The sequence below is a fragment of the Helicoverpa zea genome, chromosome 31 (assembly GCF_022581195.2).
Source record: "Helicoverpa zea isolate HzStark_Cry1AcR chromosome 31, ilHelZeax1.1, whole genome shotgun sequence".
NCBI classification, from domain to species: Eukaryota; Metazoa; Arthropoda; class Insecta; order Lepidoptera; family Noctuidae; genus Helicoverpa; species Helicoverpa zea.
Window position 1 is genome coordinate 4,782,388 of NC_061482.1, and position 258,293 is coordinate 5,040,680.

The window sequence follows — 258,293 nt, forward strand, 5'->3', positions numbered from 1 at the left end:
TATAAACACCCAATTCAATAGGTTCGTTCAACTTATTCAGAAATCTAAGCAAATATAATTTAAGACGAAGCTTAGAAAATAATAGACGTTTCTATAAATAGCGTTATATCAGATTACATGTGATATAACGTGAATGGACAGTTATATTTCTGTATCTTTCGTATCAACATGCTTTTATGTACAGCCATCTCGAAATAATACTTTTTACGAACACTCCGACAAGCTTACAAATAAAGGTCCAATAAATAAGTATTTAATACTAGACGGTTTTCTATAAACCCCTTAACTAATTGGTGTTTCGTACCTTACAGTGATCTGTTGTATATAATACATTGTTTCCTTATTGACAGTCTTCAATCGTAACTTTACAGATGTTGTAATGTGACATCAAATTTGCCGGTGTTAACCCATGTCGAATAAATTACTTCTAGCCGTCATGGTATTCGTGTTGGTCATCCTCGCGGCTCTTATAAGTTGAATATTCAAAAGCTCACTGCTCAGCTCCTAATATAATGTAAACCTAGACTAATACTAAGCATTCTTTGAAACACGCGTGGTTGATGTTAAAAGTCTTTCTAACACTTTTCAGTACCTTTGTGTTGTTCACTTTATCGTCAGCGGTACATATGATTTTAGCTTTTGCACTCAGCTTTCCAAGATTTTAACTGACCCTAACATCACTTTTAAAGCAAAAGTGTTTTCTAGCTTCACCGGTCTTTGTTATATTTTAAAAGATGGTAAACCTTCAAGATAGAATCCAACTTTTTTTCACCATCATTTATTTTTCCACTAGGTCTTATGTGCTTTATTTGACGTGCAACACTTATGCCTCAGAGGCAGGGTTGTTATGTCTCATGTGCCTGTAATTGAAATCGGCTCCCATACCTTAGAACCGGGAGTGCCGGTAAAAATGGGTATGGGCGTAGTACTTCCCCGGTCGAGTCCTTTCACGTGGACTCTACTACTACTTTAATTTGTTGCTCGTGTTCATAAAACAACTTAGCAACAAAGTTAATGTGCCAGGCAGGATGGTGTTTGGGCAAAGTTGCATATCGTTGCAGGTCAAATTTGCAGTCTCTGTCGTCATTTCTATCCAGTTACAACTGGCTTTGTGTGGTTTAAGAGTTCTAGATTTGTGTTTTAATTTTCTGAAAGATGTTTAATGTTTACGTTCCTTAGATATTACCTCTATTTTTTATGTAATAAATGTTATTTCAAACAATGAAGTACCGATTCAGCTAGATACAACACTTGTCTAGTGTTTACCTAATTAGTGCGTCGGCACGTAACCAATCACACAAATTACGTGTTTCTCAAATTATATCCCCCCCCCCCTACCCTCCCTCAACCCCGCTCTCATCCCAACCAGACTTTTGTATAACAAAATCTGTATAGTTACGAATGAATGTTATGTTATATTCAAATGTAAATCCAATGAGTATGTTTCATTAAGCTCTGTGATTATATTCGACATGATTAATGTTGAAACTGTGAATAAGCACTTTTATAATGAACTATATACAACTAATCACTGGACAATTCATTCCATCCTTTCATCCATGGAGTCGAAATAATAGCGAGCTTGTAACGTGACACTTGGCATTGTTCAACTGATGGACAAAATCGACTTCTTTTCCCGGACAAAACTAACCCGACCGAAATATACTACAACTTCTCTGTTTTACTTCTGATTTCAAATAATTATTTATATTATTTACAATTATTTTTACTGTATAGCTCTTTTGTTTTATATATTGTATTTCTTTGTAGTTTACATTTAATATACTGTTTTTGAAAAATATACGTCTCTGTTTACTATGTACAACTATTATTTAATTGGTGTTTCTTCTTACATGGCAGCGGCTTGGTGCACGCTGCCCAGAATAAATTAAAACCTTAAACTAGGTAGACATCCATTGAAATCAAAATAACTTACAGATTTATTTTTTTTTGGTTGTTTTTTTTTATTATGACATCAAATTATATTTAACCCACTATCTCGCCATTTACTCTTGAATTTCATTTGTAATTTAAATAAAAATGAAAAGAGAAATTGTTAATTTTGCATACCTATGTGTGTAATTTAGGCATATTGTCATAAAAATGTACAAAACAAATATGGTTCTGCCAATTGAAGACGTAGGGATATGAAATGATTAAATAACCTACTAATGAATCTCACACTCATTCTCACATTCACACAGCAGATTTTCAAAATAAACACTACACCTACAGATAAAAAAAAAAAACAAAATCATTACTAGGTACATATTTCTCTCTTGATCATCCCAAGAGATGTTCTACTTATCTTATAATTACATGCATTAAACGGAATGCTAACTACAGTAAGTAAATATGTATTAACCTTGAGTTTGTCGAAGTATCCTAGTACCTAAGAATTATAACACAATAAAAAGTTATACTGAAATAATCAAACGAATGACTTGAAAAACTTCTGTGTGTACGAAATTTTCGCGTGTTTCGTTTGATTATTTTAGCATGTTAGTTAATCTAAAAAACGAAATACCATCATCATTAGCATTTCCATGATTCATGAAATAAATTAATAAAACCCACAGCTACGTAGCTTAGGGTTAAATCACATAGAGCAAGATCCCAGGGCCCCCAGACCTTACTTATTTTCTGATGGACAAAACATATAATTTAAAAATTGTCTACTAAACCCTTGATATCGGTAACACTTTAAATTGAGAGCAGTAGCACTTTGCTATGATTATGCGATCGCAGCTCCAGAACTGACATGATGGAACTACATAATCCCGTTCAATTTGACTTTCGTATCTGTAGCTTGCTACATAAATTATAGTAATCTGTGGTCATGAGTTCATATTTAAAAACAATGCGCGATTAATTATTTTAGCACCCACAGGTCATACACCTTTTGTGTGCCGCGGCTAAGCCTGATTAATTGATAAACATCGTGTTCATTTAGCACTTTATTATCAACACGTTAGTGCTGTTTGCTGTCCGTTCTGGTCATTATGTAACTACCAGGTCATGTAGTACGTATTAAGTATTCTGTAGCTTTTATTTATTGTAAAGGAGTTTAAGCTGAAAACTGTAGTCGTAATTGTCGGGTATTTTTAGTAAATTATGTGTTGTTATGAATGAATGTAGGTACACTAGGAATTGTTCATGCAAAGTTTCCGAAAGTAGATTTTTATCGCACGCGGTATGTGAACGCCTTTGTGGTAGATTTTGAAAATCCATAAGACCTTTAAGACTATCACGAAGGCACCTAAGCCTTCTAGTTTTTCTGTTAATCACTTCACGCTTAGTATGGAAGAAGTACAAACTCGTACAGTGTTGGCGCAAACTACAAGTTTTTCGCAATTCCTAGTTTGGACGTGTGACCTCGCTTCAAGCTTTTTATTTTGGCAGAAGAACGAGTATAATTTTTATCGCAGCTTAAAAAACCAGGAACATCAAGATTATTAAACTGCTCTCTTGGGAAGTATTGAAGTATCGTGCTGGTAACGACAACTGGAAATCCTAACAAGATGATATTATTTTAACACACACAAGAAAAAAAAACTCGTCGGAATGTTCTTATCGTTCATCATAGTGCTATTTGATATAAGTTTTTTAATATTATATGTATAAAACAGTTTCCTGACTGTTTGGTATTTTATAATATATGTTTTTTAGTTAAATATTGACCATCCTTTTACATGTACGAACACGGAAAGTCCTCTGCGTGGTTTGTTGCTTGTTTTTGCTAACTCACACAGACTACCGGCCCTCGGGTGGCTATATTACTTTTACAATTAATATATACAGTCCTACAAATATTATTCTGCTCAGCCGTTTTATGATAAATGTAATTTATTATAATTTATATTTATACTTTTGGTAACTATGTACAAAAGTAAGACTCGAATATGACAAAATTCTTTTCATGTTTCGGTCAGCCGAATTTCATTGGTGTCTATGACATTCTCATAATAAATTTTAGGTTGCAACAGTTTTTTGATGGGCTCTGGAATTTTGAAAACAACGAATACTCACATTATTTTCATCGTTCAGATCGTGCTGAAAATATAATTAAGATTTATTAATTACACTTCTCATTTGAATGTTTTTTTACCCATATCCAAAACTGTCGCAATCCTAAAATCTGCTCACAAACAATAATTTCTAATTCAGTAATTGATATTTAAATTATCTTTGGCACTATGCCACAATTTATAGAAATCTGTACAATTTAATTTTAACATCACATAGATTTTTACAAACTACGTCAATGAGCATTTCATTTAGAATAAGCATATAAATAAATAATATCAGTTTTCACCAAATTAGCAGTTGCAATAATTTAATTATCCTATGAGTAAAAATAACAAGAGCTTTGTTTATTTACACAATGTTAATAATTGAGTTCCGTGTTACAAACCAGTTTATTATTCATGCGTGTTTACAATACTTTCGTTATCGCCCAATGAAATAATTGTGTCACAGCCGAATTGCTCGCTTGCCACGAACAACAAAAAAAAGTTAATCTTTTCAAAAACATTTGATACTTACTTGTTTTGTTCACTATTGAATGAAAATTTTCATTTTTTGACGAAGTTGACTGAATGAAAAGGACGCTTTCTTTCTAAATAGTATCAGAATTACAGCTCTTTTATGAATTTAGTTCGAAGCTCAAGTGAATGCCACCCGAATCGTGTGGGACGACAAAAAATTGGTGGAATGCTTCTGAAAGGTGTAAGATTATACGAGCTTATGTTTAGAAAATATTACAAATATCGCTTATGAATTATTTTTTTCCAATCCATAGCTTTCAAATAACTTGATAAACATCACTATTTTCTGTTTCAGAAAATGAGTTACAACTTTGTGGAAACGTATCTTATAATTTCGTACACTGAATTTTCTTTTCGATAGTCTCAAAATCACCAGTTAATAGGACCTACATGAACTGTAAATAGTAGTTAAATCTGTACTTAAGCATATGCTTAAAAAATCTAAGCGACGACGTTGGAAATACACACCTTCATTAAATAACTGAAGCCCCGCAGGCATTAGCTGTTAGTTGTGAAAACCGATATGTGTACTTAGTTAACAGTTTGATTGCTGCGATGCACAATATAAAGCAAACAACATACGATTTAATTGGAAACTGAGCTCTTGACATTGATGCGGCCTCTACACTGTACAGCTCTTGTGCAAAACAAACAATTTGGCTGCAACACTCATAAATAAAACAATGCAAATTGTTAACGAACACTTACCCCAGTCATGTTTCACTTCACTTAGTAAATCTCTCCTAAAGTCTAATCCTGTATCAGGTCGCGTTTTATAAACCTATATGTACAGTATAAATTTTCATTTGTAGAAAAATATTATATTTTTGGAAATTTATACACAAAGCCTAACTAGTAAAAATATTTTACGTTTGAAGTAGGATAGAAATATACTAAAAACACTTTATTGTTCAGTTCTTTGGTTTTACACAAGATCGTCTTCATACTCGTACTCGTATCAGATGTCATTAGTGTCGAACATCGGCGGGGGAGGGGGCTGCGGGAAGTAGCGGGTGGAGGTGACGTCACAGTGGTGGGCAGACACGGAGGCCAGCGGCAGCGGCAGGTCGAAGGCGACACAGTGCGCGTCGTGGTGCGCGGGGCGGCGAGGCGGCGCCGGCGAGCGGGCGCGACGTTAGCTGCCCTTGGGCACCAGGTGGTAGGGCGCGTGGATGGTGGCCACGCTGCCCAGCTCGGTGTGGCCCAGCAGCTCGTCGGGGTGCTCGTGCTCGTGCTCGCGCCGCTTCTCCTCGTTGGTGTAGTAGTGCGCGGCGCGGCGGCGCGTGCAGCACAGCGCGCCCGCCACCGCCGCCAGCACGGCCACGCACACCAGCATCAGGCCCGCTATCACGCTCATCTGTGCCTCGTGCGTCGTCGGACATGGATCTAGACGGTCAAACGACATCTCAGCGAAACTCACCCCGCGCAAACGAAAAGGGGAATAACATCTAAGATGGCGCAGCGTGGAGTTCAACACTGTCGTAGTCATGTACACGAGCATGGTCCCTGCTGAGCACTGATCGCACCGCCAAGTGTTCTTTGCCAAATTAACTTGAGCAATCGCTTCCAGCCTTTGCAAATCCAGCTCACTCAGTGTTTGTAACTTGTTATGCGATATATCTAATCTCTGTAAAAACTTAGTCTTTGTAAGAAGTTTGTATGGAAATTTAGTTAATTTATTCCAAGATATATCTAAAGCCACGAGGTGCTCATTGTACGTAAAAAAATTCGGTGGTATATCTGGAAGCGAGAGGTTGGCCAGTCCGACGCCATGAATTTCGGGCAATATTTGCAGTAATATGGCAATTTCATTAAGAACCAAGTTGTTTCCGCTGAAGTTAATAGTTTTCAAACAATCCACGACGGGTGCGAACGTTTGTAAATGGAATCTGTCTATTTTGTTGTGACTGATGTCTAGGTGCGTGAGGTTGGTGAGGTTGGCGAGCGCGGCCGGCGCCAGCAGGGCGAGGCGGTTGCGTGCCAGCGACAGCACGCGGAGCTCGCGATTCCGCCCGAACATGTTGTCCACGATTACGGATAGTTGGTTGCCGTCGAGTCTTAACTTTTTAAGTCTTTTTAAGCTTATAAACTCGTCTGATGTAAGATATTTAAATTGATTTTCTCCCAAGTCTAGTTCCTCCAAGTTGGATGCCAAATGATATATCTGCGTATTTACCCGCCTCAGAAGGCATCCTCTACATTTGAAAATACGCAAATGTTGAATATCCTTAAATACTTCTGGGTTCAGTTCAGTGAGAGGGTTCTCACTCAGATCCAAAACAATTAATTTCGCCAACATTCTGAATAGTCGAGGCACCAAAGTAGTAATTTGATTGTGTGACAAAGTTAATGTCCTCAATGAAGTTAAATGACGGAAGGTCTCGCTCGGCATTTGTTCTATGTTATTATGATCGAGGTACAAGTCGGTGAGATTTATGAGACCTCGAAAGTTGTCCGCTCCGATGCTGGTGAGATTATTGTGAGTGAGGTTAATTAACCTAAGATTTTGGAGTCCCCAAAAGGAATATTGGCCTATGGAAGGAACATTTGAGTTGACGATGTGTAGTTCTCGCAGGTTGACGAATGGGGTGGGTTGTGTGAAGATGGGTCCGATGGTGAGGTCGTTGGGTTTGTCTGGCGGGGCGGCGATGACGATGATGTGCGCGTCGCGGTCGATGTAGTCGACGGGGATGGCGCGCATGTGGCCGCGCGTGCACGCCACGCGCACGGCGACGCCCGCCTCGGGGTCGAACGTGCTGCGGCAGCTGCACTCGTCGGGGCACGTGATCTCAGCGCCGCTGCACCCCAGCAGCATAGCACTTGCTGACCACAGCAGGAACACCCAATGGTATCTCGTATTTCTGTAACAACATACAATGTATGTAGATAGGTAAAATAGGGACGCATACTCAATCACACGCGCAGAAAAATAAAATAGGTACTCATTATGATAAAAATAATATACCTACTTCAGCTGTATATATAATATGTTCGCCTGGCAATTTAAATTATGTATATAACAAATTATATTACACTGTAATTTTTCCTGAAGGTTATTTGTAAATACAATTTTTAATATAATTTCTCCCTATTTCAGCCCACGGAGACTGATAACAAGTGGGAACCTATTCCCCAAATATTCAAGAACAACTTGCTCTTATGGTGTTTATTTCGTATTGATGCAGATCCTCACTGAACACTATTATTATGAAAGGCAGGTGTTTACATCAGATTGGACCTGAGAAAATATTCCTGAGTCAGCACAGCATGGATCAAGAGCACGGTGAAGCACACAAGGAAGCCATGGTATGGGCCAGCAAGGTATGGATATACCCCATGGACAAAAGACATTGAGTAATGGGTAACTCGCCTTCGGCCCAGTTCCTCGCACACCTCTAAGAAATGTCAACAAAATGAGAAGTCGTTAGCACCTAAGCCTGTCGAGACTGCACGTTACGAGTTACGCACCTTTGACAGGTTATATCCAATGAAGTTCTGAGACCTAACACTACTCGTGTGAAGATATGATTTCCCATTCATAAAATACATGAATTAAGTAAAATATGAAACATATTTCACCATTAGCAAACAGTCGTATTTCCAACAGCCATTAAAATCACATTGGAGTCGTTTAACTATCCAGTTTTAATTTCCGTCGCCTCAATGCAAGGATTAGAAGTCAGCTGTGTGTAAATGATTGCGCTATTAATGTTCCTTAATTATATTATGCTGTAATTTACGAGATACTGCGACATTTTACTATAATTTATTTTATAGAGCATGCTTTAAATGATTATAATTACCTCACAAAAGCGAGTGAGCCATGCATGTGTGTGTAAATATAATGCACATTGTCTCTGTATGTATAACCTCGAAAGCGCTCAGAAGCGGTCGAGTCGCCAAATCATACAAAGACAATGTACGTACATTTACACACGTATTATATCGCACTCGCTTTCGTGAGATAAGATATCTATTCCCATAGTTATATCTTTCGCTGAGGAGAGACTGTTGAGCGAAACGTTGGAATTCCCCTCAGCCCTCTCACAATTTATCGGCACTAAAACTACGTAAGGTCTTAACAAGTAAAAACGTTGTTAATCCGCCTATTAACACAGTAAGTGTAAAAAATGCTCAAGTCCTGTGAACTAGGAACGAGATTACAGCCTTGTAAAATATGTGTTACGCTTTGTCCGCGAAATCCAAACCCCTGAAAAATAACGCGCAGATAACAAAAGGCTTTTTGACGCGCCGACTAAGCGGCATCCATTACGTGAATTCCGAAATATTTATTCGCACCTTAATGAAAAAAAAGAAATCCTTTTGTTAGTTCTGTCACGAGTGCAAAGCTTATTTTAATTTCCATTATAAAGATCTGAACTAAGAATTCACGGTGACGTTAGACGAATAGGATTAATGCTGTCGTAACTGATATTATTTTGCGTTATTATTTTTTATTTTCCATCATAAACTGGACTAGAACATAGAAATGCCATAAAAACTAAAGAAGCATTTTCAAATAAATCCCTTGTTAATAAATTATTATGTTCACTAATTGATCCCCTTATAACTAAGAAATATTAATATTCCTAGAACCCACTCTACCTGGCTTTTGCTCAACTATGTTACTTGTTATCGACATCAAAAATAATTTCCTGGTAGTAAGTATTGAATGTGCAAAATAGGAAGCAGGTGATTGTTTGCCCGTATAAAAATCTATTTATTATTCTCTGTATGATACGCTTGAGGCAAGGGAGACTTTGTTATTTCGTTGTTAACAAAGTTGTAAAGTGAAGTGAAGCTCACTTGTTTTATCAACTGTACAGTATGAAACAAACAAGCGGTATGCTACATTCAAGGCACGTTGATGGCGTACAACGTTTGATATCTTCTCGTAAACTGGCTAACGTATGGCCATTACGAACTTGCTGTAAATAACACTGTTGTGCGCGCGAATTACTTTGGCTTTAAAGAATTTTTAATGGACTATGTTAAAGTACTTCAACGAAACATATCTGACATTTTAAAAGCACTACAATAAAAGAGAATTGGAGTCGCCTAGCGCCTACTAGAGTCGGCGACGCCTCGTGAATATGGATCAGGTATTTAAAACAGCAGGACATTGCCACTATGTCGTTGAACAATTGAATAAATCTAACCCTGCAGAGAAGCTTTGCCGGCTTATTGGATACAGCTTTGAATTCGTAACAGGCTTATTGTTAATACAATGTCGTTTTTTGTAATTCAAATTCAATGCTACCCTTCCTTTTACGTACACCCTTTCATAACTCTTCTTAATATTTCTACGCTGTCTCCGATAACTTAAGTTATTTTATGCTAATCTCGGAATTAAAGCAGAAAACAGAATGTGGCCTGCTTATTATGCTGCGCAGGATTCGACCGATGTAAACAGGATACGTCAGAGGCGATCCAGGCGCGCTATCTCGAGACGCACGTCACCCATTACCATCGCTGAATACGCATTACTGTAATATTGCGGTGAAAACATTCATCATATTTATACGCGAGAACTTCCATTTGATTCATTGTTGGAAAACACCACACTTTTTGGAACAACTCCACTGTTTTACGTGCTGTATTATATAGCGCGGGGGAGAAAGAATTCTTTAACTCACCCCCTTAACCTTGGCCTACTACATTGTATTGTGCCATATCCGCCCGGCATTTAGTTAGACTCGTAAACATTTTGTTCGATAACAAACAACATTTATTTCATACAGTGAGCTGTATTTTTAATTGTAGATTCTCTTTGTAAGATATTCACGTGGTGTAAAAATATCGAACTGCCCAAGTAAACCCAACAAGAAACACTATAGATAAAGTAAAATATTGTAATCCACGTTTTTCCTTCTCTCAATTTATCACGCAATTTTACACGTAAACAAGGGTACAAACACATTCGGAATGAATACAAACGTAAACATATTTCACACGTATTTGTTTGTGAATACCTTGGATTAAATTATAATCACCTTCGTATCAAAACCTTTCATGTCTTCTTTATAATTTTGTGTGTGTTATGTACAAATCGAATATGTTCTACATGAAATGATTGCCTATTTAAGTGAGTGATCCATTAGACGATAAGCGAGGCGATAGATCCGGACGGTATTCGGCCCAATATTGACGCTGCATCCAATTCCCGGGGCAGTATCGGTATCAGCTACTAAACGTAAGTATGGCATTGATGTATGTGCTACGTACTTTAACGGAACATTGGACCTGTGACAGCGATTTCGTCCGCGTCGGCGACTGAATTATTGCCCATGAATGCTCCTGAGGTAAGCTCTGATTCTAGAATGTGTCAAACAGACGAAATTATAGTTGTCACTGCCTATCATGTAATGGTTGATGATTTTCGATATGATTGACACGATATAAATAATGTGCTACTAGTCTAAACACTGCCCATTGCTTACTAAAGGTCTGTGTTAATATTTATTTTTCCGAAACCTCAATTCTAATATAATTATTTTTTAATTATGGTAAACAAAAATATTATCTCGAAACGGTGAGTATGCACAAAGCACCTGTCTGAGTAACTTGATAGAGCTAAATGAATAAAACGTTTGTCTCAAAAAGCTTTTAAGGCTGACAGCGTGGCTTCTTTATGAATATGTTTATTACTCATTACATAAACTCTCTTAGCCATTCGCTTCAAGTAACTATACGTTTCAAATAATTCATTCCTGACGCTAGAAAAATACACTTAGCCTAAGTTAGATAGTGTAGGCAAAATGAAAGTATCAACATTTTAACTCCATTTTTTCACGAAAGAGGTTCATCCACCGATGTAGCCCTAAACTTCGTGTAATTTATTAATTCCAGTACGAAACTTTTCTCATTACGGACTTACAGGTCTTGTTAATATAATATTTTTACTAACACTATTCGACCAGCTCTTCGGCACTACTAAAATCGCTTTTATGTTCGTAGTTAAAATCATTGCCAAATATGAAACTAGTAAAATTCATGAAAACACTGGTATAAAACTCCACGATTCACTAAAAGCGAGCTAATAAAAGCTATCCATTATGGCTTACATCTAAAATCAGACTGGCGTACGGATGGAGTTTATCAAGCCTGAATTTTAAACTATTAAATGTTCGTAAAGTTAAATTATTGCAGTGGGTAGATGGCACGCGTATTTTTTCCGTGGCGTGGGGTCACGTAGGCACGCAGGGCGCTCGGCGCGTCCCACTGTCACGTACTTACTCACTGGCCATCGGCCATAAAGTCGGGAAATCGCTGCCCGAGCCACGACCATTGTCGTCACTTTTATGGATAACGGGAACAGGATACGTAATTATACACGAAGATTTATTTTATTGACAATTGGTGAACAAATCTAATTTCGCTTTATTTGGTCGGTGACGTGAGTTGGCTTAATTAAACAGTCGTTTGCGGTGACGCCAAGCTGCGCGCCCGTGCCGATGCCGCTCAGACTCATAAAGCATCGAAATGCTTGTGTGCCACGTATTACACCCGCTAATTCCAAATGAACATCTCACCGAGAAACTCTTAGCACATTATCGCGTGGAAATCAGATCCCCTAATTGATTGAAATCTGTCTATAGTTTGCGAATTCTTTAGAACATTCCTCCTTACATTTATCAGGCGGAAAATGTAGGCGCTTATGTGTGGGACAGCTGAACAGACCATTACTCCTCGTATCAGACGCCAACAAAGAATACAGCGACACCGACAATAGCTGAAACTCGTTCAGCTTCTATTCGCATTTGCTTTGAATTTTGTTCCACTTTCAAGATTTCTTTATGAAGTAGAGGACACTGTGAGAAAATCTACACCTCTGTGGAATCAAAGCTGACAATCCTGAACTAGTTTTATTTTAAAAGTTATATTAAAGTAGCAAATACACAAAGTTCTAAAATATATAGTTTTAGTTAAAAAATGCCCTATTTTCTTTAAATAGTCGTAATATAATGTTTGAATACAAAAGGTTAAATATTATCCGGTCGGGATTGGGGAAGCCAAGTGTGGCCTCAGATTATACGGCTCAGCGTTACGATGCATACTTAAATCGTAAACTTTACTAATTAAATATTCAGTATTCCTTATATTGCCATCGACGCTAGAAGAATAATAAAATTACACTCCATGGTGAACTCTCCAAATGGATAGAAAACCAGTTAAAACTTTACGATTAAAATTCATTAACCAGTTGAGATTCTGAAAATAAAAATGAACCGTAAAATAGATATGGATAAAATAATGAAAGTTTTGCACCAAAAGTTTGCACTTAGGTCATCGTTTTATGAGCTAGGATGAAAAATGCATTTTAAGATTTACGACCCTTTTATGCCGAGATTCCGGGACACCCGAACAAAACTGTAATTTGTCAGACACCGCGCCTTTGAAAAGGATATGTGGAAACTCTGAAATACACGCTTGAATCCTGAAAAGATATACAGGAAACCCTTTAAACGTTCGAAGCGAAACAAATATTTAATAAGAATAGTTGTGAGTGCCACCTTATCCCAGGAGATCGATCCCGGTACAAGTGGACACGGTGGCAACTTTATACGAGTTGCGCGATTTCAATTCACTCCGAGGAATATTTTCGAAGTGAATGCACATGACATCCTGTTGCGGCCAGCAGCTCAACTTCACTAGAAATGCCACGAAGACAAAGTTTTATATAAAGGGGTCTTATTCATGAAATGTTACTATTTGGTTTCAATTAGGAGCCACTTAATGTTCCCTTTCTCTCTTCGTTTTATAACAAAGGAGATTCTCAATTCGTAATTTGAATTTTTCTTTACGACTCTAAATTGCCTGCATTACGACGAATATAAAAAAATCCGTGAAGGTTTCTACTTTCTGTATTTTTGGTTTTTAAATCAAAATACCTTAGAGGACAGTGTCCCAAAATTAATGGAATTACTTGTTTTATGACTTACTAACAGCTTATACTTTTTAGTGCATAAGTTGTATAACGTGACAAACACTATTCGTCAAAATTGCGACCGCTCTTACTTTGGTCTAGAAGTCTTTTTTACACAAGTTACGTTACTTTTTATGCTTTTTACACTTCTACAAAAATATCTTCAAGGAGTTAAAAAACGTTTTGTGCTTTTTTATTTTTTCCAAAGTCAAGGTGTATTGTTAAAAAATGTATTTTAAAATGATTTTCCGACGAGGCTTTTCTTAATTGTATATTGTGCAACCATTTAAACTTTTTTTATTTCCAATTTAAGTAAAAATTCTTAGTGCTAGGAAAGTAAAGACGCTAATAGAATTTGTTTCAAAGGATTGCGTAAGGAATTTAGAATAGAATACCTATAGAATGACATGCTTCCAGGTAACCAAAAGGTATTACGGGTTTAAATTACATTTTGATTATGTAGGAACCTACATCACAATTCGTCATACAAGTTCAATTCCGCGAATAACAAAGGCTACCAATGATCTTTTTTGTGAGCGGCTCCAACACAATGAGATAAGGCGTTATATAAAGAATCTCCTCGGTGGGTCAAATCGAGGGACTTTATCGTTATTATTTATCTCCGAAACACATTTGTTGAGCTTCTCCTTACATCCCTTTATTTTACATGACGACTACGCCGAATAAATTGATTTCTCAAAGGTCCCTCTGTAGGCTGGTCCAAAGAAAAAACATCCAGTCATCGCCTAATGATATTTTCGTAAAGAGTCCCTCGATATTATTCAATTAGTTGTCACTTGACCTCTCAATTTGGAACTTTATCAAGTTATATGGCTATGTTGGTATGTAGCGCTCAAAATGTCGTAACTTGTACAGGCAAATGTGAATTAAGCTGCTTAATTTAGAAAAAAAAAATGGATGTCCGCTTCATATTTCAGCCATTCCAGCGTAAACATTAACTTATTTATACTACAGACAAACATTTTTAACTGGAGTACGATCAAAAACTTACACAGTAACAGAGACAACAAACAAAGTTTTGCGAAACATTAAGATATTTAAACGAGAAACTGAATATTTGATTACGGTCCCAGCACTGAAACACAGACTGGCGTCAATTATACTTCTGCGTACTTTACCATTTTTGTTATGCAAAGTGCGGCAATGCGACGTTGAATGCTTCTATCGTTTCCACTGGCCACCCCATTTGTGTACCGAGTCCCCTCGGAACATATCCAGTCTGCTACACAAAAGTACAACACAGCTGCCTCAAGGGATTTTAAGAATCACAACGCGAATTGCGTCTTATTCAAATAACATAAATCTCACTGGTGTAAGAGGACCGACTTAAATAGCCTTTTTAATCACCCTAATCTCTATGGACACCTTTTCGTTAAGTGTATTCCGTCCAATATTGGACAACAGACGATAATTCAATACAGAGGTCGGTTATACAAAAAGCAATAGGATTGTTTTCGCACCGATTCAAGTATAGGGTCATATTATAAAGGGTGACATACACGTGTAAGTTAGGACGCTATATTTTTTCTTTTGTCATAAAGAGTTATAGCCATTAAAAACGCGTTTGTAACCTTAATGTAGGTCACACTTACCTACCTACAGTCATATTAGATACCTATGTGGTGCCCTAATATTATAGTTACGTGGCACACGTGTTGTGACAAAAGAGTGATAAAGTACGCGATGGCATAATTTTGGTCAAAGGCACAGGGAATTTAAGAAGGCCAGCACATTTATAAGCCAACCATTGATATTCAAAGCGAGATTTTAAATAGAATACAGTTCTTATTATGCGTGTGTGTCAGAAAGAAGGGGAGGAGGAGCGGCCGCGACGGGCAAGCGGTTGAGCGAAGCTCCCCCTAATAAGAATACCGTTAAGGGTAATAGGGTAGGATTTGGTACATGGAGAAAAGATTACGCACCCGCCAGAGACCTTTTCACTAACCACTGTCGGTCTTGTTTGTGTGCCGTCACTGCTCTCTGACAATTCCTTATAGCTACTCGTGCAATTCGTAACAAAACAAATAAGATACAGAACCCAACGAATTAAATAAACGTTCATTCGCTCTACATAATAAAGAGGCTTTAGTACGGGAATGGTGCTCGTTTCAGGATATTCATCAATATAGCGAAAGCAATAATTGTTTTAAACAATTTCGGCGCCGACATGTCGGCTGGCGGTGAGAATAAACGCTTTCATTTATATCGCCGAGGGGTTTCAATTAATATCACAATAAAGCACTAAATTCAAGTATATTAAATTACATGTATTATGGTTTCACGAATAATTTGAGAGATAAGGGCGTAATATCTACAATTATTTTTAATCTGTGTAGGACGACTATGTACGGCAGACGAACTATTGTAGCCTTTGACGTTTTATTGTTCAAACTTTTTCCTTTATTTCTGTCACTTGTTAGCGTATCCGAACAAGAGTAACACTAGACTACGGTTGAAAATATTTTTTAAAACTGCGAACGTTGATCCATCTGCATGACGAGCGACTCAATTAAATAAGTTTTAATAACCACAACGAAAAGTTTTATTGGATGATGGTGTCTACTGTTCGTTTAGCCTAAAAGTTACGATAAACTGTGAACTGATAACTGATGAAAACCTGTGATGTGGCGGTGTATTTGTACTTTAAAATAAAAGTTCGAATTCAAATGCTTTCATGTGTAAATAAAATGTTGAAAGCTTTTTAGAAGCGGCTTCGCCACTGCATAATTTACCTCAAATAATAATGATAATGTATTCAGTATTTATGTCTTATAAAACTCAATTTGTACAAAAAATTACAATCTTGTGTTCCTTTATTTCACGCAACTAGTGTTTATAAAAAATAACATAACATTTCCTGAGAATCATAATCACCGTAAAATCTAAATTGCATTCCTACTAGCTCCACCGACAGCCACAGGGTTTGACTAAGGCAACTTAAGATCTACTTGTGCTTGCGTAAGGTAATGCAATCCTGTTCACGCCCACATCCTTGTGGTTGTCTCCACATGCAAGTCATAATACTGTCTACTAATTTATTAATGATTCGACGTAACAAACATATTTTATTACAAAGGAAATTCCTCTGATACCTCAACATTGATAGATATTAGGGGAGATGTTCCTAAAACGGGTACCCCTCCTAAAACGGGTAGGCCTTGCCATTCGAATATTATAGATCTTAGTGTGAACCTGTGAGTGTAGAGTGGTGCACTACCCCCCTGCCGATCACGGTCAGTCGGCTCGCGCACCTGGAGCGAGCGTGTTCGAGGTAAGACGTAAAAAAAGTTTTCTGCTGAACTTATTAAAAAAAATCGAATTATGCTAGTGCTAACTACTTAAATATGGTGTAAGATATGGTTTTCGTAGTTTTGTATTATCATTTTGCATGTTATATGCTTATTAATTGTGAATAATTAGTGGTCTCCTTGTTTACTATTTTATGGTTAAGGTAGTTGAAATTTAAAACGTGCTTTTGGGCAAAACGGGTAGGGGCATAACGGGTGACTATCCGATTTGCCCTGGAATAATTTATGATATGTATTAAGCTGACCAGTGCCATTATTTATCTGACTCAAATGTAAAAAATACCTAATTTGTTTTATTTTTTTGTTTTTTTAATTGGGTGAATAAATATAAAAGAAAAACTTTAAATGCTTCCTGGGATGTGGAAGTTATGAAACTGGACCGCAACCTCTTGACGAAGCTATAAGTCCACCTCATACTCCAACACCAGTAGGCACCAGTATATTGAAGAACTTTCAACACCATGCAAGATATAACGGCAGAAACACAAATTCTTAAGGATTTTATAACACCATGCAAGACTCCATCACAAACTACAATCCTTCTTCAACCTGAGGATCATCATGTAACACCAATAAAATAAGGGGCACTTCCTCAATTGATCCCACTGAAAGCTAATCGAAGACAAAGAAAGCCACAGAGAGCTGAAGAAGAACAGGAACAGCGTGAAAAAGAAATTTAAATATTTTTTCTTTGATTTTTAACAAAATTATCTGTTGGTAGCATTATAATTTCAAATGTAACATTTAATGACGTAAAAGAGTAATCTAGACTGATCAAAATAAGACAACTGTTTAACATATTTAAGGAGACTAATTAACAATAAAGATTTCCTGGATAATAGGAGGCTAGGATATTTTTTTTAATGTTTTTAAATTCATTTATCACATATATTCATTCATTACCTGCTTTGCCCAAAGGCGTTACCCGTTTTAGGACCCCCACTAGGGCAAAGCGGGTATTTCGAAGGGGTTTAGTTTTTTTGATTTTTTTCAGAATATTGAAGAAGATTACTAAGACTGTCTTATGTTTTCCAAAGTTTATTATATAAACAACCTTATGAGTACAAAAACAAGTCGCATGTAATGTTCTTGGTTATTTTATTTAACATCTTTCGTTAGCTTACCCGTTTTGGGAACATCTCCCCTATGTAATTAAGACAGGGAAACGACCCTTGATAACAATTAATCATAATGCTTTAATCACACTTGTGCAAACTGAATCCATTGCGTATTCAAATCCAAAGTTGCCAAAGATGAGACTGATATTAACATCGAGTAAATTATTGAATTTGAAATGTCCACACAACTTCAAAGGATATTATTAGCCGCTTTATTGGTTCGTATTTGAAGGAAGTGGTGGCAAATATTGTCAGTTCACCCCATCGTGCCTCGTATATCATAAATATGACAAAAACAACTATACCAGTATTATATTATAATGTCTATAAGATTTACTTGTTTTGGTTCGCGTTGTGGTGTTGTTGATATTTTCTGATGTGCTGTATTTGTTCACTTCGGTGAAAAATATTTGAATAGTACACCTATAACTATTGTGATTTTTTTTTCAAAGTTTCAGGCAGTAGTCTGTAGTTAGCTAGGTGAAATCTGTAGGCGATATTATGTGGAAAATTGTAAATTTCCAAGCATTGTATTACGTTATCAAAGATCCACCATAAAAAAATACAATCTGGTTCCCCGCCGATAAAATTAACCTTTCTAATGTATCGAACCCAGATCAACTAGGCGTTCAATTGGCTGGAATTATATCAGACATAAATTAATTAAGGGGCCTGGCCTTTGATCTTTAAATAAATACAGTAATGTATTGATGTGTTTCGAGTGGTCGCTCAATGGCGCGCGCGCAGATGTCAAGGTATAGTTGTTCAGAAATAGAGGAGTTGCAGTTGGATCGAGTTGCTCAAGTGCGCTGTGGTTGCGCTGCGGCTTCGAACAATCGTCAAAGGATTTAAACGTGTTTGTACGTTTATGAGCTATTATTATTTCGACTTTGAGTATTTAATTAATATTAATAAGGATATTATTGTTAAAGCATTAGCCACGAAGCAAGGTTTTAAAAATTATTAAATCTAATTAGATGGGCTCAGACCATTTAATTGGAGCAACAAAATAAAAATTTACTAAGCTTTTACGCACATTTACACTTTCTTCTTACTTCTACGCTTACTTTACACATAATAGCAAAGACAGGGAACTGGTGACGTCACGGCTCCGTAAAATTTGTACGCACGCACGAATGACGTCACACGAAAGTTAAATGCCATTTCTTTGTTGTTATTAGTTTTTGCGGTAAAATGAGGAATACGTTTTTTTGGAAATCTTGAAGACGGTAATTTTTTGTCATAACGCCTATTAGTTGAACTTATTTTGGTAAGGTAAAAAAGAACTGCCCCTAATGGTTGCAAACTACACTGTCTTGTATTTTTTTTATGGTGTCTAAGTCATTATGTGTAAATGTTAATAAAATGTTAATTCTTTTGTATTTCCCGCTCATTATTTAATAAAGATGTTCCGACTGAACCTGAGGCAGACAAAATGTGTTTTTTATTGAAGATTACAAATTCGCTATACAAAAAACTGCGTGTGGCGGACAGCTGTTGCTGATCTTTTCATAATTTTGAACCAGACTGATTTGTATGTAAGTAGGCACTTAAATACCTTTGTTATTTACCTCCTCGCACCTGAATATTAAATAATTAAGGTGTGTTTACAAAAAAAGTCCAGCAACATGTTATAATGACCCTACAATTGAACTTTATTTGGTACTTTTGAAGCAAAAACCAGTACAATACAATGATCTTTTTATAGCCTTTGAATTCCCACATGTGACTGTCTTTTTTTAACGATGAATGAAAAGAAGCGACCGGTGTCAGTGCTAATAAACGAAAAGGGTGGAATGTATTTGCAGATGCAGCATCTCTACACCCCTTCAGGGTCCTCCTAGCTTGGCAATGTCCTAACTGTCACTATATGGGTACCTAGGTATCCTCGCAAAATGCAATGGCGGTCTGTAGCTAAATTCGGAACACAAGTATGTACGCAATGTACGCGCATGTTGGCTAAACACTCACCACCCGCTGATATCTACCTAAAAATGATTTCTGAGACTCGTGCTATATTCCGTGCAACGACAAAAAGTTTGCCGAGAGCTGTATGTACGTCCGTATGGTCCGTAAGTATATAAGACGTGGCTACCAGAGGGTATTGTACGAACAAACTTTTAAGTCACGTTCAGCAATTAAACTGGAAGTTGGTAATCTTAGTGCATAAACACTGGTCATAGCACCCTGACTGCCGTATAACTGGTTTCCTAAAATTTTACGAGCTGCACTCCATACTTATGCACAAAGGACATTGTTCAATTTTGGCCTAAGAACCGATGTGAATATAAATTATACTATAATTTTTATTTATTTTTATATTGTTTGAAACATATTTTAGTATTCCACGGACACTTCAAATAAATAAATTCCAAATAAAAAGTAGGGTCACAATTATTGATGCCTTATAAAATGTTTCCGTCAGCCAGTGCTGCCAGTTTCGGAAGTTTTCGGGATTTCGGTAAATACGGATCGAATTGAGAACCTACTTTCCGAAGTCGGTTATTAAAATTAGTTGGTAACACTTTATTCATTTAAATACCTAAACTGACTAGCTAGAAAAAAGCTAGTATTCTGTATAATGTTTTAAGATGGTTTTGAGCGAATCGCGAATTTCTAGCTTGGCATTCGAGTAGGATTATAGTTTTCGTAATTGGCAACACTGGTGTACTTCAGTCAGTTTGCTAGAAGTCAGTTTGATTGGTTTGATTGCTTTGCGACTATCGTTTCTTTTGTGATTTTCTATGCGTTTCATGGTTTTATTCTAACAACTTTGGCTTGATTACGGACTCCGATTAGATTGCGTACTTGGTAGACTCGGCTTTGTGTAAAGAACTGGATTTTACTAGCATTTTCGGATATTGCTCTGTCTGTGATCGAATTTAGTTATATTATAATTACAACAATGGATGCAGAATATAGTATATTGTATAAATTGTGGATCTGCTGGAGGTTCTTTGGTATTAGAAAACGAAGATATACTTCGTTGCATACAACAATGGACTGTTCCCCGTATGGTAAGTGGTCTACGAAAGTGTTTTTCTAATTTTGATAAGAATGTTACTATATACCTACTTATGTTTTCATAAGCACACAATTTCTCGGTTTTCAAATCAATTGCCACAATTGCAAGTTACTTAATATTTACTAATGATTTTTTGTATTTATTATTACAGGTTGAAGCTCATGACCTTATATGTACGACGTGTTGGTCTGAAGCAGTCGAGCATAATAAGATGCAATGCACTGTTGGACGCAATTGTGTACTTTGTAAGAAGCTCCTACCATCAGGCATACTGTTGCAATTGTATCGTTGGGCGTAGAACAGTGGGCTGTTGTGCCCACATAATGACTATTATCTGGTATTTAAGCTGGGCGAGATACCAAAGCTCAGTTCTTAGATATATTATTGAGAAATATTGATGATTAAAAACCTTTAATTGAATATAAATATTGTTTTTATTGCACATCCTCGAAAACCTCTTTCATTGTTATTGGTAAACCTTACTTTAACTGTTAAATTATTTTGTGTGGTAATGACATTTTTAGTATGGTCTGTGCCTTCTTGGTAATAGACCGCGGGTTCGATTCCCGCCTTATGGCATGTAGATAGCTAGGTAACTGTCTAATATAAAAGTAGTAACAATCATTTAAATAAATAATTCTCCATCGTAATAATATCGATATTTTATGAATTGTGGTGAATGGAACTCTTCCATTTTGGAAACTTATTTATGAAAACTAGTCACACGCCCCGTCTTCGCACGGTGGCAATGTAAAACCTTGGTGTAAACCTTCCTCTTGACCTACTCTATCTATTAAAAAAAAATCGCACCCAAATCCATTGCGTAGTTTTAAAGATCTAAAGCATTCAAAGGGACAGACAGAAAATGCAACTTTATAAAATGATCATTGTCAAAGAATTATCTTAAACTTGACTATTTACTATCTCTTTTCCTAGTATCTAGTAGAGTAGTCTTTTCCTAGATCTAGAAGAGAACATATAGAGCTGTACATAGTATTGTTGATTTTTTGTATAGTGTAGTTTGATAATACTACTCTGATATTTCACGCAACCTTGGTTATTTTTTATTTATAACCTCAAAATATTAACTTTTTTCGTAATTATTTTAGTTTCCTGAAGTGTCCGTTCGTGAAAACTTATTTCATAGGATTCCATATAATTTTAAGAGTTTATAGAAGTCACTTTCCATTCGAACGGTTCTTAGGCAGAACATGTATGGAGCCGGAACAATGTCCTTTACAAATTAAAAACTATTGGAAACGTTTATTTGTTTTATAACTCAGAGAGGTTTTTATATTCAGTAGTATTAGACCATCAATTAATTTTGGATTGAATAGATTTTATACGTTTTAAAACATTAATTAGAAACTATCCATCAGGCGTCGACGGCGGGAAATTTATGTTCCTCTCTTACTTAATTGGAAACTGGATAGCTCCATATGACTCGATAACATTGCTTGCCAGGCTTTAAACTCTCATTCTCACTTGTGAAGCGGTTAAGATATTATATTAAGTGTGTACAAGAAAATCCCTAATCCCGAAATTGTACAAACAAATAAACTAAGAACAGCTCATCGCGGTGGCTTCGTTGTATTATAACAGATTGTATATTTAATCCTATAAGCCATTAATAAAGTCGGTGGAAGGAATTTGTCACGGCGGACTTCAGCTTCAGCCCGATAACTAACAAAGAGCTCTAAATCCACTCTGTTATAGGCCAAATGAATGGATCCCCGAAGAATCTCAGCATTCAACTTAATCCTACTGTAAGAGGGACACCGCTTGCCCGCCGACCGCTGACGATTTAACCTGCCGATCTGAAAGGCCATACTTTACTTTTGTTAATTTGCAAGACAAATGTAGTCCCTGTTAAGCTCGGCGTCTTATACGATGACCGCCATTAGTTACCTAGACAAATACCATCAGTCGACTCAGCCGTCAGCCATTATGTTTACAACTAAACGCGTTGTATTGTAGTTAATGCGCTTAGTGCATTGCGAGTTTCTGTATATATTTCTCTTGGGACACAGGCGTACTTGTAGCTAAAGACATTATTGAACCTCATGTATGAGACCGTAATACAGAGGCAGCTCAGTGCAGACTCAATTTATAACGTTGGAATGGAAACAGACGTACGGTACTTCTTAGTGACTGTGAAGACGTGAGTTCGCGCGTTAATCTTATCAGGTGTCTGAAATACCATTTGCTGTCTCAGCATCCGACCGCTTATTGGTTTTACCTGCACACACCGCTAATATGATACGACACTATTTGTAGTTTTGTCTGAACTTTACTACATTTATCTAGTTTGTTATTTTTTGGGCAACGTGAGTGTAAATTGAAAATCTACAAACAACACACGAAATATCTGCAATCGTGAGTGATGTTGATCGTTTATTTTTATCTGGAAAGTTCCATCAAAAGGCTTTCAACAAATGTGTTTGTAAAATATGGGAACGACTGGACTGATAGGAACCCTTTTAAATAAAATCGTTGATTCTTTTTGATGGGCTGTATTGTGTAACATACACAGGTACTTAAATAACAAGAGTACTATTTAATATCTATATAATATCTTTGATGTTTTTTTTTGTTGTCTACAGGCTTGCGTTTTTGACCACTATCTCACTTGATGGTAAGCGACGATGTGGTCGAAGGTGCAGCACGCTTGCCTAAGTATACTTTTCACTGATGACTTGGTGACTCATGGTTAGTAGTTATCGGGAAACACGTATGTCCTCAGACGTGGAATTTCACTAATTAGCCCTACGTATTAATAAACGTAATTCGTGGTTTAGTATCTTTTAAATATTTCAACTTGCGCTCCTGGTACCTGAGACTTTCCCACTCGCTACAAGAGTCCAGAAAAATTTAACTGCATAGTGCATTCAATACACACCGTTGATATTTTCACACTCAGGTAAAAAAAAACATTACCCTTTGTTCAGCTGTAGTCGGGTAAAAGTTGGCATTGCTTAACATGTACAAAGCGAACAGTACTCGGATAGTTGCTCCGTAGTTCTCTCGTCCTACATTAACACGGGATTCGAAACGCTTGTTTTATTCTCGTTTTTCTTTACAAATGGGAAATCGGACCCACATTATTACATGTCTGTGGAGGCGTAGAGAAAACTTCTTATGAAACACTCTTTTTAAAGATTTATATGGCGTGTAGACGCGTGAACGAAAATTCAAATTATCTGTTATCTAATATTATATATTTTTATCTGTTATATATTTTGCTCTGTAAAATATGATATAGGTATCCGCAAATTCCGTAAATGGATCTGAAAATTCTGTAATTATGTCTAGATCTGTAAATTGTTCATTGTAACTCTTAAAGTGAAACCTCAGTCAAAAAGTTACATCAAACGTTTGAATACACGAAGCATACCGCGACTACAGCCTTCAGTAGAAAATACTTAAAAAAGAAGTAAGAACATAAGTACAAGCATTCAAATCCTAAGTACAAAATTATCTACTTTTCTTCGTAAAACGGAGCGGGTTCATCCATTTCATAATTAAAGCTATTCCATTACCCCTTTTCCCGTACTTACCTGTATACCTGAGAACAAAATTCCTGAGGCATACAGTTACGGTAACCGTAGTTAAAGTATTCTTTTTTCTTTTCCTGAAATACTGCAGTACAGTACCGAAACTTTACCAAAAAAGGGAATTAATTTTCCCTTATAACAGTAACTTTACTTTCAACATGACCCAATAAGCTGGTCAAGAACATTTCGATTTGAACAAAAAAAAATAGATTTGTTAGCGACAGTTGATCACCAAATTGCGCCTACTTCAAAACTAACTTCGAGACTTGCTACAACGTAATAATGTACTGCTATTGACCTACAAAGCCTCAGACCTAAAGGAGAGACAGGGTAAATTTGTTACCCTTGTCCAATTGTCCAAATGTCCATAGAGTAGTTACAGTGCGTCCTATGTCAGCGATCTGGATAAGAATGCGAAGCGACGCGAAAACAACAAACAGTCGATTTCTACTGAAGTGGTCTATGTGACCAAACGCACGTGACGCACGGCAGCATAGAGGTAGGTACTTGAATTCGCTCCCAATCGCCTCGCATCGAGATCGCGTTGATTCACCCACGCAGGACGCACCCCTAGTCAAAGGTTTTCGTAAAGCCTAAGCATCGTCCTTCATAGTCAGGGGTATCAAGAAACAGTATAAGTGCCATTACAAGATGCTTGGGTTAACATCATTGTAAACTCACTGAAGCTGTGTGAATTCGTTCGTAAAAGTAACTCAGGTTGAAATAGGTACTAACGAGCTTTATTGAACTATCAAAAGCTCGTGACTTTGTGCTTTAGACAATCGTTATAATTAATTGGTTTTCGTATGCGTATTCTGATTTGTTCTTCGACTTTAGCCATTGAGCGTGGCGAGTGGGAATGTGGTGTCATCAAAAGTTACAAGACATGTTAAAGGTTTTTCATACCAACGGATTTTTGATCGTTTCGTTGATTGAAATGTCCACTGGTGGGTATCAAGGTAAAATAAGTTATATATATCATTATGTTTCAGTAACGCAAAATATCAGTATATCCGTATATAGAGATCCTGCTAAAGTTATAAAGCTGAAGAGTTTGTGTGCTAAAACGCTATCCTCAGGAATTACTGAACCAATTTCAAATGTTCTTTGACAGTTAGACAATCCACTTATCCGGATATAAACACCACAGAACGTGTCTTCAGAAAGGAACCTACAATAAGTCTAAAGCGCAATTTTCTCAGGATCCAGTGATTCAATGAGAAGGCTATAAGGCCTAAGTTGTGGAAACTGTTTCTTAGTATTCCGAGGCACTCTCGGAAGCACTCAGGGCGATGCGGTAACAGCATCGATGTTCCAAAGAGGTCAGATGTCCTAGTTTCCACCACCATTACTAAAATGCCCTTAAAGCCTTAAATAATTGCATTATTGACCAGCCACGTCAAAGAGCTCCATCTATTTCGAAAATAGCCATTAATTACCATCAATTGTTCCTCAATCTTTTTAATGTTTCTTTTCCATGAAAAATAAGATTAAACCTTGTTTTTCTGTTACAGTGAGATTTATTTGTTTACGAATTTTAATTTACTGATTAATCTGAGAGACTTTTGGTTACTCATAAATGCTCGTATTTTTATTTGGCAAAGTGTTATGAGGTCTTCAGTTATAATACCTTTTGATATAATTAAATGACAGTTTATTTATTATCTTGACAGCATAATTTGAAATTGAATAATAATTGGAATCGTATATAGGTACAGCGTAGACAGTGCTCTATGATAACCGGTCCCTATCTTCACCACTAACCGCAGTTAATTCCCAAATTACGGGCACCTCTTGATAAACTGCGTAGGTATAGTTATTTACGCACGTTTCCCTTCCTGGAACGTCCTGAACCATTAGAGGCATCAAGATAATAGCACAGCATCGTGTTCGACGTGTATAATATCAAACTCGATTAGTGGAATGCATATTTCATCAGAACGCCCCGATAGGGATTCTGTCTAACGAGAATTTGCTCATTTGCCGTGCTGTGAAACATCAGAGATCAGAGCTGCTAAATGAAAATATCTGTATAGTTTTTTACCTTCAAAAAATGTCGGGCAACTAGCCATTTTTGCTCGCTGTATCTTGTTATTCGGAAAAGTTCGCGACGTAAGCGGCGTTCCCCGAGCAAAGTTCGGTCGTCCCGGTCAAGTAGCTACAGCTAAGTCTAGGTACACTATAAGATTTACACAAGTTTCTTTTTCAGTGAGTTGATACGAGTAGCGGCCGAGAGCATCATTATATCCAGATCTTTAGCCTACTTCCCTCCGACAATAAGATGAATTGAAACTCGTAGCACCGACCTCGTCTATTTTTCTGTTCCCTTTGTTCAACTTCACCTTCAGCTAAGTTTCGGTACGACTGCTGTTTAAAACGCTCCATAGATTTAAGAGCTCATAAACTTTTAAAAAAGCATTTGAATAATGTGATTAGAGTTTCAGCTCGTATCGGTTCGGAAAATCTTTAATACCAATCCAACTCGAGTTACTTAAGCGACATTAAAAGTTTCACAATTTAAATTTTTCAACTCGGCTTATTACTAGGTATGGATATTATTTTCAAAAAACATATCTACATAGTTAGAATATTTGCTACGAATTTAATTAGTCCGTGGAATTAATACTTACTTTAAAGAACATTAGTAAACGAACACAGCATTTAAAAGGAAAAAAAAAGAATTATGTAATGAAAAAAAGGTTACGAGAAAAAAGGAATATCCAATAAAAGGAGACTTCGATTAGGGTCCAGTTCCGTCTGATTCCATTTACCTATCGGCGCGCGGAAAATCGTGGCTTTTTAACTTTGCTCTAAATATAATCTAATTGTTCTTAAATAATGGTTTACCTTCCAATAAAATATGGTGTTGTAGGCAAAATGCTGTTGAAATTGGCACTGTTGAAATTGGCCATACATGTTTTGTTTACTTACTATAGGTATAGGTCCCTCTCTCCCTCAAATGATTTTATAGGTATAGATTCAATGATATTTAAAACCTTTGCTTGTAAAACCAAACATAAATTAAGATACGCTTGCTTAATGCGAACGATAATCATTTAAGATATGTAGTGAATTAAAGTGTACATTAATTTACATATTTGTAACCAAGTGTACGGTATATAAGGCAATTAGTTTTCAATTATAAATTCCGATATATCTACGAAGACCCCAAAAACCATTGTCTTTGTTTTAAAATACACACAACAAAGGAGTATTAAGAAAGTAGCACTCAAGTACCTACAACACAAAATTGAACGCAGATAGTTTTATGAATCGTAGCAGTAGGTACGCAGTTACCGGTTCACCCCTCATATTCGTAGTACCGCCACGGGCACTACCCCACAACTCATGGGGCGATTCAAGGGGTGACAACAGCAGGGGTTCATCTATAAAGCCCCTCTATGATTAAAACGAATCAATATTTTTACAACGAATTCGCGCGCTCATTCAAGGTTACGATACGATGTAAAATTTTTGATCGAATCGCTGACGTTTATGTAACTATCTAGAATTCTATTTATTTAATTTTTTTTTTTAACCTTTGCTTGACAGTTTTAAGTAAGTAGGTACAGAGTAGTAAATCCTTTAAGTCACGGTAGGTAAATGTGAAATGTCGGGGCTCAAAACTTTTGCCATAGTTGGTAAGTTGTCATACAGGAATTTCTGTTCTGTTCTGTTCTCAAATGGGATTTTGGTAGAAGCTTTTGCTGGCATTTGGTATTTGGTCTTGGTGTGGAAATGTGAAGAGAAGGTGGCAAAACATACAAAGAGTGTCTGTGTGTGAATGTAGATGCGATGATGGGGAAGAGACAGAAAAAGATAAAGATAACTCGGGAACATTTGGGCATTTTACTTCCAGCAATATGTTTAGAATGTTCGCAGATTTCCTAAAGTAATGCAAACACTCTGTGTCCGGTAGGAGTCCTAACATATTTAACTTGGAATGCATCGAATAACTTTGCAGAGGTTTAACAAATAATAACATTTACAACAATGTTTAATTAAATTAGACTGTAAAACCAATTACGTAGGAGGTAATTTTATGGTACTAAATAATTCAGTAATATCTAGACATTACTAAAAATTTTGCAACTGAGGTTTGCAGATGCTTCTACCGTTTAAATAATTTATTGGTACCTAATAGTTAATTCATGCTGTCGCCGATAGAATACAGGAAACAAATTAGCAAGTTTCGCTTTGAGTACTGTCAATTTGATTACAACTGCGCTAAATGGATTACAGATTGGTTCTATCACGGCTGCCAAGCTGCCTGGTCATCAATAACGCAACAGTGCCATCAAATCGTAGTATGCAGATTGAAATTGAGTGTCAGGAGGCTCGGCTACTAGGTCGATTGGCAGATACGCTGCCAGACACTGTAATAAAGTGTGAATGTGCTAAAGGACTTCGGAAAGGCGGGAGCCAGTCCTGAGTGGTAGTGCAATTTTGAAGCGAACCTGGGATAAACTATTCAGTGAAGGTGGTCTGAGTTCACACACTGATTCACCAGGTAGGCAAAGCTGATAGTTGAATGATAATAAATATGAAATACAATTACAGCAGAAGAAGATTATCAAAATGAAGAATTCAAACAGCAAACGAATTCTACCAACTGTCAAATGAAAGAAAAAACAGAAATAGGGACCAAAGTGTTGTGACACGGCCGTTCAATCTAACTGAAAGTGACCATTTCCGACAGCCAATATTTTATACGTGCAGTGGCAATACTGGCAATCAACACTTCAATATTTGAAAACCGCATCTAGCAGCCCATGCATCCGATGCATAATAGATGGCCAGTAGGCGGCTTCCCGCGTGTTTTTTTAATGGTATTGATATAACATCGTTATAGCGGCCAAGCCACGAACACGAAGCACTCTAATGGTGGAGAATCCTTTAATTCATGTACGGATTGAATATTGAAAGGTGAAGCCGTGGATAGGCATGTCATAGCAAATTGTTTCGTGTGGGTCCCGGGCGTCATTGTTAGTCAAAATTAAGAAAATGTGACTAGTTTTACGAAAGAATGGAGAAAAGTGCTGGATTGCACATACTGGGCAGTGGATAGGTATACTAGCATCTGGTTAGACGAGAAGTCATAGTCTAGGCAGAAACTTTTCGCCTGATAATCATGGGTCAAATACCCATGATTTAAAGCTTACCAGTAACGCTGGAGGCTAGGTGTGGGTACATACTCACAAGGCAGTCAAATATGTTTCAAAAGGAATGTAAACTTTTACCGAAAAGGTAACTGAATAAGTCAGCAGGTTCCTACACTTGACTGCCCTCAGCAAAACCAAAAACTTCTTACTTTCCCGAGTTGAACTTTAAAAAGTTCCCAGTTAGCAAATTTTATGCAGTATGCACAACGAATATCTCAAATTTGAATGCTTGAGGTGGTAAAGTGGCTTCAGGAGCGCACTCGATATTATAAGATAGAAAATGAAATTGTGCTTTTGTAGTTTTTATATTTGCCGTGGGACGCCGGCTTAGAATTGCGCTCCCCCCAAATCATCCCGTGGGTGTCGTAAGAGGCGACTAAGGGACAAACCGGAGGTCGGGCAGCAGCGTCCTCCGCGTACTGCATACCCTCACTGCGATCGCCAACCCGCCTGCCAAGCGTGGCGATTAAAGGCAATTACCCCCCAATGAGAAGCACAGAAACCAGGCCCCCAGTCCCCGGCAGCTCCGCTATCCCTGGCGCGGGTAGCGGTCAAGGTAACGGCGGAGCAGGGGGTGCTAAGAATCTCCGGAAGAGATCCGGCTACCCACCCCCACGACGACTGACCCTGGTAACACACAACATACGCACATTGAGGACTGACGAAAAGATCTGCGAGCTGGAAGAGGAGTTGAGCAAGTTACATTGGGACATTATGGGGTTATGCGAAGTCCGTAGAGAGGGAGAGGACACCGTAACCCTGAAGTCTGGTAACCTGCTCTACTACCGGGAGGGACACCAAAAGTCCCAAGGTGGTGTCGGGTTTCTCGTTCACAAGTCCCTCGTAAGCAACATAACAACCATCGACAGTGTGTCGAACAGGGTGATATACCTAATACTCAGAATATCCGAAAGATATTCGCTGAAGGTCATTCAGGTATACGCACCGACCTCGTCACACTCCGATGATGAGGTGGAGACTATGTATGAGGACGTAAGTAGGGCCATACATAGTTCCAAAACCCACTTCACTGTTGTTATGGGGGATTTTAACGCTAGGTTGGGCAAGAAAAGCGGTGATGAGTTGAGAGTGGGGCAATTTGGATATGGGCAACGGAACCATAGGGGACAGAGGCTGGCTGACTTTCTGGAGAAAGAGGAACTCTTCATGATGAACTCTTTCTTCCAGAAGCCGCCTCACAGGAAATGGACCTGGTTGAGTCCCGATGGTTTCACGAGAAACGAGATAGACTTCTTCATGACCGACAAGAGACGGATATTCAGTGATGTCTCTGTGATCAACAGGGTAAAAACCGGAAGCGATCACCGAATCGTAAGAGCCTCACTGAATATCAATGTTAAACTTGAAAGGTCCAGTCTGATGAAGTCTACGCTCCGACCTACTCGGTCCCATATTCAAAACCCGGAAAGCTTTCAACTCGAGCTCTCTAATCGCTTTGCTTGCCTTGAGAACTTAGTGTCAGTGGACGAGATCAACGACGGACTAGTGGAAACTGTCCGCACGGTAGGGTCTAAGTTTTTTAGACCCTGCCGTAAAAATAGGCCTCAAAAACTAACCGAGCAAACCTTAAACCTCATGGCTGAACGACGCTTGCTACAGTTGCAGTCTTCCCATGATGCGAAGTCATATAGGCAGCTCAATAGACGAATATCCAAATCCTTGCGACACGATCTGCGTCTCTTTAATACGAATCGTGTTAAAGAGACCATACAGCGAAACCAAGGCTCCAAAGTGTTCGCAAAGGACAAGTCTATTGGGCAAAGCCAGATGACTAAGCTGAAACGGGAGGATGGCAGCATAGCGTCGACCAAGGCAGAGGTTTTAGGCGAAATCGAGAGGTTCTATGGACAGTTATACACTTCGGTCGCAAAGTCCGTTGACAGCTTGGCAGGAGATCCAAGAGCCAAGCTGTCCCGACATTATACCGAAGATATCCCGGACATCAGTCTGTACGAGATTAGGATGGCCCTGAAGCAGCTTAAGAACAACAAGGCGCCGGGTGAGGACGGAATCACTTCAGAGCTTCTGAGAGCGGGTGGAACACCGGCACTTAAAGTCCTCCAGAAGCTCTTTAACTGCGTCCTGTCCGAGGGCAAAACGCCTGAAGCATGGAGCAGGGGTGTGGTGGTGTTGTTCTTCAAAAAAGGTGACAACAGCCTATTGAAGAACTACAGACCCATCACACTTCTAAGCCATGTTTATAAGCTGTTTTCAAGGGTTATCACGAACCGTCTCGAGCACAGGCTTGATGACTTCCAGCCTCCCGAACAAGCCGGTTTCCGAAGAGGCTTTAGTACCATAGACCACATCCATACGCTGCGGCAAGTTATACAGAAGACCGAGGAGTATAACTTGCCATTATGCTTAGCGTTTGTGGACTATGAGAAAGCCTTTGATTCGGTGGAAACATGGGCGGTACTTGAGTCACTCCAACGATGCCATATTGACTATCGGTACATCGAGGTGTTGAAGTGTTTGTATAATAACGCCACCATGTCGGTCCGAGTACAGGAGCATAGCACGAAGCCGATTCCATTGAGAAGAGGCGTAAGACAGGGGGACGTAATCTCCCCGAAACTGTTTACTGCCGCAATGGAAGACGCCTTCAAGCTCCTGGAATGGCAAGGACTTGGCATCAACATCAACGGCGAATACATCACTCACCTTCGGTTTGCCGACGACATCGTGGTCATGGCAAAGTCGATGGAGGAACTCAGTATGATGCTCGAGGGCCTCGACCGAGTTTCACAACGGGTGGGCCTGAAAATGAACATGGACAAGACGAAAATTATGTCAAATGTCCATGTTCAGCCCACCCCAGTCTCTGTTGGAAGCTCGGTACTCGAAGTTGTTGACTCATATATCTACCTAGGACAAGTAGTCCAATTAGGTAGGTCCAACTTCGAGAAAGAGGTCAACCGCCGAATCCAACTCGGCTGGGCAGCGTTCGGGAAACTACGCAATGTCTTTTCGTCCGACATACCTCAGTGCCTCAAGACGAAAGTCTTCAACCAATGTGTGTTACCAGTGATGACTTACGGCACCGAAACGTGGTCTCTCACTATCGGCCTCATCTCAAAGCTCAAAGTCGCTCAACGAGCTATGGAGAGGGCTATGCTCGGTGTTTCTCTACGTGATCGAATCCGAAACGAGGAGATCCGTAGACGAACCAAAGTGACCGATATAGCCCACCGGATTAGCAAGTTGAAGTGGCAATGGGCAGGCCATATTGCTCGCAGAGCAGATGGCAGATGGGGCCGAAAAGTGCTGGAGTGGAGACCACGGACTAGCAAGCGCAGCGTAGGACGTCCACCAACGAGGTGGACAGACGACCTTATAAAGGTCGCCGGAAGACGCTGGATGCAGGTCGCTTCCAACAGGTATCTGTGGAGATCAAAGGGGGAGGCCTATGTTCAGCAGTGGACGTCCTATGGCTGAGATGATGATGATGATGAGTTTTTATATTTTACCTGACTTCATTGAGTATATCGGATTTTTCTTTATTCAGATTGAGTCTCCGTACTACTTTGGATGCAAAAGTTTTGACATCGACCATCGTCATACTACCTGCAGTTGTGGATATGTTACACGGGTCATCTTTAGGAATTAGGTACCATCCGTCCGAGTTAGATATTTAACCCTTCATTACGACATTCCTTAACCAAATACCATTCACGATATGAGGTCTTCCGCTTTCAAAGTTCTGGGTCATCTTGTGTTAGGTGCTATGTTAATAGATTTCAATACCGTTATCTTTTATTTGCGTTTTTTTTTTCAATAACTATTTTATATTAAAATGCTACAAAATCCGATTAAGCATAACTAATAATTTTAAGAAAAAAAATGAAAAACAATAGGTACTTCAATTATGAGAGGAAAATTATATTTTTTTATTCAAGATTTACCTGTTACATATCCTTATTTTTATAATGAATTGCTCGCCAAGAGCACTGTTCTAAATTATTTGTCTAGACTATCAGTCCCACACAATTAAGTTGTATGGAAAAATATTTTTTAAACTGTTGTTGTTTATTTCAAATGTAGAAAGGTGAAACCTTATGACAAATACATACGTGTCGCTATAAGAGCGCGGAATAAATATTATATTATATTTCTGAACACTTATGACAAGCAATCAAAATAATGCGTAGTTACATTCCAGATTACAAAAAGATGTTCTCTGTTCATGACTGCGTTTCAAAATAAATTCAAAAAATTACGTCGTATATTTCATAAATGAGACGAAGAGAATAAAATTTGGAAAACAGAAAAATAAGAATTTCCGACTAGGAGACAAACCAACAAACCGTAGCCAGCGATGGCGAAGGATTCCTACTTTAGATATCACCACACCTATGTGAAGATTTTAATGCCGTAAATTATCTTTAAAACGTTGAATTCTTTGGCCACGAGAAGAATTTCCTGCTATCGGATTGGAATATTTTCTTGTTTCTCAAGCTTTTATTTTAGCGTCCTTTACGTAGTCTGGTTTCAGACTTTTTTGCTTTTATTTTCATACTTTGCAAAACCTCGCATGCCTTCTTCTAATTAACAAGGTGGCAAAGTTTATATTGTAAGAATATTTTATTAGAGCTCCGCCAAACCCGGCAATGAACTTGGCAACATTATAACGACTTGTATAATTCTTTTGTCCTTATAATAAATTGTTTCAAAACTGGGTAAAATGTTGGCATAACAAACTTTGTTGCTCCAACGATCCATGGAGACGAGGCGCGGCGTAAGACGTGTTGTGTTTGTTATTTCTGTTGTGTGGGTAACATTATTTGGTAGACGGCGAGTGCCCGTTGGGTGGTAACATATTCAACAATGTAGTAATACGCTTACGTGCCCGGACTGTCCGCGCTGCAGTGCGGGGTACAGGCGAGGCACACCGTGGGAATATACAGGAACAATGTTTCACTCGAGTGTACCTGTGCCGTGCCGACCCGCTCCGATGTGCCATCACTACCACTACTACCTCCTAGCTGCGTATTAAAAACCCTCCACTTACCTTTGTACGGGATATTAAAAGTTAGAACATCGATGAAAATTCCGATACAGATTTTGACAATATCGCTGTCGTCAATAGAATTATAAACAACATGAATATTTATTACATACTTGGCAAATATTTGTTGCTTGTAAATCCCGAAACAGTCGTGAAAATGAACATTAGCTGATACAATATTTGAAATCGGAAATTCTATTTTCACTAACGATATTATTTCTCTTGGGTGTCGTAACGAGCAAGCATAATGTGAACATAAAAACATAAAGCCTTCACCGCGGCTAATAACTTTAGGTTGTTACTTAAATCAAGAATGCTATTACCTATCGCATGAGAATATAGAGAAGAAAAACAAGGATTTGGTTTAGGTATGTACCTAATACAGACGTGAGAAAAGTGTGGACATTACATGAGGCGCAACCACGCAAATGTGCTTACTGTTGGGCCGCTATTCTAAGACAAAGTTGAACTACATGGAGCCTTACACGGCTACCTAGACTCGCTTGCGTGTACTCACACTGCTAATGCATTGCTGAATATGTATTCTGCCGCATCCGCATTTCACTTGTCATGTTTAAGTACCAAGTTTCTTTATCCCGGTTTGAATCTTGTTTCGGGACTGGATTTGCTCATCATGAATTGCCCGTTCCCAAAATTCAATTGAAAATGTCTGTTTCGTAGATTTCAAGTATCAATATGGGTCTTGAATCCCCCAAAAATTGTAACTATGCACATTCATCGCATAAAGAATTCAGAATGTTGACTAAATAATAAACCTGATTATTAATTTGATAGCTGCGCAACAATGAAATCAATATGATGCAGGCGTGCGGTCACATGACGGATCATCGTCATTAACACCCCATAGTCAGGTGTATAAACGCCATAATCCACGGCCGTTCAGGATATTACCATAATCCCCTGATCTGCGTCGACGGACTAGCTTCAGTAAAAGAGCCTTCGGTGAAAGCGACCAATCCTCAAATCTCTTGAATTAATCGCCAGTAGAACGCAGGTGATCCTTTGGATCTCAAATATTTAATTCCAATCCCAACCCTTTTTGTTTTCATTGAAAATCTGAGAAAATCGAGAATCACGACCTTGATTCATAGACGAGGCCTGACATTGCTGAAATATTTTTTGTAATTGCAATCGGAGGGCTCAAGTCAAAGCCGCGTTTACCTAAATTTTTCAGTAATGACATATTTTCTTGAAGACTATGATATATGTATTACTCTTGGAAAATATTAGGTCCCGAATTTAAACAAACGTGTTATGAAAGACAATCAAAATTTTACAAATATTAATACCTTCAATGGAAAATCTCCGTAATGAATGTCGTTTTGTTTGTCCTTTTGTCCATGCGTGGCGGGCAAATATCAAATAGGACCATATTACTCTCTAATCCTAGTAATCACCATATCTCTCACGAACGGAAGATTATTGAAACCAATAGAACTTGTTTATGGACAATACATACTAATACACGTGTTAACCAGTGACCCTCAACATCATCATCTGCCTAGCCTTTTCCCAACTATGTTGGGATCCGCGCCCAGTCTAATCTGATCCAGCTGAGTACCAGTGGTTTTACACGGAGCGACTGTATATCTGATTCTGCAACCTAATTACCCGGGCAAACCAATACCCGTTGGTGAAACTGGTGGTCAGACTTTCTGGCTTCTGACTACCCGTTACGACTGCCAAAGATGTTCAAATGACAGCCGGAACCCACCAATTTTTCGTGCCTTTCGAAACACGGAAGAACTTGTCATAACACCAGTATTTCACCCATCCACGGACCGACCGCGTCAAGCATTGCTTAACCTTTTGATCGACCAATCAGCTCGGCTCTAACTTAGCCACGAGCTACCAATGACTATTGTTACAAAATATTAATTTAAACCCAATAAGTGCCGAACGCTAAACTTTTAAGCTAACCGCGTCCCCAAAAAGTAACTTTAATATTTACGCGTTCCTCAGTATCTAAGTACATAGAATGTCGTCAACGTATTCTCGTCATCAAAATAGGAAATGTGCCTATAATTACGCCGGAACCGTACCGCCTCAAACCGGATCGCTTGACGCTGGCCTCCGGTAAAAATAGGCTTCTCCACAAACAGCCTTGTTTCTACAAAAGATGGAAGTTTTTATCCTAAACATTTTGCTTTCACAGCAACATAGTTGTTGGCAGCTTTCAGAGGATATTTTAATATGAACAGCTTGTTGTTTAACGCCATTATTCAGTAAATATATCATAATCGGCCCAACCATTTCTCAACCGGATTGTAATCAGCACCCTGTCTTGAATGCAGCTGAGTATCTGGGTTTTACAAGGCACCCGACTAGTTGTCATATTTCTGTTTTCTTAATCACGACAACTGAAGATGTTCAACTGACAGCTCGGTCTCGTAATCTAACGTGGCTTCGAACTCCTTTATGATCAAAACTAGTCATCATAGCTGCTTGACCATTGATTGAACGACCCGTGCGGCTGTCCTAAGTTTCATTCATTATATAATGTTGACATTAAACAAAAAATAAATAAGGTCCTGTATACGAACACAATATCACGCTGTCATATATTTATAACAACAACTTGTCCCTTTTGATTTCCATTTATTTTACTTGGAAGAAATTCTTAGGACCACTTTGGAAGTGCCTGTTTAAAAGTTCATTGTACTGAGATACCTTGCGAGCAGTGTTAAAAACTTTTTCAAGTTTTTTCATTATATTGAAGCAATAAATATTCATGAAGTTCGAAAATGATCTAACCTCCCTAGTCACTCCTTAGTGACGGAATGTCATACAAATCCTTCACTAAGGAATGGGTTAAGTTATTAGTTATTAAATGTCTCTGAGTGGGGAGGTACGACGTGTCCAGTTGTCTCTAACTGAAATCTTGTTGGGCCCCAAAACTAATAAACTGAACCTCGCCTTAGATGCTGAAGCATTTTTAGTTCACAATGAACTAATAAACCGGCCAAGTGCGAGTCGGACTCGCGCACCGAGGGTTCCGTACAAATGCTGTATAGATAAAAAGTGAGTTTCGCGCCAACCGTTCAGTTTAGAACAATCATAGTTATGGTAATTTCGTGAGAGTCAAAATAGTTAATATTTTTTATTTTATAATATAACTAAAATAGTAGGCCAGTACCTTGTAAAAGTTATTTTATTGAAGTTATTTATATACAACATTTTATAGTCATCATACAGAAATCTGATTGAAAATAACTAATTATGTCTTAAAGGTCATGGGGCATATCTGACCCGCTTTGTAAAAAGTGGCGGACATGAATCAAAGTAGTTTTAAATCGTGGAGAATGGTATGACGTTTCTTTGAATATAAATATTTTATTAAAATTTCATGGAGACGAATGTCCAGGATCGTTTGAAAAATATAAAAGACAAGCAGTTTCAGAGGATTGTACAGGTTGCAATGCTAGTTTTTATTGTTAAAGACAATTCATAAAGAAGGAAGGTGCCAATCCGGATGACCAGGATCTGATGAGGATCTGGAAACCCTGAGAAATCGAGGGCAACTCTTGAATATTGTAGGCACGCATCGAGTCATAACCAGACATGTGAGTGTATTTTTGAGGGTACTGGTAAACAGTGAAGGTTTGGAGCTGATTTGATTATGGAGACTACAGAGAGTCAAGGGAACTCCCGAACGGTATGTTGCAACTACCACGTGTTTGGGCTTATTTTATTCGTATTGGCGAAGACTTTCCACAAAGATAGGTTTGACTGCCATTGTGGGATCGACAGCTAAGATCAGATATAGTTATGGGAACTCCTTTACAAATTATAACGTAACCTTGTGTTGGAGCTTATTTTATTTTAGGTGATGAGAATTCACTACAACTTGGGTTAAAGCAGCCATTGCAGGAATGGGATCTTTTATTTTTGAGGGATTAATCACCTAAAGAGCCCCAGTTTCAGGTTTTCTTCGAAACCGCCTGACGACTTGTAGCTGTCGAATTGTAACAACGACTTCTAGAGAGTAGGATTCGGGGCTGCTGGCTTTACGTTTCTAGAGCCTTGACAAAAGTGTAATTCTGTCCCTTTCTTTGTTTTATAAAGTCGGCATTATTTTATTTTGTAGCATTTTACAAACAAATCCAACTTTAAACATATAAAAAAGCAACAAGAAAACAAAAGCTAGAAAGAAATTAAAAAGATGTTAGGTGCATCGGTCTAGAAGTCGGTGTCTAGAGGATGCATCTATATTTATTTAGCCACCGAGATCTAGACCGATGCATATAAACAGTTTTCTTGTTGTTTTAGAAGTTGTTTTTTTTTGTAAAAAGTTTTTATTTTTAACTTTTGTGAAAAGTTCTCGTCAATACGAATAATATAAGCCCAAACACGACGTAACTAAAACATACCGAGTTCTCTCGACTTTCTCACGTCTCCATCATTAGATAAGCTCTAAACCTTCACTGTTTGATAGTATCACCAGACATACATCTGAGAATCAAGTTTTAATCCTATGCATGCCTACAATTTCTGATAGTTGCCCTCGATTTCTCAGGATTTCCATCATCAGATCCTGACCTGATGACAATGGAAATAAACGGCGAGTATACTCTTTCACTACAAAGAAATGATTTCTCAAATCCGTCAAACTTGGTCGTTTAAATTCCCCATTGAAATGAGGAAAATATTTGATGTTTACACCTGATTTTCTCTAGATTCCCATGGTTCACATTGATGCGACTAATGCCATAGTAAATCCGAGCCTTTATCATTATACTGTGCTATATTTCGTTCGTATCCGCCGTGGGTATGGTTTTCATACTAAGGTGCCCAATGACCTTGGAATGATTTAAAATTTTTCACAGTTTAGAGGCCATTATATTTAAGAAGTGTTTGATATGAATTTCACTTTTTATTCAAAACTTTAATATCTCTACGCGTTCATGTGAAAAAGGGTAGGTAGTAAGTTTATAATTATTAAAAAAATATTTTATGTAATATTTCATGTAAGCAAAAATAATATTTTAATATTTTATGTAACTTCAAATTTATCATTTTCGCAATTTTTCCTTTATCTGTACTATATAACGTTGCTTCGTGCCGAATTTTAAGATTCTGAGTTCACGGGAAGTACCTTGTAGGTTTTGATTCCCTAGCGTGTGACGGAAATTCGTTTAAGGTGTTGGTAAAACTGCTGTATCTTTTGATCGCGTTAACTTAGAAGTTTGATTTTTTCATTGCTTAAAGGGACAATAGACCTAGGTATTTGGTATAAATTTCAATTTGGTACCTTTATTCGTTCGTGAGAAATAAGGTAGTAAGTTTCATTTTATTAAAATATTTTTATTATATTATATAACAAAAAAAATGAGATTTTCGCAATTTTTCCTATATTTGCATTATATAACAATGCTTCATGCCAAATTTCAAGATTCTGAGTTTACGGGAAGTACCCTGTAGGTTTTGATTCCTTTGCGAGTGTCGAGAATTTGTTGAAAATATCGACATAATCGGTTGTATCTTTTGATTGGCTTGGCTTAGAAGCTTGATATTTTCACAGCCTAAAGGGACAATAGACCCGAGTATTTCATGTGAATTTCAGCTTGATACATCCACGCGTTCTTAAGATAAAGGGTCTTGACAGACAGACAGACAGACAGACAGACAGACAGACAGACAGACAGACGGACAACAAAGTGATCCTATAAGGGTTCCGTTTTTTCCTTTCGAGGTACGGAACCCTAAAAATGCTTCAGGTTCATTAAGAACAGAAACATTGTTCATCATTCTCTTTGACAAAATAAAGTTGCATTTCTCCATTCAGATATCAGTACCGATGTCTCATGTTATCATCATCTTCCGAGCTTATTCCCACCTTCATCTTGTCGGTTTCCAGTCTAACCTGATGCAGCTGAGTACCAGTATTTTACAAGACGTGACTGCCTATCTGACCTCCTCAACCCAGTCACCCGAGCAATCCAATACCCCTAGGTAAGATGGGTGTCAAACATACTGGCTTCTGACTACCCGTAACGACTGCCAAGGATGTTAAATGACAGCCGGGAAGTATAGTTTAAAGTGCCCTCCGAAACAGTCATTGGTGTCCAAGATATACTTAGAAAGTACATATAAACTTAGAAAAGTTGCATTCGATTCTAGTTCCCAAAAATTCATACTTGAGTGGTTGTTTCGTAACCCACGAGACCACCACGACGTTTTCGATATCTCATGTTATCCCATTAGATATAAAAGACGAAATACTGACAGTTTGTTCTTTCATAAAATAGGAAATCCAAAAGCTTTACGGAAATAAATATATTTTATTTATACGTGAATCTGGTATCCTTCGTCAAAGAACACTTGAGCATAAGTTATTATTTTCCCCATCGGGAAATCCACGAAAAGAAACCTAATATATAAAAGCTGTAGTAACTAATCAATCATTTCATATCAGATAATATGAAGCGATCGACTTATTCTTTAATAAGTCTGTGATTACGTACTTGATTAACTAATCGTAACGAAACTATAGCAGCTAGTTATATTTTGATATACTTTTTCAATGGGCATATTTTTGTATACCTACTCCTACTTTCTGACCATAAAGCCCATGATTTGATTAAGAAATAAGATGTAACGCTCTTGAATAAGAAATAAAGACTAAACAGTCCCCCCAGCCTTTGATTCCACAGCAATTATGCTTCTATATGTTATCCTCGAAAACGTGATAAATAGTAAATTGCCGACGGCTAATGTCTCTCTCTCCCAGTTTTTATACGTTGGCATTCTCCTAAATAACTATCCCAGCTTTCTTAATAACTCTTCAATTTCTCTTTCTCATCCATTTCTCTCATGAAAGCGGGATTTAGTTCAACCACGTTCGGCTACGTGATTTTATTTTCTTCGTATAGAATCAAAACAAATGAATACCAATGTACCTACACCTTTCTACGTCGGAAAATCAATCAAATCCCTCAAATAACTTTCCAATTAGAATTTAAACTATAGCTGTAGAAACTTGTAATTAATTTTGCTTTGACGCTGTTTTGTAGGATCGTGGTTTCAAAGTAATTATTATTATTAATGCTTTCGAGACTAAAATTCAATTTATTCATGTGGTAAAACTTACAACGCGAATACAAGCACGCTCTTCGTTCTTAAGTATGCGGTGAAAGTCTTTAAAACTTCTATCGTAATTCAACAAAAAAGAGGATCTAATAAATAATTTCTTCCAGCAATACTGTTTATTCAAATTGTTATTTGTCTATATCCGACGGACCCTTGTGATTGGATATACCGGAAAGTGATTTATTTTCCAATTACATTGTTATTCTTTGTTCTAAGTTAGCTCCTTTCAGCCAGAAAAGATTGACGGAGATTTAAGTAACCCAAAAACAAACACGGATAAACAGAAGCATGAAAATTTATCGCGTTATTTCCGCCTCTCATACGAAGTTATCATCTACCAATCCGAGCAAGGAAAACCACAGTAAAAGTTACAAGTATTAACCTTAACCCGTAAAAAAGTTTTGTTTTCCCAATTAAAAAGCCTCTCCGTTTGTTACACAGCTTCCTGAAGCACTCCATTCCTCTGCGTTCTTCCACAAAAGTTGCTAGTAGTATTGCCAGTTACAACAAGACGCGCAAGTATATAAAATTCGCGAAGAAGTCATACAAAGTAGGAGAAAATATTTTTTTTCTGCTACTTTATTATCGCAAAGCCCAGGAAATAACATCGCTGGGGGCAATATCAAAATAAATTCGCAAATAGTTCATTTCCTATGTGCGAAGCCGGAACTAATATTAAATTATGGTAATTCCCAAAATACAATTTTCCCCTGAATAAAATTGGTACGTACCTCGGGAAATGCCATTGTGGTGGACCACCGAGCCAAGTTTCTTTCTTCATTTTGCACAGAAAATTTATTTAAAGTGAGAATAAAGTTTGTCCGAACACATTGCAAGCGCGGTACTGTGTGGGGCAAATCGAGAGCGCGGCAGTAGCGCGGCGAGCGCGTTCGTAACTGAGTGGCACAGCGCGGCGGACAGGGTGGCTGTCGGCATCCCTCGTCCCGCGCCTCGCCGCCCTCCGCGTCCTGGCCTCCTCCAGCAAGCTCCCCTCCAAGGCATTATTCTACGCCGGACACTACATTTAAGCAAAAAACAAAAATCTCCTTTGGCTTTTAAGTCCCCAAAATTGCTTGCAATTACACGAATCTACGAAACCGACGAGAAAAAGTTATATCTTTTTTAAGACAAAAAGTTTTTAGAATACCTAATATGATTATGTATAAGCTAAAAAATTTACAGATATTTTTATCTAGGACACCATTTTAACTAAAATGTTTATTAAAGCGGTCCGTTTCTATGTAATTGGTTTGTTCTTTTGATCCTGAATTCGTTAATGTAGGCACAATAATAATTTCATCTGCGAAATTATAGATTAGGAATAATTTGGATTATTTATGTCGGTCTTAATAACGTAATAAAGCTACGGATGTTAGACAATACAATAATTGTTTAACGTAATGTCTTCTTCATGGGCCTGGAAATTAGGAAGAGCAATATTTCACAGGTACCTATCAACGAAAGTGGGTTGTATAGCAGGAAATTATTTTCCGAGTGGCTATTTGTGGTTATATATTTTCCTCATTCAATCAAAACCTGTTCCCATAAGTAAATCTTAGTATAATATGCGGCTATAGTGAAGATGTTCCGAGTTTTCATTTGTTCTCGGTAGGTATCGCCTCAGTCTGGCGCTCGCGTGTCTAATCTATGGTAATAGCGGCTCTACTTTAGGAAATTTTAAAAGCACTTTAATTCGAACAAGTCTGGGCGAGTCTTAAATAATGGTTTTGCTTTACCTTCCGGGACATGCCATGCGATTGTATTGATAGAACAGAATGCTTCTTAAAATGAACTTTAAAATAAAGTAAATCTAGGCAAAGTGTTCTACTTTTATTTGAAACCGTATTCTTAGGTAGAGTTCTCTATAAAAAATTCCCATTGATAATTTAGGACGACGCTTCACAGTGTATGAGTTATAAATTACCATAGGTTACGAGTTTCATGGGTGATTTGGCAAATTCAATATATTGTTTGTCATTGGGCATTTTTGTTATCATGGTGACCAACGTTTGCTTTTGCATTTGATTACCAAATAAAACACTATTAGACAATAGAACAACGTGATATTCTTTTCTTTTTTTATTAAATGCTCGATCTTTAGACAGTTTAATCTAGTAACAAGCCTGCCAAACAAGAGGATTCGTAATGTGACTAATTGCTACCATATTAATTTACTAGTACGAAGAAAACCTTTTGGAGTTAATTATAAGATAAGAAGAGGTCTTTTGCCAATTGTCAGCAGTTCTTAAACAACGTGTTTCTAATTACATATAAAAAGGTAAGTGTAGCTACTTGTGTTCTAAATCTATTTTTATAGGTAACGTAGTACATACAATATATTTTTTTACAAGAGTAGTACTTAAGTAATTTAAGTAGTACGTAAGTCTAATTCCACAGAGAGGTGGGATATGTCCTATGTTCGGTTAATTTTGTGGAGTAGGTATACCTACTATATTATCATGAATGGGCATGGTCATGAAATCGCTATCTCTATCGTATTTAAAAATTGTGTTTTTTATTTTATATTGAACTTTTATTTAAAGTTGATACTACTAAAATCAGTTTTAACAATACCAATTACTTCGAACCAAAACAACCTTACTTAAATGTTCCCAGGTAAACCTAACAATGAAACTTTGCTCTCGGCCCTGTTCCACTTGCAACTACAAACAATACCTACTTAAAGATTTATAATCCCTAATCCGTTATGTTTACGGGACAGACCCAAACCCATCTCTAGATTCATGTCAACCCGTTAAATTGTATGTACATGTGCTTCACAGTGTTACGTCTTGACCACTCAGGATAATGCTCTAATGGCACTTTGTTTACAGCCTACAGGCCCAACCTATACTACCTATTAGCCTTTAATTAGCACCCAAACTTTATTACCGATCTGCATCACAGAACGGATGGACGTCCGGCCTTTGAGGACCTGAACTAAACTGTAAAAGCTAGGTAAATGCTCGTTAATGTCCTTTTCTATTTAAAAATAAACTACACATATGTTTACACAGTTTTATATCAAAGCACTCTTTTTATTTATTCAGACTAGTTATTTGTTAATCATAAATTCTGTGTGCTCTGAATTAAAACGTGTTCGGTTTTCAGAGAGTGCTTATATAACACGAAGGTAAATCTACATATAAACATAAATTGCATAAAGTACAAACTCTTTTATAAATAATAGATTGATTAATGATTTGGTTCCAAATAAAGTACAAATGAAATGAGGACAGATAGAGAATCATGGAAATAAGAATTGAGGCACCAACCAAATCAAACAACATTGTAATAATTTATCAAGCCTTCCATTAGTTTGAGTCCTGCAATACCAACAGCAAGACAAACCTCAGTCCCGTCAAGAAACTTCCGTGGTCTAAGACTATCACAAGTTTTACAAGTTAAACAGCATTGTAGGAACTTCCCCCAGATAATATGATTTAAATAAAAAGATATTTTGTGCATAATATTATCATACGTTGATTAACCAGCGGTTATTCTGAGTTTTGGAACATTCTGGCTCATTTCCAGCACTTCTAGCGTTGAAAGTCCCTCCGTAGACTTTCTGCGCTACTTAGGCAGTACTTGAACATTTTCGGCGGTCAAATGGCCTTCCTGTATAAGCTTTTCCTACACGTACCTATTTAGACTTGGTTTTAGTTTTACCCAACTGTAATGGAAGGAAGTTATGTTTTACGATAGTATACATGTAGTAATAGGCTTATTTGGTACACCCTAGGCTAATTGAACTGACAGCCAGACTCCTATGTTTTCTTGTATAAGTTCCGATCTGAACCACAAATTCAACATTTTGAATGCGGATAAGTTCTCTAACAATCCCTTGCTTACCTATCCCCATCGCATAAAGAGGGATCAGTTTTTGCGTGAAATATTTATACAAGGCAGTTTTATTGCAGCTGACAGGATATTTTCCACCTGATGGATCCTCGTTTATTAAACAGCGCGGCACTGACTTTCAGGGATTCAATAAAATTAATGAAGGAAAAATATTTTCATGACACTAAGTCAATCACTCAAATATATTGATTGATCAGGCACTTTACGAAGATGTTGGGAGTCCGCAGTTCCTCCTCTGAGAATATTCTATTCTATTTCACGTAAACTTACAATCAAGTATAGCATTGCCACTTAATTTGGGCACAAATGAAATTGTCACGTTTTTGTCACATAATTTTGTTACAGATTAAAGCAAATCGAGCAGGCAGTGGACGTGGTAAAAGTGGAAAATTGCCAAAGAAGAACGTCATTTATCAACGCCACTTGGTGACATTTCGCGCCTTCGGTGAATCTTAATGGAATAGACATCACAACTCGGTGTGGCAAAAACCATGGACCCAAGGGGAAATCAACATACTTTTAGAAATGCTTACCAATTCATATCGTGAAACCTAGAGAAAAGGTCAATAAGATCGATGAAATATAACGCACTAAAAAACTCGAACACAATTTTTATGTTATATACAGTAATTAAATATAATCAGGTTTAGAAGGATTGTTGTCAAATAGATTACGATTATTTAGTTGGTGATTGGTACAAAATTAAGTTTTATTGCAAGCAATTTGACCACTACTTACGACCACAAAAGGAGTAAGGATGCAATTAAATAGTATTTAAGTCTACACTGTATTAAGTAATGTGTTTCTTGAAACTGGCAGAACAGAACGTCAATATAATTAATATTGATGATTAATATCTTGAAAGCTTCAAAAGCATCAAAGGCATGTACATTGAAAATTCTGAAACATGATATTTCATCAGAATTCAGAAAGCTTCTCATTGAAAAACATTCGCAGAAACAAGAGTGAATAAAACTCTTTAGTTGGCAGCAGCTTTAAAACCTTAAACCTCTTTAGTACAGCAGAAGCTTTCGATGTCCACGAAGGTCCACGCGTACAGTTCCATTAAACTATTAGTAGTAGTAAACGTAGTTATACTCCAGTGTGACCTTATTCACTGTTTGTGATATTATTAGCGGACGCTTGTCAACGTTATTGAATATGATAATGAAACGATTTGCATTTATTGATAGAATAGATTTAGCGGTAAAGTTAAGCGGAAACCATGCGTCGCGTCGCCTCCGCCGCGTCGGGTTGGAAATGCGCAATCGCGCCAATCTGTGATGTGGCAATGCTAATGATATGTTAATGCACGTTGCACAGCTTTAGCTGTACGAATATTTTGTTTCGTTATGGAAATGGTGTGAAAGTTCCACTATTTATCATTGTTGGAAACTTTTTTGGGGGTATTTTAGCATTTGTTACCCTAGCTTTGAAAGCAGTAAGACCAAACCACCACAAGCAAAAATCAAATCATATAATTATGACCAATAGATTCACCAAACAACACCAACAATTAGTTCATCTTCCATTTTCACTTTCATTCAAAAATATACCTCTTTTTACCCAATTTTCGGTCTGGTGAAATATTTTTCTAAAATAATAACTCATCTAAATTTTCAGGCTGTGAAAACTGTAACATGCGACATTTTTTTGGCACCGCGGTATGTACTTCAAATCCTATTTTAACAACTATGAAAATACTGTACCAACTTTCATGACAAACATTTTCGAACGACCGACTGAAGAAAGTTTGACATTTTTAACCAGCAAAATGGAAAGTTACCTCGTCGTCGGTCGCAATGCTACAAAATAAATGACAACTGAATTCGGTTAGGCTTAACTAGCTTAACAAGGGATATACAAAAAAAGTTGGACGGATTATGGGGGGCGTGCTATCTCCATTTCAGTAATCGGTAAACTAGACATGTAGTACACATAGAATGTACCTACAACAAACAGAAAATTCCTGTTACATCAAAAACTGGCCAAGTGCGAGTCGGACTGTACAAGTGTACACTGACACTCTGTAAAATGGAAAACATAATACATTTGTTGTATGGAAATGGAAGCCCCCTAGAATGTTTATTATAGTCTTAGTAAAAACGTTCTGTTTTTCCCTGAATGCGGAACTTTAAAAATGGAATGAAGTAGAATAACAACCGGCAATAGTAGAAAGACGTTTGAATTACGGAATGAATTCTAATGTTTGTTCAAAAACTTGTACCCTGGGGCCGGGCCCGCCGCTAGCTGTTTGTTCGCCCGCGTGCAAAACTGATTATGCCGCCCTACGACTACATACGTTTTGTCAAAAAATATATAAGGGGGGGGGGGCGGATCCAGGTGGTCCGGACCCCCCCCCGCCCATTCATATCCATCTTACTTGTCCAACAGAAAAAAATATGTACATGCACCGCTCTGATTGCAGAAAACCCTACCTACTTTTGGATAAATAACTATTGCAATACATAACATACATTACACATAACTTTTTATTTACTTGAAATGTTCAGAGTAACCTAAGCCCTAAGCAGTCCTGGGTTAGCCCATAAGCAAACTAAGCAATTGCTTAGGGCATCAATGCAGTGCAATCATTACCCAAGTGGCCCCTATGTATTGAAAGATTGTGATTAACTTAAACTAACGCACTTAAATATCTATAACAATGTTTAAAGTCAGTAAAATACGTTATTTGGTGGGTTTCCCGTTGAAAAATCATAAGACACTTTCCATATGTAAGCAAGCGCGAGCGGAGCGAGAGCGAAATTTTTATTTTTAAAGGACACAAAACAAAAAAAAATCACTGTAAATTAACAAAGCAAAGTCAAAAAGTAAGATATGCACAGAAGTGAAGTGCAAAAGCCGCGAGCGAAGCGAGCGCGATTTTTTCCTTAGAGTTTTCATGAAGTGAACATATATTATCATAAAAAGCCATAACGGACGTGCGCGAAAATTGTTTATTCGGAATTGAATGCCTCAACAATTAAACAAAGATAAAATGCGATATCTGACATGGAGCCGCGAGCGCAGCGAGCGCGAATTTTTTTGGGGATGCAAAGGGTGAAACAGTCAAAATTGATAGGAGACGACCAAAGCTAGGGCGGCTTTTTCCGAAATTTTATTGGTTTAATTTTGCCGCCCCCTAAATAGCATTTGCCCCACGCTACGCCACTGGTTGATCTTAAATCGTTTTTAAGAATCTTTAATTTTGAAAATGTCCTTTCAACAGATGTACCTAACTGAAATCGGCAGTATACGTAATATTCTTAGCGCTATTGCTGAGTTCGGAAATATTGAAATCAAATCATTAGTAAAAAGATATTGTATTTTTTAAATATTACGTGATAACTCGCTAGATTTGCCGCCCCCTAGGACGTGCCGCCCGCGTGCTGTGCACGCGCTGCACGCCCGCTTACGGCGGGCCTGCCTGGGGCTAATGTAGACCCCTTAACGGCAAAGTGGCTGCAATAGGTAGGGTCCAGTTTACGTATAGCCTGACCAAAAGTGGCATCACAGCTACCCGTAGTCGTGCGTGTCACAATACCGCTACGATCCGTTATTGTCCCTGTAATCGATTCACTATCCATTTGGGCCTGTCAACGTAGGGAACGTGCATGAGGAAGGTGCTGCGTCTGGTGTAGCCAATTTGAAACCTTAGCCCTAAGTATTAACAGGTACAGGCGTGGAAGAGTGTAAATTAAATACTTACCTAATGTCTTACTCATCCTATCAATTTTATAAATGCAAAAGTATATACACACAAGTGTATATAAGTAACCAAAGTATATGTGTATTTTTTATGCGTGTTAAATGTCAAGCGAGTCTGTCTGTCAGATTTTCAGGCCATAACTACTGAACAGTTTTAATGATTAGGTACACAGGCCAAAGCTTCAAAAACAACATAAAATTCATTTTGTCCGGTGCAGAGAGTGTATCCGCGGTACACCGGTGGAAACGCGGTAAACAGCTAATATCTAATAAACTCTAAATGATAACATTACACATGCCAATCGCCTATATAATAGCTTTGCTATTATCACAGTGATCAATTCATTAAAGGATTACAGAACACCACATTCATCACAATTAATAAAGATATTTTAACGAGGCATGCATCACCCGGGGCATTCATTTTGATGCAGCTCAATATTCCGTATAACGGAACGTATCGTTATTAAGGAAGCAGACAATAATGTGTAAAGGTGATAATGTGAGGCATATTTCTATAAAAAATTATAAAGACATACATTTTTTTCTTTTTGTAAGTACGAAGAAGAAACTAGGGGATCCGATTTTAAAAATTCTTTTAAGCTTGGGTTTCCTAGGAAAGCGGTGCCGTCATATAGCGACCGTACTATTACGGACGCAAATAGACGGTCGTCTTTACGGTGATGACATGTGGAAAGTTCCACGGCCGTTTTAACACACCGTCATAAACTTTTTGTTAGTTGTATTATACTTACTAACCTGTTTTATTTAATATTTCTCAAATTTCACGACACCAATTTTGTTTTAGTTGACTTTTTCTATAATCTTTACTTTTTATATTATTTATTGCTTCGTGGTTACGAACGAAATCTAATAAAATTTCATCGTCCTCGCTGCTCCAAGAGTTGGAACTCATTTTTTACGTTGTTCCGAAAAAAAAACACAAATACAGATTAAAAAAGCTTCACCGCTTTCAATAAAACGTTCACCAAACCATCTGACACCGTTAAGACGGCCGTCATGCAAATGGCGGCACCGCTTTTTGAAGTTACGGTGTACGTTACCGCTCTCTAGGAAACCGCCCCATTTCGTTTACATAGACAACGTTCTAGTGACGTCATTCACCGCTGTATTACGGCCGCTATATGACGGCACCGCTTTCCTAGGAAACCAAAGCTTTACCGGTTGGTCCGCTACAGTGACAAAAGCTATGAATGATACACCTAGTTCTAACCAAAGATAAGAGGACACGCAGCTTTCGCCGGTCAAACCTGGGAGCCGCACTTAAGGCTTTAGATGAAAAATAATTATATATTTTATCTGTTTATGGGAAACAGCTAGTTATGAAATAAATCTCTCATAATATTTTTCTTTTTGTCAATTTAATTCTTCCTTTCAGTAAAGATTTAATGCACATGAAAATACTTATACCTTCTTTGAAAACACTCATTGAATTTTATTTTCAAAAACCAGCTTATGTGGTTCATCTAAAGAACTTCACCGGACACCTAATCCGGCTTTGGTCGTGTAAAACATAAATATCACTTGCACCAGATTAATATTTTCTTGGAGGGGGCAAATCCTCTTTCCTTACAAGCCGGACACACTAATCACCACGTCTGCTCTTAGTTGTAAAAGATTTTAAACTCATACTCATAAAAGATTTCTCACACTGTACTCTATGGTACACTTGGTTTCCAGATACATCCTTAAGCCTAAGTTCTCATACAACATAATAGTCAGTTTTCTTAAAACCACTGTTTACTCTGAATTTTCACGTTCAGTTTTCAAAGATATGTTAAGAAAAACGGACCTTTATACTATGGGTAAACTTTGGCCTTACTAGCCTAGCTAATACCATATACTTACGTGAAAATAGCACTAGGTTATCTATTCACACTGCTTCTGTGGTGAAAATTTGATAAAATAACATTTTCTAAATTCTAATCTGTAGGTGTTTTTCCTTTTAAAAATATTTGACCTTATCCTTATAATCGATTCATTAATCTTTCTTTTGTGACAATGGCAATTATGATTGTGTACCGATTTTATAAAAAGTTTTCTGTCCAAATAAATTATGACAATGTTCGATAAAAACATTTTTTTGCCAACAGAAGCTGAAAAACTGAATTAAAGAATACCTGAATATCAATTGATAAAATCTCAATCTAGATCCCAAGCTAAGCGGCGCATTTAAGGTAATACAATTGAAAATTGAATAATTATTCAAATGATATCGTAAAAAGACCAGCTTTTCTATAGAAATTGTTTGCAACGAGACACAAATATATTTTATTCGGATAGTCTATGTATTCACGAAAACCCTAAAACCTCTAATAAACCTACTTTTAAACCACAACAAATTATTATAAAGCATTGCCAATTACAGTTTTGAGGCACGATAAAACCGCCGCTGTTAAACTGCCAACAAATGAAGCATGCTAGTAAAAACATAGCTATTTAGTGGGCGCTACAATTTTATATTAGTTTGCGTAATCAGAGCCTCGGATCACACAAAAACTACGGCAAGTTGGTCGCACGGGAAATAAATGTCTCCTTTGTGAACATAACTGGCCTAACTGCCTAATTAGAGAAGCGTTATGTAACTAGGAAAGTTCCGAATGGTTAGATAGAAATTGTAAAGAGAAATACCGTTTAGTATCACGACACGACCAAGTTTTGGAAAAGGGACTCATTATTATTCATTTGTGGGTTTTAAGGAAGAAGGATGTGGTGGGATTGTTAATAATTTGTAACTAGGCGGTCCAAGAAATAGTGAGGTAGTCATGTCGTCAGTCAGTACCTGCTACTGTTTGTTTTATAGACGGTAAGATTATGTGTGTATTCTAATACTTAATGCTGCTACAGAATGAGAAATCCATGTCGATATTGCTGATGGGCTTGCTGACTGAATTGAAAAATGGAGTATGGCTCCATTTACCCATTTTTTGTCAAACCAGTTTGTTTCTAATATTTAATGACACTGGACCGTAGATATAAGTACATTTCTGTGCATTGGACTATCGAAGAAGGAAATATTATTAACGCTATTGCAAGCAAGGTTTCGATAACTAATGAGGGACACTACACTAAAAAGTACGAATGCACAAACGCATGGTCAATGTAGACTGAGAAACTATCAACTAGGTAGCGATTGATTCACAAAAAAAAAAACAAATGTACAAAATAACCAAAGTATTCACTATAATGAGATGAAACCACGTAATTATCGAACAATTTTGTTAAGTATAATTACTAGCTACATCACCTACGCCCACTGTTTCATATTAACGTGTTGCTGTTCCCTATTGCATATAAATTTATTTCTGGCCTTTGTTGCCAGCGAGGGTCCCTCGCGCCCTGAGGCCGATTCAAATGCAAATTGAATATCGACCTCCCAGCTCTATCATTCCTCCTTCAAAACCCACCCTTCTTAATTACCAACTTCACGCAGACGACGAAACATGGTCAATGTACTTTTAGTTTTTTTATGAGTATTTTTGTTTTATTGAAAAGACCACGGACGGGTAATCTGCTATTGTTTTATGACCGTTCCCTATTGTTTTGCTTACTAGAGGTAAGAATTTTATTTATTTTTAAACTACTTTCCTTTCGTAGGATAATACTAAAGAGTGCAACTAAATAAAGGTACTATTTGGAACAAAGCTGCCAATCGCCAACTGCTGACGACAGCACAAGCTGCATGCAATCGCTGCCGTAAAGTGCCGTAGGCAACTGCAGTTAGCAGAATTCCGAATAGTAACATAACCCAGTCTCTGATTGCCATGTCAAATACAATTTCACTTCATACCTACATGAATTCAGCGGAGATTAGAATGTCACAGGCTAAAATGCCTGTCAATATCGTGTCTATCAGACGTCGGACGGAATTATACGTCAACATACCAAACCAACAATGATATAAGGTAACAACGACATATACGTAGTGATTAAACCGCAGGTGCAATCTAGATAATAATCTGCTCTAATTTCCAAAAATTGCCTGCAAGTCTGTTTTGTTCATAAAGAAATCTACAGTTTTATAAACTAATTATTACGTAAAATAGGAAACTGAACACGAAAGAAGCATAAATAACACCGACTTTTTTTATTTCATTTAAAAATGAATGAACGATTTTCGAATTTATTATTAACGTGCACTAACGGGGGCCTGATGTTTTTGCTAAAAAAATAATCATTTTAATAGTGTTTTATTAAAGTTTCTTCATGTTGTTTTCAGTAATATTTTTATGAATAAAAATACAGGATACAAGATACAATTTTCATCTTTATTTATTTAATAAGGCTTCATTTGAGTTTTCTTGCCGCTTGTTAATTTTTCCATCCTATTAGGCTTTCAGAAGTTATTAAAGTTTAATTAAAGGAAATATGTTAAGAGCTACATTGCTATAATTTGTATTTACAGAAGCTAATTAAACATGAAAAGAGCTTCATTATAGTTCAGAAGCACAAAGACAAAGGTTTGTTTTGTGTCATATGTCCGTCATAAATTCTTGTGGAAAACGTTGACGTGCGATGTGACAGAGTACGTAATATGACTTGAAGTTCGATCGCACGTGCGATGTCATGCCAATAGTTTGTCCCGAGGTGAGACCGAAGCGATATATTGCCGTTCGAAAACCACGGAACAAGAAATTCACTGCACGCTTTTGCAGGAATGTGAAAGATTTTATGAGCGCCCCTTTAGCATTTAGGCAGTAATATCGCCAAGGGTTTTTATTGAAATTCGAACTACTTTTTTGTGTCAACTGTTTCTCTTGTCTCTTTTAAAAATCATTTTTTGTTATAAAGTTTAGTAATACAATAAAGTGTATAACACAATATGGTAAATTGCTCATTATCTTCTACTTAATTTCAAAAAAAGTTCGTTGTTCTCCTATCAGTCCCTTTATGGCGTTAAAATCAAAATTGCGTCCAAATAGAGATTCTCTATCACAAATGAATCGAGTACTGGAAAAACTCGCCTATTCGTCAATAAAGTGTAAACATTTCTAAGACGATCCCTTTGCGAAGCGAAGAATTTCAATATCTTTCAAGCTCAACTAGAAGAAAAAGAAAATAATGGAATTTTCGGGAAGCGATCAAATTGTACAGAATAATTAAAGTAGTTAAAGTAGAAGAAAGACTGCCTCTGTCAAATGGCATAGGATAAAAGCAATTTGGATTTTGGGTATCTCAGGAAAAATCGCTTTCTGCTAAAATAGGTTCCCAAAATCAGATAATAATGATACTTTTCAATTAACCATTCGAGGAAAACAGTTACTCGTGTAATGTGTATCAAAAGTAATTTTCCTTAAAACAAAAGGATTCTGGTCAAATGGTCAACCCTTTCCTTTCAGGATTTATGCAAAAAGCAGTTTGAAAGTCCAATTTAACTCGTTTCACACGCCAGTGATAATATAATTGACGTGGTTTAACGCGCACAACTTATGTGAACTCGCGTTTTATTTCAGTAAAATAACCATTGTAACAGACAGTTTATTTAAAGTTACCTTTTAACTTTTATGTGTCAGTTGACAGTACAACTTAGAAACTACTTAGAAATAGACGTATTCCTAATCGTATAAATATGGACACTGGTTTCTTGAATCAGCCTTTTCTTTTTGTACTATAAAAAGATCAAAATAAACTGCGTCCCAAACGTTGACTCTCAAGGCCTAATAAATTTAAATCATTTATAAAACAGTCATTATCTCGCGAAGCTTATTACTCTGATAAGGTCTACTTGGAAGACAAAATGGCTTGGGAATAAGCTGTTTTATTTAATGTTCACACCTACGTTTTATATTAGGATTATCGATGGCACCATTTTTTTTCGTGCACCATTTTATGTATCTGCAGTAGTAGATTTCAAATAATCCAGTAGTAATAAGATGTACTTAGAGCTGTTATAATAATGACAATATGTTTATAAAATCATAGATTAACAGAGCGGTTTTATCAATGACAGCTGCTTAATAACCTGATATATTTTAGCCTATCAGTACAAGAGATAAATTAATCCGAGAGTTACTAATTGTAACTACAAGACCAATTTGTCTCAGGACAATGTCTCGCCGTAATATAACGATTAACTTAAATATAAAGAGAACTTTCTTTTATGTTGGAGTACCTATAATTAAGATAGGCGCTTTAAAGATTGTTGTGCAAAAGATAAAAAGTTTTTAATCCAGTTCTTAAATATTTGGCATTTTTAGCATTCCTACTGACTTTATTACTTCATTGTTTTTAATATTAGTTTATAATAATTGGCAAGGATTGAGCGTATAGGGAAGAGTTAGCATTAGCATTTATCAAGTAAGTTTATGTGCTACTTTTTATCTAGGTCAACAATCTGTGGGATCTTTACGAAAGCAAGGAGTATATAAGTGTTTGTACTACTGTCTACCAAAGTGATAAATGTATTCGCGTAAACAATTACATGATAATAATATTTTCTGAAATTGAAATCAAAGAACTCAAAGCAAACAAAACTGTTTGTTTTCAATTAGCCCTAACAGACATTAAGTTTAGTTAGACTATTCAGGCCTAAATTCAGACTTGTTATATAAACATTTTCTAGGCCGAATACTACAAATTGTAATTTTGAAAATTCTCTCCGAGTTGATAATTATAAATCAACACCATTGACTTGAAAGAGGAAAAAATCATTTAAAAGAGAATACCATCAAATGAACCGTTTCTTTAAACAGCAAAAGTTATATTTGCAACATTAATTACTTTCTTAGAAGCTCAAAGCACTATTACGTACTTATACTTCAATCAGTTAATTTAATTATGTTGAACTAGCTTCTGCCAACAGTTTGTCATACAATTCAAAAATAAGCAATTAAAATAATTCGTGCAGTAGATAGATTTGATATAAACTTCTATAATTAATTATTGAACCATTCGAAGATATTCTTAGATATTTTTATATTTTTCTTAGCTATTATAAACAATTACCTCTGTAATAAGTACGAACACAAAACGAAGCTTGACTTATAGATCCACACATAGATACATACAAAAACATAGCATATCCCTTTTCCCGACTTTTAGCACGAGTGCCAGAATAACAGTCTTAATCCTCCACCTTTTTTGCTCTACGCTTTTTACATAATAAGCTCACTTTATAATAAATTAATAGTAAGTTTCTTAGCACTCTGCTCTCCACTAATACCACGATGTTCATTTCAAAATAGCCTGTAAAAGGAGTCTAACAGTTAAAATAAAAAGTAAAATCTACTTAGTTTCATTAAAACATATATTAGCACTGGCAGGCTACACCGACTAAGACTCAGGGTAGCTCATGTTAGTTTTAAGTACAGCCTTAGTAATAACAAGTGAAGTACGTTGAATCGGTAAAAATGTCACACACAGGCCGCCATACTTGATTCAAACGTCCCTAAGGATGTGCAGTTGTTAATAAAGTAATAGTTTCGTGGTTTCTGGCAGCCCTGGCGGGAATGAGTGCCAGCTGAGGTGCAGAAACCGGTGCCAGTTCGCCGAGTGAATATAAATCAGAGTTTAGGTTCGCACTTCGCTCTCGTTGCGACGATAAGCACGCGTTCATTCGACTGTACTTTGTTACTACCAGAATTTGAGCTTTGTGATACCTACTGTGAGAGTGTATTGAGCCACTTAGATATCCGTCTACCAGTGTGAATGCTTTATATTGTAAGGTTTTAAATTAAAAAATAAGCTGCAGAGTAAATTAAGTAAACGACTAGGCATTTTGAGTCCGACAGATTACTGTACATACATACGTTGTACAATAAATACGAGAGACCTTTTCAAAAAAAGCTCCATTTCTCCTCTCTTCTGAAAACTTACTTGGGAAATATTAAAAGCATAGGAAAATTCAAAGCGATTAACTTTTTTCACAAAACATGAATTTAATTAAAGAAACCAAAATAAGCGAAGACACTTTTTATACAAATATGTACGTAGGATATAAACCACAGGATAGTGAACATACACCTTTTTGAAAGTCGCTTGGAAATAGTTGAACGACTGTTGATTAAAATTAAATTACACAAACAATACGGGTCGTTTGTGCAAGTGTGATTAAACAGACAAAATAATTCGGTTTACGAATAATATTGGTTTGAAATATTATCTGCATAAAACAGATGGTTACACAGACAAACCCTTTTTGATTTACAGATGCATGTTAACTACTGACATCCTACTATCCTACTAATATTATAAATGTGAAAGTTTGTGAAAATGTATGGATGTATGTTTGTTATTCTTTCACACTATGTAGATAGGTGAAACCGTGGATTAACACATAGGCTACTTTTTATCAACACACCACGCGTGCGAAGCCGCGAGCGTAAGCTAGTCTATACTAATATTATAAAGAGGAAAACTTTGTTTGTTTGGTTGTAATGGATAAACTCAAAAACTACTGGACCGATTTTAAACATTCTTTCACCATTAGAAAGCTATATTATCTGCGAGTAACATAGGCTATTTTTTTTTCCGGTGCGGGCAGTAGCCCATGGGACGCAGGTGAAACCGCGGTAAAACGGCTAGTTCTTTATAATTTGCGAAAAGGGACGTGGTACGAGTACCTACAATTTACATATCCATTTACGTTTTTAGCGTAAATAAGCTGTATCCAGTATCAAGTATGTCTGCAGTATACCGAGACTCATCTAAGAAGAAAAAACTGAAACGTCCACTCTCCGTACCATTACTCATAAGGAGATACAATAAGAAATATCTAATTCCATTAACGTAGCTAAGTGAATATTTATTTGCTGTGATACAAACACAGAGAAATATAAATATTTGTAAAAGAAAATGGGAAGCAGAAAAACAGTACAGATGACTTATTTCATTATACCTAACAGGAAAATATAAAGTCTGGTTTATGCGAGTTACGAGATCTTATTGGAAACGGTTGATTAACGTTTACACCGTAATTTATTTGCATTACACTCGAGTACGTTTGCAACTTTATGAAGAAAGTTTCTTTTTTTATTAAATTGACTTATGATTTAAATATTGATGCAATTATGAATAGCCAGCACGTCAGACCTACAAACGTACATTGAAACAATTAAACCGCTTCTGAAAATAATTCTTGAAAACATGTAATCCCAGACACCATTAACTATTAATAAACCGCAACTTCATAGTAATGAAGGCACTTACCTGATAGTTTAGATGTAATTGTTTCCCACACTATAGGGCAGTTAAGGGCTCAACTTGTCAAACTACTTTAGCAATTAATAAGAGTTTGGGGAAATATCAACTAACACGTTGTCGTTGCGTTTAATTTGTACCCTTCTCCGAATAATTTCCATTATAATGAACTGTTTATTAGTCGCGGTTTTACCCGTTGTTAGAATGAACTACTTCCCACAACCGCATAAAAAGTAAACTAAACAATAAATATCTGAAATCAAGAATTAAGCTATTCGACAATACAAATCCTGTAAATTATAGAACAATGAAATGACCTCTAAGCCAATTAAATTTTCCGCGCTATTGGAATACCATTCAAAAGACAAGGGATAATAAGATCTTAAGGATTACGGCTAAGAAAACGTAAAAGGAAAAACAAGTGCCTGGAAACGATCCTCCACAAATATTTACATCAATCGGCTTATCGGCGGAGCTTCATGGTGAACCAACTGTAACCAATTACTTGCAACTAAAGTGTTCCTTTACTGCCAGCATAAACCAACCTTGTTTACTAATAATAGAATTAATTCGCAATTTATTTAAAAGTTAAGGAACACGATAAAATAAAATCTTTAATTAAGACATAAATCAGCTTTAATGGGTACGAGAATCAGGCGATTAGCAATAGACTTTCTAATTGGTATCACAAACTGAACAGAATACACCTTAATTCGGGGGATTAGAATTGTAAATTTTCTTCCTTCAATACAAATTAGGAGTCATAGGTAACTTTCTTACTGGAAGGTGTTATAAGACCTTACCGATTAGGCTTCTCATTCACTTGGTACTTCTTACTGTCCACCCAACTGTAACATCAAAGAATCAAAGCGTATTTTATCTACCTTGCCGTAGTATACCTATAGGTAAGTATTCTAACACCTAAGAGTTGCACAAGCTCGGTTCAAAGAAACGTCTAATAGTAAACTTCGATACGCTGTGACAAATCCCGGGTGATAGCTATGTCGAACTTAATACAAGTTTGTACTTTAATCTCCTCAGTATATCAACGTGCATTAAATCGGGTAGCTAACTACATTGATTAGTGCCACCCACACACTATCAGCTTAAACTTAATCCCGTTGTGTTAAATAAGGCTCCTCCGCCACTCGATCGCAAAGCATTTACAGATTACCAGACTTAGGTACTACACGAAGTTGCTGTAACTTGAATATGAAATACCTCATCTTAGTATGTCGCAGTAGTAAGCTCCAATTCTATTTGGAAGTCTTCATAAGGTGTCTTGCCTCCACGGCTGTTTTCTGTTGAATATTGACGACTATTGTGCCTATATAAATGACTACATAGGTGCAAAATATACTACAACGACAGCCAAATTTTCTACATTTTTCACATTACCAAATATATTTTGATAAACTTTTTATTACTATAAATATACGTATACCACGGATGAACACATAAGTTTCCTTTTTATCAACAAATCAAATCGATACTTCAGCCCGAACCTAGTAAGTACCTATAAGATAAGCACGTGACACGTAGCTACCATCACTCATGATATTGTCGACACAAGGCTTCGAAGCACAAACTATCTAACCAGTACATCGTTAGTTCAATGCCGCCGATCATTTTCCAAATCAAAGCGAAACCGCGACTACCAACGTAACTTCAAGGAATTAGTCATTGACAACGGAATGACAATGAAATTAATACGCCTTGGCAACATGTGTAACACATTATAAATTAACCTACGACGCCTTGGATCGTGATTGAATAGGTACTTACTGTCGTTCCCAATATCCTATCTCTGTCGACTTGCTTACCTACTGAAGATAGAATTTAGCCCCATCCCCACTAATATTTAGAAAGTAACTCTGTATGTCTGTTACGCTTTACGTCTAAACCACTGAACTGATTTTAATAAAATTTGGTACAGAGATAGAGTTGACCTTGAGAAAGAACATAGGATAGTTTTTATCCCGGACTTTTGAAGAATTCTCTTGGAAACGCGATATAACCGAACACTATGCGGGCGAAGCCGCGGGAGGAAGGTAGTACAAAATCTGTCTACCCCTAGTTACCAAAACAATAGATAGATAGAATTTTGGGAGCGGCCGTTAGTGTGTCGAAGTATTATAGGACCGCCCTGACAGGTCGCGCGTTAGAAGTAAAAAATCCCGGTCACGTCCCAAATAATGTACAAGGGCCACAATGCTTAAGTGACATGTTTGTTTTTTAAAACACTCAATGGGTTCAAATGAAATAGTTAATATTTTAAATAGCTTCTGTTTTTTTTTTCTGCTTGTTGTGTAGGTATTGCTAGATAGACTAGATAGTCACAGATTTTATTGTTTCCTACTAGAACTTAATTGGTACGGCATAAAAAATTAAATACGCAAAAATAAAAAAATAATAATTTTAACACCATTTATGAGTCCAAACAACGGAAATTCTCCATTGAAAACTGACAGCTGTCAACTGTTCGAAACATTCGATACTCCGATGGATACTCCTAACTTTACCTCTGTAATGATGTTGTAAATTATAAAAACGAAACATGACTACCGTGGCTAAACCACTGAAGATAAGGTTATTTTGTTTACAATTCGCCTACGGAGCTAAAGAACACCTGCCAAATATTTCAATGGATGAAGATACATAAAATATCATACTGATATCCACATAGAGTGCAGTATTATCTAAAAAAATATATAAACTTTCTACTCAACTTAAATCTTGTAATTCCCGCTCTTCAGTTATTCCGCCTTTCACTTATTCTATACCATAGACTAAAAAAGTTTACAATTTCTGGTGCTAGTGCTGTACAACTCGACTCGACTAAAACTACCACAGTATCAAACCATAGGTTTATTTCTTATATTGCATCCCATCCAACAAATTATACACATGTAATAAATGCAATTATTTTGAAAGCAGAGTATTTTATGCTACATTTATATAAAATGATATGAGACGTAACTGCAGCCATTATAAATTATTACTGAGAATTTGTGAACGCACCCATTGGATTGCCAAATGCCACTTCAGTTTGTTATACATAATCTGTGATTTAAAATTTGCCAGCTGGGCGGTTCCGATATTTATTTTTATAATTTTAAAATCAAAATATTTCCCTCAAAGCAATATATCAATCAATTATAGTTCTTGCCATTAGGGACATATATCACCACATGTAAGTACTAGAATATCGTTAATTTTATAGTAATTATCTGCTTGTCGTTTGAAATCAATACCATTGTACTAGGCTCCTAAATTCTTGCGAAAGTAACAAAATGAATTAGTGCAATAACCTTTCGAATTGGCTATTCATAATGCCGGAAAAGTTGGTAACAATTTGTAGAATGCACAGCTACAACATTAACTCTGTGTTTGATCGAGATTCGACACTAAAAATGTCGACAAGTGTTTAATATTTCTATTGTGTTATAGTTAGCAGTTTGTTTTATTTTATATCATAACATTGTAGCTTCTGTGTGTTGGGTAAATTGTCGTTTTTGCACAATACTTTACTGGAAGATTTTTAACAAGAGTTGAAGGCTGATGTTTCAAGTGAGTTAAAAAATGCTTGACATAGATGTCTTTCTACCTTATTATAAAACGTGATTTTAAGAAGTACTCGCTCTATTAATAGCTTAAGTCCACTGATTTTGTTCGGGTCGGTGGTTTAAAGGTTTTATAATAATGTGGTTTTAATAATTTTTGATGTCAAGGTTTGAAACAACCATAACATTGTTCCATATAGAGTTGATAGCATAAAAACAATATTTAAAAAAAGATGAAATTTTATTTGAGTCATCCATGGAACGAGGGTCATGTTTCCTCATCTTTGTCTAGCATAGGTATTGTTTTCTATAAATAATATTAGACAAATTAGTCCTGTTTGGTACAATCATTCATACTGAGTTTAATCATTGAAATTAAATCACAATACATATGTTGAAAACAAATTCATAAACTCAAACATGTGAAAATGAATTACTCAATAAATATTCCAGTATTTCATGAAAAACAAAAATTTATTTGGGACTGATTCTTTATGGAAGAATTGTTTAACTATAATTTCTCAGCAATAGTTCTAGTCATTGAATCATTCTGTTGAATTTTATAAATTGTCTTTGCATAACTATCACTAGCAAAAGACTGGCTGGTTACAAAAAATATATTGTAAAATACTCAATCGCTGGATTGAGTATTTTACAATATATTTTTCAATAAAATTGAGTATTTTACAATATATTTTTCAATAATATTGGCTCAATAAAAATAAATAGCTAGCTAATAACACAGGGTGCATAATTATGCACAGAATCAAGTTTTCTTAACTTATTTTTTTTATTATAATCAGCCTTTTTAATCGTCCCACTGCTGGGCTGAGTACTCCTTTCACACAGAAAAGGATTGAGCATCAATTAATAATAATATTTTTACTTAGATTTATTTTAAAATATGGATAATATGATACTATTAATATTATGATTATCTCAGGTTTTTAACTGCTAACCCTAATGATGACCAAAAAATGAGGTATTAAGAATTCACATACAATGCATGGTGGAATGCCTAAAGAACTTGTACTTGTTTTGTTCATTTGTCTAACATGACAATCTTCTCTGTTCCATATACTCTTCAGCTTATTTAACAGAAAAAAACAACCAAAAAAACTTCAAAAGATAATTGACCATTAAAATGCGTAAATCATGATGCAAGCGAAATGCTGTACTATAGTGAAATAGGAGCACTGCACAGCGAATGTAACAATTTATGTCATTTGTGCACCACAAAAATGTGCCTAGCTGCAGGATACCTAGGTTTCTCAATATATTATATGCATTAAGTATATTGTGAGAATGTCAATGATATATTTATTAACTAATTGAAAACCTTTCATGGCAAAAACTGTTCCTATTCTCCCCAAAATTAATTATTATGATTAAAAAAGGTGATACATATCTTAATGCTATTCAAATGTTAGTGAAAACTCATACATAATCAATTAGTAACTAATTAGTACCAAGTCCAAATGTGTAAGCTGCAAAATCAGTTACTTTGTGATAAGAATTTTTTATTGTTTGTCTTTATGCTTTCGAATTGTTATAATAACTATAATGACAAATGTTTGATGCGCTTTGCGCTGTTGCGTTTCTACAATTATGTGTTGCGACGTAGAATAGCGTGCGGCTCGTCTGTGTACACTGAACAGTAACCTGCGGTTGCGTGAGTACAAAATAACAGTGGCTACTGAGATGATTGCACGTACCTAATGCACTAAGCATTTAAATTGGATTATGTGTGTCGAGAGCCCGACGTTAAGCGAAACGGGATGAGGGGAGTTAATGCAGACTCTAGAATTGTTCCAATGTACCAACTGTGACCGAGCCAATCACTATTGCGTAACCTTATCCAGCTATCGATGCAATGTTATTACTGCCATATAGGCAGTAAAACACCCACATTATGCTATGCGATAAGAGAGCATTTCCTTTTCAAACTAGGTAATTTTATGTGTCTGTTAGTGTGATTTTAAATCAGAGTTAGATAATAGTAGTGTAAAGATTTGCTACATATACAATAATAGGAGGCGTTCAGTAACCCATAACGGGTATATTGGCATCGGCGATTGCCGTCGGTTTAAATTGACAAGCGTGCCACAGCTATGGCATGAGTCACGCTTGCCTACCCACGTGGCGCGGCTGCCCTCGTCATTCGCAACTCGTTTATGTTTTTTTGTGTCGAAAACTAGGAAATATGCAGTGTGTAAGCCTACGTTCGTTCACTTGGCTTTATCTTGGACATCTTCTATAATATAAAAATGAATCTCAAAATGTGTTGGTAAGCGCATAACTCAACAACGCCTGGACCAATTTGGCTAATTCTTTTTTTGTTGTGTTTGTTATTGTCAGGAGAAGGTTCTTATGAAAAAAAAAATAGGGTAAAGTGGAGAAGTCAGTTGACGGAAGCGAAGCCGCGGGCAAAAGCTAGTTATAAATGCAAAAGTTTTCATGGTTTTTACGCTAAAACTGCTAAACCATTTTTGAACGAAGATAGGAGTAGGTATTAGTTTTTTCGAAACTAATGACGTTAAATAAGAACAGGTCATTGGCTTCCACGTGCCTGTACGTACATGGCAATCAGCTAGCGAAACCTCATTGAATCATACACGTAATCGATTGTAATCTGACCTAACAGCATAACTTGCGTTAATGTGACTTGTTAATTGAGATCAACAATATAAATAAACTTTGAGACCTGCATCAAAAATAAATAAATTGGCGAATTTTTTTACATGTCTTTATCTACATACTTGATCGTAACTTTGCACTGCGAATTGGCTAACGCGAATTATGGTATTGAATCTCGCTATGTTAATTATATCTCAAAGTTCTACATATTTAATGTTACCCAAAAAATACAAAATTTGGCTGAAGAATATTCTACAAAAGCCTTTTTAACCACACCAGGCCCAATTTGATATCGAAATAAATAATTCCTTTAAATAACGAACCAAACAATACATAACTGATATCATCTGATTTCTATAACAAAGGGTATCTACGTCAAACTCATAATAATGTACACCCTTTTTACCTATTTTATGGGTTTTATTGATTACTATCCATTTTCCCGCGGTTTTACCCGTTCTGTGGGAACTGCCCGTACCCGGAAATATAGCCTATGTTACTCGGGAATAATGTAGCTTGTCAAGAGCGATAGAATTTTTCAAATCAGGTTCAGTAGTTTCGGATCCTTTAGAACAAACAAACAAACAAAAAAATGTTTTCTCTTTATTATATTAGTGTTAACTAAAGTATCGTAATTTCTCTTCCAGTTAATGTTCGAACCAGTCGGAGCTGAGGCGTGTTCTTCCCACATATTTAGACATACTGCAGGTATTTTATTGCTATAATAATTGTTTTTATTAGTTTCCATATATTTACAACGCATAGTACGCTGATCAATTTGTTCTTTAGAATAAATTTCTTCTGAAATAATAATACCGAGGCCAATTTTTTAAAAATAAGTTCGAAAAACGTTCCATACTAGGATGTAATATAAATAAAGAAATTCTAGTTATCTCATCACGCGGAATTTGACAATATAATTTTTAGCTCGACTTTCAGTATGTGGTCAGGACATAGGCAAAGGCCAAATTCTAATCAGAAGCAAAACGCAAACAAAAAAAGTGGCCCAAAATTCCATATCCACCTGTATATTTTAAAGAACAAACTGATGCAATATGATATTATTTGCCAATTTCTAATTATAAACACTGCACGTAATAAATAAAGTAGCATAGTTTCGTTTGATGCCAATAGTTAACGAAACACATAGATACATAAAGTGCGATAGATTGTCAAATACTCAAAATGCTGCTTGTAGAGCACACTAATTCTGGCCTAAGTCCACAGACAACATAAACGTCAAGTCAAGTCAAATCATTTATTTCATTTAGGCCTTTACAAGCACTTATGAACGTCAAAATTATAACTAAGTTTGATTCTAGTTGCCCATTCCAAAAGTAGCTTCCTGTTAAAAGGCCTGGCAAAAGTAGCGTCAGTTTTCCTAAAAAAATTGTTTATAATGAAGTTAAACTTTCCAGTTTCCAAGTAAACAGTTGTTTAAAAAAACGGACGGTTATCTTGTCGGTGAACTTGGGATTAATAGATCTTTGTATGATAACAAAGACGCATGATTTTAGAATTAGCTAGATTGAACATAAATTAATTTTCTAAGAAAAGAAGTGTAATTTCTGTGAAATTGTTAAATCTAGTTGGTCCCTCTAATTTTGAGTTTATGTTAACCCCATAAAGGAATCCATGCAGACTACAACAAATATAAAATTGAAATAAAAAGTAGCTATAGATTGTATAACCTTCATAAGTAATAAATATTGTTGCTGACTTCCTACTTATCATGCCAATAGACTAGTAGCTCTACTGCGTAATTAATTCCGTATAGACACGGGCGGAACCTTTTTCTAAAAAGTACCCTATAATTTATATGTATAATGTGCGTCATAGAGAACAAAATATCGAATTCATATCATAGATCTGTTTCATATGGTTATGGGTTTTTGTATCCAAAGAGGTTACCTTCTTTACATAAAACTCGCAAGGTTACAAAGATTACCATGATCATCCGACTACACAACTTGAGGTCACGCATAATGTCACGACGCTCAAATCATGAAATCATCAGCGTTAGTCGTTCTCACCGATTCTTTATACCTAGCTGTATTAGACACTATAGAAATCCGTAACCTGATTTGTTTGTTCGTCGATAAAGCAAACAACGGCGAGACAGCGTTAGATTGCCGCCCTGAGTGCTTTTTCACTTCTATAAACACAATTTAGACGAGTATCAAATTGTATTTCAGAATAATATCGAACACAAAATTTATCGCCGCAAAAACTGTAAATTATAAATAATTCGCTGAAAATGAAAATAATAGAACGTCAAGACTGCAAGGTTGGACGCTCGAAATATCGCGGCGCAAATCAGTCGTGTCTGTGAATATTTTAACTGAAGCAGACTGGGTATATGGAAACCAAGTCATGTTTATTCAGCTCCTCGTGAAAAACATAAAAGAACCCCTTTGAAGCCTGAAATAAAAGCAGGAATAGTTCAGCCATATTGCAACGCAATCTCGAGCTCTTCTGCTAATTGAAATATTTAAGTTCGTTATTTTGGGAATTTAGTTCTTCATAGTATTGTAGTGACAATCTTTTCGGTGTTGTTACGTGACCACAGCACAATTTCCTTATACATAAAGACAGAAAAAATTATATATCATGATGAAAAGTTCTAAAATAAATGTTGCATATTTCGTAAGGCAAATGCAGACTATTTCCTGAGCATAAATGGTCAGAATAACGGAAACTATTAGTCGGTACAAACATACTTAAACTACTGGCGTTCGGCGTAATTACGTAGTTATCTCTCATAGTCGTACGTAATGTGTCATAAGTATTAGAGAGGTTTATTGTTTTACAAGCCCTCCCATTATTCGCCTTTGGTTCATTGCCACGAAATCACGTAATAACTATACGGGTATCCCAAATGAATGCACTTTGTCTTGTGTTAAATTAGGAATGTATGTATTTGAAATAATGTTCCACTGTGTTCCACTTAAATTGCATTTGTTGTAAACTATTGTAACCTTTGTCGAATTTTCATTGACATTCACTTTCATGTATATTAGTTGCAATGCAATCTCAGTTTCGCGCAAACATTTTTCATGCCAGCAGTGGTATAAAATATTCAGGGTAAATCTAGTCGATAGGACTGTGTACCGATACGATAAAAACATTTATATTTCATCTGCGTGAATTTCCCTGGCAGCTACTTGTATAGTAGTACAATTTGTAGACATTTTCGCATATTTTTATTTGTGTCATACTGTTTACTTAGACTTAGACACTTGTCTATCTGTGCGTTAAACAGTTTCGTCTCGATCCAGTTAAAACAGACTTGCGTATAAAACTATCGCCGAGTGCGTAACAGAATTCGAGCTCATTCGGTGCTCCGATTTCAGTTATTGCGATGATTCTACGTAATAATTAAATTATGGTGGCGACGCCCATTCTGTTTGTTATTGTTGAAAATGTAATAAGAGTATTCCACAATGGCAGATTAGATTATTTTGCTCGCATCACTGCTCTAGTAGATCTCGAACTATTCACCATGTCGAGATTGGTTTCTAATCTCATAGAGGTGTTCTTACATATGGATCTATTTCTGAAACAAAATAAAAAGTAAGTGTACCTATATTCTAAACTCGTGTTAACTAGATAATTTCCAAAAAATACATTGTACAGCATGCATGAACCATGATGTGGACATATTTTGGACATCAGAATCAGAATAATATTATTTGATTTGGTACCTAATAGGTATGTTTTTTTTTTTATCATTTGTGTCTGGCGCATGGCGTATCTCAGTACATTAATTCGTATTCGAGAGTTACTTCCCTAAAAATAATGTATATTTCTCTTAGAATTGAGATAGCATTTTTTTAAAATAATTAATATAATTATCACATATTTGGGTGCCTTTTAAATTTTTGGCATGTTATATTTTGGCTGAAACAGTATGATTTCCAAAATATTTTTTGTTAACTAAATGAATCTAATAATTCCGCGTGTAGCTAGCTATCCATTTAGCGCGCATGCACCGAGTTATCCTATTATGATATGAAGAACACGAGCGGCCTTCATGCTTAGTGGGCGGATGACCGCGGAGCGCACGGACCACTCAGCGACTTTCACCTGCCTGATGTGGTTTCATCAAAACAAAACTTTAACGATTCCGCCGGTCATTCAAACAATATTATTTACTTCAAGTCGCATACCATTGTAGTCATTACTGAAAGACGAATAGTGACTAGTGCATCGTGCGTGACAGTGTTTCAAACAGAAAGACAACAGTTTTCTTTTTATCATACTTCATCCATTAACAGTTTGTGCATGTGTGGTGGAGCTGCGGCTGGCTTTTGTACAAACGTTTTGTTAAAGGGTCGCTTACATGTTTTATACTAAGCTCTTTAGCCCCACCCAGCATCCTGTCATAAAACATCCTATCATACAGGTTGACTATTCAATTTCAAAAAATAAAATATTGAACTTGCCGTCATTAGTTTAAATCAATGATTACTCATCAATGATGTAATGTTCTACACACCAGACAAACACGCGGTAATAAATAATTATTCAAAATTCATGTTAGCACAAAATGTATGATTGGTTTCTGTTATTGATATAAAATATGAAATAAATAATTTTGCAACGAATCGTGCGGGGAGGTCCGCTGGGTTGTGCGTGGTCAGGGCGCGCGTGGCCCTTCAGTAGTAGTTGGAGCTGATGGCGTGACCGCGCGTATTGGTGCAGAGAGGAGCGTGCAGTGAGCAGGAGCGCAGGGCCAGGGGAGGGCTCTATATGGCAAAGAGTCACCATGAAGGTGGATGCCGACGCCAGGGAAGCGCCCGCCGCACCGCCTGCCGCATCCGGAACGCCGATCGCTAGTAATACAGAATCACCTGTATCATCTCTGGACGGTTTGTTGGTTTAACACTAACATTCACTTAAAGCACTGTAAATATTGAGCTTGCATTCTATCACACCGACGTCATTAAAAAAAGAACATTTCTCTTGTAACAACACTAACATGGCTGACGCTGCTTGAGTATTAACCAATAAACATCTAGTAATCACCGCTTGTTGAGAATGTATTTAGAACTAATAGGTATAATTTATAGATTAATTCGTGGTTTTAGCCCTGTCAAATTAGCAAGTCTTCTTCAAAATTAAAGTAATCAAAGATAATATATTACAAACTGAACATTCCCTCAAACGTGTTTAAAATGCTATGGGCTCGTCATGGGATACCTAAGGTTCTTTCCTCGCGTGCTTCAGTGAAAGAGGGAAGAGACTTTCTCTGACACGGTATAACGAAACCTAATAAATGTTGACAACAGAATTTGATACCTTACAAGTTTTTTCTGAGGATCATTAAAACAAAGCATAAGAAGCAAGATATTCATGAAAAACCGATTTTGCGGTCTCAAAATCTGTATTTCATGAATATTTGGAACACCTGAGGAATATTTTTGAAGGAAGATTTGTACAAGTTTGTCTTTTATTTCTTTTAATTCCAAGGTAAAGCTAATTTTATCGGAATCAATATTTGAACCATTTTCTACACGAAATCACAAGGATTTTTATAAGAATTGAAAAGTATTGCTCCAAGGTGAATCGCAAGTGACCAAAGAATCTTTCTGATTATCTACACATTTCTTCACAATAATACGAATAAAAGTGCGGTTCTTTTTATTGCAGCAACACTTCGTTTGTTACCAATGTTTGGTATGATTTCAGTATCTAGACAAAAAATGTTGAACCGGTTTAATCATTTTGAAATTGGTTACGTATCGCAGTAGCTGGGTGCTTATTGCAGATATTAAAACAACAAGTATTTTGGCTAAATTACCTTTTTAATATATATTTTAAGATGGCTTGATCTCTTTAATCTATTCTGACTCCTTAAATGAGCAAAGTGCCACCCGTGCGGATCAAATTCACTACTTCTTGATTGCTAGACCGATTTCTCTATTGTAATACTTATAAGTCTGAGGTAATTTATTCAATACTCTTACTAGTACGAAGTATTCAAGTTCGTTATTAAAATGTTTATGTATTAAATAATTATTCTTCATAAAAAAATTGTATAATTATGTTCAAATACAATTCTGTATGTACTTAGTATCTATAGTGTTTTTATATGGGTCTTCCTTATTCTCGTACGCACATAACATATAAACACATAGGTACCTACTTATAACTCAAAAAATCATTAAAAAAATTAAGTAAATAAGTATATGCAAGTAAATCCCTGTATATAACAGTATTACTAGTATTGTTTCAGGGAAAATTGGCAGTAGTTATTTATACTTGTATGTATGTAGTTAGTATATCTATGGGCTCGGTATTTACATTCAATGGGCGTGTGTTGGGCACTGTTTCGACTAATTTCTTAACTAAAAACCAGTCCACATTTAATGTGGAAGTAGCTAAATTATAAATTCGGCAAATCTAACATTAGTAGGAGATCCAAGGAGCCCTTGAGCACGAGATGTTGCGTGCGCCAAACTCGTTACTACTAAACGCAAATGCTGAGTTCTACACTAGCATCTTAACTCGCACTTGCAAAACGCTGAAGTGGCGGGCTCAATACTACGATAGAAAAAATATTAACAAATCGTTAGCCTTGTTTGTGTACTGTGTACATCATCAATGGTGCAAACAATCCTAGTTTTTCATGATCATGGATTTAATGTAATGAGGCTAATTGTTTGTTAAAAGTGGTGCTACATTGCTATTTGGTATTTGTTGCTAAGTTATTTTACCGAATGTGCGCAGATTACCGGATAATAGAATCGACTAGTGAAGCAATTCCGACCACCGATCGGGCATTGCTCGCCAAGCTGGAGGAGGAGAACAGACGCATCGAGGCGGACGCCAAGTGCCCCTCGCTGACCACCGTGCACAGCCGAAAGAGCTCAGATACCTCACAAGTATCTTTGGCTTCGGGTAAGTCTCATTTACCATAATATACCATCACATTTGCCTTTTGATACCATACTTCAGAGCTATGACCTCATTCTTTCGCGCAGAAGTAAGGCCTATTTTCACAGACAACATACCTAGACTCTAGACGTCCGTTTTTTTAAAAAAACAACTTTTTGTTTACTTTGAAAATTAAACGTGAAAAATAAATACCAAATATTTGTTTTAAGAAAACTGAAGTGTATGTTGACGGTGAACTTAGGTCTTGCCTCCTTATAATGATACTCTAAAGGGAACAAAAGTTTTGTTTACTTGTATCTTCCTTCCTCAAATGGTAAAAAATATATGTAATGGATTATCATGTGGTTTTCACCAGTAGACGGGATGATTCAAAAGGAAGGATTAAGAAAAATAGAGATGAGTCGAGCTAATAAATTGATTTAGAGTCAACTTAGTGGCCAGATAGAAAAGTTGGAGTAAAAAGTTCCCTCTGGACGTGCAAACTCTCAGAGAAACAACTTGTAAACAATGAATAAGAACAGTTTCTCACGATTAGTCACCTATTCTTTGCATAAGGACATTTTAAACAATAATACTAGAAAACATATGATAAAATGTCTTTTAAACCAGATCTTACAAAGGCATTAACAGTTATTCTTATCAGTTCAGTAAAATAAACAACATATCTATGGTATCGTCTATGGTAATCATTTTAAAACTATCTATTCAAAATAAGTTGTTTTAGAAAATACATTTAGCTCTATGATGTCTAAAAAAATACCTATCGTTATAAATTTTTGTTTTCTCATAAATTACTGGCAACATAAAATATTTAATTGAAAAAAGTACTAAACCGGTTCGTTAACTGGAACGCATAAACTGTCAGTTGTTTATCTCTTATCAGTAACAAGAAGATAGCGTGATATGTACTAAAACATGTCTTATAAATAGTGTTCTACTAAAATGGACGAACCAAACGTTTCATATGACACCAAAAGTGTGTTAGAATTTTATATATCCTGTGTATTAGAGAATCTGTCTCTAGGTAGGTTTTTCTTAACAAAGTCTAATCTGTCTTTACCGTAATTATGTGACGCATTGACTAAATATTTGTATGAAGTAATACTTGGTTCCTATTTCTAAAGGTCTTTTATTCTTTACAACACTGCTGTCTCGTGTTTTGAATGTTGTGAGTCATATTGAAGTGTTAATGGGAATAATAATTTACTGCATTTTTCTATTTCTAGCAGTAAAGATTATTATTTGCATTCATTGATATTGGTCATGTGAACAACATTATGTGACATAACTGCATTACACATAGAGTAGCATCAAGCACAGATGTTATAGGCATACCTTTTTTTTTCTTAAAATGCTTACAATGCCTTGACTGAGGTTACACAAAAAGACTTGCCATACCTCAGGGTATATTATGATGTGCTTAAAAGTTCATCCAATTCATCCACAGTAATATTATTAGGCTTTAAAGTTTGTTTATTTGAATGTTGTTATGTTACTGGGCCGATTTCAAAAAAAATCTGTGTAAGGTAGCCCATTTGTAGAGAAAGGTATGACCTTCCTAGTACTTTTTATCAAATAGTACCCGGGAGACGCGGGTGAAACCGCTGGTGGAGGCTAGACTTAAATATACAAATGAATTTCTGTTCGTTAGTCTGACTAAAACTCGAGAATGACTGAACCGATTTAGCTTATTTTGGTTTTAAAATGTTTGTAGAGTTCCTTGGAAGGTTTCAACGATACGAAGTTCGCGGCATCATCTAGTATAACAAGGAAATAGACCACTAAATTGTATTATTATCAACAGCAACAAGCTCAAGCCATGACGCGGAGGCAAGAGTCAGCAGTAGCAGCAACGGTGAGGAAGACCTTTGGAGTCTCTGGGGTCGCATCGTCAGCAACTGGGAGACTGAATGGAAGCGCCGCAACCAGTTCGTGCGAGACCTCGTCAGGCAGGGGGTCCCGCACCATTTCAGAGGCATCGTGTGGCAGCTGTTGGCGGGAGTCGACACCTCCCCTGAGAAGAAACTCTACGCTTCATATATAAAAGTTGGTGATATTTATATTGTCTGCAATTTTAAGATACACATCGTTTTTATTTTTAAATGGGGCAGCCTTTCCCCAACAGTGGGACATTAAAGGCTAGTAATAATAAAATAAATATACCTAATACAGGCTCTTTTCAAAAGTAAAGCTAGTTGCACGGTTCCAAGCAGTTGGTCTCATGAAGAAGAACCTGCAAGAAACTCCATGGATAATTTTGTATTTTGTCTCTTTGAGAAAAGAAAACCTAGTTTTGTATGAATACCTCGTATTACTATACTATCAGCCTTGTTCTTCTGTGCAAAATACATAAAGGTTCCATTCAAACATTGCATGCTAGCTCCACAATAATGTTCTAATTATACGCATCTCATCAAACATTATTGTTATAGGCGAAATCAGCATGTGAGAAGGTGATCCGCCGCGACATAGCGAGAACATACCCTGAACATGACTTCTTCAAAGAGAAAGATGGCCTCGGCCAGGAGTCGTTGTTCAACGTGATGAAAGCATACTCTCTACATGACCGGGAAGTTGGATACTGCCAAGGATCTGGGTTTATCGTTGGCTTGTTACTTATGCAGGTTAGTAATATTGGCATGATTAGATTTTACTTTATAGTACAAAACAAAGTCGCTTTTTCTGTTCCTATGTCCCTTTCTACGCTTAAATCATCAAAACTACACAACCGATTTTCATGCAGTTTTTTATCAGATAGAGTGTTTCAAGAGGAAGGTTTATGTGTATTATTCATGCATACTATAATAGAGGAACACTAATTATTTTAGAGCGAGGGCGAGAGTTATTAGCCACTCTTTAGTGAGGCTAAACTACTGGTAATATTTTTCTCTTTGTACATAAAATCTAGTAACAACATAGATATCTTGTGTCGCGTGATATTTCGAGCCCCAATTCATTTTGATATATTTTGCTAATTTAAGGGTGAGTAGCACCATTTAATAACTATAACTATAACGAGCCGTAAAATGTCGCTCTCTGATTAAATTAGCGATTAGACAACTGAAAATGATTTGGCAATCGTTATAGTTAAATTGTGCACTTTAAAGGACGGAATAGTTAGAATAAGTATTTTTAAATCCTGTCGTGTCACCTGTAGATAGGAAAAATACAATGTTTTCAGAATATACATAACAAAAGACTGAATGGCAGTTGCGTAGGTCGATTCCCAAAACATAATTTGTAATGGATAGAAAAATACATAACATAGACCACTTGCTTTTCTAATGTTTAGCAAACAAATATAAATTATTGTTAGGTACTATGTGTGATTTTGAGTAAGATATAATTTAAACCGAAAGTTAGATGGATTTTCGAAGCTGTTTGCTACTCTACACTATACAATAATCATCATCTCCCGAGCCTTTTCCCAACTATGTTGGGGTCGGCGTCCAGTCTAGCCCGATGCAGCTGAGTACCAGTGTTTTACAAGGAGCGACTGCCTATCTGACCTGTTCAACCCAGTTACCCGGCCAACCCAATATCCCTTGGTTAGACTGGAATCAGACTTACTGGCTTCTGACTACCTTCATACTTATTTTCTTAATATATATTTTTACAATATTGAAACAGATGCCAGAAGAAGAAGCGTTCGCAGTACTCGTAAAGATTATGCAGCAACATCGTATGCGGGATATGTTCAAGCCGAGCATGGCTGAACTGGGACTGTGCATGTTTCAACTCGAGAACTTGGTACAAGAGCTACTGCCCGACTTACATGTACACTTCCAGTCGCAGGTATGATTCGTGTCCTTTTATATCGGGTGCGTCGTTCACAATCACATTAAATGAAATGCGTTAAAATCCTGGTAAAGAAAAAAGAATAATACGTAAAAATAAGAAAATGAATTTTTCGAACAAAGTAAATGGAATAAAAATGTCCGAAAATTAAAACACCATACAAAAGTCAGTCATTACAAACAACTGAAATTCTCCCTTGAAAAATGACAGCTGTCAACTAATCAAAACATTCGAGCCTCCTAACTTTAACTCTACTTTACACATGATGTTGTAAATTATAAAAACGAAAAATGACCACTGAATGGATTAGGTTATTTTTTTTATGATTCACCATAGAATATCATAAAGTATATGCGATAGGATGTGATTGTGAACGACACACCCTGTATACAGCCCTCGTCGTCTATCTAGTAGTCGCAAGCGCGCCTGCTGTGCTTGAGGTCTCGGGTTCGATTCCCGGGTCGGGCCGAAATCGCCCACAGTCTGGAAGTTGGTGATTGATTCACCCGTGCATCGGAAAGCACGTAAATTTCGGTCCTGCGCCTGATCTCTGCAGGCATTATCCCATCGAGATGCAATCAGATCCTAACACTCACTGACATATTTTTTAAATAAAATAAAAATGAGGTTCTATGTATATTATCTGCAGAGTTTCAACACGTCACTGTACGCCAGTAGCTGGTTCCTAACTCTGTTCACAACCACGCTGACCTTGCCTCTTGCTTGCCGAATCATGGATGTGTTCCTATCCGAAGGAATAGAGATAGTCTTCAAAGTAGCGCTCGCTTTGCTCACCGTGGGCAAAAACGATCTGCTCTCTTTGGACATGGAAAGTATTTTGAAGGTAAGGAATATTCCAATGAAGATAAAAGATAGTACGTTAAGTATTCAAAGTAGGCTGAAAATCAGCACTTTTTGAAGGCCAAATTTACAAAAGACCCCAAAACGTCCGCCCTTCGCCTCTTCCTATGTGGTTTTGCTGGGAAGAAGAAGTGGTGGAACGAACTCCCCAGCAACACAATTCTGTCTGTATGATTTTAAGAACCGTTGAAATACAAAAAACATTATACAAAATTTTAAAATTGTGAACATAAAAAATATTTGTACTACTAAAATAAAAAATACATCCGAATCGGTCCTCAGCTACTATATACATGTCTCCATTGTTGTGGTGAATTTTCATAATTTTTACTTTTGTTAAGGCCTGATGAGGTTACAACTTACTCTGAACAAATAAACTTTACTGTAGATCTAAGTTTGTCGAACTTTCTGTAGGTTTATTCTTCGAGTAACAATTACTTTTTCTCTATAACCGGTTTATGTCCGATCATCCGAATTTTCGATTGTCCTAATCGACCGTGGTCTCAATTAATTAGGATAATCGGCGTTCTACTGTATTTATCATGTATCTGGGCCTCTTTCCAAATCCGTTGGGGTCGGCTTACAGTCTCATCGGATATGGCAGTGTTTTGCATTGAGCCATTGGATGACCTCATCGACCCAGTTAAGGCCGTTCCCAATATTCTTCTAACATATAGATATGTTACTTTTCTTACTAAAGATAGGAATAAGACATTGCGTCATCATCATCTCCCTTTTCACAACTATGTTGGATTCTAATGACCTTTTTGGATGGTCTTTTTGGATTCTAATGACTTTTAATTAACTACTGTAAAACATATACAAATTACAGTACCCGGTTTAAGTGCCTTCCGAAATACGGACACCATTTACTTTTAAAATTATCTTTTTTATTAAATTGTAACTTATTTCAGTATATACAAAAGGAATTGCCGTCAAAAGCGGAAGCTGACCAAGATGTGTTTATGAACCTCGCGTATTCTATCAAGGTTAACCCGAAAAAGATGAAAAAGCTCGAGAAAGAATACACAGTTATCAAAACTAAAGAACAGAGTGACATTGCCGTGCTGAGGGTAAGAATACATTTACGAAAATTGCGGTGTGTGCGTTTCTCTTTCTGAGTGGTTTTCTCTATCTTCCAACAGGTTTCAAGGCTCGCTTTTGGTCTAACAAACATTAATACATTCCGTACTTTTCACCACTGTAAATAAAAAAATTTAAAAAAGAGTTGTGGAACGTACAAACACTGTGTTTTCTTTTTCATTTAACCTTGTGAATTAAACCTGCATGTGTTTATTTTTGGCAACATGGTATTTATTGTAGTGCCTGCGTCAGGAAAACCGGTTGTTGAAGCAGCGCGTAGAACTTCTGGAGAAGGAGAGCTCTGGCTTGGCGGAGAGGCTGGTGAGAGGACAAGTGGACTTGGCTGAGGGGGAGGAGGAAACGTTCGCATTGGCCAGGGAGGTGCAGGCACTGAGGAGGGCCAATGTGGACGCTCAACAGCGCTTGGCAGTAGCACAGGATGAGATCCGCTCCCTTGAGATGACTATTGCTGAGGTAATTATATTTTAGTTGATGAATAAGATGATAGATGGGGTTGACTCATGGGGAAGGAAGGGCGATGACGTTGACAAGCGAGGTATAGGGCAATAATTGGCAATAGCACAGAATGGGGTCGTCTCTTTTGAAATCGTGACGATAAGCAACAGGAAATAATATAGCTTGCTACCACTGAAAGAATTCATTGCTCCGGTATAATAGCTTTGATAACCTAAAATTAACTTTGTTTTTTTGTTTTCAATCGCCAAGTTGTTTTTCGGATTCTCTTGTAAACCATATTGTCAATATTTTTTTCTACACCGGTGCTTTCCAAACTTACACCACCGAAATTTCCAGAACAACTCCCGGCAATCATCTCTAGAAGGTATGGAGGGGGGTAGCAGTCAGAAAGGAGAGGAGCTGGCTCGTTGCCTACAAAGGGAACTGGTTAGAGCGAGGCTTCACGCCGCCGAACGTGAGGCAGCCGAGAGGGAGCTGACCGCCCGTATAGCTGAACTGGAGAACGAAAATAAGAGCTTGAGGAGACAGCGGGTTGATAACAATGTGGCGCATTTGCAGGTATGAAGAAAAACATCTGGTTTTTTAGCAAAACTTCTTTTCAGGGCGGAAAAATGTTTTATTTTCCCTCAAGTTTATCACCAAGACGTATGTCAGATCTGCCTTTTTATCTTCTTACGGCGCGTCCTATGTAAGCGATCTGTAGGCGAACTAAGCGGCGCGATGCGACGCGAAAATAACAAACAAGATACACAGCAGGATCTGCAGGATTGTTCGAAAGAGTTACCGCGGCCCTGGTACATAAAAGGCCTGCAACGGAACACGACGGGTTTTAGTCAGTAAGAGTCTGACACTCCCTCACCGCTGCTAACCCACAGCGGGAGGGGTCATTTGAAAATGCACAACCAGATCAAGATAGTACAGCATATTTTAAATCATTTCGCATCGAGTTCGCGTTGACTCGCCTGCGCAGGACGCATCCTAAGAGATAGTTTGACGTGTCGTGTCAAACTTAAATTCATTAAATAAATTGAAATAGCCACTCAAGCGTCCGAGGTGACAACAGTCACCAAAAAATTCTTGCCTTAAGCGTCCATGGTGACTACAGTATCCGAACGACATTGTTCAGTTTAAACGTGTACAGCGCTATAGCCAGGTGGTATTAATATAGTTGATTGATACTAGATGGCGCGTTATGAAATTTGTCATCCGTGAGTTGTGATTTTTTCTGTGCAATGGCAACATTAAATTTATAAAAAAATATGTTGAAGTGACAGTTCGTCGTTTTTGACAAGTGACTTTTTTGTGTGTGGAGCTCTTGACAAAAATGTGGTAAGTTTCTTGTATTATACCTTATTTAGATTGTTATTTTATATCAAATTAAACGTGAAGAAATTTCCTTTACGAAATATGTATTATTACGACAATTTCAAAACGTTTACATAGTATAATTTAGTTGGAAAAGTTATACGATCACTACACGATCACCGTTTGATACTTTTCTATTGTTTACAGTGTATTCTAATTGGTTATTTTTGTTAAATAAATGCAAAATATACGAGAATCGTTCACTATTAGCACGTTAATGGCCATTTACAAACGAAATACATTGAGATGGGGTCTATAATGATTAAAATGTTAAGACGTTATTCATGATTTTAGTGTTGGTGAGCAGACTCCCCTTGGGCAGATCTACTTACAACGTAAATAATGGTTTGTTCACACGGAGCGTTTTATGATCAATTTGGGAATGTTTTGTGGTTTGTAAAAAATGGGGTTTTACTGAGCTTAGGCCCTTGCACATTATAATGTTTGTTTACTGTTTTTTTTTTTTTTTTTTTCAGTTTTACCGTGTATTTATTTTACTGTAATACCAATAACCGCTTTCTTTTTTTTCTATTTAACATAATTTGTATAATAAAAAAGGATATGTAATAAAATTATATGAGAGTAAACGTTTAATTTAAAAAATTATAAAAAAATTTCATTAATACAACCTCGTCGTGTGAACACGCTATTAGCCGGGCGGCCATCTTGTCACATTTTTACGTCGCCCGAGGCCCAGTGACCGCTTGAGAAACACTTACATTTGTTTATTTTTTCATGACAGAAAACTAAATATTTATATTAAGATATTGGTATCATTTTAAAGAGTATATCCTGTACTAATATAATAAAAAAACATTGTTACCAATAACCACTATATTTTTCTTATAAAACTCTGAATAAAAAAAATAAACGATATTTTTTTTGATATCCTCAGCTTTATACTTTATTATCATCCTATAATATTAATTAAAGTAATTTACTTTTAATCAAATAAAACTTTACGTTCTTTTAGCTTTCCGTGAGTATTTTTTATTCGAATGTAGCTATTGTAGTTTTTCAGTAGTCATCGTTTTTGTTGAAAGAGTCTCGCTTGGCCGTAAAAAAGAAATTGACATTTCATGCGCGGACAGGTGGGCCGAGAATCACCGCGCGGCTTGGACGCTTGAGTGGATAGGCCTATAAAATAAGGCCTTATGGAAGATCTGACAAGAAATCCATAGTGAAAATTGTTTTAATTTCTACTGTGTTGTTATACAGTGTTATTTAATGTTTGTTTCGCAAATTACCTATTTTGATTCATGCAATTGACTTTTGAAGTCATGTAAATCTAATAAATAAATTGACAGTTCCGCCTTATGTTATTTACGATGTTTTCAGGACGAACTAATCGCCGTAAAGTTGCGCGAGGCTGAAGCGAATTTATCACTGAAAGATCTCCGACAGCGCGTGACCGAGATCTCTGAGGCGTGGCAGCGACATCTACAAGTAAACTCATGTTTTTTACACTAAATTATGTACAGTCAACTTCAGGTCAGTGGTAACAGTTTTATAGGAAAACCATACTTATTACTATTGAGTTAAGGTGCATGACAGTTACCACTGATGTGCAGTCTACTGTACCACAGTGTTTTATGAGAAAAGTGTTGATAGTTACTAATAAATTGAATGTTTGTAATGTATCTGTATCATAAACTTGGTTTAACAGGATTGCAGCTGCTTGAAATAACTATGTGAATTAGCTGGCAATTTGCAATAATTGATCATGACTTTTTAAGTGTTACCAAGTCTATGAATCTGAGTCTACCAGCTATCTGTAGTTTGTTGCATATGGAAAAGCAGTAAAAATTACAGAATTAATTAATTTGCTTAACCATTCCAAACATCTTTGCTTGATATAAAATCCAAATTTCGAATCCACCAATCCAAATCATAATTTAGAAACACATTCGAATTAAGAACCTCCTTTTCGTGAAGACGGTTAAAAAGAGTTCTTACTTCCCAAAATTCTAGGAGCATAGACAAGAGGTGCCAGCGACGCCGGTGCAGTCGAACGTCGTGTCCGACATTATGGCGACGCCTAAGAAGCTACTGCGAGCTTGGGAAGGCAGGTCCGCTGATACGCAGAAACTTGAAGAGGATCTGATGACCACTAGGATACGGGAGGTCGAGGCACTGACGGAGCTTAAAGAGTTGAGACTGAAGGTAAGTTAGCGTAACTGTGGATTTCTGTAAACTACCCATACAGTGATTTGCGAAGAGAGATTGAATTTTAACATAAGCCCTATACAATCCATGTCAAATCTTTATCTCTAGTAAGCATAACAACAGATAGATAGAATATCGGGGGGTTTTCGGGTAGAACAATTTACTGTATCTTAATCTTATCTTTGGTTAGGTTAGATTTGGTTTTTGGCCCGCTTGTACCCGGACTGGCTTTTATCACCGGCTACACTATGCCATGGGGGCTACTCGACCCACCCGGATAAAAATTGTCTCACAGAAATAATTTTTCGAATCGCAGCAGCAATTCCTAAAATTACCGCAATATTCATATTTTTATATTCATTCTTATTCTCATCCCAAACAGGTGATGGAACTCGAAACCCAAGTCCAAGTGTCGACGAACCAGCTCCGCCGTCAGGACGAAGAAGCCCGTCTGTTACGAGAGAGCCTCGACGCAGCGCTGCAACGCGAGCGAGTCTTGCAGACCAGGCAGCGAGAGTTCCAGCACAAGTATGCTGATTTGGAGAGCAAGGTAGCCATCCAAACTAATATTACAAAAGTAACTCTGTCTGTCTGTCTTTTGTTCACGCCTAAACTACTAAACTGATTTCAATAAAATTTGGTACAGAGATAGAGTTGACCTTAAGAAAGAACATAGGATAGTTTTTATTCCCGGATTGTTGAAGAATTCTCTTGGAAACGCGATATAACCGTACGCCGCGGGCAGAAGCTAGTTATTTAATCATTACTATAGTACGATTTTTATAATTCGAGTCAGTAAAATGACAGGTGCAACCATAGACATAATATTAGTAAACAGGACTGCGCATATAAACCCAAAAAACGAGCCGAGTGAAACAGTTAGTACGGAGGCTGTCTGTCCCTTTCTAATAGGGTGACTATGAGATTAAGCTATGTGAGACAAATCCGAATTTGCTAAGATTATTAAACGCAGATTGGTATTGAAGTTTTAACCTTAAGATACTTATAAAGGCTTTTAATAATTAGCGGGAATTAGCAGTATAAAAGCAGGAAGATTCGAAGTGAAGACTGTTTTTTTTGTATTTCTACTTCATATATAGACTGCTGAGCCATTTATGTCGCCTTTCTTCATTTTTTGGGAAGCTATAACAATAGTACAACAGTTTTAAAATCCATCACCCATATTTTCACTCATTACAAGAATTCATGGGCACCCTAGTTGTTTGGTTTACGAAAATGTTATTATTAGCTAACCTGTGGAACGATATATTGCAACCACCATAGGATTCACTTTTACAAGTATAAACGCAACACTTTTTCACCATTTAAATAGTTTAAATTGATTTAATACAAAAAATATAAACAAAATTTTAAATGCTGTTTACGCGCCAAGAATGTTCAGGGTTACCGCTAGAAAATAAAAAAAAGCAAAAACAAAAATTTATGTTGTTTATGTTTTAAAAATAAATACGAATAAATTAATGGGATTGCTATTAATTTGTAGACCTGCAATTGTTAAAATAAGATAAAAATAAATGTGATTCAATTGTTTTTTTTTGGGAAGACAAAACTGTTGATCACAACATTTTTTTATGCTGGCAAGGTGTTAGAAAGAGACAAACGGCCTCCGTTCTAACTATCCCTCTCGGCTCGGATTTGCCTCTGTGTATTATGCAACAAATTTAGTACATTATTGCGTTGGAATAGAGTTCAATTTCGTAAATATATATTTCGAGCGTGCGCAATCTTGTTTATTATATTACATCTATGGGTGCAACTGTCAATGACACGAAAAAAGGTGACCCACTACAATAGTGATGTTCGGCAATCGATACACTGCGAATGTTTCAAAGCGTTTTTTTTTATTGTTTAATAAATACCGTATTATTTAAGAAGATTTTAGAAATATGGACCTTACTTATGGACCAACATATTAAAATTTCTCAGTCAGGTCAGGAAAATACAAGTAATTTTATACATTTTTTATTCATTAGGTATATTCAGAATCGTATATTACGTATTTGTCTAAATATAATCTCGGCTCACTTTTAACTCTCGATTATTCACACAGTCGAACGCTTCAATTTAGTTTTTTTTTTTTTAATATTCAACTTGTTACTGTAACGTTTGATTCATAGATTTTTTATTATTATTTCTACAGGCGAAATACGACTCCATGCAAGCGAACATTCGCAATATGGAAGACGCTCAAAGAATAGCCGAGCTGGAAACTGAGGTGTCGGAGTATAAATTAAAGGTAAGGATATACTATCAATCTAAACTGCAGCTAGATTGAACCAAAAAAATAAAAATACTTATTGATTTCTGACACTTACGCCAATATTAGACATTTAATTAAATAAAACTATCGCTATATAACTAACCGCGGTAAAATCCGAAAAAGTAGTTTTATTTTAAACAATTACTTACCATAAAGTTTACCTACTTCAAACTCGATTCCACAATTATATTTTTTGTGCTATTTGAACTTCTGTCGACCTAGTAAAATACAAATAATTACGCCAATAACTTGATATTTTCCTCATTCTTTCTGACCAACTAACCATATAATTTGCAGAATGAAGTGATGGCCACAGAAGGCGAACTTCGCAACAACATGGACAGTGACACGGACCGAGTTCGCGAGTTGCAGGAACAAGTCGCCGAACTAAAGGCCGAGGTACTCACACACCGCATACACACACACACACAAACACACACTGTAGACTCTACACACACACACTGTAGACTCTACACACACACACTGTAGACTCTACACACACACACTGTAGACTCTACACACACACACACACTCACACACACACACACAGACACACAGTAGACTCTACACACACACACATACCCGATCGCGCAACTGTTCACTAATGCTCACTAAAGGCATTTACCCTTAAATGTGTTGAAACTCAGCTCAGTCACCCTGTGGTGCGCTCGGAATTTAGCTACGAACCGCAATTGACATTTGCGATTACTTTACCTGTTCTTAATTTAAATTGACAAAAGTATCTCAGCCTTAAATGTATTTAGCGAGCAGTCATGCGATCGGATCAAACAAAGTTATAACATAAAAAATACAGACAATAAAAGAACACCACATAACGCGTCTTGACGCTTTGCTTTTTTAACAAAATTAAACATAAAAACTCTTCCAAAAAGGTTTGAATTAACACGCTTGTACACTGAAATTAATGAGTTACTTTCATCAAAGAAATTGGCACAGTACTAACATGATCATGGATATTATCTCATCGGAAGGTGCACAGTGTGATCACTCGCTATAACAAACGCTTCCGTCATTGTACGACAACGCTTTGTCTGTGGGACTCACTTGCACATTAATGTACAAATATATCGGTGGGAAACTGCCATCTGTTCACAAGTCACCGACATTGCGACATTGTGTTAAACACGAAGTTCGTACAAACAATTATGATACGTCATTCATCTGTCAAATTTACCAAAAAGGTTTATTATCGGTTTTTTTTTTTGTCTTTGACATATTTATTTTGATTGTAAACTCCCAAATTGATGAACAATGATTCTGTGATTGTAGCTTTATGCACTATAATCGGAATAAACAATTGGAATGGATACATTTCACTGTTAATAGTTCTGAACATTTTCGACTCCATTAATCTCGATATTTGAAGCGTACCGCCGCAGCTGATCAGAATGAAGGTATATATTTATGTATAATAGTGTTGTTTATGTATAATAATAATGCGCTTTTGTCAAAATGTCTGATACATTTTGTTTGGCACTGCACAGTTTCCGACACCAATCACCACTCCGGACACTGAGCCCTGGAAATGGCTCGAGTAAGTTCAACCATTGTTTACCGACTAGTGTGTTAACAGGCTCATTCCAATATAATCTTAATTAAAAAAAAAAACCTTTAATACATTACCATATTAAAACAACTAAACTATGTTATTTTTTATTTATTCCATTGCAAAATTCCTCGGGTCGCCCACTTCAATTCCAAAATGAGTGCCCTTTTCAATCCCATTAAGTAACGTAAGTTAATCGCATACATAATATTTATTACTTAATGGCGCTATATTTCTGCCTACACAAATCTTATGTAAATAACAATTTGTGTACGTTTTTACTTTTACATTTAACAGTAAATTATTGAAACTCAAATACATTTTATTGATATTCAAAAGTAGCTGTTTCTCGCGGTTTCACCCGAGGATACTGTAGCTTTAGGGCAAAAAACTCAAGCTCATTTTTTATATTGTGTAAACAAGTATAAGGACTTTTTAATTTATAATAAATAACAATAAAATGGTTTCAGCAGGTGAACACACTAGTCGCGTACGAATTTGTATGTTATATTTTAGTGTATGTGCGAAAATGGCGAAGACATCGCCCTGCTAAGTCGGTGTATGTCATACCTTGACGCTAACATATTGTACGGACCGACAAGGATTATTTATGAAAATAAATTGCTCTATACATGATAACGGGTTACTGTAAACGCGTCACAATTAAGTGAAATGACTTATGTGTGTATGTGCTTAAGTATACTCCATTTTTTTATATGTTATTCTAAGTTACTTACTAGTCTCCAATTTTGAATGAAATTCGGGAAACTTTGAGTAATTTATATCATTTACATCAAATTTCCATCATAAATGACATTTCAAGATGGTGGCTTACATTAGTCGGCATGTCAGCCACATTCATATAAATCCTTGGCGGTCAGCCTACCCATTGCATTCTCGCTTGTATAATAACTAAGCGCTGCCTATCCATGCATGTGTGTTTGTATGTTTCATGCCGTGTTTGTGCCTATGTCTGTTTGTTCATTGATTCCGGTCACCGTTGCAAAAACGGGAGGTGGTAGATAATTCCATGTGTAACGAAAATATTGTTATACAGGAAAATGCCTTCGTGTACACTATATATTTTATGCACTCGTTAGGCGGCCCGTAGACCTACTATTATGTTGTGCAATATTACAACAACAAAACATTGTGCAATCATTAGTTCTTATTGCGCGACCTTAACATTAACTATACACAGTCAGAAAATAAGCACAATAAGTAATATTGCACAATTTAATTGATCGTCCAGGGAGCGCCTTTGTAAAAAAAGTATAGTGGTGGTAAATAAATGTAATTTTCCTTTCTTCAGCATGTGATTCGTGTTGAGCTTGTTATATGAATGTCATTAAAGTGCTCGTGTTCGCAGGTCATGAGGCTAGAGGCCTGGAAGTCGCGGGCACTGGGGCACACGGAGATCAGCCGCGCCGTCTCTTTCGAAGACGACTTAGAGGAGGACGAGAAACTTAAGCTAATTCTACGACGCGAATCTTCCACTTCCCTCGACCTATCCGCTATGTCCCGGAAACCCACGTAACGAATACCCACTCTAGTGTTCGTTTCCCTTACGTGCTGTCTGCACTCATTCTCTCACTTTTCTGTGTACTTATTAGTGCCTTTATTCTTTCTTCCTGTAGAACGCGTAAAATCAATGTTCGTTCTTTTCATTGTTCATTACATTAGTATTCGCTTAATATAACATCGTTTAGTGTTTCTCGTACCACTCATCTAACGTCTGCGTCAGGACCCCTGTCACAACTCTCCGATCCTCTCGAAATACATATAGAGAGTTGCTACCTAATTGCTACCAGCTACCATTAGTTGCTACCAATTGCTACCCTCGTGGTTTTGAAGATATTCAGAATCTAAAGGTGACAGCCATTCTGATATCAGGATGGCTGTCACTTTTCCAGTGTGAAGAAACCGCTCAAAAGTATTGTTTTCTTTTTTCACCCAGAGTTGCTACCTAATTGCTACCCTCCAGAATTAAATTTTGGATCACATCGATTACGTGGATAAAAAGATATAAAAAAATGAGTTTTTGCGCCTTTCCAAAATAAATTAGCAAGTTGGCATACACAAGTTGATATGACAGGTAGATTACAGATAGCCTAATTCAAAGTACCGCTTCGTATTGAACTGTAAACTTGCTAATTCATTTTTGATAGGCGCAAAAACTATTTTTTTTATATCTTTTTATCCACGAACATGCTCAATCCTTCTCCGTGAGAGAGGAGGCCTGTGCCCAGCAGTGGGACGATAAAAAGGCTGTAACTGTTTATCCACGAAATCGATGTGGTCCAAAATTTAATTCTGGAGGGTAGCAATTAGGTAGGAACTCTGGGTGGAAAAAACACAATACTTTTGCGCCGTTTCTTCACGCTGGGAAAAGTGCCATCCTGAATCAGAATGGCTGTCACCTTCAGATTCTGAATATCTTCAAAACCACGAGGGTAGCAATTGGTAGCAACTAGGTAGCAACTCTCTATATGTATTTCGAGAGGATCGGAGAGTTGTGACAGGGATCCTGACGCAGACCATCTAACGCCTACCATTGACCGCGGAATTCTCTTATTATGTTATTCAGTAGTTGTGCTAGACATCTTTTCGAACGATTGTTATGAATAAAACATAGTGAAATAGCTATATATCAAAATACAATCAATAATCTACTCGTAGATGGCTTAGACTCCAATAGATTGACTGGTCCAGTCTCATGATGCCAACTACATTGTACTTACAGCGTGACCTCAAGATAAGGGGTGCACTTTTTAGCCGCAGCTCACTAAAAAGAACATCCGTAATTTTGATAGGCTCTCAACATTGATGCACATTCTTAGTAATATGTAGTAAGGATAATTTATATGGTTGTAGTTGAGACATACAGGTAGGTAGTTTTAATATAATAGTAGTATTTTATAGTTTATTGAATATGACGATCGATTATTGGGTAGAAAAATACTTATATAGGACACACCATGTGGTAAATAGAACTTGACATAAGCGTTACGATAAACTTTCACAAGCAAATTGGTAGCTTTGATCTCAAAAGACGACCATGCTTATTTACTTATAAGCAATATTTTGATTGCATCAGAAATCGCTTTGTGGTGCAGGTATTTATTTGCTATTTGATTTTCCGGTCTCCGGTATCGGTGACCCTTGACTGTTTAGATTGACAACATACCTATTATGTTGCAAACTTTACGTGATTTTGTTAAAACCGATGGCACTACAACATTGTTTTACTACACGCAAGCAACGACACGGTAATAATTGTAGGCTGTTCTTGATTCGTAAATATTTCAAATTCATAACATGCTTGTGTGGTAGTAAATTGCCCTTGCCCAAATTCATGCCATTAGACAAATAAGACCCAAACTATCAAATAGTTAACGGATTGGAGAAAATTCTGACCAAGCTAAACTCAATCGAAAGAATGGGCCTAAAATATCAGTTCCATGTCGGGTCACTTTTGTGTAATGCTATGTAACACTTCGAAATATCAGGTGTGTCGTTCATAATCACATTAAATCCTATGGCATATACTTTATAATATTCTATGGCGAATTGTAAAAAAAAATAACCTAATCCATTCAGTGGTTTAACCACAGGAGTCATTTTTCGTTTTTATAATTTACAACATCATGTGTAAAGCAGAGATAAAGTTAGGAGTATCGTATGTTTTGATCAGTTGACAGCTGTCAGTTTTCAAGGGAGAATTTCAGTTGTTTGTAATGACTGACTTTTATATGGTGTTCTAATTTTCGCACATTTTTATTCTATTTACTTTGTTTGAAAAATTCATTTTTTTATTTTTACGTATTTTTCTTTTTTCTTTGTGTTAATCGACATATATTAACCAGTATATTAACGCATTTCATTTAATGTGATTGTGAACGACACACCGATATAATCACTGTCATTTGTCTGACTAAAGCATTTCTTAACAAACATTCCAACTTGTAATTTCTTATTATTTATTTAAATATATAAAAAAGTATTTTGTTATATTACCTTAGAATGTATTTCTAAATAATATAATTATGTTAACTTAGTTATGCTGTTATTTTTACATGAGATAGGGAAGACAGTCTAGTATTGATGGCAATATTACACGTACTTATTTAATTAATGCTTACGTATTTTATTAGGTTTTAAGATGAAGTATTTAAAAGAAATATCCAAACTATGTGTTTGTGTTAATTTATGAATGTAAAAAATACTCAACATATTGTTAAACATTGATTTTCTCTGTCCTGGCTCTAACACTAAAATGGTGGTATAATGTAACTGCTTCGCAGTCATTACGGGTAGTCAGAAGCCAGTAAGTCTAACACCAGTCTAACCAAGGGGTATTGGGTTGCCCGGGTAACTGGGTTGAGGAGATCAGATAGGGCAGTCGCTCCTTGTAAAGCACTGGTACTCAGCTACATCAGGTAAGATTGGAAGCCGACCCCAACATAGATTCAAAAAAGGCTCGGAGGATGATGAATGTAACTGCTGCTTGCACCTTCGCTTGCAATTTTCGATTAAAAGTAAATTTTATTTAGGGCCGATTTTTATATTTCGGATAACTTTTATGTGAAGAATATGTTTGATATTCTGACAGCTTTTGGGTAGAAAATATGTCAACTCGCTATATTTGTTTGTTGGACAGGAATGCATGTTTAAAATTCCACCCTTAGTGAACGTTGGTGCAAACTTTTATAGAGTTGGGTAAAATTAATTTGTTTCTTTTTTTTTTAATAAAGAATTGAGCACTTGCATGCAATATCCAAAGCCATTTTGCACAATATATTTTCAAGCTTCGCAATCCATTATCGAATATGAAATACCTGATTTGTCAATTTTGCTTAGCCCTTTTATAAAGCTTTATTTTATTATTGTTAAATTGTAACAGATTTATGAGAGACATATATTTTAATTAATATAATACCCAGAGTTAGTATTTCACCATTACACATGATGATCCCAAATAATTCCTATCCGTAAGACTACTATGGATAGTTTTAGTTATCGTTATTATTGATATACATATTTTATGTGTTGTGACTATATCATTTATTAACCAACTACATACTGGCAGCTACTATGACAAGGTTCTGTATTGTGTACAATAATCGGCAATTTATTTTACATTGTCATAAAGGTACTTGCAATCAAGGATTTACCAGATAAGAATAAAAATGTTTTTTATATCAATAGTGTGTATAGGTACATTATTTCGTAAATGTAATTAAATTGTATTATTTCACGTTCAGTTAACCATCACAGTATACAAGTGTATACCTATCATTCATGACCCAATATATTCCTGTAGTTATAATAACTAAACGATTGTGCAATGAACAACGCCTAAACAATAAAACAGCTAACATAAAGCAATGTATAGGAATAAACTAAACCTACATTTTTTACTTTTATATAATTGACTAATATAATAAAGATATTTGACTTGTAAATTTTATAGGCAGCTTTATGAGATTTTGTTTGCTCAATGTCTTTCCTGCATATAAGATTAATAGAATTGTAATAATAAAAATAGTATCGCATTGAGGTAAAAATGAGAAAAAAACACAAGTTAATTATCCTGATGCCGATGACGTGTGTTATAGATATGTTTTTGAAAAAATAATGTTCCCTGTTTACGCATAGTCAATTGAATACCCGGGAATATTCCTGCACCATGTTACAAGTAATGGAAGCAAACATGGGAGCGTCATCACAGCACGCTGTGAGCGCTTAACGATCACTAATTTTTTACACTTTACTCGTGACTTTTAAGTATTTTCATATTGTGTATTGGAAAATAAAGATAATCTTGTATTCCATTTTTTATTACAAATAAAGACTTGTAACTCAATTTTTGTTGTTTCCTTTAATATGTTAACACTACACGCCTGGGCCCCGATTCTCCTAATTTTACTTAAGCGTCATACGATTCACGTTCGACTCGATTCGAAGCGTATGTGGCATTCCGCTATTTTTTCTTTGAAACAAACGTTTTTATCCTTTTCTGTCATTCAATAATGAATCATTTTGTCTGCAAATGATTTACGATTGCAAAATAATTGTACAGCAAACTACCGTATGGATCAAAATCACCAAAATAGCAGACCAATCGCACACCAATCAAATGTCAATCGAATACGATTGGTCTTTTATTAGTAGCAGAATGTCCGATATGGTTAAAACTGCTATTGCGATCATATTGCGATTCGATTTCTACTCGATTTTGACATTACACCGATAAATAAATAGTTCATTCGACTACTAAGCCGGCTTTTCACTACGGGATATTATATTACATCCCGCGATTGCTGTTCACACTGTATCTATACTAATATTATAAAGAGGAAAACTTTGTTTGTTTGTTTGGTTGTAATGAATAGGCTCAAAAACTACTGGACCGTTTTTAAAAATTCTTTCACCATTCGAAAGCTACATTATCCACGAGTAACATAGGCTATATTTTATCCCGGTGCGGGCAGTAGTTACCACGGGATGCGGGTGAAACCGCGTGAAAACGGCTAGTAATATATATTTTAGAAAAGTTCAGCTTCGGTCGCCACCGTGTCATCACGTTTTGTTTGCATTCTGAAATGGATCATAATATGGAGATTGTTTTGCTTGATTCCTAGCGTAGTTCATCAGATGATGATGATGATGCTGTATTCGATTTACATGTATCATTATTAAGAAATAATAAACGATTATATCCCATAGTGAAAATCCGGCTTCAACTTCCACAATACATCTCTCTAAAATATATCCTAAATCTCTCTAAAGACACAAAATGTCTCATTCATTAATATTATGCATGCGAAACTAACTTTGTCCACCTTTGAACGTCGAAACTACTGGACCAATTAAACGAAATTTTCTTCAAGTAGTGGTCGAGTCTTGGAGCCTGAGAAAAGCTAAAAGCTACTTTTTGTCGGAGTGCAGGAAGATGGGAAATATTTTTAATACATAAGACCTGTTCTAGATATGGTATAATAATAATTCTTATACATTTGAGCGAAATCTTCGCAGGCCTCTTTTTGCACAGATAATATTGGAATATTCTCTTTAAATTCTTATCATTTTTAAAGGTCTCAATGAAACAATTTGTTGTTAGTCAATTAATATATTTATCTATACTTAGTTAAGGTAAAGCACCGTCATACATTATTTGTAATATATCATTAACATTCTAATATAATATTAATAATTATTTTTTATTAAATTAAAAATCAGGCACGAACACGGACTTGTGATGAAAATTGAATTTAGCTCTCAAGCCAGACTTTTGTACTTTGTAAAGAGATTATACAAAACTCGCAGAGTAGATTTCAGGTCGAGATTCACGATATCTGAAAAATAAGTACTTTTTTAGTACCAATAGAAATTAGAAGTGATATAAAGTTCTTGAAAATATGTAAAAATTCTGCCTACCTTCAGGTCTTGCTTTTGGCTTAGCGAGTCCAACATCTTGCATAAGTTCAAAAGCAAAAGACACATTGTGAACCTTTTGGTCAAAATCTTCTGGTATCAAGTGGAAGTCATATAAAGGCACAAAGAATCCCTCCAGCAGTCCCATCAAAAGGCACAAGTATACACCATCATGGAATTGTGTGTCCAAATCCATCACTTCAAGATTCACTTTGCTCAGGTGTTTGTTCACAAAAGTTATGAGTGACTTCTTCACTACCTGCAGTTTATCAGGAGCATGATCAAACAAGGCATCAAATGCATCCCTTTCACATTTCATTCCCAAGTCATCATAAGTGGTTGTGATAGTTTCAACAAAAGTTCTGAAATTATACAGCAAGGTATTAGTATTATTCACTGCCAACAAACAATCAATACATAATAGGAGTAGATGTACCTGTGAGACAGTTGATTTGGAGTATCCTTCTTCACAACAACAACATTGACACTGACATTTTCAGGAAGACGTACAGGAGCACGGAAGTGGCGTGCCAGGGCAACAAGCAAGTGCAGTATAGATACAACATTCTTTGAGTGAACAGAGTCCACACTCCATTTAGGGACCGGTTTGGATGTTCCAAACAGTACCTGTAAATAGTAAGTTTAAATAAACAGAAGAAATTATAGAAAACAGGTTATTCGTTAGTTCTGTGACGGAACATACCCGATTCACTGCTCTCAAAACAACAGCCAGCTTCTGGCGCTGCCCTTCTTCAGACTGTGTAACTTCAGGCACATCAAGTTTGGTGCCTGTCAGCATCTCAAGGAGTTTCTGCAGAACCTGACCATCATACAAGTCTTCACTGATGTCTTTAACAATTATTCTTTGAGTGGCAAGTTCATCATTGATCCAATCTATAAGTACTTGTACCAACTCTTTCACTCGAGGATCATCAAGAGATCTAGGCTCGATTATGGCTCTTTCTTCATTGTCATCTAAAACATTCAACACAGATGTTAATTTACATTGCAAAAACATACCTTTTCAGTATTTTTCCTGTTTGTTATTACATTGTTAGGTAGGATAACTAAGCCACGCCTAGGTGAGTCATATTATACTCATAATGTTAAGAAACCCCATAACAAGTCTATTTATACCCTCTATAGAACAATTAGATATTTTTTTTATTATAGATTATTTGTGCAGAAAATGGAGCAAGTAATATTTACTGAACTTCTATGAATCATAAACATATGGTGTAGTGTAACTTACGCAAGCTGTACTCCTCAGGTGGTATTTCTGGAGCAGTCGGGCTGCCTGGAGAGTCAATAGCAAACTTGCCTTCAGCCTGGACATCTTGAACTATTTGGACAAACCAAAACAAGAAGTTAAACTACTTACAAATTTATTTTTGAAAATAAGTTTTATTTATAGAATTTTAATACTGTTAACCACTTGGTTTCCTGAAGGTGTGTTATATGGCTTGTTTATTACTTAACTATGTATTCAATGAAATGTTCTGATAGTTTTGGTATGAGTAGATGACATTTTTGAGAAGTTATCAAAATGACTTCTACATTCATCTGTGTGATCAATGAGTACCCTGAGGGGCGAATATCCTTAGTAATTATCTTAATGAGTATTGAAACAGAGAGCGAACATCGACATAATCCTTGACCCTGCTACTGTTTATTGTACCAATTTCTGTGTTTCATGAATCACACAGAAACAAAAGACAAACATGATATCACTCCTTCGTGATATCACCACATACCTTCTTTTATGCGCTTCTTGCGACCAATGGTACCAATCTTGTCCCAGAACGATTCTTCTTTATCTTCCTTTTTAGGTAACACGGGAGTACGAGGGGATTTCGGGCGTGGTGACGACATCTCACTCTGCCTACCTAATAAAAATAAGGTCACAACCAATCAACACCTGAACACTAATCCTAAATTAGCACCTTTATTAGAGGATCTAAGTGAGTATTTGTAATGAGGCTTATTACAAAATGTATTAAACAAATCATAAATTAAGTCACAAAGGTGTTACCTTTATTTTTAACTCTGATGGAATAAAATCAAGGAAATGAAAACAAGACACACACAAGCAAAACTCACTCACTCACAAAACCTGTGCACAAAACTGACACCACAGATAACATATGCATAGAAGATAGACCAGAGACTAAATTGACTGAATTGCTGAATGAATGCACATGTTTAGTAGCGATTCTGCAAAAATATTGAATGCATCGTTATATCGAGTGTCATAGAAATTACTGTTCATAATATTAATATACTTAAATATAAATATCAACTCTACCAATAGTAGCAAGAAACTAAATGCCTAGGTACTTTATAAGTAGTGATTATTTCTTCAGGTTAAGGAAAAGTTATTGCAATACAATAAGAAAACCAGTATTGCGCCTACTCTTATTAATTTATGCACTCGAAATGTTCGTGGCTTAGTAACAGCCGCTCGTAAAAATACAAGATGGTAGTCTTGTCATGTGAATGATCCGGAAGGTGTGTTAAATTGGTGAAAGGTTGACAAATTCTTAATAAGGGGTTGTGTTTGCCTTCATTTATACTGGCAGAGATGTGAGTGCGGCTGTAACTCTTGAAATGTTTTGGTATATATTTTAATATATTACTTATTTAAAAGACATATAAATAATGTTTTAAATAATTTAGGTAAAACACAAGAAAAGGTGTTGTGTTACTTCTTCTCTTCTTAAAATCTATGAGGAAGACAACATAATATGTCAACAGTTGTAAGCAGACAAACTATTTGTCCATCGTCAGAATATACGTCAATACTAGTACCCAGCTACACCCAGTGTTGCCAACTTAGCTACTTTATAGCCAGATTTAGCAACTTTTTGATGTCAGACAGCTACAATTTTTTTAAACTTGTAGCTAAACTTTTTAGCTACTTTTTTTTGCAACTATTGATTATGATCTCGGATTATGATATATTTTTGTAAAAAAAATAAAAACAAAGTTATGGTAGTGGCATCCCCGACAAACAAAATTAGTATTAGCAATATACGATACGACTCACTTAAATCGGTGCGGAATAACTTTGGGGATTCCCTCTTTTGAGTGGTTTTGGCTTGTGAAGATTCCAGCTAAAATGGGTACTATGGAAAAATATTCCAAATCAAGCGCAGCTGAACCTTCTACATCTTCTTCTCATACATAATTAAGCAAAAGATTGTCTTCTTTTATTTGTTAATTAGGTATTCACAGTATTAAAGTTAAGTTGATTAAAGTTTATAGCTGATTTGTTAACTGCAGTGTTTTATTTCTTTAGTATTTTATTATTTCGGAATTCAGCTACTTCTAGCTAGTTTTTAGGGAGAAAAAAATACTCAATATAGCAACTTTCTCTTAAACTCCTAGCTACAAGCCTTTAGTAGCTGTTGGCAACACTGGCTACACCCACTTAGCCTGGAAGCCGAATTCACTATAGTTGGGAAAAGGCTAGTCAGATGATTAATTTATGCACTGACAAAGTTTTTTTAAAACTAACATTAAAAGCCTCAGAAGTTCAATAACTCAAACATGTTACGGAATCGCAGATTAGAAGAAATAACATGTAATCTATATATATGTAAGTCAAGAACGGCTGAACCGCAAAAGCTTAAAATTAAGGGATAGGTAATTTAAACCAGGGAGAACAACGTAGGATTATTTTTTCCACCATCTGATTAAGGGAAGCAGTTGTGTCTAGACGCGGGTGAAACCGCGGGAAAAAGTTATCATATTATTTCCAACTTTTTGCAGAATTGTGAATTCTCTATGGACTGGAAAACATTGCATGTGTCACTGTCTGACTGACCGAGTGGAAACTATAGTTGTTGTTAACCACAGAGTGCTATGTTATAATATCTAAGGACTGTGTGTAAATATAATAGGAATAAAAAAATACACCTAGTATTTCATACCCTAGTGCAAGTATTGATTTTTCATCGAGGTGCGCCGAGCGCCGAGGGAGGTAGTGTACTTTCTGAACTTCCAGTTACCTGGAGGCAGCTCACACTACTCGTGCGTTAAATAGGTTGGTGGAGTCATACCTAAAAATAGCTTCAAGATTGTATTGCATCACAGTGACCGATTGTAAGGAGCATTTATTAGCAGTTACCGTAGTGTTTAGTGTATTTCAGAAGGCACAATGGAGAAAGGTTGGAATCCGCCTCCATATGGGTGGGGTAACGCGCACACGACTCAGCCACCACCGGCCGCGCCTCCCAGCTACTCTCAAGCGGTTGGGGGTGTTGGACCTTCCAGCCCTTACACACCACAGTACCCACCATGTAAGTAGACCACCAGAATGTAACATTTTTAATTTTAATAATAACTTAATGGATAAATTATCATCTTCTTTACCTGTTTTGGAGTGTCAAATAATATTATTGTTCTTACATACAGCATATAACATTATGTTGGACTAGATTGGTGAATATAACTGGGTCACACCCAGGATAAACCTATTTATTTATAATTATATTCAATTACTCAATCTTAATATGCTTCACATCTAGGAATTGTATATCAAAATTTAGGATACCTAAGGTGACCCACTGACCTATTATTCCTTTTAAAAGTGTCTGAATAAAGGCTATGAAAATTGGTCATACAGGGTGAAATGTAATAAACATCAAATAATTATCTTTATTTTCCTATTAAGCTATAAACAAGAGAATGATAGCGTAACCTTGCATCACTGCAGTCGTAAAGATAAAATCACTAAGTTGACATTGATACTAATGTTGAATATGAATTCATACAGCTTGTAAAACCTCGCATCATCAGGTAAAATTAACATTCTGTCATAATTGATGAACTAGTTGTGTTAATATACTTAGTTATAGTTCGGCCATTCAGAGAATGCGTTCCTGACACGTCGCGATTGAACTGACGACGTAACTTTGCAATGGCGTTGCAGTTACGATAAAAATATTTTTGCTGGTTGTTTACCGTTTTAACAATTGAGGAGCATTAAAACAACATTATTATATCAATAATCAATGAATGTTATTACGTCGTCAGTTCAATCGCGACGTGTCAGGAACGCATTCTCTGAATGGCCGAACTATAGCGACTGGCCGCTCTTCTCCAAATTTGTGTTTTTGGGTGAATATATCAAATATTTATAATTTCCATATGTATTTTTTTTTTATTTTTAGAGAAGAATTTATTTACAAATAACTTTTTACATAAAGGGCTGGTTTTTATTTTGGTCAAAAAGTAAGCATTGCCACCTCTTGTGTAAGTGGCAATCTCTTGTGGCAATGGTGCTGCCAGCCTCTTGGGTACACTCCCAGTGGGCAGCGATGTGGAGTTTTTTGTAGCAATATTTTAAATATTTATAGTTGGTAACAACTTGGTTACATAGTAGGTAATAAGTTAGTTGTGAGTTGTATAGATATAATTTCATTATTAAGATTATGTAAAAAGTTATATTTAATTAATTAAATTCCTCTATATTGTTATTGAATACCAAAATAGGCAGGTAAATAAAAGTTTCTATCAAGGTGTTTACATGAAGACATTAAAGAAATAGAATGCAGAGAAGCTCATTGATATAAGACACAATAATTCAATTGTTTTGTGACACAATAATTCAATTGTACACAACGAATGATCGTGTCTAAATATTGATTGTTATTGGAGAAACACAGGTTTCAAATCATTTATTATTCAGCTTTGCATATTTTCCCTGTGCATTCACAAGACAAAGACGTGAGAATTCCAATCATTTCCACAGTAAACAATTTCTTCATCTTTCTGTTCATTAAAATAGTGTCACTGATAATACAAATTTTGCAAAATTGACTCATGTTAAATTATAATTATGCAAAATGTAGCTGGTTCTGTTAAAGTTGCTCAACAACATGGGAAGCAGATGTGTTATAATGATGTATTTGTAAAACTTCATAATGTTTTAAAATGTATATTTTGGCCTCATATGTAGCCTTGACCTAATATTTGAATGTCACGTCTGCATCTCTGTGTAGTTTTCTGAATTTAACTAAATAATAACTACCTACGTATATTGTATGTATAACTCTATTTTATTATCTTAGAATATTGTAAAACCATAAAAAAATTACGTGTTAATGACAATTTTAATTGATTGAATTAAAAACAGCAGACATGCTTTGCAGGATTCTAAATGGCAATCTGTTTCTATAAGAATCATAGTAAAGTGATTTAAAAACATAAATAAGTATTATGAATATTAAGTAGCGGAACATGCGAAGGCTAAGCACTAAGTTGCGTTCATAATGTAGACGCGACCTTCTCGCGAGATATTTTGTGGTTTGGCATTGAACAAGATGATTCAACACTTGATACTATGCCTGTGGAATATGTAGGTGTTTATGACCCGCTTACAATACATATTATTTATTTATTTATTTATACTTTATGTACAAAATAGGTACATTGGCGGACTTAATGCCTCAAGGCATTCTCTACCAGTCAACCATCGGGTTAAAGGGAGAGAATAAATAGGTAGTACAAAAGAAAAAGAGAAAGTCATGAATATATATGAATAACACAATACTTAAAAAAAAACATAATACAATACATAAATACTCAATACATAATAATATATATAAATATATACATTATACATACAACATAAAAATAAAATCAATAAAAGTGACGACGACTCAATTAGGTAAAGAGTTTAAATAATGATGGCGAACTTTACGCTTAAAGGAATACTTACTGGGTGCCTTTTTTATGTCAAGGGGAAGAGCGTTCCAGAGTTTAATTGCTGATACAGCAAAAGAATTAGCCATAAATCCGGTGCGGTGACATGGAATTTCGAGCAACAAATTCTCAGAGGAACGCAGGTTACGGCTATGTGAACTGCCCAATAACTTAAAATAATTTTGAAGATAATCAGGAGCACAGGGATCGGTAAGAATAGAGAAGAGCATACAGAGAGATCTAAGGGATCTTCTATAACGAATAGGCAGCCATTTAAGCTGAGAACGAAAAGAAATATGGAAATATATTGAAATAATAAATTTATTTCTAAGAAATTCCAATTAAAACAATGAGTAATCACTGCAATGATGACATTTTGCTGAAGCTATTATTAATTTAATTGTGACACATTCTGTAAACTTATTGTTTGTTTGCAGCTTCTGGACCTTCCATAGTGACGACAGTGGTGCCAGTGGGTCCCCACCCGACTCATATGATCTGCCCCAGCTGCCATGCTGAAATTGACACGGCTACTCAAACGAAACCTGGACTGATTGCTTACATTTCTGGAGCCATCATATTCCTTTTAGGGTGAGTAACAAAGGCAATTATCTGAAAAAACGGCAAGACATATTTGACTTGCGTAATCATTTAATTTATTTGGTTTGTTTCAGATGTTTTCTGGGATGTTGCCTCATCCCCTGCTGCATCGACAGTTGCATGGATGTGCATCACAAATGCCCTAACTGCGCAGCCTATCTAGGCCGGTACAGACGATAAACATCTCAAGCTGCAGTTTATGAAATGAAGAAAGAGGGGAAACCTTCAAAGATCTGTATCAGAATCCTCCATTACACCCTGCCTATTTTAATTAGCTTTTTTTAATATTATCGATGTTATTCCCATATGAAAGAAGACTTAAAAAAACTTGTTACATGGATAGAGGTGATATTACAGCGTATTATTCTCGTGAGCCAAGTCTAAAGCCGCGCGCGCTACTGCGATTTTTTATAACAAATGGCTGTTACCTGGATCTGGCATTTAGCGATTGTTTTATTGTTTTGTGCTGAAGAATACTTGGCTGCGAGATTGACTATGTAATCAGCATTTTCAAAGTATTTTGATACAAAATTCTACCATATGGGAATACCATCAGAATTTGTTGACGTAGTTAATGAAAATAATTTATGAGTTACGTGATTTTTTTTGTAATTTAAGTACAAGCCATGGTATGTTTTACGCAGTTTTTCTTTAGTGCCAAAATGGTCTTTCTCATGGCCCCATAGCATAATTCTCGTTTAACGTACACGATTTTAATAATATTCTAAATGTTTAACTGCCTGTAGGTATTCCTTTGCGCGTTACTGTATGTGCGGTACGGTGCAATTATTAAGTATATAATAATATATTTACATGTCTCTATTGACAGCACTATATATCATCACATTTGGAACTTAAAAACTGAAATTGGCTTTATGTATTGAATATTTAAAGTGGTATACGTAATTCTATAGTAGCAGTAGATATTAGGCGATATTTGTAATATTGAGAATCTACGTATATAAGTGTACTGAATGTGTCGATCTTGTTACCCAGTATTAATAAAGTGATCCACCTTCTCTTAACAGTTAGTGGTTAATTTGACTAGCCACTTAGATTTACTTAAATGATTTATCACATTTGGACTTCCCAGATAATTCAATATCTTTCGATGTTTTAGAAATACAAGGATCTAATAAGCATTAATTACATTTTAGTAATTTTTAATTTTGATAGAAGAAGATTCATATATGTAATATTATATGTACCTTATGGTTAGGGAAAACAATTGTTACCAACATTTATTAACATTAATGTTAGGCAAGTAAGTAGTATTTATATTAATTTGATTTGAATAATACTGTTGTTTTTATGCAGCTATATAATATTTAAAGCATAATAATTTAAGGTTGACAAAATGTGTTTTTGGTTACCTTGGCACGCCGGCTTAACTTAAATCTAGTTTTATTATGTATGAATAGGGAATACTATTGAGCTTGAAGTTTACAAAATGATTGTTGATTTACGTAAATATATTTACGTAATACGTCTCCTACTGCCGACAGCATTTAGCCGTAATGGCATCATAATGAATGTTCTTTACACCTTCATCACAATTTCCAGTGTTTAGGCATGTAATCTCGATTTATTTTAAGTACCTCTATGACAGCTACGTACAGTGATTTGATATTAATATATTGTATTTTGAAGATTCTCTTACAAGTATTTTCATAATTCGATAGGAATTAGGGAGCATGCTTCTGAGATACGAATACTATCTATATTTTAATGAAATTGATTTCTCTATTCAAGCATTTTACATTTTTATAAATATATTTAAAAGTAACAAAATTTCTTATACATATGATTTAAACACTATTTTCTTATGGAATTATTAATATTGTACTACATATATAAAAATATTTTTTTCTATGTAATAATTTTTGAATTACATACTTATAAAGAATGATGGTCTGTCTTAACAAAAAATAAATGTTTTATTGATGTCTAATTGCAGTATTATTACCAAAAATGATTTCTTTTTACCTATACCTATGTATTAACAAGATTCCAAGTTCCATGTTATTTTGCATAGTAGGTGCTCCCCAGACGATCAATATATTATTATGCGTTTGATGAAATGAAAGATTGCAGTGATTTTTTATTTACTTTTTGGTTTGACAGAGCAGGGCCGTACACATAAATGAAAAATGTGGTAAATTCACTCTTTATACCGGTCTATTAAACCTCCTTTCGACTCTACGAGCAGTTCTGCAATACCTTAGATTAAATAAATAAATATAAAAATTGGTTCAAGAACTTTATTAAACATTTTTTTAAATTAATATTTAGATGGACGGTCATAAGTGTTCGTATGATAGGTAGGTATCACTATCATACTTTCATTGGTTAACACTTAGAACAACTTCGGACTAATCTCTGGATCGGGATCAGGATAGTACTGAAGTAAGTCAGCGACAGGAGATTCTTGATCTTCGTAAAAGTCACATGCTAGGAGATATTCACGCTTTGAATAATCATCTCCTTTGCAGAACATTTCACCTAGGAACAAAAAAATCACAAGGAATACACAACAATATTACGTTAGTGAGTAAAATTGATAGTTAGGGTTAGCACCTTTTGAAAATTGCGCAACGATTTTTAGGCCTTTTATTTTTATTGTAATATTGCTCAATGTTATTGGAGCTTGTCGCCTTACCTTCAATGTCCATAATATGAACGGCACTCTTGGCTTCGAGGGCTCCCACGCAATAATGTTCTTCAGTTAAATCCGGATGCCAGTACATTATAGCATCTCTACAGGATGTACCAGCGATAGGAAGTAATATTCTGTCCTGATAAAACGCACTTTGTAGTAATTCTTATGAAATAATGTATTAATAATAGTATACTTATCCATTACCTTGCAAATTATTTTGTTGTTGACAATCGGTTCCTTTACTTCTCCAGTGCAGAAGAACTTGCGTTTCTTTCTCATTATTAATGTACTCACCTCCAAAACGGTCTTAATACTGTTGCCTAAAATTACACCAAATGAAGTAAAATTAGAGTGCAGTTATTATTTTTTTAAACGATTTGAATCCGCACTGCGATACGAGATCAAAATTATTATACATATGGCTAGCTTTTACGGGCACTTGGTGATACTGCTCACGGACGTAGATATTTATAGCTATGACAAGGGGGGTCCACCAGGTAAAAAAAACAGAGGACCTCCTGGACCGCTCCCCCCCCCCCCCCCGCTCTCCTTATATAAGTCATGATACTGCTTACCAGAATTTCTAGTTAATAATATGTTATGTCCCTTAAAATGTGTCTAAATATGCACGCAGGCATAGTTACCTTTTTCCCCGTTAATCGCTTCAAGTTCTCGCATGCCTCGAGCTTGCGTTTCTCTACTATTCTGTTGTTTCATGTAATTGGATAATCTATGCATCGCCTCGACGAATTCATCAATAGGTCCTGTCAATTTGAACGATTATTTTTTCTACGAAAAATACTAATATGATTTTTTACACTTTGCTTAGTAAACGCATTACCTACCTGTTCCGAAACTCGACCCATCCAAGTAATTTAGAAACTGATAGAATCTAAGCGCTTCGTCGGATTCTATTTCGTCCATAACAGGCCTCTAAAAATGTGCCAAATTTACCCATAATAAATTCGATAATTAGTTAGTTCAGTTATAGAATAGAATAAACGTTATATAGGTATAGAGTATAAAAATAATGATCTGACTGACTGACTGATCAATACACCTACAATAGGAACTAAGTAGGTACCTACGTGCTGGCTGAATGAAACACGTTCACTATGAAAGAACTGTTTGTATCAAACCGAAGGAAACATCTCACCGAACCGAAGTTAAGGAAATTAGCTTCCGCCTAGGGTTTCACATGCATCCCGAGGGAAATATTTTCCGCACTCGGATAGGAGAAATGCTAGGAGCATTTCTCAACTCTACAACAATTTTCAAGCAAATCGATTCAGCCGTTCTCAATATAAGTAGTGTTATGGATCTCTAGTTTCTAAGGCGGCTGCTATACCTACAATAACTTTGTGCAATGTTACGATAAAATATTGTGCAACTTAATTTAATTGCTTATATAGGAAGCAAACACATGTACACACAAATTTTCCGCTCCATGCCCCCACATCGGAGTAAAGCGAGTTTACTCTACTTGGCATCCAATCCAGCGATGAACGGGCTACCAGAACGGGATGCTGAAAAAGGAAATGAATGACATTAACAAATAAAAAGTATAAAATACAGGAATTATTTTTTTAATCTTTACCAAAGACGCCAACTTTGCGCTAGTGGTTTTTAAAAAAATCGCTGCGACACTAAAAAGTAACCAGACGCCTGCCATGGTGGAATGACTTCAACGAACAACTTGTATTATAAAACAGAAATTTATATCTTACTTAGATAACGCTTGTTAAATTGTGTAATTGGCACAGTTTTATTGCTTTATTTTAAACCAAGAATTTAATTGAAACATAAAAGCAAATATCAACGGTGCGTCTTATGTGAGCGATCTGGGGCCCGATTCTCCTAAGTTAATAATGTTAAAATTGAATAGAAATCGAATCGCAATATGATCTCAATAGCAGTTTTAACCATATCGGGCATTCTGCTACTAATATAAGACCAATCCCAAACATGCTTCAATCGTAATCGAGTCGTGATTGGATCGCAGTCGAATGTGAATCGTATGTCGCTTAAGTAAAATTAGGAGAATCGGGCCCCTGGGGCCCCTGGAGGCCGATTCTGCTAAGTTAATAATGTCAAAATTGGATCGCAATAGCAGTTTTAACTTTAGCTACTAAAATAAAACCAATCGTATTCCATTGACATTCGATTGGTTTGCGATTGGTCTGCCATTTGGTCTATACGGTAGTTCGCTCTACAATCATATTGCAATCGTAAATAATTTGCAGGCAATATGACTCATTTTTGCCCGGGTAACTGGGTTGAGGAGGTCAGATAGGCAGTCGCTTCTTGTAAAGCAATGAGGCCCGATTCTCCTAAGTTAATAATGTCAAAATTGAATAGAAATCGAATCGTAATATGATCGCAATAGCAGTTTTAACCATATCGGGCATTCTGCTACTAATATAAGACCAATCGTATTCCAACGACATTCGATTGGTTTGCGATTGGTCTGCTATTCTGGTGAAGGATAAAAACGTTTATTTCAAAGAAAAAATAGTGGAATGCCACACACGCTTCAATCGTAATCGAGTCGTGATTGGATCGCAGTCGAATGTGAATCGTATGTCGCTTAAGTAATATTAGGAGAAAGTCTGAAATCACCAACCCGCATTGAGCAAACGTGGTGATTAACGCTCAATCCTTCTCCGTGTGAGAGGAGGCCTGTGCCCAGCAGTGGGACGATAAAAAGGCTGTAACAGTTACAACAACAGTAACGTTCTACCTAGTACGCAGTACATAATAATATCAATGGGTCTACGCAGTTTCCAAAATCAGAGTTGGCAACACTGCATAAAAATGTCAAGCCGTCCATAGTCAAAGTCTGTCAAAGGAGCGAGCGAGTGACATGACATTCGCTCTGTGAACGGTCGCTTACTCGTGGTTGAAGTTAGAATAATTTTGTAAAAAGAAAATTATATTTTTGAATATTTTTTTCCTGTATTAAAACAGGTATCTGAGACAAATGTCTTGGTTATTCGGATATAGTTCGACGCCCCCGCCGCCGCCCGATGTGCCGCCTGCAGATCCTGGGGGCGCAGCCGCACCCCCAGTTAACCTGAGCAAGTCTGAAAAGAAAGCCATGGAGGCTTATCGGTTTGATTCTAGTGCCCTGGAAAGGGCTGCTCAAGCAGCTAGGGAACTAGAAAGATCAAGTAAGTAGTTATGATTCGAGCATTATCAATCACATTGCGCTATTGCATAATGCGACCGCATAACCTTACAGCGCGCCGCAAGGCCTACTTTAATTAAGATAAATTTGTTCAAATTATACTATTTACATCTTATCAATAAACATACAAAAATACACTGACATCCTAAAAAGAGAGACTTCTCTCTATGAACACGAAATTGTATACTTGATTTCAATTTTATAGGTTGGAATTATCTGAAACTCATCAACAAATTATGCATAGGAATGTAACAAATACGTTTAGGAAGTCGTTTTACTTAGCGTTAGATATAAGGAAGAAAGAGTTAGTTATTTCAAACTATTAAGTGGATTGATAAAGAATTTTTATTACTTTTTAAATGGGTTGATTTCATGCTAGTAAGAATCAAACAATAGCAACTTGCAATTTTTAAATAACCAAAAAGTGCACATTTCGTTTACTCTTCTTATTATGCATTTAAAAGACATTGTTCCATTGAAATTATGTTGAAATGTATAATCTTACAAGAAAAGTCAAACTATTATATTGTACAAAATGCTACATCAAAGTTACTCTATGTGAATTGCCTATTGGTTCACTGTTATGGAGAATGGTTTCTATAACAGAGATGTTATTTCTCCAGAACATTCAAAAGAAGCATTAGAACTCAGCAAGCTGCAAGAAAGTACCAAACAGTCAGAACAGATGGCAAAAATTAAAGAATACGAGGCTGCCATAGAACAATCGAAAGTAGAACAGAAGAGAATTGATTATGAAGAGCGCAGAAAAACATTACAGGTGAATATTTCATAGTACCTTCTCTATTTAGTATGAAAACATTAGTCAATACTTAAACACTGACAAATGTGCCATTGTGTGGTAATGTAAATAAATGTATTTCTTTGATATAATAGGAAGAAACAAAGCAACATCAAATGAGAGCACAGTATCAGGATCAGTTGGCTAAGAAGAGATATGAAGAACAATTGGTTCAACAGCAGCGCTCCCAAGAGGAGATCCTGAGAAAGTAAGTATTGTCATATGATAAACATTACCCGTCTTACCACAAAAACTTTTAAACGTCAGTTTAAGACTTGTCTAAAAAAATGACAAATTATGACGTTGACATATGGTTAATTTTGCAGCCACAATTTTTTTAGACAAGTGTAAAACAGGTGTTTTTGTAGTAAGGCCATGACAGCCTTACTACAAAAACTTAAACATCTGCTCAACACTTGTCTAAAAATATGTGGTTGCAAAACAGACTTTATTTCAGTGTCATAATCTGTCATATTTTAAAAGGTTTTATGGTGCAACAGTAAATTTTCAAAAACTTTGATATTTATATTGTCTATGAACTTGGGCCTAAGGTAACCTATACAATTTGTACTTTTTGTGGATTGGGGACTGGTCAATATGGTAACTTATGGTATTTTCTCATGGCATGACACTTTACAATACTTACTTTTAGGCAAGAGGAGAGCGTGGCCAAACAGGAGGCTCTACGACGAGCTACCATAGAACATGAAATGGAATTGCGCGAGAAGAACAAGCTCAAAGCAATTGAGGCTGAAGCCAGGGCCAGGGCTAAGGCAGATCGTGAGAACCGTGACATTACACTGGAGCAGATTAGATTGAAGGCAGCTGAAAATAGAACTACTATCCTTGAGAGTATTAAGTAAGTAATTCTGACTTAACTGGAGTGATAACTTTGTCAACTTGATGAATGATGATGTCATATTATAGTTCGGCCATTCAGAGAATGCGTTCCTGACACGTCGCGATTGAACTGACGACGTAACTTTGCAATGGCGTTGCAGTTACGATAAAAATATTTTTGCTGGTTGTTTACCGTTTTAACAATTGAGGAGCATTAAAACAACATTATTATATCAATAATCAATGAATGTAGTTACGTCGTCAGTTCAATCGCGACGTGTCAGGAACGCATTCTCTGAATGGCCGAACTATAGGAGATAGTATATTATAGTGCACAAGCATTTGTGCAGACACAGGTGCACTCACTATTCCTTCTCTCTCATAGCCCGATGGGACGGCAATCCGACACGACCGGAGAGAGATCAGGTGCAATACTGACATTAACTGTAATCAATCGAGTACAATGACTTCTAATGGGTTGGTGTATCAATCACCAACTTCCAGGCTCCGGCTGCTTTACGAAAGTTTCGAAAACCCGCAAAGCGATTTCGGTCTGACCTGGAAATCGAGCCAGAGACCTTGTGCTCAGCGGCCGCGCATGTGAAAGCTAGACCAACGAGGCAGTTAAAAGTTTGTCAACGTATATTAATGTTCAATCGCTAATCAATTAACAGGACTGCAGGCAGTGTAGTTGGTACTGGACTGAATGCTCTCGTCACTGATTGGGATAAAACATTAGCTGCAGCCGGTGGATTGTCATTGCTGGCTCTCGGAGTATACTCGGCTAAGGGCGCAACGTCTGTGGCTGCACGATTTATTGAAGCACGCATTGGTTAGTACCAATAATTGTTTGTTAATGCATTAACATAGGAACAGCCTGATATACTCATTCTATTCACGTTTTCTAGGCAAACCCACCCTTGTTAACGAAACATCTAGATTCTCCATATTAGAAGCAGTAAAGCATCCAATACTCACAATTTCAAAGGCAATAGCAAGTTTTAAAAAGCCAACAGATGCTTTAGCTGGCGTTGTACTTGCACCGACTCTTGAGCGACGGCTGCGTGATATTGCGATTGCTACTAAAAATACACGCATGAATAAAGGATTCTATAGAAACCTGCTTATGTATGGACCTCCTGGAACTGGTAAAACTTTATTCTCTAAGGTAAGCAAACAAACACATCAAAACTGTTTTTCCCCAAAGAGGTTGTATACTCAACAATTCGCTTGATACTTACAGAAACTGGCAAAGCACTCTGGAATGGAATATGCTATCCTGACTGGTGGCGATGTCGCTCCAATGGGAAAAGACGCAGTTGCAGCAATTCATAAAGTATTTGATTGGGCAAATACCAGCAATAAGGGTTAGTTTCCAAAAAGCCAGAAATATAATTTTTAGTATCAAGTGTCTTATCTTTTTATTTTTACAACTAAAATTTTACAGGAGTACTTCTCTTCATTGATGAAGCTGATGCATTTTTGAGGAAGCGTTCGTCAGAAAGAATTAGCGAAGATTTACGTGCAGCGCTCAATGCATTCCTTTACCGGACATCTGACCAAAGCAACCGCATCATGTTGGTGCTCGCATCTAACACACCTCAGCAATTCGATTCTGCCATCAATGATCGTTTGGACAAGATGATCGAGTTTGGATTGCCGGGAGTCGAGGAGCGTGAAAGATTGATTCGTCTTTACTTCGACACCTTTGTTCTTAAACCAGCATCAGAAGGGAAGAGGTAAATAAATTATCGATGAGCTTTTTGCCAGCGGGGCCACAAAATTGTGGCCACATTATTGCACAAAAATGTGGCACCCATCATCATCTTTCTCCTGCCCTTGTCCTCGCCCATATTAATAATAATGATTGTTTTACAGGCGGTTGAGTGTGGACCAGTTTGACTACAGCGCTTTGTGTTCGACGCTGGCTGCCCGGACAGCCGGCATGTCTGGCCGAGCGCTCTCCAAACTGGGCGTGGCGTGGCAGGCAGCGGCCTACGCCTCCGACGACGGACGCCTCACTGAACAGATGTGTATTGACATTTGTGATGATGCCGTCAGGGATCATCGCCAGAAGGTATGTTACACAAGATTACGACACCCAAACTACTCGCCTTTGGAACATATTCATTAATCAATTTATTGTTCACAGATGGAGTGGCTATCGTCGGAAGAGAAATCTCGAAGCATGATGCCTTACCTTTTGGACTTGCCGCCTCTCGACACAGAGGCAGTACCTGAAATTGCTGCCAACAAGGATTCAGAACAGATAAAATCCAAAAATGCACAGAAAATTAAAGAGTTAGACTCGGAAAAGTGACACAGTGTCTCCCCTAATAACATTGTAGATTTAGCTAAAACCAACATAATATGTTCCAATTTCACAACAAATACAAACTGTGATACAATTCGAAAGTTCATATATGACTGTAAAAAAACAGAATCTAAAAAATATATTGATCTAAATGACAGTGACATGGAAGTCTTGCGAAAATTATCGCAGAAGAAAAAAGCAAGCACAAAAATGGAGCAAATTTGATTTAGTCGTAAATAATAATGTTTTAATTAGTATGCATGAAACATCATAATTTTATGTACTATTGTACTACATTATTTTCAAAGTGTACCAAGAAATATACATTTCTGTACTATTTTAAATATTGTTTGTCACTAGACCACCAAAAATGAAATTGCATTTAGTCGTAAATAATAATGTTTTAATTCATATGCATGGAACACCATAATTTTTACCGGTTGACAAATACATATATATCATTTTATCGCATTTAAAACAGCTCAACAGGATCTTTCAAAACTTATCAAGAAACATAGATTTTCCTACTATTTTAAATATTGTTTTATCAGTGTAACCACTAAACCACAAATGTACAAAGGGATTAAGGATTAAAATATTTGGTACAAAAATGTATGAAGTTTGTTCTAAAATTAATATAATAATATTGGATTTAATTATAGTATTGGAGACTATATAGATGTAGTGGGATGCTTGCAAGTGTACAACTTGTGGTTTGGCAATGTGTTATGTGACTTTCAATATAAGAGTTTTTGGTTTGTAACAAACTACATGGTTGTGTCATTCACAGTGAGATAGGCGGAAGGAAAATAAGACACTGTTGTTGGCAAATTCTTGAAAACTTTATTGCAATGAAAGAGAGAAAAATGTAGTGCGCCATTGTTTTAAACCAAATATGTTTATTTTCAGCGAAAACTGTTTAGCTTATGCTATGTAGTTTGTTGTTATCGTTTTAGTCACAGTTATACTAGTAGTGGATATTAGAATATCGTTAACAAAAACATAGTGTTTTATTTTTTGTATTCATCCATTCCAGAAACGACAACTAGAAATGTATACATTAACGCTATATAAAGACAACAGGATAGCTAACACTCATAAACTCGGTATAAACTATATTAACCTGTAAAATAGAGGAGCCTCTTCAAGAGACAGTCCTGTATACATAGAATCTGCTGTGCGTCAACAGGAGACGGGTTCAGTTTTCAGGAAAAGTTTGCGTAAAAGAGATTTTGTTAGTCACCAAGTTGCACAGAAAAGGTGAAACATCGGGCTAAGGAAGCTTGTGTATCTAGTACTTACAGAGGGTAGTCTGAGGGTAGAGGGTCGTGTGTTGTCTATCTCAAATAGAATTCTAAATGATCACTTGAAACTACACTTAATAAATAGCTTGCTCAAATGAATGTTTTACCTAAAGATATTATACCCATATTCAGTTAATAGATAAGCATAATCCTTTTAACATATTTTATCAAATAGGTACTCGACAGCAAAATTGCACCAAGATACTTGATAAGTGTTACACACAAAATATGAGACCAACAAGTAGCCAAAAGAGAAAAAGTAATATTTATCAAAATAAGAAATATTCGAATCGGAATCAGAACGAATTTTAACGTGCAGAGGAAGATTTAAGTAAATTAATTTAAAAGTATGCCTATAATCTTGACTACAAACTTGTAAAGTAAGTATTGACTTGATTTTCCCAAATATAATATTAAATATTGGTAGGTAAAAACATATGATGTATTTTGTCTCAGGCTCATCAGACTTGACACTCATAAGTTACGTAAAGGTATCTGGCACAGTTCTAATCACACTATGCCCTCATAATAAGAAAGACATGACGTATCATTAATTTAATGACTTAAAAACAATAACATCAAAAAATAAAAATTATTCATCTAATCAAATGAAGATAATTAAAGCATTAGAGTTGTTTGTTTAACTAAAACCAACGTCAATTCCTCAGGTTGTACGAAGGATTCTAAGATATTTAATTTCTATTGAGCCACATATACATTGGATAAATGCGATTATATATTAACCTTATCAACAGTTACAATTTAGATTCCACAAAAATATCTTATAATGTTTTATTTGATCGAATAAATCAGTTTGAAAACAGTTCAGAGACAGAAAAAGTGAATTTGCCCTAACCTTAACTATTACAATAACATGTAAGTCTACAAATAATGTCCAATAAAAGCGTTTTAATGAATAGATAATACATTTGACATAGCTTTTATTTATCACATAGTAAAAGATATTTTTACAAATTCATAAAATGTGCATTCTAGCTTCACTCTTATGTAAAATAATCTATAATATTAAACAATGTAGATATCTCATCAGTGTGCACCATTCTTAATGATAATAAACTATGGAACATATTTATGAATTCATCGAAAAAAGAAAAATGGAAAAGTAGCTACATTTTGTATTCAAAATAAATATATGCAAGTTATAATATTTTACATTTTTACATAGAATTACATTACATAGATCTGACATCATACAGCCACTTCCTTATTACATAATGAGGTTGATCTGTAGGCCATGATAAAACCACATGGCAGTTTAACATTCCATGAATATGGTCATAACATAAAAACTGGCTTTAGAGCCACATGGCGGTATCAGCTTTGTTTTAAATTTGTTATTCTACTATGTTTGAAATATAGAATCTGTCTTGCTGGTTTGAAAATAGACTGAAAATGGCCTCATTTGGTAATAGTCAATAAATTTCTGAACCTGATCAAGAGTAATTTAAAACAGATATTTTGGAGACATTCATTGACTTCTGTTTCCTGAGCAGCAAGATGTCTGGGCGGGAACTGCTTCGTCGTCTACCACCAACACTTGAGATGTTCTGTTTACGTCTGTTTGAGCGTTCTGCTCGTGCCTCTCAATCATAGTTCTTGTCAGATTGAAAAAGAGCTCCTCCACTCCTTGGTTCAGTTTAGCTGATGTGTAGAAATGTTGAGCACCAACCATGTTGGCATAGCTGTAGTAAATAAATATGTATATGAATAAAAGATACCATCCTTATTATCGCTTTGATTCTTGTAATGAAGTTGCCAATTATATTAGTAGTGTGAACATTAATGACTATATTAACTCCCACTTTGGATAGTTCCTAATATGTGAATGTGTTTCTTACCTCTCAGCTTCTTCGAGGGGAACTGTCCTTTCATGTTCCAAGTCTATTTTATTTCCAGCAATTGTCAGGACAATGTCAGAGCCTAACATCTTTTTCAATTCCTTCACCCAGTTTTTAACCTATAAAAATATTAATAAATGACTTTTAATCCCATTTAATTCAACTAAACTCAATTTTTCTAGTAATATCTACAGCAAATAGTGAGAACAAAGCAATAAATTGAAGTTTAATTCATAATAAGATGTAACTTAATATATTTTAGATTAATACAATTCTGAGTTTGAATTTATTCCATTATCAAAACATAATGATTCTGTGGTTAAGTAAATACTTTAAACAAGTGATAAGATATGAGATAGTACCTTTCCAAAGGAATCTTCGTCAGTAATGTCATACACAAGGATAGCTCCATTAGAATTGCGGTAGTATATGGGACCCAGTGCATGGAATTTTTCTTGACCGGCTGTATCCCAAATGGAGAGATTAACACGCTTACCATTAATATTTAGTCTCTTGTTTAAAAAGGTGGCCTGTAATGAAACAATGATCATCAGATTGTTAAGTGTTTCTTCTATAAAAATATTTTTGCTGGTTGTTTACCGTTTTAACAATTGAGGAGCATTAAAACAACATTATTATATCAATAATCAATGAATGTAGTTACGTCGTCAGTTCAATCGCGACGTGTCAGGAACGCATTCTCTGAATGGCCGAACTATAGTAGAATTCTGCAGTTGTGTTTTCATATTAAGATACTGTTTTGTACTTTGATAACTAGTGAAATCCGTACCTGCAGCGTAGTTAGATGTTTGTCGTTGAACTTGTCTTCAATGTATCGCAGTAACAGAGAAGTCTTTCCAACACATCCCTCTCCTAGTAAAACTACTTTGAAATTGTGAGTCCCGCTTGCCGCGGTAGCCATTATTATAATCTATTAGCTCTTTGAGAAACCTTGAAAAGTTGAACGCAAGCAAATTAAATTGTAGCTGTCGCAAGAAATACGTAATAGGTTTGTACACATACGCAAGCAATATATTAATTTACATCACAAACAAACAAACACTTATTTTTTTTCTATTAGAAATAATTTCAATGTTGTTTCTATAAACCACGTTGAATCGCTTAGTGATGGGACTTTTCAAGTAATACACAATTTATTCAAATCGTATTTTTCAACAAGTTTATAATGTCACTTCAGTTTTGTAATTTTGATCGAATTTGACAGCTGACAAAAAAATATGACGGCTGTCAAAAGTGGCACAGGCGATCATAGACAGGAGATTATCATAGACTTGATCTCACAATTTCTCTATAGGTAAAGTCTTTGCTCTATGTTTAATAAATAATAAATAGAACCATTCAAAATTCTTCATATTATAGTTTTTACCGAACGGTCCTTTACTTCTTAGTAGGTAAACTATATGACACTGAATCGAAGCCTAAAAACTAAGTTGCTTTAGCTTCTATACTAATAAATGGTGTCTTAATCGATTGTCGGCCACGGCCTTTATAATCAGGGGAATCATCTTTATAATCAGTAAAATTAGGGGAATCGTGTCGTGCGATTCCCCTAATTTGACTTAAGGGACATACGATTCACGTCCGACTGAGATCCACTCACGGCTCAATTACGATTGCACTGTATGTGGCATTCTTTTAAATATGATTCAGTAATGAATCATATTGTCTGCAAATTATTTACGATTGCAATATGATTGTTGAGCAAACTACCGTATATAGTATAGACCAAATGGCAGACCAATCGCAATCCAATTGAATGTCATTGGAATACGATTGGTCTCATATTAGTAGCAGAATGCCCGCTAAGGTTAAAACAGCTATTGCGATTCAATTTCTATTTAATTAGCACACCGGTCGTCAACCTTTTGTCAGGCAAGGGCCACTAGGTGAAAAATAAACTGAAGGTGGGAAGCACTTATTAATTATAGTTTCATTTTAGGTATAGGCTTGGTTTTTGGGGAAGGCCTATTTCTAGAATTGAACATCTTTAGAATTGACTGTAATGATGATGATGAAACAACCGTATAAAGCAAGAGCCGGGGCTGTTGCCCTTGCCAGGCCCCGTATCGTAAACCATGATAGCTGAACAGTTTTATACGAGTAGACATCTCCTACATACGCAACCAACCAAAAAAAAACATAATATATATGTAAAAAAGGAAAAGTAACTACTAGAAAGTAAGTGTAAGGCGCGAGCGAAGCTATTTTTTTATTAGATGAAAACCTTAAACCTTTTCACTTTTGGGAAGTTTTACAATACCCGTCCGTCGATGTGACATAGGTACAGCAAGTAGTTTCCACAAGACGCGGTTGCTGGGGAGCTTTCAACCAAATCGGTCCAGGCGTTTTTGCGTGAAAAAATGACAAACATGCACCCATACATTCTCACAAACTTTTTTACATTTATAATATTAGTAGGATTTATAATATTAGTAGGATGGGATGTTTGCGAGATGCTTGTTCTCTTCATCAAAAACATTGTGGCATTATGAATAAGTCATGCAAAACATTACTTATCTGGTAACATTACTTTATTTCGATTCTTCAATGAGGTACACAATTAAAATGATTACTTAGAATAGATTATTTTGTTACTGAAGTACAAAAAGTCTTAACTCGATCGACACATTTATAAACTAACACGTCTACGTAAGATCTAGGAAATTAAAAGGTCTTCCTGTGGCTGCTGTGGATGGACTTATTACGTAAAACGCTGAAGTAATATTTTTAAGCTTTTCTTTGACCATTACGTTGAACCAATCCATGACATTCGTTGTCTTGTTATTAGCAAGAACTTGGATGAATGGAAGTAAGTTTGTACTGCTTGTTGTAGGTTTCGTTGATGTTTCCAGAACTTTTGATGGTGTTGGTTTAGTTAATATTGTTCTCCTGCTTGGACTAGCTGGCGGCTTAAAGGTAATAGCTTTTATACGAAATTCTTTCGCTGAAGTGATTCTAGACGTGAAATTGGGTCCTGAATCTTCTGGGCGGTTTCTCATAGCAGGTACACTTTTTAAAGTTGCATCATTTTTTTTCTGTGACCCCTCTGTACTGCCTGCTCGTTGGATTTGTTTTGATTGTTTTAGGTAAGAATTAACTTTTGGGAACAAATGAGGATTTCGAAAATAGTTGATGTCATTTTTATTATTATTTGGAATAGTAGTTCTAGAGAGAGATAGGTAATAATTATTGTAAGCAAGAACGTGACGACTAGGAAAAAATTGTGAGAATGTTCTTGTTTGTTGCCTGCGTGTAGTAGTGAAAGTGGAGGGTCCTTGCCGAATAACACGCGCAATAGACGTTGAGGGGCCTGGAATAATATGTGACGGGTAGATTGGTCGAGTAGGATGATTTGGATGAATAGGCCTACTTGGAACGTAACGAAATACTATTTTTTCAGTCGTTTGCGTAGGATAAGGATGATATTCAGGCGGGATTGAAGGTGGCGCGGGAGGAAACGTTGGTTGGGTTAAAGGAGTGGTTGTTGTCTTCGGAGTTGTTATGGTGGTTTGAGTAGTGGTAGGAGGAATCTTACGAGTTGTGGTAGTATCGTGCAATGTTGTAAGTATCTCGTTCTTATAACCCAGTGTCCTCACAGTAGAACTAATCCAAGGAAGCGCAGGACCAACTGCTGTAAAACTTCTTTGAGGAAGGACACAGGTGTCCTTATCGGTAATGCCCATTATACCATATATTCTACCATCCAACAGTAACGGCACTCCTTGTTCTTGTCTCCTTCGACAAACCTCTATGGTTTGTTTAGTTATTCTGTTGTTAGCGCAAACGTAGTATCCAAATTGTTGTTCTTTTATGCAACGTTCGATAAGAGTTACTCGTAACCTCGGCTTGTTCTCATCCATTATCGGAATAAGCGCTTTTAGGCCGATTGTAGACAGAGTATCCAGCGCACTTAACTTGATAAGTTTTCTTTTGCTAAAATCTTGTTTAGTTATAATTAATGCAATATCATTCCGAGCAAAAAAATTGTTACCAAGAACATAATTCCTGTAGTGAGGGTGAATAAAAGTTCTTATGATCCGCAGTTTTCCTAAGTATTGACAATTTTCAGCACAATAGGATGTAGTGATCGCAACGTTTGGCAAAATAAATGTGCCAATACAACCCTGAATCGGTTTATTTTGTTGGCGGCCGCAACTCGCAAGGCGTTCTATGCTTGTTATAGAAATGCTTCTCGTGCCCACAATACAAATTGCAAATATTGTATAAAGTTTAAGAGTTCTGTTCAACATTATATTAAATTAACCTAAACTATAAAACCTTCTTTTATGTCCCAGTACTTCATCTGTAAGTGTATTGTTGCATTTTTATGACCACATATTACCTGACGGCGAATTGGTTTTATGCAAACATTGTTTCAGAACTCGATTTTTTAATATAATTGAAGTATGTGAGTACTATTATAATTGTAGTCTACCAGACCACGGGACTATAAAGTCACAGATTTTTGGAAGGTGAACGTGGGGCCGAAGCCAACATGCTGGAGCCCTTTGCAGACAACTTTACTGAAATGGTAGTATTATTATTTATTTTGATTAAATGAAACAATACTTACCTACACGATAAAGTAGCTGACCTAACTATAGCTGCAGGCTTCAGGTAAAGCTACCGAGATGTGTACCGATAGATACCAACCTAAATCACTAATTTCAGTCAAATGTAATGTGGCCAATTTTCTCTTCATATTCGTCATCATATGTCGTATTGCAAGGTGCACGGTTTTTTTTCACCACGCTGAATACTGGTGAATACTGATTTTAAAGTCCAGGTTTCATCAAGAGGTTTTTCTTCATCTTTATTTCATAACTAGCTTTTGCCAGCGGCTTCACCCGCATCCCGTGAGAACCTCTGCATGAACCCGGAAAAAATAGCCTATAGCCTTCCTCGATAAATGGCCTATCTAACACTGAAAGATTTTTTCAAATCGGACCAGTAGTTCCTGAGAATAGCGCGTTCAAGCAAACAAACAAACTCTTCAGCTTTATAATATTACTACTTATGGATTTATTTCCAACTTATTCAAAGATGACAAATTTTTATTCTACACAAAATTGGATTTAAATTTTATTTTCATTAAAATAAATAAAATAAAATAACGTTTATTGACAAGAAAGTAACATAAAATTCTGGTAGTCATTGCTCATTTGAAACAACAGTCTGGTATTCATTGCTCATTTGAAACAACAGTCTGGTATTCATTGCTTATTTGAAACAATAGTCTGGTATTCATTGCTCATTTGAAACAACAGTCTGGTATTCATTGCTCATTTGAAACAACAGTCTGGTATTCATTGCTCATTTGAAACAACAGTCTGGTATTCATTGCTCATTTGAAACAACAGTCTGGTATTCATTGCTTATTTGAAACAAGGGCTTCGCAAAAGAAAAGCTGAACAAAGTTAGGAAATTGTATTTAGGATCAGTTAATATTTGGATGATTTCCAATTTGTTTACAGGCTTCGATCAATCGTTGCTTCTATATATTTTGTGACGTCAAGTGACTTTGAAAATCTGCAATTCGGCTGGTATTTGTTTAATATCATATATTGTTTATACCAGGCAACCCAAGGGTAATGACGGGAATAAAATAGTCAACCTTACGTTTGCATATTTATTCTTTCCATTTTTTTTTAAATAAACAAACTATAAATAATATAATACTACACATTATAGTGGAATGTTTGAAAAAAATGTTTTTTTTTTATTATCAATTAATTGTTGTTCGAATGTTCCTTATTTTAAATTTTATTTTTTAAATATTTGTACGCCTAAGAGGCCAAACATGAATGGTAACGTTTATTATTTTGTCTCACAACCTGCATAACTCCATGTACACCCATGATTTTACAAATAAAGTATCTTGTATCTTGTTGACTCTTGCATCTCCTTCCATGTCCGCCATCTCCTGAACATCCTTTATAGAACTTTATAATATCTATAGTAGCTACTGTCAGAAACCTACGTACATATTAATAAATAATTATAGATACAATAAGCATGGGGTGCGGCGCCAGGAGCGATCAGTGCGCAGCGTTCGGCATGGACGGGCGCGGGAATTTAGCTGGCGCCGGCGCCCGGAGCCGCGGCATTCCACGCGAGCTTCACGAAACTGCATCCATGAATAACCACTCAATCGAGCTAGTCTCCTAATGCCCGATATTAAACTATCACGCGCCGCTGCCCCCAAATAGAACCATTCCATTCATAAACAATGCACATCATGAATGAAATACTATCGGAACATAACGCATTACTAACTAAATTAACCACTATGTACGCCATGCTCTGGACTCTGGCTCGCACAAATGAAAGTACGTATTGCCATCAATCAAGATAACGTTATGGAGTTATGCGGATGAACCCGCTATTAAAATGCCAATAATGTGCCAACTTCAATTGCAATGGGCTAGTTCCGATACTAAATAATAATCAGCTGGTGTTTCTTGTGCGTAGGAATTCCAACAAAATCGCTCGCTAAATTGACTGCGATAAAATTTAACGGTTTGAACAAATATATACACAGTTTTGTATGTGAGGGTGAACCAAACAACCAAGATATGCTTCCTAATTACGATCGGTTTTGCGTAAGTCCGATGTTTACGGACTATTGTTTATTGAGTTCTCACAAAGGAAAGAAACAAGGAATTTATCGTAAGGAAGTAACACGTTTATTAGTATCCATTACAAACAACACATCTATACTCAACACGTATATTAGATTACAGTCGTATTTATTATTTAGTTCCTGAATTTAGGGACTCCGTAGGTTTCGTGGGGGACGCCCTGACTAGTAGAGATGACGCCTCCGTCATAATCGATGCTGGAAGCCGTGCTGCTGACGGTGACCGGAGACGAGATGCTGCTGGTGATGTGGGAGCCGCTCAGGCTGCTGCCGGAGTTAGCGGACGCAGAGCTCACGCCGAAGGACTGGGAGTCTGAGCCGTGCGAGCTGTACCCGGAAGAGCTTCCGTGCTGGATTGGCGCCTGGTATTGGACACCACCGCTGAGACCGGACTGGTAAGAGCTCTCCGCCGAGCCAGAGTTCAGCGTCAGAGGTTGACCCTGGTTGTAGTCCTTGACGATGTTGTTGATGACAGCCTGGGAGTCTTCCTTGTTCTTGTACTTGATGAAGTATACCTCAGGCTTGGATGGGGGCTTCTGTTCGATCTTGGGAAGGACGACTTCGGGTTGCTCATCGGGCTTCTTAACAAGAACGTAGACAATAGTTTTCTCTTCGTTTTGTGGTTGAACGGGAGCAATAACATTAGGAGCGCTAGACTCGGTGGGCGCCTTTACGAAAATGATCTTGTAATGCTTCTGGGGAGCAGGCAATACGATGGGAGCGCGAGGCTTGACCACTTCGGGTTCTTCGGGGGCGGCGTGCACGTAGAAGTGTTTGAACACTTGGGCGGGCTGTTGCTGCACCTGGTAGTACTGCTGGTAATTTTTCTTTGCGGAGGATTGGTACTGGCTTGAGGACTGGTATTGAGTTTGGTATCCGGTCTGGTAAGGCTGCTGAACTACTTGGGATCCACTGTTTGAACCAGCTTGGTAGTAGCCAGAGCCGCTGCCGGCATTGACTCCTCCGGTTTGGTAACCAGAGCTTAGACCGTGGTGGCCACTGTGGCTTCCTGAGTAGCCAGAGTTGTACTGTCCAGAGCTGTACTGTCCAGAGTTACCTCCGACTTGGTATGAAGGAACTCCGTACGAAGTTTGTGGCACATTGTAGTGGTAGCCGAGTCCGACATCGGCTGAAACCACTCCTACCACCACCAATAATACCTGAAACAAAAAGAAGATTTTAAATATTGGAATGGTAGACGATTGTTTGTTACTACTTTACGAACGACACTAGCTATCTTATGTGACAAATATATATGGATGATGTTATGCTTTATCAAGTCGACACGGCTCATATGTTTGATGTTAATTGTGGTGTGTGTAAACCTGTGCAGCCGCGATGCTGGCCGGACGTGGACCGGTCGCTTCGTGACCACTCAATACCACGAAATGTTGCAATACGGAACGCGTTCCCGTGCAACTAGATCTAGTTATATTTATTGATGGCACCGCACCGCGGAATGCGATAAACAAACTATTCAAGCGATTGATTGATCTTGTTGTCTAGTTTTTGTGAAGCTGTTTTTAGAGGCTCTATGTCTAAGGAAAGTATTTGGCCATGTGTGGTATGTTTAACTATCATAGCTAATGCTTATTGATTGACATTAACCAAGAGTAGTTATCTCACAATCATCCCATTACACGGTTCATTCGGAAACAGCATTATATTGCATAATTTTCTGGACAGCGGTTTACCACCTACGCAAAGTGATTAATCAATACAAATAATACTCGTAAAATACCGGTATAGGTATTAGATAAGATATATGGAAGAATAGAAAGTACGTGCAAGGTCACGGCCGGTGGTACAATGGTTGCAGTGACCATGGTTGCGCAACAACCACGCCTGGGCTGTGCCAGCCAGCCGGGTGCATTGAACTTGAACCACACATGCGGCCACATCTACGGCCACTAACTGTTACAACATTTAACTGCTAGTAAAAGTCGTTCAATTAACTACACACGAATGACTGTAATTTTCATTCGCGGCTTGTTTGGTGTACCAATAAAATTATTGTTCGTGTTTGTTGCATTTTGTAATTGCATCTAAATACAGAAGTAATTGTGTACCTATAATTTGAATACAATTTTATAAGATTAATAGGAAGAAACACACGTTTCGTAACTTCATAGGTATGTTATTTTGTGTTCCTCTTCACAAAGGCATGCATAGGCTTCATTCAGGAAAAATAAATTTTCCGAGCCTACGGCTATAGGTGTTTAATTCCTATTAAATCCTATGTGCTACGCTACTACGCGATACGTTGCTACGCGAGTCTGTAACGTTGACTATCATTATCATTGCGCTTAACTATCTCAGCAAGGACACTTTTCACGATCATTTAGTTTACAGTGCAAACGAATATGATTCTTTCTTGACCACCTATTGTAGTACTATGATTCATTTAATCGTATGCGATTAACAAGTTCTAATACAGTAGCATACCGACGTCCAGCGAATCAATGTTAAAACGATCACCAATCGCTAAATTGAAAAATATTAAGAAGGTGTATAATTATTTAGAGACATTATTTTTTCATACACAGAGACTCAGTTTAAATAATTCGCATTGACAAAATATACTTTTAATAAATGATGAGTTTCCTCCGACCAGCAAAATATTTATTTATAGATATCGAAATAAATTATGTTAATTAACTGCGAAGCCTTAAGTTTGCGGTTACGGATTGCTAATAATTTGATATTTAAGTATGGAGTAAAAATATCCAATGTAATAATATTTTATCTGTTTCTTTTTTTCCAGGAAAAGAGTCTTGAAGCAATCATTTCTTTCGTATCGTTTAATTAAATTGATCTTACTTTTGTAAGTTTTAAGGGTTCCGTATCTAATCTGTAAACGTGTAAATATTTTTTTTCCTATTTGCTATATTGATCATGGCTTGAAAAGTATAAAAAAGAATTTCCTTTTTTTTATGGGGGTTCCATAAACTAAAAGTTATGAACTGTCAGGGAGCTCGTCATAACGCGACAGCACTAAACTCTTTTTTCCCATTTTATATAGTAAATGGTAAGGAACTATAGTGTGTAAAACCACTTCGCCGATTTTCTTAGAAATAAGTTTTTTATTAGCTTAAGTTATATTACCACTAAGTACAAAGTGCTAATCAGGACGTTGATGTGTGGGTAAAATAATTTTGGTGACTAGTAGCGATAAATCACGGTTTTTTCTTATTGTTATTTGATCCGGAACACAACACCTTACAATGATAGCATCGATTTGTGATTCGAGATCGTGAGTACCAGTGTTATACATGGAGCGTCTGCCTCTGGTCTCCTCAACCCAGTTACCCGAGCAACCCCTGGTAAGACTGGTAGTCAGACTTTCTAGCTTTTGACTACCCGTGACGACAGCCAAATACCTATGTGCAAATAAAGAACCCACCTTGTGCTTTATCGTGCCTTTTCATTATGATATGATATGCAATATACAGACCTACAGATATGTAGATATCTCTTTTATCTACCGCTAGTGCATCTTTAAGTAAAAAAAAAGAAATAAAGTAAATACTTATACGAAAGTATCTGTCTTACGCGTTTTTACGCAAAAACTGCTGAACAGTTTTAAATAAAAAATAAAATTGTATAGCAGGAAAAGGGTGATAACTTTTTATATAGATGCAGGAAGTACGTTCGTTCAGTATGTAAGTGGAACCGCGGGAAACACCTAGCTACTTTTATAAAAAACAATATTGTACGAAAATATTCGAGATCCGCTTTGAGACATCTTCTTTTGCATAATGACGAAGCTTCGTTTAAATTGTAAATAATCAAATTTTTATAGACTATTATTATTCGCCACCAAGGTTGTATCCAGTTTTTTTGCCATTTAAATGATATTATGTTATTTCCTGCAGCTTTTGAAGCTTACAAGTATTACGTGTTACTGCACAGTCGTAAATTATTATTGAGTGTTTATGAATGGATTGATTTATTTATAAAAGCACCTCATACGCCATATGGCTAAAAAGTTATTTTTTTTTGTTCTATTTAGAGCGAATGACGTTATTGGTACTGCATTGAATTGTGCTGTTTTTTTTTAGAATTTAGAAAATATTTTTATGGTTAACAAAAATTCGTTACAAGTATTATTAATATAGAGTGTGCCCAAAAGAAAATGCTTACTACTTAGCAAACTTTGCAATAACCGTTTTTCTTATACATATATATCAGTTAAAAATCTTAATTAATTTTCTTGACCATATTTTAATGGCCCTAAAATACTAGTAAGTTGAAGACTGCTACACTACCACTAGGAAGTCATGAAGAACGGAAAGATTTTTATCCGGGACTTGGGTAAAACCCGCGAGAAAAAGTTTTTATTTTTTTATAAATAAGTTTACAAAACTTTTTTTATAAATATCGTACGATGAAGCTATAAATTATGGAGTTCTATAATTAAAAGGCCACTACGATGTAACATATTGCACCTCAAAAAGTGGTCATTCACACTTCTGGGATCCATAAAAAACTAATCACGTAGAGGCCATTTAATGATTGATGGATTATGGTAAATAATAAAAACACATTTAACATTTAAACTACATAAAAATACCGAAGGAAAAACCGTTTTGTATTATAAAATATATTTTATGTACTTTAGCAGGTACATGATACTTTCAGGGAGCGATGAAAAATTATACACTATGTCTATGTTGATTAAGAGAGTGGTTTCAAAATATTTGAAACTAGCCGTTTTCCCGTGGTTTTACCCACGTCCCGTGGTAACAACTGCCCGTACCGGGATAAATATAGCCTATATTACTCGTGGATAATGTAGCTTTCGAATGGTGAGAGAATATTTAAAATCAGTCCAGTAGTTTTTGAGTTTATCCATTACAACCAAACAAACAAAGTTTTCCTCTCTATAATATTAGTATAGATAAAACTGTTAAACTTAAGTATTTTTAATTCTATTTATGCTGCTTCTAATTATGTCTTTTCTCTCTCCCTAGGTACCTGAATTTTCTTAACTCCCTAGAGTAAAAAATACTGGCCAACTAAAGTTCAGAGTGTAAGTATTTAATTAGTGGTATTAACAGCATCGTCTCATTGAAACAAAGCGATCGCTAATAACATTCTTAGCAATATTTGATAATTATTTTGGTATTTGGTAAGGAACCTTGAAATACCTATGCTTTATACGTTGTGTACTTAAAGATTTTATTATCCCATTTTGGTAAGAATTGCATTGAAATTAATTATCACTTAAAATGTTACATCAGTTCATACATGTAGCAATGAACTGAATCCTACGCATTCACTATGACATTAACAATATCCAAAAAATATTTTTTGAAGTAAATTACTTGAAGGAAGTAACTTCTTTAATTGTTCGCACCTGTCATTGGTATTAAAATGGCTTCACTGAATGTAAGGAAATCAATTAATATCGAACGACTTAAAACATTTATCTTTTATTTAATAATATATTTATGACATCAAAAAATACTCCACTTGAAACAAATTTAACAAAACTGATTAAAACTTTTTAAATTTTAAGCTTTTTAAATATAACTGTTAATTTATCAATTTGCTGCAAATTATGATTCGTGGCATCCCCACAAATAAAAGTAATTGAACACAATACATAGAAACACACTTCGCAAAGCTTATTAAGTTTCAGTCGCGCCCTCGTTTAAATAAAGTCACGAAAAAATTATTTATGAACCAAAAAACAAAGCTCTACATTTTTTTAACACTTGGTTACATATCAAACACTTTTTACTAACTGTAATTAAAATTAACGAATACTGTTCAAATGTGGAATTCGAATTATCGATTTTTAGGTAAAAAAAAATAATGTCTATGGTACGTACCCATGTAACCTTCATGTTGAGCGGTGCGATCTTGTCTTACCGACTCTTCCAACCGGTGATGAGGTAAGTGTCGCCTCACTCTGCGGACCGACTCTTAAATACCTGCCCGAGAAGATCTCGTCCGTCCATACCGCCTATGTTGAACCTACAAGGTTATGTCAACGGGTTCATGCAAAACAATGAACTATGCCTTAAATATGTTTTTTCACCCAACTCCGATATTTTCGGCGAAAGCTTTTGTAATAATAAATTACTTTCATCAGATGGTTCGCCTTTTATTTTTAGTGGTGACGTATTTGTCTGGCAGTGTTGCCCATTAAATTACAGACAATGAAAAAACCTTAGTTACTTGATACGTCTAGCATCAAGAAAGAGCTTTTATACGTTACATGTCAAGCTGAGCTAAGAATGGACTTGTAATATGAAATATGACATCTCAGTGGGAGAAGAGCTTTTAAGTTTTCAGAAATTAAAAGATAGGAGGTGGTGATATACCAGATAAATAACTTTACTATTTTATTTACTAAAATAGATTTCTCCTTAAATATGATTAAATGGTAAAGACATTGAAGAGCTAATAATGACCTCAGGAGAAGGACTTCGATGCGGTTGCACTTTGACACATATGATATAACTAGCTTCTGCCAGCGGTTTCACCCGCATCCCGTGGGAACTACTTCCCGTACCGGGATAAAAAGCCTATAGCCTTCCTCGATAAATGGGCTATCTAACACTGAAAGAAATTTTCAAATCGGACCAGTAGTTCCTGAGATTAGCGCGTTCAAACGAACAAACAAACTCTTCAGCTCTATAATATTAGTTAGTATAGATGCAAAGCGACCTATGAACGTTAAGTAATTGTATGTGTCACTCAACTTTTGTTGACTGTGAGCTTCCGCGAGCCTACCGTTTAGTCAAATAGAAGAAAAAAAACAAATGTTCTATATTTGAAATAAGCCCTGTGGTTCCTCCTATATTGAATTCTTTCCGTGCCCGAATGAAAAGTAGCCCATTTCATTCAAAGCGGTTTACTTAGGTAGTAGTTTTGGCATGAAAACGCAACATCCTCAAAGCAATACTTTTGCGTAAATTATCCTGAAAGTTATTCATTTACATGATTTCAATTATTCTTTTTCTGGTTATATACTATCAATATTAGGGCTAGACTCGGCTAGAAATATCAGTCCAGTTCACTTATGTACCGAGGTGTACATTCAGAAATGGCGTCAAAAATCCCTATTCAATCGTTGTTAAGTGCGATGCGATCAAGTATTTTCAGCTGCAAAGGTAAATTCGTTTAGTTGCGTAGAAAAGTAGAAATTAGGTACTAAGTACCTGTTAATCGACTTTAATATTCTACAAATGAGTACCCAAATGTAATTACTTTTCCAGATGATGCGTAGACAATACAAGTAAGTAGTGGTTTACTGACAAAAAAACTGAGGCATGTATTTTAAAGGTTTTATACAATAATTATATAAACAAAACGTGTTGTAAAGGTCAAGTGCGGCTCATGTGCGTTTGTAATAATATGATGAGTTTCTGAACATTTATTTTGCTTGACCGTTAGACAATAGTAGGTTGAACCTTCGCCTTTTAAGAACCAACAAAGTTACGCTGATTCCGCCTTACATATTTTTTGGGGTTCCGTATTTAAAGGGTAAGTTAGACTTCGTTGTCCGTCTGTCAACATAAGTTGCATCTCATGAATCTTTTGGTATAGTTAGAATTTAAAAACAAACAGTTGAAATATTGTAATTACGGAAAAGTAGAATAATATTAATATTTCCTGGAGATCCCGTACAACAAACATTTTTACTTGTTTTATTTATAGAAACGTCCGTACGTAACTACGATAGTACGGAAGCCGCCGCACGCGAGAACGATTCACACTTTGCTGTTTTTTTTAAATATTTTTTAAGGCAATTGAATAAAGACGGTAATTCCCAATCACATAGAATTCTCTGTGTCTTCGTTTCCTCATATGTATTATGTTTCAGCCTATTGTAAACTGATTTTAATTCGTTTGGATACGAGATACTTTTTTAATTGATCTCTTGAAATAATAGTTCTTGGAATTTATCCATCTACTATTTTACAAATGACCTAATGACGTTAACCTTTGCACTTACACTTCAGCTGTTCACACTTAATTTGACATAAGAAAAACATAGGTTGTCAGTTGTTCCAGGTTTTGATAATCAGCCTTTTATTGTCCCAATGCAGATCAAATTAGCTCTTCTTATACAGAGAAGGAATGAGCGTTAATCACCACGCTTGCACAATGCGGGTGGAAGATGTAAGACTATTTATAGTCCAGGTTTGATCAACGAAGTTACCTAGAATCGACCTTGTACCCTAATACTTGATAAATAGGTGCTTTAACCACTAGGAAAAAGGCTCGGAGGATGAGGATGAGCCTCATCCTCCGAGCCTTTTTCCCAACTATGTTGGGGTCGGCTTCCAGTCTAACCGAATTCAGCTGAGTACCAGTGCTTTACAAGGAGCGACTGCCTTATCTGACCCTCTCAACCCAGTTACCCGGGCAACCCAATACCCCTTGGTTAGACTGGTGTCAGACTGACTGGCTTCTGACTACCCGTAACGACTGCCAAGGATATTCTATGATAGCCGGGACCTACAGTTTAAAGTGCCATCCATCTTTAACCACTCGGCTACCAGGACTTTTGTCGAAGGGTTAAAATACATCCTCTGTGGTCTACGTTGACATTTAAATGTCAATCAGATCGTTCATTCTTTTTATATAATTATAGATTTAAAATTGTGAATAGATACCATCTGTAGTCGCAGTCAGTGATATAATATTCCGCTTGTTAAAGGAAATCGATAACCACTACATAAACATATAAACCTAAATAAAGTTCCAACCCGGATCTGTCTGTCTGTCTCGATATGTATTTTCCCGTTCCCGTTTGTATTTCGTACCTGTAGAAGATTTTTATGACTGTAGAAGAACTATTTTAATTTACTGTTACTCTTCAGTTTTATGGTACCTCAAAACTAAACTACTTTTGAGCCTTTATATTAATTGTAATGATGAGCGATTTTATTTAAGGCACGAGTACCTTCTGCCTAGGATCAAACATAATTCATTGCAGCAGAGGGCAACTGAAGGGACTGCCGGATTTTGGTGAGTCACCCAAGTAGCATTTTGTTCCATTTAAGAGTACACATTTAGTTCACAGGTGAACTTAAAGCATTACTACAGTTCACTCGTGATGTATTAGCTGCATTATTGTAATTAATTACACCTATGCCTGTCTAAGGGACTTACAGGAGTGTAGAGTAATACTTTTATACGGTTATGGGTGTTATATTACTCTAACAACTATCCTTTAGTCAGCTTTCTGACTAAGAGCATTATAGTAGGGTAGAGATACGGCAACCGCTGTTTAACGGCCTACTTGTTCGATGTTATAGAGCTAGCATTTTAACAGAACACTTCTGGTCATTTATAAAGCCAAAGGCTGTTATGTCTACTTGTCTTAGACTGTTATACAGCCAGTAGCTGTATTAGGACTTGTTTGTGATACTTAAAATAACCTTTTTTTTACTATCTGTACAGAGGTGTTTAAATCATTCACATGTGGACTGTAGGCTGTTAGAAGGGCTATATAACAGTTCACATAGCCGTATTTCATTTCCACCATTTTGTTCTACGTAACCTAAAATATTTACCAAATAAATCTACAAGATTAATGCAGATTTATCACAAAATACGCAGATAGAGCGAATGAGTTTTGGTTTCATGTTAAAATTAATTACCGTAGTATAATTATAATGCCAATAAAATATCAAAAACTGAAGATGTAAATTTTCCTCTCAGCCAGTTTTAAATATTTCAAAATGAATAAAGCGTTTTTACAGAGGCGCGTGAAAATTTTAATTGTCAATATGTATACATTTCACGATAAAGTTGCATTCCCATGGCATTAACATGATATAGTATATAAAACAGGTACTACCGCATGTTATTTTATAATAATAATCCGCCGGAGTTAGTTTGCCCCGAATCCATGCACTCCTTACAATTGTCAAACTAATATATGAAAATGTGGAAATAATTTAGGACACAAGTGAATTTAAGGTAGCTTACTGGAGTACTTTTGTCCGATTTTAACTGTGAAGGCTGTGTATTTAGCCACTTATTACTCTTTATTACACTCATGCACGTTGAATGGTTCACACTGCGTTCCATATAGTGCCGTAAGTCAGCCTTAAGTCCGATGTTACTACTTAAACTGCTATTATAATGCTATTATACTTCTAATGTACAGCCATAGTGAACTTAAGGCTGTCTAATTTGTGCCCAAACTGGTTCAATAAAAGCATTATATCAAGCTATACAGCTCATGTACAGCTGACATACACAGCTTGTAGAGTACATGTGAACGACTAGACATCTTATATAGAACCCCGAATGCTACTTGGGCATGTTATATATTCTCCCAAATAACAGGTGGTTCCACTCTTTTTGCCTTCGTCTAATAGAATTTTGCCCTATCAGAATAATTGTCTCTACGACACTCACAAAAGCTCTTAAAATATTAAGTACCTACAGATTAGTTGCATTGTAAATCAAAAGAAAATAAATAATAATAATTTATAAGAAGGAAGCGTTGAAAAGATGTATTTTGATACCAAGTTAAGATGTGTCTTAATTTTAATATTTATGAAAAACTTTAAATAAATGTGCAACATGAGTAGTTTACCTCGAAATAGGAACTTAGTCGGTGATGCAGCCTTGTTGTTATTTAGGTGTATTTCATTATAATTAAATCCAGGGGCAAAATAATTATTTTGCCCCTGGATTTTAGGCCACCTTTTTTATTTGTGTACCTTAGTGGCTAGTCTCTGAAACCTTCTGGAATCCGTACAGAGAAAAGTGGAGTAATCATCGAAACGCATAACTTCCGAACGAGTGCACTAAATCAGGTTTATTTTGTTTCTAGTTGTCCGATAAACATGAACGTAAGTGGACTAAGAGCAATGCTAGAAAGAGACATGGTGCGCTAACACGTAATAAACTTGTGACAGGAGCAGGATGGATATAAGTAGTCAACAGGTCAATAAAGTATAGCACATACATAATATTCCTTAGTTAGCTCGTATTTACAGGTAGACAGGTAGATACTCTGTGAGTATTGCATTTATAAAATATATAAGATGGTAACAATCTTTCTATGAAGCCTAACTACATCGGATAGCCATAATACATACGTACAAGTCACTACAAGTCTGAGAGTGAAAAATAATCTAGCGCAGCCTAGAAAAATCAGAAAACCTCGTCCAGGTGAGAAGTGAGATTATATAAATAAATTAGATTAAGTAAATCTTTTCATTATGGAAATACCTGATTTGCGTGGGCAATAACACCTCACGCATTATACCATTGATGAGATAACTCAGCTTATAAAATGTCTAATAGTAAAAATAGGAACCGGTTCGTAAGTTCGTACAAATATTTCTAATAGCTACTTACCTATAATTTGTCGCATATCATCAGGTCAGATTGATAGAGAGGTACCTATAAAATGTTGACCCAACTTGATTCTCGTTGATTCACTTGAGCCAAGGTTCATTGGTTATACCAAAGAGTTTATAATGTTGAATTAATTATTTATGGTTTAGACGTCATAGTTATGAAGAATTCGAAAAATTCCCATCATGTATTCTGTGACGAGTAGGTTTCATGTGTTTTCGTTTGGTAACTGATACTATTTTGTAATGTTATATGTTTTTTTGATTATTGCCAAATATCGGGCAATTGAACCACCATGAATAATCTTAATGATGGCTCGATTAACAATAACTTAAGTATACTTATTTAAAACATAGAAATGTTGAAGTCGGAAACTTTCGCATTTATTAAATTAGTTGGATAACTTGTTTGGCCGCGTCTATTTTCAGTGAATGCTATAATCACACGAATTGATCCTTGTGCCTGCTGACGAGTCTGTTTTTTTTATGATTGATTCTCAGGAATCTGCGAACAAGTAAACAATATACTAAAAGGAGTACGGTTTATCATCGGCGGATATCAAGAAAAATCGCGTGCATCGCCATCCGAGATATGGTGATAGAAGGTAATTATTAGGACTCGTAGGAATCTATACGTATGCTGAATTAAATGGCTGCCTATTGAAAGATGGTACTGAAAAAAACTGAAAAGAGCCTGAATGAGGAAGGCAAGTGATTCACATAAAAACGCAAGTAACAGAAATTTCTTAGATAAATATTTTATTATTCGTTTGAACGTTGGCGGGCAGATGTTCTTTCAAAGCTGCGAAATATTTATAGGTATCATTGATGCCTGCCTACTTATTACCATAGACAACGCATAACAACCAGACCAGTGGGTACGTCAGCCTATCAGACGAGTTTTCACACACTTATTTGTGTTTTTGATTCAAATAAAATTTGTCGTTACACCGGACGCGGACAGTGCCTTTAATAAATTATAAATACGAGGTCATTGACTTATTACTAAATTAATAAGGTTCACCGCATAGGCGGCCATCAAAAATGTTATTTACATATAATAATTATGTGATATTTGGAACTAATTTTCTATCATATTATTTTTTTATTGATTTAGGTACGTAATGTTTTATTCTTACACCAATTTTCGAATTGTAAGCAGCATGTTTTAATTCAGTAAAATACACGTGCAAATACTAAAGTTATAAATAAATCCTACAATTTGCCGTATTTCCAAAGGTATTTTTATTATGATCTGAATAAAACGAAACACGACGGACTGGATTGAATAAAGATAATGTGGTTGATGTTAACAAAATATTTAAAATTTTGTATCGGTATACTTAGTTTTTCCTTGTAGGTATTAATTAATCACAATCGGAGTTCAAAACAAACGTTTTTTTTTGCGCGTTTTTATGCATTTTCATTGCATAGTAATCGGAGACTGAAAATTGGGGTGACATTTTAGATAAATACCTGGATTAAGGATCTAAAATATCCGCATTCATATGATATGATTAAAAACTGGTTTTCTGGTCATAAGCTTTGTAATCAATTTTATAAAGATACTCAAATCCGCGAATTCACGGCCATGTCTTGTCATATCAATTATTTGCATAACACTTAACAAATACGTTGTTTATTTCAAATATTATGTAATATTGGATGAAATATTGTTTATATTTCGTTACTTGAGAATAGAGAGAGTATGAGACCATCACTTGGTCCTTGCCTGGATCCTGGAAACTGAGCCCGACGTTCTTCAGAAATAGGTAGAAAGATGACTTTTGTAAGTAAATAAATATGATCAGTTGATGGTTGACTAGTAGAGTATGCCTTGTGGCATCAAGTCTGAAAATGTACCAATTTTTTACATGAAGTGTAAATAAGTTACCGAAAATGCGAAAATAATTGTAGTATTGTAATGAAGAAGGCTTTGCTTCATTATGTAATTCTCTCTCGGAGCTGTCAACTGCCCGAGACCTGTCATGCTCTTGAACTCTTTAAAAAATTACATTGATTTATTAATATTGTCGTCTTAAATTCGAAGGTGAATTATTATTTTGAATACAGAGCGGACTGGTAGCATCAATCTTGCTATGGTCCAAGGAGGACCGTTGACTCACTTCCGGTTGTCGGAAATAAATACCCTGGCCTTTGCCATTTTGATTATTGTTTTGTCTGGGAATGTTAGTGTCCACATCACCAAATAGTACCAGACAGTTACCTCGTAATTAATTTTTATTTAATTAACCCATAAGTTGAGTTTGTATCGGCGTTCTTCTCAGGGATCAGTCAGTTAGGAACCCACCCCAGCATTCTTAAAATGACGTGTAAAAGTGATGTAATGTCCAACTTGCAAAATAAACGATTTCATTTCTTTTCATTTCAATGTCTTCGAATGTATTATAAATAATAAAAAAGGGTGCTAAATTGCTAATTTAGTGGAGCACCATAACGCTGCGTGACTTATGAAAGAGCTTTTGTTTATCTGTTTATGGCGAATTTGTTTTTGTTAATTAACTGAAATTAACATACTTGCTTTTTCGTTGCGGTTGCGAATATTTGTATTTTTATGTATGTCGTATATTTTTAATGAAAGAAATGTGATTTATCCTGATTACTTGACATTTAAAGAGATGAAGTTGAAGAGCTAATTTTCTCTTCTGTCTAGTCTGAGCAAGGATATCTAGGTACAGGCGACATGAAAGGTAAGTTCAAAGTAAGTGAGTAAGCCACATGTCTCGGCCTGAGTTGCATCATTTAACTGGAAATATAAACAAAATACCTAACATAACATTTCAACCAAAATCAACCGAACCGCCGCGTCGAACGATGTTCAGCTGACAAATTGTTTCGGTCATCCTTATAGTTAAACTAGCTTTTGCCCGCAACTTCGTTCGCGTGGAATAGTGACTTCCGGCAGATTTTTGGTTTTACCCACATAGTTCTCGATCTCGCGGGGTCGATAACGCTGTATGGCCGGAATATTTTTTATTATATATATTTATTTGTAATAAAAACTATCCTATGTTCTTTCTTAAGTTCCAAACTATGTATGTACCCACACAAAACTGTTCAGAAGTTTAGGGGTGAAGAAAAGACAGACAGACAAACAGACAGACAGAGTTACTTTCGCATTTATAATAATAGTTTGGATGGTGCCACTGACCGTTGGTATTTTGAAACGCAAGATTTTGTCACCTAACACGTGACTGAAAAGTTACGAATATTATTCAGTACTAGCTTCCGCCCGCGTAGAGTTCAGTTATATCGCGTTTCCAAGAGAATTCTTGAAAAGTCCGGGATAAGAACTATCCTATGTTCTTTCTCAAGGTCAACTCTATCTCTGTACCAAATTTTATTAAAATAATTTCAGTGGTTTAGACGTGAAAGCGTAACAGACAGACAGACAGACAGAAAGAGTTACTGTCGCATTTGTAATATTTAGGGATAAAAAAAATGGGTAACACTTATAAGATATTAGCCCTGCAGAGAAGTAAGCTCTATGAACTACCTCTTTTTCTTAAAAGTGATTCTTATATTGTTTGTGATGACAAAGGTCACCTTACTGACCTGCAGTTATGCAGTGACAAACTTCTACGTAATTTCATTCATACTAAGAAATAGCAGGTACATCGAAAAGATATTATTTAAAATGATAAGTAACCAATGGAGTCTTTTTGCAATTCTAAGACCGAAGTGAAATAGATTAGATTAAATAAAAATACAAATTATTTATAGTCTAAACTCTAATAAATTAATAAAAATATGCCACACATTAAAATACTCTGAGCAGGCTGGCTAGTGTGCCGTTGCCTGATTGCCCTCCTTTCGAATGGTGTGCTGTGACTTTAGATGATGTGAAAAAGTCTATTCTTTCGATTTCGTCTAATGCAGTTGGCAACGACGACATATGCTCAAGAATGATTTCCCTCACTCTTTCCTCTGTCCTTCCTGTATTGACTCACATTTTTAATTTTTCATTGTCCTCCGGCTCCTTTCCCGATCTATGGAAAGCAGCTATTGTTCTTCCTTTGCCCAAAATTTCAAATCCTATAGCTTTGACAGATTTTAGACCCATCTCCATACTCCCATTCCTTTCTAAAGTTCTTGAGCATCTAGTTCACCGTCAACTGACTGCGTATATAGACAGAATGGATCTGCTGAGTCCGTTTCAATCTGGCTTTCGGCCTGGTCACAGTACATCAACGGCATTGTTGAAGGTCACTGATGACATTCGCCTCGCGATGGAGAACAAATCTCTCACTTTACTCATCCTTCTTGATTTTAGCAGTGCCTTTAACTCTGTTGACTTTGATATTCTACTTGGTATTCTTAAATCTATAAATATTTCCCCTTCCACCCTAAGTTGGTTTGATTCTTATTTAAAAGGCAGTTCACAAAGTGTTCGCCTCGATAACTTGACCTCTGGCTGGTGCAATCTCACTGCGGGTGTACCTCAAGGTGGCGTTCTCTCTCCTCTCCTGTTTTCTATTTTCATTGACTCTGTCACAAAGGTCATTTCTTCCCACTTCCATCTCTATGCAGACGACTTGCAGCTCTACAGACATTTTCCTTGTGCAGATGCAGCAGCTGCTGTTACTGCCATGAATCATGACCTGGATGCGATTGGTGATTGGGCGCAGTCCTTTGGGCTGCAAATTAATCCCAGGAAGTCTCAGGCTATGATCATTGGCAGCAGATACATGCGTAGCAGGTTAGATGTTGCATCACTACCACCTCTAAGTTTGAATGGGGTTCAGATTGACTACGCTAATACAGCAAAAAACCTGGGTATTACACTTGATATAAACTTATCGTGGACAGCTCAAGTCAATGAAGTTAGTCGTAAAGTTTACTGCACTTTCCATGCGCTGAAATGCCTTCAATACTTTTTGCCCTTGAAAACCAAAATATCTCTTGCTCAGACTCTCATCCAACCCATCATAGATTACGCCGATGCCTGTTATCTGGATGCCACTGAGGAGCTTTTAAATAAACTTGAGCGCTTGCAAAATCTTTGTATACGTTTTGTTTTCAATCTTAAAAAGTATGATCATGTCTCACACTTTCGCAAGGAACTCAAGTGGCTCCCAATTCGTCTTCGCAGGAACACTCGCATTTTGTGTCTTCTTTTTAATATCCTCTTTAATCCTAAATCTCCTTCGTACCTGCGGGAACGTTTCTCCTTTCTTCGCTCACCTGATGCGTCCTGCAGGACACATCTCAAATCCCTTCTTAAATTCCCTTCCCACTCCACTGACTTCTACTCCTACTCCTTCACCGTGCACGCTGTACGGCTGTGGAATAAGTTGCCGCCTGAGGTGAGGAGCTGCCAGACTGTTGCTGTGTTTAAACACAAGTTGAAAGAACACTATCTTTCCTCTCTGTCATAGATGTATATAGTATTTATTTTATATTTATATATATATATGTATTTAAGTAGTTTATGTTAGTGATTATATATTGGTTATATCTTCTTTCTTTTTACACTGTCTATCTGTACCTATCTCTTCTATTTCTAACTCTCCCATAACGGGCCTGCTGGAAGAAATTTCATTAGAGATAAGCTGTGCCCTTGTACAATTTTTTCCTATTATTTATTATTGTTTGTGTTCTATGTGTACAAAAGTGTTAAATAAATAAATAAATAAATAAATAAAAGCTTGGTGAAAATTCCTTTTAAAAACAGGCGCTAAACGGGTTTGAGAAGTCGTAAAATTACCTATGTTCATAAGTTGCAAACCTATGGAATGTAAAAATGGTCATCGGTTGGGGAAAACCGGCAAAGAGGACTCTTCAGTTTTTACCCGACTTCCAAAGAAGGAAGTTTTAAATTTTAATATATTAGTATGTTTTTTGTGCTAATAAGAATCAATCAATGTTATCCTTATCTTACAAATGAGGGAAAATTGCTCATGTCGTCCTATGAACCATCTCGCTCGCATGGTCTAACTAAGGATTAGACAGTGTTACCTTATCCCTAACATAACTTAATTTCACAAAACAATGTACACGTTAATCAAATAGTAAAAGAGTTAATCTGTTAATACGAGTAATAGGCATCTACATGTTCTCAGGTTTATTTAACCGTCTAGTTCCGGTACTAGATTATATGTGTAACGAGAAAGCAATTGACCTGTACCTAAGCTAGAGTTGTTAATATTTTCATTCCAAATTAATGTTAATCTATACAAATATACTTAGTAAAGGAGAATAGTTTGTTTGTATGTATGTTTGTTAGTTTTCTTGAACGCGCTAATATAAGGAACTATTGGTCCGGTTTGATAAATTCTTCGTCCGGTTTGAAAAATACCTACGTAAAAATAAAAAAAATGATTTTTTCAAACAAAGTAAATAGAATAAAAATGTGTGAAATTCTCCTTTGAAAACTGACAGCTGTCAACTGATCAAAACATTCGATACTCTCAACTTTATCTCTGCTTTCCACATGATGTTGTAAATTATAAAAACGAAAAATGACTCCTGTGGTTAAAACACTGATTGTTTTTTTTGTTTTTTACACTTCGCCATAGAATATCACAAAGTATATGCGATAGGATTTAATGTGATTGTGAACGACACACCCTGTATAATTAGAAAAACACTTACATCACAACACTATACTAACAAAACCCTATCGTTATTTATATCAGTTTCATAATTGTTATCATACATGTTGTTAATTATAATTTATGCGAAATTCGAACGTTCTGGTATTTCCGAAAAACAAGTTTTGGCATCCGTGATGAACAGTGAACTATGCTGACCACGAGGCTCACGGGATATCACTATATACCAGTTTTATAGTCGCTTTTGTACCGTACACGCTTTCTGAAGGAACATTTAAGTGATGGCTCCATTTGATCATCATTGGAAGTCGTTACGGGTAGAAGTCAGAAAATCTGACAAACAATTTAGTATCGGGTTATCCAAATTACTTAGTTGAGCGAAGGTCAGTACGGAACGAGCCTCAGAATTACACAAATATTTCAAAGTAAGGGACACCCTTTTTATACAGTTTGTATTGGAACAGTTTGTGCAGTCGCTATTAATGTAAAAAAAAAACAATGTTAGATAATATAGCTTTTTATTGGGGTGCACGAAGTAGTTCTCACGGGACGTGGAAGATGTTTCGCTGAAAATTCATTCGCATTCTTGTTGATTTCTAAATACCTAAGAAGTACATGTTTTAAAAAAGATTTTACTTCGTGCTTAAAGGTAAGCTTTTCTTAATTTTATCCAGATTCCATAAATTGCTGTCTCTCTCTCAACAAAAAAACCGTGTAATATTTTCTCTTTTTCTGCACTCTGGTCACAGATAGCGCTTTCGCGTTTGCTCATTCGGGGAATATATATGCATGGTGCGTTTCATTTCCTCGAATTCCCCATCTCCCCATTTCACTCAGTCATCGGAGCATGCGTCCGCCACACGTTGACCATCGTATTGATTTGTCTGCATTTTTAATTGCATGTAAGTTTATTGTATCTAGGCCCAGGACTCCGGCGAGCTGTATCGATCCATACATCGGGGACCAAGACTTATTTGTTGTTTGTTTTGATACAACAAGCTTACAAATATTCAGATTTTTTAAGCTGATACATAATTTAAGTATATCTATTTGAGTACAATTTTTGTATGGTTAATTTTAAGCGCAAAGAGCACGATCGTCATGTATACTTCTTCAAGCCTTATTTTTGACATTAAAATCCTCCTACGCGATTGTACCTTAGGGGTATTTTTTTTGGTTTCCTGATAAATATTTTGGTTGATTCGTTATTTATTACTGCTTTAGCGGATGAATAAGAACACAAGCAAGACGCATTTGCATACTCCCCGCGACGAGTATTCACATTGGTTATGCCCTCTAAACTGAACACTTGTAGAAAAATGCCACTTCACCTCGCAGATCATTGGTAGTTTCCACCTAGGACTTCAAATCTGCTGGTTTTGCCTTATGACACGTTATATCTTTATGTTGTCGTTATGTTGGTTTCTATGAAATCCGCCCAAACCTTTTCACACGGACACCGCCCAACGGTTGACATCTGCTAGTCCACGTGGCCATGGCTTAATTTTCGCCAGATTAAATTTTTCTGATGTTAGTTCGTAGATTGTTTTTGTCACGGTTTGTTTTTACCACAGTTTCTATTTTTGTTTCAGGCATATTTTTTACCTACTTAAAAATATTTTCAGACGTAAGGTCAAATGAAATATCCTGAAAAGAATCTAATTATAGTGGCACAAACTTACCATAACCGAAAATACGTCATTGCTGTCACCCTCTATCATTTAACTGAATCCTGATTTGTTCACTCAGCTTATCTTAAAATTGCTTATTATTATTAATTTATTCTTCAGTTCAGGGGAAATACCATTATTGTTTAAAACATTTAATGAATATACATAAATGGTTAAAATAATACAGAATATAGGTTTCACCCATTGATTTTCTTTTATTGTCTTTAACTGGCGTGTCATGAAGGTCTAGTCTGATTCCAGGCACATCTGAATTGGCAGTTTGAATCCGACCTCGAGCTTGATGGTCCTACAGTAAAAGCCCCAACTGGCCACCGGTGGGCACTGAGGAGGCTCGCCCAAGCAAAGTATCTCTGGGTGGTCTCGACAGAGTATATCGAGAAGATCAAATACCTAATGAGAATGATCACGTGAGCACCAACTAGGCAACTCCTATGTACCTATGAGCCCTATGTATGTCCGGCCACGTAGGACGAAAATGTGCCTACACTTTGCTTCTACTGATAGTCGCGAGAGTTGATATCTTTACGCGAGCCTTCAAGCCTTAGGGCCTTAGGTTGAAATTCAATTTGGAACGACAGAAATTCTCAATACGGCAAAACAGCCCTTTACCACGAAGTGCCGCATTTGAAGGACGATACTTGAAGATAAAATAGATACTGAAAGCTCGGAATAGACACCAATTACGGGTACACTGTTTGCTGCACGTGGCGTGGGACATATTTCCCAGAATTTCAGAAAATAAGCTGAAAAATCTTGAGATCAATGTCAAAGTTAAAAACGTTTGTTGAAAGTGGGCTAGTTTTAGCACTTTCTCACGGCAAATTTACAAAAGGACAGCGACCCAAAAACGACCCCTTTCACCACTTAACTGTGTTATGGCTGGCAAGAAGCGGTGAAGAACAAACTTCCCAGCAACACAGCTGTCTATTATAATTTGATTATTCTTAAATAAAAATAAAAAAATACACTTTTTGTCCACTTCAGAGCTGCCATCTGCGTGTATCTGTGAAATAATCATCAACGTTATAATAAGCCTTTTTAATAAGAGTATCCTTTATTCTGATTTTAAAAGAACTGTCCGTTAGTTCCAACAAATGAACTCGGGTTCTTTTATAGATGCGTATAAGTACAAAGGCCGACAAATGAACCGATCTATGTAACGGAGGAGTAAGATGGTCCATCAAAGTGGTAAGACACTGTTGGGGTTGGGGTTGTAAAGCCCCACAGTGAGGAGGTTGATGTTGGTGAGTGCCGAGAGAAAATAATAGGTAGGTTGTCAACACATGTTTTTTTGTCTTGTGTTGGGTTGAATTCACCAGTTACGACAGAAACAACGTTTCTCATATGTAGTTTACATGGTAATTGCTGAACTCACACTAAATATAAAACGATTAAAGTAAAGTAGCCATACCATACCGTAGTAAACTTAAATGATTGTAATAACCAGAATCACTAATTACATACTGAAACTAAATACGAGCATCTCTTTATTAAAATGCATTTTTTTTTTTTACAGTAAAAGGTAAAAAAGATGAAAGTAATGGACCTTCCTAATTGGTTATTTGAAATATCGGAGATAAGTACGAGTAAGTTCATCTTTATCTCTGTAAACTTGGCCTATTGATAAGGTACAAGTATTTCTTGTACACAGGGATCTTAGATCCTGTCTTAGGAACATATTGACCGAATTATGGGTGTCATAATTAATGTTATCAAAAATTATGAACATAACTTGTTGTTATCACTAAATAAATAAAAAGTTGAACTGTCGGTGTCTGGCCTTTAATATTTATAGAATTATTTTCGATCACAAACATAAAACTTTGCTTTTTAAAAATGAATAACTTAAGAAGTGTTTATTCAAAGATATATTCTGAGAAACAGCTCGAACTAAATAATATAAGTTTAATGTTTAGTTGCTATCAGTTTAAGTAATTAATAAAATGAAACAACATGCTGAGCAGCATTATCAGAGATGAATCGAGTGGGGAATATAATTGTAATACAGCAAGGTGCAGAGTGCAGACGATTTGATGATGCGCTGGCGCGGGGTGGGTCGGGCGCCCGCGCGCAGATCCCGAGCGGGCGTGCTGAGCCGCGCCAGTAGCGCGAACAGCCCCGAACGGCACACACGATGATCGCGCACAAGCACGCGCTCGCCGCTGCGCTGCTGTGCGCGCTGGCCGGCCAGCTGCGCGCCGGTGCCAGCCTGCACTGCGCCATGCGACGGGAGATCTCGCCCTGCACCTGCCGCCGCGAGGACGCCGGCACCGGGGCCATCCTCGTAGTCTGTCAGCGCATCACTGCCTATATGGAGATCGCACAGGCTCTTAAAAACAAGTTTAGTCCCGAAACTAAAATTGGACTGGACATCTCCTACTCCCAGCTTCCGGATTTTTCTGACCACAGCATCAAAGAACTCGGACTTTCTATCACAAGACTCAAACTAAACTTCGACAATTTAAGGCAAGTCGATTACGAAGTATTCTAACATCATCATTGGATCTAAGTTCAGTTTGCTGTGCAGTTCTTTTAACGTGTGCGGTTGTGAATCTACGCAACGTCTACTTACTATGTGTAAGCTCTTTGTTGTGTAAAATAGCATTAAAATTGTGTGTATCACGATACAAACAATGTGTAAGTTGAATGAGAGAACAACAGGTCTATGATAAGGAGCGCGCACCGATGAGGATCGGCTGTTATCGAGAGAGTGGGCGGCACCCTTGCCAGGGCTGGCAGCTCTCGGGTGCGACATCATGCGACGCGTGCGCATCACTCGTGAAAACTATCAAAACTAACATTTATTTGATACAACGTTTCTTTATGCCCTGGAGAAAAGAGGATCTAAGCGCCATTTGGTAAATTTCCCTTCGAAGTGGGTTTATTATTGTAATATTTCTTATCAGTCTGATATTACTACAACTAATGTAAACGCAAACATGAGGAGTGTGAACATGAGTTAGGTAACGGGTATTCTGCGACTTACATACAACACGTATCTAGTAAGCACGCAGAATGCGCTAAGTTCGCGCAAAACAGCCCGTGGTCCGCTGAATGGCATTTCTAGCCCTTTTCGATCCTCTTCTATCTCTCGCAGTGATTACCTACTTCACATGAGTCTACCAAAAAATCAGAACACTTAATCCCTAAGATTCCATTTTACTACCAATGTAGTCTGTAGAAAAACGGCCGAATAGATTTTTAATCGTCACATCATTTCTAAAATAGCAACTTTGGACATGCAATGTAAAGAAGTGAAGAAAGTAAAGCTAGAATTTCTAGCGATGATAATGTCCTTCCACTCTTCAAAAGCTCGAGCAGTAACAATTTGATTAACATCATGGCTGACACTCTCTTGAATATATTAAAAAAATAAAAATCTTTAGATTCATAAAATGATGTATCGAACGTAGCCACAAAAGCTACGTCGTAATGTCAATCTAAATTATCGGTAATCAACAGAAGGATCTTGATACTTATATTATGAATGATGATAATATTCTAAGGTGTACGTACTTATATGTGTAGGTAAAGGAAAAGGATCTTATTCAAACTAAACAGGGAGAAATATATGTTGGACAGGCATTCGACGTAGGACATGCTCTTCTTGATGGCATGAAAAATGTTCCAGTCGTAGAAGTTCCGTAAAAGTTTTGTACAAAGGTTCATGTGCACACCAGAATCAATCCCAATAGGAACCAATGAACCAAGCAAGATTGGAAACACCATTTTCAGAATTTTAACCCCACCTCAGTGGTTATTTCTGAAACCGAAAAATCTAGTAAGAGTTCACGTGAGTCTCATTTTTAGTGTGCTGTGATATGTTATGCGGTTTATTCCTTACAAAACAACAATTAAGTCGCCCGTGACCCATGAGCTCGGCTCTTATTGACCACTCAATTGATCTTCACAGATTTTTCGGGTCATCCTAATTATTTATATTTTCTCGTCTTTTATTGAAAACGAGTCTTGAATGTATGATTTCGGTATTGTTACGTCCTGGACATGCGTAGACTTTGTTTTCAATAATTGGAAAGTAGTTTTATCATTAATGGATTATTTATTAATTCCATTAGTAACCTTTCGTTAGTGAACTCCAGATGTGTGGGGATGGCATCTAGGAGACGTTGGCCGGGGTTATCTAAGGTCGCTTCTAAAGCAGTAAAATTGAATGATATCATATTGGTCGTGTCGTATTCACTGTATTTACTCATTAATGGTGAACTAACAAATTACTGTAGTCGTTGTTTATGTATTCCTACATAAGCCACTTTAAATAATGTATGTTTGCTTGTTCCAGTGGTGACTAAAATTTGTTACTAGCTGCACACGATTTGTTCGGGAGATGATAATATTCTAACTAACATTAGTTCCCACGTGTCGTGTAATTTGGTACGAATATAATAATTGCGTGCATCGTTATAGGTATCGATTAAATCATTCACAACAACTGTGATACAAATAATATCAATGGCAATGTTTATTGAAGTGACGCTCTGTACCTACTTAGTGTCTATCAGTCCGAAAGTTTTGTTCACGAGTTTGTTTTTGCTCACAATTGATCCCACAGTCGGCCCATTGAAGACTGTTTCGTACTTATTGCGTAAATAAACGGCATATGTGCTCATGCCTCTGCTAGGATATAGTATGAGTCGAAAGTGATTATTTCTGAGACTTTACGATTGCTTGTTGGTAATTGATCAGGACTGAAATTTTTGCTTAAATTCTTTATTGGAATTGTACCTTTTTCTGGCTTACCTATATAGTTATTATCAAGAAGATAATTTTTTTGGCTTTTATCAAGAGTTTTATGGTCAAACTGCGCTCAGAAGTTTGAATGTTCCATGATCAAGTTATGATATAGACGTGAAATTGTAGATGGTACCCTGGAGATGGATGGATATACAAGCTACCCTTTCATACGGGCATTTTAAATTAATCTGTTTAGAAGTAGGTGAAACCGCGGCAAACAGCTAGGCATTTATTATTCATGAACTTATAGTTATGTAGTATAATTGTCCTGTGTATCTTCCAAATTATGTTTCCTATTAAAAAGTACAATGCTAGGAAGTTGATTATCCTTATTTATAATAGAAATCTGCATCTTATAACGATTGTTTTTCTGGGTTTCCCAAAGAACTCTGTTATCTGTCGGATTCCCATTTTATATGGAAAAGTAATACTTACCTAACCTACTCAGAAGGTAGGTAAAGTGCCTCATGATATGGTATGATGGTATGATGAATCTTCAAAATCCATCGTACCTTGAACGTTTGCTAGCGAAAGGTAGACCGTTCCATACTTACCTATGGTTCATTAGACGTATTTTGTAGTGTTCTCTTGTTAATGAACTAGCGTAGGACATTGTAACCTCGAAGTTTGACCACGAACACGCAACAGTAGGAGAACGTCTTTTTAACTTGTCCAAGGATTCAACTGTTTCGATATTAAAGAGGGTTTACCCTATTTCAGGAAACTTTACAGAAAATAACCAAACTTTTTTTGCGTAAAATATTCTGTGTTAGGTAAGCAAGTCGGTCAACAGTTACCCACGTTACAGCGTTCAGTTATATGGTCGGTATCAGATCAAACAAAAATTTTGACTGGAATTACGATTACAGGATAGCTCTCGCAATGAATATCCATTTCTCCTGGTCGTCAAAATTTCGGAACTACTTTAGGTATTATCTGAGATATGGTAGAGAGATAGATAGATGTAGAATTTAGGATTGTGGTTAATAAATAAACCATAATAAACAATTTCCACTCGCACGTTTACCCAGAAAGAGGCTCTTGATCTATTCAAATAATTGCTTTTGGTTTTGTAACCGTCAACAGGGTATCATTTTCTCACATCTATGAGAATTTCTTTGACCAAAACACAACCAACAAAAATAGAAAGCAATTAGTACCTGTAGGGTTTAAGTGGCTTATATTGGTTAAATCTGTAGTTTTTTTATTTTTTTCTTCCTTCGTTGCAGATACTACTTATCACCAGCTTTTACTGTCCCATTATAGGGTACAGGGCTTTTTCATACAGAGCAGTAATGAGCGTTAATCACCACACCAGCTCAAGGCTGATTGGCAATTTTAGACTTAGTCCAGGTTACAAAAAATTTTTTTCACCTTTACTCAGTCATTGCTATCCAAGTTACAAGTACCTTAAAGGTACGTTATAGGCAACTTGGAACATAATCAGAAACATAATCATAGGTTCAGGTATTTGGCTAAATCCTGGACTCCACTCGTAAATTGAGAAGCTTGCGGTTTAACCACTGGGCAACAACAACCAACAGCAATTACTCAGGTATGGGTCAAGAGAGAATTAGCTCAAATTCATAAGTCATGTCAATTGATTCCATGTGACGACGGTGGTGCATCGTTCCATTTAGGCGTATGAATGTGCGTAGATTAACTTCTCACTGTGTTAGGGACCGATTTGTTCCCGCAGTTACCTTGACATCAAAGGACCACAACGATCTGTTAGTCTCGAATGTAAATCTAATATAGGTGTGAGTTGTGATGCATGTTATGCTGCCAGTAACATTATTTATTGCAGCTAGCAATTGTTTAGAAATGGTAATATGAACAAGAGATGGTGCCAAATCGCGTATTCAGTTAGCAACAGTTATCTAAGCTATTTTGGAAATAATTTACTTATTTAAATAAAATTGCTTTTTTTAGGTACTCCTCTGTCGAGTAAATTATAATGGATTTTATGGAACAATGTAAGGAAAATACCGCCCGTTCCATAAAAATATTGATAGGTATCGAAATCTGAAAATTACATGTTCCTTTTTGTAGGTCAGTTCGCAATGGTACTATACTAGTTAGTAGTATAAATTGTGGAGGTCGAGTAGGCCGTATGCGTACCTATGCTACCTATGCTAATCCAAAAGTAATTAATATACTTAATTATTTTTGGTGAGTTTTCCAAATCACATAATTATGTTCTTGAAAATATATTACTAGGACCTTCCAACACTGAGAAACGGCGGACATAAAGTTTTTCTCTAATATCTTGGTTTATAATAAAAGGTCAAATTAAGAGGACTTGTACATATTCAATTACCCAATTAGTCATGCCGAATTACCCAGAAAATTATCACATCAATTCCCCGAAGGGGTTTTTTAGGTGTTCTAGGAACCACTGAGAAATCTAATTGAACATAAAGTAAATCCCCGAAGCATAAATTAAGCACCAATTTCATAAAAAAACCTTTTTATTAAGTAAATAGTAAAATTCTACCTAGTTAGGCTCAATTTCATTGGCAGTGTAAACCACAGTTTTCTTAAAGCATATACGAATTTTCACGTACACATTTCAATTTTCGCGATTTTCTCACGATTGGCTTAACCGATTTTCATGCAGTTTTCAATAGATTATTTGTCAGACTTAAGTGAAGATTTAGGGTATATTTCTGAAGCTGGTTTTATTTTTTTCTGCAGAGTTTTTACTTCATACACCGGTGACATAGATCTATAAATAATATCAATAAACACGTTATTGTCTTGACAACCGCACCGCTCCTTGTTCTAGTTTGCGTAATGGGTGCACAACGAAGTAGCACTTCGAAGCGTTTAGGTAATCCAAGGGTTGTTACGCGACCTCTCTCAACGAGTCAGTGAACTAGGCTTTTATTATATTGTTTTCGCCAAGGACTTTAGCTTGAGATCCAATTGGAACGACCTTTACCCATCTTTTTATTGGATGAAAAGGATTTTATGTCGACATGTTGCTTGGTTTTTAATTTACTTAGCTGGTAAAGCAGTATTCAGTATCTAGATAGGTACGTAATGGTTTACGGTATAAGAACTAACAATTTTCATGATAGAGAGTTTATAAATTTTTAAACTTTATGAATTTTACAGATTGATTCTACGATTAATTGAATAAATATTGGAATTGATTCGCACAACAGATTTCGAAAAAAAAAATGTTATCCGTCCATCTTCACTCCCAAAGATAGCCAATATTACTATTGACGAACTAAGCATATAATAATATGCACATGTATTTTTAAACTCAAAGTTATATCATATTCATAGCATTTTCATCGCTTCGTAAAAAGATACTCAGTGCTTTCTCTGGGAAAAACTAAATTAAAAAAAATAAGTATTTGGCGAACATTTACATGTTTTAGTTAATTTAATAGTGCATCATGTTTTGATAAAACTGATCAAGTATTAATAGACGCTACATTGGAAGATCTCCATTAGATACAAAATAATACAAGTAGTTTTTATATTTGCAACTGTTTTTTTTAATGGGTTTGAAAAAGTGCACATTAAATGTGACAGCTCTGAAAGATCGCTGTCCCGAGCAGATATATATACCTAATAATAATAATAAGCCTCTTCTCCTGAATTGCTTCCTTCCTTGTTATGTGATTTTCTCTTAAGTTATAAAATCTCTGACTTCAGGGTGCCTCTTGGCAAAGGCTCTAACAATTTCCATAGTACTCTGTCTCTAGCAACCCTTCTCCATTTTGGGCCTGCCGTAATTTTTAGTTCATCATCCCATCTCTTGCTTTGTCTTCCTCCGTTCCTTTTGCCATATCTAGGGTACCGCGGTTTGTTATGATGCAGATACATATCTTAAGTACCTATTAAAAATAAGGCCTGTAAAAAAACTTTTCTTGATTACGAAAACAACTGACTGACTGTTCGTAACCAAAGTTCCGCGTCTTTTTGTATCGACGTGTGGTGATATGAAATTAGTATGAATGAACCTCATTTTTCTTACATTTCATACAAAAAGTTGCCAATAGTGCCTCAATGTGAATTTTGTTCGATGATACTAATATGTGCAATCACGCTTTATTCATCAGCCGAGCCTAGCGGTTCGTTTAATTGTATATATGCTGGTCCCGTTTTGTAATTTAATTACCCTTTGACCTAAGCGAGAACGTCAATTATGCATCGTTCGACTCAGCAAGTAGCGAAGTCGTGGTCACGTACAGAAGACGGCTACTTAATCCTTTATCCTTTTATATTAGCTTGTTCTTTCTAACCTTTTCTTCATTTGTATTCTTACGTGATTATTCCATATTTAAGTAATATTTTTTTTGTATATTGAAGAGCTTCCCATTTGAAGATAGGGCGGACTTACGGCAGCTGGGGAGTTTGCGCCACCACTTGTTTTAACCCACAAATATGACAATTCCCACCAGTTACTGAAAATATTTACAATGAATAAAACTACTTCCCTTATGTTAAAGGATAATAAGTTACTATGATAGAACTGTTCTATAGTACAAGATATATGAGGAAAGGAATTTCCATTGTTAAAGATGTTTTCTCCAAAGCATTCTTTTTAAATTTTGCACACAATAATGAGGATGTTCTAACCGAAAAACCTTCGAAAATCTCTGTACTTCCAAGTTACCACGACTTCCTTGGAATCATGTGATTTCGAATAAAATATTATAAAGCTGAAGAGTTTGTTTGTTTGAACGCGCTAATCTCAAGAACTACTGGACTGATTTGAAAAAATCTTTCAGTGTTAGATAGCACATTTATCGAGGAAGGCTATATAGGCTACTTTTTATTCGGGTTCGTGCCGTGGTTCCTACGGGATGCGGGTGAAACCGCTGACAGAAGCTAGTTTCGAATAAAATCGTTTAGTTGTTTGTAAAGGCTTCGAAACTACATAAGTACTAAACTATTAAGAATACCACAAAGTATCTAAGGCAATTTGTAACGCCTAATATGACATAGGCTATATTTTACCTAAGTACGAGAAGTAGTGACGAATGGGACACGGGAAACCACGAGAAACACCTAGATAGTTCGTTATATTATACAGGTTCCAAGGGTTCAAATTTACAGCCTCTTTATAATATTTTTTAGTCAGTGTAGACGTTTTATTTTCTAAAGGTAAGGTTCTTTCAAAGTTGCGATTGTTACGCCAAAGAACGTCCTTAGGAAGATTTTAGTTTCAACTAGCAGGAAAATATTTATGAGAAGAGATAGAGAAATCAAAAGCTATTGACAACTTTAGCTTATCACGCTAAATACCAGTGAAAAGCTGGTACCTAAAACATCATGAAGATAAATAATAATTATGTGGTGTAGGAAATTATTTATTCTCAAGTAAACATATCGCATGTGGTGTTCTGTATCATTAGCTGGAATGTTTTTGTTTTGGTACAATAGACAACATTTAATTAACCTAAAAAAAGTACGCGATCGTCCCAATCAACTGCGTTGAAAAAAATGTAAACATGAAATAATTTCTTTCCACAAAAATTGAGGCCGTGACTTTTTCGACCTCTTTTCTGTGTCTCATAGTTAATGTTTTAGGGCAGAGTTTTACCCAGAGATATGATCTGACGGATGTCAGTCACACAATGATGCCCAAAAGAAAGCTATGTAGCAAAAGAAACTCGGAAGGGAAGGATGGCGAAATGGGCCCTAAATAATATTTATACTTAGGTAATAAATGTAGGAAGTTTTTGATTTGCATAGAAAAATGCGAGATAAAACTACATGCGGCCCGTTACGTCATTCCTAGTGAGAAATCACTGAGAGTTCGTAGATATCACAGCGACATAGGTAGACAGGGCTAACGTAATATGACAAATGTGTGTACATGATCATATTTTATGTTTAATTGTAGCTACTCGCAATGATAAGTAATGTGATTGACTGATTGCCATTCATTTGTGTCAAAAAGTGTAACGTTGCGCTGTTGCATACGGCGTGGTTGTGGCGGAGGGTGTTCGCGGCGCCCGCGCCGGCGCTCGGCGGCTCGCCGTCGGCCGTCCATGCGACCGTTTGGCGCCGCCCCTGCATTGATAACCCCGGAACGTTGACCTCTTCACATTAGTGTTTACTAAACTCCCGTTACTCGTATGCACTAAGCCCAGTGTGCAGGCCTAGCGCCGGCATGTCTTTCATTAATACTATTTCAAAATAAACTCTAATTCGTCACATCGTTGATAGAGCATGCCTCATCACGCGACTTATTTCGGTATAAGTAAATACAATTATAGTAGGTACCTAAATGACTACGATATTAGCGGCGATAAGATACACATTTATAGCGTTAGCCGTATGTCCGGTAATTACAATGTTATGTGTAATTCATCTTCGGTTTAAACATTAATTAAATTGGTACAACTTAATGAAACAAGAAATTGAACAGATATGAGTTTTAAGGTTGTTAGGTACTTGCTACAATGTCAACTAGATGTAATTATAAATGAAAGCACTATTCGAATCCTTGTTTGACTAAGGTTCTTTTTTATTCGCGCACTGATAAGTCACTTTGTTATGCGGGTGGTACCTAAAACCCTTCCTCGGGGAATTCTACAAACTAACATAACTTATTCTTATTCTACCTTGTTTTGATCCTCTTTCACCCAAAGAGAATGGACTCCGATAAAACTTAGTTTTCTTGGGATTGAATTAAACCACCTTCGTAAAAAATTTTCAGGCTATACTTGAGTTACTTGTCTTGTTATATAAGCATTTTTTTCGTCTTCTAGAAGATTTACTTCGAACTTCCAAACGGGACCTTACTTCTTACTAATGCCTTATACTTATGGAAATAATCGGGCCATTTAAAATGCTTGTCCTCTTTTTTTTCATCATCATCTGTCACGTATTTTCATCAACAACATAAGATCGGCTTTTACGTGAATAGCTGCATTTCTCACGAAATTTACACGGACTATGGGCTGGCTCCTTTTATTTGACCTTCTTGACTTATTACCCATCCTATGTTTCCAGCGCTATTTACTCTTTATTCCTATCATGATAAGCAACAACAGTTGGTGCTTATCGCTTCTCAGAAAATGGCCAAGATAGGCAATCATGTTTTATATTTGATGGTCTCCGTCAAATTTAAATGTCTGGGTTTGCCGAGGGGTTCTACTTTCCCATCATATTCTCTTTTATTTTGTGGTCTGTACGACGCCTATTACGTTTTTCAAACACATCGCAGAAGTTTTCAGCAACCGGGTAAAAAGTAGCATATGTCCTGTGTTCTCAGGTCTTAGACTATTCGCGAAAAAAATAACATTGAACGATAGACAGAGATACTTTCGTATTTGTAATATTGGTAGGGATTAGGTGAGTGATCGACAACACATTATTGTTGCATAAGGAGTAATATATTTCGAGTCCACTATGACTATTAAATTAATTTTTATTAGTAAACAATACTTGATATAAGTCTCTGTTCGTCCAATGAGATAAAAAAAGTTATTTTTGTCTCAAGAATTATTTTTACCCTTTGACTGTTCTCAACGTCGTGAATCGATACGTTTGTGAATAAGGGATAGCTTTATCATAAATTACTGAACGTTCCCCTTGTGCGGCTAATATCACGTCACTGAATATTAAAATAAGGAAATCAAATAATTCCACACATTTATGGAAAATGAATTTTTACACCGTACGTAGTGAATAACTTATGAATTTTGGACACACATTTTAAACGGTTTCACCTGCATCCAGTGGACACTACATCCAGTGCCGGATAGATACGCCGGGTTGTTGAGCTTCCTAAAATAGATTATGTTTTCTTTGATTATGTGTGATTTAACTTTTCACTGTAAGAATTAATTGTTGATTGAGTAATTTTAAGCAAACAGAGATTGATGTAAGTTTTTTCTAATTTCAGTGAGTTGAAAGAGAGCGTGTTCACCAAGTTAGACTTGGTGGACTACTTCAGTCTGGCTGACAACTCGTTGACTGAGATGCCCCGACACGTTCTGCAGCACTTGCCTCACGTCAAGACCCTCGACCTCTGCAGAAATAAAATCACAAAACTCACCGAAGATGATTTTAGGGTAAGGAAACTTTGTAACTTATCACTACATAGTATAAAACAATGTCGCTTTCTCTGTCTCTATATCCCTATGTTATGCTTAATACTTTAAAACTACGCAACGGATTTTGATGCGGTTTTTTTCAATAGATAGAGTGATTAAAGATAAAGGTTTATATGTATAATATTAATTTAGTATCTATTAAATAGAGGAGAAAAACTGTTACCCGTGCGAAGCCTGGGCGGATCGCTATTCTACAAATAAATAAAATGAACTTTTACCACCAGAATAGTAAAAGTACCAATCATCGGTATTTTTATCTGTGTTCTATAAATAGAAATATAATGTGTTGGCGATAGTCCCAAATGCAACGGCAAGTCGGTGATTCAAATTAAAATGATTAGTGACTTTTTTAATGTAACTTGAATTCATTTTGGGGTATCTTGTTTCACTTTTCTATATTTTCCCTTGTAAAAGATACTTCTTTGATTTAAACTTGTGAGAGTTTTATAAAGAAAATAAAAAAGAGTCAAAGGTAGGCCTGCCTACATTATTTTTTTAGAATAAATTATCAAGCAGCGTTCAGTTTCAAGTATAAAATAAGGTAAACGTACCAATACTCGTCGGATTTCGGAAATCACCGACTTTGAAGCGCCACTGTGTGTTAAATATTCAATAGAAAATGAAAATTTTTGCATGACGTGATAGAGTATTTATTCGTTATTCTAAGTAACTAATGTTTTTTTAATAATTTTCATAGGTTTATGTACTTATTAAGGCAAAAGTAAAAAAAGGGCGATTTGTACCAATAGTCGTCTGATTTGTACGGATACTCGTCAACTTTTAATGCTAATGTAAACTCTCTGCTCTTGAACATAAGGTTCAAGTTATTTAAATTTTTTTTGTGCTTGAATTTGTTAAGCATACTTATGCCTTTGAAACATTAGGTAGATAGATAGAAAACCAAATCCCTATTTAGAATAGCAGGTCATAATCTGTTAGAAGAGCAGGAATTCAATAAAACAGATACATAGTTGCATTTTAATTAATATTCCTATCTATCAAGCGCTTGGAATCACAAAATCAGTCTATAAATAAAACATATTTCGTAATCAATCATATAACCATGCAGTCATGTGCATATGTAGCACGAGTAAAATTATTACTATTAAAATATTTAAGAAAGAGTTTACTTATACTGTCCCCCACCTCCGGCCGGCCGGAGTGAAGCATGACGGGGGATAGGTCTCCCGCCTCTTGGCTTGCCTTCATTGGCCGACCAGAGTGGAGTCGCTAGAGCAGGGTTAGCAGCCCTGCTCGGAAATTAGGTGCCTCGTGGTAAGTGGCGAGTGGGCCGGTGGTGCTGGACCCACTGGGAGCGCGTGATCTGCATTTAAAGTCCGCCGCGGTATCCTCACCCTTCAGCCGCTCATGTACCTGTTGCCCTCTTGTTGCGATTTAGCGACTGATTCCCGGGGGCCCAGTAAGTGAGGTGGCGAGTCTCCACCTGCCATTTTTACATGTATTTAATAAATTGTCATCGGCAAGTGCCATAGTTCCCGTAGTTTTCCCATTCCTAGTCCATTATATTAGCATCCCATCATAATAAAGGGCTTCAGCGTGTTGGCTTCGGCCCCACATTCGTATTCCAAAAATCCGGAACTCTGTAGTACCGAAGTCTGGAAGAGATATCTAATAATAATCTTAATTAGCCCCGCAGGACATCTGAGGCGGATGACGGGGAGTAGCGACCCCGCGGGGCTATATATACCGAGTACTCCAGGGAGAGTATACTGTCCCTGTCCTGCTTCACTCCGGCTGGTCGGAGTGAAGCATGACGGGGGATAGGTCTTCCGCCTCTGGCTTGCCTTCATTGGCCGTCCAGAGTGGAGTCGCTAGAGCAGGGTTAGTAGCCCGGTTCGGAGGGTAGGTGCCTCGTGGTAAGTGACGATTGGGCCGGTGATGCTGGACCCGCAGGGAGCGCGTGATGTGCGTTTAAATTCCGCCGAGGTATCCTCACCCTTCAGCCGCTCATGTATTGCCCTCTTGTTGCTATTCAGTGACTGATTCCCGGGGGCCCAGTAAGTGAGCTGGCGAGCCTCCACCTGCCTTTTAACGTATATTTTATACATTGTCATCGGCAGGTGCCATAGTTCCTATAGTTTCCTATATCCTAATCCACTAACATCTCAACGCAATAGCCTTGTCCTTGGGTTCATTTCTATAGTATATGTATACAGGGATAATCATCGGTTTTGTGTCACCATTTCATTAAAGTTGTCTTAAAAGGGCGTTTTAAATTTTCTTGCTGCATCTGATGTTGTGGCCCTTTGATTTACAGCTTCTATGACTTTTGAAAGGCCCTCTTGCTTGTAGTTTCTTTCAGTCATGATCTGCTATTAAAATTACGATCATGCAATGACTAGGTACATACAATTTTAAATATAAAAATCATACTTAACATTACTCTTTACCCATCAATATCGAATACGACAAGCAAAGAAGTGACAGAGGTGGAAGCTATGTCTTAGTTTTAAAACTGATTTTAATATTTTTTGCGTCGAAACTAGTTGAATGACATAATTTTTATACAGGCGCTATTAAGGCACGTGAGGGAGACGCGGTACAATACACGTGACGACATGCAGTTATTTGGAACGAAAAGCGTAGTGTAAGAACAGTCAATTTTTGCTTGCCACAAATTGTAATCCAAGCGTAGTAGAAACAAAGGCTAGTGGTAGTTGTGCCCAAAGCGATAGATGTGTATCGCGTGTCCTTAATCGAATGGCGGAGGCCTACAGCGGCCAATATATACCTAAAAAAAAACACTCGTAGAAAGTGCATACTTATAGAAAACAGGGGATTTAACCATTAAAAAACATATGAATTGAATCGAATAACATGACTGTGTACGTGCATCTGGAACCAGCAGAGTAAAATGTACCCCTAAGAAAAAGCTTAAAAGAAACGCAGTTTTATCAACAAATGTAGTCTAAACCTTAAATATGTTTGTTCTAGAGAGTTAACAATTTTGTAAAAGTCCCGATATTAGCTATTTATTCGCATTTTGTACTGTAAAACACAAAATATCCTCATTATGACGAGTTTAGGTGCAATTTTTGAGCATGTCCCAGTAGTCGTCATAATAATTCTAAAATTGACGGGTTTTGGGTCAAATGGGAGTTTTAAAGTACCAATAGATGTCACATTAAAAAAATATATCTTCTATGTTAAAAGTATTCCAAATTGCATATTACATCGTTAGCAAATACACTTTACTATCTAATTAAACAAAGAAACATACCATAGACCCCACTGGAGTTATGTAAATCAAAACACAAAACCACGTGCTGAGTTTCACTTTTGACAGCTGAACTTCACGAAAAAACTTTTTTGTTAGGGCACACACGTTTCGAATAACATATCTTGGACGCCATGACCGTTAAAACCCCGTATTGTCATTTCAATTGTGCAATATATTATCAACAATATGTTGACATATAAACCGGCCCATTTTAAGTTCAGTAGAAATAATAAATAAAAGTTTTTAGATTAATTGACGACTATTGGGGCATGACGACTTCACCCGCGTTTACCTTATTTACCTAATTTTATATCGGGTAGAGATCTTTCATAGAGAATTGAGGAAAGGGCTCGGAAAATCTTTTTTCCTATTGGTATAGCTACGCTATATTTCTGTTTCAATTTATACCAGTTTTCAGACTCTATCTGTTCGCAAATCTAGTGTTCTCATGAATCATGTTCGAGTAAGTAAATAGCCACTAAAACATATAATAATAAATGTACTTTATTTCGTTTATAGGACATCCAGGAGGTGGAACATTTACTGGTAGCAGATAATCAAATATCAAAGATCGAAAGAGATGCCGTTCCCAAAGCATTGAAGCATGTTCATCTCGGAATCAATAAACTTAGCTCCCTCAATGGAGCTCTCAGAGAGTTAGATGACTTGGAGTGGATTTTCATAAACGCTAATAATCTCAAATCAATAGATAATGAACTGCCAGTCGTAAGTATAAATAGCCTGATAATGAATTAATAGTTTATAATTAATAGATAAAACACAACCATAATACGTCTGTTTGTTTCAGAAAGCCAAAAGGATAGTCCTTATTCACGCCGCTAATAATGAACTGCAAACCTTACCAAAGGATTTAAAACAAATGCCATCGTTAGAATCATTGTATTTTTACAAAAATAATATCAAATTACTGGATGGGGCATTGCAGAAATCTAGAAGACTGATGAGGATTGGGTTATCATTCAACAAAATAGAGAGCGTTAGTACCTTTGTGAAAAGGGCTTAAACAAACTAGAACCCTGTGTTACTTGTTAATCCTGTGTAATAATAAAATATTTTGTTATTTTAGCTAGCAGAGGATGAATTCACGGAAGCGGAGAAACTGGCTGAGCTCGACATAGCATATAACCAACTCAAATCATTGAATGGTTCTTTAAAGAGTTTGAAGTCATTGCGATATTTAAATTTAACTCACAATGCTTTAACTGAATTCTCTCTTCAAGAAATCAAAGGCTTGAAACGACTTTCTGTAATAGATCTTTCACATAATAGGATAAGTCTTGTTACAGGAAATATGGAGGTAATTTTTATATTTTCTTCTGTCTTATTTTTTCATTTAAATGTTTTTATATATTAATTCATCCTCTGAATGATTTTCAGAATTTAGTGGATGTCGAGACTCGGGTATTAGAACTGAGATTGGATCACAATCGAATACTAAGTTTGGGAGGTGCACTAATGGGCCTACATGGTCTCTTGAGGCTTAATCTAAGCAATAATCTACTTCAACAAATTTCACCAGATGATCTCATAGGCCTGGAAGATCTAAGATTGCTTGATGTGTCCTATAACCACATAACAACACTAGAAGAAACATCAAAGGTTTGTTTAAATACTGGAGAAAGTGTATTTGTCATGCTCGGCGAGCTTATGCGATATCCAGACATTTCCAACGTTGATAACAATGTATACAGCTGTTGCGATATGTGTCTATGATATTATGTACGTACCTAATATTTATATAATTTGTCTTTGTTTTCAGACGTTTTTGCCATCACTTGAGGAATTGATAGCCCACCATAATAATATAACTTTGCTTGACAAAGATTTCCATGGACTGCCATCTCTCTGTATGGCAGATTTATCTTTTAACCAAATTAAGACGATCAATTACGACGTAGTATCCAAATCCAGATGTACAATTAACGGAGTGCCTAGCGTACTAAAGATTTACCTTCAAGGTATGTATTGTTAGGGTTAGTTAGATTTTAGTAAAATTCTAATAGGAATGCCATATTCTTGGATCACTACAACTCTGAAGGTTGAAATGACATGAAAACTTAAGTGCGAAGCGAATATAACTATTTTATTTCATAAAACAAGCATATTATTTATTTGATGCGCTGTAACGAATTATTTCAAGCTATTGCGAATTGATATCTTGTTAAGATACCTAAGAAAAGAGTTAGAATACTCTTTCATTATACACATAAGTGCATGTGCTCGTGCCTCCTGACTCTAGAAGCCGTTACTCTACCAAATGCTTGCGATTAAGTAAATCTTTTGCACCCGATGAACTCTTCAAGTATACAATTCTAGGATATTACATTACAGATAATCCCGTCCTTTGCGACGATCACCTGTATGAGCTGAGCACGGTGCTAGAGACGCTGAATGCCCGCATCAATGGAGCTTCCACTTGCGTGGCACCACAGACCGCTGCGCCCGTCCTGATGAGGGCGCTCAACGACGTCGTGCCTCCTCAAGACAACGCACCTGTCATCGTAGTGGCGCAGTTGGGTGGCGGACTTCGCGCACTGCCGGAGGGCGTCGACCGAGATGCTGGCGCTCCTCAAGTACCGGCGCTGATGTACCGGCGCGTGGGAGCACTGTTCGGCCACATGCTGCCGGAGCGCGAGGATGGGCTGCCGGTCGTGGTGGAGCCGCCCGTCACGCTGCCGCCCGCCGACACCAACGTGGTGGTCAAGTGGCCCGATGAGAGGCGGGTGGACGAAGCGCATCCGCTAGTGGACCAGCTGCGACTCCGTGACCTGAACACTTCGCCGCAGTGAGAGCAGGGGACCCGGGCGCCGCGCACGCCGATGACTACGAATTGACTGCTTCGCCTTAACAATATACTGCCAACAATCTAGGCTAGGGCAGAGTGTCTTCTGATTCGGTCGGGCGCATGTAAATTTTGAATTAGATAGATACCATCCCATTCTGTTAGGTCTGCGATGTAAATAGGACGATGCCTCGGGCACGCCGTCACTGACTGTGTACCTATCCTAATTATGATCCTATACGAAATCATCGAGTAAATATTTGACTTTAGTATGTAGCAAGTATTATCCGAACGGTTAAAATTCTACGTAGCAAAATATAAAAGGCTTGTATATAAGTGGCTTGAAAAGGAGTGCTATTGATGATGTTAATTATGTTTTTTTTGTAGAACATTGTTTGTGACGCGATCCTCTCATAAAGGTCACCCTTATTCTGTTTGCTAAAATATAATCCTATATAAATATAATTATGTGTGAAATTGATACAAAATAACACTGGTTTAAAGAAGGTTTTGGCAAATGTTATTGTTATAAAAAATATTTCTACTATTATTCATTCTGCCAAAGTGTCTACCAAAGAAGTAGGTTATCTTACAGTTAAGTTACGACCTATATTAATTATTTGTAAGGTTTGTCACTTGAGCTCGGATACATACGGCTCTTCAGCAGCTTATAGCTCTTGTTAACGGGTTTTCCTGTGTTTGTTCATTATCAAGAGTCATGAGAGTGGGTATGTCATATTTAAATTCAATAAATTTCAATAATATTTTTATGGGATTCTTGGAAAAGGTTTATGGGACAAACCTTAGTCTATAAATAAAAATCATGAATATGCAAGGACATTTTTAAAATAATTTACTTGTAAGAGTTAGACATATAATAATGTTAAAAACAAAGTAATATTTTATGTGTGAACATGTGTCCATAAAGTTATCTTTATACATAAGTATTTTATTTATTATTTTGAGAAAGATCATTGATTATGTAGAGGGTACGATACAATTATCTTTCTTGTACTCAACAATTCACAGTAGAAACCTGACAAACCAGTGTAATTATTGTAGCTGTCAGCATGTCTGTAGTGTGATATTGTGTGTGTCGATGTTTGGACCAGTCTTCTTCGTATGTGTGACCAGTCAAAATCAAATAAAGCTGACCAGGACCTACCTTCATTGATTCTCCATCACATCCACAAAAGAGATTGGTTCGGACTACTTAAGTTAAATAAATTAGTTGACAATAAAAAAATAACAAACATTTAAAAGCCTGTCAGTCAAAAACGTACCTAGATTATTATTTCTTTCGATCTTCTCGAACGAAACTGTACCTAAGATAACTTATGTAATTAACTACTATAATTTGTTAAGAAGTAGATATTTTGTTAGAGTAATTTAAAATGTCGATTAACAATTACTAATAAAAGATATAAGGTGCTAACCATTTTCATTATTTGTTTTTAATTCTAATAATGATATTGAGGCCCTACATAAAGAGCATCTAAAAAATGCAAGAGGTATCTATTTAAAGAAGACCACAATAAAACTTTATTTCGAGGCAAACATCGATTTTGACTATAAACAAGATCAAATGTTTGAATGAGTCCTATAGCTTTTGAAGACAAAAGACGAAGGGGCCGTGTTCCTGCAAGGTGGTGTGACCAACCCCAATCTCATCTGCAACTCCGTCTGCACGAAGCTATACTCACTGCTGCTGATAGGAGCACCTGGAGGAAATTATCACGGCCCAACCTCATTGCTGACAGTGACTAATGATGGTCACGATCCCCAATCTATGGGGGAACGACTGATGATGATGATGATAGCTTTTGAAACACGATGGGCTATATAAATGAATTAGGTACATGGTTTGCAATTTTTACGGTTCCTGAGCCACCGAGGTAATTTTGGATGGCTTCATCACTAACATGTACCAATGGTTATGGACAGTAAGTATTTACAATGAGCCTGGCTGCTAACTAAAACGACAGATTTTTCAAAATTATACCTGGTTGAGTTGCTCTATCAAATCATAAGAAACCCATTCATAATTAAAAAAGATCGCTGTTTTTTCAAAGTTTAGTAACGGAGGAGGCAAACGTGGCCAGAAGAAACCTGGGTTTTTAAACTAGGTAGCTAAATGAATATAAATCAATCAGGCAATTTATTGTAGTCATATCTATTGGTAAATCCAGTTTTTCCAAGCAATCTTTACCAATGTAGTGATATTGTACTTTAATAGAGATATGGCCAGTGAGAAATAGTTATTAGTCTAGTAGGTTTTGGTATTTTTTTTTGCCATAATAATAATTTTAGGCGTTAAAAGTTAAGCAACTATTTAATTTACTTCCTATTTATGAAGGTGAACAACATTTAAGAATGGTTTTAGCACTTTATCGTACAGCGTAGTGTTGTATGAATTCGCTGTTTTCATACGATATGCGCATGCATAGTAGAAAATCGTTTCAGGATATCGACTTATTGACACCGCATATAATTATCACATTAGAACAAAAATTACAAAGTAGATACTTCAGCTATACTTAATTTAATTATAAAAATAGTGCCTCCATTTATCGATAGGCACTACCTGCTCTTCGTGTCTCCATAAATTACCATCCTCCGAGTCTTTTTCCCATCTATGTTGGGGTCGGCTTCCAGTCTAACCGGATGTAGCTGAGTACTAGCGTTTTACAAGGAGCGACTGCCCTATTTGGCTCAACCCAGTTACCCGGGCAACCCTATACTTTACCCCTTGGTTAGACTGGTGTCAGACTTACTGGCTTCTGACTACCCGTAACGACTGCCAATGACGTTAACAGTTTAACGTGCCATCCGAAACACAGTCATTGGTGTCTAACATATACCTAGAAAGTCCATACAAACATAGAAAAGTTGCATTGGTACTTACCTGTCCTGGAGTCACCATGAGATAGCGTCCGATTTCACGCAGTTGTTGCATGAACTTTCGGCAGCTGCACTAACTTGAAAAACACACCATTATTAGAGCAGTCATCACTAGGTATAAGAGAAATGTATTAACGAAACACTACCGTGCATATTATATGGAATGCGTCCGAAGAATATTACATCAGACTCCGGGGCAAATGATACCCATAGGTAAACCAATAATACTTCGTACAAAACGTGATAGGTACCTAATTTTATGAAAATATATTATTTTGCTTTTTAAAAGCTTATGAAACATTTTAGTGGTGATATTGTATGGCATTTGAACAGAAGTTGCTTGATCTGTTCTTGCATCTTCTCCTTTGAATTAACGCGGGAATGCTAGGGATGTCATAAAAAATAGAATTGAGCCTAGACGAAACTAAACACAACTAAATTCAAAGGTGAAGTAAAATCAATATATTTCCAATATTACACGTTTCTGCTGGGTTTAAATGGTTTCAGTCAAGTAAATAAAGCAAGGTAGTTAATTCTCAAAGATTGTATATGATACTATTTACTATTGTCTATGTTTTATGCCCAACACTATGACATTTTGTATAATCTGTTTACTCTTTATGCTAGTCTATGACCAAATATTATTATCTACTGTCGTGAAAAAAGTCAATTGACTTTCTTGTTGCGTTGTGCGAAAACTGCGATTTACTAGCAGCCTGCTGCCCAGTTCGCAAGTGCATTGGTTTCGGTCGGTCCGTCGGTACAAATGCAACGTTGAGCTATCATCGCAATGGACTCTGACGTAATTTTCTACACCTAAATTCAGTGAGTGATATACATCGAAATGGTATCATCGCGAGCCTTTCATTACTCAATACTTTAGACGAACTGAGACAGTGTTTGTCCGTCAGAATGTCGAACGTACAGAAGTTGTGTTTGTATGATGCATCGTATGATTCGTACCCCGACACGTTGTTTGATATTTGTATGGACTATATTGTGGTGAATCTTAATACAATTACTAACTTCGACCCTGAGACCCGATGGCGTAGATTCAAAGATGATGTTATACTTCCCTCTGAGATTTGCGAAAAATTCATCAAGTCATACCAGAAGAAATACCGCATCAATGATAATATCGCGAACATGTTCCGCGATAAGGTTCGCACTCGGCTCAGCACAGTGAAGCTGCGAAACTCGCGCATCACAGACGAGGGGCTGCGCTGCCTGATGGAGCACAAGCCCTACGAAGTGGAGCTCAACCAATGCGAGTATCTTTCACAATCATCGCTGGAGATCATCAGCAACAACAGCCAAAACTTGCACTCACTCAAATTTGGTCCATTGACCTATGTATTCCCACAAGATGAAGGTATCTACAGGCAGCGAGGGTACATCATCTATGCTCCAAACTTAAAGAGACTGACAATCCAACGTCGAGGTCTCGCAATATTCCCATTGCTTTTGTTAAAGCCTCTGCAGCACCTGACACACTTGGACCTCTCTGAGTGTACATCGGCTGGTTCCATTTGGGCCCTTAATGAGATGAATAATCTGCGGTTCCTGGTCTTGCATGCTGTGCCGTGGACTAAAGATTTAATTGATTGGATCTCTGGGATGGGCCACTTGAGGCACTTGGATATTTCCCAGTCAAATGAGAGGCATGGGAAATATTTCTCACCAAATGAGGTGCTGACTCAGTTGGTAGAGAGCTTGCCACTACTGGAGTCATTGGATATATCGGGCACTAATTTGGCCGGCACGGGGGCTGCTGCAGTTTCAACCATGAATCAAGGCACTTCAGACAGCATGGAGTGTGAGGTGCGCTGCGACATACCCGGACTGGTGAGCCGAGTTAACAATCCACTGGAGTTCCTTGGCTTGTACGGGACTCACCATGGAGCCTGCAAACGCCATGATATACCAGCTAAAGTGGTAAGAATCTGAATTATTATTTATCTATTATAATTATTTCTTTAGTCTTACTTATATCTTACTTATCTTACTTCTTACTTATATCTTACTTCTTACTTATATTATAAAAGTGAAAGTTTGTGAGAATGTATGGATGTATGTTTGTTATTCAATCACGCAAAAACGGCTGGACCGTTTTGATACCCTGGATTAACATATAGGCTACTTTTTATTAACATACCACGCGGGCGAAGCCGCTGTCGGAAGCTAGTTCCTTATAATTTAACAGGTCAACATTGGAAATGTTCATCATGAGAGCTGACAACCTTAAAAACATTACTCGGTAAACATAATGTTTAATCTATTACTAATTGAGTACAAATGATTGGTACACAATTACTGTATTTACTTCACACAACAGTTTTACTAACTTTCAACTAAAGTTAACAAGAAAATTACAGTTGTCTTTTGTTTAAGATAGTCTGCTTGTTTGAAATAGGAATTTTAAAACATTAGATAACTTTAATTGCCTGCTAGTAAACCAGGTTAGATAATCATACTCAAAATAATTTATTCAGACATGGCTGCAAAACAGCACCATCATCTTTTGAACATCAAAATTTACAAAATGGCAACATCAAAATGTTCCCGAAGAACCCTTTCACAGCTTCCTATGTTCCCCAGCAACTACATACTGAAACAAAAAACTATTGTTGTTAATCCTATTAAGAAATCCATAGTTAAGATTCATATGTGGGTATATAACCCTTTTTTTTTCTCTATTGCAATCATGCAATCAGTCTTCTAACTATAAGCAGATATGGTGTGCTCCTTGTAAAGCACTGGTACTCAGCTACATCCGGTTAGACTGGAAGCCGACCCCAACATAGTTGGGAAAAAGGCTCAGAGGATGACTTAATTTTATTATTACATCAAGTTTATTTACCTAGGATAGGCACTTATTTGTCAATTTCTTTACGTGCAAGTTTTAGTATGGACGCACATTATTTTAAAAAGTTTTGGGTTATGGAATGAACTAGGAGTACATTATTATAGAGGTATAAAAATATATAATAATAAGCATTCACTGGCCGCATCAGCTAATATTGTTAACTAGCTGTTTCCAGCGTCTTTACCCGAATCCCGGTAAAATCTCTTGTATCCTAACAAAATATGGTCTTCGGGAATAGTCTAGCTTTCAAACGAAAGGATTTTACAGATCTTCAGTAGCTTTGAAACCTTTAGGATACAAAAAAATGTTTCCTTTGTCACCAATTAATTCATTCTCAGCTTTTTTATAACATCCTGTACTATCAACCATTTCTTAGAAAAAGCGTGCGTATTATTCTATGTTTATAATACCGTATTATTAATGTTGTTATTTGCTTCCATTATGACATTAGTCGTTAACACAAGCGTCTCAGTGGACATAGTCTGCTGACTTGCGGTAGACATTCTCCTTAAACTATGTTATTGTTAACCAACTGTGCCCCTCCGTTTTAATCGTTCTCGCCTCTATAGAATAATCTCGGAATTATTAGCGTATATCAACTACCTGCACTTCTTATTTTATACCTTACTAGCTTTTGCCCGCGGTTTCACCCGCGTCCCGTAGTCGGATGGTGACAAAAACTATCCTAAAACCTTCTCTCGGGTCTAAGTTACCTCCCCTCTAATTTTCAGCCAAATCGGTCAAGCCGTTTTCATGTTATGTCGTGACAACGGAAAGCGGATTTCATTGTTATATATATAGATTATTATTGACAGTCGTTCCGGGTAGTCTGATGCCAGAAAGTCGGACAACCTATCTTACCAAGGGGTGGGTTTCCTGGATAACCGGGTTTGAGATACAACCGGTATGACTAGAAGCTGACCAACATAGTTGGGGAAAGGTTAGGTAGATAATGAGAAAACATTATTTGAATGCAGTCGTTATACAGCATGCAGGAAGTCCCCTTAAGCGGACTGACAACCAATTAAAGTCACCGGCTGGGGTGAAGTTAGCCAGGCGCGAACGCTGTACCTACCTATATACTCTCATTCCCTGTATGAAAACTATTGCGTATTGGAGAATAAGCGACAAACTGCATGTAGGCATGATCGACTAACTGGCTAGACCCGGGTAAAAGTACAGCCTCTCCGACAAATAAGCCATATTTTACACTGAAATAACTATTGAAATCTGTCCATTACTCTATGAGATTGGAACATTTTAACAAACAACTATTCAAAATAATATTCTTGCTTAAAAAGCACTTGATTTTATTTCCGCTACATAATGATATTTGTTCATAGATCACTGGTGACGCTAACGAGGAGCAGATCCTAGCTGCTGCTCGGGCTTACATGGAGAGACCAGCGATGCTGACGCGAGTGCTCAATGATCTTTACTATTTGTTCCGCTACGAGAACAATGCGTATGTGGGCCGGGCCCTATGCGTGGTGCTCGATGCCATGGACCTGCACGTCATGGAGAAGCATATACAGATCTCTGGCAGGTAGGTTACTCATTTTGTTTTCTTAACCTGTATTGTCCCACTGCTGGGCAAAGGCCTCCCCATTTTGTCTCCACGCCTCTCGATCAGGGTTGTAGGCATCCAGGTCGTCCCGCCGTCTCATCCGGGGTTTACCCCGCCTGGTTATTTATACTCTTTGGGTATTATTTGCAGAGGGTGCCATAATCCACTTGATAATTTGGTTTCGAATGGATAGTCTATTATTATTTATTATATATTGTTTGTACGAAAGGTTTACCCCGACTTTGCACTTGTAAGTTGCATCCGTCTTATATCTTGCACTTCCTTTTTATATCGGTTATTTGTATAAGCAACTTCTGTAAATTCTAAGAAGGAGCTGTAAGCGACTTACGAATGTGTTTTACATTTGTTTTATCGTAAGTCAATTACCTGAGCAATACTTACAAGTGTGGGGCCAGCCTTACAACTATTATTGCAAATAGGGACGAAATTGTAATTCATAAATCAAAGATCTCGGGGACTTTAAATATTTGCCTTAATTATTTTTAATGTAGAAGAATTAATTCGCAAATCACTTTTACGAAAGTAGTTTTTGTAAACAGGTTTTTTATAAGGAACATAGAGAGTTTTCAGACATAGGTCAGTATGAAGTTGCTATCGGTGTTAATTAAAATGCCGTGACCTGGGTATCTAGGTCAGCTGAAGCACCTGGAATAAATTCACTTACAATATAGGGATGTAGCTTTACTTCTAAACTTCGTTACATACTGTAATTACAAGGTCCCTATAACTATAATATGAGCTATATTTGTCTATGTAGTTCTAGGTGAATTCATAGAGTGAATTCATAAAGGTCATCGGCCAAGATAGATAATGTTCGTAGTGAATAAATGATTTTACAAAAAAAAAAAACTTAAAAAAGTATCTCTGACTTTAAATCGCGGGAGTCCTTTTATGGAACGTGGTGTATTAATAAATATGACCTACTTCCAGCCAGTAAATGGCATTTAATCTACCTATAGTATAGTATTCAGGTTTATTTTATTTGACCACGCTTCGTAGAAAAACTTGCGAACATTCAGAGTGTACTTAGATGTGCGGCGACCTAAATCTTCAAAGCCTTAACGCTTGGTTTGTGTACTTTTAGTGCCACCCTATTCTACATAGTGAAAGGGAAGGAAAAGGACCGCATCGGCATTAAGATGAAGAAGCGCATCATCACTGCGCTGCTTGACGGCATGGAGGCTCACCTTGGTGACGACACCATGATGAGGAACGGCTGCCTCACGCTGTGCCAATTCAAGATACCTACTGATGTGGTAAGTTGAATTACAGGGCGTTTCACACACGGTACCGCGCACCGCTGCGGTGGCGAGCGGTGATGAGGATCTCATTAACCTTTATGCAAAACATCCGCCTGACCGCGCAGTCGAGCGGTTTTCTTCCGCTTTCTCGCAACCACCCTCCGCGATAATGCGCGGTACCGTGTGATAAACCCTTTAACTTGCAGACGAACAAATCAAGTTAGGACTTTATCAACCGAGCTCTTCCTTCATGGACATCAACAATCGATATCGATGTTAATAATTCAATAGTTAGTGACAGTTACCGTTTCCTACGATGTATGGTGAAAATAGGATGTTTATTGGTATAGAAAACTAGGTATTCCATAATAGGTCAGATATTCCATTGTTGTCAGTACAAGAATGGCAATTAATTAAATGACATTCCTTACCCGTTATGAAATCAGGTATTCAGGTATTCCTATAGATACTACATAATAGGTTATGGTTTGCGATGTTATTGAAAGCAATATGGTCAAATATTTAGAACAAACAATTATATTCCCATAGTTTTGACTGCAGTAATGTTATAAATAAGTATTATTCTCTGTAACTTATTGGAAATGGTGTGCATACCTGTAAGTGACATATTACACTGTAAACACGTGCGTATGGAACTAAGCAACTATACTTGTTTTGTAAATATGTTGTTGGTTTGCCTGAATAAATAAATAAATAAATATTATTGCGAAATAATAATCCTCAAAGTTCGTGAAAGTAATCTGAAGGGGTAATGTGTTTTGGCTCGCCGTAGGAAGAAGGGGCAGATTAGGGGGAGATAGTCCTTAGTCTCATAAAAAACAGCTTTCTTATTTTATTGACAGGCGGTTTTTCACATAAATAATGTAGGTATAGTAATTTCATGTTTTTGGTACGGAGGATGTTGCAACATTTCGCTTTATCATTTCGAATAACTCAGTGTGCAAGGCTCGATCGATCGCGCCGGGCAGGGAGGCGCCCACCCCCTTGCACCCTGTTGCACCGGCAACAGCCGAACTCCCACGTATTCCAGGGATTTCATACAGCGAACCTGATGTATTGATTTTTCACATTTCCTCTACTAGGAATACTTAAATATGATCTTTATGATGGGAAAGATATGGATCACAGCTTCCATTTTTCAAAGTCTACTATTGAATAGTGCATTTATAAATAATCTCGACGTAGCAATATATAAGTTTAGAATTTATTGACATAGTGCTAAATGACATCTACCTCAGCCATGACCTCAATTAAAAAAAAATGTCCTCATGACATACAAAAATTTTGCTGACAATTAGAACCCAAAAAATAATCATCAAATGAAGTTCTTCGAAAGTAGACTTTTATTCGCTGAGGCAAACAAATCTCATTTATGACATAGATTACGTGGTTTGAAATACTTGTGTATACTTTATTGTTACCAACGTCCTAAATTTAATGTACACATAAGGCAATATTCCTTGTTACTAAAGTTCAATCTAGGAACCTGTATCTAAAATATCTCGATGTAGACTAAGTTGTAGCAGTAATACAAACTTTTTTAGTTTATGAATGCTATGTACATATGGTCCTTCTAGAGATTAGAATGCTATATATTATTAGGTACGGAGATCAAATGAAAATTCCCCCCTTCCGCTTAATACTCGCCACGTGCCGGACGTGGCGATATAATGAAATAAGTACTGTATGTTACACATGTATCCCGTACATTAATTCAACTGTACACGAGTAAGACAAATTCACTTATACGAGAAATATGATGAAAAATTTGCATACAGATGCACCACTTTTGCTTAATTAATCATTTTGTTTTTACGGATTTCGGTTCCGGTTTCAGTTAGTTAGCAAATAGTTTCCGAAGAATAAAATTATATGTAGGTCTATTATTGTACTTTACGTGTATTAATAATTAGTGTGTTTATATGCGCTATCAGAATGCCAAAATATTAACTAAATAAATGGATGATAATTAAACAATTTCTTTTTCAGTTGTTCGAGTATGAGCGAGTTGTACAGATTCTTTTAAACGGGGTAGCGGACGTAAATCAAGAGGGTTTCGTGCAGCGTATCGCTATTTACTTATTAAACTCGCTGGCCTGTCAGGTTGATGGCAAACAGAAGACATTCCTCGGCAACCAAGGAGCTATTGGGGTAAGTGTTTCTATGAACATACATTCATTCATTTTGATACAGGCAATCGTTTGGGTGCGAGAGATGTTGTCAAAAGTGACTGTATAACCTCCCCACTCAGAGACATTTAATGGTTATTTAAGCCATTCCTTAGTGAAGGATTTGTATGACATTCCGTCACTAAGGAGTGACTTAAGTAATCATTAAATGTCTCTGAGTGGGGAGGTAAGAACTTTTTTTAGCAAAGTCGTCTGTAGGAGGTGCAGATTAACGATTAAATATTGTTTTTTTGTGACATGGAACAGCTTGCGAATAATATATTGCTTAGTTTAAATAATATATTCAAATTGAGGTGTGAATTTGAGGTCTGCATCTGCAGTGTGAGTGCATGTCGTTGTTCACTCGTTATACTGAATTGCAGGAAATGACCCTATAGCTATTCTTCAGGCCGCCGGTTAACACTTCATCACTTGACATGTATTATTCCGCTTTGGTACTCATGACTTGTTGATGTGTAGTGATTTATGCTCATACGGAAAGGATAATAGGCGTTGAATTTCTGCTAATATTACTAACGTTAGATTAGTTAGGCTTTGAAATATGGTCTTACATTACTAACAAGGCTAGCGAATTTCACAAATTACAATATGTATTTGCGATCGGGATTGAGCTTCCGCGATAGTTAGTATTATTGTTAGTTTCATAATTTTCATCCTTGTAGATCTCATAGATCGTAAATGACACACCCAGTCGCCGCGGGCGGAGACGAGGCGGGGGAAAAGTGCATACAAAGCCCTTTGATATTGTGCGCGGAAAGCTCTAGAACGGCGTACCTACATATGTAGCAATATGTATGTCGATGAGGCAGGATACCTAGGGAGTTGCGCCGCTGTTATTGATTTATGCATCTCATCGGTCCCGCGCCCCTTGCCGCCCCGTAAAATTGCGAACTCGTGTTGGCTTGACCGGAGCTTGTTGCGACCGGAAAATTCAAAATCACTACATGCATTTATGTTTACCTATATGCACTGGATCGATTCAGCCTGTCTGGGCTCCAATGAAAACTGTTTAGTAGATGAGACGCGCTGTTTTATATTTGAATTCGACAGAGATGTTGTTTGATGCAATGATTCTGGCGGATCCTTATTACTTAAAGTAGCAAGGTTCGAGTTCGGGGGTGGAACTTAGAACGATTTAGGAGGGGCCTATTCAGTTTTTTGCTGGCATTAAGTATTAAACAATCAGTTTAAGGCTCTTTAGTTTAATTACTAGTTGTACTGTTGGTAGTTTCCTTCTGGCCTAGATAAAGTAAAGTTTACTTAAAGGAAGTTCTAAGTCGGTTTGTATAAGACTTCAAACATACTTATAATTAGGGCGTCTATTACAGACTCTTATTATTTAAAGAAGAGAGCCTTTGCCCAGCATTGGGATGGTAAAATGGCTGATAATGATGACTACAAAAAACTCATACTACTTTTTAATAAGTCTGACTGCTTCGTTATGAATTTTTGTTACGAGCTTCCGTAGTTCAGAATAATAGCTAATTCGATGATACGAAATTATTATAATAAATTGAAATGTCTTACCCTTGGCGAGCTGCGCAGCAATGTTTTACAGTATATTTGCTGTTAAAAGATTAATGCGAATTTTAAGTAATTGCTGATGCACTTTTGCTGTGGCGACATTTTAGCGAATTATTGGCTTAATCGGTTTTTCTGCGATTGTTTTAAATTCAGAACTTAGTATCTTTGTATTGTCATAAATTGTTCCTTGCCACTGCCGTTTTTTAATTTTGTTAGCTGTTGCAAGTTTGTTTATGATTGCTAAAGCTCGAGTGTAATTTGTGTAATGCGAAATATGTGTTTCTTTCGTGTTTTTCATTCTTCCCTATTGCTCTCGAATCTATTACTTTCTTATATTATTTTTAACTATTTTATACCTACTATTCTATTATTATTGAATCTTGTAACAAAACATTTTGATGATTAATTTGAATATGTTTTAAATCTCGTTTTATTTTGACTTGTGTTTTTTTCGTTTTCAGCTTTTTATATTAGGAGAATAATTCAGACATAGATATAAACATTATTCCCGTACTTGGTTTAAACTACTGGTATTGGCAGTAGCTGATCAAGTAATAGTAGTAATTGAGAATGCATTTAGGCTGGCAGCTGGCATCCTCATCTTAGGTTCATACCGGAGATTGAGAAGCCGCATACCGCTTTAGATTCCACATTGATTAACGGAATAATAGGAAATGTCATCGTCAATCCAATACCAGGCCGATTATAATTATATCGATCGTTCAAACCAAGTGTTTCTACGCATTTTTGAGTAACGAATTCATGACTCGAGTTCAAAAGAATATTTTGAATTTAAAATCATTTGAGGGTACGCTTTTGCGAATCAAAAGTCAAATGAGTTATGTGGAGGCAGATTTGGGGGAACGCTTATGCCGTGGTCAGGCGCGGTCAATCACATGCCATGTGAATGACCGACACCCTTAATAATGTTACGCGAAACTTTATTGCTATTTATTTCGACGGTGTTATGTACCTAATATTTACTTTGAGTTGGTAATGTGGTCCCAAAATTATCTTTGTGTATGGAGACTTTAAAATTGTATAGATTCAAGACAAATTTTTTTTGCCAATTTGGGTGCAACTTTTGTCTCACCTTGTGATCTAATATTTTTGTGTACCAAAAGGTATAAGCAAAGTAAACACTGCCGTACCTATCATAAATCCATTAAATGAAAAATGGATTTCCACGCCAAAATATGAAATTGCAATAATTGTATGCGTTATAGAACAACCTATTAAACTTTCATAACAAACCGAGGGGTAATTGGATGACTTTAAAATGCATAGACAACTTACAAGGCCTCACCTGCTGTAATTTGTATTAAATAATTGAAAACTTTAACTAAGTGGGAAGGTTAAATGGAACTTAAGTGAGGAAAGCATTAGGGTGCGTCTACACGGTGCATGTAGCTGGAGCAAGTTAACATGCGCAAGTGACAAGAGCATGGGGTGGGTATTTTCCTTTGGTACGTGCTCAAGTCGCTAGATCCGCACGTTTTTGCATGTAATCTGCGCATGTACCTCAACATGGACAAGCTACTTGCACCGTGTAGACGCACCCTAATGCTTTCAGCGTAGAAAGTTTCTTGCAGTTCCATTCATTATGCAACGTTAGACCAATCGATGAGTTCATGGAAATACTTCACAAGTTTTAACTATGCAAGAGTCCCCGGGCGCTTGTTAGACTGAACTTTATTATGAATATTACAGATGCTCGAAGGACAGGAAAGATAGATTAAAAATTAACTTTATTATATACTTTCTTCTATTTATGATTTCCCATATTTTCATTTTCGGTTTTTTTTTTTTGCAATTTCGGATTAGTTATGTACAAACATGTCACAAAATTGTGATAGTTGTCGTTAATTGTCGAAATAATGAATTTATCTCAATAAAGTTCCACATGTTTAACATTGTCTCTCTTCATAACAACTTCGGACATAATAAACAAAATAACCTAACAACCTAAACGTTATATTCAAAATGGTTGTTGAATTGTTTCAGAAAATGCTCAACCTGATCTCGGACCGGCTCGAGCGGCGCATATGCGATGACGTTCTGGAAGTGGCCTGGTCCACCATGTGGAACGTCACCGACGAAACCCCACAGAACTGCCAGCGCTTCTTGGAGAACCGCGGCATGGAATACTTCTTGGCTTGCCTCAAGGTAATAGTGAGTTGCGATGACTCTTCTGGCATAAAAGTTATATATAGCCATGTTTAGGGATTGACGTGCTCAAAGAGTTATATTGCGGAAATAATTAAGTTGCTGAACAGTCATTTACACAGAGGTCCTTCGATAGTTCTACTGAATATGATCAATATTTCGAAAATTAACTTTGCATTATCAGTAGTAACTTGTTTTCTTTAAAAAAATGGCTACACCCCATAACCAGTGTAATATAATTGGCCCAAAAACAACTGGTTTTGCCTAGTTTGGTTCTAGTGAGAAAATTTATCTACATATCTTTAAAAATCAGTCGATTTCCTTATTCCATTTTTCATATTAGCTTAATACAATGACAATTTCACAATAATTAACATCTATTGCAATGAAATTCCAGATATTCCCCGATAAAGAGGAGCTACTCCGCAACATGATGGGTCTTCTTGGCAACGTGGCAGAGGTAGCTCTCCTGCGCCCTCACCTGATGAACAAGCTCTTCCTCTCCGTCTTCTACGAGCTTCTGGACTCTTGCAGCGACGGCATCGAGGTCAGTACCTAGTTTGAACGTACCTCTAGTTCACCAGGGCAAGGATCGTCGGCAAGAAATTACGGCAATATGGTGTTAGAAAACAAGAGAAGAAAGCAAGGTTTGAAGGTAATGTATGTTATTGTTGTGACATCAGGAAGATTGGAAAGTTTTGTACGTCTTTGAATCGAACTTGGGTCTACACGGTCAGGTGTTGACTTTTTCCGGGGATCCAACAGTCGGGATCAACAATGCCGTATCAAATAAGATATTCATTACAGAGTTTTATTTATTTAAAATTATGTATGCTTTTTTAACCATTGACGTTTAATTTATAATTACGTGCAAGTTTATTTTATGCTAGAATTATCGCCACTTTTTTTCTTAAAATCTACCAATATATTTATTTGTTTTCGAAAAAAGGTTATCGAACTAATGTTTACAGGATATACTTTTATAAGTTTACCCAACTAAGAAAATAATCTCATAATATATTGATGCCCAATTATCAGGTTTTGAATAACCTATTTTTAAATAATGGGAATTCACTGTGAAATCGTACCGAGGTTGGGACTCTGGACGCGATGACATCTGAAATAGCCGCTGCTGGTAGTTTTCCGTTGCGCATCGTGTTAATTAAAATATCGTCTTATCCTACGAGTTACTTTATTTCTTTGAGAAACATATATTTATTCATTAAAACTTAATATAGCAGTATTATCTACATGTTCCCTTCTTTCAAGACATTTCTTCATTCACATCCAGCGGGACTTCCGACCAAAATGTCTAATAGTCTAACACCAAAGGTTGACCCTAAAAGAGCATATAATTAATTAAATAAAATTATCAAATTATTACAAGCACTCTTTTATAATGTTAATTAATACATTCCCATTTGTAATTAACAAAATATATGCTATGTATATATAATTTTGATTTATAATGACAAGCACTACAATGCTTTAGATCCTATCATATAATGTCACCTTTTATTTTGTAGATCACACGCTTTGTAGTACGATATATTTATACCAGTAAGCAGGTTATTATCCACAATATTGCAGAGGCGATTTTTGCGCGCGCGCAGTTGAGAGGTGATGACAATATTTCGTGGCTCATTGGCAGTCACGCAGCAGGTAAAACTCATGTTATTATTACCATGTATATTACTAAAAGCCACTGCATACGTCAGGGGGACGGAAGGGGAAATTTTGGAGATATTATCATGCAAAATATTTACAAATGAAAGCGCATATATCATGTAGGAACGGGCAGGCAATCATTACTTCTCGATCCCGTTCACGGACCTTGATCACGGATGCAGCGGCCTTTAAACTCCCCAACTTTATGGAACCAGTAAACTTATGAGATCAAGTTGAATCTTCGAGTAAGCGACAAACGCATATTGTATGTTGAGGTTTGTACCATACATCTCCAAGACTGTACTCACTAAATAATTCAAGGATTATTTTTTACTTCATTTGCTTGACATGTCTTGTGAAATGTCCTGATAGAAACGGCATTCCACCCAGTCTCCCCATTCTTTAACTTTTTGTCGAAAGTTTACCACTTTATATTTCGCAATGCAGTACAACCACTGGACTGCAGTGGCTTGGTATTCCTTCTCATTTTCCGATGCTTCGGGAGCGGAGCGTGAAGATTGACTTCCCCACACTGCCTTCCCTTTCCTTAGCCTAATTAATTCGGAGAAGCTGATGCACCAAGGCTACCCCAAGATACCATCTTGTCTATGGGTGCTTACATAAAGAAACAGGTTTCCGGTACAGACAAACCTGTACGGGTAGGTACCGATCAGTGCAGGTATAATATTTTAATACAATCCTATTCACTCACTTATAAAGAAACAGGTTGTTTACCTGTTTCAACTTTCCTGTTTCTTTATAAGTGAGTGAATAGGATTGTATTGAAATATTATACTTGCACTGATCGGTACCTACCCGTACAGGTTTGTCTGTACCGGAAACCTGTTTCTTTATGTAAGCACCCTATTGTCTGATTGGCAACGGCTTAAGGCCAAGTTCGTACTGACAACATTCTTCAAAACCTTAGGTACTTCCTAGTCCACGCGGAATTTGCAAGTCCAGCCCCGCTGATCTACCTATAAATATGCTGTAAAATACTGCATTTTCTTTCCTTAGAGCTTTTGAAAGTAGTGCTTTCGCGCGGCTTTAACATTGCATTGTACAGACAGTGATTTCTGTTAATGCCATGTCAACTTTAAGACAATTTTTGAAACGCTGATTGATAGGAGATTTAAGAAATAAGTTACAATGCATGTTACGAAGCGCACATCAAATATATCTTAGTATTTTAGGCAAGCAAAGGGGTAAGGTCAAAGCTGCTAGTTGAAATGACATTGATATAGTACTGCCTAACACTTCAGTCGAGTTTATTGCACTATAACTAACTTGACTTTGATATTAGTGAGTTTAAGAGATGGCCGGTATAGAGTCAGGTAATGTTGACTTTGATGCACATTGTGGCGAGCGCAGAGGGGCGCGAGAACTGCGGCCCGCGCCGAGCGCGCGGCTCGGCGGGGCCGGCCGTGGTGGCCTAGCGAACCGATCGCGCTTGACTCGCTGTACACGGGCCGGTGGCGCGGCGCCAGGAGCGAGGTGGGCACCATTCAACACTCTACTCCTGTTTATGTTCTCCGGTGCCTTATTGTGACTCGCCAGTTTTATTTTGCGATGCTCAACTTTTTCTTTCAACTGTCAGCAGTTTTTGGTAATGGCAATATAATTTTGAAGACTTCTTCCAAATTAATATGCGCTTGTACTATGTGTGTTAAATCTGAGTCAAACAGTTGCGCATACTTCTAATCTTGTAATCAATTTTATTTACCAAAATTATATTGTCAAAAGTGTGATAGCATTTTTTCTTTGCTATTCTTTGTATTTTTTTAATGAATGTATGTAAATGTAGCTTACTGCTTCTTATTATCAAGAATGTCGTCTTCTGTGAATAGTATGTCGGTTTGATGTGATGTCAGTTTATTTATTAAGGGCGAGTTGCCCCATTTAAGTATAACGTTAACCACTAACAAGCATTAGTAAAATCGACGATTTGACAACTAAAAATAGTTCTGTTATAGTTAAATGGTACAACTCATTAAAATATTCATTATTGTTGATATTTCAGGAACTAAAAAATAGACATTCATTAAGATGAAAAATATGATACTATAGTATAGTGCATATTTAATCCAATTTTCTAAATAAAAAACTTTTTTTTTAAGAATGAGGTGGTGTCTCCGCTTGGGAATGCGCGATTCCGGCTGTACAAATAGAAAAAAAAGTATTTAGACAAAATTGCGGGATTCTGGGAATTGGCATTTTTAGTAATTAAATAATGGAAATGGAAGTGATTGTGTTTTGTGAACACAGTTTTATTTTACCAGTTTTTCAATAAAATTCGAGTAGTCCTGTATTGATGGTAAACTTTTGTTTTTAAAGAAAGTTGCATCTGCGTTTCTCAATGTAATTCATAAAAAGCTAATGTCCATAGTATTTGTGTAACTTATCAACAAAGTTAATTTAATGTTGCTTAATAAAAGTTTACCATGAATTCGGGTTTTAATGTTCTCCGATTACGGATGTGCTGAAAAAATAACCAAGTTGAAGAAGTGGAAATATCGAAAAGATATATAAATGGTTGTAAAAACGACGTGAAACCAAGAAAGTTCAAGAACTGACCATTATTTGGTGGAGTTGACTACAGAACACGTAAATGACCAGTGAATGGATGGTGGTTTTAGCTGATTTCGGGATATACGGATGAAGAGACTCGAGTGGATTCTTGCATATGCGATGGCACCTATGTGCAGTCAGTTATTTGCACTTAGATAATGTGGTTATTATAATATGAAAATCTTTCGCGACTTATATTTTTGCAAAAAAAAAAAACATTAAAATACCTCCTGTGTAAGCGGTTATAATCTAAAAGTGATTTGATGTTATGATTTCAGTGATATTATTTTCATGAGTGGTGATGTGTGTGGTGCCCGTCACATTTAAGGCGGGCAAACTTGATTATTTTAACTAATTATTTCACCATCATAGTAATGCATGTCAGTGTTTTCAAGACATGTTTGTTTTTTTTCTAGAAAATGTGACACTTCCCAGATGCTATTAAAGTCTCAATTCAAACTAATTCTTGCGAAATGTGAATGAAATTAAATTCAAAGTAAGAGCTGCCCTGCATTTCGAAAATTAAATAAAATCTTCCATTACCTACAGTCTCTTTAATAAATTGCAATAAACTGTTATAAGATTACGCAGCATGACCGCATATTCTTTCATCTTCAGGTAAGCTACAATGCTGCCGGGGTGCTGGCTCACATGGCTTCTGACGGGCCACGTGCATGGACCGTAGCCGAACCAGCACGAGAGATGGTGCTCCAACGCGTGGCCGCCGCCGTTGAACGCTGGGACCTCCGCGCTGAACGCAATATCAACTACCGCTCCTTCGAGCCCATACTGAGCTTGCTCCATGCTCATCATACGCCGCAGTGCCAGCACTGGGCTGTTTGGGCGCTGGCTAACCTTACTACGGTTTACCGTGAGTAGATTGTTTTAGTATGTAATGATTTGCTTCGTTAAAGGACAAAGATTTTATATATAAATCCGATATAAATAATACATTACAGAGCATAATAAATTGGCTAGATAGGAATAATTTAGTTATAAATATACAAAAAACAAAAGTAATGCACTTTCATCAGCGTCTAGTAGCTGAAGATTATGATATAAAATATGAAGGACAAAAAGTAGATTCGACAAACATAACAAAATTCCTTGGCATTCTTATTGATAACAAATTAACTTGGAGACCGCATTCCGAGGATATATGTAAAAGGTTAAGCAAGGCAGCGTACTTACTCTATAACCTAGCAAAAAAAGTAAATAACCGCACTGTACTTGAAGCTTATCATGGTCTAGTAGTTTCTGTTTTGAGATTTGGCGTAGTTTTCTGGGGCAACTGTACTGAGAGAGAGAGCATATTCAAAGCCCAAAAACGTTGCATAAGATCAATGACTAGCCTTAAAAATACCGACAGTTGTGTACCTGTGTTCAAATCCCTAAAACTACTTACATTTCCATCTCTGTATATAATAGAAGTTGCAATATTTGTTAAAACAAACATGCACTTATTCACCCTAATGGACGATATTAGAACACGTCCGGGATTAGTTAGATCACAATATAAAAATCGAATGTTTACAGGTACATACAAAACAGCATTATTAAAGAAAAGCCTTCTGACAATGGGCCCTGTCATCTATAATAAAATACCCCAGGCCTACAAAGAACTAACTTTAGGTCTTTTCAAAAAGAGGCTAACGTCACTACTTATAGATAAATGCTATTACTCAATTCAAGATTTTCTGAATGACGATAGTCTATAATAATGTTATAGGTATATTTCTTTTCTATTATAATTTAAGTAATTGTTGCCTTTTAATAATTTTTTATTTGTTTGTATAGTACCTAATAACTTTAAAACTTTTATTTTTCTTTTGCATGCCGTAAGGTAGAATGTGTTGGAACTATGTATAAATCTAACATCTTATTTTGTACCCATATTCTTTGCAAAATAAACGATTTGATTGATTGATTGATTGATTGATATAAGTTTTCTGCTAAAACTACGTTAGATCTGCGAGCGGTAAGAAAATTAGACAATTTATTTAAATTCTCCAAACTTCTGACATTGTCGAAACTTTGTTTCTTTTTGCTGAGCTAGAATGTACCTCGTGATTAATTTTAATACTATTTATTCATGTTGGGAAACTTATAGTAAAAACAATAAGTTAATTAAGACTTCTTCGTAATATATTTGGGTTTTAAGAAGATATCCTAAATATTGGTAGTTTTTTTTTTCAAATTAATTCATCAATCTTGTGATTATTATACTAACAGAGTGATTATTTAATAACAGCGGACAAGTACTGCACCTTGGTGGAGGCGGAGGGTGGTCTCCGGCTGCTGAACGAGCTGCTCCTGCACCCGCGGCCCTACGAGCCCATCAAGAAGCTGGCCTACATCGTGATCAACAACTGCGCGCGGTACGCAGCCCGCGACACCAGCAGCCCGCTGTTCTCCGCCTCGCCGGACAACTAACTAACGGACTTCTTCGAGGAGATCAATCCTCGATTGCGCGAGTAACCGCCCACGGCACACCGACCCCCACACTCAAGCCAAAAAACTTTCAAACTTCATCATTATTAGCTCACCTAAGGAATCATTGTGTTAGTACAATAAGTAAATCTATTTTGGGCGCCATGTGCCAGGCATCACTCGGAATTTTAACTGTATTAGAAACAAACTAATACCATTTTTATCAAGATTGAATATCGAGCTTAAATTAACTCGTTGTCCAGGTCGAATTCTTATACACTAAAAACATGAACAATAGATTTAACATTGTTTGTGGACCTTGATCCCCCTTTAGATTCTACGTCTAAGCTAATTTCCTATGACAGGAATTTGAATTAAGGCTACACTTTACACGAAAACTCAGTGATAGTTTAGTTTAGGTATGTTGTCGGCCAAACACGATTCTTAGGACAAACTAGTTTGGCCTAGGCTTAACTAGTTCTTCTTATGCGCCTTAGGATAAACCTTTTTGTCTCGGCCAAACTCGTTAACTTCTAACGACGACTCATTATCGTATTAATAAACTGGCAAAACTGTTTATCCTAATGGGCTTAGGACAAACCAGTTTGGCCTAGGCTAGACTAGAAGAACAAGTTAAGCCTAAGCCAAACTAGTTTGACTTGAAATCGGGTTTGGCTGGTAACATATGCAAGTAATGTAATTAAGAAAATAATGTTAACTGTTTACATTTTTTTTTTGCTTTGTAAAAATATGATCTGTATATATCACTGTGTTTCCACTTATTAGTTTTATTTGAGGCTATGCCTGATACTAAAGCTATCATCAGTTGTGTTATAAATATCGTCGTTGATTTTCTGTCATTTTTTTATAGACGTTAGGTTCCACAAGAACTGCGCGTATCTGAGATACGATTTAGTTAGTGATAGCATATGATTGAACATCGTGTTCTAAAACGATTTCAAAATTTGTTTTGGAGTTGCAGCATGTATTTATTCTTTGACTAAAAATAGACATGTAAAAATACACATTTGATGCGTATCGATTAAATTAGTCTATTTTATGTGTGTTAGTGCGATATGGTTTAGTTTATATTAAAATCTAAATTTATATAAAGATTTTATCTTCTTAGAAGTGAGGTTGTCTCCCGTAATTTGGAGTAATATGAGTTTCATTAAGATTATGCACAGCATCTATTGAAAAGCAGCAGCTATGAGAAACGCCATGACTTTTCATATAACTAGAATGCCCACAGAGATTTATATTGCTCTCTCCACATGGGCCACGGCGTCAGCTCCGCAAAAAACGAATTCCTTATGATATAATATTTAATAACACGAAACGTGAGTTGATTACATATTAGAGTGGAGAGATATATCTGCGGTAAAACCACACACTTTTATAGTTAGTTGTAATTTTGATATTCTTAAGATCCCAATAAGGCCGGGCCTAAGGTAACATACAATTCTTATTTGTAAATTATTTATTTTATTTTATTTATTGATTTATTATATTATATTATATGCAAATATGAATATAAAGTTATGATTAATTTCAAGGTTCAGAGCTGTTAATGCTGTTGATTGGACGCATCGACGCTGCTCGTCGCGCGGCCAGGTCGATCTGAATATTAGTTTATGATAAGTTGTCATTTCTACGACTATTATCAGTCGTGTTTTTTTGTTTTATCAGTTGACATTTATAAAACAGCGTTCAGTGAATGATTAAAAAAATAATGCAACTTAACAGAGGCTTTTTTTTATTTAAATCTGGCACATTTCTGTATTTAATCGGGAAATGAAATGAAATTGAAATGAAATGGTTTTAATAGAAGTGCAATCATGGTAAAAGTACAGATGTCCGTCCCGTTACCGTTGCCAGAATTATTACATTGATATACATGATTCTATTTCAATCATAATACTAGTCATATCGTGTTAGTTGTGAGGATACACGCAGTTTTTTACATAAATTTATGCAAACATTATACTCATCTATACACCACATTGGTCTTGTTTACATAAAATAATGCAAAGTTTAGGTCCTACAGAATATTATTTAACACAGTTGTTTTTATTTCCGTTATATATGTTACGTTGTTGGCTCACTTACGCTATATTGTTTTATATTTCTTGTTGATTTGCGCGACGCTAATGAATTCAAATCTGTTCTACTTGCCAAGATTCACGCGCATACATTAGAAACGTGAACCGAACTATTGAACACAGAACGATTACTAACTGGATGACATAAAAATGGTATGAGTACAAAAATAATACACTCGGTATTTATTTAAATTGAAATACTTGTTTTATAGTCAAGATTATTCCAGTAAATTGATATTTATAACAGTAAGTTGTAATAATTGTCTACTTAACAACAATAGCGTGTTAGTCGTTTGCCCGCTTACTGCCGCCGAAATAATCGATGTTATTTGCTGTAACACTTTTTTAATGCTAACTGTTTAGGATACAGAGGTTGAGTTTCTAATATGAGACCATGGAGCGAAAACCGAAGCTGTGAACTACACATCGTTATGAGAAAGAGCAATGCATCAGTTATGTGAACTGAAGATATTTCCTACCGTCGGTTTTCGCTCTGAAGTTCCATCTCACAAATTCAACCCGCATTATGTAGCGTCATCGATATGTAATAGGTTAACGTTTAACATTATGCAATAGTTATTGTTACTCGTACATTTCATAGGTGTCTATATTATGGATTGATTGTCAAGTTGATCGGGAACACACGCTTGCTTTGCTGCAAACAGTTCCCGGGGCCGCGTCCTCGGAGGCTGTTTTGCTTAGTTAGCTGTGAATTTGTCTTCGGCGCTTCAAGCTTTGGACTCGACAAATCACAACAGTGTGTGTTTAGTTTACGTAAGGCCATTTTATAATGTTATATAACCTAATATTCAATCTGATGTTTAGAAGTAATAAGATATTGCCGGGCTTAGGGCTCCAGCACCGCGCTGTTTGGGGATGGCTAACAATATACAGGAACAGTAATGTGAAGTCAAACAGTGGTAAGTATCGCGAATCTAGTCGGCCTGTATATGCGAAGAGCACTTGATTAACAGCATTATTTTCGTGTAGTAGATCTAAACTTTTAATACATTTTGATGAGATCAGTCTGCAGTAACAGGGGGTGTTTTTATGATATTTCCTGAAATAGTATTAACACTTTACCTTATATTTAAACCGGCGTTGTATAAGCCGATCAATAGATGTTTAATGTCTAATAAATAATAATATATGTTTGTCATCTTCACACACGATTGTCTCCTAGTATTTTTCTTTAGTTGATTAATTGTGTTGCTACGGTCTAACATTATTTTGTGTAACGAATTTTTTTCTTGTTACGATAAAATGCTGTAGCTTGCAATTTTATCGATAATTCAGTTTTGTTGTTCATTAAGTTAAGTTGATCATGTATTAATTCTAGAAAACTTACCTCTTTTAATTGATTGTCGTTTCAGAGATCAATAAATAAATATCTGAATGTCTTTGTGGGTACATTATTTAAGTTGTGATTTCGCAGGCCAATACACACGCAGTACCTAAACGACTGAAAATGAATTGGAGTATTTTGGGAGTAGAACAGGACAGTTAAAAAGATTTTTATAAAAGAAATGTAATGGTAAACAATGTATTCAATTAAACTTTTATCTCTTTCATAAAAAGGAGAAAGTTTTAAAGCTTTATAAAAGTGCTTTTAGAGGTGCTGAAGCTAGCTAACATCAGAAATCATAAAAAAATGACTTAAATCACCTGCATGTAGATGTTTCAGTTATTCGTTGAGCACACATGTTCGAAGCAAAGCGTCCACAACAACGTAAGGGTCACAGTTGGCCCCAGGCCGACGGTCTTCGAAGTAACCCTTTTTGTCAACAGCGATGTTCCGATGTATCCTGATGCTGTTTAGTCGTTCACCGACCCCTACGAACAAGATCACTATGAAGCTTACAAAATAACGCGGCAACGAGTATGATATAGGGCTATACTAGGTTAGCAATGCTTGGCGTGTAGGCCCAAGGATGGCAGTAGGGCAATGGCCACCCCATCTTGTCATGGCAAGTTTCACGGCAAAGGCACGTTAAGGGTCGGCGCTCACTGACGGCGTGGCACGGCATGACACGACAGGTTGTGCAGTGGCATTCCGCGGCATGCAGTGGTATCCCGCGGCGTGCAGTGGCATGCCGTGGCATCCATCTGAAAGCCCAGCCACTCTGGCATTCATCAGTTTTGCGCCACCGAAATGTTGTACAAGTTTCAACGTTATTTCAACTAGCTAACAATCATAATTCCTAGACCCCTAAGTGTCGCCCCGAGGACACGGTGGACCACACAGTCCAGGAGTGCCCTGCGTGGGAAGGGCACCGCCGGGTCCTCGTCGAGGCTTTGGGCGGCGGCGACCTCTCGCGTCCGGCCCTGGTTCAGGCCATGGTCCGGGGCGAGAGGGAATGGGATGCCGTCGCCTCCTTCTGCGAAGCGGTCATGCTCGAGAAGGAGGAGGCGGAACGCCAGAGAGTTCGCACCTCTCATCCCGGCCGCTGCGCTGGACCAGGTAGACACCATGGGCGCCGGGTGTCGCGAGATGACTCCCGGCCACCGTAGGCGTGGGTCTGTGGGCGGTGAGTTCGGGTGGCTCATCGTCCCTCTGTCTGCTTAGACGACAGACCCGTGTCGACGGCGCGCGTTGTTCCACGCGCTCCTCAAAGAGATGTCAGCAACCCCAGTGGGGCCCAGCAGGGCCAAGGCCTGCCGGGGCTGCGAGTTGTTCGAAAGAGATACCGCGGCCCTGGTACATAAAAGGCCTTTGACGAAACACGACGGTTTTTAGTCAGTAAGAGTCTGACACTCCCTCACCGCTGCTAACCCACAGCGGGAGGGGTCATTTGATGATTTTTGACGTCGGAAAAAAAAAGACCTCTAAGTGTCCCATACGTTTCGCGGCACGTCGCGTCATATCGTGGCATCTTGCGGCACTTCGCGTCATGCCGTGGCATCTTGCGGCACGTCGCGTCATGCCGTGGCATCCTGCGACACGTCGCGTCATGCCGTGGCAACCTGCGGCACGTCGCGGCATCGTGGTATACAAATAAAGTAACATAGATTCTAAACTCATTGAAATAAGATTCAAAATGATTATAATTAGCATTAAAATCCTTTGCCGTGCCATGCCGTGCCACGCCGGCAGTGGGCGCCGGCCCTAAGTTCACCAAGATGAGAAGATTCGCGAGGCCCGGTGGGAGTATGGGTCGCCAGGATAGTCAGGAGCTAGAAAGTCCGATAGGCAGCGTCTCCATGTAAAAGACTGGTAATGAGCTGCACTCGATTTGAATAGAAGCCAACCCTAACATAGTAGAGAAAAGGCTAGACTGAGTCAGAGTATGAACCATATCCGCCCAAAACGTGAGTAATGTGATTACCTACGTGGACGCAGTCGTGAGTGAAATAGAACATACTTAGTAGGTATTATTCGCCAGGATTACTTACCAGCGCTTAATTCATCACAATGAGCTACTTGGTGGCTACCAATCAAACGCTTGGCATTTTCTCGCCCTCCGTGAGGGTCGAACAACTTCAGATGTGCCTGATGAGCATAGCCCAGCTTTTCAATAGCCTTCTCGATTTCTCTGCAACGGCGAGAATACTTGGTATTGTAGTAATAGAATTATTGTATACTAGCTTCCATTCGCGTTCTAAAATAAGCGCTTCCCGTTGCCGGATGGTGATAAAACTATGTCCTATGTCCTGCTTCCGGATCTAAGCTACCTTCCCTCTAATTTTCAGCTTAATCGGTCGAGCCGTTCAAACATTTTGGACCAAGGATTCATTTTTATATTTTTATGTCTCAACCAAAGATGTACGGAGTGCGGTGAAGTCAGGCGCCACTTGTCTACTAATACATTATATCCAAAACCTACTCACACAATACCGTCAACATCGCGCATTAGTTTGGTAGAAAAATTCACGTGTGCTCCAGAACCCATCCAATCTGGAAGTGGCTTGGGCTTCATGCTGACTTCGACTCCATACTGTTCGGCTAGAATTTGTAGGATGTAGCGAGCCATCCAAAGGTCATCGCCGGCACTCACTCCAACTGACGGGCCAACCTGGTACTCCCATTGTGATGGACCCATTTCCACGTTGAGGCCTACGATAGGTATGCCAGCGTATAGGCAACATCTAAGTAAGAGAAACATAAGTTTACTTGTAATGAAATTAACAGCGCGTGTTCTCAAGCCCTAATTTATCTAGTGTTTTCTAACAACTTATAGATTTGTAAACCGACTTATAATGCGCTTCCATTAGGTCTCGTCCGAATGTTCTATCGGCTCCAACCGCGCAGTAGTACCGCGATGATCTCTCCGGGAAGCCCTTGTACGGCCATCCTAACGGCCTCATGTCATCGGCACTCATCAGAAATAACTCCTGCTCAATGCCGAACCACGGCTCGTCTTCTTCACACTTTAGGTACGCCTCGGCACAACGGACTCGGTTGTTGGTCGCTGTAGATACACCAAATTGAATCTAAAACGTTTGGCTACTTTTTTTCTCGAGTTTTTAGGCTTATATGAGGTGAAGGTTTTTTTTTCTCAAATCTACTGTTAATACCTTCTTACGTACTGTTTTTTATTTTATTTTTACGCATATAGGGAACACTTGGATCACCCTAAAATACTTACAAACCAAGACTGCTTTCACAATATTGAGCTCCGAATAAGGTTATCAAAATGGGTAATCGAGTATGAAAAGGCTGAAGAAGAATTATCTTGGCTATGAAAATAGCAAATATCACCTAGTTTTATGCTCTGGATCATCAGGATATAGAGGTAATGTTAACTCACCTGTTGGCTGTAATTGCGTATCGTATGTATCGCACATAACCAGGATGCTTCGTCCTCTGTGAATCGGATCCCTGTATATGGCGCGTGGAAATAAGTACATGTCAGCATTTGTCCTTTTCGCTTGTCGAGTAGCACTACCATTGAACGACATAACTGGTAGATCTGTTGAATAGTACACGAGCAAGTTTGAATAATGGAGTTATACCTACTTCATCAAGAAATACAGGTACCTAGAATCTGTATTACAACTCAAATGCTTCTTCTGGTCTACTCCCTCTAGCGAACACTATTATAACCATTTTTGCAGAACCATTTTGGTAGAACCTCGTCATTAAGTAGGATCCTTTCATTAGAAAACGAGTAGGGCCGTTTGTTTGAAATTATGGGGTTTCAGAAGATTGAAACTCTGACCACCTATCATAGAATCTTGATCTAATAACAATCACTCATCAGAAGGATGGATTTTGAAAGTCAGTTTACTTTTAGGCTAGGCCTCCCCCAACTGACGCAAACTTGATTTTATTTTATGCTTTCTGTTCTAATTATATTATATTTTAGCTACTTTATTTTCCTAATTAATATTTAACCTTTCAAGTTCTCATCAAAAAAGCCGATGTTTCTGGTGGCCCGCAATCTGCATTGCACTTTGAAAATATTTTCTAGATTTCTTGGAGAAAAGTACGGTGGCAAATATTTGTGTTGCTCGGAATATTTCAGTTCCTTATACGCTTCTTCCCTCAATTTCTCATCGCGTGCGTTCATTATGGTTGTAAATCTATCTGTAAAATTTGAAAACAGCTCAAATTTTGTCGCACTTAGCTAAGTACTTATTACAGCCTTACTTATAAACGTGAATTAAATATAACTAATACTTAAGGGCTGTTTAAGAAAATTCTTACTTATAAACGTAGCTTAAGCATGTCTTAACTAACATTTAATCACTACTTAAGACTTTAAGTAGTGATTAGTTAAAATGTTGCTTAGAAGGTGATTAGAGATTTTATAAGTAGGTAAGGGTGTTAGTATCTTATTTATAGGTAGGTATATCTTCTGTTAGCGTTATCTTATAAATTCTAGTAAATTTTAATCTAGAGCCTGGGAGAGGATAAAGACTACTTTTTATCCAGTTACGGGAAGTAGTAACAGAATTGCGAGGAAAAGCTAGTATATTAGAAATTGTGGAAATAAACCTTCAGGTACTTTGGGTAGAAAGTTCAGCGTGCGATTTTTGGATCTCAAGTTTTCGCCAGTGCCGTCGATCCAGACATATGTGGCTATAATTTTGTCATCAGGAACTGGGAGACTGAAGTATTTTCCAAGAGGATTGTCCATTAAAGTTGGTCCCTTAGGGGGGTTACCGTGTATTCGTCCCACATTCTTCACCATGTTATCTATTATACATATATATTTAAGGTGAGTAAATATATTTAAAGTGAGTAAATATTTGCTCATATTTGAACTTTTTGAACAACTTTGGCAGCCATTACGGGTTTAGCAGTCAAAAGCCAGAAAGTCTGATAACCACTTACATAAGTAGGTATCGGATTGCTCAGGTAGTTGGGTAGGGGAGGTCAGATCGGCAGTTGCTCAATGTAAAGCACTAACTAATTTAAATTTCTAACTAAAATGGAATTCTCAGGCATCCATTATATCTTCGAATCGTTTGCCACCAATCTTTTGAGGGCAAAGTTGGGGTGTAACATGATTTTATAGAATCTCGACTTGTGGATAGAAACAGGGGTAAGTACCTACTTGAAATTAGGACAAAACGTGACTAGCAAGGACGAAGTTCATATTATTATCTGTTTTATGATTAACCTACTTATGTTTTCTTACAAAATTACCTACCAATACGATTGTCGCGTACAACATACGTTGAGTACATTGTGTAAAGCCCTGGTGCTACTCACACTTGACCGGTTTGCTGTTTAACTAGTTTCATTTACGACTTTATTGATTTAGCATAATTATTGGGCTAAAGAAACATTACACAAAATCAATAACAAATAATGAGTTTGACTTAATTTTGACAATTACCGCCCATAGCTTAGACAAAGTATTGATTTAAAAATAAACATAAAGGCCATTAAATACTGAGTTTGTATTTTACCATACTTACAAGGCTTTCTTTATGATGATGATTACATAGGTAAAAGTAAATATATAGTTCTTCAGACAACAAGACAATTTTTTCATACAAGACCTAAGAAATAACGCATCCACTCTAAAGTTTGACATGTAAATCAGATTTCAGTAGGCACTAGCAAACCCGGCGAACTCCGTTCCGCCACCAGATGGCTTCGTTTTACGTAACATATTGTTTGGTGATATTTTTTTTGTTTTTCCTGAATTTTCTTTACTATAAACCTCACGGAGCCCGAGACCTTTCCAACGAATGCAAAACCGTGGAAATCGGTTCGTGCGTTCTGGAGTTATAGCGTCAGGGAGGAAAACCGGACTTATTTTTATATAGTAGATTAGTATTTTTAGCAATGCTGCATTATCAGCAAAACAAAAGACAGCCCCGGAAACGCTACGGTAAACATAGGATTTATCACGTAAAAAGCCCTTGACCTACGTCTATGACACGGCTATAAGAATTAGAAAATAAAATCTTCAGATAGGTTATCCATTTTAGAAGTAGATACCGACGCCTTCGAGTGAAAACCTCGTAAGTGCAAGAGATAACTTTTCAGGATAATGGTATTCGATATTTTTTACGATTATCTTCCAAGAAATGCAATAAAAAAATCTTGAGAAAAATGCATTTTTCAGGATAAGGATTAATATTCCATATTTTTTACGATTATCTTCCAAGAAATGCAATAAAAAAATATTGAGAAAAAATGAATTTCCGAGGTTTTCATTCTAAGACGTCGATACCTACATTTCAACTCAAAACCAATCTGAATTAAACAGAAAAAAGTCATAAAAAATCATAGCGTCATATTGTAAAATTAGCGTGCGGTGCTCACGGGCTGTGAAAGTCAAATGACATTGAAAGGTAACACCCCCTAGCCCTAGCACGCATGCGCCAATCCGTGACATGCGCTCTGCAAATCGAACCTCCTCGCGCTTCATAAAGTCCTGGTAGAAACACGAAATAGCGGGCTCAATGCGCTGGCCTTATGTGAAATACACTGCGCTGGCATAATACTGAAATTTCTACTAGGCTCGCAGGAAGGGGTAGGAGATCGTTTCAGGAGGAGAACGACATCTACCTTCGTATTTTAAAACTACGTAGTAACACAACTTGCTACGAATGTCGTAGCACGTTGTTAGACGATAAGTTGAATAGATGGCGTAATAATTCTGAAAGGACAATGCTATTCTTTGTATGGAAGTTGGGCTCAAGAGTTGCCCACAGTAACTGCATAGTGTATTATGTTCCCTAGGCTTATAATAGGTCCCAGACCGAAATATTTCGAAATCTATCCCGGGAGTCCTGAGAAAAACTGGTTTGACTCATAATCAATATTACGAAAAACATCCTTACGAACTCTTAACTATTCCACTTTTATTACCTTAATTGAAATGCATTATAATATTAATCGACAAATACGAGGTCGAGGTATTGAACGAGAATTTTTTTTACCGACTTCAAAAAATGGAGGAGTTTCTCAGTTCGTTTGTATTCTTTTTACGTAAGTACGTGCATATTAACTCCGTCGTTTACCAACCGATTTAAACAATCATTTTATTGTTTGAAAGGATTTACTTTCCAAATAGTTCCTTTGTTATTCGGTCCAGGGTCTGGTGATAGAAACCTTAAAACAATAGGGAACTCTCGGAAATTGTAAGCACATATCGAATAAAAACTTGTCATTCGGGTATATGTCTCCGACACCACAAAACTGTGGAGGTTAAGACCTGACCTGCCGATGGAGACGACAGTGAGACGAGGGAACTCCTCAACGGTAACTATTTACTACCTCGTGTTCGAGCTTATTTTATTCGTCCTGATAAGATTTTTCCATTGCCATTACGGATATTAATTGCATGACGCTACACGAACTTAGGACTGATTGTAGTAGATAGAGACTGAAAAGCAAGAGAAACAACAATTACCTTTAAACGTCTATTTCTGTTATTTTATCCTGTTAACAGTGAAACCACTAACTATCTGAATGTTATTTCAAGAAAAGAAGGTTGTTAGGTTTGTGGCTGCTTAAAATGGCTAGCTAACAATGGCTGGCTAACATGAGAACCAGTTTTTCTCGGGACCTCTCTGACCGATTTCAAAGATATTTGGATTCCGTCTTAAGAGTGAAGTAAAGAACCTATTCTAACCATTCCCACTACTGGGCAAATGGCTTGGGCTTTATAAAGTGACTGTTCAAGTTTAACGTTATAACCGGTTTTTCTCGGGACCTCTGGGACCGATTTCCAAAATATTTGGATTTCGTATTAACAGTGCAGTAAAGAACCTATTTCGACCACTTTCACTACTGGGCAAATGGCTCAGGCTTTGTTAAGTGACTATCTATGGAGAACATTTGAACCGGTTTTTCTCGGGACCTCTGGGACCGATTTCAAAAATATTTGGATTCCGTGTTAAGAGTGAAGTAAGGAACCTATTTTAACTATTTCCACTACTGGGCAAACGGCTTGGGCTTTGTAAAGTGACTGTTCAAGTTGAACATTAGAACCGGTTTTTCTCGGGACCTCTTGGACCGATTTCCAAAATATTTAGATTTCGTGTTAACAGTGCAGTAAAGAACCTATTTCGACCACTTTTACTACTGGGCAAATGGCTCACGCTTTGTTAAGTGACTATCTATGGAGAACATTTGAACCGGTTTTTCTCGGGACCTCTGGGACCGATTTCAAAAATATTTGGATTTCATGTTCAGAGTGCACTATGGAACCAGCTGGAACTACTCCCACTGCTGGGCAAACTTTGAGCCCAGACCCTGGCATTGTCCTTTCAGCAAAGATAGCGTAGTAAATAAATAATTATTTAATTTTGATTGAATTGGAATAATAGGACAGCTATTCATAGCACCTGTTGACCTACCCTGTGCCCTAGTTTACTTGTGGTCTTTCCTATATGTGAAACATTATTGTAGTACGAAAAAGATACTCAGTTTGTATCTAGATGAGAGGAGGTGACACTTAGGCGATTATCACACTGCCCCGCATGATGCAGCGTAGCGCGTGGATGCGTTTTTTTCCGTTGCTTGAAAAAAATGCATCCACGCGCTACGCTGCACGATGTGGGGCAGTGTGATAATCGCCTAAAGTAATTATGTAGGTAGCCACTTTCAAATTAAAAACAAAGCATAATTAGTACAACAAAGTATCTTTATTTTTTTATAATATCTCGTATTTTATAACAACATTTTCTTATACACTTACATTTTGTTAATTCATACCAATTTCCGATGCATGCAAAACAATTTAAACATCTTATACATATAATAGCATAAATAATTTTACTCAGACAATAGTAATATAATATTTTGTGCTCTACACGAGTATACACGGTGTTCACGTTTATAGACATATTTCATAAGTGCTTGGACTTTAAAAGGCTCCTGCGGTTACCCATCACGTTATACTCTAATATGCAAATGTTATTTTGCACGGTCAACTACCGTTAGTACCAATATACTGGTAGATCCTTAATGTAACATTATTACTTCGGACAATCATCTAGTTTCTCTTGTGTTAGTACATAAAGTATGTCAAGCAATTCAAGTATTCTCATTCGGGTTATTTGTTGACTAAAACTAATTTGCAACTATGCATTAAATGAATTTGTTAAAAATAATGATATGTGGTTATTTGTATACAATTAAACTATTTAACATCAAAATAACAATTTTTAAATATCACATAATATTCGTAGAAATATTTACCTACTTATACAATATATTAATATCTTATATGGTCCTTTTAAACGCACTACCTCTATCACGTGTCGGTATTATTATCATTTTATTTCAGTTATCTGTATAATTATTGTAAATTAATTACTCTATTCTATTGAATACCTATAGGCCATATATTATTCGATTTGTCGCTAGTGAATATATTGGGTAAATGTTCTATACAAAAGAAAGTAAGTTGGTGTTGCGTTTGTGGTATATGTATATCACTAAAATGGAAGAGGGGTTTTTATAATGCACATTTGGTGCAGGTACATACAGCTTGCGTTGGCAACCAGGCACGAACAAAATAGACGGATTATTGGTGATGCGGTCGCTAGCTGAGTGTGGACTCGGGCCGGGCCTGGGGCGAGCGGCGCCGCTGTTATTCGTTCAGTATGCAGGTGCGCATCAGAGCGTCGATCACGGCGTACGGGTCGCAGTTCGACGCCGGTCGGCGGTCCTCCAAGTAGCCCTTCTTCTCCTCGGCCACCGTCCGCGGTATCCTGATGCTGCTGCCGCGGTTGGCAACCCCTGTAAACAAAACAACAGTCAAAAACCAACTCAAATGGATCAGGTCTTCAATAGTCTTCATATAATCAGGGTCAGGTAACTTACCGGCGCTGAAGTCATTAATACTGGCTGTTTCGTGAAGACCCGTCAGACGTCTCTCGTTGTCCTTTCCTCCGCGAGGGTCATACACTTTGATGTGTTTCATGTGAACTTTAGACAGCTTGTCAATCGCCTTCTCGATTTCACTGCAATTACCAAGAAAATATCGTAAGTCAGTATGTGGGACATTACTTATGACCCAGTTATCAAGTTCGTAATTAAGTTGGAAAGTTATGTCTGAGTTTTCAGTTTAACGAGTCATTAATCGATCGGTGAAGTGACCGACATAATTATAGTTCGTTATGTGGAATCACGGTAAGTTTTCAACAAAAAAAATATAAGCCGGAACTTCGAAAAGAGAAACACGAATGACTTAATGAATACTGCAAGCAATTTCACACACCATTAAAGGACAATACCGGTTTGAAAGAAAGCCTTTTAAGTAAAGGTCGTGATACTTACATAATACCGTTGTCCTCACGCATCTTTTTGGTGGAGAAGTTGGTATGCGCACCAGAACCGTTCCAGTCCTGAACTGGTTTGGGGTCGAAGCTGACTATGACTCCGTACTCCTCAGCGAGCCTGTTCAGGATGTAGCGGGCGACCCAGAGGTCGTCACCAGCTGATACACCCACGGAGGGGCCAACTTGGAACTCCCACTGAGAGGGCATGACCTCAGCGTTGGTGCCAGAAATAGGAACGCCAGCAAACAGACAACATCTGTAATTTTAAACGTACGTTCACGTTAATGCCTTGGCTACGATACACAAGATTTTTCGAAGAATCAAATTCAAGAAGAATGTTTTCTAAAATGGGTGTAAAATTTACCTGTAGTGAGCCTCAACAAGATCCCTGGCGAAAACTTTGTTGGCACCAACACCGCAGTAGTAAGGGCCCTGTGGTGGTGGGAAGCCGCCTGGGGGCCATCCGAAGGGCCTCAGGTCGGAGTCCAACAAGATGTACTCCTGTTCGATACCGAACCAGGGTTCATCATCCTTGCACTTCTCGTAAGCCTCTGAACACTTGATGCGGTGGTTGGTTCCTAGGCAACGAAACAACTTTGTTAAAAATCTGTTTAAAATTGGAGTAATGATTAAAGAACACGTTTTGCAACGATGACGGAAACGTGATCGCTGAGAATAAACCGAGCGTAGTTTTCCTATGACTTCGATTAAACCTACACTTAATCTAGTAGGTATGCGCTCATAGTAATATTTCCAAATGACTGTCAACTATTGCAAGAATCAAGCATAATACGTGTAGGTACGTGTAAATTGTTAATTTTCATTATTTTTGATACATTGGCACGTACCTATTTATGTAATTAAATCTAACGTTACCAAATCAATACTACATTTTGTATATAGGGTCGTGCCCTCGAATTAACATATTTGTATTCGTAATTTGGTACGATTGTTAACCTGTGATGACTAATACGTGTTGTATGTAGATAAACGTAAATAGGCAGGTACCTACAGCTAGGAAGTACAAGAATACGACCAAAAAAAAACTGGGTAGGTACCAATTTTTTTCTTGGGTAAACTTTATCTTTTTTATTAATCATTTCAGTAGTCTTTATTTACATGTTCTTGTCATGAAGAAAATATTTTTTTCAAATGAATATTATCGCATCAACGCTTACTGGCAAACTTCATTACTACCCGATAGGATCACGCTAGGGAGAGTTAAGTCTATCAACCTATGTACTCATGTATATCTTGTGAACTTATATGTGTCAACGACGACAAAAGGTACCTTATGGGCTTTGGCACTTACGACACTGTGTTCTATTGTCTAATCAAACTTGTACAATTCGTATTTCTAAATGACCTAAACGCCAAATTCCTTAAGGTACCTTTTCTCGTGCCATGAGAAAAGGATGTATTATACAAAAATTTATTAATAATTTATTCATTTATTACAAATTTATTAATTAGGACATTACGTACCTGTAGGTTCCATGTTGTACTTATAGGTGTCGCACATGACAAGGATGTGGTTGCCACGTCTGAACGGATCCCTGTAGATAGCACGGGGATACAGGAAAGTATCAGAATTGTGTCCATCAGACTGTCCCGTAGAGCTGCCATCGAAGTTCCAGATAGGCAGATCTGAAAACAACATTTAATATTTAGACCACTATTGTTTACATCTCTACTAATATTATAATGTTGTTGGTTTGTAAGGCTAAGAAACTACAGATTTTTTATTTAAAACATTCTGGCTACACATTCACTGGGTGTCATAAGCTTTATTTTATCCGAATACGGGAAGAAATTTCCAGGTATCGGAGTGAAACCGCGGGAAACAGCTACTACAAAATAAATACAATTACAATAATGAGCCTCTGTATAAACGTGGACACTTAATTTACTGGTAACAACTTTCCAATGAACTAAGAGCACTGAATGAAATGTTACATTTCTACGACTGCTGTCCACAATATTGCTTTGAAACCTTTTAAGTTTTCATCAAAAAGTCCTTATTCGCGCTTGCATTGTCTCTGTGGATATTCATGAAAACCGTACACTATTTGATTGACGGTATTTTTATGTTAAAGCGTAATTCGTTGAATGAGAAACTTATTTAGTTAAAATGGTACAAACAAATTGAATGAATGATCCCTTTATTAAAATGAACGTAAAACATTGTTTTGTGAAACACGATCCTGTTTACAGTCGAGCTCGTCTCGTGAAGGTCGAACAATTTACTTAAACTGTGCTAATTAGCTTGTTAATGAGGATGTAATAAAACCATACTAGTTTCAACGCGCGATGTTAAAACTGCTCATGTTTTTAGCTCATGAATTAAAAAGTTGACCGAGTTTTTTAGTTCCGGGACATTTAAGCGGAAATATGTAGCTGAAAAATATTTAAAGGATAATGATACCTACAGTTACGGATATAGAGGCTAAAGTTCGGTACATACCTTTAGGTACTTTAGGAATGAAGTTCAAGGTACGGTCCTTGCATCTCAAGTGTTCGCCAGTTCCATCGATCCAGATGTATGTCGCCAGAATCTTATCCGCGGGTATCGGAAGGTCATTGTACCTCCCCAACAGGGTCTTGGACAGGACCGCGTTAGGCGAGTTTGTGAGCACAGGCCCCGATAATATCTTCGGGTTATCTGTTGAACAATTAATGGGTTATTTTAGTATTCTCTGTGAAAGGTTTCTATGATGTTTTACTGAATAAAGATAAAGTTGTATTCTAAAGTGTATTTTTTCGAAGTGTGAAGTTCTTTACTATTTTGGAAACCATTAACCATTTTCAAAAGCTGATGAAGTAAGAATTTTTACTTCATAAGGTATAAACTTGGGCACCAATCGTGCGGGTCTCTGTCAGTCATCATTTCCACAGCAGGTAAAATCGACGCTAGTAGTGGCACTTCATTGTTAAATTAGATTTACATTGAGGAAAAATATACATTTAGTTGAAACAATAGCTGACTAGTCTATGATGAATGATGAGGTCGCGATTAATAAGGCCATATTACATTTCAATATTATAATGCAGTAATAAAATATAACTTGGTATCCTGTATTCTTTTGCGCAAGTACATAAAATGTACACGGGTGTCATTTTATTGTTACTCTGTTTATGCAATTGGAAGCAACTGAATAAGTATATATATTAACATATTTCTATTGTATGTACCTATTGCCTGTCTTCTGAAAATTTTATCTTAAAAGTCGCAGATTTTCAGGTTTACTTCTTATTTAAGACAATAAGTTAAAGAGAAAAGAGAAATATATTCCAGTGTGTTTCAATGCACTATAAATCGCATTCATATATTCTGAAGATAAGACAAGGATATAGGCCGGAGGATGCCGACCACAGACAATGAGATAAGGCAGGGCATTATGATAAACCAAACGAATTATTACGGAAAGTTTTGAACAAGAGAATAATGTAAAACCTAGTACGTAAACGGGTTATAAAAATACTGCAATACCACTCATATTTGCACCATAAAATCTATTTTACATGTTCAAGTGAATTTTGGCACACGGAATACTCTATGATTTACAGATAAACAAGCTCATAATTTTACATATTTTCATAAAATGTAAAAGGCGTAGGAAACTGGACGGAAATAATTTTACTGCAAATAGAAGCTTTGGCTTCAGCAGTCATTTATTTACACGACCCAATTAGTGTTCGAATTTCAAATGAACACAAGTCCCACGTGAATTGATGAAGGTACTTTAACTCGAGTGCATGTTATAAAATTTTCAGAGAGCCTGAAACTGTAGAAAGGTCAGGTCAGAAACTAAGTATAGTGCTGTTTTATCGACCCTCGTAATTTTGTTTTTTTCTGTGGTGTTACTAAAATCGTTTCGGCAATAAAAAATATAATCCTTAAACAAGTTTTTTTACTATTCAAAATATTGAGTACCAATGTTTGAGAGTTTGTCAATAGCTTACCTTCTATTTTTGCGTGTGTATCAGCCATCTTCACGCCTTATAAAAACGTACAAATCTGTAACAAAAAAAAAGGTACGTTTAGTTGTTGTGAACAGACAGAGTACTAAACATTTATAATTATGACAGATATATCCTTAAAATTATGGAGGAAATATTTTTAAATAAACATGTGACAATCGCTAGCGGTAACAATCACGATATAACATAGTGAAAATGGTAGGTACGTATGTACAATTGTACATCTACGTATATTAATTTATTCAAGAAGAAACATTTTTTCGTTTGTTTGTTTGTAGCCCAAAGGCTCCGAAATTACTTTCACTGTTAGAAAGCTATACTCTTCCCGAGTAACATAGGCGATATTTTATCCCGTTGCGGGCAGTTTAGTTTCCACGGGACGCAGGTGAAACTGCGGGGAATACGACTGGTATGTTTATAAACAATCATGTCACATATTATGTAGTCAAATCGTTTTTTTTTTCGCCAACAACTTTGAATATTTTACATAACTAATATATATTTTCCTTGACATTCTGAGAGAGAATATATTAAAAATGCCTATGTCATCGTTTATTAAAAAAAAAATTGTTTGTCGTGTCACACGTTTATATGGCTTTGTTGTTTATGTCGATATTTATCGCTTTATAAATCTGGAGAACCCTAATTTACGTAAAGCTCATTTTCAGTGCAGATAATGTAGCTCCCTGACAGGGACAGAATTATTCGAATCGATTCTGCAGTTCCGGAGCGTATGCGATTCAAACACAATGAAATCTTTCCTCTTTATATATCAGTATCGATATAATTAGTGTTATATTAACATAGTAATATTATTAAAATATCATTTGTTTCTCTGTTACTAGGCGTCAATAAAATAACCAAGCGCTTATGTGTAACGATGGTAATTTCACGAGATCGATTGGAGCGTTGCCCAAATAGTGGCGAGCGCGTTTGCGTACAACTCGTCACACGCAATAGGCAACGTACGCCTAGTGATCGAAGAGGTATGTTTGACCTTCATCTCTAAAGAATTCTATATTTGATGAGTATATTACATTTTTAAATAATTAATTTTGTAATTACGAGGCTTTATTTTAAAATGAAAACTTTTTATTTAAATTTTATAATTAATCAGAGAAAAACGCAAAATTAAATAATTAATCAAAACGAGTTTCACCATGCAGTGTGATATTGTTGTTGCTCTTTTTTAATTACATAAATTCTCGGTACATTTTCATGAAATACCTATATAATAACAAATTGTTAACGTCGGAAGCACAAGCATACCGCGTGATTAGTACGTGCGTGTAAGTAATAAACTAGGCATGAGTTCCCGCAAACGATGGCTTTTGCCAAATGTTTCAGATGCGGGGAAAATTCCCGATTGCTCGGAAAGTTTCCTACCACCTGCGGGCTTCTTGCTATCGAAGCTATTGCTATGAATATTTACACGATGCTTCATTACAAACAAACAAGATTCGTGGTAAAATACAACAAACAATGATGTTTATTTTCGAAAATAAAGCTTTACGGAGAATACCGAGGATTTATTTATCTGTTTTACTAGTCTTATTATGATAAAAATATAGCCTATTGTTGCATTAAAAGTTAATTGAGTAAGAAGCAATGCGATCGATAAACAGTAACAGCCATTAACATAAAACTGTTTGCTATTCAGCGCGGGCTGTATGTACACCACATTATATCGAGCGTTTGCCTAACATGGTTATTACTTTACGCACCGTTTGACCCTGAAAATGTTAGAAGGCTAACGCACTAATTTTCCAATATCCACATAAAAAAATATCGCAGTGAAAATTGTCTAAGTAAATTATATATTTTGCGCTAATTTTTTGAAGCCACGCTATATGCACGACTCTCAAACATTATTCAAGACCAAAACCATTTTCTTCTAGTTATTACTAGTAGGTGACAGCCGAAGATGTCATTGACTAAGTGTTAATGGAATTCAATTTATACATGATCCTGTTACCGTATTAGTACATATTTAGTAATGTTCTGTGAAAATTACTTCTAACGACAAATACAATCGAACTGTGAGAACAACAATATTTGACAGCAGAGCAAACAGGAACAGGAACAAACATCTCTAATGAAACAATTAATAATTATATAAGTAAATAAGTAGGTGTCACACTGACAGTAATGGCGCGATAGTAATTCAATAGCATTAGTTACATGCCAACTATAGATAATAATAGAAATACTGCAATATGTATATGTTATGATCTCCCTCGTGTATCGTGAATGAACGACATCTATATTATTTTGGTTTGATTATGGTTGCTACGTCAAAATTTTCAAGTCTATGGACAATGCAGACGTCAGTATGGAAATGCATGCGGATATAGTTCGGCCATTCAGAGAATGCGTTCCTGACACGTCGCGATTGAACTGACGACGTAACTTTGCAATGGCGTTGCAGTTACGATAAAAATATTTTTGCTGGTTGTTTACCGTTTTAACAATTGAGGAGCATTAAAACAACATTATTATATCAATAATCAATGAATGTTATTACGTCGTCAGTTCAATCGCGACGTGTCAGGAACGCATTCTCTGAATGGCCGAACGATAGTATCAAATTCGAAGCGTGCCACAACACTATTTATAAAACACTCATTGTGATTCTTGTTTTCAGTGTAATTACAAATACATCGATGTTTTCGTATGTACTGTTCCGTTATCAAGTGTTGACATATTACATGTCACTGGTATATCTATGTGGGTTAATGTAATGGCTCATTTGTATTATGCCGATGCGATGATAACTAAAGTGACGCAATTTTTCTTTGTGAGAACAAATACGTTGTTGACAGGGGGAGGTACAGTGCTACACATATGTTATTTGTATTTAATATGCTGGCCATGGCTGGTTCACAATGGCTCACGAGCTGGAGCGTGACATCTGACTGATTAGTGGAACTTCATTAGTATTGTTCTTCTCTCGTGAAGCCTACGCGCTAGTCACGTTGGCTATCTATGTGATGTTCATGCGTAAGCAGCTGCTACTGATGGGATCACAAAGGCTTTATGCGTCGAACTTGAACACCTACTGAGTTACTCATTGTTTGTTGTGCAGCTGTGTTTTGTTTAGTATTACACTCAGTTTCAAGTTCTTGGCCTTATTATTAAAAAGAGGGCGATGACTGTTTCACGCAGCGTACTCGGTTTAGTGCGTGCTCGGTCGCTGAGCGCCGAGTGCTGAACTCATGCCCGGAGCTAGTCGGGACGGGTGGCTGCGTATTTACTATTTAGATCGCGTTTATATTTGTTTTATGGGCGGAAAAAAACATATAATGCGTGAATGAACCAGCGCCATTACAAGGCAAGAACGTCGGCGCTTGTTTCCGTCCATTATTTCCGACTTACTTCCACTTCCTTGCATATCAGTATCGTCTACGTAGACCGTCTTTATTGTGCTTCTGCTCCTATTGTTGTTACGTAGCTCATTGTATAATTATTTACGCGAATGATTTTAAGCATCTTTTTACAGATTAATTGAAAGTACAATTTATATCATGATAAAATAAAAATATTTTTAACTATGTAACATTTGCGATGAATAACAATGTCGTTGCTAACAAAGAAAGTACAGTGCATTTATTTATAGTTCGATGATAAAATTTCACTTTTAAAGCAAGAATTATTCGGTCATTGATGTCTAAGCAGTTTAAATACCTTTGTGTGCAGTTTTCAAGAACGTGATGATGCACTTTGCCAAGCATTCAAATACGGATGATACTCCAGATTTATTAATATAATCTCGAGGGCAACACGAATTGAGGAAACTGTATAATTAGAGAATTCAAGGTTCACTTCAATAAGGAGAATTTTTACTTAAAATGAATAATAATGTAAAAAAATCTGCAACAAAGTAATTTTGTGTAATCTTTACTTTTATATTAGTTACAAATAGGGCTTCCATCTCTAATTTCGCCAAACCCGGACAAACATTTAAAAAACCCGGACATTTGGCGTAAATCGCATTTTTTCCCCGAACGAGTACGATTTTTTTTAACAAAATAATACTTCATTTGTAATCCATTTACTATTATCATATACTTAAATTCAATGAGGTGCTTCCTTACATGAAAAGTGTCCGGGTTTTCCCCGGACACTTCTTGAAACCCCGCCCGGACGGTCCCCGGACGGCCTCAAAACGAGGACAAATCCGGGGAAACCCGGACGGATGGCAGCCCTAGTTACAAAGGATTTTTTTGTATTTGTTGTTTCCACTGTAAAAGTTCTGAAAGTACTGAACCAATTTGAAAAATTCTTTCACATTTGGAAAGCTACATTATACCCGGATGATGGGTATATTTCATTACTATTATATTAAACTCATATTATACATATATGTATACGACAAAAAATCTCGCTTATAAAGTAAACGTTTTAACTATGTCATTATCGTATGATTAAATAGGTCACCGTATGACACATACCCGAACAAACGGTTTCGTCATTAAGAAAACTGGAACTATTAAGTGTTTTTGCGAGACACCTCACGATCTTGACCTGAAGATATTAAGTAGTCGAACCTCACAACATTACTGTTCGATGCTTTATTGTGTAATCAATTTGTAATGCGTTTGTATGAACATATGTTTTAAATTGGCAATAAAGAATAAGTTTACCTTGCATTCTTACTAATAATCTATTCATCTGATTGAATTTGCTTACTAGAAATAAAATTTTGACATGAATGAAGGTCAAATTCCTATGTCTATTTTATAGAGCAAATCAACACATAAATAGATTATCGAAATTCACCGTTTGTGTTTATTGGCAATGACACGTATTGTATTAATTTGAAAAACGAGATCTAGTTAACTGTGTTGATGGCACTCGTAATTATATAAAATTATTTTACAAGACGAGTTGCCAGAACGATTTTTGGTTAAGAATAATTCATCTAGAACCATGATTTTAAATGGGGAAGTGAGATATTTTAAATATTATTTCACGGTAAAACGACGAATCAGCTGGGATAAAATTTTCTTCATAAAGTTGAATTCAATTATTTTACTACCAATTTAATGAACAGTTTTTATCTTTTCTGGTTATTGTATTTTAAGAATGGAACTGATATCTAGAAAAATAAATATGTGAACAAAATATTAAGTTTAAATTAATACCGTAACAAAGAGCTGCTTTTGTACTAGAACAAAACAGTTTTAGTATCGCAGAAGATGATGTAATTCCCGCTATTTCAGATTTATCAGAACCGAGCGATTGCATTGGCCCTTGGGCTAGTTTACTCAATAAAAATAACTGAAGATTTACAAACGTCTGTTATCTTAACAAACAGTAAATCATAAAGATTTTATATCATTCTATTATGGGTTTGTTCCAAGTAATACAAAACTATATACTCTACGTTCTCATATATTCTACGTTCCTTGACTGAGTAACCATACCTATATCGATAGATTGTAACTACAGCACTACCCTACATAGGTACAATACAAGCTCGGATTCAACTTGATTGGATATCTGATGAGATCGATAAGCCATAGCATAAGCGTACCATTATTGTCGCAAATAACATCGACAACAAACACATCGTTTAGTAACGTAAATGGCCTGATTATTTGTATCAAAGGCTAAGATTACTGACGATTTACGCAATAACGTCCACAGTTGTATTTAGGTCAAGGGGGCAACGGGTCGGCTCACTGATAACGGTCAAAACATTGTTAGAACACCCTCGCTTAATGAACGATAAGAGAACTTCGCCGAGGATTTTAGATCGCACGCGTAGACCGGTTTCTTATACGTAGATAATCTGCGTTTAACAGTTTTTTGTTCGGAGATTATAAAAGATTTTTTTGGACGCGAACATAATTTATTTGTTAATCAATATTGAAATTGTAAAGCCGAGGTTACGGTGGACGAATGCCGCGTTTACGGAAGTCTACCGGGGGTATTAAGTAGCTGGTCGGTAATTATGCGATTTAAATGGCTAGTGTTGTACCACCTACAAGAAACCTGTACGTGGAATCGTAATTAGGTCACACTGTTGTGTGTTTATCTTTTTTTAATTGTTCAGGTAAAAGTTACTCGAGCTAAGGCTTATGCTCATTATTTTCAAAGTTTAATTAATACTTAAGCACCTATGTGTGCTCCATTCAAAGAACCATAATTTCTCCATTGTTTAATTGAAATGACATCTCATTAGCATTAACTTATCGATCATTAATTAATAAATGTAATAATAATATCGGTATTTATAAGTAATTAAGAAACAGGGGGAAGCCCACCGTGGGAGCAGACATTTCAAATAATGACAGAGTTGAGTTCAAGACTAACTGAATAAATACTCGTTAAGACAACTAAGTACTGATTGTGCCGTAATCGGTGTCTGTAGGTATTTTCCATAGAATCATAGAATACTACGTAGCTATTACGTACCTACTTGAATATTTTATTGCGCACTTTCTTAGGCGGCAAAATTCTTGAAATAAGATCAGCATTTCATACTTATACCACCACATTAGTGTTCCTATGAATTTTAACAACATAAAAAAACGTAAATAGTCTAGCTACACTTAAGTTTTAGCATGATTACTTAACCGTTTTAAAGTAATAAGAGCAAAGAATGAATGCGTTATCTCAATTACTATTTTCCAATTAAGAATTAGCATTTTACTCCATTAATTGAACTGCATTTCAATTTGCAATAGTAACAATTTATACGAGTGTTTACTAACTTTATAACGCGAAAGTACGTACTATAATTCAATTCTCAATTTCTGAACGTCAATTTGATGCGAAGGTAATGCTTAGCCGACTGTTTAAGTGCGTTGATAAGCATGATATGTCTAAGTACTGTAAATACTCATAGTAAGAAAGTAACTCGTGATTTCGACGCAACTTTATTGACCTATATTTTATCAAACAGGCAAATACTTTCGCATTTAAAACAACATTAATATTAGATCGAAAATTACAGGTCACCTACATATTTTATATTTATTTTTCTTGTGCATATTATAATGAAGAACTATTCGTAACAAAACATACGTGTTTGAACCCCACACAAAAAATTGTAACGTTAGTTTTATAAAGGGTATTTCTTACGATACCGTGCATGGCATTTCTGTGAAAGCCCTTGACACACTTTGCTTCACTGTGAAGGGCCCACCGGTTGTACCTATAGGTACATACATACAATTTAGTAACGCAGAAAAGGTTCCGAGGTAAAGCCCAATCAAAGAAAAATAAATGACGAATATAATTTAGTTAATATCCAATTTTCAAACAGTAAAAGAGTTTTGTACCAGCATCTGGCTCCGCTTTAAATACACGCAGTAACGATTGAAGGTTTTGGGTTCCAAAAATAATTTGGTTTATTTACGCGTCGACCGTACGATTTAGAACGCAGTGATTCATTATTTTCTTTGTTTTTATTGTATGGGAGTTCCCTGAAGTCGGCGTACGGTCGTGCGATAGCGTACCCGTGACTCGGTAGAATGTGACTGACCTCTCGCCCGAGCTGAACACACTGAAACACGCAGCGAGCCACATCCGGCGCATGTGGATTTTTTCTCTCATTTTATTACTTTCCCAAATTCGTAAATTCAAGTGTGCTCACTGAAACTGTGCTGGCTTAGAGAGAAGCTTTGCGGCATTCAGTGTGGGCTTTGCGACGCGCTAACGAAACGAAAAAAGGTTCAATAGACACCTTTTTGATAGATGGCTTTCCCGGATTTCGTGTTTGATGAAAAGCTTTCAGTTTTAGTTTCAGATATTACTAGCAGCACTTTTGGGGGAGCCGGTAATTGATGGTTTTTGATGGAATTTGTCTGGCAGAATATTTTTGCTACGAACGTTTCTTTTAGTTAAATATGTCTTTCATCAAAATTAGTTACTACTACTATGCTCTTACTATACTTAACAAAGCACAAATTACTACTAAAAAACTACTATTAAAAGAAAGCGAAATTCTGTTAATTTTACAAAATTTTAATGACGTTAAATTATCGAGCTGTTGCATTTTGTAAGTTAACGATCATTGCATAAGCACGTGATGAACGCTCAACATTTTTTAACCGACCGAAAAATAGCTGGTAATGTTTCAACACATGCCAATAACGATAAGAATCTAATTTTAATTTAACACACAACATCGCCTCTGACGAAGCAAGCACAACTTTAGTGCCAACATTACTTGAATACACTTGATAATTATTTTTGTGTGATGTCTGTAGCTAAGCATTTAATCGAATGCTCTTATCATCCAAATTCTTAGATAAGTCCAAAAATATAAAGTTCACTTTTGTCGCGATACGAAGACTTTCACCGGCCCGAATTTATTGATCCTTACTGTTATAATTCAGTCCTACACCTACCATCAATTATTTATTTGTCCGCCACTTAAGTGTTATCAAGTGAAACACTGCATAAGTTTATTTTTAACTCTGTAAACATGGAAAAACACAATTAAAAATATTGTTATTTCCAAGCGAACGACTTACGTGTGATCGCGTTTATAAAAGTCCGCAGCTGTAAGTTAGTGCGCAAAACAGAAACTTTAGGGTTGTTTATGAAACATAATTATTTACATAGAAACGTGTAATTATACATGCTAATGGTAACCGTTGTTATTCTGTGTCAAGCTAAGAGCTATACTCCATACTGAGACGTTTGCTAACTCATTGTTTACATCGATATTCATTAAATTAACATAAATACGATATAAGTTTTATTACGTTTTAATGTCAATTCAATTAAATAGACACAACATTACTTGAACATGTTACTTACAGATCGTTAAATGCCCGTCTGCACTGTTCGGTTTTAAAACAACTTGTGACTTAAAAACTCCCGAGGTTTTTATTTAATTCCTTATCATAAATGTTTAACAAGTTAACGATTTTTTATCTCTGACAGCGATCCAGTATTTCCACAAAGCTAACCCTACCAACGAAGTTTCTTACAACACTTTTTAAGTCTGAAACTTGTATGTCTAAATTTTAATAATTATATAGCAAACAATAATTAGGTTTATAAACTAGTTCGAGAATCAAATCGTGGACACATAAAAATTTTGAGATAGTTCGTCTGAGCTAGTTTTGTTTTGAATAATTTCGCCATACAAAGTTCGCAAAGCAGGTAGACCGCGAGCGCATTTGGTGTCAACTACAAATATTTTGGTCGGAGCTGATGCAATTCGCATTGCAGCCGGTGGTGGTGGTCGGCGCGTGCACGTGCTGCCAGCCGCCGGGGAGTTTCCACACCCGGCACGAGCACCACGATCAATTGTTTACCACGTCCAACTCACTCCGATATATTCAAAAAAATATTCCGAAGCCTTTCTCATCGATAAATAATTTATTTACAATACCTTAATGCGAATCCCCCGACGCGAACGCTGTGTAACGCGCGCAAACGAGCGTAGTGTTGTTCGAGTGCGATGTATCGGTACGCTCAACTGATTCGATCGCTACGCTTAGCGATCTAAGGATTGACTGGTGTTCGGGCGAAGCGCTGGTGAATATATGCGCGCGCATCTCCCCGCGCCTGCGCCGTGGTGGGAGCACGCCGCAGCGTACGAACAGAGTACGCTGATCAAGCCAAATTAGATCCTATCGTGCATAGAATTGAATTCAAAGTTGAACGTGGGCTTCATGCCCATACATTGTTTGTACTGCATGTCAAACTGTCACCAATTCATTCACTTACTGGCTATTCCATGAGGGAGCGTCGACAAATGCGTAGTATTCCCACCCATAGTTAGGTCTTCCCGCTCAAGGTACATTAATTTGAATTGGGTCGTTATGCACAGGTAACAGCGGAGTTTGAAACTTTGTTTTATCGAATATTTCTCGACTTCAGTGCATTATTTATGATTGAGACTTGAGACTAATCCGTCTAGGTACTATCTAGATTTTTGGATAACTTAGTTATTTGGATAACATGCGATATTAGAGCAATTATCGAGCATTATTTGGATGGTTAGATAACATTGATTAGCACTCTCAAACTGTTCACCTGGATTATTCTAAAGTACACACCTGTGAATGACCTCTAGACTAGACATTAGTCTAATTACCGTACTTTAAAAAGAACAAAGCACAGACAGATATAGAGGAATTCTCAGTGCTGCTTATCCAGTAATAAAAAGACTTTACTAATCGTTTAGCAAAGAGATTGTTAGCAAAATTTTGCTCAGCTGTAACTAGGCTGTAAAGTACACAAACACAATAAGGTTAGGCACATGTAGGTACAGTACATTTAACTGTGTGTAGCTTTGAGCAAATGATATGTACATACTTGAGCGCGTGTGCTCTGAAGTGCTGTCCACCACAGTAACGACACATTTTAATGATGCCCTTTTCAGTACACAAACGACGGCAACATTCAGTTCAGAATATTCTGGAAACTGGTAGTTTTCCGTAATAAAGGAGTTAAAAGGAATGTTGACATTAAACTGCTTTTTATACATTATCGGAGTGCTTCAGTCAAATAATGACCGTAGCACGAGACATTGTGGTGCCTTTTATGAAATGTAGTATTTTGTACACTCTGATTTTCAAACATTTGACTACATGCACTTAACCATAACTTGACCAGGCAAAACTCGATCACTCAATGTACTGCCCAGTAAGTCTCCGATCAAAGCTGAGCCTTCGATTTTGGGTCCTTAAAATATTTTAAAAATTAAAATAGGAAGATCGAATGTCAATATTATGTAGTAGCTCCATACGTTGTCACAGTGGAACGGAAGAACCGATTAAGATGAAATGAGGTGTGTATGTCGATCGATAGGTGAGACCCTGGGAATTATTGTACCTACACGTCATTTGTGTGATGAGCATGCTTGTTGGTCGTGGTCTGGGTGTTACAATATGTATTTATAAATATGTATATATGTAGCTATATGTAGTTTATCAGTTGTGTTAGCACCCATAACACAAGTTAATTAATAACTTACCATGGGGCTAACCAATCGTGTGTGAAAAGGTGTCCCGACATTATTTATTTATTTATTTATTTACACGTTATGGAGCAAAGAAGTTCCCTCGTAATTGCGGTACAGGAAAGTGTCTTAGAAACTTGCCAAAACTCATAAAATAACTTTTTTAGGTACTTTAAAGTTATCATAGCAGCATTCAGTTAAAAGCAAGACCAACTGAAACAGCCTACTAGGTGAAAACAGTTCAGAGCAGCAAATATACTGACTGATTCTAAAATGTGAAGCTAGTACAGAAAATGTGGGCCCAAAATCCTTATACCGTCTCAACTAAGAGAAAAGGTTCAGTTTGAAAGTTGTCAGTCGATTGAGTAAAAGTGGTCGTCGTAGTTTCAGCCGAAAGACGTCCACTGCTAGCCAAAAGCCTCCTCCAAAATCCACTTTGCTCTTTCTTCACCGACCCGCATCCATTTCTTTCCGGCCTTGGCAAGGTCGCCCGTCAATCTATTAAAAACCACTAGTGTAGAATAGAGCTTATTACTGAATTTTAATTTGATATGTTATGCCACACCTAGAGTGACATCTAATAACGTTTTATCTCATTCAACCGAGCGATCATAGGTTATTCATAGACAACAGCTAATGTCATTATAGTCACGTACCTAGTAGCACAGTACATTTAATATCAACCCTTTGTGTATTATTTAACTTCTGAACTATGGAAGTTTATTTAACTGCTTTAACACTGTGTCAATTTTTAATTTTTGGTTTAATTTTTAATTTTTTCATCCATAGGTATGATGGTCATACTCTTCTACCATCGCTCTGGTTACATATTTTCTTGCACTCTTTCTAGCTATATCGCCTTTCAAAAAATCCACTCATCATCCGTCATCATTTTCATCCATCGTTTCTTTCGTCGGTCCTGGGTCATGCTCAAAATCTTCCTCCGATCGTCATTTCTCCGCAAGTACCTACCACACACCAAAATTAATAATTAAATATTTAAAGGTCACTTTCGGGCACAAAGCGAAACACATCAAACGACCGATAAAACGTTATGAATCCCAGTGGGATGGCCTAAATTTCAGACAAAGAGAATCACCGCGCTATAGTTCATTGCTGAGCCTTTGTTTCAAGTATTTGTACCTAAGTGTAATCTGTAGGCCATACAAGTAACAAAATACGATCATTTTAAGAGTTGTGTTATTTTCTTTCGGTTACATTTCAGCAATGTTTTGCTTAATTATAGGATATTTCTATGAAAATGAGTGATAGATTTTAATAAATTCTAGATGACGGCGACATCAAAAAGTTCATGCGAAAGTAAGTGTCTCACACAAGCTTTTAAGCCAAAACTAATGAACTAATTCAAGGTTTGTAAATGGTTTGGAGCCTGAAAAACGACATAATGCTACTTTTTAGCTGATAAAGTCATTCCCTCAGATCGCAAGTAGAACAGCGGGGACAGACACTTTTCAATATTCGACCACTTCTCAAAAAAAATAAGGTATTTATTTGTCCATTTGCCTTGTAAAAATGGGTTTTTATAGCAAAAGAAATTTATGCTGCATTTCATAAATTAAACACTGTGCTATTGTGTTTTACCGATCTTTATGCCTCTCTGTCTATCTGTTGACAATGCAGTGGTCTATAATTTTAACATTTCCGTATTTAATGGACATCACTCACGCACGCTGTTTATGATAAATAATTGACTCACCACAACATCGAATCAATTTATTAGGAGTTTACGTTTGGCTTCTACTGACATTTTTTCATCAGCCCTTGAATTGTTGGGTTATGTTTTTTTCGCTTTTTTTTCTTTCTTTTTGTCGCTGGCCACTGTCATCTTTCTATACTTTTCCAGCTATTTTGGAGTCGTCTTCCAGTCTAACAGGGTGTAGCTGAATACCAGCGTTTGAAACCGGACGACTGCCCCTTTTGGTAAGACAGGCTGACTGAATTTCTGTACAAGATTTTTATTTCTGGCAAAAAAATTACCTAAATGAATGAAATAAATAGTTGGGTGAATTTCCCGGGACCAAAAATTGCGTGGCATCGATGAAATCGGTACTAAAAATCATTGTTATAATATTCTAATATTTTTTTCTAAGTAGGTGAAATAGTAATCTATGTGTAGCACTAAATATTTTGTTAATAGGATTAATTGGTTCTCCAAAAAAAAAAATTAAACCTCAAAATCTTTCATTGCCGTGTTTGTCCACACGTCACCTTGATGTGTACTAGACCTTATTGATAAAAATGTATTAGTTATTTATATTAAAACCTACTTTTATTTGATTCGTGAATAGTTAAAGTATTGTTACGGACTACATTTGTTCAAATATTTAAACAATACAACAAATGGTAAATAAAAAATAGTTTGTCCCAGAACTACCATTCATCGCCATGTCCTAAACATATTTGAGAAACTTGCTTTTTCTAACGGTTTGCGTCACTCCCGCTGTGCGCTAAATGTTGCATATTAGTTTACGTTAAGTGTTCGACGTGGAATGACGTGTGCACGTGCCTGCATTTTCGCGCAATAAATGCAAGTATGCAATTTTTTTATCACTGGACATTTTTTCTTTCATCGCCGTGGATAGGTCTTACTTCGGTTTGAATAAGTTTGTCCTCTTAAATGATCATTCGGTACAATGCCATCTATCTTATGTTTATTTGTGACGTGTTAATTACTGTGAATTATCAACAGATTTTTAGTTTTTTGATGTTTTTGCCTTGATATTCATTGCCGTGCTCTCATTGCCGTGGTTTCCGTGGTCAAAATTTGCTATGGAAATGAAAAAAAAATACACAGCAATGAAAAAATTTTCATTGCCATGCCTTGTAAAACAATTTCGTTTCATTGCCGTGGCCGCATGTTTCATTACCGTGACTTATGTTTTCATCGCCACGGCATGATTAAGAAAAAAACAATTTGTACTATATAGTCAACTACAAAAAGATATTTCCACGTTCACCTCACAAAATGATAAACTTACACACACACCACTCAGGTTCAGGTTCACTTAGGTTGTTTTACTAGAGGAGTATTTAAGAAAAGAAAGAGAAAGATATGTCAAAAAGATGGCTGCAGGAATAGTTTTCATTTTTTTTTTTTTTTTTTTTTTGGTATGGCATCTCGCAGTTCAGCCTAGGAGGCCGTGTACTGCTTAACCGGACTTTTCCCTGTGGATGCCTAGAATTTAAGGCCTCCAGCCAGGGGCGTAAAACAACTTATAAACTAAGCGACTGCGCTAAGGGTACCCCCTGTGGGGTCGGACCTCGGCTTAGGGCGTCGCTGGGGAGGCAGCAAAGGGACAGGCTGGATCATATGATCATTATTATTAAATGGGGAATTTAAAGCTACTGGCTCAGCTCGCGGGCTGGCTCGATGAGCAAGGGTCGGGAGGACAGAGAACGGGACGTCGCGGCGGACCTCGGCGGCGAGGTTTGTACGAACGCGGTTTGTGTTTGTATAGGGTGCTAGTGAGTTTACTACTCTCTTGGAGGACAGTTATCTCATCGTCAGGTTCTAGAAGGGCATGCCTAGGGCGGCGAATCCTACTGATGCGGGAGGGAGTGTAATTACTGGCTGACACGATAAGTGAGTTATCGTGTTTCTCAGCGCGTTCGAAGTACCGTATGGCGGCACGCTTCATATACTGGCGGATGGTAGGGATTTTTAAGTCGACATGAAGAATCTCATTTCGAACATAATAGGGAGCTCCTGTGATTTTCCGTAAGGCACGGTTTTGAAGGGCTTGCATTCTGTGAAGGCGGCGATGGCTTGCCTGTGCGAACACAGGGCAAGCATACATCATGACGGGGCGTATGCACGATCCGTAGAGGCGTAACTTGCATTTAAGAGATAATTTGCTCTTTGAATTGAGCAAGAAGTGCAATCTGCCGTACACAAAGGCTGCTCTAGAGCGCACCTTACGTATGTGCTCGGCGAATGAGAGGCGCTGGTCTAAGATTACACCTAGATATTTGGCATGCTCCTTCCAAGGAATCGGCCTACCAAACATGGTGACTGACGGGGGCGCGGGAGGAAGCCTACGGCGGGGGCTCGAAAAGAGTATGGCCTGGCTTTTGTCGGGGTGGAGTTCGATTCTCCATAGCCTAGTCCAGACACCTAGGGTGTTGCAATAGGCTTGGAGATGTCTCACTATGGCGGCTGGGCTGCGGCCTGAGCAGTAGATTGCCGTGTCGTCGGCGAATAAGGCTAATTGAACATGCTTGTTCTTAGGAATATCGCTAGTGTATAGCGTGAAGAGGATGGGGGAGAGTACCGAGCCTTGTGGGACGCCAGCTTTTATAGGGTGGGCCGAAGAAAGAGTGCCGTCTATGCGATAGCGAAAGGTGCGATTCGACAAAAAGTCTCGTAAGATGACGACGAGACGGTCTGGGACACCGAGTTGGTAAAGCTTGTAAATCAAGCCTTTGTGCCAGACTTTGTCGAATGCCTTTGCTATGTCGAAGAGAATCGTGCCGGTGAGTTGGCCACGTTGGAATCCGTGGCTCACACCTTCCACGATGCGGTGGACTTGTTGGACACAAGAGTGATGGGTTCGAAAACCAAACTGTTCTAATGGAATAAGACTCTTTGCTTCGACGTAATCTTTGAGACGCTTATAGATAAGTATCTCGTAGATCTTGCCGAACACATTGAGTAAACTGATAGGGCGATAGCTGGACGGGTCTGATTTTGGTTTACCGGGTTTGGGAATACCGATTACGGTTGCCTCTTTCCATGCCTGTGGGAACAGGTTATGGGTCATGGCGCAATTGAAGATCGCGGTCATGAGCATTACGAGGGAGGCGGGTAGGATTTTGAACACTTTATTGGTTATTCTATCTGGGCCCGGAGCTTTACGGGGTTTGAGACGTTTGATGATCTCTGCCACTTCGTCTGGAGTGACGGGTGGCAAGGGATCGTCGGGGTCTTCTTGCGGTGGTAGGGAGGATCTGCGCTCGACCTTTAGTAGGTGAGCCGGGTCGACCGGTTGGGTACTAGGCGAGCATTGAGCCTCGAGGCTGTCGGCCAGACATTCCGCTTTTTCATCGTCCTCGAAGGCGATGGAATTGTCGGGGCGTTTGATCGGCGGGGTGGAAGCTACTTCATCGGATTTGAGTTTCCTTTGAAGCTGCCAGAAGGCTTGATGAGTCGGCTCGAGTTCACTCAGCGTCTTGTCCCAGCGCGTTTCACGCATCTCAGCAAGGCGTTCCTTTACAGCACGCTGTAAGTTACGCATGTGAGACTTGTTAGCGTCGCAGGGAAAAGTACTGTAGGCACGGACAGCCGCGTTCTTCTCGGTCACCAGAGCACGCACGTCATCCGGGAGCTTGAAGCGATGAAAGCTCGTCGCTTCAACTCTACGTGAACACTTGTCCACGGTGGATTGTACGTGCTCGGTGAACGAGCCGATCGCGCCCGTCATGTCAGCGACTGAGTTGATTTCATCGGGAATTGATTCTAACTGGGCGGAGGAGGATTTCAAGCTTTCGCTTAGCATTCTCCAGTCCGTGACAATCTGGGTGGGAGGAGGGCGATCCGGGTCGAGTGGGCCTGAGCGCGAGGCTAGTTCCACAAGAACCGGTCTGTGGTCGGAGGTGAGCTCGTGTAGTACCTCGATCGAATGTAAACGTAAGTTTACGTTCTTGAGGAGCGCTACATCGAGAACGTCGGGAAGGTGGTCGACTATATTAGGAAAGTGAGTGGGATGCATCGGAGCGATGACATCGAAGTTGAGGGATTCACACTGATTAAATAGCAACCTGCCTCTTGGAGAGGTAGTGTTGCTATTCCAGGCGGGATGTTTGGCGTTTAGATCGCCTGCTATTATTACAGAGTCGCTCAGGCCTAGTAAGGCTCTGAGATCGTTCGTGAAAAGGATCGGGTCGTAGGACTGAAAGGATGAGGACGTGGGAGGGCAGTAGGCCGATACGAGAGTGATCGACTGGTGCTGGGACATGGCTAGTCGACAGATCGAGGCTTCAATGCAGCTTAAGTCGGGGGGAGTGATCTCTACACAATGTAGCGATCTTTTATAATAGATAAGCGTGCCGCCTTTGTGGCGTGTGATCCTGTCATTTCTAATTAACTTGTAGTTAGCTATATTAGGGCCGCGTACACGCGGCTTTAGGAAGGTCTCTTGTACGAGAAGAATGTCTATCTTATGGGATTGTAGGAAGGCGGAAATCTCGTCGCGTTGGCCGAGAATACCGTTGGCATTATAATAGCCAAGCCTAAGGGAATGGGGTTTAATTTTGGATGTATTATCCATTTCTATTTCCTAAAGTGAGGCAGGTTTTGAACTGCCTGGGCGACGTCTGAATACTCCTGCATAACGGAGTAGAGTTTGATAAGGTCGCCATTGCTGGCGACTATCTCCCTCGAAAGTTGTTGAGCTCTGTCGCTCGTGAATACACTGAACGTGCTCAGTATAACGTTCATAGAACTGAGCGCTGATACTGGGCTAGAAGAGGGCGCGACGGATTTGGATGGCGCTTGCGCTTGCGCGAGCTTGGCGGCTATAGGAGCCGCGGAGGGCGCGGAGGGCGCGGAGGGAAGGACGGGAGGGACGCGAGGTAAGCTCGCGGGCGCCGCGGTGGAATTATTCACCGGGGCGGGAGTTGGCTGGGGCTGAGTTGGCCTCGGGGTTGGAAAGGCTCTCTGATGGTTGAGAGGGTTCCATGGGGAGGGCCGTTGTGGGCTGAGACGCTCGGGAAGTTGAGCGGTAGGTAGCCTCGCTGATGGGCTTTCCCTTAGCTGGCGGGCGTTTGCACGCTTGGCCAGCTTGGGAGACGTTTTTGGGGCCTTTGGGCAGCCGCGGTAGTTGGCGGGATGGCCTGAGGCGCCGCAGAGTACACAGCTCGGAGGCTCGGTGCACAGAGTGCGGTCCTTGGGTCGCGGGCAGTCGGAGGTGCCGTGTTGGCCTAGGCATTTCACGCACCTAGGCTGGGCGAAACAGTTGCGCTGTGAGTGACCCCACAGTTGGCAACGGTGGCATTGGGATACAATGCCAGATCTATTTGGCTTCTCGATTGAGATGCCGGTTAAATTACACACCGATTTGATGTTAAAAATCGGGTGGATTTTGGAAGGACACGGCTCGCATACTACGAGCACCATGTCGAAGGCGTGGCCGCTGCGGGCGCGGTGCATCCTATGGACTTGCGTCGCAGGGATGTTTTGTGACTTAAGGTCACTTAAAATGTCATCCGAAGGGATTTCCTTCGGAATACGGGTAATGACGACCCGGAGAGGTTTTTCCTCAGGGAGGGAGTACGTATGGAACGAAATGTTCCTCGCTCTTAGCGCTTTAGTTATTTCCCTATAGTCGTCTGACGTAGGGAGGACGATTTTGATACCGTTGCCGGTATTGGAGGCCGATCTGTAGTTGATCTTACGATCAACACACAGCTTGGACACTTCGGTCCATTTCGCCTTGTCCTGTAAGTATACAGGCGGCGGAGGTTTGCTTTTAGGTGCGCTTTTGGGCTTAATAGTTTTCATTGCCATGGACGCACGTTTCATTGCCGTGCATGCAGGTTTCACCGCCGTGGCATGAAAATTTTAGTCTTGTATATCTCGTTAGTTTTTTAAGCTATCTACTAGATATTAACTAAGAATACATATCTTATCAAAAACTTTAGTAAACACTATTTTTTCTTGTTCTAAAGTTGAAGTATAAAAAATCCACGGAAATGAAGATTTTATTGGACCTGTTGAAATTCACCCAGTTTCACACCATATAATTATTATGCAAATTATTGGCATATTAAGAAATTTCTGAAAAGACGGGATCATCGTATTTAAACGGAAAGCCTTGATATACAAAGCGAGCTGTAATGAAAAGGCTCAATAGGTATTATTAAATTGACGATCGATTGAAATACAATTTCTAAATTTTTCAATCGCACAAATTACTATCTACACTGTACAGGCTGTAACAAAGGAATATTAGATCAAACTAGTATAGTAGTAAAATTTATAATCAATTCAAAAGTGAGGTCGTTTACAGGCCCCTCTTCTCCACTGGGCACTATGGGCAAGTGCCCAGGGCCCCGCGATCGAATGGGGCCCCCTAGTTCCTGCCAGATTACCAAATGATAACCGATATTTAGGTATTAAAAAATTTGATGATAATGACCAATTAAAAGAATGATAATGAACATTTAAAGAATACTTAAAAAATGTTCAGAGTACAGGAAGTATATAATCTATTAAAGCAAAACAAAATTGAAGAACACACATAGGGGCGGTCCGCCCCGGGTGCCACATGTCGGGGGGTGCCATCTTGGTCGACACATATCTGCACGACCAGGATGGCGCGGGCAGAAGGGACAAGTCACTAAGGGACTAAGGGTGCCATCCTAATCTGCGAAGCCTAGGTTCACTACCATTTACTGCGCGATTTTCAAATTTTAAACAAACCTACAACAGTGCATGTGCGAGACATCGAGGCGGTCACCCCCCTCAGTCCGACTGTCACCCTTCTCTTTGTATTTTTGCTTTTATGTGATTACTTAAATTAATTCCTCAAAGTTAGAAAAAAAAATGTCTCTTCTTCATTTCTAATTTGTTCTGCGCTTATTTTTTGAGTCCTCAGTCTAGTAAAAAGTTAAAGCACCGAAGTAGCAAAAACAATTGACGCTCGCTTAAAATTTTCGCGGTTTCTTTTAATTTGTGCTTAATTCTGAGGTAAATTAGAGAGTCCTCAAAATAACAATAAAAAAAATTCACTTTACAGTGGATATTTCTAAGCTATTTAGGCGCTATTTGTAAGCGGAGGTGGAGGACTTTTGCGTCCCAAATGTCAAAAAATGTTGAGCTCACTACGCTCGCAGCTGCTTCACTTTCTGGTCACTTTTTTAAAACTCAAAAATTTCGCGCTCGCTGCGCTCGCGCCCTACACTTTGCGGTAATTTTCTCTAATTTCTTTAGACATCTTTTTGCGTCCCAAATATCAAAAATTACGCGCTCGCTGCGCTCGCGCCTTCTTCACTACAGTGCTTTTTCCAACTTGTTTGGGTACTTTTGTGTTAATTCTGTATGATTTTACTACGTGATTATATTTTGTAGTTTTTTTTTTTTTTGGAAGGGGTTTGCTTAATAAGTAGCCCGCCCCGGGTGCTACCCGATGCTACGCCGCCACTGGCGGAACGCTCCTTCTCCAAATTGAAACGAATAAAAAATGAATTAAGAAGTACAATGCTTCAAGGGAGATTAACTAGTTTGTCGCTGATGTCCATAGAATGTGATATTCTCAATACCTACCATAGATTTTGAAGAAGTGATTAACAATTTTGCTCATCTTAAATCTAGAAGGGTACCTTTGCAATCAACATAAAGTTAATCTAAGGATTTTATGCTAAGCGAGTTACTTTTGTAGATTATTTTTTATATATCCTATTTTTTTATAGTTAGTAACTAAATAAAAATAAATTTAGAACCTTGTTTGTCTATTTTTTTTATATATTATAACTAAATAGTGTTTCTCAAGGTCATAGGGGGGCCCCATGATCCTAATGTGCCCAGGGCCTCAAATAGTTTAAAGACGGCCCTGGTCGTTTATTGAACTTTTCAGTGTTCTCTGATGGAAAAGTTTAAGTTATTAGTTATTACGGTAATCTGTTTACTCTCTTTTCCGACGTTAGAAACTTACACTGCTTATACTTGGAAAACTTGAAACAAATAATGAGGCTAACATGAAATGGATAACTGAAACCATGCATTGGGACTGAAACTAGCCTCTGAAAAAGGCCTTTTGAACTTGTAGCTTATAAACCAAAGAGGCGTAAGACGAAAACGAAAAATAAACCAATCAATTGGTGTAGTATTAGTAAATCTTTTCATCACGATTGTGTTCAACCTAAAGCTCCTAATTATTGGACCAATTATTTTTTTTCCTAAGTGCTCTATAGGTCAGATCAAACTTTTAAAATACCAGGGTACCACTCCAACCATATGATGCTTATGTCAAGGCTAGCTCAATGAGGAAATGACAGGCCCCCCTTACGAAGCGTCGAGTACCAGTGTGACCTAACTTTGACATTGTCGGGCTCCCCTCTATGAGAATATTGGTTGTTACACCTACGATCATAAGTAAGAGGGTCTCACAAGTTATTCGATTGAAAGAAGTTAGCTTTGTTTCAAACCACTTTTGTTCATTCTGGAGACCTTTGTCTATCAGGCCTGCGGTAACTTTTTCGAACAATCCGGTAGCCCCAGTAAAATTAATGATAGTTTTTTTAGTGTTCTCATCTTGTAGTTTGCAGATTATTAACTACTAGCCGTTTTCCTGCGGTTTCACCCGCGTCCCGTGGTAACTACTACCCGTACCGGGATAAAATATAGCCTATGTTACTCGTGGATAATGTAGCTTTTGAATGGTGAAAGAATTTTTAAAAACGGTCCAGTAGTTTTTGAGCCTATTCATTACAACCAAACAAACAAACAAAGTTTTCCTCTTTATAATATTAGTATAGATAAGTATCACATTGAATGTAGGTAAATATTGAAATGACTTATGGTTGTTCAAAACTATACAAATGAATGTATTAAGCGATGATGCGCCAGGAAGGAACCATAATTGGACGTAGTTATGCAGAAACGTTCCAACCCACTGTACGCGTAAATGCTTATATCTCAAATTAAACTTGAATTTGAGATATAAGCATTTACGCGTTTCAGTTGTATTCTTTTTTATTCTAACTAGTAAAGGTACTAGAGGTTTTATTGTTGAATTATATTGAGTTTAGATAACCATATGCTAAATTTTAGGCTGTTCAATCACAATAACTCGATTTCGGGTGACTTGTGGGTTGGAACGTTTCTGCATAACTACGTCCAATTTTCGTGAGGTATCACGAAATGATGGCATCGGACTCAAAGAAATGTTTTAATTGATTCAACTAAGTCCTACATTTAGTGTTCTTCTTTCGGTGAATCTCGAATCAATCAGCATTCGCCAAAACTACAAAATCGATCGATTTATTCTCCATTAGCTAATCAGAACCTAATTAAACTGTCATTAGAGCCTATACTTACCACTTCTGGGAACGATTCATCTTGCGAGTGGCAGATTAGGTTAAGCCAGCACTTATCGTAAAAAGAGGCCATTAAACTTCCAATGTATTATTATAATTATTGTGATAAGCTGAAATGAATGCACAGATATTCATATCGAAACACTAGCTTCCGCCAGCGGATTCGCCCAAATCTCGCGCACTCAGTTAAATATTAGCCCATGTTATTTCTCAGGCTCTAACGAGATCATCTGTGCACCTTTTATTGAAATAAGTTCAGTAGTTTTGGTGACACACAGACACTTTCGTTATAACTTATAACTGAGTAGATAAACCTAAAAATTCCATCGCACCTGATGTTTCAACGCTTGGTTTATTTTTTAAGAAAGTATAAAGTAAACAAGGTCAGGCTTGGTATGCTTAACGTCTCTATGAAAAGGATGGTAATTTGTTTTTGTCAAACGCCATAGTATAAACATTAAGGGCCTATGCACACCGCGTTTTTATCCTGCAGAGCAGTTTGTTGTCCTTTGTATCGATGCAAACGCGCGTCACCGGCGCGTCTGTATCGCTACACACGCGCGTCTGTATGTATACAGGTGTGCAAAGGCCTACAGGCTGCGTCTGTCTTGCGTGCGTATCGCGTCTGTATCGCTACAAACGCGCGTCGACGGCGCGTTTAAAAAACGTGGTGTTCATAGGCCCTAAAAGTTGCAATCCGTTAGCAAAACGAATCCTTTATTTTCAAGACCGATTTCAGTAACAATATTAATAAAATGGTACATAACTTAAATTAGACGGCAGATATCGATGATATAAAAATAAAAAGTCATTACGAGCAGTCTGAAGCCCGAAAGTCTGACGACTAATCTTAAAATTCCGGTATTACCCAGTAGTCAGAGGTCATGACAGACGCACAAAAACGTAGTAGCTTTGATATGAAACCGGACGTCTGGAGTTAAAGTATGACTTTGTAAACGCAAACCTTTTTCATTAATTATAAAGATAAAATCAATTAAAAAAAATTAAAGGTCTTTATTATTTGCAGGAAAAAAAAGGCCTTAATTATTGCTGCATATTAATTAAATGTAGGTATACTTATTCACTAGCTTATCATACGCTGGTGAAGCTTTTATGCTATTCTGTTATCATCACAATATTAGATTGGAAACGGTGGAGAAATTACATCGATAGCTTCTTCGCGAACTGGCCACAAAAAGCCTTAGATAGAGGCAGTTGGAAGGCTATAGAGGCAGTAGGTAAGACCAGCAGTAGGACAGTATAGAATGGCAGAAAAGTAATAGAAAATTCCTGTAAGATAGTAGTTGTCTTTAATTTTTTATGCAATATTATCAGGTGCAAAATGTTTGTTTTTAATGTCAACTTTGCCATGACACAAGCCAGGCTTATCGACCTTGCGATGGGGAGAGTTCGTTGACTGTCTGATTGACACAAGAAAAATAAGGGCCGGTTGCATCATCATGTGTGTCTTATAAACAACTTGCTTTTCACTGCACGTTTTAAGTGAACCTACTTATCGTACTCGAGTAAAGCGTATGCTTGTAACCGACTTCAGGGTACTTCCCTTTTTCCATACTTACTTTTTATAGCAATCAATTCTGCCGTTTTATTGCGAAAGATCCATGCTAGGTATATAGCATTTTTATTCAAAAGAAAAAGATACGAAAGTCTATGAAAATTTTTACAATATCCAAAGGGCATACATGAATAAAATATCACGTTCTCTTGTTTTGGGATCCAAATAGAGTCTCAATATTTTACTTACGGAATTGGCTAGCAAGAGCTTCGTAGACTACGAGACAATACTAATACTGAAATAGAATTTTAGTTCTTAACACTGCCTATTAACATCGTTAACCAACAAGTCAGACTGCCGGCCAAAAAGGGTTTAATATCTAAAAAAGAATACATACTCGTATTCATCACTGCGAAGTCTGCACAAGTCTTTGGGTCTTAAAAAAAGCCCTAGTATATTCGTAAGCAGGATGTTCATAGAAATATTGGGGGTGGAAAGCTCCTATACTTGCTTAAAAATTACAGTTAAGTAATAATTTATCTCCTAATTTAAAGACGATTAAATACGTTTATTTAATTTCCTTTACGCAATGAGCATTTTTAAATTCAGGTCAAATGTCAAACGAGGTCGTTTTCACGAGTGTGCATTTGTGCACATCGCAAATACGCATTCAGCATAAAGCGCTTTTTGCGACACAATGAAAGCTGCTCTGCCTCCCCAATATTTGGCAACGCCAACCAGACACTATCATATTACGTACAACTTCAAATATTCCAGACAGAACTAGTATTTCCCATTCGTTCTTGACCACAGATCAACTTTACGAGATCGTAATACTTACAATTTTTTATGTTTATGTTATAATCTAGCCAAAACAAGTTATAATTAAGTTGTAGCGCGTGTACGTCGATAAAGACTAATTAATAAAGTCTTCAAGATTACTACGTGTCACGATAAACTATAGGAGCACCCATAATCATGGCTTCAACGCAGTCACATCGCTCTGGTGAGAACCACTTATATCTAGACATTTTTTTACTTAATTAACCAATTTAATTATCATACCGTCTGCTATATGATAATTAAATCTTAATAAAGTTTACAATTATTGTAAGTTTTTTTTTAATCTTAATTTAATTTTCAAAACTCATGCCGTTATTGAAAATAAAAAAATTATCAGTATTTTTTCTTGGATTACATGTCTTATCCGACCCGTAGCGAGGTGCGTTTGTTCTACTCAAAACAACAACATACAGTTCACGAAGGTAAAAAACACAACAAATGTTCATGATTTATGTTCCCAGTAGCGTGCATCGGCTGCTGCATTTATTATAAGTCGCAAACATGAACAGAAATTGCAAAACCATTTTTAGCTCCAATCGATGCGCCAAGCTGCTTGATAAATATAGCCTCCACTACAGCGTATTTTGAAATTGGTTTTCAAACATGCAGTTTAAATGTATGTACTTAAAGTTAATGTTCAGAATGGCGAAGGAAAATTCTCGCACTCGTCACCTGTAATTAAATGGATTCTTCGAAAGGCATCGCGCAAATTAATCACCTTGTCATTTGTGTAAGTACCTCTTGAGTATTCTCATAGTCTATTAGCCTTTCTACAAAAACGGGTACATTACACAAATTGGATCGCTGCGTCAGAATTTTTATGATGTAATTTATTGATGAGGCAGGTACAAAGGTTACCTCTAAAATGTGCTTCAAACCAAAGTCAAAGCCTTTATCACATAGTCAAGGAGATCGCGACCCTTGTTCCTTGTAAATTAATAATGAATAAATCAAACAGAATAATGAACATAAAAATATGCAATTCAAATATAAATTAACATAATGTAGCAAAGTTATTTAGTAGACTTGTCACCATAGCACTAATAAAGCCGAAGTCTTATTAGATACTAAAATGAAATACAAAGAAAAACTTCGTGACTTCTAAATTGGAGAGTTTTCCAACTTTTCGTGTGGAAAATTACTACAATCACGGATTTAATGGAATCAGTTTCACGCGAAGCGAGCGTGCTCCCACATGATGTGTTGCTAAATGATCTTTCATAATTTCATGTTATCAGTTGAGACAACAGACTTGAGCGGAAAGCATAATCAAACGGAATTGATTAAAAACTAACAAAGGAGTAGGTAACACTGCGAAATTGGATGTTGGTGCACTCCGCTTGTCTATAATTGGACAGGTTTTTAATTATGAATGAGACAGTTCCCAGCTGTTAGTCGTAGGTGGTTAGTAACTGCTTCCGATGAATGGCTCGAGTCGCCCCACTCGCCACCGGCAGCGTGCGTGTTCGCTTCGATTGACAACATAGTGACGCACGGCGAATCGATAAAGAATACTATCTCGACCTGCGTACTATAAACAAACTTGCGTTTTATCAAGTTTTACATGCCCGATGGGATAGGCGGCGGGCTTATTTTATGTAATTGGACGCTCAAAAATGTAAGAGATTTTTTCTTGGAACAAAGTTTGCGACTGAAATATTTTTTGAGGGAAGTCTTGAAGAATAGCAGTACTTGACCTAGACTTGACAAATAACCTTCAACTGAGGGTAAAGGGGAACAACTTCACTTTATTTATTTTTATATATTGATTGATGTCTTTCATAGTTTCCAATAAACCGCGAAAGTGATTCACAGAGTTGATCAAACGCACATGACCTTTGGACTTCATTGTTGCCACTATCTTGTAGTTAAGAGTGACTAATCGATATGATAACTGGCAAGCAGGTAACTACAACATAACATCGATCTGTTCACCTATACACGCGCCAAATAATTCTGCAGTTCCGAAGTTAGCTGTCTTAGGTTGGGTACTGACTTCACAATAGTCAGAAAAAAACGAAAGATGCGCACGCGTTATGCGTCAAACGGAAACTTCAGATTTGCAATATTATGCGCAAAATATACACTAATTCATTCATTCATTCATCATCGCTGTTCCATAAACAAAAATTCCCGCTCTTTAATTAATTCGATTTTCGCATCCATTCGTTCAAATGGATATTGCAACTGTGTTCAGTGATGTAGCAAAACAAATTCAATTTTCGAGCACAATGCTAGTGAGGTTCCTAGCATAGTAACGTAACAAGGTCCTTGACAACAGACTTGATATTTATTCGCGATCGTAGATATAAAAATGCGGAATGATCGATTCATTATGTATGACATAAGAGATATTTTTTATCAAATTAATTAGCTCGTTGACTCTTAGCGAGTTGTGTCAATATGTTCTTGACATCGCGCGATCGATTCGGAAAACTTGTTTTGATTTTCCTTTTTTTTTCTGCGCATTGTTTATGTAGCCTGAAAAAAGGAACAATAACAAAAAACATTCTTCTCTTTGAAGCCCTTTTCATAACCCGTAATTATTACAATTAAATTAGCTTTTTTTGACATGTTTGTATTGTAATAATACCATTTATATACACCAAGACGTTAAGTTTTATCCACAAGTGACTCTTTGACCCACAGTTCAATGCTGTAGATAGAAAACGTAATAGCACCTAAGCTTGTATTTTTTCCCATGGCAATCGATCGATACCTGATAACGCCTTCATTAGTAATAATGTTCTTACACATTACTGCAGTATGTTCATGTGTTTTACACACACATACACACACATATGGTTTTATAACGTAGGTACATGATGTTTCTTACGGTTCTACTCGCCAGTTCTAGGTACTTCCCCCTAGGTTCCCTACTGACTAAGAACTTAAATTAAAAGCTGTTTAATTTAATAACTAGATCTTGGACACCAACGACTGTGTTTCGGATGGCACGTTAAACTGCAGGTCCCGGCTGTCATTGAACATCCTTGGCAGTCAGAAGCCAGAAAGTCTTACACATAGTGATCACACACTGAAGTGATCAGAAAGGCAGTCGCTCCTTGTAGAACCGGTTCTCAGCTGCATCCCGTTAGACTAGAAGCCCACCTTAACATACTTGGGAAAAAGGCTCAGGAGATGATGATATTTTTATACTGTCACAATGTACAACGGCGGAAACCTTAGGCGTTCTCTAAGAGTCTACCTTAGGGTGGTAGTGAAAAATAAGTGTAGGTATTGTATAATATAGTACCTAGTGCTTGTTTCTTAATAATATTATTTTATTGAAAACTGTACTGTTTCAATATTATTTTAATTTCTATCTTATTTTGAAAACACTGGCTGTGGGTCAGTCGATCAAATAAGAACGTTTGAAAATAATGAACCTGTATCGGAGTGTAGACAGACCATAGTTTCTTGACTTACACTTAGATCAACATTTTAAGTGACAGTCATAATATGATCTTTTTTTTCAATGGTGTTTTTTTCTCATATGAAGTATACTCGTGAACATATTTGGCAGTTTAGTTAGAAGCCAGAAAGTCTGACTTGTCAAAAGGCTTGGCAGATGAGATGAAGAAAAAAATACAAAAAAATGCAACATATTACCGCATTTTATTGAATAACACAAAAAGTACAAATCATTATTTAGATGTCGACCATCATATAAATACGTTTGATACAGGATTGACGTACCTATTGGATTAATTTGCGCAGTAATTATTTGTTTTTGTTATCTTTAGGAACATTTTGGTACTAATGGAGCAATTTAACCACATTGTAAATAAAAAATAACTAGATGAGTCATATTTAATTATTACCCAGCTACATGTAGGCATTAACACAGTGGCCACCCCTAGGGGATCACTGTAGGTAGACTAACCAGTCAACCCATAGTTGGCTCGTTGTTTAAAAAAATATCTACTTCTTAAAGAAAGTCGTGAATCCAACCAAACTTTTTAGTCGGTCTGATACCGACCAAATAGGTAACTGATCGTTGTTATGCTTCCTACCATTCATCTCTAAACTGATTTGTATTGAGTTTAAGCCGAAAATATCGGTCGACTGAAAGTTTTTAGTGTGCTGGTACTCTTAAGAGCATACCTACCTACTCTTAAAACGATTTTTAATAAAACCTTTGCGGTCGAAAATTTTCCTTAAATCAACACGGACAGAGACACGAGCTAGCTAGTGAATATATTAAATTCAGTGCATTTGCCTCTCAAATATATCTCCGGGCTCGTTTTTTTTTTATTTGGTTTTGAGCAAAGGCAAAGAGCTCCGGCTTTTGATTGGAAAAGGTCGAAATTAATAGCAGCTGCCTCAATATTGAAATTCTCCCAGCTGAAAATGTAACCTACATTTACACTTAAACGATACACATTTATAATTTATCAAATGGATTGATTAGAAATATTTACTTAGTTTATAGGTTATTCAATTGATTAATTATTTTTGTTGTTACGTCGAAGATTGATTTAAAGTATGATTAAAGTTATGTCGACATACATAAACGCTTTAAAAACATTCAGATTAAGAAACTCCTCCTTTTTGGGATTTATTTATTTATTTATTTACAAATTTTTGTACACACCCATAATAAAGAAAGATGACAGGAAAGAAAGAATTTGGGAAGTAGGTTAAAAATCTCACGTAAAGGTGACTCTTTGCTTGAGACAAAAAACTTTTGATCGATATTATTATCATTGTATCGCAAAAAATATTCTCCCAAGGACTACCTGAAATAAATCATGCAGTTTTAAACTTTTTAATCGAAGGTCATGTTAATCTAACTGTAAGTAATTAAAGGAGATTTTATACAAATTATTATTGTTATTGGAGGATCGCAAAATCCTTTGAATTTAATTCAAAATAGCACAAAACAACTTGACGGTGTGTCGCATTGAAAATACATGGGTTGTGGTAAATTGTCGTCGACGACGTAAACCTCTTGCATTATTTACTCGCTAAGGAGTCTAAACTACTACAATTAAGTTCTGTTTACCTGTTTATGTAATTTTCTAGACGGTGCAGAAAATAGTAGTTTGATTGAAGAAATTATTTTTTTAAAACGCCAAGTCAGTATTCAACTTACAATTATTTTATATGTACTTTAAATTTTAGCTGTCGGTAAGCATACGATCATCTCAGTGGCGTGCACTTGGAGAGGCCTATGTCCAGCAGTGGACTGCGATAGGCTGATGATGATGATGAAGCATACGATCTCACTGTTTTCATTACATATTGGGCAGGTTCAGAACTGAGAATTCCTTTCTTATAGTTAGCGGCACGGATATTGAGCTCTCGGCGGAAGAGTGGGGATCGCTTTGCGCACTGTACACATAAGGCACTAAACCAATAAATTGCTTCTGCGCAGGTGAAGGTCAGGGCTCAATATCCGTGCCGATAACTATACATATAAAATACCATTCTATTCTAATATCCATTCCCTCTATCTTTGCATTTCTTTGACTTTTATTACAATTTTTTCCTAAACTTTTGGGCTTCTGAAACACATACCTTCGTGAATTTTACTTATCTATACTAATATTATAAAGCTGAAGAGTTTGTTTGTTTGAACGCGCTAATCTCAGGAACTACTGGTCCGATTTGAAAATTTCTTTCAGTGTTAGATAGCCCATTTATCGAGGAAAGCTATAGGCTACTTTTTATCCCGGTACGGGAAGTGGTCCCCACGGGATGCGGGTGAAACCGCTGGCAGAAGCTAGTTATACATAACTAGCTTCCGCCCGCAGCTTTGCCCGCGTCGAGTTCGGTTATATCGCATATCCAAGCGAACTCTTCAAAAGTCCGGGATAAAAACTGTCCTATGTTCTTTCTCAAGGTCAACTCTATCACTGTACCAAATTTTATTAAAATCAGTTCAGTTTTTTAGACATGAAAGCGTAACAGACATACAGACAGACATTTACTTTCGCATTTATAATATTAGTAGGGATTCTTATTTACAGCTTTGAAAAGTAGTGCACTCTGATAGTCGCTCGGGCGTTAACCTCGGTATCAACTCGAGTAATTAGACTAGAATAATAAAATAACTTACACTAGGTAATGGTCTAAAACTTTTTACTTAATTACTAAAAAATATTTGTAGAGTTAACTAATAGTGCTGTTAATTATACATTTTTTATAAAAGTCAATTTGTTCCATATCAGAAAAGTTGAAAAGGATATTTAAAGCGAGGGAGTTTAAGTTTGTATGTACAGTGTAATAAAGCGTTTAAAAATGCATACAATTTCTGCAATAAACTACCTATATCACCGCAACAAAAAAAAAAACGCTGTGCTCGAATCTCGTCGGCTGTCGCCATGCGCGAAGTCAACGCTCTTGCAATGTCACCGGAGCGATAACGCGCGTATATTTTCTATCCGCATAGAAAACTCAGCAGTCTCCTTGAAATACACGATCATGCTAATTTGTTGACAAACACACGTGATAGCTGCGAACTAGAACACACCGGTGTACGACGGTAAGAGTTATTAACTCGCGTATCATGAAATATCAATCATGCAGAAGGCGCGTGCCACGAAGGATGTATAAACGTTGTATGAACTTATTTCTGTCAAGGTCATAGACATGCGTCTTTAGCTTGATAATTTACACCTATCTGAAATATTCGAAATTTCAATTTGTATGTTGGATACAAAATTAGAACATGAAAGACAAATGAAGATAGAAATCTTGTGCTACCGAGAAGTTTGTTCGTTAAAAAGCATTAGGTAGTAAAAAGCAGTAGGTTAGGTAGTAGCATACTCGGAAGCGGTAGGGGGTGGTTGGTTGTGTCACATTGTAAAAGTATTTGACATGAAAACATGCTAGAATTACAATAACCTATACGACTTTGACATAAACATGTAGAACTAGATTATAAGTACATAGTGCTAAACAAACAGGCGGTTGCAAAATACACATAAGCCTAGGATTTAACAGGGAAATAACGATCCCCCTTTTGCCATAACAAACCCTCATCAGTTGCTAACAAGGCAGAGGATTCATAGACAAATGTTAAGTTTCCTGCCCTCGTTGGATTTGTGGTTCTATCCATAAACAATTCTCGCGCACCTATTGAAGTTTCGTGTTAACATTTCTCCCAAAATACCTCGAATGGTTCATTAGCGAAAGTTCTACAAATTCTATCTATCTGATGATCTATTTATCTGTCTGTAACTTACTAGGGATAATGTTTTGATCTTAGCCCCTAACAAGTAATGTCAAATTCTTATTTCCAGTATGCAGAACAACTGTTACTGTTACCGCCTTTTTATCGTCCCACTGCTGGGCACAGGCCTCCTTTCACACGGAGAAGGATTGCGCATCAATCACCACGCTTGCTCAATGCGGGTTGGTGATTTCAGACCATATAGTCCAGGTTTCTTGAAGATGTTTTCCTTCACCTTTTTATCAGCTATCGGTGTCCAAGATATACTTAGAAAGTACATACAAACTTAGAAAAGTTGCATTGGTACTTGGTTGAACTGGAATTGAACCCGCAGCCTCATACTCGAGAGGTTGGTTCTTTACCCACTAGGCCACCACGACTATAACAGATAGAACAACAGATAGGTTAAATATTGGGACGGTCGTTAGAGGAGCTCGTCGCTAAGTAAGAACGCCACTTTTTATACTTCTTACCATTAGACAAGAGCACTTTTTGATTTGGAAGGTGAAGGACCCATACATGAGAAAAACAAGTTAGGCATAGTCATATCTTTCTCGTTATCCATATGCCAGTTTTCTCAAGAACACGTAGAGACATAAACTTTAATGGTATTAAGATAAGAACTTGATCAATAGATATTTACAACACAAAAAGAAAACTATCCTAGTAGAACAATAAAAAAACTAAAATATATACACTATATCTAAAAGGCGTCAAAAAATTCATCCCCATCGCTGTCAACTGGGAGCATACCCAAGAGGCTGGCAGCATTACCTCGTTGGATGGCCAACTTAATGTACATTGAATTAAATGGGATTGTGAATTGGGTTTATTTGTGGTGTAAGTATGCTTTTATAGGGTTTTTATTATCTCAAACAAAAATAAATGCACCACTTAACTGTCCATGTTAAACTGTGTTTCCCTCGATTGATTTCTCCAGAGGCTTGGTGACAATTATTCTATTTAAAGATAATGTAGGGTAGTTTTTAGGGTTCCGTACCTCGAAAGGAAAAAACGGAACCCTTATAGGATCACTTTGTTGTCCGTCTGTCTGTCTGTCTGTCTGTCTGTCTGTCTGTCTGTCTGTCTGTCAAGACCCTTTATCTCAAGAACGCGTGGACGTATCAAGATGAAATTCACATGAAATGCTCAGGTCTGTTGTCCCTTTAAGCTGTGAAAATATCAAACTTCTAAGCCAAGCCAATCAAAAGATACAGCCGATTATGTCGATATTTTCAACAAATTTTCGACACTCGCAAAGGAATCAAAACCTACAGGATACTTCCCGTAAACTCAGAGTCTTGAAATTTGGCATGAAGCATTGTCATATAATGCAAATATAGGAAAAATTACGAAAATCTCATTTTTTTAGTTATGTAATATAATAAAAATATTTTAATAAAATGAAACTTACTACCTTATTTCTCACGAACGAATAAAGGTATCAAATTGAAATTTATACCAAATACCTAGGTCTATTGTCCCTTTAGGCAGTGAAAAAATCAAACTTCTAAGTTAACGCGATCAAAAGATACAGCAGTTATACCGACACCTTAGACGAATTTCCGTCACACGCTAGGGAATCAAAACCTACAAGGTACTTCCCGTGAACTCAGAATCTTGAAATTCGGCACGAAGCAACTTTATATAGTACAGATAAAGGAAAAATTGCGAAAATGATAAATTTGAAGTTACATAAAATATTAAAATATTATTTTGCGCTTACATGACATAAAATATTTTTTTAATAATTATAAACTTACTACCTACCCTTTTTCACATGAACGCGTAGAGATATTAAAGTTGAAATTCATATCAAACACTTCCTAAATATAATTGCCTCTAAACTGTGAAAAATTTTAAATCATTCAAAGGCCATTGGGCACCTTAGTATGGAAACCATACCCACGGCGGATACGAACGAAATATAGCACAGTATAATGATAAAGGCTTTGATTTACTATGGCATTAGTCGCATCAATGTGAACCATGGGAATCTAGAGAAAATCAGGTGTAAACATCAAATATTTTCCTCATTAATAATGGGGAATTTAAACGATCAAGTTTGACGGATTTGAGAAATCATTTCTTTGTAGTGAAAGAGTATACTCTTCGTTTATTTGCATTGTCATCAGGTCAGGATCTGAGGATGGAAATCCTGAGAAATCGAGGGCAACTATCAGAAATTGTAGGCATGCATAAGATTACAACTTGATTCTCAGATGTATGTCTGATACTATCAAACAGTGAAGGTTTAGAGCTTTCCTGATGATGGAGACGTGAGAAAGTCGAGAGAACTCCTCAACGGTATGTTTTAGTTACGTCGTGTTTGGGCTTATATTATTCGTATTGACGAGAACTTTTCACAAAAGTTAAAAATAAAAACAACTTCTAAAAACAACAAGAAAACTGTTTATATGCGTCGGTGATCTCGGTGATTAAATAAATATAGATGCATCCTCTAGACACCGACTTCTAGACCGATGCACCTAACATCTTTTTAATTTCTTTCTTGCTTTTGTTTTCTTGTTGCTTTTTTATATGTTTGAAGTTGGATTTGTTTGTAAAATGCTACAAAATAAAATAAAGCCGACTTTATAAAACAAAGAAAGGGACAGAATTACACTTTTGTCAAGGCTCTAGAAACGTAAAGCCAGCAGCCCCGAATCCTACTCTCTAGCAGTCGTTGTTACAATTCGACAGTTACAAGTCGTCAGGCAGTTTCGAACAAAACCTGAAACTGGGGCTCATTAGGTGATTAATCCCTCAAAAATAAAAGATTCCATTAGTAGTGAATTCTCATCACCTACAATAAAATAAGCTCCAACACAAGGTTACGTTATAAATTGTAAAGGAGTTCCCATAACTATATCTGATCTTTGCTATCGATCCCACAATGGCAGTCAAACCTATCTATGTGGAAAGTCTTCGCCAATACCTACGAATAAAATAAGCCAAAACACGTGGTAGTTGCAACATACCGTTCAGGAGTTCCCTCGACTCTCTGTAGTCTCCATAATCAAATCAGCTCCAAACCTTCACTGTTTACCAGTACCCTCAAAAATACACTCACATGTCTGGTTTTGACTCGATGCGTGCCTACAATATTCAAGAGTTGCCCTCGATTTCTCAGGGTTTCCAGATCCTCATCAGATCCTGGTCATCCGATTTGGCATCTTCCTTCTTTATGAAAAGTCTTTAACAATAAAAACTAGCATTGCAACCTGTACAATCCTCTGAAACTGCCTGTCTTTTATATTTTTCAAACGATCCTGGACATTCGTCTCCATGGAATTTTAATAAAATATTTATATTCAAAGAAACGTCATACCATTCTCCACGATTTAAAACTACTTTGATTCATGTCCGCCACTTTTTACAAAGCGGGTCAGATATGCCCAATAACCTTTAAGACATAATAAGTTATTTTCAATCAGATTTCTGAATGATGACTATAAAATGTTGAATATTGTTGTATATGTTGTATAACTTTAATGAAATAACTTTTACAAGGTACTGGCCTACTATTTTAGTTATATTATAAAATAAAAAATATTAACTATTTTGACTCTCACGAAATTACCATAACTATGATTGTTCTAAATTGAACGGTTGGCGCGAGACTCACTTTTTAGCTATACAGGATTTGTACGGAACCCTCGGTGCGCGAGTCCGACTCGCACTTGGCCGGTTTATTTTTTTCATTCTTCAGTCAAAATTAATCAGATTTATAAGCTCCTCAAAATGCATAACCGAACAAGAAGCCAATTTGTAAATGATTGATAACACGTATAATTGGCAAATGCGTAAGCTTGAGGCCAATTTATCAGTACCTAATACCTAAGAAACATTGTGTCAGGTCGTGGTAACAAAATTACATAACTGTAATACACTTTTGCACTTCAGCAGCTCAAACATGTAGTTTTTGCCGCTGTGTAAGATTAATCAGTGCAGTCATGGTTACCATGGCAGCTAAAATACACCAGAACTATTCCTGAAAAGTATCAGGAACTATAGAACTCATCTGCATGCGATAAGAACTCAAAAAAAATATTGATCTGCAGTGCGATTCTATAAGACTTCACTCTAAACTTCGAATCTGAATCCGCCGTGAGTTTCGTGATTGGCATTCTAAAACTCGGTTGATAATTCGAATCTACACTAGCGCTACTCTTGCAAGCGTGTTTGCGAGTTCAACTAAATTGAACTCGAGATTTTGACAGATAAAGTATGAGATGACTTTAAAGTGGCATTCTATAAGGTAATTCGAACCCGATTCAAAGTGTCAAACTATAAACATCTATTGTACGAGTGAAAATAGAAGAAATTATAGTTAAAATAGTGTTTAAATAAAGTTCTAAGTGTTCTAAGTTCTGAAATTATTGTTGGATTAATAAAATAAACACTTCTTTAATTAATATTATTTTTAACTTTATAACAAGAAATATAAACTTACTTTATGATTTTATCACAGTTACGGCGAAAACTGGCAAAAACAAACAAGCTTAAACACAATACGACGACAGAAGAGAAGAAAATATTGTCCACAGATTAATAATGGTATTGGCGCTGTCAGTATTTTTTTTCGTAGGGTAAGCATAGATTATATTCACAGCACGAATTTAGAGATTTCTGTTTATTTTATACTTAAAAGCTGCCTCAAATTCCTGACAATAAGAAATTATAATTAAAACATCATATTTAGCTAAAATTCTGTGTCAAAAACTGATAAAATTAAAAACTGATTAATCTCGGTTGACATTTTGTCGAGTGGGGAAGTCACTAGCACAGCATTGGTCGATGTCGAGCTCACTTCACTTCGCAAGTGATTATGTGATGTTTACAAAATGCAAAATCAAGGTCGTTCTGAATCGAATGCGAAGTGAGAGTGAATAGCGAAGTGAAATGCGAGTTGTTGTTCGAATTTTATAGAATCGACGTGCTGCTGTTCACTGACATATGGTTACCTTTGTCTCTCTAGTAGACTTCGACTTTGGCCCCGAAGCACTGGCAAATAAAATTACTCTCGCTACTGCGGTGAAAAGTTATACGTGTCAAACGAGAGCAAAGTTTCTTCCACTAATTTGAATCCCTCGACTCGTTCAAGATTCTACTTTAGAATCTCTCGCTACATTTGTGATTCAAAGAGAATCTTTTACTCGCTCGGGCACAAACACAAATAACTATTTGAAATAGTATCTATGTTTAGGTAAAAGTATTTCTGGCCAGACAGCCTACGCAGTGGAAGTAGACCGGCCTTTGCCCTGCAGTAGGAAATCACAGATGATAAATACAAATAGGTACTTTACAATGTACGCAATCAGTTTAATAATAAACTTATTTTCCTATCCTATTTTCTATATTTTTAACTGTTTTGTAAGCAGGCATTTACATGGCTAGTTATATTCGATTTTTAAGTTAAGAAAGGACAAATATGTATAAAAATAATATATAATTGTTCAGGTACCTTTTAAAAACAAAACCCCGACTTCAGGAGCGGTAGAGCATGAAAACGGTTGCTATTAAATCCTTACTACATTTCAGGAAAAAAACATACAAAATGCGTAAGTATAAAATATTCTATAGTTTCCCACAAAATATCGTCGATACAGTTTCCCGTGAGAGACGACATTGTATCTCAAACAAGAGCTCATTAACGTGGACCTAATTAGTCCAATTAACTAATTGTCCGAATAGAGGACAGTATCTTCTTGACAAAATTGTTACTGCATTACGATATTCATTGTTGGAAACACACACGTAATGTGTCTGAGCAAACTAATGATAGCTATTAATTATTATTTCTCACGATCACATTAAATTCATTATCGGACCACACAATCTATTACGAATCTGTGTCAGTTAATTAAAATAATATGAAAGTAAACGCAAGTTAAGTACATTGGAGCTTTCCTGCTACGATAAAGAATGCAGTCTAGAACAAAGTTCAAAATCTGCTCATTGCCTTTGTACGCTGTCCAAGATTTAACACAACCATGAACATGAGAACTCTATGTGCATTTTCGTCTGAACTAAAAATCTAAGTTCTTATCCTCATATAATCCCTAAACAGCAGGATATCAACTACAATTCATGGACTAACTTGCAGTCATTTAAATGCCGAATGTGATGTAATGTTGATTCCAGAAAGTTACAGTTTCTACTCATAAAAAAAATAAAGGCAGGCTCTCACTCCAGGCATACGTGAATAGGTCAGAAAAGTTCAAAGTCAATGACAACGTCTACCAACAATTGCGTTTATCAAGTACTGAAACCTTATCAAAGTCGTAGTGGCCTTGTGGTTAAAAAACTAGCCTCTCAAGTACGAGTTTACGGGTTCGATGTCAGATCAGGCAAGCTATGTAACTTTTTATTTCTATGAACTTTTTTAGTGTATTTTGGATACTAAAGATAGGTTAAAGGCGAAGGAAAATATCTCAAGAAAACCTGGAGTTTAAAAGTGGGTCGGCCTTGAGCTAGACTGTAGTGATTAAAGCTCCTTCCTTCTCGGAATGAGAAAACATCTATGCTTTGCAATGGGACAGTAAAAATTCTGATGGTGATGATGATGAAACCTTATCAAAATCGGCATATTTCAAACATGATTGTTTTGTTCTACTGTGTCATATGTCCAAGAGGTCTGATAGTCAAATTATTATTAATAACAATACTGATAATGGCCTCCATTGACGTTAATACACCAGCTGACTTAATTGTTTTGGGAACGTAGATAGCAAAATAAGTTTATGCAATTACAGTTGGCATGCCTAGTAATTGCCCATACTTTTTTGGTCTTTTATCTTTGGGAGTTGCGCGAGATAAATTCCTGACTTTTAATTTTAATTACATTACATTTGATTGCTTTGATATATACTGAGGTAATTTAAGTGGCTTGCTATATATATCGGACTGCCCCTTGTATTGTGAAGGTAGTTGGCGAAACCCTAGCTTCTGGGTTGGATTTGGAATATCTCTCTTTTCTGACATTCCTCGTTTCATCGACTCTTCTTACGCCTCTCTTCTCTCTCTACCTTTGGTATTCTTTATTCTTCATCATTCCCTTGAAGGTTTATCTTACATCAAGTTATCATCACCGTTGTATTTATCTTCTCAAGCATATGCGCTTACTCAAAGACTATATCCATCTCAGCTTAATCAGTTTTAGATAGCTGATTATGTTAGCTATGATAAAATGTGTCAAGTGACTCTTATCGGTTATTTCAACGTCTCGAGACTGTAATGTTGAAATTGAATATAATAATGATCGATTGCAGGACGACAACGTTATATTATGAGAATGGTCATAAAACTGCGAATCGCCACGATACGAATTTGTGATTAAACTAAATGAACTGTTAAGTAAAAGATGCCTCACTTACCTGCATTATTCATTGCATAGGTACATGGTTGCAGATTTTTGATTATCAAAGAAAAAAATATTAAAATGTTTTTACAGGCATGCATTTTCCCATATTTACTTATTCCTCCTATTCCACTCTAGAAACGATTCGATAAGAAGTCGGTATAACTAGACAAAGCGACTGAATAGTATTGAATACGAACAGGATTTGAACCAACGACCTAACTAATCGTGATGACGCTCTCATTATCTACTGAAAATTACCTATAAATATAATAATACACAATTACAATTATATTATTAGTGTGTAGGTATAATATCAGTCCCGTCTCGCGTGGTGCGATTACATTGCTGCGTGGTATATTTTGATGCCACAATAAGTATTTACGTTAATAGGCTGTAGCTTATATATCTTAATTTATTTTTCTGATGTTTATGTATGATTAGACGAGTACAGTTGGTGATTATTATGAAATGAAGGAGTTTTACTTGGTGACTAGCATCTGTGTATCTAGTGCCAATGATCTAGCTAGATTATCGATTATATTATTCAATTATCCTTTTTGGTCATGTTGTAGGAACTATAGTTTAGTAACTATAGACAAAAAAAAACAATTTGTCAATACAGGGTTTCAATGACAAATTAGAACACTTTTAAAGTTTTCAATCTAAAAAATATCGCGTCAGTCGATATACCTAGTTATATTAGAACGATTTTTTTAGATTTCTATCATATCGTTAGGTAGTTTTTTTTATTTGTTTAAGGCTTTAGATAACGCCGAATAATTATAGCTGAATTTTTATTACTTGATTACATTCAAATGGTATTTTTGGACGTAGAGAAAACAAACTTATTTTAAACATGTTTGTGGTGATACGAGCTATTATAATACCCCAAGAGGGTGATGACATATCGGCCTCTGAAAACTAATTCGTCCTTATCACTAGAGAACTAACAATACAGAACAAAGGCTGACTTCAGAAACTGTGCCAATGACTACCGACAAAGTGTAAATAAATAAAACAATTGAAGAATATAGCCATTTGAAGATAATTTATTTATCGGCGCGTTGTTGTTCAAAACAGCTGCATACTGTTTTATCTAAGTGGTCCATTGGTCTGTCATGAGTTGTTTTCTGTAGAACATTTTGTCAAAACAACCATATGACCAGCATGCGAGTATATGAAGGTACGTTACTATGTCAGTATTATATTTTGTTTTTCATACAAAATATTTTTTTACAAAAGTCACAGTTTACGTCTTGTAGGTGTGTCTCTCGTTATGAAATTAATTATATAAGCCGGTTTTCTTATTGACATATTTCGTTTAGTTTGGTCATCGCGAAACCGCATTTTTATGCTTTATCTGTATATTTAAGTATACATGTATCTTAGGATCGATTTCATCGGATGACCATTTTCTTTTGACGCACAATTTAGTCGCTTCGTAATATATAGTGCGTAGCTATAATATGTAATAAATAATAATAATATACATTTATATAGTGATTAGATTTGGATTATACCGACTACTGATTCAAATGTTTAAGTTTAGATAATGTCAATATTCAGGTACATTAATTATGTATTTCACAAAATAGATAAGGAGGTAAGTACGCTGTTTATTTTAGGGAAAATGACATTCTTATTTTTTTGTCGCGTAATTAAAATCTTAGTTTATCTATTAATGTTGCGACTCAAACGAACCAGATACATGAGTGACAATTAAGTATTGTACTAAAGAGCAAAATATGTAAACAACAGGATCAGACATTTGTCTGCCCAATTGTACAAAAAACTTTAAGGAATACAAACTTCTACATAAAAGATATCTGCAACATTGTTTTCTGATACCAAAAGAATTTCAAAGAAAGATAATAATGCAGCTGTACTGTATCTGCATAATATTTTATATCACGCATGCGTGAACCGCGTGCGAAGGCAACACCATTTATAATTTGTTTTTCCTTTACATAAATAAGAGGCGTATAATACTTTTGAATTTCCACTTTTCAGAGTCACTGTTATTCGTAATATTTCTAAATGGATTTAATCCATTTTTACAACTTGTTTTGAACCCAATCTTAATCAGAATTCCTTACCAATGATTATCGATTTTACGACTGGATCATGTAAAAATAGCATGCAGATTTGACGGTTTAATCATCGTATTATCGTGACTGAAAACATTTGTCGTCGTACCACAAAAACTTTTAAACGCACAGTTTTACACTTGTCTAAAAAATGTCAGATTATGACGTTGAAATAATTCCATTTTGCAGCCACATTTTTTTAGGCAAGTGTTCGACGACACATGTTTAAGTTTTTGTAGTAAGACCATTGATGATCGGAAATCCGACTGCATAGAAAAAGGAGATAATTGCCCAATACTTCATAGTGATTAAATGCCATGTCACTTGAAATCGCTTGGGAATGACTGTACGAACATAAGGTACATTTACTCTATATCTATAGGTATTAACTATAAGTCACTTCCATTTCTATGCAGTGCAGGATGCATTTTTTTACAATTCAAACAACTAGAAAGCATTTCGCTTTATTTCAAAGGCGTATTAGGAGAACACATGCTGCACCGATCCCATAAAAAATTGGGATAAGGTCAGGGATGCACGTAAGTAAGTATAAGTACATTCCAAATACTCAGTTTGCTAACCTCCGTTAACACCTAGTAGGCACCTTATCACATCGACCTTCACTTTGTAAACCGGGCTGTATTCTAGTATTATACCGGTCAAGCGTGAGTTAGATTTGAACGAATATATTCTCTTTATGTAAATTAGCTTGATCAGATGCCTATATAGTAACCGTGAAATCAGGTATCTACATATTATGTAAAAGTATAATGTATTTGAAAAGCTTACAAAGGAATACTGTAACTTTGATGTTTCGTTCCAAAGATAGGTCCTTCTTTTATAAAAGCAAATACCGATCTTTTAAACTCCTTTAAGTCAAGATGGAGAGCAAATTCAGTCAACAAATATTGGAGACCGAGTGTCTAGCTAGAGAGTCTCTATCTCTCGTAGTCTCGTCTCTATTCGAGATATCCGAATTATCTAGTGGAACATTCCAACAAGATTCCGATTTCATATTTATATACCTACCTACCTTTTTTATAAACAAGTTGCTAAGTATATCGTGTTTTATTGTAGCTTTGTTTAAAAATTTCAATCAGCTGTTACCAAGGAAAAACCAACTACAGTTTAATATTAAATTCTTCCGGACGCTCTGATAAGATTATACTTACAACAGTGCTATTAATAAGACTTATATAGATATGATGTATTAAAGTTATTGTTTGCTTGATTGAAATATCTACTAATTGACTTAACTTTGATCCTTATCCTATCTTACCCTTTACCTGTCCTTGCGTGTACGGATATCGTTGAAGATACTAGGTTATAACTGTATGAATACCTTCTTCCAATTATATTATGTCGCCATGAAGTACAGAAGCCGGGAGGTTCACCTGCTCTGACTTTTAACAATCGAACATTAACCTTCCACTATTGTGATAAGGTTGAATATCTTTTGAAGACATAGAGCTTGAAGCATGTTGCTGTGCTGTCGTTTGTACAAAGAATAACTCCGTGTCCTGATTAAAATATTAATGAACCAGGTAACGAACTACCTGGGGAGAGAGAGACTTACTTTATTTAAGTTTCATACAAACGAAGGCTGGAGCGAATTAGGATGGGGTTAATGACCTAGGTCTGTAATTAGGATACCAGTCTGCATAAGTCATCAGTGGAGTTTAGAATCTGTGAAAGATTAGGTGCCGTCTCAGAATATGTAAGTAAAGTCCAAGTTCACCGACAATATAAACGGCCGTTCTTTCTTTAAACAATTATATATTTTGAAAATTGAACTTGAAAATTCATAGGTGATTCCTATGTTGTCGGTGAAACTGGATCCAAGTATACGATTATGAGTATTAATAAATACTCTTGTTCTTCGTACAACATTACCGTAATTCGAATAGGTACAGGAAAAGCAATACAATTCAATTTTTGAGATTGAGTTCATCAAAGTAATGTTTTTGATACACGCGTCAACAAGAACATGCCATCCGTAATTCTTTTTAATGTAATACTAAACATATATTTCAAAGTAAACATTTTCACATTTGCACACAGTGTCTAATCAAACACTGCAGGCTACTACAATTATTATTATCTTTCAGAAAAAGTAGCTACATGAAAAACTTATGTACAAGCTACCTCTAGCTCTTTGCCTCGGTTTGGTTCCCGAACTAATAGAACTACTTGGAAAATAAAGTCGTGTGGGTTAAAACATGGTTAAAATGTCACCCTAGAAACCACGGTAAGAACAGAACTGCCTTCCTATCCTAATCCATGGATTAACAGAAACTTTTTTCGTCTGTAATTTCTTAATTAAAATATTGCCGGATTACTTACAAAAATTAGTAGGTATTTATTTTGTTATTACAAGGCCCATCTATCACCATCTAAAAGCGACGGTTTTATATACATATAGGTACGTCGAATTGCAAATAATAATCTATAATATAAAAATGAATCGCAAAATGTGTTGGTAAGCGCATAACTCAACAACGCCTGGACCAATTTGGCTAATTCTTTTTTTGTTGTGTTTGTTATTGTCAGGAGAAGGTTCTTATGAAAAAAAAAATAGGGTAAAGTAGAGAAGTCAGTTGACGGGAGCGATGCCGCGGGCAAAAGCTAGTTGTACATAAAGATCACTATCATTTAGTAATGGCACGTGCCACATGCGTGATAGTACCGCATTCGATAGGTCTGTACTAAAAAAAAAAAACATTATTTGTACAAGCAGATTTTTATCGAAGACTTGATAAAAAATATATAATGTTAATGACCCTGCCTTAGTTTCGGCTGAGTGACAATTATATAATAACGATCCGATAACAAGTTCTATGACGCACGATATATGGATATATGATCGATATTTACTGTTAGATACTCGAAACCCTCTGTTCCTTGCATCAAGATAACACTGAAGGGATAATCCGCTAAACGAGTTTATAAAGTGCTCACATGTTTGTATTAAAACGCATAAAAACTCGAATCGAGTGGCTCTCAATATCTATGTATGACTGTGCATGTATAGCTCTTCGCCTATTCTCTAGTATGGATTAAGCAGAGGTACATGTAATTATGAAATATTCTTTCATCGTAACAACATGCTAGAGGACTATCATTTTTCTATTTTTTCCGGAACCTATTTAAGAAATAAACATAACACTTATTTTTTTAACAACACGTCGCAAGTTCGGATTTTATATTAAGTGTTTTAAATATGAACATATACATCTATTTACTTCATAATCACAAGTGCTACTGAAATATAAAAATACTAGCTTTTGCCCGCAACTTCGTTCGCGTGGAATAGTGACTACCAGCAGATTTTTGATTTGACCAATAGATGGCGCTATATGTCCGGAATAATTTTATTTTTATTTTTTTTTGTAATAAAAACTATCCTATGTCCTTTCTCAAGTTTCAAACTATATCTGTACCAAATTTCACACAAATCGGTTCAGTAGTTTAGGCGTGAAGAAAAGACAGACAGACAGACAGACAGACAGAGTTACTTTCGCATTTATAATATTAGTTTGGATGTCAAAAATAAACAATACTGAATTTGTAACGTGTAATGAGATTTTGGCATCATGTAGCAAATTGGTGTTTATTTGTCATTTCGATATCAAACAGCAAAAGTTCCAGATGTTGTAAAATTTTGTGATGATTTAATCATTGTAAATTTTCCACGTTACCGATAAGAGTGTAAAAAGATAATTTCAGTTTCACATCCGACTTCATCAGTGGTTACCACTCTAGTGAGAAAATTAACCGCAAATAGTGCGATAAGATATTCCTCTGAACTCGAAAAATAAATTATTTGTACAACGAAAATGTTTAACATAAGACGATGTAATTCAGTACCTTAAAAATATAAGAAGTGTTTCAATTTTTATTTTATCGATGTTATTATTTGCCAAATGACACGTGTTTGAAAAATATAAACAACAGAATACGAGGAATTACGAGCCTCCTTCATGAATAAACATGAATATGTATAGGCATATAATGGAATATTTATATTTTTTTCTCGGCCGTCAGTTGTTTTGTAAAAGCTATCGGCCGATCAGTAAATGTAAATTGTATTTTTTTGTCGATGACAGCCGTTAAAATTGTGACGTGCTCAACTTCAGTCGTAAATGACAAAGTTGTCAAAAAAAACTGCATATATTCTACTAGGTTCTGCCAGCGGTTTCACCCGCATCCCGTGGGAACTACTTCCCGTACCGGGATAAAAAGTAGTCTATAGCCTTCCTCGATAAGTGGGCTATCTAACACTGAAAGAAATTTTTAAATCGGACTAGTAGTTCCTGAGATTAGCGCGTTCAAACAAACAAACAAACTCTTCAGCTTTATAATATTAGTATAGGTGTCCAATGTTCCACCGACAAACATACTTTTAGTATTTAGTTAACAATTTTCTTCTACTGCAATTGCATAATTTAGTGTGTTTTTTATTATTTTTTTACTTTATGTTATGTTGTCATGATATTCATTTCAGTTAATAGGTATTCGTAATTGATGTACATTGCACTTTGCACTTTTGTTGTGTTTCTGTTAATTATGTCAGTCCTGAGTTCAAAGATAACCAGTAACAATGTGTGTCAGACGGAAAGTTGCATAAAATTATTGATAACTTTTTGAGAGTACCTTAGACTTTATATAGAGACCATTATGGCGGAAGAGCTGACCAAAAATAATTTGCGCCTGAAAGTTGCTCATGACAGGTGTATGAAATATTTTTGACGTTATTATCAAAGGTAAGACTTTATTTAAATGGTTCGTGAATATGTCCAACTACGATCTTTTAATATCCTAGACTTGGGAAGCGTAGCTGTTAGTTGTGAATAATATTATGTAGGTATAACAATACTACTGGGTAGCAACCTAGCAACTAATATAAACAATGGTGATAAAAATTAAAATAAATACGGATTCTGTTTGGATTTTTCCGTACAATAAACGAAAAATAGATAAAACTCGACAGTTTTTTCTAGACCAGATAGCAATTAAGTTAATGTGTGTTTGTGATGGAACTTTTCGAGTCCTGTCACAGATCTTGCACAGTTGGTGTTTAAGTAACAGAAGAATTGAATCCAACGTTCCTCAATTGTTTAATTCTATTATTTACAGCAAGATGCTTGCGCTTAATAAATGATTGCTATAATGCGTGAGCCTTGTCACTGACCTCGCACAAGGAGAATTTCATAGCTAACCAAGTCAACCCATTGCAGTTTCCTCTTCCGTTACACATTTAAGAAGCCCCTGTATAAGATATCGATATTGTTTTAACCACATATCGTACGTTGTTTATCAACTAAGCTGCTGACAATTTGATCTTTGTGATTGAACATCCTGCACCCAGATATCTTGCGGTGAACACGTTGGCGATAGGACGCGTCCCTGAGGTACGCAATCCCTTCTAATATTACCTTTTCATTCCACGTCTTACAATAATTTTACTCTATTCATTGGTAGAATGTCAATGAACTATAAATTGCTGCACAGGCTTTGTCACTGCCGTTCAGATAAAAATCTACTACGAATTGATAAGCGAATCATGTTGTACAATGTCAAATGCGTTTTAATGGACTCTGGGTTACGTCACTGGCATACTCTGATGCGTGAACTTGTACAGTTGCCAACTACCTAGAGGATGTTGTCAGAATCTGCAAAATAACTCCCGTGATGTGTTACTTGATATTTAAAAAGCCAACTTTATAATACCTTTTGAAGTTAAATGAGGATGAAACTAAAAATAAAAAAGTAAAAAAACATATTTACATTTTTCATATTTAAATCCTGTTGTATCGCGGCAATAATAAAAAAGATCATTCGATTGTGGCGTGACTACTAGACCAACAAGCGACGAGGAACCACGAATACTATTCGTGCTTGGTGGGTATTGCCTACCTATATATACCAGCAGGATTCATCTAAAGGTAACCTTTCTACAGTGATGTCACCAAGGTTAATCTTGTATCTCGTGATCATACTCCAAAATAAATTAAAAATTATTAATTATTTCATATTGCACAATGAAATGCAATAGGTTACTGTACATAATTTATTTCAGAACTACAGAAACAAAATGACCTAATTTCAACCTTATCGAAATGCCTTATCCGAAGGTCAAATGTGCCCTTCAGAGGTCGTATTATCTCTAGTTTATTACGCGTTCAGTCGTTAAAGTTTGCCAACTCTTACAAAATACTTTAAAGAAATCATGAATAGGAAGATAGATAGATATATTCTTTATTATGCACACCAATTTAAAAAAAAAAAAAAAAACAACAAGAATAAACAAAAATTTTGAAGTTGGTGACACAATGGGCGGTCTTATCGCTAAAAGCGATCTCTTACAGACAACCTTTGGATGGATTGTGACAAAAAGGAAATAACCATATCGCAGGTAGTTTTGGTGCACTATGTATATAAAATAATAATACCTAAAACAATAACAAATAAAATATAATATATATATATATATATGTATATATAATAGATAGATATAACAGAAATATGTATATATATGATATATATTTAAAGTTGCCAATTAGACTTGACAATAGTCTGCAACAGTAGGGTATTATACCCAGTTACAAATTGGAAAGGTAGTGATTCCTTATCAGGTTCTTGAAGACTGCTAAAGATTGAGCCTGCCTTATTGTAACGGGCAATGCATTCCACAACCGCACAGCTTGAACGGTAAAAGATTTATCAAAGAAGTTAGTGGAATGCATTGCCATCTCTAGCCGCAAGTTCTCTGATGACCTTAGATATTTTGCATGTGTGTCATTAAGGAACTTAAAACGTTCTTTGAGATAGGACGGGTTTTTTGGATTGAACAAAATGTTGTACAGCAAAGACAGGATATGAGTATTCCGGCGAAGACGTATAGGAAGCCACTTGAGTTTTGAACGGAATTCAGAAATATGATCATATTTGCGCAAGCCAAATATAAATCTAATACAAACATTTTGAAGTCGCTCAAGTTTATCAAGCTGTGCCTCAGTGAGATCAAGATAACTGACATCAGCATAATCAAGGATTGGAAGCAAGAGGGATTGTGCAAGCGCAGTTTTGGTGGCAGTCGGGAGAAAGTTTCGCAATCTCCTCAAGGACCTGACAGATGCAAACACTTTCCGGCTAATCTCTTGTAGTTGGGGACCCCATGATAAATTTTTGTCAATGAGAATCCCTAGATTTTTAACCTTGTCCCTTATTGAAATGGCAGTGCCACCAAAAGAAATATGAGGAAGTTGCGGCCAGTCAATCCTTTGAACCAATCTAGAGCTACCAACTACAATGGCCTGAGTTTTTGCTGGATTGACCTTGAGACCGTAAGTTTCACTCCACTCGCAAATTGTAGCCAAGTCGGTGTTAATATTAGCGATTGCATCTGCCAAGTCCGAAAATGCAGCTTGGCTATAAATTTGCAAATCATCAGCATAAAGGTGGTAGGAAGAAATGAGATTTTTGGAAATAGAATTGATAAATATCGCGAAGAGTAAAGGAGATAAAACGCCACCCTGTGGCACGCCAACAGAAGTATAGCACCATGAAGAGTATGCGTCTTCTATGCATATACGTTGACGGCGGCCAAACAGGTAACTACGAAACCAGTCAATCGCCGTTGGAGATACGTTCAGAGAGCTAAGTATGCCAAGCAGGACGTCGAAGTCGACGGTATTAAATAAGAATAAATATAGAATAATATAGGAAGTTATTAATAGTACTTAATATTTATTATATTCTAGCTCCACATTATAATAATGCTGTTATTCATTCATGTCCGCTGACCGGTTCTAATAATTTAAAACATTTCAAATTAATTATGAGTTTGAGACATATAGTTTCAACATCAGAGAAAACAGTTGCTAGACGAAGTTTTTAATTGAATTAACTGAACTTAAGTTCGATGTTTGGCTGGCAAACGTCGATCGATGGTCTTCAACAAGGCGAGTGAATAAAATAAATCCATTGAGGCCTTAATTTGAAAACTAAACCTATATTTGCTAGCTTTGATATCCTTCGACGAAAATGCAATAAAAAAGATATTGTTTTTTTTTTAATTTATTCGACTAACACGGCTTTAACAGCCAATTACATAAATCGTCAACTTAAAAAAAATAAAAATAGAAGCTTAAAAATACAGTTAACTAAAGTATAAAATAACATTTAAAAAAGTAAAAACACGTTAGTATCATTAGATTGATTTAGATATCTCCTAAATTTTTAAGAGTTAGATAACCCTTGATGCAACAAGTTCACCACTAACCCATTCACTACTTCGTATAGTTATTAGTGTGACTAGTGTAAGTGAGTTACTATGCTTTTATTTTATAAGTTCCATTAAACTTTTCTATTCGTAGCGAGAGTTAAAAGCTTTCATATATAAAGCATCTTCTTATCTCTGTAAATAAATAAGGTTTACCTGTGTTGTCAACAGTTATTTTACTTAGGCATATCAAGGCCTTCATTGCATGCACATTGCACGTGGCATGCACAATGCACGTGGCATGCACAATGCACGTGATATGCACTTAAGCAACCAATTTTGATGTAAAAAAGAACGGTAAGTATCACAAAGATAACGATAAAAACAGCTTCGTATCTGTTTATTCGCTCTACATAATATTTTTATATATACTTATGTGACTTGCTGTTAAATCATAGGTAATATAATCATATTACATAGGTAGGTACTGATTATTTTTTTATTCAGTATAGGTACTACTAATCAACAACAAAAAAATATAGGTACGCTCTCATCACCGTAAATTTTTCCGTTTACGCTGTACGTAATCTACTTTATGCAACTTTTGCGCGTCATATTTATGTTATAAAATAGCGTTATTCATTTGTTAAATTATAGGTAGTAAACATAACATACGGAGTAGATATCAATAACAGAGGGAAACAATCGCTTACCGCTTACTTACTACGGCTCACAATAAACTCATGAAACTTAGTAGTGCGCGTTTCTCTACAAACTTAAAAAACCTCCACGTTAGCAGTGTAGAGTAAACTACCCAAACAAATATGTGTCCAACTTAGAAAGTCCAAGATATGGAGCAGGTAATTATAAAATGCATTCAGCACCCGCAGCTTCTAGCGATAAGGACTTTCTTTGGTACATAAAATGCGGTTAGTTTGGCAAGACGGGAACACTACGAGTACCCGCACACCGCAAACTTTTAGTCGACCGATAGATTGTTCGGGCTCATAGGTATATCAAGATGGAGAATTGTCTGGTATAAGACGTACGAGAAATGACTGGATTCACGCATTTCTTTTTAAAAAATCCAACTAAATGTCGGCCTTCTGTTTAGTTTGCAGTTTGTGGGAACTCTAAAATAGACACGAAAAGCTCACTCTCTAACTAACCTCACAGTGGGGTTAATTAATAAATGTAGGTAATAATGTTAATCTTTGTTAATCCACAACCTTTTAGTTAAAAACGCCAAGTAATTAGATTGCTGATTTGTTTGAGCTCGGATTAATGTAATCTGATATTACTTCAAAATAAAGACATGCAATTGTGATTAATAGTATCATTTATCATCTTATTCATTAGGATTATAGGTCAATTAAATATAGCAAGTTGGCCGTGCTGCATCTCAACTATAAGTCTGCGGGTTCAAATCCTTGAAAGAACTAAGTAATGTGATTTTTACAACATAAGTGTACATAATGTAATTTTTGAGTGTTACTAAGGTAAGTACATACACCGCCATAGTTACCTTAGTTAACTACTTACGAAGGAAAACATTTTGAGGAAATATTCAATTCATATTTTACTTTATCCTTACTTTAATTATGAAATTGTTGATTACTCTCCTTGAGTAATGAACAATTTCATAATTACTTAATTTAATGTACTAAGTGCAGAGCGCAGCGTTCTAACGAAGAAATATATTAAAAATACAGAATTAATTTTTGTGAAATTAAAAAAAAAAAAAAAAAAACAAAAACGAAATATACCTATTATTCGTAAGGAAAATATTGATGCCCAAAATCTGATTTCTCTTTTAATCTTCCTCGGTTAGTCATCAGAATTAAATATTTCCATAATCCTAAATAAATGATGGAAAAAACTGACATCGTCAAATATATATCTAGGTGCACCTACAATCTTTTACATGCCAAAAAATTGACATAATGTAGTAATGCTGCCAGCCTTTTGGGCAAGCTGAAAGCGGTAGAGAGGAATTTTTGACGCATTTTCATCTAGTTTAAATTCTTTTATCTCATACATAAAAATGAATTGCTGTTCGTTATCTTACTAAAACTCCAGAATGGTGGACTGATTCGGCTTTTTATGGTTTGTAGAGGTCCAGGGAAGGTTTAAACGATACAAAGTTTGCGAGATCAGCTAGTTAGTGATAAATAAACATGGGTAATAAAGACTCGTATGATTGGCCTAGCTCAATTTGCGGTCAGCGGTGAACCGCCGCGCTTGCGGTAACCGTCAGGTGCACAAACAATATATTATGTAGGTTTTGAACGCTTCATCAATTCTAACAAACTAACAATAGTTGCCGTGAATCTAAATCAATTTCAGATAAATTGACTGCGACTACGTAGTTTAACTTTTAAGTACATACTATCTACCCATTAGAGGTCAAACAAAAAGTACTTATATTGTTTTGGAATTTTCTTTGTTTTCATATAGAATTGGGAACAGATAAACACAAAATACTTTTTTGGGAAAATAATTGGATTTTTTGTGAAAAAAGAAACACGCTACGCACATAATATTTTTCATATCATAAAAGGTTGTTATAATCAAGTAAAATAACAAGTTAACTACATTAACTTTACGAGATCTGTTATTTACACTTAGGAATATGACTGTACTCAATCGAGTACAGTGACTTCTAATGGGCATCAAACATAAATTCACGAGTTAACAGAAAACAAACCAGCGATAAGTGCTCTTATAAAAATACTATCTAGAACAATGCAATGATCCTCTTGTTTCATTATCTACAGTCTACAGCTAGATTATAAACTGCAGTCTACAATACAGGGCCACAATTGTTGTCAAGTACTCGTCGTTCTATTAGGATCGTGTGTGTAATATGCATTGCGTGCAACTAATATGGATTTTATAACAAAGCTGGATTGCACTTGATCATGTCAATCAAACTGTTGGTGTGTGTCACTTTGACATAAGTAGGCAAGCCTTTTTTTTTAACGACGTCAAAAATCATCAAATGATCCCGCTGTGGGTTAGCAGCGGTGAGGGAGTGTCAGTCTTACTGACTAAAAACCGTCGTGTTCCGTCATAGGCCTTTTATGTACCAGGGCCGCGGGATCTCTTTCGAACAACCCGCAGAAGTAGGCAAGCCTTGGGTTGAAGGTATGATTTCTGATGATTTTGGTACTGGACGTTGCAACTGGCTACATAAAGGTACTTACCTGAAATAACCCTTTTTTAGGGTTCCATAGTAAACTAGGAACCTTTATAGTTTCGCCATGTCGGTCCGTCCGTCCGTCAGTAGGTACTGGTGGAGAAAGCTAAAAAACACACTTATTCCTTCTGGAGCCTTTTCTGTACCAGGGCTGCGATAACTCTTTCGACAATCCCGCCGACCAATCCCGCAATTCCCTATTTCGCATCCCCGTCAGACGAATCTTAGATCCTACCGAGCTTATATTTTTTGTACTGCAGACTAAACAGTCGGAAGATAGTTGGTCCGATGGTAGTTTTTTTTTTTTAAAGAATATCGTGAATTCAATCAAAACTTTTATGATCGTCATTCATTTCCATAATGATTTATGAATCCAAACATTTATCGACCGACTAAAAGTTTGTAGGTAGTGTAAAATAGCAAAAATAATTATTACATGGAAGATGTTCAATCGTAGAAATCCGGTATTTCGTATGTCCGCCTGTCAACAGCCTTTTGGGTTGAAGCCAAACAAAACAACCATCTTGTTGTTGATTTTGTTTTGGTCTTATTAACTTTTTTGCAGTGAGAATATCAGCTGTGAATCCATATTTATAATTCAATTTAATGTAGACATAACACATCTTTTTAGGGTTCCGTACCCAAAGCGTAAAACGGGACCCTATTGTTTTCGCTCCTCTGTCCGTCCGTCCGTCTGTCACCGCTGTCAGAGCTGAAGTTTTCACAGATGATGTATTTTTGTTGCCGCTAGAACAACAAATACTGAAAACTAGAATTAAATAAAAATTTTGGGGGGCTCCCAAACAACAAACGTGATTTTTTTGTCCGTTATATAAATAATGGTACGGAACCCTTCGTACGCGAGTCCGACTTGCACTTGCACGGATTTTATAACTCTCTTTTCCAGTTAAACCTACTAAGGTAAAAAATATATTATGTAGCATGAACTTTGACTGCGGGATAGTTATAATTCACAGTCCAGCATCTCTTGGGCTCTCAGTATAATTTGAAAGGATTTTCCTTACCAATGCATTTCATCCTCTATTGTAGACTAACTTGACTAAAGTTCGTGGTTCCGTTCCGTTAGAACTATTCAGCTCCACGCTACTATTACAAACATTTCCAGTGTAACTCGTCTAAAGCTAACTGAATTAACTTAGCTCCAGACAAGAGCCAAAGTACTCGGCGCTTTCCTGGTTTCAGTGCCAACACTAGTTTTAAATTAAATAAACGGTTCAAATAATGTGTCATGCTATTTGGTAATTATGTATAGGTACTTCTATAATATGTTTGTTTGTAACCTAAAAGGTCCGAAATACTGAATCGATTTGAAAAATTCTTTTACTCTTCTCAAGTAACAAAGGTATATTTTATCCCGGTACGGGTAGTTCTTAGACGGCTATAAATGATAAAATTACGCGCAGGCAGAACTTTAGCCGCCTTACCACAAAAACTTTTTAACGTCAGTTTAAGACTTGTCTAAAAAAATGTCAAATTATGACGTTGACATATGGTTCATTTTGGAGCCACATTTATAGACATGTGTAAAACAGTGGTTAAAGTTTTTGTAGTAAGGCCATAGATGTTTGCGTTTATTTAGCTTATGCTGAGCACAGCTAGGACCCACCTAAGTATGCAAGATTCGACCTAGGTAAATCAAGTAGTCAGCCTAGAAAAAAATAGACATAGGATTTGTCTACAATTCTAATTTATCAACTGAATAATACTGACACTAAAAATACGTGCATATAATACAAGTACCCGTTCTGGCATTAATTAACTTGAAACAAATGTCATTCAGAAACCAAGATATCAAACAAGTTTCTCTAAAGGAAAATCTACAAAGTGTGTCAAAGACGACTGACAGCAAGTAACATACAGACAGACAAACATGGCAACACGCTTTTTAAAATACAGCCAATACAGAGCATAAACAATTTTTTAAGAAAAATTTAACATTTAATTTGTCCTTACTGAGAATTGTTGAGGCTTTATCAGATCTGATGGAAGAATTCACTACCTACAATGTACGGGGAAACAGTTAAACGCTGCACAGCATACAAATTGTGTGGGTAATGTACTAATAATACATAATACACGGTATATGGACGTGTAATGTCGTACGATTGCACACTCACTCTTAAATTGTTGTGTTTACGTTCCCCTGTCGACCTTGCCAATATAGGTGTAATTTACTTCGTACCTACCTTATGCATTAGGTACTTTACTTTTATAAATGCATAGGAAGTATTATCTTTTGTGGCCACATTCAGGTAAAAAGTCTCTTAGATACAAATTCATAGCGTACAAATTCAATTTTTAAAATTACAACACAGTTATATCTTACACCACCAGTCTAATTGATCAACGGCTTTCTAAAAAGAGCTGAAGATAAGCTTAATTAAAATATACTTAGATAATATTTGGTTTAAGCCCATCAAAGAAATGGATGTAGATACGATTTCTTATCGCTGTGTGATAGTGTTCCTTCAGTCGGTGTCGATGGCCGCCTCCGCTAACGTATTATCTATCTGTTATAAGTAGATAGAGGCTTAAGTATTATGATCATATTATATTATAAACCTATAGGCTTAAGGAAAAGTTGGAACTGTAATTGATGAGTTTTGCCGCTGTTGAAAATTTAACTCATCTGAGCTCGCATAGGTAGTTGAGAAATTCTTTTAAACTCACACGTATGTGAAGCAAGTAGCTTATAGGTACCTACCTACAGACTTCCTGTTTCCATTTGCCATAATCTTTTTAAACATTGAACCATTTTACTTCGTATTCCTACATAGGTAACAAATAAACTCTTTGAAAAGAACGGCTTTTACCAAAAAGTGCATATCAAAAGTATGTCGAGGATTTGAAAACGTTTTCAAAGTGTTATGATGAAAATGCTCTATTCACCTTTTAGCCGCCTAATACCACACAAAACTCTCTATCCCAAAGCCCCGACTAGTTTTGGCTCCTAGCTCCTACAATTATGATGACATCTATCGTGCTACACGAAAGTGATCGACACAGCAGACTTTGTGTTCGTCACGGATTACTAAAAGTTACTGGTATGTATGTATAGTGTTTATTGTTTGTTTAAATACAGTTTTTAATAGTGACCATCGAATCTTCCACAGCTGCATTCTGTTGGTACGTTTCCCTACTTTTTGCTGCAGCCGGACACGGAATCGATATAATACAAATAACAACTTCTGAAACGGAATGATAGAAACTACTTAAATATTTTTTCACAAACTATTGTGTACAAAACGACAATAAGCGTCAAAACGAAAAATGCTTTTGTAATACCATTAAAAAATACCAATGCAGCCTTCTTGGAAATGCAGTCACTAATTGCAAGCATTGCGTCAGTCGCAGCGTGCACGCATCAAGAGGTCATGGACCTCTGTCTGAAATTTGCGACATGTTATCACGCCTAAGTTGACTGACATCGCGTGCTTCGATAACTATTTATTGTTCTACGTCATTTTGATTTCTGTTTTTTCCCGTTAATATCCCTAACAATACCTAACTCATGTAGTTGCTAACCTACATTTAAAGCAGGATAGTTTCTGCTACGTCATAAGCCATCATCAGTCATTTGTTTCTATTATCCTTGCACTAAAACATAGTCACGTATTTTAGCTAAGTATAGCGGCGTTTTCTTAGCAACTATGTACGTCGAGAAATAGCCTGACGTAATTCATTTGTTTGTCAAAGCGATACTAATATTCAATTATCACCATAAATAAGTGGTTATTACAGGTTTTCTTAGTTTGTAAGACTTCTATTGTTAATTAGACACTCGCTTAATTACCTTACGTTATTACCTGTAAAGAAATGGAGCTGATGTTCCAAATGGTACCTATAGTTAAACGAGGTCTCAGAACAAATTATCGTGTATGCCACTTCGTCAGCTGAATAGCTAATCTGAACTGACTGCCGCTCCCGACTTCGTCTGCGTCAGCAAAAATTTGGAGCTTACATTACTGTTCTCCTATCCTTTCCTATTATAAAATGCAACCTGTTATGTTATACAGAAAATATGTTATGAAATGTTTATAATAACTGTCTGTGTGTAATACTTAACTGTAGTTGGGTGCAGCCATATAAATAAATTCTTCCCTGACTAGGTAGTTTCTCTTACGCGGTGTCCTGCGTGAGCGACGAACGCGACGCGACGCGACGCTGCGAACGCGACGAACGCGATCAACTCAAAGGAATTCCCTACATGCGGCCTATGTGACAGTCTGCGGCGAGACGCGACGTAACGCGTACTTGTTTTGAGGGCGACCAGACGCGACACCGCGAACTATTCAGAAGCGTTGATTGTTGTGGGACAAAAAAAACATAAATATTAAAGAAATCGTTTATTAGTACAAACAAGTTGGAAGATTGTTGCTGTCTGTACTTTAAATATGAACTTTCAAGCAAAATTGTAACACAACTTCTCCATGATTTGAGAAGTAATGACCAAAATCACGTAGGACATCTGTCGCGTATAGCATCGCGTCGCATTACGTCGCGTCGTGTTGCGTCGCGTCGCGTCGCGTTCGTCGCTCACGCAGGACACCGCGTTAAATATCTCCTATGTCCTACAGATATACCTGTTACAGATTAATTTGTATGTACTTAGGCATATTGCTTCAAGTATTATTGATGTCCTCAGCACCATGTTTGACATGAACGTTTTCATTTGAAAACAAATGACAAGAGACACCTCATATTCTGAAAGACATAAGAATAATTTGCAATTTATGTTTGATATTATAAACGCTTCTTTGTAAACACTATATACCTTTGTAAGCTTTACCATTATTTACATATAATAGATAACATATTAACAAAACCAGAACCTAAAAGCCTGTAATACTAGGTAAATGTATGTGACTAACATACTACAATTATGCAAGTAACTGTATTGTGTAATAAAATGTAGGTAAGCCGCATCTTCAAAGGCAAATAAAATAATTTATGTACTTACTTGGTCGCTTTATAAATACGCACCATGTTTCTGATTTGTTCATCGAATGATAAGTACTTAAGTACTAGAAGCATGAAGAGATCGTTTATATCTTATTGTTTATATCATCTCCGCTTATTGCATTAACAATTAGCTACCTACACAGTTAAGAGTACTTTTCATTAAATCGATGCGGCAAAACTGCCGGATTGAAATCTATACTATTGTTATAAATCTGAAGAGTCAGTTTAAACGCGCTAATCTCAGGAACCACTTGACCGACTTGAAAAATTATTCCAGTGTTAGATAGCCAATTTATATAAGTATATGTTTGTTCATTCGCTTGGACCATGCTTCTCTAATAAAACCTCTGGAACAACCTAGTTTTGATAATTCCTCAAAGAATCATCACCTATAAATTAAAATATAAAATCTGTGCAAATGGCCGCTTTCTTCCAAATAAATTCTCAATATAAATTGGGAAGTTGGTGTGCTATATTTACTATTGCATACTAAACCCACCCTGTGATCTCCCAGTTACGGGCGGAAGTGTTTATCGTTCCCGCTAATTTCCATAGAAATTAACGGATAGAGCAAGCTGGATGTTAATTAAAACTTCGTGAGAGTTAAAAACAATTGTCTCTTTAACATTGGTTAAAATGGAGATCACTATAAACTTGATATTAAGATGAAAAAGATATCGTAGAGTGTGGTCTAGTAGAGCAATTTTTAATACTAGGTACCATTAATTCGCCTTTCATTTTATTTATCAAGTTCATGAATGAACTTTGTGCGGTTTTAAAGCAAAGTAAGTAGATTGACTCCTTACTCCGAGAAAATTTTACAATGCAACTTGAACTACGAAGTTAAATGAGGAATAAATTATGGGTGTATATTAGTCACTCGACAAAAAATATTTTTCTCAATTAATTACGAGTACAAAAGTCCAGTCCACCAGTCTAACCAAGGGGTATTGGGTTGCCCGGGTAACTGGGTTGAGGGGTCCGGTAGGGCAATCGCTCCTTCTAAAGCACTGGTACTCAGCTACATCCGGTTAGACTGGTCCTGGAAGTCGACCCCAACATAGTTGGGAAAAAGGCTCGGAGGATGAAAACAGAGTACAAAAACTAGCTACGGTTATTTCCCGGACGGGTAAAGCGTGCATGCACTTTTAGTATTAAGGTACCTAAGTAAAGTAAGATATAAATAAGCGTGAAGCATGAACGGTATGCACATACTAATATATATGAGCAAGGCAAGCTAATTGGTCGTAAATCTTATCTTATAGGAGTTTTTGTGGCGGTCATGGGTGTCGAATTCGGATAGATGACTTGAAGGACAATGAGGAAATGAGTTGCTATAGGTAGTAATGTTTAGTTTTACTTTTTCAGAAAATTAGGTACCTATTTGAATAATTGAGTAAATCTATCTAATAGTAATTTAATCATCATAAAGTTACTTTTTTTATGCCACTTTCAACTTATCTTTATTTAAGCATATTGCGAAAAGTTTTTTCTGTTTTTTTGGACAGAACTCACGCTGCCTACGCAGTAATTATCCAGACTTACATTTATTGAAAAAATTACCTACTGTAGTAAAAATGTAACACTTCAGCGAAAAAAAAATAGGTTTCAAAACAAATCAATTGCATCGTTGAAGGCTAAATCATTCACGAAGTATAATCTCTATTGGATGATAGGTTCCGTTCCGAAGTCGTGTGGCCCGTGACTCTGTTACCTTCCGATGGAGTAGGATACTGGCGATCATGAGTCGTAATCGCTCGGGTTTCGAGGCCGCTTGCGTCCCCTCGGATGCCAATCATCCAGTTTATGCACTTGCTCCCCGATCCACTTTGTAGCTCACTCGATCCCCATTGACGTCAGCACTTTAGTTAATTAATATAGGTATGCTTATAGTGTGAGTTACCGCAGCCCTGTATAAGCTTTCAGTTTTTGGTACTAAGTACATCATCATAATAGAGAGATTGTACATACATAGGTAAGTATGTATGCAAAACCTCTGTCTTTTCACACAATGATTACAAAAAAAAATAACATTCTGGTAGGATAGATAATGTTGATTCAATTCTAATATTTTAAAAGGATGTCTAACAGTCTTAAAAAAGGTACTCAAGGCTTAACATTATAACATTTTTAGAAAACATTGGTATACCGCCTCAAGCCTTCTCAAGACTGTTACCAAGCCAAGGTCTATGCTGATAATGGCATTAGCGGTGGTGACAAGGATTCAACTTAAGATTGAACCGCCTTCTTATTTTCCTTCTCAGAATTTAAGTCGACAACTATCATTCGAACTGGACCATGGGTGGACGCGATTTGGATTTTATGGACGCAAACTGGGTAAAACGCCTAATTCTGAGGTTTACCTATTTAAATAGAAAACGAAAGATATTTCTAATAGGTACAACTGAAAGTTAATCTTAAAATAGAGTATATAATGAAAACATTACACAAATTTGTCATAGAAATGAGTGCTGGGGCATTTTTATTATCACCGTCAAACTTGCCAACTGCACTAAATGGACGCGAACAGGCGAACTGACCCTATTATGCATTGGATATATATTTTTATGGATATGATAGCAGTAAGAATACTTATTAAAAAAGGTTTTTAATACAATTTGTCAAGCTTCATAGGTAGTTTCTTTCTATAGATCTTTTTCTATAGATATAGACAACGACCCTCGACCACTTCACAAAACCAATTAGGTACCACAGATGACCAAATAGTTACTAATATTAATAAGTTAGTAATAAGTAGTTCCCTAGGTACCAAATTGCTTCGTAAAAGATATATAGATCCGTATGAATATGTTGTTGAAGTGATGTGAGTCAGTCGGGCGATGTTTAAACAGAAATAGCGATAAAAAGCGCTGATATAACAACCATTAGCTTTATTATGTAACATGTTGTCGCTATGTAGAACTCGTTTGTGGACTCAGGTGTTATACCCAACTATATGTAGGTACCTATCTACATACAAAACAAAAATAAACATGACTTTTATCACAATTATCATTTTCGTAAACCGTTCTGTTCATAATCTGGGTTAAAACAATATAGGTGCGTTTGTAACAAGTGTTTTATTGTCGTTGTGATAAAAATAGAACCTATTTTATTATCTTTGATGCATTTAACAATAAATAAGTCATTTTGTTATAAGTTTTATAAGTAGGTACTGTAACATGCAGCCCTAATGCCGCTATTCTTGATATAATTAAGATTTTATTCTCGATAATGAGATACTTACCACTTAAGGCTTAAATCTTGCACTCGAGGTCAGAGATAAGGGCGCCCTTTCTTTGGATAGTTGCCGAAGTTAATCTAAGTAACTAAGTGATTAGTGACTTTGTATAGTTTAAAATGATACCAGTTATACCCCTTTCACAACTAGAGATAAGACAGGCGGGGTTTTGTTTGTTGTTCTTGTTCAACTGTTATTGGAAACCGGTTCCACGGCGATATCATTTTTAGGCCACGGTCAATGGAGCGATACGGTAAGAATTGCTTCTTATTACGTCGTTCAACTAAGTTATCATAGTCTCTTATTTATTTATTTAGATAAGATCTGTTTAAGATACACATCTAATTAGGTGGATTGATTGTTCATATGTAGGTAAGAATAGAATAATGGTTCAAATCGGTCGGCTTGGTGATAGTTGCAAATAATTAAAGACACTTCAAATATTCTGGCTGAGCTACCTACTGAGCAAACTTTTTACTTAGTATTTTTTGATGGTGCGTACCTAAAAGAAATGGACAGGTACACGTCTACCTAGTTCAAAAAACGATTTAAATCACAAGACAGATCTGGACTCAAACAAAGACCTACGACTATGTTAATCCCGCTAAAGGCCGTCATACAATAATAATTTGCATTAACTCAGAA

The 258,293-nt window shown here is 36.7% G+C and overlaps 12 protein-coding genes across 17 annotated transcripts; 5 read left to right on the plus strand and 7 right to left on the minus strand.

The window, feature by feature from the left end:
* Positions 1 to 5,682: 5,682 nt before the first annotated feature.
* LOC124645025 (leucine-rich repeat-containing protein 15-like) lies at positions 5,683 to 42,581 on the minus strand. The gene is made up of 2 exons (XM_047184764.1): positions 42,532 to 42,581; positions 5,683 to 7,408 (listed from the first exon to the last, which is right to left on the minus strand). Exons 1-2 carry the CDS (start codon positions 42,579 to 42,581, stop codon positions 5,683 to 5,685), a joined length of 1,776 nt encoding a protein of 591 aa, XP_047040720.1.
* An 18,996-nt stretch (positions 42,582 to 61,577) lies between these two features.
* Positions 61,578 to 87,872, plus strand: LOC124645074 (ecotropic viral integration site 5 ortholog). Of its 5 annotated transcripts, none has more exons than XM_047184815.1 (18): positions 61,603 to 61,721; positions 65,376 to 65,436; positions 69,433 to 69,599; positions 71,461 to 71,631; positions 73,433 to 73,674; positions 74,061 to 74,252; positions 75,259 to 75,423; positions 76,076 to 76,270; positions 77,202 to 77,360; positions 77,623 to 77,844; positions 78,184 to 78,405; positions 80,551 to 80,658; positions 81,184 to 81,375; positions 81,761 to 81,928; positions 83,540 to 83,635; positions 83,957 to 84,058; positions 86,596 to 87,421; positions 87,504 to 87,872. In XM_047184815.1, exons 3-17 carry the CDS (start codon positions 69,497 to 69,499, stop codon positions 86,761 to 86,763), a joined length of 2,505 nt encoding a protein of 834 aa, XP_047040771.1. In that variant the 5' UTR covers positions 61,603 to 61,721; positions 65,376 to 65,436; positions 69,433 to 69,496; the 3' UTR covers positions 86,764 to 87,421; positions 87,504 to 87,872. The 5 variants fall into 5 exon arrangements, with proteins under 5 accessions (XP_047040772.1, XP_047040771.1, XP_047040770.1 ...); XM_047184814.1 differs by having other exon boundaries at positions 61,605 to 61,721; positions 77,611 to 77,844; XM_047184817.1 differs by lacking the exon at positions 87,504 to 87,872 and adding an exon at positions 85,165 to 85,214 and having other exon boundaries at positions 61,605 to 61,721; positions 77,611 to 77,844; positions 86,596 to 86,711.
* Positions 87,873 to 92,342: 4,470 nt separating this feature from the next.
* Positions 92,343 to 94,823, minus strand: LOC124645376 (beta-parvin). Its single transcript, XM_047185179.1, has 7 exons — positions 94,696 to 94,823; positions 94,418 to 94,549; positions 93,916 to 94,005; positions 93,367 to 93,638; positions 93,100 to 93,290; positions 92,667 to 93,025; positions 92,343 to 92,584 (listed from the first exon to the last, which is right to left on the minus strand). Exons 2-7 carry the CDS (start codon positions 94,533 to 94,535, stop codon positions 92,508 to 92,510), a joined length of 1,107 nt encoding a protein of 368 aa, XP_047041135.1. The 5' UTR covers positions 94,536 to 94,549; positions 94,696 to 94,823; the 3' UTR covers positions 92,343 to 92,507.
* A 1,636-nt stretch (positions 94,824 to 96,459) lies between these two features.
* LOC124645128 (LITAF domain-containing protein) lies at positions 96,460 to 101,922 on the plus strand. 2 transcript variants are annotated; one of them, XM_047184879.1, is made up of 4 exons: positions 96,460 to 96,708; positions 96,805 to 96,964; positions 99,809 to 99,962; positions 100,046 to 101,922. In XM_047184879.1, the coding sequence occupies exons 2-4, from the start codon at positions 96,823 to 96,825 to the stop codon at positions 100,149 to 100,151; spliced, it is 402 nt and encodes a 133-aa protein (XP_047040835.1). In that variant the 5' UTR covers positions 96,460 to 96,708; positions 96,805 to 96,822; the 3' UTR covers positions 100,152 to 101,922. The 2 variants fall into 2 exon arrangements, with proteins under 2 accessions (XP_047040835.1, XP_047040834.1); XM_047184878.1 differs by having other exon boundaries at positions 96,461 to 96,708; positions 96,815 to 96,964.
* A 296-nt stretch (positions 101,923 to 102,218) lies between these two features.
* LOC124645058 lies at positions 102,219 to 104,336 on the minus strand. The gene is made up of 7 exons (XM_047184797.1): positions 104,228 to 104,336; positions 104,064 to 104,156; positions 103,476 to 103,563; positions 103,275 to 103,394; positions 102,835 to 102,950; positions 102,631 to 102,766; positions 102,219 to 102,473 (listed from the first exon to the last, which is right to left on the minus strand). Exons 1-7 carry the CDS (start codon positions 104,300 to 104,302, stop codon positions 102,328 to 102,330), a joined length of 774 nt encoding a protein of 257 aa, XP_047040753.1. The 5' UTR covers positions 104,303 to 104,336; the 3' UTR covers positions 102,219 to 102,327.
* Positions 104,337 to 105,466: 1,130 nt separating this feature from the next.
* LOC124644841 (ATPase family AAA domain-containing protein 3A homolog) lies at positions 105,467 to 110,771 on the plus strand. The gene is made up of 10 exons (XM_047184449.1): positions 105,467 to 105,800; positions 106,441 to 106,595; positions 106,712 to 106,824; positions 107,269 to 107,475; positions 108,131 to 108,288; positions 108,365 to 108,624; positions 108,700 to 108,823; positions 108,904 to 109,195; positions 109,335 to 109,533; positions 109,609 to 110,771. The coding sequence occupies exons 1-10, from the start codon at positions 105,611 to 105,613 to the stop codon at positions 109,774 to 109,776; spliced, it is 1,866 nt and encodes a 621-aa protein (XP_047040405.1). The 5' UTR covers positions 105,467 to 105,610; the 3' UTR covers positions 109,777 to 110,771.
* On the minus strand, positions 110,594 to 114,157 carry LOC124644842 (ras-related protein Rab-21). The gene is made up of 4 exons (XM_047184450.1): positions 113,724 to 114,157; positions 113,296 to 113,463; positions 112,934 to 113,052; positions 110,594 to 112,777 (listed from the first exon to the last, which is right to left on the minus strand). The coding sequence occupies exons 1-4, from the start codon at positions 113,853 to 113,855 to the stop codon at positions 112,564 to 112,566; spliced, it is 633 nt and encodes a 210-aa protein (XP_047040406.1). The 5' UTR covers positions 113,856 to 114,157; the 3' UTR covers positions 110,594 to 112,563.
* Positions 114,158 to 119,617: 5,460 nt separating this feature from the next.
* LOC124645464 lies at positions 119,618 to 125,552 on the minus strand. The gene is made up of 2 exons (XM_047185274.1): positions 125,432 to 125,552; positions 119,618 to 120,754 (listed from the first exon to the last, which is right to left on the minus strand). The coding sequence occupies exons 1-2, from the start codon at positions 125,444 to 125,446 to the stop codon at positions 119,711 to 119,713; spliced, it is 1,059 nt and encodes a 352-aa protein (XP_047041230.1). The 5' UTR covers positions 125,447 to 125,552; the 3' UTR covers positions 119,618 to 119,710.
* Positions 125,553 to 141,276: 15,724 nt separating this feature from the next.
* On the plus strand, positions 141,277 to 159,529 carry LOC124645428 (chondroadherin-like protein). Its single transcript, XM_047185231.1, has 8 exons — positions 141,277 to 141,665; positions 151,831 to 151,999; positions 155,802 to 156,008; positions 156,091 to 156,279; positions 156,370 to 156,600; positions 156,681 to 156,902; positions 157,063 to 157,261; positions 157,635 to 159,529. The coding sequence occupies exons 1-8, from the start codon at positions 141,334 to 141,336 to the stop codon at positions 158,090 to 158,092; spliced, it is 2,007 nt and encodes a 668-aa protein (XP_047041187.1). The 5' UTR covers positions 141,277 to 141,333; the 3' UTR covers positions 158,093 to 159,529.
* Positions 159,530 to 161,634: 2,105 nt separating this feature from the next.
* Positions 161,635 to 182,749, plus strand: LOC124644934 (protein zer-1 homolog). Its single transcript, XM_047184626.1, has 8 exons — positions 161,635 to 162,921; positions 165,196 to 165,398; positions 166,525 to 166,696; positions 168,692 to 168,853; positions 172,420 to 172,581; positions 172,979 to 173,128; positions 177,436 to 177,688; positions 179,069 to 182,749. Exons 1-8 carry the CDS (start codon positions 161,899 to 161,901, stop codon positions 179,248 to 179,250), a joined length of 2,307 nt encoding a protein of 768 aa, XP_047040582.1. The 5' UTR covers positions 161,635 to 161,898; the 3' UTR covers positions 179,251 to 182,749.
* Positions 182,750 to 182,878: 129 nt separating this feature from the next.
* On the minus strand, positions 182,879 to 187,483 carry LOC124645216 (glutamine synthetase-like). Its single transcript, XM_047184998.1, has 6 exons — positions 187,288 to 187,483; positions 186,098 to 186,259; positions 185,542 to 185,758; positions 185,178 to 185,435; positions 184,743 to 184,882; positions 182,879 to 183,182 (listed from the first exon to the last, which is right to left on the minus strand). The coding sequence occupies exons 1-6, from the start codon at positions 187,481 to 187,483 to the stop codon at positions 183,034 to 183,036; spliced, it is 1,122 nt and encodes a 373-aa protein (XP_047040954.1). The 3' UTR covers positions 182,879 to 183,033.
* Positions 187,484 to 191,380: 3,897 nt separating this feature from the next.
* On the minus strand, positions 191,381 to 206,519 carry LOC124644917 (glutamine synthetase 2 cytoplasmic-like). Its single transcript, XM_047184592.1, has 8 exons — positions 206,380 to 206,519; positions 197,007 to 197,061; positions 195,508 to 195,705; positions 194,529 to 194,690; positions 193,408 to 193,621; positions 193,042 to 193,299; positions 192,586 to 192,725; positions 191,381 to 192,501 (listed from the first exon to the last, which is right to left on the minus strand). Exons 2-8 carry the CDS (start codon positions 197,032 to 197,034, stop codon positions 192,353 to 192,355), a joined length of 1,149 nt encoding a protein of 382 aa, XP_047040548.1. The 5' UTR covers positions 197,035 to 197,061; positions 206,380 to 206,519; the 3' UTR covers positions 191,381 to 192,352.
* Between the last annotated feature and the right edge of the window lie 51,774 nt (positions 206,520 to 258,293).

Bases quoted from the DNA above. Each gene is read 5' to 3' on its own strand.
- LOC124645025 (XM_047184764.1), bottom strand. From the start codon at position 42,581: ATGAAGAAAGAAACTTGGCTCGGTGGTCCACCACAATGGCATTTCCCG. The intron at 7,409-42,531 runs GTACGTACCAAT...ATGTTGTTACAG, and splicing joins CCACAATGGCATTTCCCGAG to AAATACGAGATACCATTGGG.
- LOC124645074 (XM_047184814.1), top strand. From the start codon at position 69,497: ATGAAGGTGGATGCCGACGCCAGGGAAGCGCCCGCCGCACCGCCTGCC. The intron at 77,845-78,183 runs GTAATTATATTT...CGAAATTTCCAG, and splicing joins TTGAGATGACTATTGCTGAG to AACAACTCCCGGCAATCATC. The intron at 78,406-80,550 runs GTATGAAGAAAA...CGATGTTTTCAG, and splicing joins ACAATGTGGCGCATTTGCAG to GACGAACTAATCGCCGTAAA.
- LOC124645376 (XM_047185179.1), bottom strand. From the start codon at position 94,535: ATGTCGTCACCACGCCCGAAATCCCCTCGTACTCCCGTGTTACCTAAA. The intron at 93,291-93,366 runs GTATGTTCCGTC...TACTATTTACAG, and splicing joins TTTTGAGAGCAGTGAATCGG to GTACTGTTTGGAACATCCAA. The intron at 93,026-93,099 runs GTACATCTACTC...GTATAATTTCAG, and splicing joins CCAAATCAACTGTCTCACAG to AACTTTTGTTGAAACTATCA.
- LOC124645128 (XM_047184879.1), top strand. From the start codon at position 96,823: ATGGAGAAAGGTTGGAATCCGCCTCCATATGGGTGGGGTAACGCGCAC. The intron at 96,965-99,808 runs GTAAGTAGACCA...GTTTGTTTGCAG, and splicing joins CACACCACAGTACCCACCAT to CTTCTGGACCTTCCATAGTG. The intron at 99,963-100,045 runs GTGAGTAACAAA...GGTTTGTTTCAG, and splicing joins GCCATCATATTCCTTTTAGG to ATGTTTTCTGGGATGTTGCC.
- LOC124645058 (XM_047184797.1), bottom strand. From the start codon at position 104,302: ATGGCAGGCGTCTGGTTACTTTTTAGTGTCGCAGCGATTTTTTTAAAA. The intron at 103,564-104,063 runs GTGTGTACATGT...GCACATTTTTAG, and splicing joins GGGCATGGAGCGGAAAATTT to AGGCCTGTTATGGACGAAAT. The intron at 103,395-103,475 runs GTAGGTAATGCG...TCAAATTGACAG, and splicing joins TGGGTCGAGTTTCGGAACAG to GACCTATTGATGAATTCGTC.
- LOC124644841 (XM_047184449.1), top strand. From the start codon at position 105,611: ATGTCTTGGTTATTCGGATATAGTTCGACGCCCCCGCCGCCGCCCGAT. The intron at 107,476-108,130 runs GTAAGTAATTCT...ATCAATTAACAG, and splicing joins ACTATCCTTGAGAGTATTAA to GACTGCAGGCAGTGTAGTTG. The intron at 109,196-109,334 runs GTAAATAAATTA...ATTGTTTTACAG, and splicing joins CCAGCATCAGAAGGGAAGAG to GCGGTTGAGTGTGGACCAGT.
- LOC124644842 (XM_047184450.1), bottom strand. From the start codon at position 113,855: ATGGCTACCGCGGCAAGCGGGACTCACAATTTCAAAGTAGTTTTACTA. The intron at 113,053-113,295 runs GTACTATCTCAT...ATATTTTTATAG, and splicing joins ACGAAGATTCCTTTGGAAAG to GTTAAAAACTGGGTGAAGGA. The intron at 112,778-112,933 runs GTAAGAAACACA...TATTTACTACAG, and splicing joins CCCCTCGAAGAAGCTGAGAG to CTATGCCAACATGGTTGGTG.
- LOC124645428 (XM_047185231.1), top strand. From the start codon at position 141,334: ATGATCGCGCACAAGCACGCGCTCGCCGCTGCGCTGCTGTGCGCGCTG. The intron at 141,666-151,830 runs GCAAGTCGATTA...TTCTAATTTCAG, and splicing joins CTAAACTTCGACAATTTAAG to TGAGTTGAAAGAGAGCGTGT. The intron at 156,601-156,680 runs GTAATTTTTATA...AATGATTTTCAG, and splicing joins TTGTTACAGGAAATATGGAG to AATTTAGTGGATGTCGAGAC.
- LOC124644934 (XM_047184626.1), top strand. From the start codon at position 161,899: ATGTCGAACGTACAGAAGTTGTGTTTGTATGATGCATCGTATGATTCG. The intron at 166,697-168,691 runs GTAAGTTGAATT...TTTCTTTTTCAG, and splicing joins TCAAGATACCTACTGATGTG to TTGTTCGAGTATGAGCGAGT. The intron at 173,129-177,435 runs GTCAGTACCTAG...TTTCATCTTCAG, and splicing joins CTTGCAGCGACGGCATCGAG to GTAAGCTACAATGCTGCCGG.
- LOC124645216 (XM_047184998.1), bottom strand. From the start codon at position 187,483: ATGGTGAAGAATGTGGGACGAATACACGGTAACCCCCCTAAGGGACCA. The intron at 186,260-187,287 runs GTTTATTTCCAC...ACTATTCAACAG, and splicing joins TCTACCCAAAGTACCTGAAG to ATCTACCAGTTATGTCGTTC. The intron at 185,436-185,541 runs GTCGGTTTACAA...TCTCTTACTTAG, and splicing joins CTAATGGAAGCGCATTATAA to ATGTTGCCTATACGCTGGCA.
- LOC124644917 (XM_047184592.1), bottom strand. From the start codon at position 197,034: ATGGCTGATACACACGCAAAAATAGAAG. The intron at 195,706-197,006 runs GTAAGCTATTGA...ATTGTTCAACAG, and splicing joins TACACACGCAAAAATAGAAG to ATAACCCGAAGATATTATCG. The intron at 194,691-195,507 runs GTATGTACCGAA...TGTTGTTTTCAG, and splicing joins CATTCCTAAAGTACCTAAAG to ATCTGCCTATCTGGAACTTC.